The sequence below is a fragment of the Notechis scutatus genome, chromosome 4, assembly GCF_049901735.1.
Source record: "Notechis scutatus isolate UNSWTSFEM ecotype Mainland chromosome 4, rNotScu1.2, whole genome shotgun sequence".
Classification (NCBI taxonomy): Eukaryota; Metazoa; Chordata; class Lepidosauria; order Squamata; family Elapidae; genus Notechis; species Notechis scutatus.
Window position 1 is genome coordinate 54,627,179 of NC_142012.1, and position 288,358 is coordinate 54,915,536.

The window sequence follows — 288,358 nt, forward strand, 5'->3', positions numbered from 1 at the left end:
ACCCTCTGAAACTAAAAAAAAAAAAGTCACTTAATTTGATGTCTCCCTGGCATCTTGAATTCAATAGAAGAACGTAGAACATAGAGTAACAGAGAAAATTTGTATCTCAGCATTGAACTGGGGAGTTCTTGGTACTCTCTAAACTTGGTATTTCTTGCAAGCATTTCGTGACCCAGCTAGGTAACATCATCAGTGCTTTCTGCGAGCAAACTATGTAAGCAAAGATCAAATCCCACAATCTTCTCGCACTGATGATGATAACTAGTTGGGTCATGAAATGTCTGCAAGAAAACCACCAAGTTCATAGAGCACCAGTCCTTTACAGTCCTTCCCCTCCTCCTCCTCTTCCTCCTCTCCTCCTCTCCTCCTCCTCCTCCTCCTCCTCCTCCTCCTCCTCCTCCTCCTCCTCCTCCTCCTCCTCCTCCTCCTCCTCCTCCTCCTCCTCCTCCTCCTCCTCCTCCTCTTCCCTTTAGTTGGGTCATGAAACGTCTGCAAGAAAACCAAGCTCAAGACAGCACCAAGCACCTTGCACAATTAGACCCAATTTTCAATCCAAAAGTAAGTCTATGTCCATTCAGCCATTCGGGCTGAGATACTGCAGTGATTCAAAAGGCTCCTGATATAGTCCTGCCAGGACTGTATCATTTTCAGAATAGAAAATTCCACGAAGGGATGTCATCTAACCTTAAAAATCAAGCTACCTTGGAAAGAGCGCAGTTTCTTATTATATTTATTCTTCCTGGGAAGTGACCCTCGATGAGGAACATGTTCAAATGTGAACACGTCCATTCCCAGAAGAAGATTTTAAGCAATGCATAATTTTTCCAGTTATTCAAACCTCCTAAAGAGAGCACACCTTTAAAACTTCTGTTATTAAAATACAATTTATTAAATCTTACCGTTTCCCTGAAAATATGACCTACCCTGAAAGTAAGTCCTAACTTGATTTTTACACATGCGCCCAATATAAGCCCTACCCCCGCCCCAAATAAGCCCTAATTAAGATCCCACCCACTCCAGAGTGGACAGGTAAAAATTAAGCTAGGGTGGGGATGAGGGTGGTGGAACTGCCCTACTACTTACCTTAGGACGGTTGTAGCCAGGCCTCGCACACCCCGACAACCTGCTTTGCTGGCCCATTTCTTCTGCAGCTGGCAAGGCTTTCGTGAAGGGCTCTGTAGCTCATAACAAAGTTCTGGATCGATCCAGAGCTCGGTTATTGGCTGCAGATGCCTTCAGGAAAACTTTGCCAGCCACAGAAGAAGTTCCTGAAGGCTTCTGACAGCGAAAAGGAGGCTGGGGGCAACACACGGAAGTGAAGTTAGTCAGTGGATGACATCCCCCCAAAATAAGATCTGGTGCCTTTTTTGGTGCCCAAAAATATAAGACAGGGTCTTATTTTGGGGGAAACATGATATTTGCCAGGTATCCTGTGCCTCTCAGCTCTCTCCTGAGTAAATGTGCAAAGCATTGGTCTGAAAAACTTACGTTCTACCAGTTCTGTCTCATAAGTAAATGATTCAATTTACCTCACGGTTTGCAGGCTTCTCATTCACTGCTCAACTGCGCAGCCGAGAATTCAGAACAAAAATATTAAATATGATTTCTAACTTTTGCAGCCAACGCAGATGTGCTGAAAGCCATGGTGGCTGATAATTCGGTCTGCGATCCAGAAAGGTAAACCATCTCATTCCAAATGCTTTTTCTCTCTTCCTTAAGCAGCCTCAAATAAAGGGGAGGGAATAACTCCTCGAATCTTTCTGCTAGTTCGATTATTCACTGTAGAAAATTTGATTTCAAGTCTGCCAGTATTTTGGATATAGCCCAGCCTTCTTTAAAAAAAAAAAATGTTTCATGGGTGTGTTTTAAAACATTGGCTGATCTCACAGCTGGCTTCATGAAGCTGAAAATAGCAATAAGGTTTTGCACGTTGAAGCCATGGTATAATTCAAGAAAATAAGAATATATGGTTCTTGAAGGCGTGATTCCATCAATGTAACTGTAGCCGGTTCTTGTAAAGGAGCTTCAAATGTAAATTTAGCCAAAAGATATCGGACAAAAATACACACGTGGTTGGAAAAGATAATACAGCAGCATAATGATTTAAAACCTGAATATTTCTGTTGGGGATTATACCGGAAACATATAGTAAAGAAAAGGTATGCTTAATTATTCATGTATTGACTGCAGCTAGAATTGTTGTCAAGCCCAAAATTGACATATGTGTAGCCATTTTATTTAATCTTATTTTGTATTCCTTTTCTTTCTTTCTCTTTCCTGGTTATGGGGGGGAAGGGTTTCAGGCTTGCCACATTCCTAAAGTGGGAGGAGTGGAGATAGAGTTGTTTAGGCTAGGTGGTTCTTCTTCCCGTGGGAATGAAAGCTGACCCTACTGAGACCTGGAGGTGGAGATTGACGACACCAGGCAACATTGATTTCATTTCTATTGGGGAATGTGACTTTTGGGAGTTGTTTCTAATTTCCAATATCATGTGGTGTAATTCCGGATTGTGTCAGATCCGGAATTACAACAGACTTTGCCAATTTGATGCTTTCCTAAATAAAAGAAATTGTTTTGGAAGTTGGACTTTGCTCTTTTCTTTTGAAATGTATTTCATCATTTGGAATCCTGACAATTGTATTTGCACAAAATTGGAAAAGTGAAGAGATTCTTACTGATGAGAGCATGATCAGAAAATATTAGAACTAGAAGGAGATAGATAAGGAGGACAAAGAAAGAGAACTAGAAGGAGATAGATAAGGAGGACGAAAGAAGAGAACTAGAAGATAGATAAGGATGGGGATGGAAGAAGAGAAGAATAGAATCAGAAAATTCAGAGCAATTTAATTTCAAAAGTAATGCTTGCACATTGAGTGTTGGTTTCACTTTGGGATGAAGGCATTCCAGATTAACAAAAACTTTGTGGAACAAGATCATTTAGGAAAAAAATGTGTGTTTGGAAATCATGTAGGGCAGGGGTCCCCAACCGCTGGTCCGCGGACCGGTACCGGGCCGCGGAACAAGCCTACCGGGCCGCTGGTTGCTGTGGCGCCGCCATCTTTTTGGTAAAAAGTGCTTCCGGTGAGCTTTTCTGGGTAGAAAGCTCACCGGAAGCGCTTCGTCAGTCAAAAGATGGCGGCGAAGCCTTTCGGTGAGCTTTTCCGGGTGAAAGCCATTTCTGCCGAAAAAGCTCACGAGCGCTGCGCCGCCATCTTTTTTGGCGCTCCGGTGACGTCACCGAAGCGCTTTTCGTCAAAAAAGATGGCGGCGCCAGTTGACGCTGATACCGGGCGCGGCGCCCAGCTGATGCGGAACCGGGCCGCGGCGTCGAAAAGGTTGGGGATCCCTGATGTAGGGTATGAGCTCAGGAAAAAAAAATGGGGAGGGGAGTTACTTCATCAACTGCGGACCCTAAATGTCATTTTTTTTTGCTGTATTTCTGCTCCTAAACTTAGCCCAACGACTCCAGGCAGCCCAACGAGTCCAGGTTCTCCGTTGTCTCCCGGAGGCCCTTTGTCAAAACACACTTGCCGAGGAAACCACTTGCACACCATTGGCGGCGTGGCTGGGACAGGCACTTGTTCTCGTTGCAGCCAGAAACGGTGGAATCTCTTCAGTCCGAATAAAAGAGGCAAAGAAGCCAAAAGATCCCGTCATGGACATGTCACCGTGCTCTCCGTGGGAAGGTAAGTTGGCTTGATTTCAGGAGAAGAGCGTGGCCCAGTTGGCTTCCGTTTGCATGCTGGTAATAGAGCAGAGGAGAGCCAGTACAAGACTGTGGGACTTACGCTGAGCTTACTCAGTTAAAACACAGATGTATCATCAAGGTGTGTAGTGGTTAAGGCACCAGGCTACAAACTGGGAGAATGTGAGTTCTAGCCCTACTTTAGTCATGAAAGATGGCTGAGAGACTTTGGGCCCATCACCAGGAGACTGTGAGTTCTAGTCGCACTTTAGCTATGAAAGGTAGCTAGGTGAATTTGGGCCAATCACCAGGAGACTGTGAGTTCTAGTCCTCTCTTCGACATGAAAATGAGCTGGGTGACCTTGGGCCAATCACCAGGAGACTATGAGTTATGAGTTCTAGTCCCAGTTTAGCCATGAAAGGTGCTGGGGTGACTTTGGACAAATCACGAAGAGACTATGAGTTCTAGTCCTGCTCTAGACATGAAAATCAGCTGAGTGACTTGGGGCCAATCACCAGGAGACTGTGAGTTCTAGTCCTGCTTTAGACAAGAAAATCAGCTAGGTGACCTTGGGCCAATCACCAGGAGACTGTGAATTCTAGTCTTCTCAGACATGAAAAATCAGCCGGGTGACTTTGGGCCAGTCACCAGGAGATGGTGAATTCTAGTCCTCCCTTAGATATGAAAGGTGGCTGGGTGACCTTGGGAAGTCAGTCACTCTTTCTCAGCCCAACTTATTTCCCTTGTGGAAAAAACAAGAGGCGGATGATATATTGGGTATGTTCATCGCCTTAAGTTATTTCTAAAAGTAATAATGGTTGAACAAACGAATGAATGAATGGTTGAATGAATGAATGAAAATAGAACAAGCCAAAATTGGCAAGGGACAGGAATGATTGCATGATTTTTTTTTCCAAGATCCTTTTCAACTATGAGTTGAACTTTTCCATAATATCAACCCTGCTAGATGAATTCACGTTCTTTTTTAATTAATTGCATTGTTCCAGATTTCGGGTTACCAAAGTGGAACAGAAGTCTGCTGCGAAGGACCGAAAACACTTGGTGTCTGTCAGTGGAGGCCAAGCTGGTGATGTGTCCTCTACTCCTGGGAAAGAAAGCTCCAAAGAACAGCCAGCTTCGCTTCCTGTCACACCGGAATCGAAAGAGCTGAAATCAGCACCGACCAAACAGGGAAAGGATGTGAGTTCGGATTCAGGGTAGCAAAGTTGATGGCAGGACATCCCAAGGTCAGTAAGCTCCAACCAAATCTTTTGTCACCAGTTCTAGAAGTCCTTAAAGGCCCCAAAGACCTCAGATTGTCTTCCCCAAAGGAAAAAAGATTGTAAGCAACGAAATTCTGTAAAGTTAGCCCTTCATTTTGAGTTATTGACATTGTTAATGTTCAGAGTTTTGCAGCGTTAATTCAGCGCCAGATGGCTGATGCTTCATTTCACATCTTTATAAACATAATAAGTAGATTTTACAAACCAGTTGTAGATTTCTCCAACATGGAGCAAACTCAGACAGAAACATGTTACAAGTTCAGAGCAGAGCTCCAGTCTTCAGCAAGCACTTTATTTTCATCTTCAATAGACAAGACTGAGAGCTCAACATAGCTTCAGAGCTGCAGAGCTTAATATAGAGTTACGCCTAGGCTACTTCTAGTTGGTTTCCTAGGCTACTTCTAGTTTCAGTTTCCAAACAGTTCTCATTGACTGACTTAGTTGCTATGCCTATTCATTGGCTGACTTCATTACCATGCTCTATTCCAGTTCATGAATATACTCTGATAGTTAAGTGAGGTATTTCTTAAGCGAGTTTTGCCCCGTTTTATGACTGTTCTTGCCTTGGTGGTTGAATGAATCACTGCAGTTGATAAGTTAAGTAACCCAGTGGTTCCGTGGAATTGGCTTTGCTTGGTCAGAGAGTGAGGACGGGATTCCTGGACGTTACTACTACCGTCATAAATATGAGTCAGTTACCAAGTGTCTGAATTTTAATTGTATGATGATGGGGATGCTGCCAGAGGTTGTAACTCTGAAAAGGGGTCCTAAGTCCCTTCTTTCTGTGCCCTTGTAATGCTGAACGTTGGCTAAATGAACTGTTGTAAGACAAGGACTACCTTTCCGTCCTGTTGGGTGGGGATGATGTAATTGGAAAGAGGTAGTCCAGGGCCGTCTTAACAGCATTATGGGCCCCGGGAAAGCAGTGTCCTGGGGCCCCAGTGACAACAACTCACAGGAATGGTTGATAAAATTAAACATATATTTATTTTATTGGCACTTCCAACAAATAAATATGGAATAAATAGGTTGCTGTATTTAGATGAAACAAGGTGCACTGAAAGGTTAACATACAGAGATTAGTATGGGGCCTCTATGCTCGTGGGGCCCACAGGCAAGGGCCCATCATCCATCTTTCCTCAAAAATATGACCTACCCTGAAAGTAAGTCCTAGCTTGATTTTTATACATGCGCCCAATATAAGTCCTACTCCCAAAATAAGCCCTAATTAAGATCCCACCCACTCCAGAGTGGACGGGTAAAAATTAAACTAGGGTGGGGATAGGGGTGGTGGTGGACTGCTCTACTACTTACGTTTGGACAGTTGTAGTCAGGCCTTGCACACCCCGACACCTGCCTCGTCGGCCTATTTCTTCTGCAGCCGGCAAGGCTGGCAAGGCTTTCCTGAAGGCCTCTGTAGCTGTTAACAAAGCTCTGGATTGAACCAGGGCTCAGTTATTGGCTACAGAGGCCTTCAGGAAAGCCTGCAGAAGAAGTTCCTAAAGGCCTCCGACAGTGAGAAGGAGGCCAGTGGGGGACTCACACAAGTGAGGTTAGTCAGTGGATGACTTCCCCTGAAAATAAGACCTGGTGCCTTTTTGGGTGGCAAAAGAAAAAATATATATAAGACAGGGTCTTATTTTTGGGAGCACAATATTTTGTAGGATGAACAAGGACTGCCAACCTGACTGTTTTAACAATTGTATTTTTTATTCCTCTTCAGCAGGGTTAGAGAAAGCAAGAAAGACCATTGGAAAGGGAAAAAAAAGACTTTTCAAGGAGCTATTTGTGAATGCCACGCCATGGGCATCTTTCACTAACTGAATCTCTGCACCGTTCGGCCCCAGATATTTAACATATTGTTAATAACGGAATATTGAATGGCATTTATTCAACTGAAGGTTACCAGAATGTACTGCCTGCAATTTTATATATGTGTGTTTAAAAAAAACGCCTTTTTATTTTTATTTTTCCTCTGACAAAGCAAGAACTTAATGAAAATTCTCTCTTGGAAATGGGGGGAACCCCCCCCAAAACTCTTTCCCCACCCCAGATCTCTTGTATGCGTCGCACGGCCTGAGGTCGAAGCCAATTGACCAAAGCAAATGACACAAATCATGTAATCCCATACTGCTCGTTCCTTGAGAACAGGAGAAGGGAAATGGGGAGCCGTCTTTTCGCCTTAATTTATTGTGGCTGCTAAATAATACACTCCTTTAATTGCATGGATTCAGTGGCTTTACTATAATTGCTCTTTGGTTCTCAAAACCGAATTTAGCTTATTTTTCTAGCTCGGTTGAGCTGCTGATTGAATTTTGTAGATGTAGCTGAGAACTACCCTGTTTCCCCCAAAATACGACCTACCTTGAAAGTAAGTCCTAGCTTGATTTTTACACGAGCCCAATATAAGCCTTACCCCCCAAATAAGCCTTAAGTTCCCATCCACTCCAGAGTGCATGGGTAAAAATTAAGCTAGGTTGGGGCTTGGGTGGTGGAGCTGCCCTACTACTTACCTTGGACAATTGTCTTGCACACTCTGACACCTGCCTTGCCAGCCCATTTCTTCTGCAGCTGGCAAGGCTTCCCTGAAGGTCTCTGGATAACAAAGCTCTGGATCGATCCTGAGCTCCGTTATCGGCTGCAGAGGCCTTCAGGAAAGCCTTGCTGGCCACAGAAGAAGAAGTTCCTGAAGGCCTCGGACAGTACGCATGTGAGGTTAGTCAGTGGATGACGCCCCTCAAAAATAAGACCTGGTAATTTTTTTTTGTGGCAAAAAAATAAGACAGGGTCTTATTTTCGGGGAAACATGGTAGTTCAAGGCTAGGTGTGCAAATGTATTCTTAACTTTCTTACTGAGGTCCTTTCTTTGGGCAAACTGTGCCAGTAAAAATGCAGCTGGTCCTCGATGTATGACCAAAATGGAGCCCCAAATTTCTGTTGCTGAGTGAGAAAGCTGTTAAGTGAGTTTTGCCCCATTGTGCAACCTTCCTTGCCACGGTTGTTCCCGGGACACTGCAACCATCGTAAATGTGATTCAGCGCCCAAGCGTCTGAATTTTTGACCCCAGGGATGCTGCCACGGCCGTAAATGTGAAAAACATGCGTCACTTTTTTCAGTGCCGTTGTAACTTTGAATGGTCACTAAATGAACTGTTGTAAGTTGAGGACTACTATATTCCGCTGAGTCAGCCGTGCTCTTTTTCACCCTTGTCACTCGTCCTTCTACCTGGTGGTGCCAATATATCTATGGCATTTGCCTAGGGGAAGCATCTTCTGTTGATATCGTTCCCTTCTGATATAGCTATTTTTGCTAGATCAAGATAGATCCAATCCCTAAATTTGGAAATGAAAAGCGTGATGGATGATCTCAATGAGTCTTTGCTCTAAATCAGAGGTGAGGAATTGTGACCCCTTTATGACTCGTGGACTTCAACTCCCAGAATTCTTTAATAAGCATGGCTGCCTCAGGAGTTCTGGGAGTTGAAGTCCACAAGTCATAAAAGGGCCAAGTTTCCATGCCGGCTCAGGAATTCTGGGAGTTGAAGTCCGCAAGTCATAAAAAGGCCATAGTTCCCATACCAACTCAGGAATTCTGGGAGTTGAAGTCCATGAATCATAAATGAGCCAAGTTCCCATGATGGCTAGGGAATTCTGGGAGTTGAAATCCATGAGTCATAAATGAGCCAAGTTCCCATGATGTCTAGGGAATTCTGGGAGTTGAAGTTCACGAATCATAAAAAGGCCAAGTTCCCTGTCTCTGCTCTAAATCATAATCCTGATTCTCAGTGGATTATTATTTAATTACGAATCCATTCTTGAGGGAAAAAAAAACTGCAAGTATCCTTCAGGTCTACAGCGAGTTGTACTAAAACCAGTTGTGTGTGTGAGGGTGTCTCTCTCTCTCACACACACATACGGCTAGGAAAGCTTTAAATCAATATTCACGTCTTCAGCGGTTGACCAAAATCTTTGGATTTGCGCAAAAGCATCGCTGTGCCTGAATAAATGTTTTTCTCTGTTGTAGCAGACAATGCTACCATTTTATTGAGAGGCTTGTGCGATTTATCAGCTGCCAAAGCGGAGAGGGTCTCACTTTTCACATTAAATGTAATTTAACTGTGCATTAAATGTATGTTAACCATTTGGTTTGGTTTGTGAGCATTTTGTACAATAAACTTTATTGTTCATTTTGAACAATAAAAGCAACAGAGCCCTTTTTAAACAGCGGTGTTGACGTCGTTTTCTCTCAACTTATCCTGCCCTTCGTGCGTGCTGTATCGTATTTTATTGGTTGTGGGGGCAAAAGTACTTTCCAAGGGTGGTGATAATACCTTGTTTCCAAAGGGTTTCCAAACTGCTTTTAAATTAAAATTGGAAAAAGACGTTTTCGACCCTTTCATGCCTTTTAAATCAAATAATGACATTGAACGAAAACATACACAGGAAGTCAATTCTACATGGAAGTACATAGCTCAGCCGGTATGTTAAATGGAATTCCAGATGGAAGACTGGGAATGAGCGTAGATTTGATTTTTGATTTAATAAAATATAATTGATAGAGAATATTTGTAGCTCATATTGAACTGTGGGGAACTTCTTGCTCTTCGAGCTTGGTTTTCTGGGCGATGTTTCACTACTCAATTAGGTAACATTATCAGTGCTAGGAGAGAGTGGGATTTGCTATCTGTTTATATATTGGTATATAAATACTAGTACATTAAACTGTGTATATCTATATAAAAGCGAAATGCCACTCGGGCGTCATCACAAAATCTCCAGAACTGTAAAGCCTACTAACTTGAAATTTGGCACGTATGTTCCTCTTGGCTTCTAGGTGCTCACTAAGAAAGGATTTTTCGAAATGACCATCAGAGCATTTAGAGTATTTCCTATATTATTGTTATTAACACGCTCTGATGCTAAAGAGTTCTACTCCCCCTCCCAACCTGAAATCGGTTCCAAATGCAAAACACAAGCAGAGGAGAGGAGTTTCAGTTTTAGTTTCACAGCACCAAGCAGCTTTAGTACAGAACTGTTGGGCTAAGCCACGCCCAGGCTCCTTGCTGTCTCCTTGCTCACACAGCAAATACTGTTTCACTTTCTAAACAGTCCTCAACTCTCACACACTGACAGGACGTTAGCCAGATGAATACCGATGGATGCTGGTAGGCAGAGGCAGAATTTCCCCCTCCCTTATTTTCCTCCCCAAAAACTAAGCCCAACCACATAGTTTCATAGTGAAGTATGGGTATCGAGCTAGTTCCATAATATGAGAGCAAACGTCACTCCTACAAACTGATGATGTTACCCAGTTGGGTAATGAAATGACTGTAAGAAAACTACCAAGCTCAGAGAGCAACAAGGACCCCACAATAGATAATATTATGAAGCAAGCCATTCACTGGGGGAAAAACACTACAATGACCGTAAATAAGCAAAACACTTGATAATTTTTCTCAAAGGACAAAATACGAGAGCCAGCAGAACTGGTTTTGAAATCAGCAAGGATTGAAATCCATCCAGTATTGGGATAGTTCCATGGATACAGAAAAATAAGGCACTGTCATTTTTACATCCAGTGGGTTAGCTTATCTATATCCATAAGGTAAAGATAAAAGTTCCTCTTGCACATATGTGCTAGTCGTTTCTGGCTTTAGGGGGGCGGTGCTCATCTCTGTTACAAAGCCGAAGAGCCAGCGCTGTCCGAAGACATCTCTGTGGTCATGTGGCCGGCAGGACTAAATGCCTTCGAAGGCACGCACAACACTGTTACCTTCCCACCGAAGGTGGTCCCTATTTTTCTACTTGCATTTTTACATTCTTTCGAACTGCTCGGTTGGCAGAAGCTGGGACAAGTAACGAGCTCACTCCATTACGTGGCACTAGGGATTCGAACTGCCAACCTTTCTGATTGACAAGCTAAGCATCTTAGCCACTGAGCCACCGCGTCCCTATCTATATCCATACATATATACAAATCCTTCCTTCCTTCCTTCCTTTCTTCCTTCCTTCCTTCCTTCCTTCCTTCCTTCCTTCCTTCCTTCCTTCCTTCCCACCCACTCCTTCATCTTCCTCCTTCCCTTTCTCCTTCCTTCCTCCCTCCCTCCCTCCCTTCCTCCCTCCCTTCCTTCCTTCCTTCCTTCCTTCCTTCCTCCTCTTTGCTAAAAAAACTCAAAGATACAGAGGGGAAATCCCAACTAGGCCAATATATATATATCTTTATATATATATATAAAGACTCCATTAGCCACCATACACAATTGCTAAGAATCCAAAGTAAGGCCAGGACAGAGAATCATGGCGGAGGGCCTGGCTGTTTGACAAACTAGAATTCTGGCCAAGAATGATTAATATTATCCAGTTGCAGCTCCCATTTAAAAATATAAAGTGTAAAGCAACAACAACACCAAAAGGCAGTTGTTTCATTACCTGTTGGAGCAGATTTTTGTGAAGATACAAAGAAATCCTAGCCAGGAAAAAAAGAGGGGTTCAGAAAATGAACAGGTTAAAAGAAACAATGATAGTATGGGCAAAAAACTTTGGGTATATTATAGATTTAGACAAATGGCAAACGCTTTCAGAAAGAAATTGTCAGTTGACAATGGCAACTACATAAGGAAAATGTATATAAAATGTTTTATAGGTGGCATCTACCACCGGCAAGATTAGCAATGTAACCAGACACCAGGGACACAGGTGGCATGCAGGGCCATTTGTGCAGGCATGCGAGCCCCAGGCAAACTTACCTCACTGCGCATGTGTGTACCTCCCAGCTGATTTTTGGGCCTTTTTCGGCCTCCCAGAGGCTTGAGGGAAGCTTTTCCAGCCTTTGGAGGCTAAAAAACAGGCCTGTTTCGTCACTTCCTGTAAATACCGGCCCATTTTTCAGCTTCCAAAGGCTGCAGAGGCTTCCCACGAGCCTCTGGGAGGCTGAAAAGGGCCTGAAAATCAGCTGGGAGGTGTGTGCATGCGCAGTGAAGGTAAAGGGGCAGCAGGGGGGATCACGCACGCATGCACAGGGGGCATGCCCCCCCCCGTGCACATTGTCTTCTGAGTGCTGGCACACAAGCGCGTGCGTGTGAGCGTATTCGCAATTTTCGACATAGGAGCCCAAAAAGGTTAGCCTCCACTGATCTAGATAATAAGCCAGAAATATTTTTTGCTAGGCGTAATACCTTCAAAGTACGATAAAGGGAACTTATACTTAATATTACATGTTTTGACAGCAGCAAGAATTGTATTTGCACAGTAGTGGAAAAAATGAGGAAACACCTACAGAGGGTGATGAAAAAAACAAATAGATTGCGCAAAAATGGACAGATTGACATTAAAAATAAAAAAAATGAAGATACAGAGTATTTTCAAACATGGGACTTTTTTTCTAAATGGTTGGACAGTAGAGGTAGAAATTAGGAGTGGGAAAAATATTATTGGATAAAAATAAATTGATATGGACACTACGCTGTTCACTAAGCACTTACGTATGTAAGTGTGAAAATATATAAACTGTTAAAAGAAAAAGAAAATAGTGTTTTAACATATAATTGCTTACTGCCTTATTTTTGGAAATGATCCTAAATTCTGGGCTTCGACTGCATTTTAATTCTCATTACAGCCACCTGCATATCTTTAATCCTGCAGGTGGCACTCTTATAATGAAGAAAAAGCAAGAGCAGAAACTGGTTCCAACTTTGCTTTTTAAGTTCATTAAACATTCCTTAAACAACATACCTCGGTTCTAATTTACATGAAAGCTGGGACGTGACCACCAAAGAAAAAAAACGAGGATAGAAAAAGCTCGAACAGCATTACTCAAAATAAAAAAAGGTCTTCTGCAGTCACGACATAAGCCTAAGATTGAAAATCAAGCATGTTCAGATGTTACATCTTTTCTATCCTGCTCTACAGAGTGGAGAGTTGGTCTCTGGACAGAAAACCACTTGAAGAGACTAGAAGCATTTGAATGAAAACTAGCTAGAATTGGCCCCAAAGGACTTAGCATCTGGCTTCCAGAGAGCCTCCGGAGCCTGGGGAGATAGTTTTCACCCTCCCGGAGACTCAAGGAAAACCTCCGGAGCCCGGGAATGGTGCAGGAGGCCGAGTAGGCCACGCCCACCATGGCCACACCCACCCAGCAACTAGGCAGAGAATCCGTGGCTAAAATTTTTGAAGCCCACCCCTGGGCAAAAGTCACTTAACGGGGGTCTCGCTTAAGCCACAGGAATTTGGCGCTCAGTTGTGGTCGTGATATACTTCTCGTTTTGTGAAAACGAGATGCATTTTTGGCCTCGCTTGAAATGGAAGAGCTCCCAGTTGGCACCTCTGCTGGTTGAAACTGGTTGATTTCCCAGGCACTTTGAACAGATGTGTGTGTGCTATTGGGGGGGCTAAAGTGGTACAGTCCCAGGGGTCTAATTGAAGACCTATCTGGGTTTTTTTTTTACTTGTGTGAGAAAAAGAGGAGAGTTTTCAGTTGAAAAACTTGTTTTAACCTCCAGCTGTGGATCTTTCTTTAGCTTTGAGATGAAGATAAGGAAGGTCAGTAAAATCCACTTTTAGTGTCAAAGTGTGTAGACGTGGTAGGAGAGCTGGGTCAGCCAATTAAAACTTCAGCCCTTTTAATTTGTTAATTGGATAAGGGGCCACTACATTTCTTGCTTTTTTTTCTGCCAATTTTGCAAGAGAGAATTTCAGTTTTCTGAAAAGGTAGTTGTTTTTTTTACCAAAACAAAACAAAAACCTGTTGTAACTTACCTGAACAAAGACTTTCTACAGTTTCCAGACTATTTCTTATCTTTTTAAAAAATGCAAATCTCCTGATATCATTTCATGCAAATTATCCCAAAGTCTTTTTTTTTTATATACCTTGGCTTTATCATTTCCTTGCACAAAGGAAATCATTTCCTTGCAGAAATTTCAACACCAAATGTTAAGTATCTTTAATTTAGTTTGGAAAAAAGGAAAGGAAAGGGAAGGGAGGGGAAGGGAAGGGGAAAGGGAAGAGAAGGAAAGGAGAGGAAAAGATAGGGAAGAGAGAAAGGGAAGGGGAAAGGGAAGCAAAGGAAAGGAAAGAAGGGAAAGGGAAGGGAAGGGAAAGAGAAGGAAAGGAAAAAAAAGGGAATGGGGAAGAAGGGGAAGGGGAAAGGAAAGGGGAAGGAAAACAGGAAAACGGAAGGGGAAGAAGGGAAGGGAAAAAACAAAGAGAAGGGAAGGGAAGGAAAAAGGAAAGGAAAAAGGAAAGGAAGGGAAGGGAAGGAAAAGGAATTGGAAAGGAGAAGGGGAAGAGAAGGAAAAGAAAACAAAGGGAAGGGAAGGAAGGGAAGGAAAAGAAAAGAAAGGATTGAAAAGAAAGTTTGACTCCCCTACTGAAGATAAGAGTTTGGAGACCATAGACAAGCCCTTGCAGCTTCAGTGTTTCAACATATGTCTCCTAAAGGGCATAAGATTACTTTTGAATTACCGGTCTAGTGTTTTTGAGTTCCTGACTTGATGCTTTTGTGGCCTTCTGCTTTCCTCCAAAAGAAAAAAGGATTGCCCCAAAGAGGGTTGAGCACCAAATATCAGTAATGGCTTACAATCACCAGCCTACTTTCCCACCACTTCGAAACAGGACACACATAAAGAAAGAAAAACTATCGCATAAACTCTACAATCGGCTACATAGAATTTGTTTATTAAAAACAACCCCTCTCCCTCCAGGAATTAATGGAGAAATCCCTGTTCATTTTTTATTAAGTTTCCATCAAGAGTCTTCTCTCTGCCCTTTCTGGACAATGGACGCATCCTGCAAGCCATCAAAATGTAGGTCTTGAGAACCATTCCTTACAGAAGGATATGTTCTCCTACCATGGTCAAATAAAGAAGGCTTGGGCAAGGTCTTCTAGGGTAGAAGGTTGGTCCATGAACATTAGATGGGTGATGTTCATGACAGCTCATCCTGTGGCGCTGGCAAAAGTGTAGAGTGGACCCAATTACATCTACTGTCATTATATATCTGACTTGGTCTATGCATAGATTCCTTTTGTCATGCCCCTGTCGGAGTCTGAATCCGAGGGGGAAGACGAACAGCCGACAGGAAGTGGGAGAGTAGCTCCATTGGCTGTGGAGGAAACTGGGGAAGGGCAAAGTCAGGCTGGGCAGAGCAGGGGAGAGGTAGAACAAGAGAGAGGGGGTTCAGAGAAAGACCCACACTCATCCCCTCTTCATCCTAGGGCACGCAGGGAATAATAGAGAAGAGAGCAAAGTGGGTTGTGTGGCTTATGAGGAAGGAAAGGGCCCCGATTCCCTTCACAAGGCACACCTGGGGAGGGAGTTTAAAGGAGAGGCAGATGGGAGCTGTATTTGTTGGGAACAAATGTTGAGTTTATCTAGTGTTGGCTGCTGTTCCTGGCATTCTCCCAACTGGTTTGATTTCCTGCTGTGTTACTTCACTTCTGGAACTCCTTATCTTGGCCTGCTGGATTTATTACCTTATTTTGCCCTGGTTGGATTTATAATTTAAAGTTTTCTGTTTATAATGTTTGGATTGGAATATCTGCAGCCAAAGGCTGTTGCAGATTCCTGGGAGAGTTTTTCTCCAGCCTGGAAGGTAACCGGAACATTGGGGGCAAAGTTGGAGCTAATAAAAGGACCCATACTTATTCTCTGGCTGAGTTGCCTTTGTGCCATGCCCCAGATTATCACACCTTTGACCAGCTATGAACATCCTGAGCCCAGACCTCCAAGTGGCTTTCTCAAGTGAAGCAACCCCTTCTTGTTAAAGAGACACGTACGTATCATCACTACCCCAACAGCCATCTTAATAGTCTTCCTCCTCCTCCTCTTCAAAAATTTCATCAGCCGTAGCAGCCTCCAGGGCTGCCAGGGCCTCTGCGACGTCCGCGTCTTCTTCCAGTTCTCCGTTAACCTTGGTGAGGCCATCAGATCTAGCTTCCCAAGCAGGCTCTCTCTTTTTCCTCCCTGAGAGAATCTCGGTGGCTATTTGGTCCTCAAAAGAGAGGTCGAAAGGGCTTGTCCGCCAGACGCCGTCCCCTTCATCCGACTCCCTGCACAGCGGGTTCCAGTTATGGACGATGGTCGTGTTTTCCGTGCTTTGGTTGATTTGCACCAGGTGGTTTGGGAGGTTCTCCTTCCCAACAGTCCTCAATTTCTCAGCATGGTTGTCCTCGGGGAGAAAAGATGGATTATCCAACCAAACGTCTTCGTCTCGCATCTCTGGTAGGGCAAAAATGGGTTCGGCGGTCGTCTGAAAACCCTCCTCCTTGCAAAGAGCATTCGAAGTTTCCAAAGTCTGCTTGAGGTAATTTTCAGGATCAAAAATCTCGAGTTTATCACCTGTTTTTGGCTGGAAGTCTCTTTTGGCTGGAGGTTCAGGCTGCTGAGCAGAAGAGCTGTGCAGGTTAACCTCTTTCGGTTGGGTTTTATGATGAGGGGCGCTGAGATCCTTAGAGGAATGGATCCCATTCACGCTACATTTTACTACGGAGTTCCCAAGTCCTTTGTCTGGAAGAGCAGGGATTCTGTTACTCCAGAGAGCATCTTTGGAGTGGTGGAACCTGCATTGGTTTGCTGCAACCTGCATCTCTGCAATGTGGACTTCGTTTCTATGGCCCAGAATGTCCCTGTTCTGCTTGCAATGGAATTTCCCTCTTTCTTCCTCGTCTGGTTTGTAGAGGTTTATCTCATTGACGTAGGCAGCCGTCTGCACTTCTTGGGGATGGAAGATGTAGCTTGGGGAAAAAAATGAAGAATACCCAGTTATTCCATTTCTCTCTCCTTGTTACGGAGAAACCTGCTCATTTCGCCAGAATTTCTCACCTGAATTTGGAGCATCGTTTACCTTTGTGTGGTAGAAAAGCATGGTGCAACTACATTGAAATGGAATTAAAGTTAACTGACCACTGTCTTGATGTTTGGCAACGCAACTAAAAGAATCCCCCTTACTTCAATGTGCTTTCACTTCTAGTTGACTGTTTAATAGTGTCCGTTGTGGGGAAAACTAATTAACAAATATCTATCTATCCTCAGTATCTATCTATCTATCTATCTATCTATCTATCTATCTATCTATCTATCTATCTATCTATCTATCTATCTATCTATCATCTATCTATCTTATATCTATCATTTGTCTGTCTGTCCATCCGTCTGTCTATCATCTATCTATCTATCTATCTATCTATCTATCTATCTATCTATCTATCTATCTATCTATCTATCTTCTATCTATCTATCATCTATCTATCTTATATCTATCATTTGTCTGTCTGTCCATCGTCTGTCTATCATCTATCTATCTATCTATCTATCTATCTATCTATCTATCTATCTATCTATCATCTATCTATCTATCATATCTATCTTATATCTATCATTTGTCTGTCTATCTATCTATCTATCTATCTATCTATCTATCTATCTATCTATCTTATATCTATCATTTGTCTGTCCGTCCGTCTGTCTATCATCTATCTATCTATCTATCTATCTATCTATCTATCTATCTATCTATCTATCTATCTATCTATCTTCATCATCATCATCTATCTATCATGTCTATCTCTTATATCTATCATTTGTTTGTCTGTCTATTATCTATCTATCTATCTATCTATCTATCTATCTATTTATCATATCTATCTTATATCTATCTTATATCTATCTATCTATCTATCTATCTATCTATCTATCTATCTATCTATCTATCTATCTATCATCATCATCATCATCATCATCATCCATCATATCTATCTCTTATATCTATCATTTGTCTGTCTGCCTGTCTGTCTATCATCTATCTTTATATCTATCTCAATCTATCTCTATCTTTATATTTATCTATCTATCTATCTATCTATCTATCTATCTATCTATCTATCTATCTATCATCTATCTATCATATCTATCTTATATCTATCATTTGTCTGTCTATCTATCTATCTATCTATCTATCTATCTATCTATCATCTATCTATCATATCTATCTTATATCTATCATTTGTCTATCTATCTATCTATCTATCTATCTATCTATCTATCTATCTATCTATCTATCTATCTATCTATCTATCTTATATCTATCATTTGTCTGTCTGTCCGTCCGTCTGTCTATCATCTATCATCTATCTATCTATCTATCTATCTATCTATCTATCTATCTATCTATTATCATCATCCATCATATCTATCTCTTATATCTATCATTTGTCTGTCTGTCTGTCTATCATCTATCTTTATATCTATCTCAATCTATCTCTATCTATCTATCTATCTATCTATCTATCTATCTATCTATCTATCTATCATCTATCATATCTATCTCTTATATCTATCATCTGTCTATCTATCTATCTATCTATCTATCTATCTATCTATCTATCTATCATCTATCTATATATCTATCTCTATCTTTATATCTATCTATCTCTATCTTCTATCTGTCTGTCTGTCTGTCCGTCCGTCCGTCCGTCCGTCCATCCATCCATCCATCTATCTATCGGGTCGGCTTGCAAAATTTAGAAGTGAAAAAATTACTGTGCTAGCCAGCCATCTCAATTAACCTTCTTTGATTTTAGCCCTGCCAGAAATGATATGGAGGCTACCCTACCTTTTAACCATTTTACAGCATTTGCACCCCATCTGGATTCTTCTTTCGTCAGTATCTGTAAAGAGAAAGAGGGTGGGGGGAGGGAAAGAGACATAAGAAGCAGGGAATTTTATGCAAAATAGCAAGAGGTGGGACTTTCCACTTTATTTTTGAAAGTGTGCGTTGGATAAAATGAGTTTCCAATTATGTTTAAACATGGGAAACACTAAGGGTGATGACATTTGACTCAATCAGCATGTTGCATGCACTCCCCTCCCTCCCTCCTATCCTCTCCTTCCCTCCCTTCCTATTATGCCTCCCTCCCTCCCTCCCTCTCTCTTTCTTTCTCTTTCCCTTATCTTCCTTCCTTCATTTGTTCCTTCTTTTCTCTCTCTCTCCTTTCCACCCTCACCCCTGCCCATTCCTTCCTCCCTCCCCTCCCTCCCTCTCCCTCCTTCTTCCTCCCTCCCTCCCTCCTTCCTCCCTCCCTCCTTCCTTCTTTCTTCTTTTCATTCCCTGCCTCCCTCCTTTCCTTTTCTCTCTCTCTCATACTCATTCTCTCATTCTTTCCTATCTAAGGCATCACAAGGTTAAACCAGTAGAAAAACAGCAAAGGCATTTTCTTCCTCGACCAAACAGGACAGTATTAAAAACAGAAAGTATTTCCTTTTGTTAAATATTAACCAGTGGCTTGTTTCCCTCCAAATGGAGTTGGAATGACCTGGAAAGCTCTGCTGAGAACTGAAACAGGAGCAGAGAACCAAATTTAGACTCCCGAGACTGCAAACATGGAGAAGTTATGCTACAGCAGAGAAATTTTTATTTTTATTTATTTATTTATTTATTTGATTTGCCAATTGTTTACAAGATAATAAGTATAAGTGTATACATAGTTGTGAATACATGAAATGGGTACATATAAGAAAAATAAAAGAAGAATAAGAGAAACAATAGGACAGGGACGGTAGGCACGTTGGTGCGCTTATGCACGCCCCTACAGACCTCTTAGGAAAGGGGTGAGGTCAATAGTAGACAGTCTAAGGTTAAAGTTTTTGGGGTTTGGGGAAGAAACTACAGAGTCGGGTAGAGTATTCCAGACATTGACCACTCTATTGCTGAAGTCGTATTTCCTGCAATCAAGTTTGGTGCAGTTAACTTTGAGTTTGTATCTATTGTGTGCTCTTGTGTTGTTATGGTTGAAGCTGAAGTATTCATTGACAGGTAGGACACTGCAATGTATGATTTTATATACCATGCTTAAATCAGACCGAAGACGGCGTAATTCAAGGTTTTCTAGTTCTAGAATTTCAAGTCTGGTGGCATAAGGTATTCTACAACGAGTAGAGGAGTGGATTGAAAATTGAAAAGGTCTACCCAACCAATTCAACCAATTGGCAACGGACTCAATATTTATGATGGTTGTAGGCGTCCCCGGGGGTCATGGGCTCCCCTTTTGCGACCTTCTGACAAGCAAAGGTCAGATTCGCTTAATGGCCATGTTACTAATTGAACAACTGTCACGATTCACTTAGGAACAGTGAAAAGAAAATTCATAAAACATCATCTGCGCTAGAAGGGAGTGGGGTTGGGGAAGAGAAGGAGGAGGAGGAAGAGGAGGACTGTGGGATGCTCGATGCTCTCTGCGCTTGGCTGTTTTCTTACAAAAGTTTCATTACCAAACTAGGTAACATCATCAGTGTTAATCTTCACTAGTTTGGCTAAGGAAACATCTGTACGCAAACAACCAAGCTCAGAGAGCACCAAGGACTCATGTCAACCCTGAGCTACAAATATTCTCCTTTACCAGAATTTGATGTTCGAGCTTGATTTCTCACTTGATTATGAGCCAGCCGTGTGCAGCAGCAGCAGCCGCCACCAAAAAAAAAACCTAATGCCATCCTGGGTTGTATAAACAGAGGCACAGAATCAAGATCACGTGAGGTATATTAGTGCCGCTTTATAAAGCCCCGGTAAAACCACACCTGGAATACTGCAACCAATTTTGGTTATCATACTACGAAAAAAGATATTGGGACTTTGGAAAAAGTGCAGAGAAGAGCAACTAAGATGATCAAAGGCCTGGACACTAAAACATATGAAGAATGACTGCAGGATTTGGGTTTGGCTAGTCTAGAGAAAAGAAGGACTGGGGGGGACGACAGGATAGCAGGATTTCAGTATTGGAGGGGCTGCCATAAAGAGGAGGGGGTCAATTTATTCTCCAAAACACCAGAGGGTAGGATCAGAAACAATGGTTGGAAACTGATCAAAGAGAGAAGCAACCTGGAATTAAGGAGAAACTTGCTAACGGTGAGGATAATTAACCAGTGGAACAGCTTTGCCTTCAGAAGTTGTGGGCGCTCCATCACTGGAGGTTTTTAAAAAGAAACTGGACAGTCACTTGTCTGAGGTGGTATAGGTTCTCCTGCTTGACCAGGGGGATGAACTAGAAGACCTCCATGGTTCCTTCCATATTCTACTATTCTATTCTATTCTATTCTATTCTATTCTATTCTATTCTATTCTATTCTATTCTATTCTATTCTATTCTATTCTATTCTATTCTATTTCTATTCTATTCTATTCCTACTCCTACTCCTACTCCTACTCCTACTCCCACTCCATTTTCTGAGTGGTTTGGTGGCCTAGCCCTAGCCCTGGCCCTAAGTTTCTCTCTCTGGGCACAATGAGAATATATCTGCTGAACAAAACTCTGCATTGGTGACAGGAAGGGCATCCGGCCCTTAAACACTCTGCTAGCTCCATTCAGTTGCCTAGACTCTAACCCTGCAAGGGATTATGGAGTTGTTACAAGATGATGATTGTTCTATTCTGTTTTCTATTCTATTTTCCATTCCAGGATAACAGTGCTCCAATATTGGAGGGGCTGCCACAAAGAAGGGGTGTGTGTGTGTCAAACAACAGTGACGAGAAAACAGGGCAAAAGTCACCCCAACAAATATCTCACCTAACAACAAAAATACTGGGCTCAATCGTGATCATTAAGTCAAGGGCTACGTGCCTTTATAAGGGATGGAAAAAAGAACATTTCGGCATATTGTTTCTATCTTATAAGTTACAAGCAGGGGTGGGATTCTACCGGTTTGGACTGGTTCTGTAGAACTGGTTGTTATGATTCTGTGCAGTTCGGAGAACCAGCAAATCGTGCCCCTGGCTGGCCCCGCCCCTCTCCACCTGCCCCTCCACCTGCCCCTCCCCTCCCAGTCCGTCCTTATCGCGCATGTGCAACATCACATGCATGCCCGACATTGTTGACTGCGTTCTTCCCCGCCAGTCACTCCTTAAGGCAGGGGTGTCCAACCTTGGCAACTTTAAGACTTGTGGACTTCAACTCCCAGAATTCCTCAGCCAGCAAAGCTGGCTGAGGAATTCTGGGAGTTGAAGTCCACAAGTCTTAAAGTTGCCAAGGTTGGACACCCCTGCCTTAAGATATTTCTTTCCCCCCCTCCTGACGATCAGCTGTTCCTATGATCAGCTGTGCCGGGATTCCCCTCGCTGACTTACTGCTTCGCCCAGGAGGCTTCAGGAAGGCAAAAAATGGAGGAGAGGCACAACTCCCCCTGCCCCCCTCCATTTTTTGCCTTCCTGGGCCTGAGGGAAGCTTCCTGGGAGCAAAAATGTGTCCTCCAGGAGGCTCCCCTGAGGTGCAGGTAGCCACAAAATAGGTGTGTGTGTGTGCTGCAAAAAAGAAGCCATGCCCACCCAGTCCCATGGCCATGCCCACCTAGCCACACCCATCTTGCCACATCCACAGAACTGGTTGTTACAAAATTTGAATCCCACCCCTGGTTACAAGAGGTTCTTGAGACAGATGGAGACATGAAAATAAATATTTTCCATTAGCCTACTTACCAACAAATCACAGGGAGTTCCAGGACCATGATTTTAACCTCACGGGCATCTGAAATGATGGTTATGAAAGCTGGTTAGGAGACAAATCGAGATCAGGGGAGGTACTTATACTACTCTATAAAGCCTTAGTAGGATCACACCTAGAGTACTGCATCCAGTTTTGGTCCCCAGACTGAAAAAAAGATGTTGAGGCTCTAGAAAAAGTGCAGAGAAGAGCAACCAGGATGATGAGGGGACTGGAGGCTAAAACATACGATGAACGGTTGCAGGAACTGGACCTGGCTAGTCTAGGGAAGAGAAGAATCAGGGGAGACATGACAGTGGTCTTCCAGTATTTGAGGGGCTGCCACAGAGAGGAGGGGGGGGGTCAAGCTATTTTCCAAGGCACCCGAAGACCAGACAAGGAACAATGGATGGAAACTGAACAAGGAGAATTTCAACCTGGAAATAAGGAGAAACTTTTTGACGGTGAAAACAATCAACCCATGGAACAGAAGTTGCCTTCAGAAGTTGTGGGAGTTTCATCATTGGAAGTTTTCCAGAAGAGACTGGACTGCCATCTGTCAGAAATGGTGTAGGGCCTTCTGCTTGGGTAGGGGGTTGGACTTGATGACCTATAAGGTCCCTTCCAACTCTGTATAATCTGTACATACTGAAGACTAGGATTTTCCTTTGAGAAAGACAGAACGAATAGTCTACGCCCCCAACATTTACCGTTCAAGGAATTCTTGGAGGACAATATTCTTTTGAGATTTCCCGATAAACCCAGAAGAACTACAACATTCACGGGACCTAGGAAGTAAGTTAACTATTTTCAGCCAGCATATTTCTAGAGTTGCTTCCTTCAATAGCTTTGCCTGAAGTTCACTTTTGACCCACTGATCTTATCTGAAACCTGCTCTTAGAGGTGAGACAATCTGGTGCTCTCCAGATATTTATGTTCATAATGTCCATCAGCTTTGGTCAATCAGGTCAAAAATAATGTTAAAAAAAAAAAGGTCAACGTACAACCACAATTGTGCGCAACATGTCCGTTGCTAAGTGAAACACATACTAAGTGAATTTTGGCCCATTTTACAACCTTTCTGGCCCCCACCGCTAAGTGAATCCCTTTAGGAAAGGAAGGAAAGCAGCAAAAGTCTTTCTTTCTCTCCGCCAGAAATGAGTCTTTGGGACCCTGCAAGGCCTCCTGCTCCAAGAGGCTGCGCTGGCAAGACAAGTCTCACAAAGACTCATTTCTGGCGGAGTTTGGGGGAGAGAAAGAAAGAAAGACTTCTGCTGCTTCTGCTGCTTTTCTTGCATGAAGCCAAAAGTCTCTCTCTCTCTCTCTTTCTCCCGCTGAGAACAGAGCTGGAGACAGTATCCTGTGATCCCAAATAAAGAATGATTGATCGGTAGGAAAACGGGGTGAGAAATTTTCCTGCAGACTTTTGGGGGGATTTTCCCAGGGTCTCTGGTCCACGGGATTTAAAATTTGGTGGTCCCTGAGGTCCAAAAGGTTGGTGACCCCTGATCTAAAGGACTTCAGTTAGATATTTGTGCATGACAGAAAAAAAATATCCAAACGAATTTCCAAAACACCGCAGAGTTCAAAAGCTCTTCCTTGCTAGCAATCTGTCTTAAGCTGTGCTGCTTCCAGATGTAACGTATGACATGTAGTTTATCCTGACTTGGGTGACTGTTTACCTTGGTGGGAAACCTGCACTCCCCACAGAGACGAATGGAAAAGGCAGCACTGAGCCAGTTGGATGGCAAATCTACTCTGGGGCTGCTTACCTGTCCAACTAGTTTTCTTTTTTTAGGTGGGCTGATGTCAGAAGAATTGTGGTTTCACCTCTAGCCTGCAACCGTGGACACACACACCACAACTCCCCGGGCTGCTTTGATTCATTTTGTCAACATGTTTTTGCTCTCTTGCCACCTTCAATCCTGTGAAGGCCTTTGTCAATCCCCTCCAGAACTGGTCAAACGGGAAGTGGAGTTGCAGAGGAAAAAAAATTGTCCCATATATATATATATATATATTCCCATATAAATATATATATATATATTTCCCCATCTTGTTTTGGAAATACGATTTGGAACAGGAAAGCATACAAAAGGATTGAGTAAGGCTTGATAGATTAATAAAGGTAGCCCTGGAGTTAGGACCACATATGAGCCCAACATTTGTGTTGCTAAGTGAAACGTTTGTTAAGTGAGTTTGGCCCATTTCTATCTATATCTATATATCTATAATCTATACCAAGTCTCTATGGTTAGACTCTGTGTTATCTAATATTTATATGTCCATATCCAATCTGTCTGCTTAAGACTCTATGATTTACCCTCTGAATTATATCTATATCTATACCTATACCTATATATCTGTATATCTGTATCTACATCTATATCTAACTATATATCTATAAGCTATATCAACTCTCTGTTTAGACTATGATTTACCCTCTATTTTATTATATCTATATCATTTATATCTATATGTATATATATCTATATTATAAACTATGAAGTCTATATGCTTAGACTCTGCGATTTACACTCTATATTATCTAATATTATATGTCCATAATCAACCTCTCTTCTTAGAGCCTTAGACTCTATAATTTATGTTATATTCTGGGCATGGGTGCAAGTAATTGAGACGAGTCAGTGACTTAGTGAACTTCAACTCTTTATTAAGGATCAGAAAAACAGAGAGCAAAACCCTTGGGCAGCAGTAGCCCTTTTATAGAGCTAGCTACTGACCTGTTAACCAATGACCTGTGTCCACATGCTTAACTTTTGCCCAATGAAAGATGTTAAACTAATAGCCAACCAGGTTGCTCCGTGAGGACCAATCCCAGTTCACTATCCAAGGGCCAATCTAAAGTGCAGGATTTCAAGCCTGCTTAACATAATGTTAATAAGTTTTATTAAATGGTTTTTTGTTAGTTCATAACAATTTACTTTCTGTTTTATTATATCTATATCATCTATGTCTATCTACTAGCTCGATACCCATGCTTAGCTACAAAACTTATGTGGTCGGGCTTAGTTTTGGGGGAGGAAAATAAGGGGAAAAAAATTCTGCCTCTGCTTACCAGCTCCATCGGTATTCATCTGGTTAGCGTCCTGTCAGTGTGTGAGAGAGTTGAGGGCTGTTTGGAAACTGAAACAGTATTTGCTGTGTGAGCAAGGAGACAGCAAGGAGCCCGGGCGTGGCTTAGCTCAACTGTTCTGTAGATGGTTGCTGCTGTGAAACTAAAACTGAAAAAACTCTTCTGCTTGTGTTTTGCATTTAGAACATATTTCTTTTCAGGTGGGAAGGGGGGAGTAGAACTCCTTAACATTAGAGTGTGTTAATAATAATATCCAAAATGCTAATGCTCTGATGGTTACTTCAAAAATCCTTTCTTAGTGAGCACCTAGAAGCCAAGAGGAACATAGATGCCAAATTTCAAGTTTGTGAGCTTTACAGTCTGGAGATTTTGTGATGATGCGTGAGTGATATTTCGCTTTTATCTATCTATCTATCATCTATCTATCTATCTATCTATCTATCTATCTATCATCTATCTATCAATCAAACCTATCAAGTCTCTATGCTTAACTCTGTGATTTACTCCCTGTATTAGCTAATGTTTATGTATCCATATCAAACCTCTCTGCTTAGACTCTACGATTTACCCTCTGAATTATTATGTCGATTATCTATATCATCTATATCTATATCTGTTTCTCCATATTTATATCTAACTATATATCTATAATCTATTTCAAGTCTCTCTGCTTAGACTCTACAATTTACTCACTGTATTAGAGTCCACCTGCTTTTATTGAAGTTTATGCATCCTGGAACTGCCTTATGCGGGGATGCCCTAAACCGGGAAATGAGATGGATTTTATTAGGGTTGTTTGCATGATCAACAGAATTTGCATTCCATGCTCCACAAAAGAACTCAGAAACAGGCAGTTTTATTGGAGGAAGGGGAAAAAAAATATTACCCAGGAGGAAATCAAAAAAATAGCAAGTACAAAGTAATGTTTTCTCATTCTTGGTCATAAATAGCCTTTCTTTTTTAGATCTACCCCTATACTGGTGATAATCAGAAGATCTATATGCATGTTCCTAAGTGTGATGACCCGGGGCGTGACACAAAAACAACCAACTCACAAAAATAGAAGAAAGTCCATTTAATGCCTCCAACTGGGCCCCAATGTCCAATTATCCTCGGCAGGATATCAAACTCTTAAAGAAAACAGTTTACGGAGGGAGTAAATGCAGTTCAGACCCAATGTAAAGTTAATTCGAAATAAAAAAAACCAATACAAACCACACTGAAGGAATTACTACAACAGGCAAGGATGATTAATTGCAGACTTCTACCAGATAATAGCAGCAACCACAGTTGGGAGGAAGCTAAAACACAGATAAGCTCCAACAAGAATAATACACACTTTGCTTCCAGCACCTTTGCCATGCGCAGTTTGTCCTTTTAACCAGTCCTCCCAGGTGCAGCCCATGAAGGGGATCAGGGCCCCTTCCTCTCCTGTAGACCATGCCACTCATGTTTCTCCCTTATCCACTCCTCCCTGTGTGCCCTAGGATGAAGAGGGGATGGGCCTGGATCTTCCTCTGAATTCCCATCCGGCCTGTGCCCTTCCAGTTTCCTCCACAACCACCGGAGCCACACTCCCACTCCCTGTCAGCTGTTCCATCTCTCCCTTGGAGTCAGACTCCAACAGGGGCATGACACTAAGCAAGACTAGATAGCTCTTCAAATACTGCAACCTCACAACTTGTTTTATTTTATTTTAATATTTCACGGTGCAGTGCAACATATCGATGCTACTAGACCATGAATTCCAAAATCTGAAAGGACTGGCTTCATCCAAAATAGAAGGGCTGAAGAAGAATAATTTTACAGGTTTATATCTTTGCCCTTCTAAGCATGTTTTGCTGCACTTCACTTGGAAACATTATTAAAAACCATATTAAAAAAAGGCTAACATCGCTGTTGGAAGTAAGTCACAAAGCGAGTCAAGAGATTAACAGATCGCATAATCAAGATCACGTGAAGTGCCGCTTTATAAAAGCCACATTATTCCTCCTCCTCCTCCTCCTCCTCCTCCTCCTCCCTGCAAACCCCACTCCCTTCTACACTGATACTATTACCTAGCTGGGTCACGAAACGTCTGCATGAAACCAACCCAGCTCAGAGAGCACCAAGGACCGTACAGTTGAACCCTGAGCTAAAACTATTTCCCCTTTATTGAAACCAGGCATTTTTCTGGTTTGTCAGTATTTTGAACCGTTCTTAAAATTGGAACAGGAGAACTTCATCCTCTGAGGAAAGGGCTACAGGGGGCACGACAGAAATCCAGCCTGGTTAAAGAGCAAAGAAGAAGCAAGAACATCTGCTGAGGATGCGAGGCAGGAAGCGATAAGGATAAATGAAACCTTCTTCACAGGGAAGAAGTTATTTGTATAAACCTGGTCGGTGTGTTCTGAATCATTCAGGTTCTCTTTTATGAATTGGATTATCTAGTTTCCTCGGGTGCCAAGTCACATGGAGGAAGTTAGAAATTCTGGAGGAATATCACCTCCAACCACCCCCAGCTAAAAATGTAAACATGTCAGGCTAGTCAAACTGCTCCTGTTGTTAATTTACCACTTCTTTTTTTTTTTTTTAAATTTTAAAGAGCCTTTATTGAAATTAAGATATTAAAATACAAACATGTCTATAAAAAGTAAAACAAGTCAATACAATTCACCATCATTCTGTGACAGTACAAAAAAATAATAATCTTGGCTGTATTCATACATTCTAAATATTCATACATTTCAACAGGTTCTCATTAATCATATACATATGCAAATTTTTTAAAAACTAATTTTTAACCTATACCTTTCCTATTTCTACTGTCTATCCATTGATCTCAATTGTTCCAAGTTGCATGATATTCTGAGTCTTCCTTGTGATTCAGTTCTATAGTCCAGGGGTCGCCAACCTTTTGGACCTCAGGGACCACCAAACTCATATTTTTAAATCCCGCAGACCAGAGACCCTGGGAAAATCCCCCAAAAAGTCTGCAGGAAAATTTCCCACCCCATTTTCCTACCGATCGATCATTCTTTATTTGGGATTGCAGGATACCATCTCCAGCTCCATTCTCAGGGGAGGGAGAGAGAGAGAGATTTTTGGCTTCATGCAAGGAAAGCAGCAGAAGCAGCAAAAGTCTTTCTTTCTCTTCCCCAAACTCTGCCAGAAATGAGTCTTTGCCGGCGCAGCCTCTTGGAGCAGGAGGCCTTGCAGGGTCCCAAAGACTCATTTCTGGCGGAGTTTGGGGGAGAGAAAGAAAGACTTTTGCTGCTCTCCTTGCGTGTAGCCAAAAGCAGAAGAAGAAAGAAGCGGAAAGAAGCAGCCCGGTGGCCAGGTGAGGCGCGTGGGGTGAGTGGGGCAAGCTCCCCCCTTCTGCCCTTTCCCCCCTCCCCTCACTACCTCATGTTGTTCACAATGCAAGCGATGCAAACCTTGTGTTCCCAGAGGTCATGTGGGCGGTGCAGCCTTGTGTTCCCGCACAGCCTGGATTAATTGCTTTGGGGGTGACATTTCTCTGCGGACCACCAAAATGTTCCCATGGACCACCAGTGGTCTGGCCCACTGGTTGGCGACCTCTGCTATAGTGATTCTATCCATTTGTGTGCATTCAAAGATTTTTCAGATTATTAAACAATCTGATGGTACAGTAGACATTTTCCAAGCTTGTGCTTGTAATTCTATTATTATTAAAATGTGCCTGTATTCTATTATCCCAAAATAGATTACTAGGGATAGCTGCTGGCTCTCTTGAACTTTCTTTCAGGCAGGTGAGAGTTGCGCACAACGACAGGCCGTCCTCGAACGTACGACCATGACTGAGCCCCAACCTTGCCGTCGCTCAGTGAGGCGTTTGTTAAGTGAGGGGTTTTTTTGGCCCTGTTTTATGCCTTTCCCGCTTACCTTGGTTAACGGAATCACCACAGTCGTTAAATGGGCAACCCAGTTGTTAAGTGAATCTGTCTTCCCCATGGACTTTGCGCATCAGAAGGTTGCAAAAGGGGAAATCATGTTGATCTTGGGACACAGGACCCTGGTCGTAAGTGTGAACCAGTTGCCATGCTTCCGAATTTGGATCACGTGAACATAAGGAGGCGGCAAAAGGTTTGTAAGTTTGAAAAATGGTCATAAGTCCCTTTTTTGCAGTGCCAGCCACTAAATGAGCTGTGATAATTTGCCTTACAACAGGTAGTCCTGCAACTTACAACTGCAACTGAGTCTGCAACCAAGTGCGCACGACCCGTGTATATCCCCTACCCTTGTGGATATGCCCGCAACCTCCCATGCACTGTGCACCTCTGTGCATGTGCACGCAACCCCTGTGCACCCCCGCTCCTGCACATATGCATGCAACCTCCCACACACTGTGCACCTCTGCGCATGTGCACATGACCCCTGTGCGCCCCCACCCCCCTGCACATACGCACATGACCTCCCATGCACTGTGCACCTCTGTGCATGCGCACACGGCCCGTGCACCCCCCCTGCACATCTCCCACAACATGCCCTGCCCCCCTCGCATGCACGGCAAATACCCAACAATCAGCTGGCTGGTGGGAGGCATGTACGCATGCACAGCGGATCTGTTCCGGGCGATGGCTCGTGTGCTGCCAGAAATGGCTCTGCATGCCACTTCCGGCACGCGTGCCATAAGTTTGCCATCACGGGCCTAAACTTCGTCTGATGAAAAAAGTGAATGTTATGAGCAAACGTCAAATCAAAATTTGGCACACAAATGCGTCGGGGGGAGGTTTTATCAAGCAACTGCTTTTTTTTGTTTCCTACAAGGGAGAACACTCATTTCTTTGTAAAAGATGGTGTGAAAAATCATAAGGGCGTTTCAAATAGTCATGCCAAGCTAGGTCTTTATCTCCCAAAGCAACCTCTTCTTCTTTTTTTTTTTTTTAAAAAGGTATTTTGTTTTTCATCCCACCTTTATGAAGGCAGCAAGCGTGTGATGAGCCGGAGTGTAACACAAACGTAATAAAATCCAAAACATAAATAAATGTCCTTTAATGCCTCCAACTTGCCCCCACTGTTCAATAATTCTCAGTTGGAGATTAAACTTATTCAAAAATAGTCTTCAAAAGAAAGCAATACAGTCCGAACTCAATGAGCAGATGAAGGTGAAATAAAATACCAAAACAAACTATAATGAAGGAATTTCCACAACGGACCAGGATAAGTAACCACCAACTTCAAGGAGATAACAAGGCACAGTCTGTTGGAAGGACGCCAACCAAGATAACTTCAGCCCAAAATAAAACATGCTTTGCTTCTGGCAATGCTGTGTTTTAACTGTCTCTCTCATATACTATTCTCCCCAGCTGCAACCAATGAGGGGGATCATGGCCCCTTCCATGACCAGTTGTTATTAAAAGTACACAGCTAAGGGCAATTAAAGAGGTGTAGATGTGAAAGCCACTTTATTAAGGTCATAGTAATCACTGGGAATCTTATTGGCTTAGCAAAGTGACACCAACCTCTGGCTTAAGGTGCAAAGAAATAATGAACATGTAAAATGCCCTATTGTAAGCATCTTTAAGTACAAATCAGTCCACAGGGAAGGAATTAAATCCTGATTTTTGCTGTCCTCAGCAGAAAAAGATATATAACACACAGCCTTCAAGCTGTCACTCTAGTTTGTTTGTTTGTTTGTTTGCTTGTTTGTTTTTCTTTCTTTTTCTTTCTTTCTTTCTTTCTTTCTTTCTTTCTTTCTTCTTTCTTTCTTTCTTTCTCTTTCTTCCTTCCTTTCTTTCTTTCTTGCTTCCTCTCTTCTTCCTCTCTTCCTTCCTCTCTTCCTTCCTCTCTTCCTTCCTTCCTTCTTCTTCTTCTCTCTTCCTTCCTTCCTTCCTTCCTTCCTTCCTTCCTTCCTTCCTTCCTCTCCCTCCCTCCCTCCTCCCTCCCTCCCTCCTCTTCCTTCCTTCCTTCCTTCCTTCCCTTCCTTCCTTCCTTCCTTCCTTCCTTCCTTCCTTCCTTCCTTCCTTCCTTCCTTTCTTTTCCCCATGTAGTTTTCATTTCATTCAAAACTAATCAAGGAGAAAGCCTTCCCTCCCCCCACCCCTTCAGTAAGGCCAAAGAATTGGAAAGAATACCATAAATTCTGTAAATAAAAATGGGGACAGTTCACAAAGATTACTAGGTGCAAATAGAAATACATACATACATACTCTTTCCATAGCAAGGAAGATATGGCAGGAATGGTGACATCGGATACTTTATTTAAAGAGGAAAATGGGTTCTTATTTGGATGTCACTTCTGGAATTTGTGCTTGTGAAGAAAAAAAATGAAACTTTGATTTTGGTTTTGTTGATTAGGAAAGATTTGGTGTTATAGAAATGGGCGAGTTATATATTAACATGTAAAAGCAAAAAGTTGAGGTCGGAGTGTGTTTATCTTCTACTGTGCTAAGAAGAGTTGGAAGTCTATCCATCCATCCATCCATCCATCCATCCATCCATCCATCCATCCATCCATCCATCCATCCATCTATCCATCTATCCATCTATCTATCTATCTATCTATCTATCTATCTATCTATCTATCTATCTATCTATCTATCTATCTATCTATCTATCTATCTATCTATCTATCTATCTATCATCTATCTATCTACCTATCTATCTATCTCAGCATCTACTTCTGTCCTACTATCATAGCGCCATTGAGAATGTCCTGACATCCGGCATTCTTGCATGATACGGGAGCAGCTCTTTATGTACTACAGACTATTATATTAAAGCTTCTTCTATTATTTTTTTTTTCTTCCTCTATCTTCCTCTCTTCTCTCCCTTCTCCTTCCCCTCCTCCCTTCCTCCCCCTTCCCCCCTTCTATCTTCCCCCTTCCTAACCCCCCCCCCCCCCCTCCTCCTCCCCTCTACAGAGAATAATTAAAACTGCCCAGAATATCATTGGGCTCCAGCTACCAGCCCTGGATGACATCTTCACATGTCGCTGTTTGAGGAAGTCGCACAACTTTCTCAGAGACTCTTCCCATCCTGCTTACAATCTTTGTGACTGTTGCCTTCTGGCAGAAGATACAGAACCATTAAAACTTGGACCACACATTTTTCTGAACAGTTTTTATCCCAGAGCTATAACTGTACTTAACAAGGACCACCATCAGTGAGCTGTTGGACAGCATTACTTGGTCTGTTGTGTGGATGCTTGTGTGTTACAACTAAGGAAAGTTGTAAAATGGGGCAAAATTCACCAAACCACCTTTTTTCCTTAGCCACAGAAATTTTGAGCTCGGTCGTGATTGTATGTCAAGGATTTTCTAGAGAAGCTTCCCTTGGGCTCTGTAGCCAAACCTGGTGATCACAAGAATGGAGTTAAACCTTAACAAGTGGCCTGGTATTTCTTCTGCAGGGGACGCTGAAACTAGGTTATGTTTGTAAGTGACATACCCGGCATTTAATGTCTCAGCGCAAATTTTTACAAGGGCCAGAGGCAGAGAATGTACAAAACAGGTTTGAAAACTTCAGCATCACCTAAATTCGGGCTGTTCAAGAGCTTGGCAGAAATCTCTGCCTGAATGGAGCCTGCATATGAGTGATGCCTTCCCTTCTACAGGCCCTTTTTCTTATTATTTTTTTTTTCAATTGAATGTGCTTCCCGACCTCAAGTGTGGATTTTCCTGCAATTAGTTCTACCCTGTTTCCCCCAAAATATGACCTACCTTGAAAGTAAGTCCTAGCCTGATTTTTTTTACACGTGCGCCCAATATAAGCTCTACCCCCGCAAAATAAGCCCTTATTAAGATCCCGTCCACTCCAGAGTAGACGGGTAAAAATTAAGCTAGGGTGGGGATGGAGGGGGGTGGGTGGAGCTGCCCTACTACTTACCTTTGGACAATTGTAGCCAGGCCTTGCACACCCCGACAACTGCCTTGCCGGCCCCTTTCTTCTGCAGGCCAGCAAGGCTGGCAAGGTTTTCCTGAAGGCCTCTGTAGCTCCGGATTGATCTAGAACACTATTATTGGCTGCAGAGGCCTTCAGGAAAGCCTTGCCGGCCACAAAAAGACTTCCTAAAGGCCTCTGACAGCAAAAAGGAGGCCGGAGGCAACGTGCGCAAGTGAGGTTAGTCTGTGGATGACATCCCCCCAAAATAAGACCTGGTGCCTTTTAGGTGGCAAAAAAATTATAAAAAAATTTAAGACATTTTTGAGGAATCACTGTAGCACTCTAAGAGAAGAATAAAACATTTTGTCTTTGTATTCCATTGTAAGAGAGCTTTTCTAGATCTTTCGTTCTACTCCCGTTTGCTCCAAGCTAAAAGGCTGATGGTGCTGTTTGACAAGATCCTTTTTCAAGTTTAAAATGCCCCTTGGCAGGTAGGATAAAGAAGTGCACTGTTTCAAATAGTGACATTTTCACAGATACAGGTTCCCAGAACATCAAGACTCTATTCCTGATTGACTCACTAGATTTTTAAAGGTTATTTTTTTTGATCCCATCTTTATTATTTTTTGTAAATAACTTAAGGAGGTAGACATACCTCTTCTTTTCCCCCCACAATCCTGTGAGGTGGCTTGGGGTGTGTGAGTGTGACCAGCTTAAAGTCACTTAGCTGGATTTCATGCCGAAGGTTGAACTAGAACTCCCCGTCTCCTGGTGATTGGACCAAAGTCACCCAGTCAGCTTTGGACTAAAACTCCCAGTCTCCTGGTGGTTGGACCGAAGTCATCCCATCAAGCAAGAGGCTGACTCTGTAAACCGCTTAGAGAGGGCTGCAAAAGCACTGTGGTGGGATATTGATAGTCCTTCCTTCCTTCCTTCCTTCCTTCCTTCCTTCCTTCCTTCCTTCCTTCCTTCCTTCCTTCCTTCCTTCCTTTCCCTTCCTCCCTCAGTGGTTAGAATGCAGTATTGTAAGCTAACTCTGCCCACAGCCATAAGTTCGATTCTGACCGGCTCAAGGTTGACAGCCTTTCATGCTTCCGAGGTGGATAAAATGTGGACCCAGATTGTTGGGGGAAAGAGGCTGACTCTGTAAACCACTTAGAGAGGGCTGTAAAATACTGTGAAGCGGTAGATAAGTCTAAGTGCTATTGCTATTGCTATTCCTTCCTTCCCTTCCTTCCTTCCTTCCTTCCTTCCTTCCTTCCTTCCTTCCTTCCTTCCTTCCTTCCTTCCTTCCTTCCTTTCCTTTCCTTTCCTTTTCCTTTCCTTTCCTTTCCTTTCCTTTCCTTTCCTTCCTTCCTTCCTCCCTCCCTCCCTCCCTCCCTCCCTCCCTCCCTCCACAGTGGTTAGAATGCAGTACTGCAGGCCAACTCTGCCCACTGTCTGGAGTTCGATCCTGACCGGCTCAAGGTTCACCCATCCTTCCATCCTTCCAAGGTCAGTAAAATGAGGACCCAGATTGTTGGGGGCAAGAGGCTGACTCTGTAAGGGCTGTTAAGCAATGCAAAGCAGTCTGTAAGTCTATTGCTATTGCTTCCACGCATGCAAAGAAGCGAAAATGCCCTGAATTTTCCTTGAAATAATCCTTTTCCATTGCAGTATCTTTGCTCCTGGCTCAAGCAACCAGAGTCAATTGTCCCAGCAAAATAATTAGAGGACTTAACAGCTTTGTAGAAAGAAACATAAATCTGATTGTGCCAACACAGGGCAACCAGGAGTTGCAAGGCTGTTCTAATCAAGACTTTTATCTCTTGAGGGCGTCCTATTGACTGGAGGACAGCCTACTATTTCCAGACAAGGAAAGTAGTGTAATTGTGAGGTGGCTCCAAACAAACTTCTATTTTTTCTACCTCCCCACTGAATTGAAAGGTGTTTGATTTCTTTATCTTAACCTTATTTACCATCCTGCCTTGAAACAATGCTTGGAGGCTGAAACAAGCATTTGTTCCTTTAAGCGATTTAGTATATTGCTTGGCATCGGACCAACCTGCCAATTCATCCATCCTTGGCTTCCCCAGAAGAATAGGGTCTCTGTTCAAACCTACCAACCCAAACAGGAGTAAAATGACTCAAATACAACGAAGCATTAGACAACGCAACAGGACAAACTTAAGACTGTTAAAAATGAGCAGCGGCTACACGAGATGGTGTTCCCTGTCCCTTAATTCTGGTCTCAAAAGCCTTGAAACAGCAGACCGACCAGTAGTGGGATCCAGCCAGTTTGCACCACTTTGGGAGAACCGGTTGTTAATTTTCTGAGCAGTTTGGTGAACTGGTTGTTGGAAGAAATCATTAGGGCAGAGATCTGATTGTTAAATTATTATTTATTGTTAATTGCTTTATTAAGTCACTGAGGCTGACTTAAAAAGAATCAACCAGAGGTGGTATTCAGCCGATTCTGACCAGTTTTGGAGAACCGGTAGTGGAAATTTGGAGTAGTTCTGGAGAACTGGCAAATACCACCTCTGACTGGCCCCACCCCATCTATTCTCTGCCTCCCGAGTTCCAGCTGATTAGCTGGGTCTTCTTTGGCTGCCCTGCACAGGAGAACGGAGCTGGAAAGCAGGTTAGTGGGGTGGGGAGGGAATGGGGATTTTGCAGTAACCTTCCCCCAGGGGTGGGGAAGGAATGGGGATTTTACAGTATCCTTCCCCTGCCATGCCCACCAACCCATGCTCACCAATTCATTCCCCCAAACCACACCCACCAAGCCATGCCACACCCACCAAGTCACACCTACAGAACCGGTAGTAAAAAAATTTGAATCCCACCACTGGAATCAACCCACAAAGGGTTTTTCCAGCATCTAGCATGAGAGCTGTCTTCCTCTACTTGTCCCAGTAGAGAAGAGGTGGACCAGAGTTGGTATTCAGCAGGTTCTGACCAGTTCTGGAGAACCAGTTGTGGATATTTTGAGTAGTTCGGAGAACTGGCAAATACCACCTCTAGCTGGAGATTTTACAGTATCCTTCCCCTGCCATGCCCACCAAGCCACACCCATAGAACTGGTAGTAAAAATATTTGAATCCCACCACTGAGGTGGATCTGTTCTCCAAAGCACCAGAGGGTAGCACAAGAAGCAACGGGTTGAAACTTATCAAAGAGAGACTCAACGTAGAAGTAAGGAGAAACTCCAGAACAATTAATCAGTGGAACACCTTGCCTTCAGAAATTGTAGACGCTCCATTGATGGAAGTTTCCAAAAATAGACTGGACTACTGTTAGGCTGGGATGGTATAAGGTCTCTGCTTTGAGCAAGGGGCTAGACTAGAAGGGCAATCTCAAAAACAGTAACTGTAAGAGCTATTCCCCAAAACACCCGAAGGTCAGACAAGGAATAATGGATGGAAATTAATCAAGGAGAGAATCAACCTAGAAATAAGGAGGAATTTTCTGACAGTGAGAATCATCAACCGATGGAACAGAAGTTGCCTTCGGAAGTTGTGGGAGCTTCATCACTGGAGGCTTTCAAGAGGAGACTGGATTGTCATCTGTGAGAAATGGTGTAGGGTCTCCTGCTTGGGCGGAGGCGGGGGGGGGGTTGGACTTGATGACCTGCCAGGTTCTTTCCAACTCTGATTATCTGTTAATCACTTAAACATGAGTCAGCGGTGTGTGGCTGCAGACAAAAGAGCCAATGCAATCCTTGGTTGTATAAACAGAAGCATAGAATCAACATCACATGACTTATTAGTATCACTTTTGTACAGCCTCAGTAAGGCCATACCTGGAATCCTGCCTCCAGTTTTGGACACCAGATTATAAAAAAAGGATACTGAGATTTTGGGAAAAGTGCAAAGAAGTGCAACTAAGACGATTAAAGGCCTGGAGACTAAAACTTATGAAGAACATTTGCAGGATTTCCTGATAGAGAGGACAATTATGCAGTGGAATAACTTAACTGCAGAAGTTGTGGGCGCTTGATCCCTGGAAATTTTTAAGAAGTGTCTGGACAGCCCCTTGTCTGAAATGGTATATGTTCTGGTTGAGCAGGGGGCTAGACTAGAAGACCTCCAAGGTCCCTTCCAGCTCTATTTTGATTAGATTGACTTCTCAGAACTCTTCCAGTCCTATGAGTCTATGTTCTATTTACGTCACAGCCTTCATGAGCCCAGAAAGTATGGACTTATTTATGCAAATGGAATGCTTTCCCTTTCCCTTCACCTTAATTACATGATGTTCTCCAGAATATGCAAACATCCCATGGCTCATCTCTCTGGGCCAAAGGTTGGACATGACCTCATTTTTTGAAGTTTGCTCAACATGATCAAAGTAAGGGATGCTTTGTAGCATGTTTTGTTAGCTTTGCTTTTCAATGTATTTACTAGGAAATCATTTCTGCCTATGCCAGGGGTGTGCAGCCTGAGGCTCTGGAGCGCCATGCGGCTCTTTCGGCCCTCTATTACAACTCCCTGTTGGCTGATCCCACCACTGGCTGGACCCTCCCCTCCCCGTCACTCCTTGCATGGCCTGAGAAGGTAAGGGTGATGGTGGAGGATGGAGACTCACTACATATTCCAGAGCAGGAGACAACTGGGTAGGAATGAGTGACATCGAGTTGGCCATGCCCATCCAGTCACAACGGTTGTTAAATTATTGGCTCCCTGTGTTTTCTCTTCTGTGGGAAATGGGTCCAAATGGCTCTTTGAGTGTTAAAAGGTTGCAAACCAGAGGTGGTATTCAGCTGATTCGGACTGGTTCTGAAGAACCGGTAGTGGAAATTTTGAGCAGTTTGGAGAACCGGCCAATCCTGCCCCTGACTGGCCCCACCCCCATCTATTCTCCACCTCCCATTGAGTCCCAGCTGATCGGCTGGGTCTTTTTTGGTTACCCTGCACAGGAGAATGGAGCTGGAAAGCAGGTTAGTGGAGTGGGGAATGGGATTTTGCAGTCCCTTCCCCTGGAGTGGGGTGAAAATGGGATTTTACAGTATCCTTCCCCTGCCATGCCCACCAAGCCACGCCCACAGAACTGGTAGTAATTTTTTTTTGAATCCCACCACTGTTGCAAAGCCCTGGTCTACACCATTGTGCAAAGTTACTTCTGGATGGCTGATTTGAATTTAGTTTAGTTTAGTTTAATTTATTTATCATTGCACCTCATACAACAAAATTAAATACCATCTTCAGTGTACGTTATGACTATGAAAATAAAACACAAACACACATCCTTCACATGCTAAATAATTGAATTGACCACCCCCCCGATATTGCATTAATATCGCACTAGACCATAGAATTCAAAAGAGCTACTGCCCTGAGATAGAAGCTGTTTTTCAGCCTATTTATCTTTGTTTTTATTATCCTGTACCATCTGCCAGAAGATAACAGTTTTAAAAAAAGGCTGCCCAGGATGAGATGGATCTTTGAAAATGTTTTGAACTTTCTTAAGGTAGCAGGAGCTATAAAGCTATAAAGATGTCCTTCCATGTATGTTGTTGCTAAGTTGTCTTTCCTGCCCTCTACACAAACCCATCCAGATAGTTGTCTGTGTCCATTCGAAAACCTTAAAATATTGTACAGGCATGTGTGTTCCAAACTTGATAACTCTTAAGACCTGTGGACTTCAAATCCCAGACTTTCCCAGCCAGTAATGGTGGCTGGGGAATTCTGGGAGTTGAAGTCCACAAGTCCACATGTTGTCAAGGTTGGACATCCCTACTATAAAATTGGGTTGTTTTTAAAAAACAAAAAACAAAAAAACAAAATTGCAACTCCCCAAGAAAAGAAAAGAAAAGAGACCATGCTGCACAGTTGTGTTTATTTTGAGCGATTGCCCTGCCATTGCAACCTCAAAAATATGACCATTAGTTCTCTCGTGGATGCTCTCTCCTTCTTCAGCTGATGGAAAACATTCATAGGTTAGGAAGCACCATGGAAACAGGAATAACTTTACAATATGTCCCCAGTTGAGACGTTTGCTGCTTGCTCCAGACTTACACACCACGTAAATGAAGGAGGCATGGAGAGAGGTAAAAGCAATATCTTTTTTTTAAAATAAATTTTTATTGGTTTTTAAAAACAAACATAAACAAACAAAACATAAAAACATCAAGCCATCTTCCATATGTGTACATACGGTGTGCCGGTTGGTTTACAACTTGTTTTGTGCTTCCATTTCTTAGTCTTCAATTACAATCACATTGCATATAATCTCGTATTTTCAATCAAAAATTAAATACCTTAGTATCATTATTAATCAATCATTTGACTATACTTTTGTTCATTCATGTTTTACAAGATAATCATAATTTACTTAGTTTGTTTTATAACAGTTCATATTATCATCCCAAATCTATCCTAACATCATTTTGTAGATATAATAAGAAAGAAGTACATCTTTATATATTTATTATTTTCTAAGAGTCTACATATTTCATTACTGTATTTTATTGTCTAACCATTGATAGAATAGATCCCAAATTTTATAAAATTGTTTATCCTCTTGTTCTCTAATTTCAAATGTCAATCTACTCATTTCAGCACATTCCAATATTTATAAAAGCAATATCTTACCATAGCTGTCAAAATATGTCTACTGCTATGACAATATTCAAGAACCATTTATTAGCCTACTAATATCATTCCACCATCATATAACACCGGTGCCATTGTCTAGCTATATTTGGTTTTATTTATTTACTAACTAACTTACTTATTTTACTGATTTATTTATTTCGAAGGGATGCGGTGGCTCAGTGGCTGAGATGCTGAGCTTGTTGGTCAGAAAGGTTGGCAGTTCGGCGGTTCGAATCCCTAGCACCACGTAATGGAGTGAGCTCCTGTTACTTGTCCCAGCTTCTGCCCACCTAGCTGTTCGAAAGCACATAAAAATGCAAGTAGAAAAATAGGGACCCCTTTGGTGGGAAGGTAACAGCATTTTGTGTGCCTCCGGCATTTAGTCCTGCTGGCCACATGACCATGGAGACGTCTTCGGACAGCGCTGTTTCTTCGGCTTTGTAATGGAGACGAGCATCACCCCCTAGAGCCGGAAACGACTAGCACATATGTGCAAGGAGGGGAACCGTTACCCTTTTAACCTGCAATTATTGTTTGTTTTAACAAGTAACTCAAGGCGGTGAACATAACCAACATACCTTCCTTTTCCTATTTTCCTTACCACAACAACAACCTGTGAGGTGAGCTGGGTTCACAGAAAGGCACTAGGCCAAAGTTACTCAATTGGCCTTCACGGCTAAGGCAGAACTAGAACTTCCAGTGCCTGGATTTCTAGTCTGGTGCCTGAACCACTAGTATTTCTCATGTCAAGGCTCCAGCATGCACCTCCATTCAGATCATAAGTTTCTAGCCGCATCTCTCAAAGTAAAAAAGATTGATTTATTAGGAGTTAACATGCCGGCATTTCCTGGTTGCAGCCAACTCTGACACATCATTCATTTCACCCTTGACCCCAGTCTTCCCCCCACCCCCTGGATGTATATTCTTCAATGAGACACATCCATAGCCAAGAGTCATCAATCATGCTGTCCAGTAATAATTTTGCGTGCCAACAGCTTCGGTGGCCAAGGCGATTATCTGAAGTATTTAAGGAATGCACTGCTTTCTCCAGCTCCCTTTCTGCTGGCAACTAAAAAGACCAAAGTAGTATTTTTTAAGTTGACATCTCAACTTTGATAATTTGAAGATTTGTGGACTTCCACTCAAGCCACCCAGCTGGCTTTCATGGTTAAGGTGGAACTAGATCTCACAGTCTCCTGGTGATTGGCCCAAAGTCACCCAGCCATGCTTAAGGCAGCACTCGAACTCACAGTCTATGTCTTTCTAGCCTGGTGCCTGAACCAACTAGGCCAGTATTTCTCAAGTTTTTCAGGTTTGACAACCTGAAGAAGTGTAGATTTCAACTCTGAGAATTGCTGGCTGGGGAATTCTGGGAGTTGAAGTCCACATATCTTCAAGTTGCGAATATAGAGAAACGCTGCACTAGATTATTTTGGCTTATGCCATATATCTGGAGGAGCAGATGTGAAAGAAGGAGCCCTTGAGACCTAGTGGAGATTTTACTTTAGGCAGCATGAAGATTCTCCTCCTCTTTTAATGACCCCATAATCCCTTGCAGGGTGGAGTTTGGGCAAGTGAATGGAGCTGAGTGTTTACAGGCCGGATGCCTTTCCTATCACCAAGGTGGAGTTTTTTCCAGCAGAGAGAGAGAGAGAGAGAGAGAGAGAGAGAGAGAGAGAGAGAGAGAGAGAGAGAGAGAGAGAGAGAGAGAGAGAGAGAGATCCTTAATATGCAGCATGAAGATGCTGGAATAAAATCAAATGTGCTGGTCGGAAGGTCTCAAAAGATGATCACATAAGCCCAGGATATTGCAACCGCCATAAATATGAGTCATTTGTCAAGTTTGGATTATGCGACCATGGGGATGCTGCAATTGTCATAAGTCTGAAAAATGATCATAAGCAGGGGGTGGGATTCAGCCGGTTCTGACCGGTTCAGGTGAACCAGATATTAAATGTACATCTGGTTCACTGAACAGGTAGTTGAACCGACTGGCTCGCCCCACCCACACTTCCCCTCCCTGGAGTCTCCACGCAGCCCATCTTAGATGCAGAAAAGTGCAGAGTCTGTGTGGAGGCTCTGGGAGGGGGAAAACGGGCCTTCCAGAAGTTCCAGAAGTCCAGAAATGGGCCTGTTTCTGGCTTCTGGAGGGCCTCCGGAGCCTGGGGGAGGCTGTTTTCACCCTCCCAGAGGCCCGAGGGAAGCCTCCGGACTCTGGGGAAGGTAAAAAATGGCCCTCCCAGAAGTTCCAGTAGGCCACGTCCACCCAGCAACCAGGCAGAGAAACGGTTGTTGAGACTTTTGAATCCCATCCCTGGTCATAAATCCCTTTTTTCAGTGCTGTTGGAACTTTGAATGGTCACTAAATGAACCTTTGTAAGTCGGGGACTACTAGTACAAATATTTGTGAGCCAGTCAAAGCATGCCTGAGTATAATACAATCCCTCAAATGTAGAAGTTCAATGGACCAGTTATACCTAACTTAGCCTACCTTATTTTTATTTTACTTATGATGAAATTCATATCTTCTTGGCCAATTAAAAGCACACCTGGAATCATTTTCTGGCACCAGGCATTTTGTCGTTAGGAGCATCCCACAAGGTCATTAAGAAACTTGTTTACCAAAAGAATTTTTATCGGAGCCTTAAATGCTTTAAGCTACAGTGGAGATCAGGTGACAGGGAAGGAGCATTGTGATAAAACATGTGTCATAACATCACAATGTGAACCCAACACTTTAAATTGGGAGGTTAATGGTCATTATCTCCCATCATCCTGACCAGGAGTTTTTCATAACAAAGGTATATATACAGCGCACTAAATTCCATTTTTTTTTTTGCCTGAATGAAATCCATAGAATAGAAAGGAAAGGAAAGGAAAGGAAAGGAATGGAATGGAATGGAATAGAATAGAATAGAAAATTAGAGTAGAATCGAAAACATGGAATGGACTAGACCAGGGGTCGCCAACCTTTTGGACCTCAGGGACCACCAAACTTATAATTTTAGATCCCAGGGACCACTAACCGGTTCTGTGGGCATGGCCTAGTTTGTGGGTGTGGCTTGGTCATGTGACTGGCTGGGCATGTATTGTATGTAAATATTATAAATATATAAATATATATAAATATTGAATTTTTTTATAAAAATAGAGCAACTTTTACCCAAAATCAGGCAAAGTAGGCAGGCAGATTGAGTTGCTCACAGAATCACAGATTCATTCAAAGATCTATCTATCTATCTGCCATCAGCTAGCTCAGTCTGTCACATAAAATTTGCTTGCAAGCAAACTCATAAAATTTGCTAGCAAGAAAACTCACAAAATTAGCTCACAACACACCATGCATGTAAATATTGAATTTTTTATTTAAAAAAAGAGCAACTTTTACCCAAAATCAGGCAAAGCAGGCAGGCAGATTGAGTTGCTCACAGAATCATTCAGTGATCTATCTAACTTCCATCGGCTAGCTCAGTCTCTCAAATTTGCTTGCTGTGAGTCTACACTGAATTTGCTTGCAAGTAAACCTTCAGTCCTAAGGGAGGTTTGGCTGTGCTGAGCCAAAGATCTAAAGACTAGCTAGAAAGCAAGAAATCCAACCATTTCCTGCTTCCTACCTAATCTAAATCTCCCAGCACAGCAGAACAGATGATGGTCAGAAAAAGGAAAAATAGCAATTTAGCAGACAAGTTTACCAGTAAGGAGTGGCCAGGGAGGGTTCCCTCGGGCCATGTGGGCTGAGCAGCCTTGTGTTTCTGTGCAGCCTGGATTAATTGCTTTGGGGGGTGATCTGGGGGTGAGATTTCTCTGCCGCCCACCAAAATTTTCTCACGGCCCACCGGTTGGCGACCGCTGGACTAGACTAGAAAAACATGGAATGGAATGGAATATAGAATAGAATAGAATAGAATAGAACAGAACAGAATAGAGCTGGAAGCAGAGTTGGGAATTCAGCAGGTTCCGACCAGTTCTGGAGAACTGATAGTGGAAATTTTGAGTAGTTCGGAGAACCAGCAAAAACCACCTCTGACTGGAGATTTTACAGTATCCTTCCCCTGCCACGCCCACCAAGCCACGCCCACAGAACCAGTAGTAAAAAAAACTTGAATCCCACCACTGGCTGGAAGGAATCTTGGAGGTTGTCTAGTCCATCCCCCTGCTTAATCAGGACACCATATACCACCTCAGACAAGTGACTGTCCAGTTTCTTTTTAAAAACCTCTAGTGATGGAGTGCCCACAACTTCTGAAGGCAAAGCTGTTCCACTGGTTAATTATCCTCACCGTTAGCAAGTTTCTCCTTAATTCCAGGTTGCTTCTCTCTTTGATCAGTTTCCAACCATTATTTCTTATCCTGCCTTCTGGTGCTTTGGAGAATAATTTGACCCCCTCCTCTTTGTGGCAGCCCCTCCGATACTGGAATACTGCTATCATGTCACCCCTGATTCTTCTTTTCTATGGACTAGCCAGACCCAACATCTGCAGCCATTCTTTCTATAGTTTGTGGTCTGAATCCAAAGTCTTGAAACCTAACTAAGAATAAATATATCAGTCAAACCTGGCACATCACACAAAGTCATTGCATCAGCAAAAGGGTTTGTGGGGAAAAAAAATCCAACGGATGCATTCATAGAACATAGAACAACAGAGTTGGAAGGGACCTTTGAGGTCTTCTAGTCCAGCCCCATATGCTTAGGCAGGAAACCCTACACCACTTCAGATAAATGGCTATCCAATCTCTTCTTAAAAACTTCAAGTGTTGGAGAATTCACAACTTCTGGAGGCAAGTTGTTCCATTGATTAATTGTTCTGTCGGGACATTCCTCCTTCATTCTAGGTTGCTTCTCTTCTTGATGAGTTTCCACCCATTGCTTTTTGTCCTGCTTTCTGGTGCTTTGGAAAATAGGTTGACCCCCTCTTCTTTGGGACAGCCCCTCAAATATTGGAACAATTCTATCATGCCTTCCTATTCAAACAATGATCTGCCTGTCAATACTCCCTATAAAACAAGAGTTGTGCATTCTCCATATTAAAAACTGGACACGTGCTGGCTTTTACTACTTACGATTCGGCTACCCTTTGCAAGAGGCCGCAGTAAAATAAGACATGTTTGGAGCTTCTGTCTTGGTGGAATTATACACACATTCAGAGATAATCCCCAAAGAATGTGCATTGCATCTAAATCGCCCCATTTTCCGTTCATTTCAACTTTTAGTTTGCTGCCAAGAAACACATATCAGCTGTTGGGGACTTCGGAAAAAAAACAACATTTAAAAATTTTAAAAGCCAAACTGAGCAAACTATTTATAGACAATCGAAGGGTAAGCCTACCCAGGAAGATAGCAAATAGAAGTCAAGGGGAAAAAAGGAGACACAAAGGAAAGAATAAGAAGCATGCCAGCAAATATTGGTTTTTCCACACGCCCTGCCCCGTGCAAAGGAACCAAATATAGAAACTATCAGGTGATAAGAAGGACTTTGTTTAACAAGTATGGTCAATGGATTAGTCCTCCTGAAGAGGAGGGAATTGAGGCTGGAGGAAATAAGCCTCTGTGTTTTGGTGCACCTGCCAAGCCAAAGGAGATTTCATTGGGGAATAAAAAAAATGAAAGAAAAAAAATGAGTTTATGGCTAGTCTTCAACTCACAATGATCCGTTCGGGGACTGTTTGACAGTTCATGTAGTGAGTTACAACGATGCTGTAAAATAATGACTTATGACCCTTTTAAACACTTTGTAGAATCCCCAATATCACATGACTGACATTCAGATGATTGGCAATGGGTTCGTACTTATAGCAATAGCACTTAGACTTATATACCGCTTCACAGTGCTTTTACAGCCCTCTCTAAGTGGTTTTACAGTCAGCCTCTTGCCCTCAGTCAACCTGGCTCCTCATTTTACCCACCTCGGAAGGACGTAAAGGCTGAGTCAATCTTGAGCCGGTGAGAATCGAACTCCAGACAGTGGGTAGAGTTGGCCTGTAGTACTGCATTCTAACCATTGTGAAGGAAGGAAGGAAGGAAGGAAGGAAGGAAGGAAGGAAGGAAGGAAGGAAGGAAGGAAGGAAGGAAGGAACAGCAATAGCACTTATATACAACACACTGTTTTACAGCCCTCTCTAAGCGATTTACAGAGTCAGCCTCTTGCCTCCAACAATCTGGGTCCTCATTTGACTGACATCAAAAGGACGAAAGGCTGAGTCAACCTTGAGCCATTGAGAATCGAACTCCAGACAGTGGCAGAGTTGGTCTGCAGTACTGCATCCTAACCACTGGGAAGGAAGAAAGGAAGGAAGGAGAGAAGGAATAGCAATAGCACTTAGACTTATATACTGCTTTACAGTGCTTTACAGCCCTATCTAAGTGGTTTACACAGTCACCCTAATTTCCATTCCATTCCCTGGCTACAGGAAATAACAAGTCTAAAGATAGCACCCAACTTGAAATGTTTTTATTAGGGATAACCAAAGGAGAATATACGAAAGGGAATGAATGTCTAATGATACATATCTTAACAGCAGCTAGGATACTATATGCTCAAACTTGGAAATTATATAGTACACCCACAGATGACATGATTATAAAAAAAGTAATGGATTGTGCAGAAATGAACAAATTCACAATGGAATTGCAGGAGAAGGAAGATAAAGAATTCTATATGGCCTGGGAAAAGTGGTATGTCTGGTTAGAAAATAGAAAGAAAATATAATGCAAAAGTAGAAGCTTTAAAGTGTAAGTGTAAATAATGTACACTGCTCAAAAAAATAAAGGGAACACAAAAATAAGACAGCCTAGATCTGAATGAATGAAATATTCTTATTAAATACTTCATTCATTACATAGTTGAATGTGCTGACAACAAAATCACACAAAAATTATCAATGGAAATCAAATTTAGCAACCCATGGAAGTCTGGATTTGGAGTTACACTCAAAATTAAAGTGGAAAAAAACACTACAGGCTGATCCAACTTTGATGTAATGTCCTTAAAACAAGTCAAAATGAGGCTCAGTAGTGTGTGTGGCCTCCACGTGCCTGTATGACCTCCCTACAATAACTGGGCATGCTCCTGATGAGGTGGCGGATGGTCTCCTGAGGGATCACCTCCCACACCTGGACTAAAGCATCCCCCAACTCCTGGACAGTCTGTGGTGCAACGTGGCGTTGGTGGATGGAGCGAGACATGATGTCCCAGATGTGCTCAATTGGATTCAGGTCTGGGGAACGGGCGGGCCAGTCCATAGCATCAATGCCTTCGTCTTGCAGGAACTGCTGACACTCCAGCCACATGAGGTCTAGCATTGTCATGCATTAGGAGAAACCCAGGGCCAACCGCACCAGCATATGGTCTCCCAAGAGGTCTGAGGATCCCATCTCGGTACCTAATGGCAGTCAGGCTACCTCTGGTGAGCACATGGAGGGCTGTGCGGCCCCCTAAAGAAATGCCACCCCACACCATTACTGACTCACTGCCAAACCGGTCACGCTGGAGGATGTTGCAGGCAGCAGAACGTTCCCCACGGCATCTCCAGACCCTGTTACGTCTGTCACATGTGCTCAGTGTGAACCTGCTTTCATCTGTGAAGAGCACAGGGCGCCAGTGGCAAATTTGCCAATCTTGGTGTTCTCTGGCAAATGCCAAACATCCTGCAGGGTGTTGGGCTGTAAGCACAACCCCCACCTGTGGATGTCGGGCCCTCATACCACCCTCATGGAGTCTGTTTCTGACCATTTGAGCAGCCACATGCACATTTGTGGCCCACTGGAGGTCATTTTGCAGAGCTCTGGCAGTGTTCCTCCTGTCCCTCCTTGCACAAAGGTGGAGGTAGCGGTCCTGATGCTGGGTTGTTGTCCTCCTACGGCCTCCTCCATGTCTCCTGATGTACTGGCCTTTCTCCTGGTAGCGCCTCCATGCTCTGGACACTACACTGACAGACACAGCAAACCTTCTTGCCACAGCTCTCATTGATGTGCCATCCTGGATGAGCTGCACTACCTGAGCCACTTGTGTGGGTTGTAGACTCCGTCTCATGCTATCACTAGAGTAAAAACACCGCCAGCATTCAAAAGTGACCAAACCATCAGCCAGAAAGCATAGGAACTGAGAAGTGGTCTGTGGTCACCACCTGCAGAACCACTCCTTTATTGGGGATGTCTTGCTAACTGCCTATGCTTTCCACCTGTTGTCTATTCCATTTGCACAACAGCATGTGAAATTGATTATCAATCAGTGTTGCTACCTAAGTGGACAGTTTGATTTCACAGAAGTGTGATTGACTTGGAGTTACATTGTGTTGTTTAAGTGTTCCCTTTATTTTTTTGCCTGTGTGTGTGTGTGTGTGTGTGTGTGTGTGTGTGTATATATATATATATATATGTGTGTGTGTGTGTGTGTGTGTGTGTGTGTCTAGGAGAATGGTGTAACTGATGTCACAAATAACTGCAAAAAATGTATATAGTTTATTTTTTTAAAGGTGAAAATTTAATAAACTTTATTATAATTTTTTTCCATTCCATTCCATTTTCTACTCTATTCTCTAAAACTTAAAAAGAATGTAAAGGAAGGAGCTAAACATTTTGGTTCCATTTTGCAAGTCTTACATGATCTTAAGGCATACATTTTGCACTGTCTATAACTCAAGGATCTCCGCACTGAGCTGGATAGATTCCATTTCTACCATTTTACACTCACAATACCTGAATTTCTACCTATCCAGCACCTATATAAAGAAAAGGAAATCAGCCAGGATGGGGAAGAAAGTGCTACTTTTGATCATTAGCTTGCAAAGAGGAAAAGTACTTTAGCTTTTGTTTTCTGGATGGTTTTCTGTACCCAAACAACACACAGCGACTCTTTGTTAATTATTTCATTGTCTTCAGCCATGCAAGACTGAGATAAAATAAGATTAAAAAAAAATAACACTCCATGCTTTTAGGTACAGGAGAAAACAACCACAAAGTTGACAAGAAGCCCTCATAACAAAGAAAGGAGGTTATCCACAAACACATTATGGCCATCAACAATTATTTACAACTCGCGAACTAAACATTTAAAATTCAAGGTTGGTTGAGAAAAAAAAATCCATCATATGGGAGAAAAAGAAAACAAAAAAGGGGATTGAAAAGATCGGATTAATTCAGGAAAATTCACCCAAGTCCATCTGGCCCTACAGATCACTTGAGAAAACAGAATTGTTTCGAACATCCAAAATTGATTTGAGAGAGAGAGAGAGAGAAAGTGCATTTGCAAATCTCCAAATGGGCTTTGAATTTTTATAAATCACTCCCAAGGCAGCTAATTCTACAGGATGATCCCAGTGATTTTAATTCCCCCAATGCAATAATATAATACCGTGATGGCAAGCAAACCTGTAGCACGTAGAGCCATTTGTGCCGGCACGTGAGTTGCAGGCAAACTTACCTCACTGCGCATGTGTGCGCCTCACAGCTGATTTTCTGCCAGTTTGAGGCCCTTTTTTGGCTCCCCAAAGGCTTGAGGAAGGCTTCTGCAGGCATTGCAGGCCGAAAACGAGCCCCGTTTAAAAATACCGGAAGTGATGAAACGGGGCTAGTTTTTGGCCTGCAAAGCCTGCAGAAGCCTTCCTCAAGCCTCCGGGAGGCCGAAAAAGGCCTCAAACTGGCAGAAAATCAGCTGTGAGGTGCAATGCAGGTAAGAGGGCAGCGGTGGGTGGGTGGGGATTGTGCACGCATGCGTAGGGGCATGGGGGATGCATTGCCTTCTGGGTGCTGGCACACGAGCGTGCATAATTTTTTGGCACAGGAGCCCAAAAAGGTTAGCCACCACTGATATAACAGATCATGTTTTCAAACTCCCCCCACCTTTCCATATGCAGCTCACGGTGCCTTCACAGACTAATCTAGGCCTTGGACACATAAAGGCAAGTACAAAGTGTTCACAAATTCCTGCCACTAAGTAAAACATCATCTCTCAAACTTGGCAACTTTAAAATGTCAGACTTCAACTCCCAGTATTCTCCAGTCGCTAGTTTGTGGATTTTTTGTGTACAGTCCCAGTGTACAGCTTCCCATGTTTTACAATGCCTTGTTTTTAAATAAACATTGGCTGAAATACCGGTTAAATCATTAGCTAGCATGGTCATGCTTTATCTTTCCAAACTGCCTGGAAATTTGTTTTGTAGCAAGTTAAATGTTTTTCTTAGAATTAGAGATGTAACAAGGGTGGAGGGGGGGGGAGGGAACACACTAATCAAATTTCTGAAGGCACAGGGCTGTTGGGTGGGTGGAGGTGACAATAACACAATTTAATCCTGCAAATTACAGGGGGAAAAAAATCAAAATTAAAAAAATGCAATAAATGACCTCTATTTTGCAGATGTTCCTCCATAGTCATTCCCTTCCACTCTGTCGACATTTCTTACTTGTTAGCAAATTTTGGAGGGAGTCCAGGCTGCCTTAGCCTTCTTATGACTTAGAATAACTTCGTTGTCCCTTTGAATGTACACTAATCGGCATACATTAAAATGAAATTTTGCTGCATACTGCTCTCAAAGGGTCACCACCTCCTGTATACTACATTAAGCATGACAAAATAAATAAATAAATATACAAGTACAGACTTGTGCATATACCCATATATATATTATATGACACAGAGAAACATCGCAGTCTAGTTCGGATGCATACATGTACATGGAGAGAGAAATGAATCTTGTGAGTTTACCAGGCCTAGGAAACAAAGCTGTTACAGAATCTCGTAGTCCAGCTAGAAATACCGTGTTTCTCACATAATAAGGCTGGGCTTTATTTTTTTTTTGACCCCTGAAAAAACGGCTAGGCCGTCTTTTCGGGGGTGACTTAATTTCCTCCCCCACCTAGAGCGGCCCATGTGCACGTATCTCTCCGCGAGGCCGCTTCTATCTGCCGATCGAAAACTCCCTTGAGGACACAGTCCCCAGCTGCTTCGGGCGAGGTGTGGCTGCCCCTGTCTCTGCTCGCCTTTAGGGCAGACTCTTTTCCGCGAGGGAAGCTCCCCAAGCGCGCTCAACAGCCACTTCGATGGGCAGATAGAAGCGGCCTCGTGGCGAGGGGAGTGTGTGTGTGCGCTCGCCCCAGGCTGCTTCTACCGGCCGATCGAAGTGGCTGGGGACTCTGCCTTCAGGGAGCTTCTATCGGCTATCGGGGTATTCTAGCCTAGGCTACCTGCAGGGCACTCCTAAAGGCAAGTTTTCTCCCCCCCCACCCCCGCCCTTCCCCCCCATTTCTCTTCACCTCGTGTAGTTCTAACGAACGATGTGAGAAATGGCGGGGAAACGCATGCTTTTAATAGGCCTAAATTTAGGGGGCGGGGCTTAATTTCACCTCCTGCCAATAAAACATGGTGGGGCTTCCTATTGGTGGAGGCCGTATTGTAGGAGAAACACGGTACTTCAAAACCTCCTCCCAGAGGGGAGCAACAGCAACAGACCCTAAAGTGGGTGTGTGGGGTCTCTAACAAAGCTTCGAGCTCTAAGCACATAGTGCTTACAAGCAGAATCCTGAATAACGGGAAGCGAGCGTCCTATAATCTCCGCTGCTCTCACCACTCTCTGTAGGGGCCTTCTATCTGAGGCATGGCTGCCACCAAGCCAAAGAGGGATGCAGTTTGTTAAAACTCTCTCAATTGTGCCTCTGTAAAATGTGGCCAGGACAGAAGGAGAGAGATGTGCTTTCCTCATCTGATGCAGGAAATGCAGACGCTGGTTTGCATACTTCACCAAGGATGACGTATGAAGAGACCAAGTCAGATTGTTAGTTATCTGCACCCACAGAGACTTAATACTATTTTTCACCTTTACAGCTACATCCTTGATACTGAGTAGAGTATGACTGTGCCAGCTCTTTCTAAAATCTACAACGATGTCCTTTGATTTATTAACATTTAGAAGCAAATTACTTTAATTGCACCAACTGCACCAGCTTTCACCTCTTCCCTATGCGCATCTTCGCTGTCGACCCACCTCTGCTGTGTCATCCGTATATTTCACAATATGATTTGTAGCAATTTCTTTACAGCACGATGCATGTCATATGCTGAAAAACGCAGGCAGTCCCCAACTTACGACCACAATGGAGCCCAACATTTCTGTTGCTAAGCAAGACATCAGTTAAAAAACGATTTTTGCCCCCATTTTATGACTTTTCTTGCCACGTTTGCGGAGTGAATCACCACTGTGGTTAAATTAGTTAAAACAGTCATTAAGTGAATCTGGTTTCCCCGTTGACTTCCCTAGGCAGCCTTGAGTTAATAAATGTGGAAGGGCTGGAAGGGAAGAAAATAAAAAAACCATTGTTTTATCACCAAACTAGGTAACCTCATCAGTGCTGCAAATTTACAAACGTCGTCATCTTCCCCTGTAGAGCTTGTTGCCATCTCTAAATCATTTGGGTCATCCTTTTCCACATTTTTCAACTTTTTCAGATGCCGGGCAGTGGTGGGATTCTACCAGTTTCTCTACTGGTTCGGTAATGGCGCACTTCGCGCATGCGCCCGTGCACACACCTAACACGTGCACAGCTTCCCAAACAGCAATCTAGCATGCTAATCAGCTGAGAGGATAAAGAAGAGAAAAGCGCAGGGGCGGGTGCTACTGGTTTGGCCGATCCGGTAGTATTTTTTTTGCTACCGGTTCAGGTGAACCAGGCCGAACCGCTAACATTTCACCACTGATGTAGGGACTGGAAATGGATAGAAACAATACTCATATCAGGAAGGGATTGATTCTTGATTGCCTTCTAATGCTAGTCTTTGGGGACGCAAATGGCGCTCTTACAAAACGTCAACTCAATATCTCTTGGCTACATCTACCTTACTAGGACCTACATTGTGGAGATCCATTAACTACGGACAAGTTAATTAACCATCAATTATGGATAAACTATCTCCTTCTGAAGACCTCACCTCCCATTTCATACTGGGAATATCATTTCCCATCCACCCACCCCGATTAGGCTCATTGACTTTCTCAAACAGGCACTCTCCAGCTTGCAACAGATCATTTTGTGACAGGTCAAAGTGACAACGGCACTGAAAAAAAGAGACTTATGACTGTTTTTCACACATGACTGTTGCGGCAACAGATTCCCATTTATGACGGTTGCAGTGTCCCCTTTTGTGACCTTCCAACAAGTTAAATCAATGGGAAAGCCAGATTCACTTAACCACTGGGTGGCTAACTTTAACAACTGCTGTAATTTGCTTAACGACTGTGGCCAAAATGGTTGTAAAATGGGGCAAAATTCACTTAACCATTGCCTCGCTTAAGAGCAGAAATGTTGAGCTCAGTTGTGGTTGTTCAGACGAAGGCTTCTGGCAGATGCTCCTGCCTTCCCGTGAAAGCAATGTAGTGAACCGACCATGTAAAAAGATTTTACGTTTCGGAGGCCATGGTTTGATTCAACAATACTGAGCGCCATATTGGATCCTTTGTTTGGACCCTGATATCATTGAAACCCCAGTCACATTTCCACTCAAGAGAAAGAAGAGTGGAAGGGAGCCAGTGAATTAGCATCTTGTTTCCATGAAAACGCCTCAGCATGCTAAATCCATGTTAAGTATTCCAGCACAACCCAAGGATGTTCTTGAGTGGATGCTATGCCCAGCCAGAACTCATTCAGACTTCGACAGAGGATAACAGAGTTGGAAGGAACCTTGGAGGTCTTCTAGTCCAACCCTCCCTGTTCGGGCAGGAAACCCTGCACTTACCCTCTACGCAGGGAATCCCCGACTTATGACCTCAATTGAGCCCCACATTTCCTGTTGTTAAGCAAGAAAGAAACAGGAAGTGCGTTTTGCCTCATTTTACAACTTTTCTTACCCGCAGCCATGAAGTGGATCGCTGCAGTTGAGAAGTTGTGAAGGGGATTCTGGCTTCCCCATTGGCTTGTCAGGAAGTCAAAAAGGGGGGATCACGTGACCTTGCCCCCCCCCAATCGACATAAACATGAACCGGTGGACATTTAAATTTTGATCTTGAAAGATTATAACTGTGAAAAGCCACCACGACATATTTTTTTCAGTGCCGTTGTAACTTTGAATGGTCAGTGAATGAACAGTTATAAGTCTACTTATACCATTTCAGACACAGGGCTGTCTCCAATCTCTTCTTAACAACCTCCGCCGATGCAGCACTCACAACTTTGTTTCACTGGTTAACTAGCTCGATACCCGTGCTTCACTACAAAACTATGTGGTGCGGCTTAGTTTTGGGAGAGGAAAATAAAGGGGAAAAAATCTGCCTCTGCCTACCAGCATCCATCAATATTCATCTGGCTAGTGTCCTGTCAGTGTGTGAGAGAGTGGAGGGCTGTTTGGAAACTGAAAGAGTATTTGCTGTGTGAGAAAGGAGACAGCTAGGAGCCTGGCATGGCTTAGCTGAACTGTTCTGTCCCAAAGCTACTTGGTGCTGTGAAACTGAAACTGAAACTCCTCTGCTTGTGTTTTGCATTTGGAAGAGATTTCTTTTCAGGTAGGGAGGGGGAGTAGAACTCCTTAGCATCAAAGCCTGTTAATAATAATAATAATATAGGAAATACTAATAATGCTCTGATGGTCATTTGGAAAAATCCTTTCTTAGTGAGCCCCTAGAAGCCAAGAGGAACCTACGTGCCAAATTTCAACTTTGTAGGCTTTACGGTTCTGGAGATTTCGTGATGATGCATGAGTGGCATTTTGCTTTTATAAATATAGATTGTCCTCCCTGTCAGGAAATTTCTCCTTAGTTCCAGGTTGCTTCTCTCCTTGATGAGTTTTCATCCTTTGCTTCTTCTCCCGCCTTTAGGTGGCCTGGAGAATAGGTTGACCCCCTTCTTTCCCAAAGATGATGTCCATGGAACAGCCTAGGACAAGGCTATCTCAAAGCTAGAATAACCTACACAGACACATCAAGCCCAACTCAGACATTTCAACCGATCTAACCTACGATTTAATATCCAGATAGCAAAACATCCATGTTCAGTTCAGTTCAGTTGACTTTATTGTCATTGCACCTCATACAACGAAAATAAATGCCATCTCCAGTGTACATTATAACTATGAAAATAAAACATGAGCACACATCCTTCGCATCCTATGCAATTGAATGGAAAACCCCTGATATTGCATTAATATTGCACTATAGAGTAGGATTCAATACAGTTATTGCCTTGGGATAGAAGCTGTTTTTCAGCCTATTTGTCCTTGCTTTTATCCTCCTGTACTGTCTGCCAGATGGTAATAGTTTAAAAAAAAAAGGGTTCCCAGGATGAGATGGATCTTTGAGAATGTTTTGAACTTTCTTAAGGCAGCAGGAGCTATGAAGCTCTTCCAAAGAGGAGAGAGGGCAACCAATGATGCTCTGGGCAATGACGTTAACCCTCTGGAGTGCTGTCCTATCTGCCCCTGTGCAATTGGCAAACCATACAGAGGTGCAGTAAGTTGAGATATTCTCTCTGGTGCAGCGGTGGAAGGTCACCAGCAGTTTTCCATTCAGTTGTTGTTTTCTGAGAAGCCTCAGTAGTATAATCTCTGCTGGGCCCTTTTGACCAGGGCTGCAATGTGAGCACCCCAGGTCAGGTCCTCTTTTATTGGAACACCTAGAAACATATCAGTTGTCAGGATTCTAGTTGTCCTAATTCTATGCAGTTGTTAGAATTTCTCGTTTCCGAGTATGCAGCGTGGGCTACAAGCTTCAACACCTCAACCATCAAAACAAAGAAGAAACCTGTGGTGGGTTTCCAAATTGTTTCCTACCGGTTCTATGTGTGGTTCTATGCACGCATGCTTCATGTGCGTGCATGGAGGGCTCAAAGACCGACCTCGGTCAACGCGGGTGAGCCGCGTGAATCAGCTGAGCTAAAAAAGAAGAGACTATAGGAGACATAACGGCGGGGGCAGGTGAACGGGACCAACCAGAGGTGGCATTTGCCAGTTGTCTGAACTAGTCAAAATTTCCGCTACCACCAGAACTAATCCAAACCGGCTGAATACCATCTCTGGGAAAAACATGGCAAAGGTTCAAGGTCAGCTGTAAGAAACTTATCTTAACAACTGGGGCAGATGTTATGCAGTTTCCCTGCAAGCCACAATGTTGCCTTTTTTTTGCTGAAACCTTAACAACCTCTGAACACAACTTGATTAGGAAGACGCATGAATGCATTTCTACTGGAGTTCTTCCTTTGAAAGCTTTGAACTTCCGAGGCTGGGGAAACTGATCCCATTTGCAATCATCATCATCATAACAACAACAAAATAACTAACAAAATAATAAATAAAATAATACTAAAAAATAAAATAAATAAAAAAATAAAATAAAAATAAAATAAATAATATAATATAATATAAAATAAAAATAAAATAACTAACATAAAATAATAAAATAAAAAATAAATAAATAAAATAATAAAATAAAATATAATAAAAAATAAAAAATAAATAGCATAAAATAATGAATAAAATAAAAAATAAAATATAACATAAAATAAAAAAATAATAAAAAATAATAATGAAAAAATAAATAAAAAATAAATAAAATAAAATAACATAAAATAATATAATAAAATATAACATAAAATACTAAATGAAATAATAAAATTAGATTAGATTAGATTCAACTTTACTGTCATTGCCATAGGCAACGAAATGAAGTTGGCATCTAATCAGAAGTCAAAAAAGCAATTATGTATATATATATATATATATATATATGTATGTATATATATATATGATATATATGTATATATATTATATATATGTACATGTACATGTACGTGTACATGTATACACACACACACACACACACACACACACACACATATATATATATATATATATATATATATAAATTTTCTTAAGTTTTCGCGGTACTTACATGTATGGTATTCAGCTTTGTTCGGTATTTTCCCACATCATTATAGTTGTGCTTTTAAAGTTGTAGCAATGTTTCGGCAGAATCTCATGTGCCATCATCAGGCTTCTGTATTGTGTTCGTCTGTGTATATATAAATATATTGTGTTTGTCTGTGAACACAGTACAGAAGCCTGATGATGGCAGGGATGAGATTCTCCCAAACGTTGCTACATTCTGGCTTTTTAAAAGCACAACTATAATGACGATGGGAAAAAATGCCAGACAAAGCTGAATACCATATATGTATGTATGTATGTATGTATGTATGTATGTACGTACGTACGGAGGTCACGGGAGAAAGACCTGAACACACCTAGACCTACATACCTGTACCCATGAAAATCTACGAAAATATATATACATACACACACACACACACACACAGAGATATACAATAAAAATGTAACTATATATGGATATACAGAATATCTATGAATATGCAGAATATGTGTCTATGGAAGGAATATATACGACTGTACAGGGTGTTTATGAACATATTGAATGTAAGTATAATGCACAGAAGTTTATACAAGATATGTTATATATTATCAGGGAAAGTATCAGTGTATGAATGGGGATAGACGAGTTGAGGAGTTCAGTAAGGAGACTGCCATGGGGTAGAAGCTGTTCCTTAGCCTGCTGGTCTTAGACTGCAGGCACCTGAACCTTTTCCCAGATGGAAGAAGACATCGTTTCCTCTGAATGTCCACAATGGCAGGAAGTGGGATCCCTATAATGCGTTGGGCGGTTTTCACCACCCTCTGTAATGCCTTCCTTTCTTTAATGGTGCAATTTCCATACCAGACTGAGATACAGCTGGTTAGGATGCTCTCGACTGCACAGCGGTAGAATTTGATCAGAATAGTTGGGGAAAGGTGGTTCTTCCTCAGTAATCTCAGAAAGAAGAGGTGCTGGTGAGCTTTCTTGAACAGGCTGGTGTTGTTGTTCTGCCAAGACAGATCCTCAGAGTGGTGGATCCCCAGGAATTTGAAGCTGGTGACATGTTCTACAAATACATTCTAAAAATAGTAATAGTAATAAAATAAAAAATAAAATAAAAACATATAAAATAAAAATAAAATAAACAACATAAAATAATAAAATAAAAATAAAAACAGCTTTCTACCTGGCCTGCACTGAGCTTGTCCCCATGCAACCCAGAGGTTTGCAAAAGACAACATGGGACACCTAACATCAAACCATCGATGCTCCTTCAAACGTAGGTAGGGTTCTTGTGCATCGTCCCAGATCACCTTTTGATCTTCCACACTTTAACAGGAATTTCAGCTTGTTTGTTTCCTTTCCAGAAAGCAACGCCTTCTTTTCCAAATAGTTCAGGCTCAGGAGCCTTTTTGAGCACGTCAGCGAACGTTAAAGGCTGAAGAGTTTCTTCTCTCCCCCACCCCGCTTTCCTGTAGTACAAATACAGGCTCCCAGGTAATCATTTACTATTTTTTCCTTCTGACTCGAAGGTTGCAAACTCTTCAGAACGCCGGTAAGGAATCACGGCGAGAGAAAAATAAACATTTAGGAACGAACAAACACAGCTGTTCCCAAGGCGGCTAAAACACCAGTTACACCACGATATGCTGCAAAGGGGAGATTTTGTAGACAGCTTCATTCTGGAGAAACCATTTTCATTTTGGGAGACGTCAAGCGTAAAAAACAACCAAGAATAGGTGAAATAACTGCTACGTCAAGCATCAAATCCAGCTGATCACGGCTTAAGCCACAACGAAGGAGTTGAGAGCCCACATTTTAAAATCTTTGCAACAACCTGCAGAGGTAAGCTAGGCAAAGAGGCAACAACTTTGTAGAGTAAAAGTCATATGGAAAGGGAATTTCAACTCAAGCCTTCCAACGATCAAGCTCAGTCCAGTTCCTACTGTACCTTTTTAAGGTGTTAGGAAACTTTAAGGTTTCTGACCCCTTCCGCCCCCAAAATGTGTCAAACGCCGATCCCAAATGGATTTTTTTCAAGAGGCCACTGGCGTTCCTTTGTTTTTCCTTGAAGAGGTTTTGCTTCTCATTCGAGAAGCTTCTTCAGTTCTGATTGGTGGTGGGGAATGGAAGGATTTCTACTCCTTGCACACAGAGCTGGTTATTTGCATCCTTTGAGAAAGTCATTGAGGCCACTTGGAGGATTCAGATGAACTCCATGACCAGTGCTAAGGTGACTCCAAGGAACATGGTGGAGGATGGAAGGATTTATGTCATCTGGTCATTTGCGCTCTGAGAGTCACTGAGGCCACTTGGAGGTGCAAAGGGGTGTGAAACCTTCTTGGAAATGCTAGACAGACTGTGTTGTAGAGATAGGTGTTGTTGTAGCACACCTATTTGCACTATTCAGGTGACCCTGAGGGCACAATAAACCTCCAAGTGGCCTCAATGACTCTCAGAAGGAGTGCTAATGTCCAGAGGATTGCAAGGATCCTTCTATTCTCATCCATTCAGTCAGAACTGAAGAAGCTTCTTGGGTGAGAAGCAAAACCTCTTCGGAGAAAAACCAGAAAGTCCAAGTTGCCTCTTGAAAAAAGCACTTTTGGGCCAACTATGACTTGGATGACTGAGAATCTCCATAGATATTTAGCTATAACTACAGAGCTAAAGAAGCTTCTTGGATAAGAAGCCAAACGCCTTCAAGGAAAAACAAAGATTAAGATTAACAGGGTTGGAAGGGATCTTGTAGATCATCTAGTCCAACCACCCGCCCAAGCGGGAGACCCTACACCATTTCTGACAAATGGCAGTCCAATCTCTTCTTGAAAGCCTCCAGGGATGAAGCTCCCACAACTTCTGAAGGCAACTTCTGTTCCATAGATTGATTGTTCTCACTGTCAGAAAGTTTCTCCTTATTACCAGGTTGAATCTCTCCTTGTTCAGTTTCCATCCATTGTTCCTTGTTTGGCCTTCGGGTGCCAGAAAATAGCTTGACCCCCTTCCTCCTCTCTGGGGCAGCCCCTCAAACATTGGAAGACTGCTATCCTGTCTCCCCTGGTCCTTGTCTTCACTAGACTGGCCATGCCCAGTTCCTGTAACTGTTCTTCATATGTTTTAGCCTCCAGTCCTCTCATCATCCTGGTTGCTCTTCTCTGCACTCTTTCTAGAGTCTCAACATCTTTTTTACAGTGTGGTGACCAAACATTTCTTACCTTTGAGATTCTTCATATTGAAGAAGGGAGCAATCCCAAGTGGTCCACCTGAAGGTAGAGGTGCAATGACAATAAAGTCAACTAAACTAAACACGGATGCCTTGCTATCCGGATAATAAATCATAGGTTAGACAGGTATAGACTAAGGCATATTAAGAACGGTTACAGGAACTGGGCTTGGCTAGTGTAGTGAAGAGAAGGACCAGGGGAGACATGATAGCAGTCTTCCAATATTTGAGGGGCTGCCACAGAGAGGAAGGGGTCAAGCTTATTTTCTAAAGCACCTGAAGGCCAGACAAGGAATAATGGATGGAAACCGAAGAAGGAAATATTCAACATGGAAATAAGGAGAAACTTTCTGACAGTGAGAACAATCAACCAATGGAACAACTTTCATTCGGAAGTTGTGGAAGCGCCATCACTTGAGACCTTCAAGAAGAGATTGGACTGCTATTTGTCCGAAATTTGGGGCTTAATTGCGATCCTAAGTCAAAGATTACCTGTCCAGGTGAAGAGCTCCCAGAGTTTAAACCATTCCTCTCAACAATTCCCATATTTTAAAGTCCTGGTTGAAAGTGCAAAACAACTAACAATTCATCAGTGGCAGGAGTTGCCTTCAGAAGTTGTGTTTGCTCCATCACCGGACGTTTTGAAGAAGAGACTGGACATCCATTTGTCTGAAATGGTATAGACCAGGGGTCGCCAACCGTTTGGACCTCAGGGACCAATAAACTCATAATTTTAAATCCCGGGGACCACTAATATGAATTTTAACTGATGGTGGCTTGCTGACATTGGTGGGAGAGAGAGAGAGAGAGAGATCTGATCTAACCTCTCTCTCTCTCTCTCTCTCTCACACACACACACACACACACACACACACACACACACAGGCAGGGGTGGGATTCAAATTTCTTAACAACCGGTTCTTGGCCATGGCCTAATTTGTGTGTGTGGCTTGGTGGTCATGTGACTGGCTGGGCATGTAAATAACAAAGAATGTTCTTTCTGTACCAACTCAGAAAGCTCAAACTGCCCAAGGAGCTGCTGATCCAGTTCTACAGAAAAATGACTGAGTCTGTCATCTGCACCTCTATAACTGTCTGGTTTGGTTCTGCAACCCAACAGGACAGACACAGACTTCAGAGAGTAATTAGGACTGCAGAAAAAAACAATTACTACCAACCTGCCTTCAATCGAGAACCTGTATGCTGCACGAATCAAAAAGAGGGCTGTGAAAATATTTACAGACCCCTCACATCCTGGAAATAAACTATTTCAACTCCTTCCCTCAAAACGATGCTATAGAGCAGTGATCCCCAACCTTTTTATGCCGCGGCCCGGTATCCCCAACCTTTTTATGGCGCGGCCCGGTACCGGCATCAGCTGGGCGCCGCCATCTTGTTTTGATGAAAAAGTGCTTCCGGTGAGCTTTCTACCCGGAAAAGCTCACGGAAGCACTTTTTCATCAAAACAAGATGCGGCATCTCAACAGCGCCCGGTAGGACTTGTTCCACGGACGGTACGGTCCGCGGACGTGGTTGGGGACCCCTGCTATAGAGCACTGCACACCAGAACAACTAGACACAAGGACAGTTTTTCCCCCAAATGCCATCTCTCTGCTAAACAAATAATTCCTTCAACACTGTCCAACTATTTACAAAGTCTGCACTACTATTACTGTTAATCTTCTCATCATTCCTTATCACCTATCCTCTCCCACTTGTGGTATGACTGTAACTTTGTCGCTTGTATCCTTACGATTTATATTGACTGTTTCCTAGTATGATTTGATTGCTTATTGTACCCTATGACTATTATTAAGTGTTGTATCTTATGATTCTTGACTGATGAATGTATCTTTTCTTTTATGTACACTGAGAGCATTTGCACCAAGACAAATTCCTAATCACACTTGGCCAATAAAGAATTCTATTCTATTCTATTCTATTCTATTATATTCTATTCTATTCTATTCTATTCTATTCTATTCTATTCTACTCTACTCTACTCTACTCTACTCTATTCTATTCTATTCTATTCTAAATATTTACATAAATATTGATTTTTTTTTATTAAAAAGAGCAACTTTTACCCAAAATCAGGCAAAACAGGCAGGCAGGTTGAGTTGCACACAGAATCTCAGATTCACTTAGAGATCTGTGTTTCTGTCATTGGCTATCTGAGTCTACAATTGAATAATAGAACCTTCAATCCTAAAGATTAGCTAGAGAGCAAGAAATCCAACGATTTCCTGCTTTCTAGCTAATCTAAATCTCCCAGCACAGCAGAACAGCTGATGGTTGGGGAAAAAAAAGGAAAAGTAGCAACTTAGCAGGCAAGTTTACCAGGTAAGGAGTGAGTGGGTGGGGAGGGTTCCCACAGGCCATGTGGATGGCGCAGCCTTGTGTTCCTGCGCAGCCTGGATTCATTGCTTTGGGAGGTGCTCTGGGGATGACGTTTCTCTGCGGACCACCAAAATTTTCTCACAGACCACCAGTGGGACGCAGCCCACTGGTTGGCGACCAGTGGTATAGAGCAGGGGTTGCCAACCTTGGCAAATTTTAAGACTTGTGGACTTCAACTCCCAGAATTCCTCAGCCAGCCTTTGGCCATGCCCACTCATTGCAGGCCCTGCCTTTCTTTCATAGATCTGGATCAGGGGTCTCCAAACTTGGCAACTTTTAAGACTTAGGGACTTCAATTCCCAGAATTCCTCAGCCAGAGGAATGCTGGGAGTTGGTCCACAAATCTTAAAGCTTTGCTGGCTGAGGAATTCTGGGAGTTGGAAGTCCACAAGTCTTAAAGTTGCCAAAGTTGGAGACCCCTGGTATAGAGTCTCCTGCTTGAACAGTGGGGTTGGACTAGAAGACCTCTGAAGTCCCTTCTGGCTCTATTACAGGTAGTCCTAAACAATTCACCTAGAGGCCATTTAAAGTTACAATGGCACTGACTTCTGACCGTTTTTTCACAGTTACGACCTTTGAAACCTCTGCTTTGACCCCAATTCAGCTGCTTGGCCCCTAGTTCCTACTTAACGCCCGTCGCTGTGACCTGGCTGGGTGGTCCTCACGTGGGTTCTCTTTGGCCCCTTTCTCCACGAGCCGAGTCAAACATTCCAGCCAGGTTCCCCTTAACAACCAGTTGACTAAACTTCCCTGCTGCTGCGATTTGTTTAAAGACGGCGACGGTGGCAAAAGGTCGTTAAACGGAGCAGAGGACTCACTTAACAACATGTCTCGCTTCACATAGGGACACGGGGAGGGGGGACTCCATTGTTGCAGCTGTTAAGTCGGCATCCAAGCCTGCTCTGCCAGCTGCAGTCTACCTGTTGGTCGCGGAATAAGCCGCCGCCGGAATCAGAAGGAGGTGAGAAACGAAACCTCGGATTCTTCTCGATTTACTTTGGAGAAAGTGAAATCCACCTGCGGGCGCCAGGAGGGGAGACGGTCCAGGAAGAAAGGATCCAGGGGTTCCAGGTGGGCATGGAAAAGGGCGCAGGTGAGTCGCGGGAGGGAGGGAGGGAGGGAGAGAAATTCCGCAAAGGGAACAAAAAACTGCGCAGGGCAAAGCAGCCCAACTCACCTGTCACCTCGGGATCGCTCCGGAATCGAAGTCGGCTGTAGATCTCCTTCCATCCCCGGAATTAAGTCAATCGGTAGGTCTCTCTCTCTCTCTCCCACTGTCTCTCTGTCTCTCTCTCTTTCCCTCCCTCTTTCTCTCTCCCACTTTCTGTCTTCCACTTTCTTTCTCTTTCTGTCTCTCTCTCTCTCCCGCCCTCCCCCTTTCTCCCACTCTCTCTCTCTGCCTCTCTCTCTCCCTCCCTTTTTCTTTCCTTCTCTCTCCCTCCCTCCCGCTCCCTTTCTTTCTGCCTCTCACTTTTTCTCGCACTCTCTTTCTTTTTGCCTCCCTCCGTCCCTCCTTCTTTCTGCCTCTTTTTCTGCACCCACCTCTCTATCTTTCGGTCTCTGTGTCGCTCTCTCCCTCCTTCTTTCTCTCTCTCTCTCTCTCTCTGCCCCCTCTCTTTCTCTCTTTCTCTCTTTCTCTCTCTCTCCGCTTCTGCCTCTTTTCGCAGGAGCCCGTCCGAATGGCCGCCCCTCATTGGGCAACGGGCGTCACGTGGTCGACCAAGACCGGGTTCGAGGGAGGGCCGTGGGTGAGTGTGTGAGGGAAGGTGGAAAAGTTTTGCGAAGTTTTTTGGAACGCGGCGCTTTCGAAAGAATCGCGCTCCGTCTTTTCTTGCAAGCGAGCCGGGCGAGTTTTTGTTGTGGTTCTTTTTCTGCTTGTTGGTTTTTTTTTTCCTTTCTTTTTTTGGGGGGGGGTGGGGTGGGGTGGGTGGAACCTCAGGCGACACGGGATGAAAGGAAGGAGCCAATAGAGGAGGGGGAAAAAAACACCACACCAACCAACAATCTCTCTTACTTTGCTGTTTTACCCAGGTAGATTTGGGATGCTATTCCCTCCCCCCCACTCAAAAATAAAAAATAAAAAAATCCCAGGAGAAGTTACTGGAGGGGAATAGGGCTCAGGAGCCCGACCTGAGTTCAATCAGTCAGTCAATCAATCAATCAATCAATCAATCAATCAGAATAGAGCTGGAAGGGCAGATAACAGATAATCAGAGTTGGAAGGAACCTTGTAGGTCGTCTAACAAATAACAACAAACAAATAAATAATCAGTTGGAAGGGACTTTATAAGTCATCTAGTCCAACCCCCCGCCCAAGCGGGAGTCCCTACACCATTTCTGAAAAATGGCAGTCCAATCTCTTCTTGAAGGTCTCAAGTGATGAAGCTCCCACAACTTCTGTTCCATTGGTTGATTGTTCTCACTGTCAGAAAGTTTCTCCTTATTTCCAGGTTGAATCTCTCCTAGATCAGTTTCCATCCATTTTTCCTTTGTCTGGCCTTCTGGGGCTTTGGAAAATAGCTTGACCCCCTTCCTCCTCTCTGTGGCCGCCCCTCAAATAATGGAAGACTGCTATCCTGTCTCGCCTGGTCCTTCTCTTCACTAGGGACCAGCCATGCCCAGTTCCTGTAATCGTTCTTCATATGTTTTAGCCTCCAGTCCACTAATTATCCTGGTTGCTCTTCTCTGTACTTTTTCTATAGAGTCTCAACATCTTTTTTTTATAGTCTAGTGACCAAAACTAGATGCAGTACTCTAGGTGTGGCCTTACTAAGGCTTTACAGAGTGGTATTAGTACCTCACTTGATCTTGATTGTATCCCTCTGCTAATGCAATTTAGGATTGCATTAGCTCTTTTGGCTGCTGCTGCCCACAGCTGGCTCCTATTTAGCTGGTTGCCCACTAAGACTCCAAGATCCCTCTCACAGTTCCTGCTATTGAGCCTGGTTTCACCCAGTCTATATGGGTCCTTTTGGTTTACTTTGCCTAAGTGTAAGACTTGACTTTTCTCTACATTGAATTTTATTTTGTGAAGTATGGAGGTCATCTAGTCCAGCCCCCTGCTCAAGCAGTACTCACAAGGAAGTCCCAAAGATGCTTTTTTTCAGGAGGCAACTGGACTTTCTGCTTTTTTTTCCTTTTGAAGATGTTTCGCTTCTCATCCAAGAAGCTTCTTCAGCTCTGACCGGATAGTGGGGAATGGAAGGATTTCTATTCCTTGAAAACAGATGGCCATTGGCATCCTTAGAGGGTCCTTGAGGCCACTTGGAGGTTTATCTATGTCCTCTAAAAGAATGCAAATGACCAGCTGTCTGTAAGGAATATAAATCCTTCCATTCTCCACCATCCAGCCAGAACTTAAGAAGCTTCTTGGATGAGAAGCAAAATGTCTTCAAAAGAAAACAAAGCAAAATAAGAAAAAGCCCAGTTGTCTCCTGAAAAAAAAAAAAAAAGCAGCATCTTTGGGACAATTGTGACCTGGATGACTGAAAATCTCTACATACTTTTTAGCTATACAATTTGGGATGAACCCCCTTGGAATGGGGTGGGAGTAGGAATGGATTTCCAGAGATAAAAATTGCAGACTACGGGAACCAGGAGCACCACTCAGGTGACCCTGAGAGTTCAGATAAACCACCAAGTCGTCTCAACGACCCTCTACAAGGAATGCAAATAACCAGCTCTGTCTGTAAGGAATAGAAATCCTTCCATTCCCCACCATCCAGTCAGAGATGAAGAAGCTCCTTGGATGAGAAGCGAAACGCCTTCAAAAGAGAAAAAAAAAACCCAGAAAGTCCAGTTGCCTCCTGAAAAAAAGCACCTTTGGGACTTTGTTGTGAGTACTGCTTGAGCAGGGAGCTGGACTAGATGACCTCCATACTTAATAAAATAAAATTCAATGTAGAGAAAAATCAAGTCTTACCCTTAGGCAAAGTAAACCAAAAGGACCCATACATTATTGTAGGCTAACTCTGCCCACAGCCAGCAGTTCAATTCTGACCAGCTCAAGGTTGACTCAGCCGTCCATCCTTCTAAGGTCAGTAAAATGAGGACCCAGATTGTTGGGGGCAAGAGGCTGACTCTGTAAAACCGCTTAGAAAGGGCTGCAAAAGCACTGTGAAGCGGTGTATAAGTCTAAATGCTATTGCTATTCAATTTGCGAAAGTTCTCCGTGGCTTTCAAATCTAGGTGAGTGATCTTGAAAAATGACCACCAGCAGGGATTTCCTATGTCTCTTCTCACCTTTCCTTCCTCATTCAGGGAGTGGAATTGCCTCTCTTTATGCCAAAAAAGATTTTCCTCAAGGATGAACCCAAATGTTGTGCTTGTGTTGATCGTGGCCGAAACCAGGGGTCGCCAACCTTTTGGACCTCAGGGACCACCATACTCATAATTTTAAATCCCAGGGACTACTAACCGGTTGTGTGGGCGTGGCCTAATTTGTGGGTGTGGCTTGGTGGTCATGTGACTGGCTGGGCATGGCTTGTATGTAAATATTATAAATATTTATATAAATATTGAATATTTCATAAAAAAAGAGCAACTTTTACCCAAAATCAGGCAAAGCAGGCAGATTGAGTTGCTCACAGAATAACAGATTCATTCAGACATCTATCTATCTGCCATTGGCTAGCTCAATCTGTCACATAAAATTTGCTTGCAAGCAAACTCACAAAATTAACTCACAACACACCATGCATGTAAATATTGATTTTTTTTATTTAAAAAAGAGCAACTTTTATCCAAAATCAGGCAAAGCAGGCAGGCAGATTGAGTTGCTCACAGAATCATTCAATGGTCTATCTATCTGCCATCGGCTAGCTCAGTCTCTTAAATTTCCTTGCCGTGAGTCTGCACTGAATTTGCTTGCAAGCAAACCTTCAGTCCTAAGGGAGGTTGGCTGTGCTGAACCGAAGATCTAAAGACTAGCTAGAAAGCAAGAAATCCAACCATTTCCTGCTTCCTAGCTAATCTAAATCTCCCGGCACAGCAGAACAGATGATGGTCGGAAAAAGGAAAAATAGCAATTTAGCAGACAGGTTTACCAGTAAGGAGTGAGTGGGCAGGGAGGGTTCCTGTGGGCCATGTGGGCTGAGCAGCCTTGTGTTTCTGCACAGCCCGGATTAATTGCTTTGGGGGGGGTGCTCTGGGGGTGAGATTTCTCTGCGGCCCACCAAAATATTCTCACGGCCCACCGATTGACGACCGCTGGCTTAAATAATGTACTGGATGAATCACCATTGTTTCTGGAATTATGCAGATGCTCTAGATGTCAAAGCACTGCAAAACCATGCCCAAACTCAGGAAGATGAAAAGGGGTGATCATTTTTAAAAATTTTCCATTCTCTTCCTTTTTCTGGGCTTCAAGAGAAACGTTTGCAACCAAAGATACAAGAGGTTTCCCAGATGGGTTTTGTTCTCTCCTGCCTAGGATTCCAAAGAGCATCAATGCCCTGATAGCCATTCTGGAAACACCATCAGGTGGGTGGGAGAAAAACACAAACAAAAAGGTGTGCAACACGCTTACTCCATCTACTGGTTAATCTTAATATTTGGAAGACAAATTCCTTGTGTGTCCAATCACACTTGGCCAATAAATTATTCTATTTTGTCCTGTCCTGTCCTGTTCTATCCTATCCTATCCTATTCTGTCCTTGCTGAATATAGAGACAGATAGATAACTCTACAAATTCTTCCATACAAAGTTTCTTTTGTTGGATTATATTAGGTATCCTCAAGGTGACTCACAGTTATGTCGAGATGCATCTAATGTCCAATTCTTTGCACAGTTGAAATCATAGTGTAAAATGATAGTGATCTTTCTATCCCAAATTTCATCCCATCGTAGCAGATACGCTAGCAGGAGGCTGAGTTCAGGCAAGAGTGAAGAAATCTCCGCCGACCCACCAAGAGTCAATTCAGTGACCAATCAGGGTTACAGATGTGGCCACATGACATGAACTACATTTCTCAGGATACCTTAACTACATTTACCATAATGCATTCCCTTAAGGGGACAGCTCCCAATTCTTAACAAACTATCCCATTCCCATTAACTATAATTGTCTGGACAGCACATCTATTCTATTCTATTCTATTCTATTCTATTCTATTCTATTCTATTCTATTCTATTCTATTCTATTCTATTCTATTTTATTCTTCATTCTTCTGTTCTGTTCTTCTATTCTATTCTATTCTATTCTATTCTATTCTATTCTATTCTATTCTTCATTCTTCTGTTCATTTCTGTTCTGTTCTATTCATTCTTCTGTTCTATTCTATATTCTTTTGTTCTATTCTATTCTTCATTCTTCTGTTCTACCCTATCCTATCCTATCCTATTCTAATTCTTTATTCCCTTATTATTCTATTCTATTCTATTCTATTCTATTCTATTCTATTCTATTCTATTCTATTCTATGCCATGCCATGCCATGCCATGCCATGCCATGCCATGCCATGCCATGCCATGCCATGCCATGCCATGCCATGCCATGCCATGCCATGCCATTCTATATTCTATTCCACTTTTCCTTTTATTTCGAGATCAAACAACAAACAACTTCTCGATGCGCTCTTGTGTGCAGTCAAACACCTGGGACCAGAGAGAGTTCACATATCCTCGTGTTTCTGAAACTTTGGCAACTTTAAGATGGGTGGTCTTTGACTCCCAAAATTCCCCCAGCCAACCATGAATGGGAATTGAAGGCCACCCTCTTAAATTGTGGCCTTAAATCAAGGACTACTATCTGCCATCATCATCTTTTAATTACCCCTTGGGTGGAGTCTGGGCAATTGAATGGAGCTAGCAGAGCGTTTTAATGGCCAGATACCCTTCCTGTCGCCAGTGTGGAGTTCTGTTCGGCAGATATATTCTCATCGTGCCCAGAAAGAGAAATAAGCCTCTACCTTGGATTGAATTCACAGCCTCCTGATTGTGAGGCGAGAGCTCCACCTCTAAGCCATCGCACCCCTCTCAAGGACTACTACCTGTACTTGTGGAAAATCTGTGGAGTATGCGAACTTTGAGAAAAATAACACCAGAAAGCTGTTGGTTTTATTATGGCGTTCATATTTATTCATACAAACAGTGGGTAGACAAGACAAGATATGGTTGAAGACAGCCATAGATTTCTAATTTAACAACCCTGTAACAAAAGGTAACTAAATTTAACATTTATGAAAATATAAATCTTTGACCCGGGGTAATTCTTCGCCCGACAATACAAAGTTTACATAAAAACATTCAGTATGATCTATTGGTTGCAAACAATTTAAGAAAAGGCATTATTCATATTCTAGAGGGGCGTTTACACAGAAGAATTGTATGCTACAGTCCATTCTGTATTTGTTTTACAAAAAGGTTCAAAATACAGACAGTTTTGGAAGTCCAATAGGTTAAACCCAAGTCCGGTCCAATCTTATGCTGGGTTTATCTACTGACCGACAATTTACTTGTCTCCAAAGAGAGGAAATTTTTAACAATATGACACTACTGTCAGGGCTCCAGCAGTTACTCCTCATTTAAATCATGAGTCTCAAGCCAAACTTCCAAAACTTAAAAAGGATTTTTTGGGAGTTAACATGCTGGCACTGCCTGGGTGTATCATAATCCATATTCTCCAATGGGACACATCCATAGCCCAGAGTCATCAATCATGCTCTCCAGTTAGAATTTTGCACGGCAGAAACTTCAATCACCTAGTTATTATCTTTGAAAACATTTATGGAATGCAGTTTCGGTTTGCAAACAGCTGCACTGCTCCCCCCTCCCTTTCTGTTGGCAACTCTAAAAAGACCATAGAAATATTTTATGAGTTGACAACCACCAGGGAAGGGAAGAAAATGGATAAACACAATCCAGACAATAAAATACCCTATGGCTCGAACACTTTAACCATTTTGCTCTGACTTCATACATCATCGTACACTTCCTGATAGAGGGATGTGCCAACTCACAGGCTAAGGGGGTGAAAGGTACTTTAGCTATGTGACATCTATGCAGTAGTTCTTGACTTACAACAATTTATTTAAGAGAGGAAAGGAGAGCAGTGGAAATCTATGAGCCGGTTCTTGGGACAGAAGAGCCACTGCTGCTAGCAAAGCCCCATCCTAGCTCTGGGGATAAAGGTGTGGCAGAGAACTATTCATCTTCTGGCTGGCCGGACTTGTTAGCCTGCGAGAGAAATGTTTCGCCAGGGTTTCCAACATTCCTAATAAAGGAATCTTTTGAGTTCATGTCAGAGGGAGCTAAGTCAGAACACTGTCTGTCTGTCTTTCTGTCTGTCTCTCCCTCTCTCTCCTCCTCTCTCTCTCTCTCTCTCTCGCTATTACCCATCCATCCATCCATCCACCCACCCACCTATAGCTATTCTCCATCCATCTATCCATCCGTCCATCCATCCATCCATCCATCCATCCATCCATCCACGTATAGCTATCCATCCATCCATCCATCCATCCATCCATCCATCCATCCATCCATCCATCCATCCATCCATCCATCCATCCACCCACCTATAGCTATTCTCCATCCATCCATCCATCCATCCATCCATCCATCCATCCATCCACCTATAGCTATTCTCCATCCATCCATCCATCCATCCATCAACCTATAGCAATTTTCCATCCATCCATCCATCCATCCATCCACCCACCTATAGCTATTCTCCATCCATCCATCCATCCATCCATCCATCCATCCATCCATCCATCCATCCATCCACCTACCTATAGCTATTCTCCATCCACCACCCATCCATCCATCCATCCATCCATCCATCCCCCCCCATCCATCCATCCATATAGCTATTCTCCATCCATCCATCCATCCATCCATCCATCCATCCACCATAGCTCCATCCATCATCCATCCATCCATCCATCCATCCATCCATCCATCCATCCATCCATAGCTATATTCCATCCATCCATCCATCCATCCATCCATCCATCCACCTATAGCTATTCTCCATCCATCCATCCATCCATCCATCCATCCATCCATCCATCCATCCATCCATCCATCCACCCACCCATCCATCCATCCACCTATAGCTATTCTCCCTCCCTCCCTCCATCCATCCATCCATCTATCCATCCATCCATCCATCCATCCACCTATAGCAATTTTCCATCCATCCATCCATCCATCCACCCACCTATAGCTATTCTCCATCCATCCATCCATCCATCCATCCATCCATCCATCCATCCATCCATCCATCCACCTACCTATAGCTATTCTCCATCCACCCATCCATCCATCCATCCATCCATCCACCCACATCCATCCATCCATCCATCCATCCATCCATCCATCCATCCATCCATCCATCTATAGCTATTCTCCATCCATCCATCCATCCATCCATCCATCCACCCACCCATCCATCCATCCACCTATAGCTATTCTCCATCCATCCATCCATCCATCCATCCATCCATCCATCCATCCATCCATCCATCCATCCATCCACCTATAGCTATTCTCCATCCATCCATCCATCCATCCATCCACCTACCTATAGCTATTCTCCATCCATCCACCCACTCACCCACCCAGACTCTCATCATGAAACACCTAAGATGTGATAAGTAAGCAACGTACAATTGTTGGGAATAAATGTGGAGCAGATCCTGGTTGAAACAAGTTAGCCATTCTAGGTAGTTTGATCCTTAGAATTCTGGAGGTTAAAAAAAAAAGAGAATGTGTTTTATTCACAATCTTTAAAAGAACTGAGGGAGAGACTTCTTGACAGTGAGGACAATTAACCAATTAACCAGGTCACTGGTGGTTTTTAAGAAGAGTCTAGACAGTCACTTATCTGAAATAGTGTCGGTTATCCTGCTTGAGCAGCGGGCTGGACTAGAAGACCTCCAAGGTCCCAGTTCATTCTACTCTACTCTACTCTACTCTACTCTACTCTACTCTACTCTACTCTACTCTACTAAACTGCCAAAGATATGCCTTTTTCTAAAAATAAAAAATAAAGCTATTAAATTTCTGTTTTATCTTTTCAGGTTATCCTTGACTTACTATCTAACCATTTAACAATGCCCCCAAATTGCTGTGCAGCCCCCGCCCGCTCCGTTTTTTGCCTCCTGGGCCTCAGGAAGCCTCACGGGAGCCCGTTTTTGCTCGCAGGAGGCTTCCCTGAGGCCCGAGAGGCCAAAAATTGGAGCATGGGTGGTGGCGGTGGTGGTATTGTGTTGCAAAAAAAGAAGAAGCTATGCCCACCCAGTCACATGGCCACTCCCACCTAGCCGCACCCACAGAACTGGTAGTAAAAATATTTGCATCCCACTCCTGGTCGTAAGTCAAGGACTATCCGAACCGAGCTGATGAATGACTTTAAAACATTGGATGGTTGGGGGGAAAAATACTGTAAGGAAACGCACTCGAGAGCTCAATTAAACTAAAGCACAAACGTATTTGGTCAACTGGCACACCTCCCCTAATGTCCAATTTCTCTGCTGCAAATTTCAATTGAATTAGGCAGCTGTTTCCATATGTCCGAAAACCCACAAGGATCTGGAGTAACACCTTCACCTTTGGACGTACATTGTTGGCCTTGCGTCATTTGAGAATTCAAGACTCCATGGCTCCCAGGAGGCCGTATATTACCTTCTTTTAACGACTCCATAATCCCTTGCAGGGTGGAATCTGGAGCTAGCGGAGGGTTTTTACTGGCCGGATGCCCTTCTTGTTGCCAAGGTGCAGTTTTGTTCACCGGATATATTCTCCTCGTGCTGAGACAGAGAAATATCTGCTTCTACCTAGGATCCAACTCACAGCCTCCTGACTGTGAGGTGAGATCTCTAATTCTAGGCCACCGCACCACTCTCTCAGGAGGCTGCCTAGAAGGTGTTGAAGGTGGTCAGCCTCCTGCAAATGATGTGCAAATTCCCTCCGTGATTAAGTATAAGCCCGTCTTCTGTTCAAATTTGCTCGGAAGTCTCCTGCTCCAGGGGATGTTACAAGAAGGATACTCAAGAGTCTTCAAATATTGGCCGACAAAACCGGAAACAGGTGTGTGTTTTATCTATTTCTGTTATAAAATGCACACAAGCTGGGATGTGATAACGGTGGGCTTTATTTTAAAATGGAAGACCGGCCTACACGTATAAGCTGTTCATACTTGGGAGACATTTAGAAATATTTTATACTTTCTGTAATTAACGGGACGGAACCTCCACCTGAAACTCATGTACTTTATCTTAATTGAGCTGCACAGGTCCAAGTGGGCATCATTCATAGCAGGCTTTCTAGATAAGTTTGGACTACAAGTCCCATCGCCTCTAAGGGCTAGCTGGGTAAGAAAAGGCAAGGGTAGGAGAAGAGGAGAAGATGAGCTAAAAAAATAAAAAAATACAATCAGAATGACACCCCTATTTTTCCTACAACCCCCAACCTCACCCCCAGGCTCTGAAGTGATAGAGTCTTATAAAAGGCCAGCCCAAAGCAATGAAGTGAAGAGTATGATATTGTACAGAGAAGTAAGAAATTTATTACAAAGTGTAACAGTAAAGAACCCTTGAGGCAGCCAGATTTTTTGCTGTTGTTATTCGCTTGTTATTCAGCACGTATGCGAGCATGTCACTGGAATCCCCGAGTAATTTGGTCATCGTGTCTGTGTTTCACGCAGGAAAAAACAGGAATGACAATAAGGCAGACACTAAATGCGCCAGGAACAGTGGTAGGATTCAACCGGTTCGCACCAGTTCACTCGAAACCGGTTGTTAAATTGCTGGCTGCCCCCCCACCCACCCCGCCCCTTCCAAGAGTCCCAAGGAATCCCCAAGCACCCTATTTTAGCTCCCAAAAGTGCAGGGAGGCTCACTAGGCCCAAAACAGGGTGTGACGGTGTGTGCGGCCTGTTTTTGTTCCCCGGGGGAGTGCAGCAGGCCGAGTGCTGCCTGTCACACCCCCTGGCCACGCCCACCATGGCCACGCCCACACAGCTGGTCATTAGGGCAGAGAACTGATTGTTAAATTATTTAAATCCCACCACTGGCCAGGAAGGATGTGTGAACTCTTCCATGCTGATTCCTGCAAGGATTAGAATCAGCTGGACTTTCCCAGAACAGAATGGTTCATAAGAGTGTTTTTTTTTTTACGTAAAAAGAGAGAATGGAACGGGACGGATGGCTCCTAATGCCCTTTGTGATGGGAAAATGTTATCCCTTAAGCACTGTACTGAAAGACACGGTGAAAGATAAACAGCATGAAATCCAGACCAAGTTGCTTTTTTTACCAGGGGGATCCAATCTTGGCAACTTTAAGGCTTCTGGACTTCAACTCCCAGAATCCCCCAGCCAGCCACGCTAGATCCCGTAAAGCAGGAGCGTGCAACCTTGGCAACTTTAAAACTTGTGGACTTCAATTCCCAGAATTCCCCAGCTGGCTGGGCTGGAGGATTCTGGGAGTTGAAGTCCACAAATCTTAAAACTGCCAAGGTTCCACACCCCTGCTTTACAGGATCTAAATAAGCCATTTTGTAAAATTTTGTATTTTTGGAATAGAAAAAAACGTCCATCGATGTTTGAAATGCTTGCAATTTGGGGTATTTTTAAAAAATTCTTAGCACTTTATGTGTGACTTTTAGATTACTTCACCTGCTACTCTACCTGAACCAGGTAAGAAGAAACAAAAGCAAGCAGAATGAATCAACCCTATAAGACCACCGAGTTAAGTGACAAAAGATTTACATGAAATGATGGCCGTGACTGAAAATCTGGGGGAATTAGTACTATTCACGGGCTGAAAAAAGCCCTTTGCTGTTTTTTTAAAAAACAATTAATTTTGTATGTGTGTGTGTGTGTGTGTGTGTGTTTCTAATAGCTGCTATTTCAAATGTTTATGGAATGCATCGAATGTTTCAGGGTGACATGTAACATCTGGTTGCACCATCAGAAGGAAATAAACCCCCTTCCTTTTTTTTGCAAGTGGTATCAATTCAAAATTGCTTCTGCTCAGCTGGATTTTTTTTTTTTTTACAAAAAATGCTTGATCTGCCTCATTCCAATATGAAATATAGCATCCTTCTTATTGAAAAACCTTCCTCCCCACCCCATTTTAAAAACAGCAGACTCCATCAGACGATATTGCTTGAAAGAGTCAGTCAAAGACTGTGGATCGCCTTCGGAGATTTTCTCTCCGCTTCGTTTGTCAGTTTTTAAACCGGCTCTTTTAAAAGTGGGCTTGGGCCTCAATAACAAATGTGACATCTGCGGTGTGGAAGGGCAAGCAGACTCCTTGTTTGAGGCTCAGTTGCCAGCAGTGAACACTCGGCAGTCTATGGCAGAACACACTTTGTCGTAGCAATAGTTGTGTTTTTTGGTGGGGGTGGTGTCGCTGGTCTCTGCATCGACCACGGTGATGGGACTGTCTCTCGCAAACACCTCTGTCGATTCTCTCCAGATACAGTCTGCAGTCGCTTTGAAGGTGTAATGGTGACACTTTGGCTTCATCACCTGACTGGCGTTGTTGAAAATCTGCCGGCTGTTGGAAGTAGCGATTTTGATTTTCAGGGCGGCATCCACGCGATCCACCACAGTATACGTGGAGATGCTTCCATCGTCGAAGCCCACAATGATGTTCAGGTGCCTCTGGGAAAGAGTTAGGGAAGTGGGGGTTTTGTAGAGTGAGCAGGCCCCGATGTTTTTGCCATCTGCCAACCTCATTACAATTAAGATAGAGATGGCGCTGTTATCCTCGTCATCTTCCCCGCCGCGGAAACAAATGTACACCAGATAGCGTCCGTCCTGAGACAGCTTCTGCCTCCAGATGATCCCCGAAGCATGGACCACTCGAAGCTTGCCGCTGTGAAGGTCCAGGATGTTGATGTTCTCATCTCCACGAGAGAGAATCCCCAGTTTTCCATTGGGCGATATTTCAAAATCCTCTAACTTTTTCAAGAAGCTATTAGGCAGCTGTAAACGTCTAGAGACAACTTCTTCAGTAAGACTGCAGATGTTCACGGTTTCAGCAGATGTGATAAAGATCACGCTATCCGGGCAGTCTGGGACAAGTTTGATATCCACAATGGTGATGCCATCATCACAAGAAAGCTTCTTGGTTATGCTACCAGTCCACAGGCTGACCGCTAAGATTTTGTTCTTTGTCATTCCAACCACAAAGGTGTTCGCTGTGGTTATAAATGCATTCTGCAAGGCCACAAGAATGTTGCACACACGGTGTCCAGTCAACAGCCTCCAAACCCTGGATGCATTTTGCTCACAGAGGGAGACCACAAACTGGTCATTGTGGGTTATCAACAGTTGGCATATCCTTTGCCCATTGATGCGGAAGAGATTTTCGCCGGAATCCGTTTGCCACACATACTGGCTGCATTTGTCATCAGACGTAATCATCAATTTCCCGTTGGATGTCAGGACACAGTTTTCAACCAGGCTTTCATGCTTAAATATTGCTTCAATGAATCCCGTGCTGAAGTTCCATTTATGGATAGCTTCAGATCCATCCAATGTGTACATCGCTTCCCCCTTGGCGGGCAAAACCAGTCTTTGGATGGGCTTGCCAGTTTTGTCAATGTTGGACATTGCAGTGATAATATCGATGTCCCATACTGAAAGGACCCCACTGGTGGACAAGGAGAGCAGCATGTTGTGATGGTTTGACTTCATCAACCTGACAATGTTTCCTGAGATTTCTTGTAAGGTCGCCATGCACTGCCCGCTATCTCTCCTCCAAACGAAAATGGCAGAGGTGTTTTCGATAGATGCAACGATGCAGTCTCCGTTTTTGGATAATGCAGCTGAGATGAAGCGCTCATTCCTTTTCGCTCTAAACTTTTCTGCGACTTTCCACATGCTCGTGTCCAGCAGGTCAATACTGAGAGATTTGCAGATTAAAATGGCACTTTGGTCTTCAGCAAGTTCAAGGCTGACAAATTCGCTATCCCCTCTCCTGCAATCAAAGTCATCCATTAATTGAGGGTGGGAAATTTCCTCTGTGTTCCAAATAGAGAGGGCCCCTTCGCTGTCCACCATGACCATCTCTTGAGCTGCATCTAAAATGAGAAGAAATTTAACAAACCCTCCCGAGAATTCAGAGGTCACTGTGGCCAGCTTGTCACCACTGCCCAAATGAAATATCGATGCCGTGTTCAAATGTTGTCCACAGAACGCGTACATCCCATCTCCTGAACACTGGATGCAAGTGACTTCATACCAACAGTGGAATTGATGAAGGGGCCACCCGTACAGTAGATCGATCACCGTGATGTCCTTACTGGCTTCCAGCCACGACAGCACATGGTTTACAGAAAGGGCAAATCCATTTATAAAACTGGAGCTCACTCCAATCCCGCTATGCTTTGATCCTTTAATTTCCACCTCGGAGAGAAGACAAGAGTTTAGATTGTCATAAATCAAGAGTGTGTTCTTGGTGGTGGCCACCACAAGGTATTTTTCATCAGTCGTCAGTTTCATGCCCAAAATAACTGACTGAGCAGTTGTAATTTGCCTTAAGAGTTGGCGAGTCTCGATATGCCAGGTACTGATGGACCCATTTTCCAGAGCAACAATAACTATACTTGGATTGAAGGTAGGTAGGATTTCGGTCACTTGAGAGCAGCTGGAGGACAGAGGTAGTCTTTCAGGACTATAAGTGACATCCATAGAAGAATGAAGTGGAACAATAGAACAATATTTAGGACCATCTTTGTCACACTCTAGAAGAAGCTGTCTCAGTTTGGGCAAGGAACTGACCACTGGCAGTAGCCTCTGTTGTAATTCCGCTGAGAGGGTCCCTGGGTATTTTGTCACTTTGTGTTTGATGGCCCGCAGGGTGGTTGCTAGAAACTTCAGCTCTTTTTCTTGTGAGTAGTTGTAGGCCAGCTCCACATCCGAAAGGGCTTTGTCGAACTGTCCAATTTTGATCATGGTGTAAAGCCAGCTGAAATTCATGATGACACCGTACAAAATGTCATCGGTTTTCCCGCACTTGGTCAGGTGGTGCAAAAGCTCAGTCATTTTCCGGTGGTTAATGAAAAAAATGTTGGGCTCCAAAGGGTTGCACTGAAAGACCCAAGGCTGATCAGGGCACTGCCTGTCAAAATTCATGAAGTCCATCATGTGCCTCTCTTCATTGTTCATACTCCTGCTGTCAATGTCCAGGCAGCCGTTCAGATACTGATCTTCGCCGTAAAGTGATTTCCTTCGGCCTCCAGACCAAACTCCTAGAAAATACTCTGCCATGACCATGTGCATTTCATGCACGTCTTCTTCACTGTGAAGATATATCTTTTGGGCAATCAGTTGTAGGTGCCGATTAGCCCAAACTAAAAGGGTTACGTTTTTCACTTGTCTTTCTATCAGGTATCCTGTTAAGCCTTCTTTCAGTTTTGCGATGTAGATGTAAGGTACTCTCAATGGATTGAGGTGTTGGATGCGTTGACTTAGTTCGAGCATGACGGTGTTATCGAGTGCTAAAATGTCTTCCAATTCCATTTCGCTCAAGCCAGCTTTGGACATGGTGATGTAGCCAAGAGCTCGGGATAAAAGTTTCGACCCGCAGCTATTCTGAAGAGACCAGAACATATGTTCTATGCCATCATGAACAGTGATGCAGAGTGAAGACCCATCGACATCCTTGTGAGATTTCCAACTTCGAACCTCTCGGAAGGTTAAGTTTACAAACATCGGCAGGGTGCACTTAGAGAAAGCCTCGTTGACATAGATTTGTTGCCCCGATGTGACTTTCCTCTTCACTTGGAGCAGCTGTTGCTTGAGTACTTGACTGCACATCTTTCTGTCCCTTGCTGTCAGCTCGATGTAGTTGTCTTCGTCGTGGATAAGGCTCTTCAGTTTTTGGAGGATGCTGTGCTTGTTTGGCAGTGTGGACAAGATAATTCGGACTGAACGAGGCAGGTGAACCGGAAGCCACCACAATTTCCTGGCGTCCTCGTGATCAGCCAGCTGTTCCAGAGCGTCAAAGATTAAAACCAGGGGTCGATGAAAGGTGGACTCATTCAAAAGGTTAATGAACAAGTCTCGGAGATCATGGGTCTTTTTCGGGTAGCTTTGCACTAGGCATCGATAGTTGATTGCTAACTGTTCACAAATACTTTGGAGGAGAGTCCTCAGGTCTGTGCTCATCTCTGTAGATCCTATAAATCTTATGATCACCACGGGATCCGATTCCGGTCCCATCTCTTCCTTCAGCCAAGCATAAGCCTGCAAATATAGAAATGCAAAGGGGTTAATTGTTCAAATTAGTAGACCTCATCTGGACACAAGAAACACGGTCAATACAGGTAGTCCTTGCCTTACAACGGTTTGTTTCAGAGGTGGGTATTCAGCCAGTTCTGACAGGTTCTGGAGAACCAGTAGCAGAAATTTTGAGTAGTTCAGAGAACTGGCAAACACCACCTCTGACTGGCCCCGCCCCTATCTCTTCTCTGCTTCCCGAGTCCCAGCTGATCGGCTGGGTCTTCTTTGCCCTGCCCAGGAGAACGGAGCTGGAAAGGAGGTTAGTGGGGTGGGGAGGAAATGGGGATTTTACAGTATCCTTCCCCTGCCATGCCCACCAAGGCACACCCACCAAGGCACACCATGCAGCATAGGGGCAAAACTCAGCTATTGAACTTCTCACTTAGCAACAGACATTTTGGGCTCAATTGTGGCTACCTGTACATCAAAAATGATTGTGGGAACTGGGTATGTCCAGCATAAGGAAGAAAAGGACTAGGAGTAATTTGATAGCAGTCTTCCAGTATTTGAAGGGCCATCACAGAGAAGAAGGGTTCAATCTATTTTCCAAAGTACCTGACAGCAGGACAAGAAATAATGGGTGGAAGGTTATCAAAGAGAGATCCAACCTAGAACTTAGACTTATATACCACTTTACGGTGCTTTTACAGTCCTCTCTAAGTGGTTTACAGAGTCAGCCAGTGGTGGGATTCAATTTTTTTACTACCGGTTCTGTGGGTGTGGCTTGGTGGGCGTGGCTTGGTGGGCTTTCCAGCTCCCTTCTCCTGTGCAGGGCAACAAAAGAAGACCCAGCCAATCAGCTGGGACCCGGGAGGCAGAGAATAGATGGGGGCCAGGCCAGTCAGAGGTGGGATTCCGAACTACTCAAAATTTACTCTACTGGTTCTCCAAACTACTCAAAATTTCCACCACCGGTTTCCCGAACTACTCAAAATTTCCGCTACCAGTTCTCCAGAACTGGTCAGAACCTGCTGAATACCACCTCTGGAGTCAGCCTCTTGCCCCCAACAATTTGGGTCCTCATTTTACCCACCTTGGAAGGATGGAAGGCTGAGTCAACCTTGAGTCTGGTGAGATTTGAACTGCTATCTTGCAGGCAGCCGGCAGTCAGCAGAAGTAGTCTGCAGTACTGCACTCTAACTACTGCGCCACCATGGCTTATAGTAGGGAGAAATTTCCTCTTCATGAGAACAATTAAGCAGTAGAATAGCTTGCCTCCAGAAATTGTGGGTGTTCCATCACTCTTCTCTTTCTTTCTTTCTTTCTTTCTTTCTTTCTTTCTTTCTTTCTTTCTTTCTTTCTTTCTTTCTTTCTTTCTTTCTTTTCTTTCTTTCTTTCCTTCTCTTCCTTCCTTCCTTCCTTCCTTCCTTCCTTCCTTCCTTCCTTTCTTTCTTTCTTTCTTTCTTCTTTCTTTCTTTCTTTCTTCCTTCTTTTCTTTTCCTTTTCTTTCTTTCTTTCTTTCTTTCTTTCTTTCTTTCTTTCTTTCTTTCTTTCTTTCTTTCTTCTCTTTCTTTCTCTTTTCTCCTCTCTCCCTTTCTCTTTCTATCTTTCTCCCCTCTTTCTCTCTTTCTCTTTCTTTCTCCCTCTCTCTTTGTCTCTGTCTCTTTGTCCCATCTTTCTCTCTCTCTCTTTCTCCATGCTTCAAAACTAATTCAAAAGACAGAAAAAATTGCCTCTTTTTGTGAGCCTGAAATAAAGTTGAGCCTTCTTTAAGAGTCTCGTCAACTTCAGTGAGTCAAATACTTTCTCCTTTCTACATGCAGTTTTCAAGAGCAAGACAACCAACAGGGGAAGTGATGTAGAGAAAGCTCTAATTACAGCTTGCCACAAATAGACTTAAAATAAAACAGAAAAGTAGTCTTCAATTAGGTTTAAAACAGTAGGGGAGGGGTGGAAATCACAGGAGCGCTTTTACCTTCTTTGCCACTTCTGCTAATAAAAATGTTTTTCCGGTGCATGGCCCTCCATAGACAATAAGAGGATTAATGTGGCCCATTTTCTTAGGCAGGAGGTATTTGCGCATGATAGTTCTGGCCTCACATCTATATTCATAGAAGGAAGAGTAGGTTCTACACAGAGAGGAATGTTGCAGGACTTCATCATAAATCCAGTCTGTCTCTATGTCGAAATTCTGTTGGACTGTTGCTTGGATGATGTCTATCATGTCTTCGTAGAACTGTTTGCCAAGACCGTCAATGTAGTGGCTCTCCACTTCTTGGGTGTAACCGTACTTGATGTCACAATGGGTAACGGAAGTGTAGACTCTCAAGTTGGAAGAAGCCACAATGGTAGGTACAAATTCGTCCCTGAGTCGGATGAGTTTCTCAAGTGCTTCCGGATCCCTCAGAAACTTCCCACCTCCGCGAAGCACGTCCATGTATTTCTCCATCTCGGGATTTTTCACAAAACGTTCGATGTTGGCAATCTTCCGGATGTAGCAAACGCACTTCTTTAAAAAAGCCGGGGTTTGTTTTCCTAAGGCAAAATCGAATTCGTCTTCGATAGCTGGGAGGAAGAGAAAAGAAGAAGAGGACATCTAAAGATGGTGGAGGATAAAGTCAAACCGGCTGCACGGAATCCTAATTTACTAGGCCATATCAAAGATTTTTGGGGGTTTTTTTTGTCCAAGAGGCAACTGGACTTTCTGGTTTTTCTTTGAAGACATTTCGCTTCTCATCTAAGAAGCTTTTTCAGCTCTGACAGGATGGTGGAGAAGTTCCTGAGGTTGGCTGAAATTCTGGGAGTTGAAGCCCATCCATCTTAAATGTCTGGGGAGATTCTCAGTCCTCCAAGTCATGGTTGTCCCAAAGGTGGTTTTTCAAGAGGCAACTGGACTTCCTTGTTTTTCTCTGAAGACATTTCACTTCTCATCCAAGAAGCTTCTTCAGTTCTGACTGGATGGTGGGGAATGGAAGGACTTATACTCCTTGCAGACAGCTGGTCATTGGCATCCTTTTAGCAAGTCGTTGAGGGCACTTGGAGGTTTGTCTGTGTCCTCAGTGTCACCTGAATAGTACAAATGAATGTGGAGCCTTCTTGGAACAGCTGCAAGGACTGTAGACTACAGATAGATGACAGCTGAAGAAGCTTCTTGGGTGAGAAGTCTTTGAAGAAAAAACAGAAAGTCCAGTTGCTTCTTGAAAAGCACCTTTGGGACAATCATGATTTGGATGACTGAGAATCTCCACAGACATTTAGGCCGTATCAAGTTCTATCAAGTTCTTTTATTTGTTTTCCCATATTCTATTCTTGGGCCCAGGAAGATAAAACCAGTTATGGTCTGTATAGGTAGTCCTTGACTTACAGCCATTCATTTAGGGACCTTTCAAACTTACAACAGCCCTGGAGAAAGTGACTTATGACCATTTTTCACACTTATGACCCCATTCCCATGATCACGTGATCAAAACTCAAGATGTTTGGTGACTGATTCACATTTATGTCCTGGGGTCACATGTGATTTCCCTTTGGTGATCTTCCAACAAGCGAAATCAATGGTCAAGCCAGATTCACTTAGCCACAATGTTAGCAGCTTAACAACTACAGTGGTTTGCTGAGCAACAGTGGCAAGAAAGGTCACACAATTAAGTATCGTACTTTATGATTCTTGACTCTTGACGAATGTATCTTTTCTTTTATGTATACTGAGAGTATTTACACTAAGACAAATTCCTTGTGTGTCCAACCACACTTGGCCAATAAAGTATTCTACATTCTACAGTGAGGCCAAACTCACTTTAACAAACATCTGACTCAGCCCACAAAATTGTGAGGCTCTATCAGAGCTGAAGGAACTTCTGAGATGAGAAGGGAAACATCTTCAAAGAAAAAGCAGAAAGTCCGGTGGCCTCTTGAAAAAAAAATAAAGTACCATGGGGATAGTTTTTATTGTGGTCGCAAGTCGAGGACTACTGTGATGACCTGAGGCATGGCACAAAGACAACCCAGCCAGATAATAAGCAGGGGTCCCTTTATTAGCTCCAACTTTGCCCCCAATGTCCCGGTTATCTTCCGGTTTGGAGAAAAACTCTCCCAGGAACCTGCAACAGCCCTTGGCTGCAGATATTCTTAGTCCAAAATGTTGTAAACAGAAAACTTTGAACTATAAATCCAACAAAGCAAGATAAGGCAATAAATCCGGCAGGGCATGATAAGGAGTTCCAGAAGTGAAGTAACAAGGGAGTAAATCAAACCAGTTGGGAGGATTCCAGGAACGCAGCTAACAGCAGCCAACATTTAGATAAACTCAATGTTTGTTCTGGGCAAACGCAGCTTGCAACTGCATCTCCTTTAAACTCCCTCCCCAGGTGTGCCTTGTGAAGGGAATCAGGGCCCTCTCCTCCCTCGTAAGCCATGCAACCCACGTTACTCTCTTCTCTGTTCTTCCCTGCGTGCCCTAGGGTGAAGAGGTGGGGTGGGCCTTGGTGTTCCTGAGCTCCCTCTCCCTTGTTCTATCTCTCTCCTGCTCTGCCCAGCCCCAGTTTCATCCACAGCTAACGGAGCCACTCTCCCACTCCCTGACAACTGTTCCTCTTCCTCCTCGGAGTCAGACTCCGACGGGGGCATCACAGCTACTTGTACAGTGCCTTTTCTATATCTTCATCATTTCAGGAGCGTGGCTGAAGAGACCCAATTTAGGAACAATAATACCTGCGATGAAGAATTGCATGCCATTAGTGGCTACGATTCGTATCAAAGGAAATTTATTTCCTTTTGTTTTGCGCATACTTCCCTGATCAGGTGCAATCCTATCTCAGCATTTATCTGTCTATGCACTGTGCCTGGATTTCATGTTTACCAGAGGAAAGATATCTCTTTGCTTGACTGTGTTTCATTTTCCCCTTTTCATACAGTATCTTCACGGCTGTCTTAAACATCACCTTAATTTCTTCTGATATCTCCTGCCATTTGCTCTCACTGACAGGGTTGCAAGAGGCTTCCATCTTTAAAGCAACAAAAAGGAAAGATCAGTGCCAATGGTTTAGACAATTGCAAAAAGCAGACTCAAGGCCACGTTAATAAAATTAACATGGCAGGTTTTATGCATTTAATACATTTATTTATTAAATTTATCTGCCACCCTTCTGCTTTCAGGAAAAAAAAAAATCCTTCAGGAACGATATGCACAAATCTGAAGGAAGGAATATTTATTTTTAAGTGGTGTATGTATAATTCAAGATAAGTGAGCCTTATTAAGATAACTGATCTCAAAACTGATCAATCAGAATAGAGCTGGAAGGTTTTCTAGTCCAATCCCCTTGGAAAGGTAATTGAGGGCCACATCAGGGTTGTGTTTCATATCAGGGGGCCGGCGTGACAGTGGGCATGGTTGAGGGGGTGGCAGCCAGCTTGACGTCACTCATCGAGGCTCTATTTTCGGCTGTGACAGCTTCCTGCAGCCCTCTTCCAGTGAAAACGGAGCTCGGGGGGTGCCATGCACAGCCTTCCCAAGCTCTGTTTCTGCTGGCAGAGGGCTGCAGGAAGCCATCACAGCCAAAAACAGAGCCCGGGGGGTGGGGGAGCATATGTGGCCCTTCCAAGCTCCATTTTAATTGGCAGTGGCACCGCAGGCCAGTTCTTCACTGTATCCAGGGCAGCCCCATGGGCCAGATCTAAGCACCTCGCCAGCTAGGTTTGTGCGAATCGGATGTTAATTTTACACCTGGTTCGCCAAACGGGTAGTTGCAACAACTGGCTGGCCCTGCCCACCCCTCCCCTCCCAAGAGTCTCCACACAGCCCGTTTTGCATCCCAGGTAAGCGCAGGGCCCGTGCAAAGGCCCGGGGAGGTTGTTTTCACCCTCCTGGAGGTTTGAGGAAAGACTCCGGAGCCCAAGTAGGGTAAAAATGCCAGCCCCCCTGCCATGGTGCAGGAGGCAGACTAGGCCACACCCACCCAGCAACTGGGCAGAGAACCAGTTGCTAAATTTTTTGATGCCCACTCCTGCTTGGAGGTGTTCTAGTCCAACCCCCTGCTCAAGCATGCGCACACAACCCCCCACCGCATTGCAAGCCTTTGCACATGTGTACGCAACCCCCCTCACATGCCGCATATCTCTGCACATGCACGGTAGATAGCCAACAATCAGCTGGCTGGCAGGGGGGGGGGCGTGCATCCATGCGCAGTAAGGCTCTTCTGGGCAACCTCTCACATGCTGGCAGAAGTGGCTCTGCATGCCACTTCTGGAACGTATGCCATAGGCTCGCCATCATGGCCCTATCAATTTGAATCCCACCACTGGCTGGAAGGAACCTTGGAGGTCATCTAATCCAGCCCCCTGCTCAATCAGGACACCATATACCATCTCAGACAAGTTACTGTGTCCAGTTTCTTCTTAAACATCTCCAGGGATGAAGCACCCACAACTTCTGATGGCAAGCTGATATAAGTGATAAGTCCACTGTAAGATAAGTGAGCAATATTAAGGTAAGTGCTCTCAATGCAGCCAAGATAAAAGTTTGCCATTTTAATTGGGGAGCAACCAAACTAACACATTTTTATCTTTGCTGCATGGTTTGCGGGAGCATAAATTTTTGATAATAGGTAAGAAACTGTACAGCACATATTCAGAATACAGGGAGACTCATAGAGGTGAGCTATACAAAGGAATGAGCTATACGAAGATCACCTGCAAAAAAAAAAAAAGATTAGGCAAAAATGATCTGCTGTTCCAGAAATAAATGCATCAGGCTCTAATTGCAGAAAAAGTAGGTGGGGTTGCAAAAATCACACATTTTTTATTATTTACTTTTACAGCGGTAGCCCTAAGGCAAAGCATATTTCCGCTTCAGAGAACAGGGTGTGACTGCAACTGATTCTTGTTTTGTTGAAAGGAAAAAAAAACACCTTCATTTGTACACACAAATCCGAAGGACAATTTTTAAAAATTGTGTGCTTATTCAAAGTTGTTACTCTGGTGTACCCATGGGGTGAAAAACGCTATTAAAAAGTAAGGGTGGGTTTCAGTAAAATACCTCACTAAGAATAACTGAAGATCACTTGACTGAGATGTGGTAAAATAAAAATACAATAACTAAATAAAAATAAAATAAATAAAAACAACACGATAAAAGTTTCTTTTTTAATAAAATATTTATTACTTTTGGAAGACTCCTAAATGATTTTGGGCACTTTACATAGTTAAAAGTGGGAGGAGAATAGACAAACGATTAGCAATTAGAGAAAAGGGTATGTTTTCTCGAGTTTGGCTCATGAATCATGATTTAATTAGGGTGATTGCTGGAATCCTGACAGCATGTACATGGATTATATGGGTACTCCTTGACTTATGACCACAGCTGAGCAGTGGTGAGCAGCAACTGGTTTAACAACTGGTTTTGTGAGCGTGTGCTTCATATGCGCACACATGCTTCACTCATGTGTGCACGCGCACAATAAACACCAATTTCTTCCCCGGTTGTTGTGGTCCGCCAAAAGCCCGTGGAGATGGCAGCAGAATTGGACAGTGGGGAAGAACATGGGCCAGTCCAGGAGTCTGGGGAGGACTCAGACAATGGTCCTGTGTCCGATACAGAAATGGGCCAAGACCATCTGGGAGTTATGTGTGCTGACTCCGGAGCCTCCAGAATCTGATAGCAGCGAGGCAGAGGAACAAGGGGAGCCTGTTCCCAGTGCATGTGTGTGCAGAGCTGTCAGAAGGCAAGAACAGCTAAGACAAAAGGGGCAACTCGGGAGTAAGGCTTGGAGGTAATTGCCCCTCCCATAAGATATAAAGGAAGTGCAAGGAACCTTTGCAGGAAGCAACTTTGTTTACTCTGGTCAGTTTGGAACCTGAAAGCTCCGTGGTGAATTTGTGCTCCATTTGGTTTTGAAAGACTAACTGGTACTTTAGTCGTTGGCCACACTTCAAGAAAGATAAAGGTGCGTTCTTATCAGATTTCTCCCGAAGGACTTTGGCAGACTTCCATGGGACTATTTATAACTGGTTGAGACTCATTACGGGCTGTGAATGAAGATAATTCACAGCTGTTGAACTAAAATAAAAGGGTTTTGGATTTAACATGTGTTTGTTGGTGTCTCAGGAAGTCTTGGTCAGAACACCGGTAAGTAGACCAGCTGAGGCGCAGTAATTCACTTTGCCGCGCGAATCAGCTGGGCTGCAAAAGAGGGAAATGTAAGACAGGATAGGGTGGGGCCAGGTGGGTGGGGCCAACTGATTGTCATTTGTACCAGTTTGCTAGAACCGGTCCAAACTGGCAGCAGCCGACCACTGGAACTGAGCTCAGAATTTCTGTTGAAAGTTAGAATATTTTGGTCATGAGATGTGACACCTGGAAAAATATGGAAGACTTCACTTAATCCTCTAAGAAAAGATTGAAGGCCAATGAGGTCCAGGCAAGAAGAAGAACATCATGGCTTCAAAATCTAAGGGTCTGGTTTGGACAAAACTCTGCAGCCCTTTTTTGTGCAGCTGTTGATCAAAATAGGATCGTCAACATGATCACCAACGTCCGATGACGGATATGGTACAACAACAAGAAGAAGTTTAATGAAAAGAAGGACCTGGGGTGACATAGTAGCAGTGTTCCAATAACTCAAGGGCTGCCACAAAGAAGAGGGAGTCAAGCTATTCTCCAAAGAAGCAACGGATGGAAACTAATTGAGGAGAGAACCAACCTAGAATGAAGAAGTTTCTTGACAGTAAAAAAAATTAACCAGTGGAACAACTTGCCAGTGGAAGTTGTGGGTGCTCTAACACTGGGAATTTTTAAGAAGAGATTGGTCAACCATTTGTCTGAAATAGTATAGGATTTCCTGCCTAAGCAGGGGATTGGACTAGAAGACCTCCAAGGTCCCTTCCAACTCTGTTATCCTATTCTATTTTTCACATTTATGACCATTGCAACATCCCCATGGCCATGTGATTTACATTCAGAGGCTTGGCAACCGACTCGTATTTATGATGGTTGCACTGTCTTGTGGGTCACGTGCAAGGGTGGGATTCAAATTTCTTAACAACTGGTTCTGTGGGCGTGGCCTGATTTATGGGTGTGGCTTGGTGGTCATTTGACTAGTTGGGCATGGCTTGCTGACTGGGCATGGCTTGGTGGTCATATGACTGGGTGGGTATGACTTGTATGTAAATATTATAAATATTTACTTTTCTGCCATCGGCTACCTGAGTCTGTCACATAAAATTTGCTTGCCAGCAAACTCATAAAATTAGCTAGCAAGCAAACTCACAAAATTAACTCACAACATACCATGTATGTAAATATTGAATTTTTTATTTAAAAAAAGAGCAACTTTTACCCAAAATCAGGCAAAACAGGCAGGCAGATTGAGTTGCTTACAAAAACACAGATTTACTTAGAGATCTATCTTTCTGCAATCTGCTACCTGAGCCTGCACTGAAAAATAGAAGCTTCAGTCCTAAGGAAGGTCCAGCTCTGCTTTTAGATTAGCTAGAAAGCAAGAAATCCAATGATTTCTGATGGTCAGGGAAGAAAAAAAGGAAAAATAGCAACTTACCAAAAATTAGGCGAAGCACAATGCCGGCAAGTTAGAGGGTGCGCATGCCAAGTAAGGAGTGAGTAGAAGTGGTAGGGAGGGGTCGGGCCAGCCAGGGGCACAATTTACCAGTTCTCCGAACTGCACAGAATAGTAACAGCCGGTTCTATAGAACTGGTCTGACCAGGTAGAATCCCACTCCTGGTCACGTGATCAACTCCCATGACCTTCTGACCAGCCAAGTCAATGCGGAAACCAGATTTGCTTAGCCGCCAAGTTTTTAATTTCACAACTGTTGAGATTCATTTCACACATGTGGAAAGAAAAGTCATAAAATGGGCAAAACTTATGGAGCAAAATTTCTCACTTAGCAATACAAATTCTGGGCTGAATCGTGGTCGTACATTAAGGACTACCTTTATGAAAATATGTGTGTGTTGTGTGCATGTACCATAGTTTATTGTACTTAAGAAGGAAAAAAAACGTACATTTCCAGTTACTTTTCCATAGAAAAATTAGACTTCGAATCTAGGGGGTATATTTTTCCTGCCCCATCTGTTTGCTTTCTGAATATTGTTTCCATGGCAACTATGGAACGTGGTTTTGCACCAACTCTTCATAAGGAAAGTTTCCATGGCAACTCTCCCATGCTGTGATTTCCTCCCCATCTCTTCCCCTCCCCAGGTCTGACAACTGAAGGACTTCTAAACATAAAACAAGAAACTTGGATGAGCAGGTGAAGGAATGACTACTTTCACTAAGCTAAGTATGTCCCAGCCTATTGAAGAGAAGAGAAGAGAATGATTAGTGAGGACATGATGATGGTCTTCCAGTACCTATGGGACACTCTAGTTTTTCCTACACCTAGGCAAGAAAAACCAAAAGGACACATATAGACTGGGTGAAACTAGGCTTAACAGCAGTAACTGTGAGAGGGATCTTGGAGTCTTAGTGGACAACCAGCTAAATAGGAGCCAGAGTGTGCAGAAGCAGCCAAAAAAGCTAATGCAATCCTAAATTGCATTAAGAGAGGGATACAATTGAGATCAAGTGAGGTACTAATACCACTCTAGTAAGACCACACCTAGAGTACCGCATCCAGTTTTGATCACCACACTATAAAAAAGATGTTGAGGCTTTAGAAAAAAGTGCAGACAAGAGCAACCAGGATGATTAGGGGACTGAAGACTAAAACATATGAAGAACAGTTGCAGGAACTGGGTCTGGCTAGTCTAGTGAAAGAGAAGGACGAGGGGAAACATGATAGCAGTCTTCCAATATTTGAGGGGCTGCCACAGAGAGCTATTTTCAAGCTATTTTCTAAGGCACCTGAAGGCCAGACAAGGAATAATGGATGGAAACTGAACAAGGAGAGATTTATTGTGGAGAAACATTCAGACAGTGAGAACAATCAACCAATGGAACAGAAGTTGCCCTTGGAAGTTGTGGGAGCTTCATCACTGGAGACTTTCAAGAAGAGATTTTCCATCTGTCAGAAATGGTGTAGGGTCTCCCGCTTGGGTGGGGGGGTTGGACTAGATGACCTACAAGGTCCCTTCCAACTCTGATTATCTGTCATCTGTTATCTGCCCTCCTAAGCTCCATTTTCACTGTCAGAGGGTTGCAGGATGCCGTCCCAGCTGAAAACGGAGCTCAGGAGCCCATTTTCGCTGTTAGAGTGCTTGGGCCGCCCCAAGCACACCCGACACCGGTGATGTCATACTGGCCATGCCCCCCCCCGGTGGTCAAACACAACCCTGATTAGCGGCCCTTAATGAAATCGAGTTTGACACCCCTCTCCTAAATCAACACCCATGTGAAGAAAATTTACCATATTGGGATTGCTCTTCAGAATGTCAGGTTTCGGTTTGAGGTAATAAGTTGGGGGCACGGCATTCTCATCCCGGCAGTAGCACTCTTCCAAAATCTTGGTTTCCAGCTTTGCCTCAACAGCGGCATCCAGAATCATTTCAAATTCGGAGGATTCCACTTCCCCCGGGATCCGGATGCTTCCATATTTTTCTCCCAGAAGACCCTGTTGTGCACAACAACACAGAACAACCTTCAGGCTATTGGCAGAACTGGATAAGATATTAAGAGGAACAGAAGAAAGATTGATTTTTTAAAAAAAGCTGTATTAAAATGGAGAAAAAACAAGTGAAGGAGACAACAATAGCATGGGCAAAAAACTTTGGTTATACCAGTGATGGCGAACCTTTTTGTTGTGGTGTGCCAAAAGTGCACACATGCACGCACGCAATAGCATGCGTATGCTTGTGCTGGCACCCATAATGCAATGCGCCTCGCCCAGGGGTGGGATTCCAATTTCTTAACAACCAGTTCTGTGGGCATGACCTAATTTGTGGGTGTGGCTTGGTGGTCATGTGACTGGATGGGTATGGCTTGCTGACTGGGCGTAGCTTGGTGATCACTTGACTGGCTGGGCGTGGCTTGTATGTAAATATTGTAAATATTTATATAAATATTTATTTTTTTTATAAAAAAAGAGCAACTTTTACCCAAAATCAGGCAAAGCAGGCAGACAGATTGAGTTGCTCACAGAATCATAGATTCATTCAGAGATCTACCTTTTTGCCATCGGCTGCCTGAGTCTGCACAGAAAAATAGAAGCTTCAGTCCTAAGGAAGGTTCAGCTCTGCTTTTAGATTAGCTAGAAAGCAAGAAATCCAATGATTTCCTGCTTTCTAGGTAATCTAAATCTCCTGGCACAGGTGATGGTCAGAACAGCTGATGGTCAGAAAAAAAAAAAGGAAAAACAGCAACTTAGCAGGCAGGTAAGGAGTGACTGGGCGGGGCAGGGTGGGGCCAGCCAATGGTGCGATTTGCCGGTTCTCCAAACTGCACAGAATTGTAACAACCGGTTCTATAGAACTGGTGCGACCAGGTAGAATCCCACCCCTGGCCCCGGCCCCCCTGCATATGTGCATGCAAACACCCCGCCCCCTTACCTGCACTGCGCATGTGCATGCCTGCCAGCTGATTTTCGGCCCATTTGAGGCCGTTTTTGCCTTCCCAGAGACTTGAGGGAACCCTCAGGAGACTCCGGAGGCTGAAAATGGGCCTCTTTCAGCACTTCCGATAGGCTCCTTTTTCGGCCTCCTGAGGCTGCAGAGGCTTCTCTCGAGCCTCTTGGAGGGCAAAAATGGTCTCAAATGGGCCAAAAATCAGCTGGGAGGTGCATGCATGCGCAGTGTAGGTACGTTTGGCTGGGGCGCGCGTGCCCACACAAATGGCTCTGCATGCCACCTGTGGCACCTGTGCCATAGGTTCACCATCACGGGGTTATACAATAGAACTAGATAAATGGCAGCAATTGTGGGATAGAAACTACAAATTAACAACGTCAACTGCACATAAAGAAAACTTGTATAAGATTTTTATAGATGGCATTTTGCGCCGGCAGTGTTGGCAAGGATGTTGAAAAATAAATCAGCTAAATGTTGGAATGCCACCAGGTACCTGGATCAGAGGTGGTATCCAGAGGTGGATCAGAACTGACCAGTTCTGGAGAACCGGTAGCGGAAAATTTGGGTAGTTCAGAGAACCGGCAAATACCACCTCTGACTGGAGATTTTACAGTATCCTTTCCCTGCCACAGCCACCAAGCCACGCCCAGAGAACCGGTAGTAAAAAAAATTGAATCCCACCACTGACCTGGATCATACTATTATATGTGATGGACATGTGTAGAAGCAAAAAAAAAATTAAAATTGGACAAAAATACATACATGGTTGGAAAAGATGATACAACAACATATTGACTTAAAACCTGAAATATTTTTGTTGGGGATTTTACCTGAAACTTATAGTAAAGAGAATGCATATTTAGTTATGAATGTATTAACCGCAGCTAGAATTGTATTTGCATAAAACTGGCAAAGTGAAGAGATTCCTACTGATGAGAGCGTGATCAGGAAAATATTAGAAAAGTGCAGAAATGAATAGGTTGCAATTAAAGAGAAGGAACAAACTGAATGTTATATGATATGGAAACTATTTTTCCCATACATATGAAAACTAGAAGCACAAGATTAGTGAAGTATAGAAAATATGTTAATAGAATTAAAACCATTAAAGTGAGGATTATTTATATTAATATTATGTATATCAGTATTATGTTAAGAGTAGAGAATTAATATTAATGTAAGGAACAAGGCTGTAAACTCTAATTGTTATGGCACAAGGTATTTGTACCCAGATGACACATTGTTTAATGGAAGATGGATTGTTTGTATTAAAATGATGATGATGATGATGATGATGATGATGATGACGACGACGACAATAACAACAACATTCAGGAACTAGGCTGATGACATTGTCCGTAAAAACTTAGACAACCATTTTCCTTCTTCCAAGAGCTGAATAGGCCCAGTGACAAAACAAGAACAAATCGAAACCGTATAAACTTCACCTTCTGTGATTATCCAGGCCATGGCACAAAGGCAACACAGTCAAATAAGCAATAAGAGACCCTTTATTATCTCCAACTTTGCCTCCAATATCCAGGTTACCTTCGGCTGGAGAAAAACTCTCCCAGGAACAGCCTTTAACTGTAGAAAATTCAGTCCAAACAAGGTACACACAAACTGTAACTAAAAATCCGCACAAACCACGCTGCAGTAATTAACTTGACAGGGCAGGAGAAGGAATTTCAGACTTGAAAGCCCAGCAAAATACACACAGTTGGGAAGACGCCAGAAACACAGATAAACCACGATGATACCAGATAAATTCACGATTTGCTCCCAACAATTTGCTGCACGCAGCTTGCCTTTTTAAACACTGTGTTCCCAGTTGCAGCTAATGAAGGGAATCAGGGCCCTTTCCTCCCCGGTAAGCCACGTAACTCACGTTGCTCCCTTCTCCATTCCTCCCTGTGTGCCCTAGGATGAAGAGGGGGGTGGGCCTGGATCTTCCTCTGAATTCCCTCTCTCTTGTTCTACCTTTTCCCTGTTCTGCCCAGCCAGACTTTGCCCTTCCTCAGTTTCTTCCACAGCCAATGGAGCCACACTCCCACTCCCTGTCACCTGCTCGGCCTCCCCCTCTGAATCAGATTCTGACAGGGGCATGATACTTCCTAGTCTCCACAGTGTAGAGAAATGAGGACTATGCCCCATAAAACAAAGCTATTTGGGAGCATGAGTGTGAGAGATACAGCTAGTCCTCGCCTTATGACCACAATTAAGCCCCAAAATTTCTGTTGTTAAGTGAGACATTGGTTCAGCGAGCTTCACCCCATTTTACAACCTTTCTTGCCACCACTGTGAAGCAAATTCACTGCAGTTGTTAAGTTAGTCACACGGTTGTTCAGTGAATCTGGCTTCCCCATTGACTTGGCTTGTCAGAAAGTTGCAAAAAGAAATCACATAACTTCGGGACATAAATATGGGTCAGTTGCCAAGCATCTGAATTTTGATCACCTAACCACGGGGCGCTGCAACGGTCATAAGTGTGAAAAACAGTTATAAGTCACTTTTTTTCAGTGCCATTGTAACTTTGAGCAGCCACTCAACGAAGTGATGTAAGTTGAGGATTATCTGTATTCTTACAACAAAATTTATTTTCATGCGATTTAACCTCCTTTCAGTGTCTAATTGGTGGAAGTCAGTCAAAGAGAATTAACTCTTTCTTTTCTAATGCTGTCAGGTCTAATGTAAGGGGATCACGGAGCACAAAGTAGCATTGTTATGATTTGCTCCATTGTTTGCAATGGATCTTAATATTCCCACCTAACGCATCCTAATTGAAAGCGATGTGTTCATTAAGCACTATGTACGATGACATATTCATGAGCATGGAAAACTAGCTGGTGAAATTCAGCCACCAGATGGCATTGTTTCTCCTAATAATTTGATTTAAAAAAAAAAAAAGCACGCCATATTTACAGTAACAGAAAATTAGAATATATATTATTATTTATACCAGCTGGTGTGAGACCTAACATGTTGAACAGCTGTTGGACCAATAATTACATACCCTTATGAGTGCTTAAAATCTGACTTATGCACTTTCTTTTTGTACAAGTTTGTGACATATAGTATGCAAGCCCATTTTTCTTCCAGATGAAGTAGAATTATAGGGCAAAAGGCAAAAACATTCACTTTTCCAGGGCTTCATATTGAGCAAGGATCTGAACCCAAATTCCAACTTGTTACCTTTCAAGGTATTTTTGAGTTATATCTCCCAACCAGAGGTGGTTCTGACCGGTTCTGGAGAACTGGGAGCAGAAATTTTGAGTAGTTTGGAGAAACGGCAAAAAAATTTTTTTGAATCTCACCACTGCTCTCAATGGCAAAAAATTGCCAATTGTTATATTAATTTAAAAAAAAAACTTTTTAACAACATTCACTTTTGAAAATATAAAAACTTCCTTAGCCAAACGTGGCAGGTAATTAGAGTTAGCTGTGAATAAATAGGACAATCTGATGATCAATGACCCCCCTCATCTTCCTCTTCAATCTACCTTTGGTGGTTTATTTTATTCCCAAACATTTAAGTGGGATGCAACTTAAATTAAACTTTATTTGAACAGTATCTAGGGTGACATTTAGCACTTTATAAATAGAGCTTAGTGCTTTACAGAAATCCGATTCTGCAGGTTTCAGTTTTTGAAGATTTTCTCTCTCTTTTTTTTTTACTTTTGGACCTAAAAAATAGTTGGGTTACGTATTGTTTCTTTGAAATGGTGTGCATAGCTAAAATACACAGTAATTGCATAGCTAAAAGTAGTGGTGAGATTCAATTTTTTTTACTACCGGTTCTGTGGGCGTGGCTTAGTGGGCATGGCATGACCTGGTGGGCGTAGCGTGGCTTGGTGGGCGTGGCTTGGTGAGCATGGCTTGGTGGGCATGGCAGGGGAAGGATACTATAAAAACTCCATTCCCTCCCCACCCCACTAACCTGCTTTCCAGCTCCATTCTTCTGTGCAGAGCAACCAAAGAAGACTCAGCCGATCAGCTGGGACTCGGGAGGCAGAGAATAGATGGGGTTGGCGGGGCCAGTCAGATGTGAGATTTGCCAGTTCTCTGAACTACTCAAGATTTCCGCTATATAAAGCCTTAGTAAGACCACACCTAAAGTATTGCATCCAATTTTGGTCACCACACTATAAAAAAGGATGTTGAGACTCTAGAAAAAGTGCAGAGAAGAGCAACCAAGATGATGAAGGGACTGGAAGCTAAAACATATGAAGAACGGTTGCAGGGACTGGGCATGGCTAGTCTAGTGAAGAGAAGGACCAGGGGAGATATGATAGAGGTCTTCCAATATTTGAGGAGCTGCCACAGAGAGGAGGGGGTCAAGCTATTTTCTGAAGCATCTGAAGGCCAGATAAGGAATAATGGATGGAAACTGATCAAGGAGAGATTCAACCTAGAAATGTGGAGAAATTTTCTGACAGTGAGAACAATCAACCAATGGAACAGAAGTTGCCTTCGGAAGTTGTGGGAGCTTCATCACTGGAAGCTTTTAAGAAGAGATTGGACTGCCATTTGTCAGAAATCTTGTAGGGTCTCCCGCTTGGGCGGGGGTTGGACTAGATCAGGGGTCCCCAACCACCGGTCCGCGGACCGGTACCGGTCCGTGGAACAGGTCCTACCGGGCCGCTGGCTTTGGCGCCGCCATCTTTTTGATGAAAAAGTGCTTCTGGTGAGCTTTTCCGGTAGAAAGCTCACCGGAAGCACGTTTTCATCAAAAAGATATGGCGCTAGCCAGGTGATGAGCTTTTCCGGGTAGAAAGCCATTTCTACCCGGAAAAGCTCACGAGCTGAGCGCCGCCATCTTTTTGATGAAAAAGTGCTTCCGGTGAGGTCACCGGAAGCACTTTTCATCAAAAAAAGATGGCGGCGCCCAGCTGATGCCGGTACCAGGCCGCAGCGTAAAAAAGGTTGGGGATCACTGGACTAGATGACCTACAAGGTGCCTTCCATCTCTGTTAATCTATTAATCTGTTAAATTGATGCAATCCTTCTGTTGATGCAACTGCGTTGGCTCTTTTGACAGATGAAGTATACACTTGTGCTACTATTCACTTACAAGCAGTGGAAGTAATTTCCCCTTCAGAGGTTTATTTAACTAACATCTAGTATCACTTTTCTAGTAGCACGCCCCTTCAATAGTACACTATGAATTGTAAATAAAACCTCTATTGTATTAAATTAACCCCTGCTGCATTATGGAACAGGGTGTTTGGAGAAAAAAAAACCCTGCACAATGCTTTATTAATTGTTAATCAGTGTTCTTGGACAATGGCAATAACCACAGCTCCTTCCTCATCTTGTCTGGCTGCCCACTTTTTCTTAAATAAAAAGAATCGGTTGCTTTTAACCTTATCCAAAATGTCAGATCCGGCGAACAATCTAAAACACAAAAGGGGCAATTTTACATCCTAGCAGAGAAGGCAGATTCTCTGAATGTGAATAGTTTTCAAACTATTCTCCGGGAATCCAGTCTGTATTGTAAAATCACAATGCTTTTAAAATCTAAAATGTGATTAGAAAATTGTGAGAAATGAGATAGGTTCAAACATGTTGGCAAAACCAGCAATTAGGAGCAAATGGAATGTCTGCATAAAAAAGGAACTGCCAAACAGAAACAAAGATAATGACATTCCTTCTCTTAGGAGTAAAAGCATAGGGAACATTTTATGGTTGCAAATTAAAATAAATAAATAAATAAATAAATAACCATTTTCAACGAATTGAATGAGGAGCATTTATTGTAATTGCCCTGGATGTGATATTTCTACTGAAAGTTCAAAAGACAAGGTAGTTTTTCAACTTTATAGAGAGAATTGTTTCATGGAACTGTCTGCCTGAAACATCTTGGAATAGAACAGAAATTTGTAGCTCAGGATTGAAGTAACGGGGTCCTTCATGCTCTCTGAGCTTGGTGGGTTTTCTTGCAGGCGTTTCATTACCCAACTAGGTGATATCATCAGTGGTAGAAGGGAGTGGGGTTTGTGGAGAGGAGGAGGAGGACTGTGGAATCCTTGGTTCTCTCTGAGCTTGGTGGTTTTCTTGCAGATGTTTCATTACCCAACTAGGCAACATTATCAGTGCTAGAAGGGAGTGGGGTTTGTGGAGAGGAGGAGGAGGAGGAGGAGGAGAAGGAGGAAGAATGGACTGTGGGACCCTTTGTTGTCTCCAATTTTGGTGGTTTTCTTGCAGATTTTTCATTACCCAACTGGGTAACATCACCAGTGCTTTGATGAGTGGGCCAGCATTGATAGTATGGTATGGTATGGTATGGTATGGCATGGTGTATGGTACGGTACGGTACGGTACAGTACAGTACAGTATAGTATATGTTGTGGTTCGCCGGCAGCTGGTGCAGCTGGCAGTGGAGTCAGATAGTGAGGAAGAAAGGACACCAGTCAGGGAGTCTGGAGAGGACTCTGATGAGGGTCTTGGATCTGATGCAGAGATGTGGCCAGGACCATCTGGGAGTGGTGTGCTGACTCTGAAGCCTCCGGAGTCTGGTAGCAGCAAAGCAGAGGACCCAGGGGAGCCTGTTCCCAGTGCAAGCTGCTAGAAGGCAAGAACAGCTGAAACAGAAGGGGCGACTCAGGAGTAAGGCTGGGAGGTGATGGCCCCTCCCATAAGGGATAAAAGTCAGGCCAAGATGTCAAAACCTTTGCAGGAAGCAAAGTAGTTCAATAGATTCCAAGTCCTCCTTGAAGCTCTGTATACTCTGGTTGTTGTTTTTTTCTGGTACTTCGGTTGGTTTCTGTTATCATTAATTGGATACTTCTGTTTCTGGCAGCATTCCACAGCACTGAAAGGTGTGTGCTTATCTCAGGGAACTGTTTAAGATCAGTTCTGGCTGGAATGAAAGCAATTCCCAGTGTTGCAATAAAATAGATTTTGCTTTTAAAAGAAGTTTGTGTTTAATTACGTTTGATGAAGCCTGGGTCAGAACAGTATAGTGTAGTATAGCATAGCATAGCATAATATAATAATAAAATGAAATAATATAATAACAACATTACATAACAATATATATATATATATATATATATATATATATATATATATATATATATATATGATATACTAATACTACTACTAATAATAATGAAATAATATAATAATATGATATAATATGATGTAATGTAATGAAATAATAAAATAAAACAAATGAACAAACATTTTAGGCTAGCATTATTTCTGAGATGTCATTCTAAACATGAATGCATCAGATGTTTTAGACAAATCACTTCTTAACCCAATCTGTCCATCTTTGGATCTGCGATGTAGAAATGATGATGATGATGATGATGATGATGAAATATTATATGAAACATTCAGATGCATCTCTGGAATCTGCCTCACAACAACAACTAAATGTCTTAGGAGATCTTACGTTAAATTATGCATCCTTAAGAAAAGGCCACCATTCCATTAAAAAAACCCAACTAAATTCATTAAGTAAAACTTTATTTTATACCCACAACAAAACATGGACCTGCTGAAGTTTTCAGGCAATCTTCTAAGAGCCTCATACGAGTCTTTTGGAGGTCTGGGCCATCCCATTCTTCTGGCTCCACTCCCCAGTACAGATCAATCACCTAGAAAGCCAACAAATAATATTACAATAGTTATATGTAGTATTACTCACAAATAACAATTCAGGCTGTAACTCAACATTTTGAAACACACACACACACACACTAATGGCAATAGTTTTAAGGACTGGGATTTTCACTACATGTATTTATGGACATTAGTAAAGGATCAGTTCTGTGAACACTTAGGGCCACATCTAAATGGGAGTTTTATAATTATTAATACTCATGGCTAATGGGAGAACCTTGAACTCCAAGTGTTACTATTTCCAAAACAAGCTTAATTAGGAGGGGAGAAAGAGGAGAGAGAAACAATGCAACAGGCTTTAAGAATAACTTACAAATTTGCCTGCCTGCCTGCCTGCCTGCCTGCCTGCCTGCCTGCCTGCCTGCCTGCCTATCTATCTATCTATCTATCTATCTATCTATCTATCTATCTATCTATCTATCTATCTATCTATCTATCTATCTATCTATCTATCTATCTATCTATCCATCCATCCATCCATCCATCCATCCATCCATCCATCCATCCATCCATCCATCCATCTATCTATCATCTATCTAAGATTGTGAACCAAATGCGAACCAAATTATCTATCTGTATATCTGTATCTATATCTCTCTCTATATGTCTGTCTGTCTGTCCGTCCGTCCGTCCGTCCGTCCGTCCATCCATCCATCCATCCATCCATCCATCCATCCAATCTATCTAATTTATATAGCCACCCATGAAATGGAAACCAACTATCATCTGACTATCATCTGCCTCTCTGTCTATCATCTCATCTGTGTGTCTGCCTGCCTGCCTATCTATCATCTATCATTCATCTATTGTCTCTCTGTCTGTCTATCATCTCATCTTCCTGCCTGCCTGCGTAAATACATACCTACCTATCATCTACCTATCTATCATCTGTCTACCTCTACCTACCTACCATCTATTGCCTCTCTCTCATATCATCTATCTATCCATCCATCCATCCATCCATCTACACACACCCCATATACAATGCATGTTTAACCATATATAATCCCACCAAACCCGGCTGATCTCAAATAAAGTAGGATTGGATTGAGAGTGGATTGAAAACTCAAGAAAGAAATCTGGATGAAAGACCCACAACCCCACTTCAGTAATGTCATCATGAAAACAACAAAAATATGTTTGTTTAGCCACCAGGGAAAAGTGTAGTCAGTAGTACTCCAACTACTACAGTTGCAGTAATTTTAGAGGTTGGACTTCTGATGCCTTTATTTTGAATTTACACCATTCACATTAGTCTATCTTGGGGTGTGTCTGTGTTGCATCTCAATGCCTTTCTGTGGAAGAGCTGTGGAATTCCCCAGCCAGGGGAATTCTGGCAGCTGAAGTCAACCCAATTCTGGGAGTTGAAGTCCACAGGTCTTAAAATTGGCAAGGATGGACACTTCCTACTTCAGATCAACTTCAGCCCCAACATCTATGAATACAACGGCCGTTCCTTAAAGTATAAACTTGCTTCTTCTTATATTTACTTACAAGACTGTCAGAATCACCACCTTCGGCTTGGCGCCTCACTGACGTTCTGGCATCAATGAACCGGGGAAGGGAAGAAGGAACAAATAGGCAATAAAACTGTATGCCTCTATGGTGGGAAATTGGGAGAGGGGATTGACAGTTGAGGAAGAACGGAGCATTTGGGAATCCAAATGCCTGGAATCTTCAAGGCTGTTTACCCTGAGAGTGGAATTTCACCAGCCTAAACACCTCAGCGTTTCCCAAAACATCTCGGCGGTGCTGGATTGGCTGTACCTGGACAGCCATGGGAGCAAGGTTGTGGGAACCAAGGGATTAGTTCTGTATTGATACATGGGAATTTTAGATTTTGCCTGACTCTACTGCAATTAGCATCTCTTAGCAAATGTACCTTTTGCTTCAACCAAATGGAGTCGAGAGTCTCTCTTCCCTAAGGGATCAGACTGGGGCAGGTCTGACAGTGACTCTGTACAGCCCCATTTTATTATTTATTCTTGGGGTTCCATGGAGGACAGCAAGGATGTTGTGCATTGTGATAGGAAAAGTGATCCCCTTTCCCTAATGATCTGGAGCACGGGTGTCAAACTTGTGGTGCCACATTGCCGTCATGTGACATTTTGCAATGTTTTTCCCCTTCACGGAGCTGGGGTCAGCATCCGGCCCATGGGCTGCCAGTTTGACACCCCTGATCTAGACATTCTCTGTACACCAAACCACACCAAACCAATCATCATAGGAATTATCTAACTAGGCCTTGTGACAGCGAGCACTAGTTATGTATCCACAGTGCTATTTTTAAAATATTTCATATTTTGTTGTTTGGGTTGCCATAATACTGAGCCTTTAAAATAGCAGCTATTTAATTGTTCACATTTTCTTTTGTGCCTACAGATCCAGCCTGAATAATCTTAGACGTAAGCCCTCACACAGAGGGGAGGGGGGAATGAAAGAAAAGAAAAAGAAAAAAACAGGTTTATTTAAAGAAATGAAGCGATACTGTGTGATTCCACATCATTTTTAGCTCACGTGGATTATAAACATGTTCCAGAAAGTCCTTGACGTGCGACCATAACTGAGCCTGGAATTATGATCACTTATTTATTTATTTGCAAAATTTATATTTATAATGTAATTTATATTGCTGCCTATTTGCACACGGCGACTCAAAGCCGTAAAAGCACAATATAAAAGTACCAGGACATAAAAGCATAATATAAAAGAAATAAGAGTAAAAATAATAAAATAATAACCCCCCCCACCCTCATCCCAGTGATTTAATGGACTCCATCTCACTCTGGGTTCCCCAGGCACACTGGAAGAACCATGTCTTCAGGGCAAGGGTGGGCTGCTGGGGGTTCGCAGGGGTTCAGGAAAGCCCCCTAACTAGAATTGTGTGCAGTTCGGAGAACCCCCAAATCCCACTCCTGGCTGGCCCTGCTCATCCTGCCCCGCCCCTCTCAGGAATCCCCACGTGGCCAGTTTTGGATGCAGGTAAGTGCAGGGTGCACACGGAGGCTCAGGAAGGGTGAAAAACGGGGCTCCCAGAAGTTCAGGAAGGCTGGAAATGGGCCCATTTCTGGCCTCCAGAAAGCCTCTGGAGCTCGGGGAGGCAATTTTCACCCTCCTGGAGGCTCAAGGAAAGCCTCCAGAGCCCGGGGAAGGAAAAAAACATGCCACCCAGTGGTGCAGGAGGCTGACTAGTCCACGCCCATCCAGCAACCGGGCAGAAAACCGTTTGCTAAAATTTTGGAAGCCCAGCCCTGCTTCAGGGCCTTCTGAAAGAGTGTTAGAGTGGGGGCTGGCCTAATTTCCAGAGGAATGATGTTCCAGAGGGAGGGAGCCACCATGGAGAAGGCCCTTCTTCTGGGTCCTGCCAGATGTATCTCCTTAGAGGATGGGACCTGCAACATGCTCATTGCTAACTCCAGGAGTTCAATTCTGAGCAGCTCAAGGTTGACTCAGTCTTCCATCCTTCCGAGGTTGGTAAAACGAGGACCCAGATTGTTGGGGGAAAGAGGCTGACTCTGTAAACCAGTTAGAGAGGGCTGTAAAAACAGTGTGAAGTGGTATATAAGTCTAAGTGCTATTGCTATTGCAGGCTAATTCAGCTCACTGTCAGGAGTTCAGTCTTGACTGGTTCAAAGGTGACTAAGCCTTCCATCCTTCCAAGGTTGGTAAAATGAGGACCCCGATTGCTGGCTCTGAACTGCTTAGAAAGGGCTGTAAAGCACTGTGAAGTGGTGCGTAAGTCTAAGCGCTATTGCTTTTGCTATTGCTATTAATTTTCCACATTATGGAAATATGCTGACTCTGTAACCACTCAGAGAGGGCAGTAAGGCAGTATGAAGCGGTATATAAGTCTAAGTGCTATTGCTAGTCCTTCCTTCCTTCCTTCCTTCCTTCCCTCCCTCCCTCCCTCTCCCTCCCTCCCTTGAATGCAGTATTACAGGCCTACTCTGCCCACTGTCAGGAGTTCAATCCTGACCGGCTTAAGGTTGACTCAGCCTTACATCCTTCCGAGGTCGGTAAAATGGAGACCCAGAATGTTGGGGGCAAGAGGCTGACTCTGTAAAGTCGAGGACATTTAAAGGAGAGGGGAAAAAAATCTAATGAAGTAATCATTAGGCCAAGATAGTTGACGCAGGTTGTCCTCAACTTACGACCACAACAGAGCCTGAAATGTTGGTTGTTAAATGAGACATTTGTTAAGTGAACTTTGTCTTATTTTACAACCTTTCTTGCAACATTTGTTAAACGAATCATTGCAGTTGTTAAGCTAGCCACGTGGTTGTTAAGTGAATCTGGCTTTACTAGTCCAAAGGTCACAAAAGGGGAATCACATGACTTTGGGGGCAAAATAATGGTCCTAAGTATGAATCAGTTGCCAAGCATCTGTATTTTGATCATGTGATTATGGGGATTCTACAAAGGTTGTCTCCAGGGGTGGGATTCAAAAATCCCAACAACCGTTTCTCTGCCTGGTTGCTGGGTGGGCGTGGCCTACCAGAACTTCCGTGAGGGCCATTTTTCACCTTCACCAGAATCCGGAGGCTTCCCTCGGGCCTCTGGGAAGGCCCTCTGGAAGCTGGAAACAGGCTGTTTCTGGACTTCTGGAACATCCAGGAGAGCCATTTTTCACCCTCCCAGAGCCTCTGTGCGAACCCTGCACTTACCTGCATCCAAAACGGGCCACGTAGAGACTCTTGGGAGGGGTGGGGCAAGGTGGGCAGGGCCAGCCAGTCGGTTCAACTACCTGTTTGGCGAACCCAATGTAAATTTAACATCCGGTTCATCTGAACTGGCCCGAACTGGCTGAATCCCACTCCTGGTTGCCACTGAAAAATGATCATAAGTCACTTTTTTCAGTGGCATAACTTTAAACGGTCGCTAAATGAACTGTTGTAAGTTGGGGACTGCCTGTATTCTGGGGTTTGGTGCTGCCTTTTTTTAATCGCAGGGTTTTTAAGAGACTACTTGAGACATTTGGACGCAATGTGAGAATAAACCCAAAAGGTTTCTAGAGTGTAGAAACTAGTGCTACCCTTGTTTTCCCCAAAATAAGACACTGTCTTATATATTTTTTTGCCACAAAAAAGGGCACCAGGTCTTATTTTCGGGGGATGTCATCTGCTGACTAACCTCACTTGTGCACATCGCCCCCAGCCTCCTTTTCGCTCAGGAACTTCTTGTTCTGTGGCCAGCCTGAAGGCCTCTGCAGCCGATAAAAGAGCTCTGGATCGATCCAGAGCTTTGTTATCAGCTACAGGGGCCTTTAGGAAAGCCTTGCCAGCTTTGCTGGCTGCAGAAGAAATGGGCTGGCAAGGCAGTTGTCGGGGTGTGCGAGGCCCGGCTACAACTGTCCAAAGGTAAGTAGTAAGGCAGCTCCACCACCCGCATTCCCACCCTAGCTTAATTTTTACCTGTGCACTCTGGAGTGGGCGGGATCTTAATTAGGGCTTATTTTTTTTTGGGGGGGGGTAGGGCTTATATTGGGCACACATGTAAAAATCAAGCTAGGACTTACTTTCAGGGTAGGTCGTATTTTCCTGGAAACAGGGTACTTATGCTACAAGTGGAAACATGAAAAATATAGACTGTGCATGGAGACCTTAATATCATTAAAGTGCCTGCATTGTGGTATCATCTGTTTGGTGCTCACAATGTCCTAATAAATGAGCCATGAAGGGAAACATTTTCAGTTAGGAATAGTTTTGAAACACGTACAGCAGGCCTTCTGTCACTTCTGTAATGTTTTAACAGTTTAATTCTATATATGTCGGCTGAGAAAAAAAAAAGGCTTACTGAATCGAACTTGCTCCTAGATGTAATAGGCATTGCGTTGCCATCTAAAAGCTTGAAAAATGCTATTCTCAATTGGGTGCATTTGGGGAGTAGTAGGGATGAAGATGCTTAAAGCAATGCTTAGGCCATTGTCTCCTTGGTGGAGCTGGTCTCCACCTAATGCTATTAAAGTCCAGGTGAGTTTTTTAAAAAAGGGTTTTTTTTCTGTTTAGTCTAACAGGTGATGCTCATTCCCATTTCCTAGCCAAGGGTACTTCAGCACTGTCTGAAGATACTTTTGTGAACATGTAGCTGGCATGACCATATGCCAAGGTGCATGGAACGCTTCCCACTGGAGTGGTACCTATTTATCTACTCGCATTTGCACGCCTTTGAACTCAGTGTTGTGGTCTGCTGGCAGCCTGCGGAGACGACAGCAGAGTTGGACAGTGGGGAGGAACATGGGCCAGTCCGAGAGTCTGGGGAGGACTCAGACGAGGGTCCTGCATCCGATACAGAGATGGGGCCAGGGCCATCTGGGAGTTATGTGTTGACTCCGGAGTCTCCAGAACCTGACAGCAGCGAGGCAAAGGAACAAGGGGAGCCTGTTCTCAGTGCATGCGTGCGTGTGTGCGCAGAGCTGCCAGAAGGCAAGAACAGGTAAGACAAAAGGGGCGACTCAGGAGTAAGGCTTGGAGATGATTGCCTCCCCTATAAGACATAAAGGAGGAGCAAAAGGACAGGAACCTTTGCAGGAAGCAACTTTGTTCACTCTGTTCAGATTAAACCCGGAAGCTCTGTGTGGACTTTGTACTCCGCTTGGCTTTTTATAGTTCATTTGGCACTTTAGTTGTTGGCAGCAATTCAAAGGAGAGAAAGGTGGGTGCTTATCTTGAGATACTGTTTGGGACTCATTATGGGCTGGGAATGAACATAATTCCCAGGCGTTGAAAGAAAAAGAGGGCTGTTTGGACTAAGCATGTAATTAATTATGGTCTCAGGAAGCCTTGGTCAGAACACTGGGCAGGGGCAGAAGCAAGGAATGGGAGCTTACCCTATCACGCAGTGCTTGGGTCTTGAACTTTCTGGTTGACAAGCCCAGGGTCTTAACTGCTCAACCACCGCACTTCTAATGCCAAGTTGACGCATAATAAATCCGCCTTTAATTCACGTTTAGTCAGGGGGGAGTCACTGCCCTCTGTAATCGAGGTCTGGATAAGCCTGGGATGGGGTTGACTCTTCTCAGAGTTGTTTCTATCTGGGTTCATGTTTGGCATCAGCTTCACCAGGATAGGTGGGTAGAGGTGGCAGCCCAGAAGCTTCAATCATGAGGTCTTTGGTGTTCTCTGAGCTTGGTGGTTTTCTTGCAGACGTTTAGCTACCCAACTAGGTAACATCATCAGTGCTAGAAGTGTGTGGGATTTTCTGGTTTCTATGCGCATGTTCTTGCTCTGTCACTATTGGTGGGACTGTTCTAGATGATTCTTTGATCAGGCTGTTGCTTATTGTTTGTTTGTCTGACTTGCTATAGAGCTGTGGTGGCGAACCTATGGCACGCATGCCACAGGTGGCACGCAGAGCCATTTGTGCCGGCACGCAAGCTGCAGGCAAACTTACCTCACTGCACATGTGCGCACCTCACAGCTGATTTTCGGCGGGTTTGAGGCCTTTTTTGGCCTCCCAAAGGCTTGAGGAAGGCTTCTGCAGGCTTCTGCAAGCTTTGTAGGCCGAACACTAGCCCAGTTTCATCACTTCTGGTATTTTGGGAAAAACAGGAAGTGATGAAATGGGGTTAGTTTTCAGCCTACAAAGCTTGCAGAAGCCTGCAGAAGCCTTCCTCAAGCCTTTGGGAGGCCGAGAAAGACCTCAAACCCGCCGAAAATCAGCTGTGAGGCACAGTGCAGGTAAGGAGGTGGTGGTGGGTGGGTGGGGGATTGTGCGTGCATGCATAGAGGATGTGGGGGGGGGGGGCGCATTGCCTTCTGGGTGCTGGCACACAAATGTGAGTGTGCAAGCGCATGCCCAATTTTTGGCACAGTAGCCAAAAAGGTTAGCCACCACTGCTTATAGAGCATGAAAGCTGTTGAGAGTCTGGAGAAGGAGAAGAAAGTTCAACCCTAGCAAAACTATGGCTGTGGCTGCTTGACGTCCTAGTCCTCAGGACCTTCCATCTGGTGTGGTTCCGAATCAACCACAACCCACGTAGTAACTCACTGCTGGCTCCCAGCATACCGATGTATAAATTTATTGTAGGGAGGCCATAAATGAGCAGACACAATTCTGAAAAGGTTTAAGGGTGATCCTAAATGCTTTTCTCTTATATCATTTGCTGCGACTTGATGACTTCATCTATATCGTGATGATATGAATTTTATAGCTTTCCTCTAATCCAGGGGTGTCAAACTCAATTTCATGGAAGGCCGCTCCATGTTTGTGTTTGACCTTGGGGGGATGGGTGTGGCCAGGGTGGGAGTGGCCAGGGTGGGAGTGGCCAGCTCAACATCACTTGTGTCGGGGGCACCTATGGTAGCCAAGTGCTAAGACAATGCTTCCCTCAGACCCTCCCTCCCTTTCAATATAATTTATTTATTTCCTTCCTTCCTTCCTTCCTTCCTTCCTTCCTTCCTTCCTTCCTTCCTTCCTTCCTTCCTTCCTTCCCTCCTCCCCCCTCTCTTCTCCTTTCCTTTTTTTTTTTTGGTCTTTCCTCTTTCCCTTTCTCCTTTCCTGTCCCTTCTTGCACGGTCAAATGCAAAACGGGAAATATTTCTCCTTTTGTTTTGTTTTTAGTTTGTTTTGCTAGCCCTCGCCGGTGAAAACGGAGCTTGGGCCCCCCAGATCTAAGCACCTTGAGTTTGACGCTCTTGAGTTTGACACCCTTGCTCTAGTAAATCCTGGGAGTTATTCTTTTTTTGGGGGGAAATGAGTAAAGATCTCTTCCAATCTTGCAAAAATGATGGTTTCAAGAATTCCCTGAGGAAAAGGCTATGATTTAATCCAGTTTGGCAGTAGCCGCTAAAACCCTGTTAAGGTTTAGGGGAGGAAAATTGTCAAGCAAAGATATGGAATCTTTGCTATTACCTCTGGATTTAGAAAGGCAACATGGGTCACATTGGTTAGTACATAGAAATTCAATAACATTAATGGCAACCGTACCTCGAACTGTAGTTTTATTTATCAACTAGCTCTGTACCCATGCTTCGCTATGAAACTATGTGGTTGGACTTAGTTTTTGAGGAGGAAAATGAGGAAAAGAAAATTCTGCCTCTGCCTACCAGCATCCATCGGTATTCATCTGGCTAACTTCCTGTCAGTGTGTGAGAGAGTTGAGGGCTGTTTGGAAACTGAAATAGTATTTGCTGAGCAAGAAGGAGACAGCAAGGAGCCTGGGCGTGGCTTAGCTCAGCTGTTCTGTATTAAAGCTACTTGGTGCTGTGAAACTAAAACTGAAACTGAAGTTCCTCCCCTCTGCTTGTGTTTTGCACTTGGAACAGATTTCTTTTCAAGTGGGGAAGAGGAGTAGAACTCTTTAGCATCAGAGCATGTTAATAATAATAACATGGGAAATACTTATGCTCTGATGGTCATTTTGAAAAATCCTTTCTTAGTGAGCACCTAGAAGCCAAAAGGAACATAAGTGCCAAATTTCAAGTTTGTAGGCTCTACGGTTCCGGAGATTTTGTGATGATGCGAGAGTGACATTTCACTTATATATATATAGATTTATTTTTTAACCGAGCTATTTCTTTCTTTTAGAAAAGCAACAACTCTCAAAAATCAGTATTTAACATGAGGCTTTGCTTTCTGAAACTCAAAAAATAATAATCAGTTGACCTTTAAAAAAATAAATAAAAGAACTTACAAAAGAAAGACCTGCCTTTAGCATAAAGTAGCATATTTCTATTCTACTTCTGATTTTTCCTGTGCCAGGCGTAATCACATCATGGCAATTCAATATTTTTGACCACTGAGCTGAAGTGCTTTGATGCCTGACTGAGTGTGCACACAAATTGCTGCATTAAAAAGAGAACACATCTCAATTCCTCCTCTCATCCGTCTTCTCCCCCACTGTTGTGTGTCAAATTATGCAAAAATGGCCTGTTTTGTACAATAAGTTGTCAATATCGCTCCTCTTAGCCTTGGATGAGATTGGAGTTGGGAGTCTTTGTTGCTAAAATTGTGATGATTTGATGCCTGCAGAAAGATCGGCACACATAAATGACCTGAGCTAAACCTTACAGCCCAGCCTGAGACTGGATGAATAATCAGAATAATAGCAATATCACACCACATGCAACTCTACAAATGGGCATTTACAAGAGAAACAAGACACCACCATGAAGTTAAAGGGCAATTCCAATTTGAAGGTGACAACAATATGATGGAAGCAGCAAGAGAAAAATGGATAAAACAATAAGATAAAGGTTCCCCTCACACATATGTGCTAGTCATTTCCAGCTCTAGGGGGCGCTGCTCATCTCCGTTACCAAGCCAAAGAGCCAGCGCTGTCCAAAGACATCTCCATGGTCATGTGGCCGGAATGACTAAACACTGAAGGCGCACGGAACGCTGTTCCCTTCCCACCAAAGTGGTCCCTATTTTTCTACTTGCATATTTTTACATGCTTTTGAACTGCTAGGTTGGCAGAAGCTGGGACAAGTAATGGGAGCTCAGTCCATTATGCAGCGCTAGGGATTCGAACTGCCAAACTGCCGACCTTTCTGATCGACAAGCTCAGCATCTTAGCCACTGAGCCACTGTGTCCCTATAGGATAAAACAATAATGGCATAGAATTATCCTTGGCTGTGAAATCTTCTGAAGGGGCCACCCGAGTGTTTTATTTTGTGAGGCTACAGAAATGCCACCTAGACATAGTACCAGACAGTATCTCCCTGCTGTGACGATGATTTTTAAGTCAGCGCCATGGAGACAGCAGCCAAAACACAACATTCATGCTCACATATTGATTAGGTGGGTGTGCATTTAGCGTTACAACCCACAAACAAATGTTGTAGGCATGCTATACTTTGTTGCAGAAGAGAACCAACAGAAGGCAATTCTTGGGGAAGACCATAAATCCAATGGCCATTATTGTTCCATCATGCCTTTCCTCAAATTGGGGGCAAGGATACCCTCATGATGACAAAAGAGGTTTTACTAAAGTCACGTCGCTTAGACAGGCAGTCTTTGACTTACAACCAGGGGTGGGATTCAAAAATCCCAGCAACCGGTTCACTGCCTGGTTGCTGGGTGGACGTGGCCATGGTGGGTGTGGCCTACCGGAATTTCCGGTTTGGCCATTTTTTTGCCTTCTTGAGGGTGTGGAGGCTTCCCTCCGGCCTCTGGGAGGGTGAAAACGGCTTCCGGGCCTGTTTCCAGCTTCTGGAACTTCCGGTTTGGCTGTTTTTCGCCTTTCCCAGAGTCCAGACGCTTCCCTTGGGACTCTAGGAGGGTAAAAATGGTCTTTCCCGGCCTCCAAAGAGCCTCTGGAAGCCGGAAACAGGCCCCTTTCTGGACTTCTGGAACTTCTGGTTCGGCCATTTTTTGTCTTCCCCAGGGTCCGGAGGCTTCCCTATGACCTCTGGGAAGGTGAAGATGGCCTCCCCCAGGCTTTGAAAGGGCCTCTGGAAGCTGGAAACAGGCCCCTTTCCAGACTTCCAGAACTTCCAGTTCGGCCCATTTTTCACCCTCCCAGAAGCTTCGCGCGGACTCTGCACTTACCTGCATTCAAAATGGGCCGCATGGAGACTTCTGGGAGGGGTGGGGTGGGGTGAGTCGGGGCCAGCTGGTCAGTTCAACTACCAGTTTGGTGAACCAGATGTAAAATTAACATCTGGTTTGCCTGAACCGGTCTGAACCAGTAGAATTCCACCCCTGCTTACAACACTTCGCTTAGTGACTGTTCAAAGTTACCACAGCACTGAAAAAAATGACTTATTTCTTAGTCACTTATTATTATTATTATTATTATTATTATTATTATTATTATTATTCACACTTTTACGGTCCTTGCAGGATTCACCAGTGGTCAAGGGATTGACATTCGGTTTGCTTGACAACTAACTACACTTACGATGGTTTACAGGCATCCCGGGGCCACGCGATACCCATTTGCGACCTTCCGACAAGCAAAGTCAAGGGGAGGGGTTAGCCCAATTCACTTAACGACCTCATGACTCACTTAGTGATGTTTAGCATGCGTACGAACGGCCCGGCTTCAAATTTTGAATGGTAGGAAAGAAGTACCTGAAATTCCATCCCATAGTTTTCCCTGCAGAATTCCCGTAGCTTGGGGTACACGTGTTCTCGCAAAGCGTTTCTTTCTGCAACCGTATCTGTAAGCGAGGAGGTGGGGAAAAGAAAAAAGAATGAACAAAACTGGTTGAGACCGTGTATTTATAGCGCTGTAGTTTCACGGAGAAAAGAACACTTATTTTAAAAATTGTGAACACAAGCGTAAGGCAGAAATCCTGATTCTGTGCTCTGGGTAACAGCTTGTTGAACAGAAACACTTACTCTGACATTTACCCAAATTTAGTTGAACACCTATGGCAATAATTCAGCACAATGTTTATACACGGCACAGATTTGGGATGTATTTATTTTTTTTAGGTAGCAGTAGCTGTGGAAATATAAGACTAGCAACAATCATGCCATCATAAGAAAGCCTTGAAGTCTTCTGACTGTGACAATAATTCAATGTGACATTTAAAGTTTAGAGCAAATTAGAGCATTTCTGGACTAAACCAACATTTATTGAGGTGGTGGAAAGGTTGAATTCATTGCATTTAGTTTGGCACAAGAACAGTTTGGATGATTACGATGATGCGGGGCATGGCACAGAGGCAACACAGCAGAGGTGGTCTTCAGCAGGTTCTGACCAGTTCTGGAGAACCAATAGCAGAAATTTTGAGTAGTTTGGAGAACTGGCAAATCCCACCTCTGACTGGCCCTGCCCCACATCTATTCTCATCATGATCAGCTGGGACTTGGGAGACACAGAAGAGATGGGGGTGGGGCCAGTCAGAGGTGGGATTTGCCGGTTCTCCGAACGACTCAAAATTTCCACTACCGGTTCTCCAGAATCTGTCACAACTGGCTGAATACCACCTCTACATCAGTCCATCCTAAAGGCAAACAGCCATGACTGTTCTTTGGAAGGGCAGATGCAGAAGTTGAAATGCTTTGGCCACCAAATGAGAAGAGGGGACTAATTGGAAAAGACCCCGAGGTTGGGAAAGATGGAAGGTAAAAGCAGAAGGGACAGCAGACACTTGGAAAAAAATTTCTGAAGCCATGGCATGTCTATATCAGCAAAGATCAGAACTGTGCAGAAAAAGCACCATTAAATCACAATTGGTCCAACATAGCGGTTGTTACAGTCCTTACACTGTATTTTGCAGATGACTCTTTTCCCCCCCCCTCTCTCCTGGGGCTAACTGGGTCTTTTGAAAGATGAAAGCAATCTAACTCAGAGAGCACCAAGAGACCCCACGGTTGAACCCTGAGCTATAAATATTCTCTTCAGCTGGATACGTTTTTTTCTACAGAACTCAGAACACCATTAAAATCAACTTTCATTCACACAATTCAGAATAACATGAAAGCTGAATCCATTAGCGCCTGCAAAGGCATGTTGTTATTCACTATCTAGTACATGTACACTTGCTCCTACTACAGTATCACAATATTTTAATATCATAAAGCCCCTAGCTGTTAAACCCATTTTCTATAGAGGCAGCCCTCGACTTACAGCAGTTCATTTAGAACCCGTACAAAATTGCAAGGACAGTGAAAAAAGTGACAAAATTCAGACGTTTGGCAACTGACTCATATTTATGATGGTTGCAATGTTCAGGGGTCACGTCATCCCATTTTGTGACCTTCTGAAAAGCAAAGTCAACAGGGAAGGCAGAGTCACTTAAAAACCGTGTTACCAGGGGTGGGCTGCTACCGGTTCGCACAGGTTCAGGCGAACTGGATGTTAATTTTACATCCAGTTCAATGCAACGACTGGCTGGCCCTGCCCACTCCACCCTACCCCTCCCTGGAGTCTCCATGTGGCTTGTTTTGGATCTCAGGTAAGTGCAGGGCCTGTGTGGAGGCTCAGGGACAGTGGTGGGATTGTAATTTTTTTACTGCTGGTTCTGTGGGTGTGGCTTGGTGGGCGCGGCAAGGGAAGGATGCTGTAAAATCTCCAGTCAGAGGTGGTATTTGCCGGTTCTCTGAACTACTCAAAATTTCCGCTACCGTTTCTCCAGAACTGGTCAGAAACTGCTGAATACCACCTCTGCTCAGGGAGGGTGAAAAACAGGCCTCCCAGAGGCTTTGGAAGGTTGAAAATGGGCCTCCAGAGAGCCTCTGGAGCCTGGGGAGGAGGGAAACAGGTCTCCCAGAGGCTCCAGAAGACCAGAAATGGGCCCATTTCCAGCCTCACTGGTCAGCTGGGTCTTCTTTGGTTGCCCTGCACAGGAGAACGGAGCTGGAAAGCAGGTTAGTGGGGTGGGGGAGGAATGGGATTTTGCAGTATCCTTCCCCCAGGAGTGGGGAGGGAATGAGGATTTTCCAGTAACCTTTCCCCTGCCACGCCCACCAAACAACACCACACACACCAAGCCACGCCCACAGAACCAGTAGTAAAAAAAATTGAATCCCACCACTGGTGCTATCATGTCTCCCCTAGTCCTTCATTTCTCTAGAGTAAACACACATACCCAGTTCCCATCACCATTCTTCCTATGTTTTAGCCTCCAGCCTCCTAATCGTTTTTTGTTGCTATTCTCTGCACTCTTTCCAGAGTCTCAACATCTTCTCCATATTGTGGTGACCAGAACCACAAAAGGCAGCGTTCCAAGGTTGGTCTTACTAAGGCTTTGTAAAGCGGTACTGCAACTTCACGTGATCTTGATTCTATCCCTCTGTTTTGGCTTTTTTTTGGGCACACGGCTGGCTCATATTTAAGTGATTGTCCTCTGGGACTCCAAGATCCACGGGTGGGCTGCTATGGGTTTGCCCAGGTTTGGGCGGACCCGTTGCTAACGTTAGGGCTGGTTTGGCAAATCACCAAATCCCACCTCTGGCTGGCTCCACCCACCTCACCCCATCCATCCCCACCTCTCCCAGGAGTCTCCTTGCGGCCCATTTTGAATGTGAGGTAAGTGCAGGGCCTCCTGGAGGCTCCAGAAGGCCAGAAACAGGCCAGTTTCCAGCCTCTGGAGGGCCTCCGGAGCCTGGGGGAGGCCATTTTAGCCCTCCTAGAGGCTCAAGGAAAGCCTCCAACGCCTGGGGAAGGCGAAAACAGCCCCCGCCGTGGTGCAGGAGGTCGACCACCATGGCCACGCCCACTCAGCAACCCGTTGCTGAAACTTTTGAAGCCCATCCCTGCCAAGATCCCTCTCACAGTTACTGGTATGAAGCCAAGTTTCACCTAGCGTAGAGAGTTTCCATAATTCGATTAAATGAAGGAGACAGACTGAAAACGAGTTAGTTATAGAATTCTAGTCTTGTATTTCTGGAATTTCTCAGCTTTGGAACTAAAGCTGAACTATTGTAAAGTTCAAATGAATGCAAACAGTATCAACGGTACAGACCTTCAAGTATCTAGGTCTATCATATCACTAGACCTAAAATCAAAAACATCTTCAAAAATGCACAACAAAGAATGTTCTTTCTGCACCAACTCAGAAAGCTCAAACTGCCCAAGGAGCTGCTGATCCAGTTCTACAGAAAAATGATTGAGTCTGTCATCTGCACCTCTATAACTGTCTGGTTTGGTTCTGCAACCCAACAGGACAGACACAGACTTCAGAGAGTAATTAGGACTGCAGAAAAAAAAACAATTGCTACCAACCTGCCTTCCATGGAGGACCTGTTTACTGCATGAGTCAAAAAGAGGGCTGGGAAAATATCTACAGACCCCTCACATCCCGGACATAAACAGTTTCAACTCCTACCCTCAAAACAACACTATAGAGCACTGCACACCAGAACAATTAGACACAAGGACAGTTTTTTCCCAAACACCATCACTCTGCCAAAAAATAATTCCCTCAACACTGTCCAATTATTTATAAAGTCTGCACTACTATTACTATTTATCTTCTCATCACTCCTTATCACCTATCCCCTCCCACTTGTGACTGTATGATTGTAACTTTGTCGTTTGTATCCTTACGATTTCTATTGACTGTTTCCTAGTATGAGTTGATTACTTATTGTATAATATGACTATTATTAAGTGTTTACCTTATGATTCTTGACTCTTGACAAATGTATATTTTCTTTTATGTACACTGAAAACATTTGAACCAAGACAAATTCCTTGTGTGTCCAATCATACTTGGCCAATAAAGAATTCCATTCTATTCTATTATTCAGGAAACCATTCAAAGAATGAGAAGACCTATTTTGGCTTAATTATGGAAATTTATTTTTACTCGGATAAGTGTGAAATTCAGCATGCATAATATAGAGTGCGTTAAAAGCAAGCAAACTTGTTTTACCATGTACCTCCATATATCGGAGTGTTGGAAAAGACAATAACAATAAATAAGAAGGAATAAATTAATTAGGATGACTGATAGGTCATCTAATTTAATTGTATTAATTTATAACCCCCCCCCTTTCAAGGTGGGATCGCTAGCAAATGAGTCTATTTTATAACGAAATAAAACAATGAAGTTTTTACTTTAATGTGGAAGGAGCTTTTTAAATATCTGCCTTTTGAATTTTTTGAATCGTATGAATTAAGTACTGTGATATCAGCCTGTACTAAAGATAAAATCTATAAAAATGCAGACCAAAATAATCATCTTTTCTTTCTTTTGAAGTCATAATGATTATATGATTGCACATTCATAGTCTGGTAGCATGATCTTATTTATTGGAATGTAATATTTAGGGCTATAAATGTGAATCCAGAGATATTATTCCTGCTTGTTTAAAGAGGCTGAGCCAGTGTTGTGGATTGTAGGCAAAAAAAGGAACAAATATATACAAATATCCTGTTTTAATCCAGAATAACTTTCCATGGGCCACAGTTGCATCAAGATTTTGTATTATAATACAAGATATTTTTGAATCTTTCTCTATACAGAACAGTGGAAATTCAAAACAAGATTATTATTTTTCCTCTTTTTCTTTCTTTTGGACTAGAGCCACAGGTGTAGTGAGTGCGCTATCTACACCAAACCTATTAAAAAAATTGGTCATGGATATGATTTTTAAAATATTTAAATAATAATATAAGCTTAGAAGGAAACAGTTGCAGCAAAAATTCAGAATGCTTTCTTTTTTACTTTCTGGCCTACTTGCTCTTTGATGGATTTACCTCAGGAATAAGACGCTATAACATAACAACCTCAGAACAACACAGAATAATATTAGAAAAAAATGCATTTCTTTGTCTAAAGTCTTGTGGCTTTCTACTGCTAATTCAGGAAATTTTCTGTATTTTGCAGCATGCTTTAAAAAAAAAAGCAACTTGTACAAACTCCACAAGAATTGTACCACTTACGACCACAATGGAGGCCAAAATGTTTGTCATAAAGTGAGAAATTTCATTAAGTGATTTATTTTGTGACTTGTTTTGCCACATTTGTTCAGTGAATCACTGAACAGTTGTGAAATTAGTAACACAGTTGTTAAGTGAACCAAGAAAGGTCATAACGTGGGGTGCAGTTCCCTTAACAACTGTCTCATTTAGCAACAGAAATCTGGTGCTCAATTATGGTTGTAAGTCATAATTAGTTATGCAGTCATAATTAGTATTAGTATAATTAGTATGCGAGCACATTGTTTCATTGCTCAATACTTGAGCAGTCCGATAATTTTAGGCTGAACATCGGGTTAGGCATTTTTCTTTTATGTATGTTCAAATAATATAATGAGGATTACATAAATTTGATAACTGTGATAAAGATTATTAACAATGTTAGCATGATCAATATGAATGATACCTAGTCAAATTTGTTCATATATAATATAATATAATAGAATTCTTTATTGGCCAACTGTGATTGGACACACAAGGAATTTGTCTTCGTGCAAATACTCTCAGTGTACATAAAAAGAAAAGATACATTCGTCAAGAGTCAAGAATCATCAGGTACAACACAATGATAGAGAAATGTTTAGATTGAACAAGAAAGATAGAGATGAAGATAGAGATAAAGATGAGTATAAAGAATTCCCTATGCCTCCAGGGTCGAAATTTTGGGCCTGGACAACCTGGAACTGCACTGCCTGAAGTCCGATATAAGCATAGTTCACAAAATTGTCTGCTACGACATCTTGCCTGTCAACGACTTCTTCTGCCTCAACCACAATAATACACGGGCAAACAACCTCAAGGTACACTGTTCCAAACTCGATTGCAGAAAATACGACTTCAGCCACAGAGTGGTCAATGCCTGGAACGCCCTACCCGACTCCATTGTTACAGCCACAACCCCTTACAGCTTTGACCTCAAACTGTCTACCGTGGACCTCACCCCATTCCTAAGAGGTCCTTAAAGGGAGCGTGCATAAGCGCACCAGGGTGCCTACTGTCCCTGTCTTACTATCCCCATTTATCTGTATTTAATCCCTTTGTTCCTGTTTATGTTCATACCTACACTTGTTATCTTGTACATGTTTGACAAACAAACAAATAGAAATAAATAAATGAGGAGTTAGGCATTTTTTGTTTATGTATGTTTGAACAACATAATGAGGATTACTTAAATTTGATCAATGTGATAGAGATTATTAATATTGTTATCATGAATTGGATTAATATGAATGATACCCAGAACCAACTCTGTTCACGTATAATATGGATGTATATTTAAAAAAACAATTAAAAATATATTATAAAAAAAAAATAGGTTGAACAGCAGTCTTTTTTCCAAATTAGTTCCACTGCTTTAGACATGTTTCATCTGGGTGTGTCCATTGTTTGAAAATATTTTCCTGAACAAACACCCATGATTGTAAGCTGAAATGAACGCAAGAAAACCTTCTGAGTAAACAAGCAAAGGAAGAATAAATCCCCACTAATTAAAAGCTGAACAAGCCCCCTGAATTATAGCCGTTTCAGACTTTTTTTTACTACCGGTTCTATGAGAGCTAAAAAATGCAGAAATATGGGATAGGATAGGGCAGGGGCAGGTGGGCAGGTCCAACTGATTGTCGGTGCTACCGGTTCGCTAGAACCAGTCCAAACTGGCAGCATCCCACCCATTGTCTTCAGTATAGTTTGCTGTTTATCTTCCATTGCCTCCATTATCTAGGCCCTGGTGTCCAGATTCCAGGAATTGCCCTAATTAAATCATGATTCTAGAACCAAACTTCAAAAAACTTCAAAGGATTTATTAGAGGCGACATACTGGCATTGCCTTGTAAGGAGCCAACTCTGGCATATGCAATTTACAGTCACCTATAACCCTGTTTCCCCCCTTCCTCCTGGGTGTCTCATAAATCATATTCTCCAATTGAGCATGTTCACAGGCTGGGTGTCATCAATCATGTTCTCTAATTAAATATATTTGAGGGCAAAAGCTCTGGTAGTTTAGTTACAATCTTTTAAAGATAAGTGTTGGAATGTATTTTTGTTTTCAAACTGCTGCACTGCTCTTCCAGATTTCCTCCCTCCCCTCTTTTTTATGACAACTACTAAAACAGGCATAGGGATGTTTTATGAGTTGACGCCTGAGAGTTTATAATGTTTGCTTAAATACAGGAACAAGGGCAGGTTTCAATTTCATAGCAACATATCCCACAACAAATCAATCCCACAAAACCACATTTCTTCTGCTAAAGCCCTCTGGATAGTGATGTTATTTCTCCTGGTTGCAAAAAGCAAAAGCTCTGGTAGTTTAGTTACAATCTTTTAAAGATAAGTGTTGGAATGTATTTTTGTTTTCAAACTGCTGCACTGCTCTTCCAGATTTCCTCCCTCCCTCTTTTTATGACAACTACTAAAACAGGCATAGGGATGTTTTATGAGTTGACGCCTGAGAAGTTTATAATGTTTGCTTAAATACAGGAACAAGGGCAGGTTTCAATTTCATAGCAACATATCCCACAACAAATCAATCCCACAAAACCACATTTCTTCTGCTAAAGCCCTCTGGATAGTGATGTTATTTCTCCTGGTTGCAAAAAGCTTTTGACGGAACACAAACAGAGAAACGGAGGTGTTGAAGGCGAGGTCCTTGGTGCTCTCTGAGCCTGGTTGTTTCCTTGCAGATGTTTCAACCAGCTGCTTGAACCACGAGATGGGGTGGCCAATCAGTTTGATAAAAATAATTATAATCTGCATCCGCCCATCCCAGGTTCTTGAGAACGATTCGAAAGGTGGACAAAAATGCCAAACCTAATAACAGCAGCTACCTATGTAGGTAGCAATATCGGTGCAAAAAATCCACTAAGCTCAGAGAGCACCAAGGATTCCACAGTCATTCTCCTCTTCCCCCACCTCCTCCTCCTCCTCCTCTTCCTCTTCTCTCCCTCCCTCCCTCCCTCTCTCTCTCACTCTCTCTCTCTCTCTCTGCAAACCCCACTGCCTTCTTGTACTGATGTTGTCCCCAGTTGGGTCATGAAATATCTGCAGTAAAGCCAGCAAACTCAGAGAGCACCAAGGACCCCACAGTCCTCCTCCTCCTCCTCCCCCTCCTCCCCCTCCCCCTCCTAAACCTCACTGCCTTCTTGCATGGATGATAACCCCAGCAGGGTCATGAAATATCTGCAGTAAAGCCACCAAGCTCAGAGAGCACCAAGGACCCCATAGTCCTCCTCCTCCTCCTCCTCCTAAACCTCACTGCCTTCTTGCATGGATGATATCCCCAGCAGGGTCATGAAATATCTGCAAGAAAGTCACCAAGCCCAGAAAGCATCAGGGATCACCCAATTCAACCCTGAGCTACAAATATTCTTTTCTGTCAGAGATGTTCATATTTCAGTGCTAGGGCAATATTGCTTCCTCCTCTGATGTTTTCCACTAAACACTCACTGTTTGAAGTTCTGCCTAGACGTTCATCTGACTCTTTTCCAAACACAGTGGAAAGGGAGCAATTGGGTTTATTACAGTTTCCTTCTTGGGGGACCTCCCCAAACTCCAGGAGATCTCTGAATTGAATAATACTTTCTCCCACTGGGCTGATCAGCAAGCGCAGAGCATCTGTTGCTACTCTAAGAAAGTTCTCTGGGGGAAGATGGATATAGTTTTAGTCTACCCAGTTTTAGTCCTGTCTCTATGACTTTTTCCCCCTTTTTTCCTTCCAATGTATGCTGTTTTAAATAGGTTACATAACTACCAGCATAAGCGGAGAGGATCCTAAAAGTTGCCAAGTTGAAATGCATCCATGCCTTTAGAATAGAATAGAATAAGATATATTGGAACAAAGAATAGAATAGCATGTTGGAACATAGAATAAAATATTGGAACATAGAGTGGAATATTGGAATATAGAATAGAATATTGGAATAAAGAATAGAACAGAATATTGGAACGTAGAATAGAATATTGGAATATAGAATATTGGGATAAAGAATAGAATAGAATATTGGAACATAGAATAGAATATTGGAATATAGAATAGAATATTGGAATATAGAATAGAATAAAATATTGGAATATATAGAATAGAATAAAATATTGGAACATAGAATAGAATATTGGAATAAAGAATAGAACAGAATAGAATATTGGAACATAGAAGAGAAGAGAACATTGGAATATAGAAGAGAACATTGGAATATAGAATAGAATATCAGAATAAAGAATAGAATAAGAATAGAATATTGGAATATAGAATATTGGGATAAAGAATAGAATAGAATATTGGAATATAGAATAGAATATTGGAACATAGAAAAGAATATTGGAATATAGAATAGAATAAAATATTGGAATATATAGAATAGAATAGAATATTGGAACATAGAATAGAATATTGGAATAAAGAATAGAACAGAATAGAACATTGGAACATAGAAGAGAAGAGAACATTGGAATATAGAATAGAATATCAGAATAAAGAATAGAATAAGAATAGAATGTTGGAATATAGAATAGAATTACTTGCAGTGATTCATTTAACAATGGTGGCAGGAAAGGTTGCAAAATGAGGATAAACTCAGTTAATAAAAGTCTCCCTTAGCAACATAAATTTCGGGATCAATCATGGTTGTAATTTGAGGACTCCCCATACACAAGAATATTTAGTTAACCGAATAGAGAAGACTTCAGGCAATTCTTTAGAAAAGAATGAATTTTTATATATTCACAGTGACATCCCTGGTCCTTGCCTGTGAATATTTCCAAGACAATGGTTCTGCCCTTTAAAAACTTCTTTGGTAGCATTTTTTTAACCTTTGAGGCAAGTGGAATTGAGATTTAAGGGGAGATTAAGTTTTAAAATTGCTCGCACAGAATATTGCTGTTGATTGCAATTAAAAGCCGCAAACAGCAAAGTCTAGAAGGACCAGAGTCACTGTAATCAAAATTAATTTGGAACAAGTACTCTTTGTACTCTGAATATATTTCCTGCGTGATTTCTACAAAAACTGTAACTATAATCAGAAGCAATATTACAGTTAAACTGCAGCGAATGATTATGTTTCCTGGGTGATTTCTACAAAAAATTATAACCATAATGAAAAGCAATATTATAGTTAAAATGCAACGAATTAATGACTCTTCACATATAATATGTTCTTACTTAAACTACTGAAAGAATTACAGTTGTTGAGAGTTTGGCACCATACCTGTTATAACAATAACAACAACAACAACAACAACACCAACAACAATACCCCAGACTTAACAATTGTTGGCAAGAAAAACAAAATAGTCTGGATACTGGATGTTGAAGTACCTGGAGTTAGCAAAAGAGAAAGAGCTGGAGAAAACCCCAAAAATATAAAGGCATGAAAATAAAAGTAGAAAGTTTATGACAAAAAGTAAAGGCAAAGGCAACGTTTTTGTCTGTCTGGTCATATCTGACTCTAGGGGGCAGTGTTCATCTCTGTTGTGGTTCGTCGACAGACTGTGAAGACGGCAGTGGAATCGGACAGTGGGGAAGAACGGGGAGCAGTCCAGGAGTCTGGTGAGGACTCGGACGAGGGTCCTGCGTCCGATGCAGAGATGGGGCCAGGACCATCTGGGAGTGGGGCGCTGCCTCCGGAGCCTCCGGAGTCTGGCAGCAGTGAGGCAGAGGAACAAGGGGAGCCTGTTCCCAGTGTGTGTGTGCACAGAGCTGCTAGAAGGCGAGAGCAGCTGAGACAAAAAGGGCAACTCGAGAGTAAGGCTAGGAGGTGATTGCCCATCCCATAAGGTATAAAGGACAGGCAAAGATGGTGAAACCTTTGCAGGAAGCAAAATAATTTGTTCGGTTCAGATTCATTCTTGAAGTTCTTTATACTTCAATTGGTTTTCTTTTCTAGTTCACTGAATACTTCTGTTATTGGCAGCACTTCACAGAAAAGAAAGGTGGGTGCTTATCTCGAGGAACTGTTTGAACTTCATTACCAACTGGGAATGAAAAAAATTCCCAGCGTTGTAATAAAATAAGACTTGTTTTTAAAATAAGCGTGTGCATAATTACTGTCTAGAAAGCCTTGGTCAGAACAATCTCTGTTTTTTAGCCAAAGGAGCCAGCATTGTCTGAAGACACTTCCGTGGTCATGTGGCTAGCATGACTACACAGTGAGGTGAAGTGGTACCTATTTATCTACTCGCATTTGCATGTTTTCGAACTGCTAGGTGGGCAGGAGCTGGGGCAAGGAACAGGAGCTCACTCCTGTTGGATGGCGTTTGGATCTCAAACCTGGGCTATCAGCTTTCCAGCTGACAGAGGCTCAGCGTCTTTAACCACTGAGCCATCTCACCCCATCTTATGACAAAAGACACTACCAATAAGTAAGTAGGCACAATATCAAAACCTGTCAGCCATCCCAACTTGGTCATTTAGAAAAGAGAAGTCTCTCAAATCTATTGTTAACGAAAACACGCTTTACTAAGTGGTTGCACAGTGTAGCAAAGCCGGATTCGAACTTTCACACCCAATGTGAATGGTTCAGGTTTTGCTTCTTCCCACCTTCCCCCTTGTATGTCCAGTTACATTCAAACAAACCGTTTTACTAACAGTTCCAGGCTTGGTGGGTTGGATGGTGCTGCATTCCATGGTGTGATCTTGGAATAGCTGGCGGCTCTCATGGGACAGCACGATGAGTAATTTCAACTCTCTTTATGCTAGCCCCCTCATACCTCCCCGCAGCTCTTTCCCCCGCCATTGTGTATAGTAGAGTGGCTGCTGGTGAAACATGAATGGCATAGCCGGGTGGCAGTCCTGACAAAACTTCTGGACCATCACTTGAATACCATTGGCATTGACAATATCACCATCAGTTAATTGCAAAAGGTAGTTTCACTTAAAGCAGCTTACATCCAGAAATGATACCTCTAACACCATCAAGCATCCATTTCTGCCCAGTGGTGGGATTCAATTTTTTTTACTACTGGTTCTGTGGGTGTGGCAGGGGAAGGATACTGCAACATCGCCATTCCCTTCCCACCCCACTAACCTGCTTTCCAGCTCCGTTCTCCTGTGCAGGGCAACAAAAGAAGACCCAGCCGATCATCTGGGACTCGGGAGGCAGAGAATAGATGGGGGCGGGGCCAGTCAGAGGTGGGATTTGCCGGTTCTCTGAGCTACTCACAATTTCCGCTACTGGTTCTCCAGAACTGATCAGAACCTGCTGAATACCCACCTCTGTTTCTGCCTATCTCAAAGTCCTTGGGAAGGGTTTAATAGATGGATAAAAATGCCAAATAAAAAATGCTTCCCAATAACTTTTTGAATTGCAAATTGGGTGGTAGCTGATGCCGTCCAAGAGCATCTACTTGAAAACAAGATCTCTCCACCAGAGCAGAAAGGAAACTGCCCAAGCAGAACAACAACAACAACAACAACAACAACAACAAAAATTAACCAGCCAAATAAAATCAACTCCTAATTGACAAGTTGATTTTGGAAAACTGAAAGAGATGGAAAACCAACTTGAACGCAGCTCGGATTGATGATAAGACTCAAGAACAAGCATGGAATAAATTGCTTTGGTGTTGGACTGGTCTATATTCAGAGACCAATGGCACCCCCCCCCCCCCAATCCTGGGCATGTGGATTCATCCTATGAAGGCACAGCCAGGCCTGTCCAAAGACAGAGGAGCCTGGCAGAGCTTTCCTCAAGCTATAACAGACAAGAATAATGAAGAACGAGCTGGGCCAACCACAAAGTCACGGACAAAGCAACAAATTGCAATAGCTTCTTAGAGATAAGCAATCCAAGCTGGGTCTGGCAAAGGAGGAAACAACAGGAGTTAAACCTCCATCGACCAACATGACTGAAGCAAAAACAGCAGAGTTAATTACAGGTGGGAGGAGGTTGGAAGGGCCTATTATGCGTGCAAGGGCTAAACTGATTAATGATATATAAAGGCATAGATCTCTGTAATGGTAGTTTAATACTCTGATGATGTCAGCAGAGGCTGACGAAAGCTTAGTAAGTATAATAAATATAATTTTAGTTCCGGAGATCGCAAGATGTCTGTTTCTTCTTTTACACACACACACACACACACACACACACACACACACACACACACACACACGTAAAGTAGAATGATAAAGATCATTCTGAACAGAAAAGATACATTGGGAAGAGTTCAACAATTTTTTTTTCATTTTTTTCAGATTTGTCCAGTATCCTAAAATAATTGCATCCCCTTATGCCCATGTTGGCGAACCTATGCCACATGTGCTGGAAGTGGCACGCAGAGCCATTTCCCCCGGCGCACGAGAGGTCGTCCAGAAGAGCCCTACTGCACATGCACACATGCGCCTCCGTCCAACAGCTGATTGTCGGGTATCTGGCGTGCATGCACAGGGGGCGGAGAGGTGGGGTGCATGGGAGACACATCCACATGTGCAGGGGTGTGTGGCGCATGAGGGGTTGCACCTGCATGCACAGACATGCAGTACAGCAGGGGGAATTGTGCACACATGCACAAAGACATGCAGCATGCGAGGGGGAATCACACACACATGCACAAAGACAGGCGGTGCATGAGGAACGAGGAGCGCGTGCATGTGCAGATGCATGGTGTGTGAGGGGGGTCATGCGCGCATGGCAGGGGCTTGGGGGGGCAGCACACATTGCCTTCTGGGTGCTGGTATGCGAGCGCACGTCAGTGAGCGCGCACGCAATTATCGGCATGGGAGCCAAAATAGGTTAGCCACCACTGCCTTATGCTGTTGTATCTGGGGATCTGGAATTGTGAAATAAGAGTCTGTTCTTTCTACTCTCCTGACATATTTGTAAACATATAGCTTGTTTAAAAAACATAACAAGGCTCCTGTGTTATTTGTTTTGGCCACAACAAAGACACCAGTTCAGCTGCTTCCAAACTATTTCAGGATCTTTTCCAGACAATGATATAAGCAACATTTTTTTTTTTACAAAAAAACAATGCTGGCCCTAATCCAATTGTAATAATTACAGATCGAGATATAAACAACTTTGCAGCTAGCACAGAATCTCAGTGTCTTGGACAGATGGCCTTGTACAACTCAAGGATCGTGTGGAAGATTGCTCTTGTTTCTTTGAGAAAAAGAATGAGAGAGGTTTTTTTTTGGCACAACGCTAACTTAAGTTTGCTTAAGACCGTGGGATTTCTATTTTAGCTTAATTTCTCTCCATACGCAGCTCCAAAGGGGTGGGAAATCTTTTTGGTGACTGTCATAGATAGAGAACTTCTGGTCTGTAGGTATGATCCACTCTGTGCATTTCTGGTCTTGTTCTGACCCAGGCTTCCCCAACAACATGAAGCCGACTCCTCACCCCGATAAACCCCTTTTATTTAATTTACAGTGAATTCCTCTCCAGCAAAGTCCCGGCCAACAGTCTTTCAAGGTATCTCACAATTACAGACCTTTATCAGGTTTGGAGAGTTGCCAGGCCGATATCTTTCAGATGCCACACTGTAGCAAATATCAATTAGCAAGAATGCAGGAACAGATCTTCACCCAAATGAACTAATCGTCTCCTGCAAAACCCCACTTCCCTTTTGCTCCTCTTTTATTCCCTCTGGGAGGGGACATTCACCATCCATCTGTGGCTTTACTCCCAAGTTGACACTTGTTCCTCAGCTGTTCCCTTCTTCTGGCAGCTCTGTGCATATGCACATTGAGAACAGGCTCCAGCTGTTCTTCTGCCTCACTGATGTCTGACTTTGAAGGCAGCTGATAACTGTTGGATGGCCCTGGCCCCATCTCTGCCTCTGATGCAGAGCCCTCATCAGAGCCTTCCTCAGACTCCAGGACTGGCTCATGTTCCTCCCCAACCTCTTCACTGTCCGAATCTGCTGCTAGCTCTGTTCGCTGATGGCGGACCACAACAGGTATGTAGGTACAGTCCACCATGGGCAAGGTCTGCTGTCCCAGTGGTCTCTATGTCATCAATCATAGGCTGCCCTGTTGAAATTCAGGAAGTACCTCTGTATTGGGAGAAGACTTGAAGACCAGGTGAGGTTGCATCTGGTTATACAACTCCATGTTCCATGAAGACGTGGTTATACTCCATGTGGTTATAGCCCCACGTGCAACACTTGGAAGGGGTGTGGGACAAAACTTTGAATCACTCAGATCTTGAAGGTGGATAAAGACTTTGGACCAAAAAAAAACGGGACTTTGATATTTTATATGTTGATGGCAACAAGATTACTTTATGCCCCCCAAAGGGAAGGACACTTCGATTCCCACAATGGACGAATGGCTGCAAAAGTTGACGGAGTTAGGAGAGATGACTAAATTGACCACTTTGATGAAAGAAAAGAGCACAACTAGTTTTGTTTTTTACTTGGAAACCACTTCTGGACTTTGTGCTTGAGATGGAGAAAAGAAAACCCTGAAACTCTGAGTTTAGGCTTTGTTGCTCGGATGGGTTTGTTGTTATAGAAACGGCTAGCATATATTATTATATAGAAGTAAAAAGATGAGGTTTTTGTGCTATCACAATATTCTACTGCACTAAAAGGAGTCCAAGGTCAACATCTTTTCTTTCTTTCTTTCTTTCTTTCTTTCTTTCTTTCTTTCTTTCTTTCTTTCTTTCTTTCTTTCTTTCTTTCTTTCTTTCTTTCTTTCTTTCTTTCTTTCTTTCTTTCTTTCTTTCTTTCTTCTTTCTTTCTTTCTTTCTTCTTTCTTTCTTTTTTCTCTGCCCTCCACTTCTCTCCCTTCCCTTTTCCCTCCCTTGTTCTCCTATTAGTTTCTTTTGTGTTTCTGTATCTTGCGTTCTATGTCAATCAGTGGTGGGATTCAAATATTTTACTATCGGTTCTGTGGGCATGGCTTGGTGGGCTTTGCAGGGGAAGGATACTGTAAAATCCCCATTCCCTCCCCACCCCACTAACCTGCTTTCCAGCTCCATTCTCCTGGGCAGGGCAACCAATGAAGACCCAACCAATCAACTGGGACTCAGGAGGCAGAGAATAGATGGGGGTGGGGCCAGTCAGAGGTGGTATTTGCCGGTTCTCCAAACTACTCAAAATTTCTACTACCGGTTCTCCAGAACCGGTCAGAACCTGCTGAATACCACCTCTGATTTCAATGAACTAATAATCATTTTGAAATGACTAACCCCCAAATCCCACTCCTGGCTGGCCCCGCCCCACCCACCTCTCTCCTCCCAGGAGTCCCCATGCGGCCATTTTGGGATGCAGGTAAGTGCAGGGTGCATGCAGAGGCTCGGGGAGGGTGAATAATGGGCCTCCCGGAAGTTTGGGAAGGCCAGAAATGGGCCTGTTTCTGGCTTCCAGAAAGCCTCCGGAGCCCGGGGAGGCCCTTTTCGTCCTCCCATATGCTCGAGGAAAGCCTCCGGAGCCTGAGGAGGGCAAAAATGACCCCCCGCCATGGTGCAGGAGGCCGACTAGGTCACGCCACCATGGCCACGCCCACCCAGGAACCGGGCCGAGAACCTGTTGCTAAAATGGTTGAAGCGCACCCCTGGCTTTGAGGGTAGTTGCAAACAATGTATGTTGTCACATTATTACAACATCCCTCAGGCCTGAGGAAAATGACCTCGGATTAACAGCTTCCGAGACAACATGTAGGCAGAGTTAAGAGACCAAATCCGTAACTCAAATTCAGATTAACAGAGTCAGAAGGGACTTTGTAGGTCATCTAGTCCAGCAACACCACCACCCCGCTAAAGCAGGAGGCCCTGCACCATTTCTGACAGATGACTAAAACGTAGGAAGAATGGCTGCAGGTTTTGGGTCTGGCTAGTCTAAAGAAAAGAAGAATTAGGGATGACATGATAGCAGTATTCCAGTATTTGAGGGGCTGCCACAAAGAAGAGGGGGTCAAATTATTCTCCAAAGCACCTGAAGGCAGGAGAAGCAGCAACAGATGGAAACTCATCAAGGAGAGAAGCAACCTGGAATGAAGGAGAAACTTCCTAACAGTGATTTCCTTCAGAAATCACAGGCGCTCCATCACTGGAGGTTTTTAAGAAGATACTGGACAGTCACTTGTCTGAGGTGGTATCGGTTCTCCTGCTTGAGCAGGGGGATGGACTAGAAGACCTCCAAGGTCCCTTTCAGTCTATTCTATTCTATTCTATTCTATTCTATTCTATTCTATTCTATTCTATTCTATTCTATTCTATTCTATTCTATTCTATTCTATTCTATTCTATTCTATTCTATTCTACATTCTGTTCTATTCTATTCTATTCTATTCTATTCTATTCTATTCTATTCTACATTCTGTTCTATTCTATTCTATTCTATTCTATTCTATTCTATTCTACATTCTGTTCTATTCTATTCTATTCTATTCTATTCTATTCTATTCTATTCTATTCTACATTCTGTTCTATTCTATTCTATTCTATTCTATTCTATTCTATTCTATTCTATTCTATTCTATTCTACATTCTGTTCTGTTCTATTCTATTCTATTCTATTCTACATTCTGTTCTATTCTATTCTATTCTATTCTATTCTATTCTATTCTATTCTATTCTATTTCTATTCTATTCTATTCTTTCTATTCTATTCTATACATTCTGTTCTATTCTATTCTATTCTATTCTATTCTATTCTATTCTATTTCTATTCTATTCTACATTCTGTTCTATTCTATTCTATTCTATTCTATTCTACATTCTGTTCTATTCTATTCTATTCTATTCTATTCTATTCTATTCTATTCTACATTCTGTTCTATTCTATTCTATTCTATTCTATTCTATTCTATTCTATTCTATTCTATTCATTCTGTTCTATTCTATTCTATTCTATTCTATTCTATTCTATTCTATTCTATTCTATTCTATTCTATTCTACATTCTGTTCTATTCTATTCTATTCTATTCTATTCTATTCTACATTCTGTTCTATTCTATTCTATTTTATTCTATTCTATTCTATTCTATTCTATTCTATTCATTCTGTTCTATTCTATTCTATTCTATTCTATTCTGTTCTATTCTATTCTATTCTATTCTATTCTATTCTATTCTATTCTATTCTATTCTATTCTATTCTACATTCTGTTCTGTTCTATTCTATTCTACTCTACTCCACTCTACTCCACTCCTTATTCTGTTCTGTTCTATTCTATTCTATTCTCTTCTGTTCTGTTCTGTTCTATTTCTATTCTACTGTTTCATCATATTAGATGCCATTTATCATTCAAGAAGTGGATAGGGATGGACCCAAAACAAACATGATGTCATTTCTACTTAATAAAAAAGAGATATGCTTTGTCTCCCATTGTGCATTTAATGTCATCTCTTTGCAGTCTTGTAAAAACTGCAGCTTTGAGAGATCTCTCTCTGGAGTTGCACAGATTGCTTTTCTGGCAATAAGAGGGTAAACCAAATGTGTTTTGATAAAAGCAGCCTGCACTGAATTGTTTTAATTGCTTTTGGTATGCCATAAGACATACAGCTCATGCATGAAATAACAAACTAGGGATCAAATCCTTTTGTGTTGGTGCTTCCTGAACTTTAGGGATATCTCCAGAAGCGTCCATCATTGGTGAAAACTGGGCCAATAATTCCCTAGAAAATGCACTCTATGCTAGAGAAAGCATCTCATTGGCTTGTAGCTATGAAACATATACAGAATGGTTGTTGGAATTGGGTATGTCTAGTCAGATGAAAAGAAGGACCAGGGGTGACATGATAGCATTGTTCCAATATCTCAGGGGCTGCCACAGAGAAGAGGGAGTCAAGCTATTCTCCAAAAGCACCAGAAGGCAGGACAAGAAGCAATGGATGGAAACTCATCAAGGAGAGAAGCAACTTGGAATGAAGGAGAAATTTTCGGACAGTGAGAACAATTAATCAGTGGAACTACTTGCCTCCAGAAGTTGTAAATGCGCCAACACTGGAGGTTTTTAAGAAGAGATTGGACAACCATTTGTCTGAAATGGGTATAGGATTTCCTGCCTAAACTGGGGGTTGGACTAGAAGACCTCCAAGGTCCCTTCCAACTCTATTATTCTGTTCTGTTCTGTTCTGCTCTGCTCTGCTCTGCCCTACTCTACTCTACTCTACCAGAATTTTTTTCCAATTTTATCTGGACTCCCAAAATTATACTGAGGCAGCTATGAAGGAAAAGTAATTTGCCAATAACAATAACACTAGCACCAGTACTTATATACCACTCCACAGTGATTTACAGCCCTCTCTAAGCGGTTTACAGGGACAGCATTTTGTGAAGCAGTGGTTAGAAGCCGAACTCTGCTCACAGTCTGGAGTTTGATCCTGACTGGCCCAAGATTGACTCAGCCTTCCATCCTTCTGAAGTTGGTAAAACGAGGACCCAGGTTGTTGGGGGCAATAGGCTGACTCTGTAAACTGCAAATTACTTTCCCTTCATAGCTATCTCAATATACTTTTGGGAGTCCAGATGAAATTGGAAATAATTCCAGAGCAGAGCAGAGCAGAGCAGAGCAGAGCAGAGCAGAGGAACAGAATAGAACAATGGAATGAAGAATAGAATGCTATGGTATGGTATGGCATGGTATAGTATGGTGAGGTGTGATGTGGTGTGGTATGGGGCATGGGGTGGGGTGGGGTGGGGTGGGGTGGAGTGGAATGGAACAGAACAGAACAGAACAGAACAGAACAGAACAGAACAGAACAGAATAATGGAATTAAGAATAGAATGGGATGGGATGCAATGGAATGGAATGGAACAGAATGAAATAGAATAGACTACAATAGAATACAATACAATAGAAAATAGAATGGAATATAATATTATAGAATATAATATTATAGAATAGAACAGAACAGAACAGAATAGAATAATAGAATAAAATAATGGAATGAAGAATGGAATGGAACGGAATGGAACGGAACGGAACAGAACAGAATAGAAGATCAGAATAAGTATCTTCAAAACCATGGTTCTGAAACCTGGATTCTACCTCTGCTAACAAAACCTGCTAGGATTACAGGGAGATCCAGATCCCATTCGGTCATTTATGAGGAGAAAATAATAATATAGATATATTCTACGGAAAACAAACAATTGTATCTTTAATGCTGCTGCTAATTAGATATGACAAAGCTTATTCTGGTTAATTATGCATTATCACAGATTTTCATGTGCCAGAAATTGAGGCAGAGCCATTTTCCTTATCTGTGACATAAGCCGTGCCATTAAAACTTCTATTCACACCTTTTGGGAATCTCCCCATCAAATATTCCATCCCAAGGTAAATTTAAAGGATGAGGATCAAATGTTAATTGAACATCCCTTAAGATGGAGACCAAAATATAGAGACGAAAACAAACCATCAAACAAATGGAGGGTGGCCCAGATTCTCTGATTTGTCACCTGCGGTTGCCAGACTTGGTGAACTCAATCCTAGAAATATTCTTTCCCAAGAACTGGATTATTGATTCACATATGTAGGTGCTTATGTATAAAAGGGCACGACAAGGACAGAAGTCTAATTATATATTAATTGAATGCATACACATCTATCGATTGCAATCCATTGCTGTAAAATAGGTACTGTGTTTCTAAAATGGATCAATCCTATTTGCCCATTTCATCCCCCCCTCTCTCATCTCTCTTATCCTCTCTCTCTGATCTCTCTTTCTGTCTCTATCTTATCCTCTCTCTCATCCTCTCTCTCATCTCTCTCTCTCATCTCATCTCTCTCTCATCCTCTCTCTGTCTATCTATCTCTTATCTCTCTCTTATCTCTCTCATCTCTCTCTGTCTCTATCTCATCTCTCTCTCATCTCTCTGTCTATCTCTCTCTTATCCTCTCTCTTATCCTCCTCTCTCATCTCTCTCTCTGTCTCTCTCTCATCTCTCTCTCATCCGCTCTCTGTCTCTATCTCATCTCTCTCTCATCCTCTCTCTGTCTATCTCTCTCTTATCCTCTCTCTTATCCTCTCTCATCTCTCTCTCTGTCTCTATCTCATCTCTCTCTCATCCGCTCTCTGTCTATCTCTCTCTTATCTTTTCTCTCTCTAGCTAGGCTGCCAACTAGCTTGCCAACTCTGATAAGGAACATTGAGGTGTTGATTGTTCTAGTTGAAATATTTTGCAGGGAAATCCAATTAGAAGTACCGTGTTTCCCCGAAAGTAAGACCCTGTCTTGTATTTTTTTTCCCCACCAAAAACTGCACCAGGTCTTATTTTGGGGAGTCGTTATCCACTGACTAACCTCACTTGTGTGTGTTGCCCCTGGCCTCCTTTTCGCTGGCAGCGGCCTTCAGGAGCTTCTTCTGCAGCCAGCAAGGCTTTCCTGAAGGCTTCTGCAGCTGATAACAGAACTCAGGATCAATCCAGAGCTTTGTTATCTGCTCCAGAGGCCTTCAGGAAAGCCTTGCCAGCCTTGCTGGCTGCAGAATAAATGGGCCACCGAGGCAGGTGTTGGGGTGTGCGAGGCCTGGTTACAACTGTCCAAAGGTAAGTAGGAGGGCAGTCCTCCCCTCCCCTCCCCACCCTAGGTTAATTTTTACCAGTGCACTCTGGAGTGGGTGGGATCTTAATTAGGGCTTATTTTGGAGGGTAGGGCTTATATTGGGTGCACATGTAAAAATCAAGCTAGGACTTATTTTCAGGGTAGGTCATATTTTCGGGGAAACAGGCTAGTTAGTCTAGTGCAAAGGTGTCAAACTCGATTCATTGAGGGCTACATCAGGGCTGTGTTTGATCTTGGCAGGGTGAGGGGACATGGCTAAGGGGTGTGGCCAGCTTGACATCACTGGTGTTGAGGGCGCCCATGGTGGCCCAAACACTCTGCCACCAAAAACAGAGTTTGGGAGGGCTTCACTCGGCCCCTCCTGGGCTCTGTTTTTGCTGGCAGAGGCACCGTGGGACGGTCCTTCACTGTTTTCCAGGGCAGTCCCGCAGGCCAGATCTAAGTCTGGAATCCGGACTGTATATCAGACATTAATACAATTGAGCGAGTCCAGAAGTATTTTACAAGAAGAGTACGACACTCCTCTGTTTGTAACAGAATACCCTACATCACCAGACTTGAGATTCTAGGCTTAGACAACCTTGAACTATGCCGGCGAAGATTGGCCTCAAGCGTAGTACATCAAATCATATGTTACAACATCTTACCAGTTAATATTTCAGCTTTAACCACAACAACACAAGAGCACACAACAGATATAAACTAGATGTAAAACACTCCAAATTTGATTGCAGGAAGTACGATTTCAGCAACAGAGTGGTCAATGTCTGGAACTCACTACCTGATTCTGTTGTCACATGTTCAAACCCCCATTCTTTAACCCTCAAACTAACCTCTATCGACCTCACCCCATTCCTAAGAGGTCTGTAAGGGACATGCATAAGCGTACAATCGTGCCTACCATCCCTGTCCTACTGTCCCCAATTATTAGTTCCTATTTCTTATATTTAAACTTATGTTTATTCTTATTTCTATTATATTGTAAGCGTTTGACAAAATAAATAAATAAAATAAATAAATAAGCACCTTGAGTTTAGATCTATCTGTCTGTCTGTCTATCCGTCCGTCCATCCATCCATCCCTCTCTCTCATTTCTCTATCTCTCTATCTGTCTATCTCTCTCTTTATCTATCCCTCCCTCCCTCTCATCTCTCTAATCTACCTACCTACCTACCTACCTATCTATCCCTCCCTCCCTCCCTCCCCCTCCCTCCCTGTCATCTCTAATCTCTCTCTCTCTATCCCTCCCTCCCTCTCGTCTCTCTAATCTCTCTAATCTCTCTCTCTCTCTCTCTATCCTTCCCTCCCTCTCATCTCTCTCCATCCATCCATCCATCCATCCATCCATCCATCCATCCATCCATCCATCTATCTATCATATACATCACTATTTCTGTTCTGGACTGCACACCCTTGAAGTACACCCAAACTTATTGATCTTAATTCAGCTTTGGTGTGAAAGGTTGCATTCCTTTTTGTGACATTCATGACATGAAAAAAGTTTTCCTAGAAGTTACAAAGAACGATTACATCATAAACCAAATATCCATCTTTTTGCATACAAGTAATTTCATTCATTGTTTTTCTCTCTGCCTGTTTGCCAACAACCCTAATAACAATTTATTATTCTTGATTTATTTTTTTGATGTTGTTGTACTTTTTCATTTATTTCCCAATGTACATATTTTATGCAAAGAACATTGATATTTCTTTCAGTGCAATGTAAGATATCAACCTCACAAATAAACAAGTAAGGCATCAAGGCAAGACAATAGTTGTTCATTTGCCACACATCACTTTGCTGATTGAAGGTGCAAAACTGCATTTATCACTTAATCATGCTTTATTATAAAAACAAGCCCTCACTTTTCAGTTAATTACAGTTTAACCAGTCTGTCATTTTTAGTACAACAACAAACTGCAATTAATTAAAAAAAACCCACCATTTATTATCACCTTGCTTTACTCAGTGTTATGACACAAAAAGACCAGAATATGACAGATTTAGCCATAGCTATTATTTTTGAAAGATAGAAATTCTGCTCTGGGCATACAATAAAATTAATACTGTATAAAACCCATGGACATGACTCTATAAACTACTATATGTGGTAAATCATGTTTGTTATATTTTATAGATCAGTGGTTGCCAACAATAAATTCATAACTCAATAAATCCGTAACGCTGGAGCCCACTTGTGGTCCGTGAGAAAATGTTGGTGGTCAGTAGAGAAATATCACCCCCAAAGCAATTAATCCAGACTGCATGGGAACACAAAGCTTGTGTTGCTTGCATTGCGAACAAGATGAGGTAGTAAGGGGAGGAAGGAAAGGGCGGAGGGGGGGGGAACTTGCCCCATGCACCTGGCCTAATCATCAGTCTGCTTCTTTCTGCTTCTTTCTTCTTCTGCTTTTGGCTGCACGCACGGGAAGCAGCAAAAGTCTTTCTTTCTCTCCCCCAAACTCTACCAGAAATGAGTCTTTGGGACACTGCAAGGCATCCTGCTCCAAGAGGCTGCACCAGCACAGACTCATTTCTGGCGGAGTTTGGTGGAGAGAAAGAAAGACATCTGCTGCTTTCCTTGCATGAAGCTAAAAGTCTCTCTTTGTCTCCCCCTGAGCTGGAGATGGTATCCTGCGATCCCAAATAAAGAACGATCGATCAATAGGAAAACGGGATGGGGAACTTTCCTGCAGACTTTTTTGGGGATTTTCCCAGGGTCTCTGGTCCGCGGGATTTAAAATTATGAGTTTGGTGGTCCCTGAGGTCCAAAAGGTTGGCGACCCCTGTTATAGATTATATATTAGGGTTGGAATGGAATTCTTATCTAGGTTGGAAATTTACCATATCTGAGATCTCCATGCAGACATGATAAAGCCCCCATTGGATATCATGTTGTGAATCATTTTTGTCTGTATAATAAAAAATTGGGGCCTATTAAAATGGGAAAATATTACATTAACCTTGTAACAAAAAGAACTGATGTATACATTTTCCTTTGCAGTAAGGGCTATTTTTAAAATTACAGATAGTCCTTGACTGATGACCACAGCTGAACCTCACATTTATGTTGCTAAGCCAGACATTTCTTAAGGGAGTTTTGCCCCATTTTACAACTTTTCTTGCCATGGCAAATCATTGCAGTTGTTAAGTTAGTCACTGTGATGACCTAGGGTGGGATACAAAATAAACACAGTCACAAAAAACAGGCGAAGCCCCTTTTATTCCTTCAGTTTGCTTCCAAACTCCAAATATCCTTGATTGGAGACAAAAAACTCCCACACAAGCAGTTACAAGAAGGAGGAAATGCCGTTTAAATTATAAAGAGTAAAAAACAACACAAATCAGGCAAGACAAGGGCTGGAAAATGTCCACAGATATCAGAACACACACTGGGAAGGATGCCAAACTCAGAGAGGAACCATAAACTAGTGATATTTTCACACTTTGTTACCAGCACTCGCCCGTATGCGTGTCCGTCCTCTTACCCAGCTGTCACAGCTACAGCCCATGAAGAGGATCAAGGCCCTCTCCTCCCCAGTAGATCACATCTCTCCCTTATCCTCTCCTCCCTGCATGCCCTAGGATGGAGAGGGGATGGGCCTGGGTCCTCCTCTGACTGCCCAGCCAGCCTCTGCCCTTCTCCAGCCTCCTCCAGTACCTCCAGAGCTACACTTCCACTCCCTGTTGGCTGTTTCTCCTCTCCCTCAGAGTTAGTCTCCACCAGGGGCATGACAGTCACACGACTGTTTAGTGAATCTGGCTTCCCCGTTGACTTCGCTCATCAGGAGGTTGGAAAAGTTGATCATGTGACCCCGGGACACTGCAACTGTCATAAGTATGAACCAATTACCAAGCACCTGAGTTTTGATCACATCATCATGGGGATGCCCATGTATGTGTGAAAAATGGTCACAAGTCACTTTTTCCAGTGCCGTTAAAACGCTGAGCAGTCACTAAAGAAACAGTTCTTATGTAGTGCAGTGTAACTAATATTCCACTGAACCTTTAAAACAGGTGTGTCAAACTCAAGGCCCATGGACCAGATCCGGCCTGCGGAGTGCTTAAATCCGGCCCACGAGGCCAGCCTGGAAATATCAAAGGACTGGCCTACAGTGCCTCTGGTGGCTAAAACGGGCTGTGTACATGCCTCGTTTTCACAGCTGGCTGAAAACGGCCTGAAAACTGGGCCAAAATGAGGTTGAAAACCAGGCTCAAAATAGGCCCCAAAACAGGCCAAAAACAGGCCCAAAAGAACTGAAAAACAGGCCCCAAACAACTGAAAAACAGGCCGAAAACTAGGCTCAAAATGGCCCCCCAAACAGGATGAAAACAGGCCTAAAACAGGCCAAAAAACAGGCCCAAAACAAAAATAGAACTAAAGAGGCCCCAGACAACTGAAAAACGGGCTGAAAACCGGGCTCAAAATGGGCTCCAAAACAGGCTGAAAACTAGCTGAAAACAACTGAAAAATGGGCCAAAACAAAAATATGGGCCCAAAATGGGCTGAAAATGGGCCACAGGGACCCTTTTTGCCAGCAGAGTGCTGTAGGAGGCCATAAAGGGCAAAAACAAGGCTCACAGGGGCCGCACGCAGATCCCCCCCATGCCCCATTTTGGCCGGCAGGGTGCTGCAGGAGGCATCTGTCCGCCATCCCGCACCCCTCCATTGCCAGCGGCCCGCAGAGGAGAACTACAATGTTGATCTGGCCCTCAAAGAAATCCAGTTTGACACCCCTGCTTTAAACCAAATAGACTTCTTTCAGGGGTTCCCCCCCAAATTTTCAGAATCCCTCCTAATTCCAACAACCTGGGAAATGGGCCTGTTTACGGCTTCCAGAGAACCTCTGGAGCCCAGGGAGGCCGTTTTCACCCTCCTGGAGGCTCAAGGAAAGCCTCCGGAGCCCGGGGAGGGCAAAAACGCCACACCCACCATGGCCAGGCCCACCCAACAACTGGGCAGTGAACCCCTTGCTAAAATTTTTGAAGCCCCCCAGCAAAGTCAAATGTGGAAACCAGATTCACTTAAAAACTGTGTTTCTAACTTAACCGTTGCAGTAATTGACTGAACAACGGTGGTAAGAAAGATGGAACAAAACTCACTTAACAAATGCTTCATACTTGGTTATTAAATGTTTTAACGGCAGCTAGAATTGTCTTTGCTCAAAATTGGAAAAAGGAGAAAATTCCGATAAGAGGAAGAGGCGATTAAGAAAATAATGGAATGTGCAGAAATGAATAGATTAACATTAGCAGTTAGAGAGCAAGAAGGAAAAGAATATTTTAAGATATGGGATTTATTTTACCAATGGTTAGATAGAAGAGTGGAAAACTGAAGTACAATTTAACAGTAATGATATGTTATAATTGATTATTATAGAATGACTTTTAATATGAATTAAAATTGGTAAGAACTGAGATTTGCTCTTAAGGATAATGTGGACTCGAAACTAAGATCTAATGATGGTGTAATAATATAATATGACATGGAAAGTTGATTAACGTAATATGGATATAAATTTAAATTCAAGGGGAAAAGGCTATATCTATTGTGCACAAGAATTATGTACTAACCAACACACTGTACAATTGAAAGATGGTTTTATTTTGTTGTTTTATGTTTGTATTTGTCTATGTTTGTTGTTAAAAATAAAAAAAAACTTTTTTAATAAAAATAATAAAAAACAACAAATGCTTCATTTAGCAACAGAAATATTGGGCTCAATTATGTTTCATAAGTCAAAGACTGCCTGTATTTTAGTTATGGTTTATGCTATCTAGACACTTCAGGTTTAAGGAAATTACTTTAATTATTCTGAGCTAATCTTTCTGCAGTTTCCAATTAAGATCAAAGGATAGCCTTTAATAAAATTGCTCCATTGCACAATGCAAGGAAGTTCATCATTCTTCCAAAGACTCAGCCAGAAATTATATTTTCATTAAAACCTGTACATTTATCACACAATGTTTAGCCAGGAAGCTGTGAACGCCATGTACAATCTGAGATTCTTCGCTGAGTTTTTCAAAATAGTCTCTTCAATTTTACATGTTATGTTCTTTGCAGGATTTATGACCAGGTTTCTAATTTGGGGTAGATGGTTGAATAAAGTAAAATGTATGAAATGTTATTTGAAAGAAATCGTGAAAGCTGGCATACTTGGTGCAGATCACTTTATTAAGAGTTAACAAGAAAGAATGATTAAGTAAATGTTACTATAGTTTGTATACTAGCTTGATAAAAACAAACACAGAATGATTAAGTAAATGCTACTATAGTTTGTACAGTAGCTTGATAAAAATAATCAAAAGCCCTAAATGCTTTCACAAATAAGTACAGAAAACCTGAAATATGACATCAGAAGACATATCTTTCTAGCCTACTGGTATCTGGAAATTGTATCTTAACCTCTCTTAGATGCAAGTTTACTCCAGAATTACAATTAAGCATGCAACTAGTTTTGTATGCAGCAGCACCTCGCAATAGGTTAAAGCAAGTTGTTCTAACCCCTGGATGGATTTTAACTAAATTTCTGCTAATTTACAGCCACAGCCATTATAACATTGGCAACTATCTCCAGTAAAAGCCATTTTATTTTCAGTACCACGGACAGCTCCCTTTGCAGGCACTTGCTTCAAACTTGCCCTTTCTCCGAAACGGTCTGAATCAGACAGTGATAATTAGATATAAAAGAGCAAATGAATTAAGACCTCTTGTGAAGAGGGTGGGGGCCTTCTCTCAGGAGTAGCCATGCCTTTTGTGGAGCAATAATTCAGCAGACGACTCGGGCTTTCGTCTTTGGCAATAAACAACTCCGAAAAGACCTTCTACCTCTTTGCCTGGCTGCAAATAAAGGCTTCAGTCTCCAAAGAGGTTTTTGCCAAAGAAATTAGAAACATCTTTTTCTCATCCTTACTGTTCTTCTTTTAAGTATAATGGGCTACTTGCCAGTTTTCCTGGGACACCATGTACATCTATTGCAAACTCAAAGCTTTAGAGGACCGAGCCTCCTCTCACACTATACATCAACTGAGGAACGAACACAGTAATAATAATTTAAAAAAAAAAACCCAGACAGGTAGAAATGTCTTCTGTCATCAGGCAGGCTGAAGAGCAATATAATTTAATGAACTTTCCGCTCAAGGACGAAGTAAAATGGGAATAGGGCAAGCAACAAAGAGACACCGACTTATGCTCCCTGGAAGTAGAACATTAAATACGATCGCATCTTGTCTTGTACGTGTAGTTAGGCTTGTAAAAGATTTCAGAAGTCATTTAATCTGGTTTTTTTTAAAAAAATTGCACAACAGTTCTATTGCAAAATATCTTAAAGAGGGAAGCACGCCACAAAACAGTATTTTGTTTCAGAATTATTTCGATTGGCTCCTCTACATTGAATTCCCATTTGGGAAAATGTTAATTGACACACATAGCAAAGTGGAACAGGAAGACAAAGGCTTCTGCTTTCAATATGATGTAACCCCCAAAGTGAGACCTGCTCAATTGCCCCATAGAGGGATGCTATGGGCACAATTCTCCAAGTATTGCGCTGAAAGGTAGAGGGCCTTCCTTGAAATGAAACCTGTCAAAGAGGGTTCAAGATGTCTTCACTTTCTACAAAAGACCAAAACAGAACATTTTACTGGATCTCTTTGAGAGGGGAAAGACAAGAAGGTCAATCTCTTTTCTTTCTTTCTTTCTTTCTTTCTTTCTTTCTTTCTTTCTTTCTTTCTTTCTTTCTTTCTTTCTTTCTTTCTTTCTTTCTTTCTCTTTCTTCTTTCCCTTTCTTTCCATCTTTCCTTCCTTCCATCCTTCTTTTCTCTTTCTTTTTTTTTTTCTTTTCTTTTCTTTTCTTTCTTTCTTTCTTTCTTTCTTTCTTTCTTTCTTTCTTTCTTTCTTTCTTTCTTTCTTTCTTTCTTTCTTTCTTTCTTTCTTTCTTTCTTTCTTTCATCTTTCCTTCCTTCCATCTTTCTTCCTCTCTTTTTCTTTCTTTCTTTCTCTTTTCCTATCTTTCCATCTTTCTTTCCTTCCATCTTTCCTTCCTTCCATCTTTCTTCCTTCTCTTTTCTTTCTTTCTTTCTTTCTCTTTTCCTATCTTTCCATCTTTCCTTCCTTCCATCTTTCTCTCTCTCTTTTCTTTCTTCTTTCTCTTTCTCTCTTTCCCTTTCTTTCATCTTTCTTCTTTCTTCCTTCCTTCCTTCCTTCCTTCCTTCCTTCCTTCCTTCCTTCCTTCCTTCCTTCCTTCCTTCCTTCCTCCTCCTCCTCCCTCCCTCCCTCCCTCCCTCCCTCCCTCCTCCCTTTCTACTCACACGCTCACTCACACACTCACTCACCGTCTTTTGAATTAAGGAAAAAATAGCACCTTCTAGTCTCTCCTCTCTTAGTTGCCAGAAAATGCAGCATTTTTTTTTTCCTAGGGCAAATAAAATGGACTGCAGGCCTTACAGGCAGCCTGCTGGTGAGGGTGCCTCCATAGAAATAAACTTTTCCTTTTTTAAAAAACAAAACAACAACAACAAAATAAAATAAATAAGAGCAAGCAAGAGAGAAAGAGACAAAACAGATGCCAGAAAACTTTGCTGACATCCTTAAACACCCCTCCCTTCTCTCCAGCCTGCCGACCCTGCTTTCTTTTAAACCTGCCTTTAGGACGGTGGCAGTGGTACTCCCCTCATCCCCCTCCCCTTTACAGTCAGAGTAGAAATTAAAAAAACAAAAACAAACAGCAACGAGAGCAGATTGTCTAATGGGAGGCCCTGCTAGGAAGTTGTGTCCTGGCTTCCTTACCCATCACCTTTTCTTGCCTAATTCAGCACAGTATCACAATCCCCCTAAGCCTAACCCAGCTCCAGACCCTTCGGGTGGGTCTGGGTGTTGTGGGAAGGCAAAGTCAACCCCGAATCTTAGCTGTCCCCTTTTCTCCCCTCTTGAGTCTGGCCAAAGGCAAAGCTCCAAGGAGATCCAAGCAAGGAAGCAAGGAAGCAAGGGAAGGGAGGGAGGGAGGGAGGAAGGAAAGAGAAGGAAGGAGAAGGAAGGAGGGAAGGGGAAGAGAGAGGGAGACAAGTCAAAAAAGAGGGAGGAGGGAGAGAGGGAAGGAAAGAATGAGAAGGGGAAGGAAAAGCGGAGGGGAGACTAGTGAAATAGGAGGGAGGGAGGGAAAGAAGGAAGGAAAGAGAAGGAAGGAAGGAGGGGGAAGAGAGAGAGGGAGACAAGTGAAATAAGAGGGAGGAAAGAAAGGGAGGGAGGAGAAGGAAGGAAGACAGAGAAGGAAGGAAGGAAAGAGAGAGGGAGACAAGTGAAATAGGAGGGAGAGAGGGAAGGAAGGAAGAAGGAAGGAAGGATGGATGGAGAAGGGAGGAAGGGAAAGGGAGGAAGGAAGGAAGGAAGGGAAAGGAGGAAAGAAGGAAGGGAAAGGAAGGAAGACAAGTGAAATAGGAGGAAAGAGGGAAGGAAGGAAGGAAGGAAGGAAGGAAGGAAGGTTGCCCAGCCACCCCGCCCGCCCTCCACGTCTCACCTTCGGGGTTGGCGCTGACGAAGACCCGCACGCTCCTACCGCTGGGCGCCAGGTGCAACGGCAGAGCCGAAAGGTTGCCGGAGAACGCCGCTTTCCGCAGCGCCGAATCCCGCGGAGCCGGCCCCTTGCCGGCCCCTCCAGCCGGCCACATCGCGCAGCGGCGGCCGCTGCTTCTTCTTCTTCTTCTTCTTCCTCCTCCTCCTCCTCCTCCTTTCTCCGCCCCGGCTTGTCCTTTGGCAGAAGGGCGCCGCCGCCGCCGCCGCTCGTCCGCCCGGCCAGTCAAAGCCCCGGCTGCGGCTCCTCGGCCTTGTTCTCCGGCGAGAGGGCTGGAGGGCTGGAGTGGGGGCGGGCGGGTGTCTCGCCGCCGGCAAGCCCGAGAGACGGGGCAGAGAGAAAAGTTTCCGCCAAGCGGCCAAGCCGCTAGTCCCTCAAGGAGGCATCGAGGCGCCGGGCTGGGCTTCTAAGAGCTTTGGCCCCAGCCAACTTCGGCTCTTAAAGGCAAGCCTCGGCGGCGCTCCCCGGTTGACGCACGCTCCGGCCGGCGGGTGGCGGCGGCGGCGGGGAGGAGACCACGCGGAGATCCCAGCCCGGCCAAGCATCCGTTAAGCCATCGCCAATGGTCTCCTGCCAAGAAACCACGCGGGTGGGGGGTCGAGGCAGGTGGTCTCGCGTGGGTTTCCTCCTCCCTCCACCCCCGAAGTGTTCCCTCCACCCTCCTAGGAAGGAATCTCGGCCGGCCGGAAGGGGAGCAAAGCCGCTTGCTGCAAGGGTTGGACGTGGGTTTAAACACACACACACACACACACACACACACACACACACAGAGAGAGAGAGAGAGAGAGAGAGAGACCTGGAAAAGAAAGGCTCGCTATCTCTTTGTAATGATGGGGAAGGAAGGAAGGAAGGAAGGAAGGAAGGAAGGAAGGAAGGAAGGAAGGAAGGAAGGAAGGAGAAGGAAGAGCGGAAGAGGAGGAAGAGGAAGAGGAGGAATAGAAGGAGAAGGAGGACGAGAAGGAGAAGGAAGAGGAGGAAGAGGAGGAAGAGGAAGAAGAAGAAGGAAGGAAGGAAGGAAGGAAAGAAAGAAAGAAAGAAAGAAAGAAAGAAAAAGAAAGAAAGAAAGAAAGAAAGAAAGAAAGAAAGAAAGAAAGAAAGAAAGAAAGAAAGAAAGAAAGAAAGGAGGCTCGGAGGAAGAGAGGGGAAGGAGGATTTATTCACCAAAGCGATCTTCTCACCCCACACTCCCGCTTCACCTCCGCCGTCCCCTCCCCGAAGTGCGAGCAAAGGAGACGGGCAGGAACGAAGGAAGGAAGGAAGGAAGGAAGGGGGGAAATCAAGCGAACGGCCGAGCTTTGAAAGAGCTCAGCGGCGGGCTTGGGGTGAAATATTCAGAAAGGTTAGGGACGTCTGGCTGAGCCAATGGGTCTGCTGGCGCTTGCGGGCGTTCCCTCCGAGGGAGGGGGGCGGGGGGCTTGCTGGCTGGAGCAGAGAGGTAGGGGTGAGGTGGGGTGAGGTGGAGAGGGAGGGGCGAGCCCGGGTCTTCAATGGGACAGTCTTCAACCTGCTGCTTCTTGCTGCCTTTTCGTCTTTTAGGCTAAGCGAACCAGAGGATACTTTCCGAGGTAAAGGCGGCGGGGGGGGGGGGGCTAAGGTCTCCCCTCCCCGGGCTTGCCAGCGTCTGGGAGCAATCCCAGCTCCTGGATCGGTCAGTGTAAGCCTGAAGGCTGGGTGGAGGGAGAGACAGAGAGAGAGAGAGCAGGTCTCGACCGGTTGGCTTCCCAGAAGGTAGAGAGACATGTAGGGGCTGGAAGGGACACAGAGGATCCAGATAAACTTTAAATAAATAGATAAACTTTAGATAGATAGATAGATAGATAGATAGATAGATAGATAGATAGATAGATAGATAGATAGATAGATAGATAGATAGATAGATAGATAGAGAGAGATAGATAGATATATATATATAGAGATATAGATATAGATTATATATATATATATATATATATATATATATATGTGTGTGTGTGTGTGTGTGTGTGTGTGTGTGTGTGTGTGTATATGTATATGTATATGTATATGTATATGTATAGATAGATAGATGAGATAGATAGATAGATAGATAGATAGATATGTATATAGTTACAAATATATAGAAATAGAAATAGAGACAGATAGATATGGATATGGATGTATATACAGTATATGGAGAGAGAGAGAAGCCAACTCCTTATTCTGATAAACCCCTTTTAAAGGGAATTCCTCTACAGCAAAGTCCCGGCCAACAGTCTTTCAAGAGATTTCACAATTACAGACCTTTATTAGGCTTGGAGAGTTGCCAGACCGATATCTTTCAGATGCCACACTGGAGCAGGAATTACTTTGCAAGAAGTCAGGAACAGATCTTCACCCAAATGAACTAATCGTCTCCTGCAAAACCCCACTCCGCTTTCACTCCTCTTTTATTCCCTATGGGAGGGGCCATTTACCATCCACTTGTGGCTTCTTTACTCCCAAGTTGGCCCTTGTTCCTCAGCTGTTCCCTTCTTCTGGCAACTCTGCACATGCACACACTGGGAACAGGCTCAAGCTATTCTTTTGCCTCAATAATGTCTGATAACTGTCAGGAGGCCTGGGCCCTATCTCTGCCTCCGATGCAGAGCCCTCGTCAGAACCTTCCCCAGACTCCAGAACTGGTCCATGTTCCTCCCCAACCTCCTCACTGTCCGAATCTACTGCCAGCTCTGCTGGCCGCTGGTGAGCCACAACAATATTAATGTTTGATATTGTCACCTAAACATGTTTTGGTGGTGCCATATTAGTGAGCCTAAAACCTTTAAGGGCATCTTTTTTCAAAAAAAAAAACCAAAACCAAAACAGAGCAATGTATATTTTAACCACTGGGGGAAAAAAACCCAAGCCACGAATTCTGTCTCAGGCATTTCGTCTGCCAAAGAAACTGAATGTAAAAGAGCAACAAGGATGATTAGGGGACCTGAGGCTCAAACATATGAAGAATGGTTGCAGGAATTGGATCTAACGAAAAGAAGGTGTAAGGGTGAGTGATAGAAGTCTTCCAATACTTAAGGGGCTACCACAAAGAGGAGGTCAATCTATTCTCCGTAGTGGACAAGGAGCAACGGATGAAAACTTATCAAGGAGAGATCCAACCTAGAATGAAGGAGAAATTCCCTGACAGTGAGAAGAATTAATCAGTGGTAGGGCTTCCCTCTAAAACAGGGGTAGATAATAGATAATAGATAGATAGTAGATACTCAGAGTTGGAAGGGATCTTGTAGGCAGTGGTGGGATTCAAATAATTTAACACCCGGTTCTCAGCCCTAATGATTTCTTCCAACAACCAGTTCACCAAACTGCTCAGAAATTTAACATCTGGTTCTCCCGAAGTGGTGTGAACGAGCTGGATCCCACCACTACTTGTCGGTCATCTAGTCCAAACCCCTCCCCAAGCAGGAGACCCTATACCATTTCTGACAGATGGGAGTCCAATCTCTTCTTGAAAGTCTCAAGTGATGAAGCTCCCACAACTTCCGAAGGCAACTTCTGTTCCACTGGTTGATTGTTCTCACTGTCAAAAAGTTTCTCCTTATTCCCAGGTTGAATCTCTCCTTGTTCAGTTTCCATCCATTATTCCTTGTCTGGCCTTCGGGTGCCAGAAAATAGCTTGACCCCCTTCCTCCTCTCTGGGGCAGCCCCTCAAACATTGGAAGACTGCTCTCCTGTCTCCCCTGGTCCTTCTCTTCACTAGACTAGCCATGCCCAGTTCCTGTAACTGTTCTTCATATGTTTTAGCCTCCTGTCCCCTCATCATCCTGGTTGCTCTTCTCTGCACTTTTTCTAGAGTCTCAACATCTTTTTTTACAGTGTAGTGATCAAAACTGAATACAATACTCTAGGTGTGGTCTTACTAAGGCTTTACAGAGTGGTATTAGTACCTCACTTGATCTCAATTGTATCCCTCTGTTCATGTAACTTAGGATTGCATTAATAGCAATAGCACTTAGACTTATATACCACTTCATAGTGCTTTATAGCCCTCTCTAAGCACTTTACAGAGTCAGCCTATTGCTCCCAACATTCTGGGCCCTCATTTTACTGACCTTGGAAGGATGGAAGGCTGAGTCAACCTTGAGGTGATGAGACTCGAACTTTATAGCGTGGTGACCAAAACTGGATGTCAAAACTGGGTGTCAAACTTAATTTCATTGATGGCCACATCAGGGTTGTGTTTGACCTCAGGTGGGTGTGGCCAGGGTAGGTATGACATCACTTGTGTTGTGGGTTTTTTTTTTCCTGAGGCTGCAGAGGCTTCCCCCGAGCCTCCGGGAGGGCAAAAACGGCCTCCCCCAGGCTCCAAAAGCCCTCCTGAGGCTCAAAATGGGCACTGCTGGTATTTCTGGAAGGCCTGTTTTTCGGCCTCCCGAGGTTGCAGAGGCTTCCCTTGAGACTCCAGGATGGCAAAAACGGCTTCAAATGGGCCGAAAATCAGCTGGGAGGTGCGCGCATATGCAGTGCAGGTAAAGGGCAGGGGGTTGCAGGCGCATGTGAAGGGGGGCAGGGTGCATTGTATTGTGGATGCCGGCATGTGTGAGCTTTCGGGGCACCCCAACCAAAAGGTTCGCCATCCCTGGTGTCGGGATTCCTGCCTGAGCAGGGGTTTGGACTAGAGGATCTCCAAGGTCCCTTCCAACACAGTTATTCTGTAATTCAAGTCTCAGAATTCCCTAGCCTGCCACCTCCACCTGTCTTAAAGTTCCTAAGGTTAGAAGTGTTGTATTAGGTCAAATAAAAGTGTTTGGAGAATTAGATTTAGCTCATGGCTTCCTTACACATAGACACACACACAAAAGAAGAAAATAATAATAATGCCAAGACAAATACTCAGGAAGCTGCAAAACACCCCAGGTTAGCTTTGTCCTCTGTTGTGAGTAAATGTACACAACCTCCTATTACGACAACAGAGTGCAACAGCCTCAATTTTTCCAAATACTTCTTGGGGCAGTATGGAGTTCAGTGACATTCAGGGAAATATTAGTTCAGATTAGTTGTTAGTTTTTTTTGCTTTTCAGCAGACCAGCTGTAGATATTTTTAAAAAAATATTTTTATTTTAAAATTATGGGTTTTTTTTAATAAAGAAAATTAATAAGGGGAAGGAGACAAACTTCAGAGGAAGTTCCTATTTGCTTACCTCTATGTGTTATTCGCCTTATATATGCTACATAATATCCAGAAACTTTTGTCAAATTATTATTAGATCGTCAAATAGATAATTTGATAATGAATGAAAATGTCTCATGAAAATCGATGCTTTCTTAACTTTTCAGTTCAACTTCCCCAACACCATTTCCTAGTGGTCCCTATCCAAGTACTAAGCAGGGCTTAGACTTAAAGATTGAAAATTTCTGGAAAAAGTCACCAAAAATGACTTTTCTCCCCTTAAATGTGAATGTTGTTTAAAATATCCCTTAGAGATAAGAGTTGGCCGAAATGGTTTTCAACATTACAACGTCTGTAAAGTTTAATATATCAGTCTTTCAGATATAGATAGATCATAGAAGATAGATAGATAGGTAGGTAGGTAGGTAGGTAGGAAGATAGATGATACACAGAGATAAAAAGATGATAGAGATAAAGAGATATAGAGATATAGAAAGATAGACAGGTAGGTAGGTAGATATAGATAGGTAGGTAGGTAAGTAGATAGAGATAGATAGATAGATAGATAGATAGATAGATAGATAGATACGTAGATAGATAGATAAATACCATAGATAGATAGATAGATAGATAGATAGATAGATAGATAGATAGATAGATAGATAGATAGATACGTAGATAGATAGATAAATACCATAGATAGATAGATAGATGATAGATAGATGATAGATAGATAGATAGATAGATAGATAGATGATAGATAGATAGATAGATGATAGATAGATAGATAGATACCATAGATAGATAGATACCATAGATAGATAGATAGATAGATAGATAGATGATAGATAGATAGATAGATAGATAGATAGATAGATAGATAGATAGATAGATAGATAGATAATAGAAACACAGATTGATAGATAGATATAGATGATAGATAGCTAGATGACAGAGATAGACAGACAATGGAAATAGAGATAAATATAGATATAGATGATAGACAGATAGATGATAGATAGACAGACAGATGATATAGTTAGAGATAGATAGATATATAGAGCTAGAGATAGATAGATGTCTGTCTATCTCTATCTATCTATCTATCTATCTATCTATCTATCTATCTATCTATCTATCTATCTATCTATCTACCTATGGTATCTATCTGTTTAGATAGATACCATAGGTAGGTAGGTAGGTAGGTAGGTAAGTAGATAGATAAATGATAGATATAGATACTATAAATAGATAGATAAATGGTAGACAGACAGATAGATAGATAGATATAGAGATATAAATTGTAGCTAGCTAGATAATAGATAGATAGATATAATTAGATAATATACAGCCCCATTGATGAATTGTTGGATGATAAACTGACTTTAACTAACATCTGCCTCACCAGCGTGACTCAGGTGAGAACATTATCCTTCATAAGTGAAGCCCTGTTGGTCAAATGTCAGGTAGAATTATTTTATCTGTATTTTTTAAAATTTTAACAAGATCTCTCTCTAAACATTTTCCGTTCCTAAAGAAGCTAGGTGAAGAAAATCTCCCTGTACTTTCTTACGTTCCAAATGGCTAAGTCGCATATCCTTATTTTTACATCCAATCTCCTTCCCACCCCACCCACATCAAAATCTGGTATTTATTCAGCCAAAATTAAGGTAATAACTATGCCAGTGGGAACTAAATAAGGCCCTTGGTTATCTCTCTTGCAAACCCTGATCTTTTGGACTGCACGTTTTCTATTTGTGTACCAGTTTCAGCTCCTATGCCTGAAGCTTTTAAAGATCTCCCCAATAGTTGATGTTCATGGCTTCATTCTGTTTAGTTTAAATCAACAAAGACAGTGGAAAAACCCTTTGCAAATGGTAGGCTTTAGTCTCGTGAGAAAGGTTAGCATTCACTTTATACCGAAGGAAAATCAGACTCTGGAGAGAAATAATCCCATGGTCCCATAGTAGGAAGGACATATACTGAAGCTTGCTAGATCCACACCCAGGTGAGGCTCTTGAACTTGGCTTTGATGTCCATAGGTGTCCATACCTATGGACATCATAGCCACAATAACACCAGAGAAACTTGCATTGCACCATTATAATGCAAGCTCCATATTTTATCCTGGTATTGTGACGTTGCATGGAAGTCCATAAATGTAGGAGAAGGGAGATGGAGTGAAAAGGGGAATCAGCCTAGAATCCTTACATAGCCACCAAAGAAGGAAGTCCAACTGCTTTTGAGTGCTGTTGACCCGTATCTAATTCTAAACAGGTGCCGACTGTTAGATTCCTGTGTCTAGGCTCCGTATTGTGACAATATCAAGCAAATCCATCACTTGCCTCTCTGGTCTCCATTATTCTGAAGATGGACACACCCATGTGGTTTTCTTGGGAATGATGCGGCAATGAGTGGTAAATGACTTCTGGAAGTTTTCTCAACTTTCCAGTCCAGTTTAGAGCCTTCTTTCATCCAAATATTAAGTAGGCCCGAACCTTGTTGAGCTCCATCAAAATCAGGAAGGTTTTACCATCTGCTGAGATGTGTTTCAAGCTATTCTACTATCAGGCAGAAGCAATAAGATTCACTCGTGAATGGTTCAAGTAATTTACTTCATTACATTCTACCTATACTAACTGGATACTTGTGCTTCACTACGAAAGTATGTGATCGGGCTTAGTTTTTGAGGAGGAAAATAAGGAAAAGAAAATTCTGCCTCTGCCTACCAGCATCCATCAGTATTCATCTGGCTAGCGACCTATCAGTGTGTGAGAGAGTTGAGGGCTGTTTGGAAACTGAAACAGTATTTGCTGTGTGAGCAAGAAGGAGACAGCAAGGAGCCTGGACGTGGCTTTGCTCAACTGTTCTGTACTAAAGCTGCTTGGTGCTGCTGTGAAACTGGAACTGAAACTCCTCTCCTCTGCTTGTGTTTTGCATTTGGAACAGATTTCTTTTCAGTTGGGGAGGGGGAGTAGAACTCCTAAGCATCAGAGTGTGTTAATAATAATAATATAGGAAATACTAATGCTCTGATGGTCATTTTGAAAAATCCTTTCTCAGTGAGCACCTAGAGGCCAAGAGGAACATACATGCCAAATTTCAAGTTTGTAGGCTTTATGGTTCTGGAGATTTTGTGATGATGTGTGAATGGTATTTCACACACACACACACACACACACACACACACACACACACACACACACACATATGTGTGTGTAGGTATACATATATAACAGCAATCTCCCTAGACTGCTTATCTACTCTTGGGAGCAAACAGGCCCCATGAACTTAGTGCGGTCATGCTTTTGCCTCTTGTAGCTTTGCAAGGACTCAAGACTACAGCCAGGCTTGACCCCTTCCTCCCTGCCTAGATGGTAGTTTCCTAACATATACCTTACTACTGCAGTAGGATACAATGCCCAAAACATGTTAGGAATAGAAAAATGGGACAGTGAAGCTCATCCACAGCCCCCACCCTGTGTGCTTTTCAAGCACTTTGTGTTAACTTTGAAATGAAATTGTTGTGACAATTTGACATTGAAACTGCAATGGAGAAGATGCTAGACTTGGTGAATGCTTTATAAGCTTTCAGCCACTAAAGGGAAGACCATCTGTTACAGGGAATCATCATTTTCTTCTAGCTTAAGTGACCTCTTGTGCATTCAGTAGAAAGAGCAACCATGAAAAACACTTCTTTTTCCTGAGCAAACACTTTTAAAATATGGATGCTATTTGGAAGGAAACTAGGGATTTGAATCGGAATTAGAAGGCTCAGCATGACAACGATTATTTTTAAGTGCTGAACTCAAAAGATACAGCACATCCAAACAGGTCTATCATATCTAGCAACCTAAGGGTTACTAATCGGATATCACTATTCAAGTAATAGAGATTGTTAATGTGTGGCAGAGGTGTCGTAATTCTGTGTAAAGCAAATTCTTTGGCTACAGAAGACCTCAACTCATTCTCTAGCAGATCTGCAGCAGAGGTGGTATACAGCAGGTTCTGACCAGTTCTGGAGAACCGGTAGCGAAAATTTTGAGTAGCTCAGAGAACTGGCAAATACCACCTCTGACTGGAGATTTTACAATATCCTTCCCCTGCCACGCCCACAGAACCGGTAGTAAAAAAAAAGTTGAATCCCACCACTGGTCTGTAGGAGCATGTTTGCATGACATCCTGAATCAATCAGCTCATATTATTTACGATTCAGTTGTAGAAAGCACTTCTGAAAAATTGGATTCATTGATTAATCCATGCCCAAAGTAAGTAACCGTGGTTTAATCTGTTCTGCAAACCCAGCCAGAATAAAGCAGTTATTTTGAACTGCAAACCAGGGCATACAAAACCTTCGCCAAACCAGTTCTCAAATACAGCTCATCTGTCTGGAATCCACACTGTATAACGGGCATTAATTGAGTGAGTCCAGAGGTATTTCACGAGAAGAGTCCTTTACTCCTCTGCTCGCAATAGAATACCTTATGCCACCAGGCTTGAAATTTTGGACCCGGACAACCTAGAACTATGCCACCTACATTCTGACCTAAGCTTGGTACACAAAATTGTCTGCTACAACATCCTACCTGTCAATGACTTCTTCAGCCTCAACCACAATAACACACCGGCACACAATAGATACAAACTCAAAGTAAAACGCTCCAAAATCAGTTGCAGAAAATAGAGTGGTCAATGCCTGGAACTCACTCCCTGACTCTGTTGTTACATCCTCAAACCCCAAAAACTTTAACCTTAAACTGTCTACTGTATACCTCATTCCATTCTTAAGCACACCAGCGTGCCTACCATCCCTGTCCTACTGTTCCCATTTATTCGTACTCATTTATTACGTATATACTTATACCTGTTTATATGTTGTTTATATGTTATGTTCATACTTATATTGTTTTCTAATGCATGCTTGACAAAATAAATAAATAAATAAAAGTTTTCTACATCCTATTTCTGTACAGAAAGGTTCAGTGGAATTCAGGGAGGTTTGACTATTGCAATTAAAATTCTTACTGATATAACTATATCTCCCCAAATATTAAAAAAATGAAACCAAACAAGAATTCAGGAAGGTTTACCTTCAAGGAAATATGCTTGACATCACAATGTAAATAAAAACTGAAGCTGGGACTGCAGGATAGATCCAAACTAACAACATTAACTACAGCTACCACTTCTGGGATGTCAAATTTCAGTTGACCATTAGGTGGCAGCAGAGAGATATTGACATCCTAAACTGGTTGCCCTGCACAGGAGAACAGAACTGGAAAGCAGGTTAGTGGGGTGGGGAGGGAATGGGGATTTGACACTATCCTTCCCTTGGAGTGAGCTGGGAATGGAAATTTTGCAGTATCCTTCCCCTGCCACGCCCACCAAGCCACACCACGCCCATCAAGCCACGCCACGCCCATCAAGCCACGCCCATAGAACCAGTAGTAATTTTTTGTGGAATCCCACCAATGGTTTTCCCAGCTTGTGAGTGCGTTGCCTCTGGAATGAAGGAGAGTGTTTTTAGACGAAGAAATGAGTTGGCAGGAAGATGCATGCCACAATCTTTGCATTAACACGAGCAAACCTATATGCCTCTGTTGGCTTGGATCCATCTCAAAACAATTTCAGCTTTGGACTACATAGAAGGACAGATGGAGCATCTGTAAAAAAAAAATGTTCCCTTTGCATACAGGATGCTGTCAGTCTGCTCAGTACGGCTGTTACTTCATCTTCATTAAAGGAGAACGCAGCCAACACACCTTAAAGGATGTAGCTGTTACCCTTGCTCTAGTTTTCATTTCATAAAGCTATTTCTGAAATGGCCACGTAGCATTTAGGCTGACCAAAGGACCCGCTGGAATAAAAACAACAGCCTTGTGGCACCTTAAACACTAACAAATTGATTGCACACCACTCATCCGTCACCGAAAACATGACAATGGCGTTGTAAATACTTGTGGACCTGTGCAAAGATTTATACTCCCACTTTGTAGCCTGATTCTCAGCTGGGACTGCAGATTTAGCATTGACTGATTCCTGCTTTTAAGAAAAATACATTCTTTTAAAGAGAGAAATGTGTACCAACCCTATTTTTCTCATACAATCACTCCAGGTTCCCTATGGATTTTATTCCTTCCAATACAGGGGGGCAGGGGGATATAAACAAACCCCGATCACATTCTGCTTTGGGTTTTTACAGAACTGCATCTCCCTGACACTCATTCGCAAAATTACGCTTGATACCCAATGATATTCAGATATTCAGAGTTGGAAGGGACCTTGTAGGTCATCTAGTCCAACCCCCTGTCCAAGCAGGAGACCCTACACCATTTCTGACGGATGGCAGTCCAGTCTCTTCTGGAAGTGCTGAAGCTTCCACAACTTCCAAAGGCAAATTCTGTTCCATGGATTGATTGTTCTCACTGTCAGAAAATTTCTCCTTATTTCCAGGTTGAATCTCTCCTTGATCAGTTTCCATCCATCGTTCCTTGTCTGGCCCTTTGAAAAATAGCTTGACCCCCTTCCTCTTCTCTGTGGCAGCCCCTCAAATATTGGAAGATGCTATCATGTCTCCCCTGATCCTTCTCTTCACTAGACTAGCGAGACGCAGTTCTAGCAATCGTTCTTCGTACAGATGATAGATGATAGATAGATAGATAGAAGATTGATAGATAGATAGACAGGCAGGCAGGCAGGCAGGCAGGCAGGCAGGCAGGCAGGCAGGCAGGCAGGCAGGTAGGTAGATAATACAGAATACAGACTAACAGAGTTGGAAGGGACCTTATAGGTCATCTAGTCCAACCCCAGGCAGGAGACTCTACACCATTTCTGACAGATGGCAGTCCAGTCTCTTCTTGAAAGCTTCCAATGATGAAGCTCCCGTAACTCCCGAAGGCAACTTTTGTTCCATGGGTTGATTGTTCTCACTGTCAGAAAATTCCTCCTTATTTCCAGGTTGAATCTCTCCTTGATCAGTTTCCATCCATTGTTCCTTGTCTGGTGCTTTGGAAAATAGCTTGACCCCCCTCCTCTCTGTGGCAGCCCCTCAAATATGATAAAACTGCTATCCTGTCTCCCCTGGTCCTTCTCTTCACTAGACTAGCCATGCCTAGTTCCTGCAACCATTCTTTATATGTTTTAGTCTCCATTCCCCTAATTATCTCGGTTGCTCTTCTCTGCACTCTTTCTAGAGTCTCAACATTTTTTTAAATATGGTGCCTGATACCAACTGGGATTTTGAAATAGGTTCCTGTTCCTTCGGCTGGCATAAAACTTTCCTAAATCTAGTTAGGTGTTGAGTTTGGCCAGTTTTGCTATTTATAGTCTTTTCCTTAAAGGTTGTACTCTCCTCCTTTCATCTTTTCAAGAGATTAGTTTAATATCTCTCTCTCTCTCTCTCTCTCTCTCTCTCTCTCTCTCTCCATGGTTTTGCAAGCAGAAATCAGAAGGCGTGTGGTTGGGTTTATCCAAGAAATGGCTGTTTCCTGCTTCTGCTTTTCTTTCTTATATCCCCAACAAGCTTCCCTTCTTTCCTTTGGGTTATGTAATTAGCGCCTGAGGCTGAATTCATGGCTCTCGGCTGGAGATGAGCAATTCAACCTCTTGCCCTTCCAGAGTCTGACTCTTCATATTGGAGACAAAAATAAAAAAAGGAAAAAAAGAAAACCCGCCAGTCGCTGGAAAGATTGGTTAGAGGCTTTTTAAAGGCCTGCCAAAAAGGGGAACATTTCAATGTCCAGAAAGTGGATCAGCGCATAGAACAAAAGAGGGGTGGAAGTCAAACCCATAAATAGCTCAGAAATTGCCTTTTGGCTTTTTTCCTGATCAAATGTTCAAGCCAAAGATGGTCAGGAGTAAAGAAAGCCATAAAGCCGAGAGTAAGAACACAACGAATATTCTTCACTTTTTTTTCCTTCAGATTCTGCATGGATTTTTTTCCTCAGGAACCTCCTCATCGCTGCTGCCAGCCCCCACAATCTCTGACGGCAGCAGTCCACTCCCTAATGGTCCTGGCCCCTCATCTGAATCCTTGCTCTCCTCAGCCGCCACGCACCTGCTTCCAGCTAACCACAACATCGAGACAGATATCCCACCCAATAATGAAAGGGAAATATAGAAAAAAGATTAAATATATTCTACTACATATATTGACAACAGCAAGGATATCCTTCACGCAATGTTGGAAACACAAATAACACGCCATCAGAGGAATTAGTAATTCAAAAAAATCTTAGAGTGTGCTGAAATGGATAAACTTACGTTAAAACTAAAGGATAAAGAAAAGTCAGAGTATTACGAAGTTTGGGACAGTTGGTACATATGGCTGAACAATAGAAATAAGAATAATGGAGATAAGAAAATTGTAAACAAATGTATATAAATGTATATAATGTATTTATTTATATAAGATTGGTATATGTAATAAGGATGTCACTGTTCTGACCCACGCTCTTTTCCAACAAATCAAACACAATCCAAAGAGAATAGAAACCTTTTAATGCTTCTGCAAAATAATTAGCTGTGATAAGCACAAGCCTTGCCAAACTGTGCAACTTGCCAAAAGATAACAGACAAGAAATAATTTGCAATATAAGAATCTTCAAATACAAACTCAGGATACTGGAATGTCCATGAGGCTGAGTTTCAAAATGTCTTTGCCTTCTGCAAAGTACGTTCGTTTCACAGCTGGCTTTTATCTTCTTGAAGGAGGGGCCATTTACCTTGCAGCCTTACTCCCAAGTCACCCGTGCTGATGCAGCTGCTCTTTCCTTCGAGCAGCCCTGTGCACACATGCACTTGGCAAAGACTCCTCGGGAACCTCCTCATCACTGCTGCCAGCCCCCACAATCTCTGAAAGCAACAGCCCACTCCCTAATGGTCCTGGCCCCTCATCTGAGTCCTCGCTCTCCTCAGCCATCTGCACTTGCTGCCGGCTAACCACAACAGTCACTGTCCCGTTATTGTTAAGATCAAGATTTGTAAAATGTGAAAATGAATAATAATAAAATAAAAATTAAAAAAAGAGAGAGATATCCCACCCTTTCCCTTGGCACGATAGTTTTGATTAAAATTGCCCCCTGCCCATGTCCCAAAGTTGGTACCTCTCAGGGGAAAAATAACAGCATTTTAATCGTTTTAATCAAGATCACGGCATGAGAGAAGTACTTAATGTTGCACTTGTGGGCCACCTCCCTGCAGATAGCATTGAAAAAGACTCATTAAACTGTGTTTGCAAAATGCAAGGTCACCCTGAATCTCAGATCACCTCCTTTTCGAGCAAGGATATTTAGATAGGAAAAAAAGTCCACTTAAATCCTTACCTGTAATATCAGTAAATGTAAAAACAAACAAACAATGCCCTCCTATATTTGATATAAATTATTATATACGAGCCAGAAAGAGGGCTGTGAAAATATCTGCAGACCCATCACATCCTGGACATAAACTGTTTCAACTTCTTCCCCTAAGACGACGTGATATGGAATTGCACACGAAAACCAACTAGACCGGTGATGTCATGCCCTTGTTAGAGTCAGACTCTAAGGGAGAGGAGGAAGTGGAGGTGTGGCTCCGGAGGTTGTGGAGGAGGCTGGGGAAGGGCAGAGGCCGGCTGGGCAGTCAGAGGAAGAACCAGGCCCATCCCCTCTTCATCCTAGGGCATGCAGGGAGGAACGGAGAAGGGAACAACGTGGCTTACAAGAGAGGAAGCGGCCATGATCCCCTCATTGGTTGCAGCTGGGGGAGAATAGTATATAAGAGAGACAGTTAAAACAGAGTTGCCAGAAGCAAAGTGTGTTTTATTTTGGGCTGAAGTTATCTTGATTGGCGAACTTCCAACAGACTGTGCCTTGTTATCTCCTTGAAGTTGGTAATTACTTATCCTGGTCCGTTGTGGAAATTCCTTCATTGTAGTTTGTTTTGGTATTTTATTTCACCTTCATCTGCTCATTGAGTTCGGACTGTATTGCTTTCTTTTGAAGACTATTTTTGAATAAGTTTAATCTCCAACTGAGAATTATTGAACAGTGGGGCCAAGCTGGAGGCATTAAAGGATATTTATTTATGTTTTGGATTTTATAACATTTGTGTTACACTCCAGGTCATCACAAGTGGTGTGTTTCAAAAAGTTTCCCTACCGGGTCTCTGAATTGGTCAAAATTTTCCCTACTGGTCCACCAGGACTGGTCAGAACTGGCTGAATATCAATCCTGAACTAGATGCAAGGACAGGTTTTCCCCTGATGCCATCACTCTGCTAAACAACTAATTCCCACAACACTGTCAAACTACCTAGTAGGGCTGTATATTACTATTATTCTCCTCATCTTTCTTATTACCTATTTCCTTATCTTTAGAATTAGAATTATAATTAGATTTTTTTTTTAATTGGCCAAGTGTGATTGGACACACAAGGAATTTGTCTTGGTGCAAATGCTCTCAGTGTACATAAAAAGAAAAGATACATTCATTAAGAGTCAAGAATCATCAGGTACAACACTTAATAATAGTCATAGGGTACAATAAGCAATCAAATCATACTAGGAAACAGTCAATATAAATCGTAAGGATACAAGCGACAAAGTTACAGTCATATAGTCACAAGTGGGAGAGGATGGCGATAAGGAATGATGAGAAGATTAACAGTAATAGTAGTGCAGACTTTGTAAATAGTTGGACAGTGTTGAGGGAATTATTTGTTTAGCAGAATGATGGCTTTCGGGAAAAAATTGTCCTTGTTTCTAGTTATTCTGGTGTGCAGTGCTTTATAGCGTCGTTTTGAGGATAGGAGTTGAAACAGTTTATGTCCGGGATTAGAGGTGGTCTTCAGCAGGTTCTGACCAGTTCTGGAGAACCGGTAGCAGAAATTTTGAGTAGTTCAGAGAACCGGCAAATCCCACCTCTGATTGGCCCTGCCCCACATCTATTATCTGTCTCCCAAGTCCAGCTGATAGGCTGGGTCTTCTTTGGTTGTCCTGCACAGGAGAACGGAGCTGGAAAGAAGGTTAGTGGGGTGGGGAACGGGTGGGGATTTTGCAGTATCCTTCCCCTGCCACGCCCACCAAGCCACACCCACCAAACCACGCCATGCCCATCAAGCCACGCCCACCAAACCACGCCATGCCCATCAAGCCATGCCCACCATTGTCAGGGATGTGAGGGTTCAGGCAGGGCAAGCCATCTTCTTATGACTGTAACTTTGTTGCTCGTATCTTAGGATTTATATTAATTGTTCGATTTAAGTATCCGAGTATGATTCATGTTGATGGCTTATTTTCGTTTCCTATGACTGCCTTAGGTGATTTAGAAAATGGGCTGACTTCCCCTCAGATATTGGAACAGTACGGGGGTGGGCTTCAAAAATTTCACCAACGGGTTCTCTGCCTGGTTGCTGGGTGGGCGTGGCCATGGTGGGCATGGCCAATCAGCCTCCTGCATCACGGCGTCGCAGGCCAAACCTTCTGTTCTGACCCAACCCTGTTACCAGCAAGAAAATCTCAAACCAACGCAGCAACTCAAACCTTCACAGCTTTAATCTACCAATAAACTTCTTTGTAGCTAAAAGATGGCTTGCAGCCAATTAATCCAACCAGAAAAGCCTCGACAGAACTCTTCAGATAAGTCGGAGTCTCCACACCCAATGCTGGGTCCTTAGAGCATTTTTGCCTTTTGCAAAGGCAAAAACTGTTTGAAACCAGGCTTATATTCCCTGGAGGGAGGGACCGTTATGTTGCATCCTTACTCCTGATTCGCCTGTGCTGCTCCAGCTGTTCTCTTCTACGAATCATCTTGCGCTCACGCACACTTGGCACAGGCTCCTCGGGAACCTCCTCATCACTGCTGCCAGCCCCCACAATCCCTGAAGGCAGCAGTCCACTCTCTGATGGTCCTGGCCCCTCATCAGAGTCATCGCTCTCCTCAGCCATCTGTGCCTGCTGCCGGTGAACCACAACAGATATGGAGGCTTTCCTCGAACCTCCAGAAGGGCGAAAATGGCCTCCCCTGGGCTTTGAAGGCCCTCTGGAGACTCCAGGAGGCCCATTTTTCATCCTCCTCAAGCCTTTACACAAGCCCTGCACTTACCTGGGATGCGATTTACGGGTTCACCAAACTGCACAGAATCTTCGCTAGAGGATTGCCCGAACTCGTGCAAACCCATAGCAGCCCACCTCCTGGGTCAGTGCTATTGTATCATCCTTAGTCCTTCTTTTCATTAGACTGCACCTACCCAATTTCTGCAATGGTACAACTGCTTTGCTTTTATTTTGAAGGCAACTGCCATTTCCTGCCCAATTTATTAATATGAAGCACCTTTGCAGCCCTGTTGGTTTAGCCAACAATTCCAGTTTCTCATGTGGCCCGTTGAAAAAAAGAATAATTGCCCACCGCTTAATTAGACTTTGGTGTTCTGCTCTGCCTGGTACTTTGGAAAAGAGATAGAGCAGAGGTGAAGAGATCTTGAAGTCCTTTGCACCCATTTTCTGGATATAGCAATAACAATAGCACTTAGACTTATATCCCGCTTCATAGTCCCTTTACAGTCTCTCTAAGCAGTTTGCAGAATCAGCCTCTTGCCCCCAACAATCTGGACCACATTTCTTCTGACCTCGGAAGGATGGAAGGCTGAGTCAACCTTGAGCCAGAGAGAATTGAACTGCTGAATGGCAGGAGCAGAAGTAGCCTGCAATACTCCATTTTAACCACTGTGCCACCATGGTTCTTATGTAGAAGGGTTATGGATGTTGAGGCTCTAGAAAGAGTGCAGAGAAGAACAACCAAGATGATTAGGGGACTGGAGGCTAAAACATGCGATGAACGGTTGCAGGGACTGGGCTTGGCTAGTCTGGTAAAGAGAAGGACCAGGGGAGACATGATAGCAGTCTTCCAATATTTGAGGAGCTGCCACAGAGAGGAGGGAGTCAAACTATTTTCCAAAGCACCTGAAGGCCAGACAAGGAATAATGGATGGAAACTGAACAAGGAGAGATTCAACCTGGAAATAAGGAGAAACTTTCTGACAGTGAGAACAACCAACCCATGGAACAAAAACTGCCTTCAGAAGTTGTGGAAGCTTCCTCACTGGAGGCTTCCCAGAAAAGATTGGATGGCCACTTGTCAGAAATGGTGTAGTCTCCTTCTTGGATGGCGGGTTGGATTAGATGACCTACAAGGTCCCTTCCAACTCTTATTCTGTTATGTTCCGAGTACTAAGAAGACAGAGTATGCAATCTTTCACTGAGTAGATGTGTTGTGGTTCGCCGGCAGCAGGTACGGATGGCTGAGGTCTTGGAGAACGAGGACTCAGATGAGGGGCCTGCGTGTGATGCAGGGATGGGGCCAGGACCATCAGGGAGTAGAATGCTGCCCTCGGAGATTGTGGAGGCTGGCAGCAGTGATGAAGAGGTCCCCGAGGAGCCTGTGCCCAGTGCGCATGCACGCAGGGCTGCTCGAAGGAAAGAGCATCTGCAGCAGCATGGGTGACTCAGGAGTAAGGCTGCAAGGTAATGGTCCCTGTCTCAAGAGATAAAAGCCAGCTGAGAAACTGGAGTTCTTTGCAGCAAGCAAAGTAGTTTTTGCACTCAAGCCTTGTGGACGTTCGGAACATCTTGGATGGTGTTTGGAGACTCTTTGTGTTTGAAATATTTCTTAGTAACTTTATCTAGTGTTCTTGGCAGCCTTGCGCCACCTTGGAAAGGCTAATTCTTATCGAGAAAATTAATTTGAAACAGCCTTTTAACCGTGAAGGAACAGAATTTGTAAAGAATCATTAAAAGGTTTTTCTGTTACCTCTGTTTTGTGTTTGTTTCCTTGGAACAAGGTTTGAGTCAGAACAAGATGCCACCATTTACCTCCACTCAATAGTTGAGGGTTAACAGATAATAACAGATAATCAGAGTTGGAAGGGATCTTGTAGGTCATCTAGTCTAACCCCCATTAGAGTAAGTGGCATGGTAATACAACTGTAGTATGATGGGACAACTCCATTAAATTCTTTCCCGTATCTCTTAGTGTTTTGATTGCATGGCAATTCTAACTTTCCACATAGTGCAGCAGCCAGAGATGATTGGCTTCAGGAAAGAAAATGAGTTTTCGGAAGTAATTTCCTCCGGCAAACAATGAAGTGAGGAGTGTATTTTGAAAGCAAGCAAGGGGGAAAAAAAATGCCAATTTCCCAAAGTGCTATAGAGGAGGTATTTTTGCATTAAACCTTTGCTGTCTCAGTAAAAAATGCTTGCTTTATGAAAGAAAACATCAGAATTGTTTGCTAAATTTCTTGGAACAAAAACCTGAATCAGATTGGCAGAGCTTTGTAGAGAGTTCAAGTAATAGTTCTTTCAGTCCCGTTTTCAATCTGATGCCCAGGGTTGGGCTGCTGCTGGTTCACCTCGGTTTGAGTGAACTGGTAGCTAATTTTATGGCCGGTTCAGTGAACCAGCAAATCCCACTCCTGGCTGACCCTGCCCCACCCGCAGTGCCCCTCCCCTCCCAGGAGTCCCCACATGGCCTGTTTTGGATCCCAGGTAAGTACAGGGCCCACATGGAGGCTCAGGGAGGGTGAAAAATGGGCCTCCTGGAGGCTCCAGAAGACCGGAAATGGGCCCGTTTCTGGCCTTCGGAGCCTGGGGAGGCTGTTTTTACCCTCCGGGAAGCTCAAGGAAAACCTCTGGAGTCCAAGGATGGTGAAAACAACTTCCTGCCATGGTGCAGGAGGCTGACTAGGCCACGCCCACCATGGCCACGCCCACCCAGCAACTGGGCGGAGAATCGGTTGCTAAAATTTTTGAAGCCCACCCCTGCTTAAACCCCAAGAAAGCAATTTGTTTTCAAACAAGCAAGGCTCTTAAGCATTCTCAAAGAGACAAAGTGGTTCAAAGAAAGGTTTAAACTGGATAAAAAGTGTTACGGATTTGACTTTGTTAAAACAGAATTGGAAATGTCATTAGGTGGCAATGATGAACATATTAATTAATTCAAATTTCTAGGTTCTACTATATCACATGATCTAAAATGGACACCTTACATCAAAAAAGCACAACAAAGAATGTTCTTTCTGCGCCAACTCAGAAAGTTCAAACTGCCCAAGGAGCTGCTGATCCAGTTCTACAGAGGAATGATTGAGTCTGTCATCTGCACCTCTGTAACTGTCTGGTTTGATTGTGAAACCCAACAAGACAGACACAGACTTCAGAGGGTAATTAGGATTGCAGAAAAAACCATTGCTACCAACCTGCCTTCCATGGAGGACCTGTATCCTGCACGAGTCAAAAAGAGGGTTGTGGAAATATTTACAGACCCCTCACATCCCAGACATAAATGGTTTCAACTCCTACCCTCAAAATGACGCTATAGAGCACTGCACACCAGAACAACTAGACACAAGGGCAGTTTTTTCCCCAAATGCCATCACTCTGCTAAACAAATAATTCCCTCAACACTGTCCAACTATTTACAAAGTCTGCACTACTATTACTGTTAATCTTCTCATCACTCCTTATCACCCATCCCCTCCCACTTGTGATTGTATGACTGTAACTTTGTCGCTTGTATCCTTACGATTTATATTGACTTTCCTAGTATGATTTGATTGCTTATTGTACCCTATGTCTATTACTAAGTGTTGTACCTTATGATTCTTGACTCTTGACAAATGGATCTTTTCTTTTATGTACACTGAGAGTATTTACACCAAGACAAATTCCTTGTGTGTCTAAGTACCACTTGGCCACTAAAGCTATTCTATTCTATTCTATTCTATTCTATTCTATTCTATTCTATTCTATTCTATTCTATTCTATTCTATTCTATTCTATTAAGATCTATAAAATGTTATTGAAATTGAATTTGGAAAATGAACATGTAAAACATTATATGATTCAGTGGGCAAGGAATTTCAGATATAATGGGATGCTGGAACAATGGGAAAATATATGGACGAGGGGTTTAAAATTTACATTAAATTATAATCTAAAAGAAAATGTCTCTAAAATGATGTATCATTGGTTTTTAACACCAGATAAGTTATCTAAGATGTATAAAGGTATGTCAAATGAATGTTGGAAGAAGCAAAGAAGGGACTTTTTTTCATCTATGGTGGACATGTGATAAAGCAAAAAATTTTGGAGTATGATTCATATTTTAATGCAGAAAATTTTGAAAATGGAGATAAAAATGAAACCAGAACTTTTTCTTTTGGGCCTGATGGAGAAAAAAATTGGAACTTCATTACTATATGTTGACAGCTGCAAGACTATTGTATTATTATGGAAAACCAAAAGGAAAAGCAAAAAGTTGTGATTTGATGTTAATGCCTTACTTTACTTGTAACAGAGTTGGAAGTCAATGCTTCTTTTCCTTTTCCTTCCCTTTCCTCACTTCTTTCTCCCTCCCCCTCCATTGCTCTTTTATTTACTTTTGTATTTTGTATTTTACAATACTCTATTAAGGAGCCTCGGTGGCGCAGTGGTTAGAGTACAGTACTACTCCTACTGCAGTTTGGCAGATCGAATCCCACCAGGCTCAAGGTTGACTCAGCCTTCCATCCTTCCGAGGTGGGTAAAATGAGGACTCAGATTGTTGGGGGCAAGAGGCTAACTCTGTAAATCACTTTGAGAGGGCTGTAAAGCACTATAAAGCAGTATATAAGTCTAAGTGCTATTGCTATTAATGGTGGCTAAGATGCTGAGCTTGTCTATCAGAAAGGTCAGCAGTTCAACGGTTCGAATCCCTAGCACCGTGTAACAGAGTGAGCTCCCGTTACTCATCCCAGCTTCTGCCAACCTAGCAGTTCGAAAGCAAGTAAAAAATGCAAGTAGACAAATAGGGACCACCTTTGGTGGGAAGGTAACAGCATTCTGTGTGCCTTCAGCATTGAGTCATGCTGGCCACATGACCACGGAGACGTCTTCAGACAGCACTGGCTCTTCGGCTCTGTAACAGAGATGAGCACCACCCCCTAAAGCCAGAAATGACTAGCACGGGTGTGCGAGGAGAACCTTTACCTATTAACTCAAATAAAAACGCTTAAATTAGGCATTCTCAAACAATGAGTAAACAGAGACATTACTGTTTTTTCCCTTTTCTTTTCAGTCTTGTGTGTTTTTTGTTAAGAAGGGAGCCGGGTGAATGCAGATCATCCCTCAAACTCTCACACACTTCCCTTAATTTTGGGATTCTCGTCTACACACACACACACGCACAATTTCCCCTCCCCTGCAAGATCAGAGAGGAAGAGAGAAACTTCAATTTCTTTCCCCAGAGGATTAGAATCTCTTTTCTCTCAATGAGAGGAGTGACAATCAGTAGGAGAACCAGATAAGAAAGAAAGGGAGGAGGGAGAGGAGGAGGGAGGCAAAAGTGCTTAATCTGATCAAATAATTGGCCAAAGTTTTTTTTAAATGTAGATCTACTCTTCTCCCGTCGCCTTTTTGACCCCAGCAAAGAGGGGCCTGGGGTATCTGTAACTGCACTGTCGAGAGTAACACATACCATCTTCCACAGCACAATCAGGGCAGCATCTGAGAGAAAAGCGAGAGAAAGGACTAGGCGATGCAAAAATGGAGGGATTACACTTGGCATTGTGTACTTTGGAACAAGATCTGGGAAAATATTTAACACGCAACTTGGACACACAGCTTAATATAATCTCTCTTTCTCTATTTTTTTTTTTTTTTTTGGAAAATCTCCCCGTCTCAAGAGAGAATTATCATCTCTTTTCTTTTAGGCATTGACTGAATTCCATCAAACTGGTGCGTGACAAAACACCCACTAGTCTCACTCCAATTTGCTTTTAGAATAGAATAGAAGAAGGAAAAAGAATAGAATAGAGAAGGGAATAGAATAGAATTAGAATAAGAATAGAATAGAATAGAACAGAAGAAGGAAAAAGAATAGAATAGAGAAGGGAGTAGAATAGAGTAAGAATAGAAAAGAAAAGAATAGAATAAGGAAAAAGAAAAGAATAGAGAAGGGAATAGAATAGAATAAGAATAGAATAGAATAGAATAGAATAAGGAAAAAAGAATAGAATAGAGAAGGGAATAGAATAGAATAGAATAGAATAGAATAGAATAGAATAGAATAGAATAGAATAGAATAGAATAGAATAGAATAAGGAAAAAGAATAGAATAAGGAAAAAGAATAGAATAGAGAAGGGAACAGAATAGAATAAGAATAGAATAGAATAGAATAGAATAGAATAGAATAGAATAGAATAGAATAGAATAGAATAGAATAGAATAGAATAGAATAGAATTCTTTATTGGCCAAGTGTGATTGGACACATATCTTTGGTGTAAATGCTATCAGTGTACATAAAGAAAAAATAAAATACATTCATCAAGAATCATAAGATACAACATTTAGTGATAGTCATAGGTTACTAATAAACAATCAAATCCAAATAAAGGAAACAAATAAAACAATATAGATTGTAAAGATAGAAGCAACATGGTTACAGTCATAAGTGGGAAGAGATAGGTACTAGGAAAGATGAGAAGAATAATAGTAATATAGTCTTACTAAGTTCTTTGACAATGTTTTGGGAATTAGTTGTTTAGCAGAGTGATGGCATTCGGGAAAAATACCTGTCCTTGTGTCTAGTTATTCTGGTGTGCAGTGGCCTATAGCAAAGTTTCCATTGTTAAGTGAGATATTTGTTAAGCGAGTTTGAATGGTGGCTCAGTGGTTAAAATGCAGTACAGCAGGCTAATTGTGCTGACTGCCGGCTGCCAGCAGCTCGATAGTTCGATTCTCACCAGCTCAAGGTTGACTCAGCCTTCCATCCAATCTGAGGACCCAGATTTTTGGAGGCAAGAGGCTGACTCTGTAAACCGCTTAGAGAGGGCTGTAAAAGCACTGTGAAGCAGTATATAAGCCTAAGTGCTATTGTTTGTGAAGGAAGCAAGGAAGAAAGAAAGGAAGGAGGAAGGAAGGAAGATATGAAGGAAGGAAGGGAAATGAGGAGAAGGAAGGAAGGGAAATGAGGAGAAGGAAGGAAGGGAAATGAGGAGAAGGAAGGAAGGAAATGAGAAGGAAGGAAGCTGTGGTGGCACAGTGTTTAGTGGAATGCCATATTGCAGGCTAACTGCCCACTGCCAGCTCAAGGTTGAGTCAGCCTTCCATCCTTCCAAGGTGGGTAAAATGAGGACCCAGATTGTTGGGGTCAAGGGGCTGATTCTCTAAGCCGCTTAGTGAGGGCTGTAAAGCAGTATATAAGTCTAAGTGCTATTGCTAATTGATGTATATTATGTAACCTCAGCTTTAATGCACATCTGCTGGTCTACAAAACTGCGGTTTTTACTACAGTTTTATTTAAAACTCCCTAGTTCTTTAGTGTCCATAAAGATACAACACAGGACCATTTCATGGCTAAGATGTACAATCTAAGCAGACCGATGGGGACTCATTTGTTTGAGGAAGCGGTGACATTTGGAAGCAGCAAATGGTCAATTGCTCAGTATAATTGTGTGTGTGTGTTCTATTTTGGGCACGCACTCCTTTCTTTAAAGAAGAGTCCCATAGACACTTCATGATTAATAGACTTGCTCCACAATACTGCCAGCAGGAAGCCAATCTAAGTGTGTGGGGTGGGTGGGTTTGCCTGAATAATTGAAAGGAAGAAGCGAGGGAGATAGCAATTTCTTATCATTGATAAGGGAATGGTCTCAATCTGCCCCAGCTGGCTGGCCAAAAGGAAATTTGTCTTCATGAATGCTACGTGGCAGGCTTCCAAAGAGAACAGCTCTAAAAGGCAGAGTTCAACACCTGAGGATTGAGATTGGAGGTCTTTAGCAAAGTGCAACTATGTTTGAGTAAATCTATCCAAGAGGAGGAGGAGGAGGAGGAAAGGAGGAGGAGGAGGAGAAAGGGAGGAGGAGAAGGAGGAGAAGAAGACAAAAGGAAGACGTAGAATAAGAAGAGGTGGGGAGGAGAAGAAGAACAGAAGAAGAGGAAGGAGAAGGAGAAGAAGAAAGGAAGGAGGAGGGGAAGAAGACAAAAGGTAGAAGAAGAAGAAGAAGAAGAAGAAGAAGAAGAAGAAGAAGAGGAGGAGAGGAGGAGGAGGAGGAGGAGGAGGAGGAGGAGAGGAGGAAGAGGAGAAAAGAAGAGGAAGGAGAAGAAGGAAGAGGAGGAGGAGAAGGAGGAGGAGAAGAAGACAAAAGGAAGAGTTAGAAGAAGATGAAAAAGAAGAGGAGAAGGAGAAGACAAAAGGAAGAGGTAGAAGAAGATGAAGAAGAGGAGGAGGAGGAGGAGGAGGAGGAGAAAAGAAGAAGAGGAAGGAGAAGAAGTTGTTAGCTGCAAATTGAACCTGGTTTTGGGGGATTATCTGGATATTTATGTTTTCTTGAAAGCAATTTGGAAGTTATTTGATATTATTACTCTCATATAATGGCAGTCCACAAGCCTGCAATTTTGTGGTGGTCATTCATACAACATAGAATTATACAGTTGGAAGGAATCTTGGGAGTCTTCTAGTCCTATCCATGGCAGGAGATCTATATCATTCAGGACAATCTCTTTTTGTCTAGCCTCTTCTTAAAAACCTCCAGTGATGAAGCCCCTACAACTTCTGAAGGCAACTTCTGTTCCACTGGTTAATTGTCCTCACTGTTAGGAAATTTCTCCTTAATTCCAGGTTGCTTCCCTTTTTGATCGGTTTCCAACCATTATTTCTTATCCTGCCCTCAACCTTTCTTAAGCATACAAAGGGTTCACCCTTATGTTCTGAAAAAAAAATATGCTTCTGTGCTTTCAGTTTTAATTAGGAAAAAAAATTATGCTGGTTGTTAGATGCTTAGTTACAATAAAACACAGCTATTAATAAATAAAGCTGGAAACACGGGGCTCATTACACTTCCTTTTTGTGTTCTACTTTGTGCCAATTTGTCAATGGTTAACATTCTGACAAGAGTTAATATTCTGACTCTTGATCTCCTCCTAGGAAGTAATAAATAAGAAAAGAAAGAGACCGTGGGCTTCCAGTGATGTTATTTAAAATTCAAACAACTATGTCGGGCTCTTCATAGCATCTGTTGGCAATGCTTGAAATTACTCAGAAATTTGAGAAAACAGCTGGCGAGGGAGAACGAGCAGTAAATAACCACACATAAAATAGATCCATTATTTTTTCCCTTCCTTGTGGGTGTCTTGGTTTTTGTCTTGCCTTTTTTTGTAACTTGTTCACATTGAAGGATCTGGAGTGATAACAGCTGATGGCAGTGCCTCTATTTATAAGTGTTGATCTAGCAGGGCGATCTCTTTCACTCATGCAAGCTACCGCTTGACGTGAGAATTGGTGTGATGGATTTTTTCATCTTCAGCAATCCTGAAACGGATTGCTGGGGGGATTGTTGGTGCGTTTATTATTTCTGTTCAATCTTTAATGACCCTGACATTATTTGGCAGCTCAGCCCGGAAAGGAGACACCAGACAAAACAAAACTCGCTTTGCCTCCTAATTAATATTTCCTTCTTTATATTCATCAGATACTAGCTGGATACCCGTGCTTCACAATGACACTAAGTGATTGGGCAATGGAGGAGAAATCCAGTTCACAATTCATTGGCTCAGTGGTGGTCGGTGATTGAAACACTGTCATGCCCCTGTTGGAATCTGACTCCGAGGGAGACGAGAAACAGCCGACAGGGAGTAGAAGTGTGGGTCTGGAGGTTATGGAGGAAACTGGGGAAGGGCACAAGCCAGCTGGGCATTCAGAGGAAGACCAGGCCCATCCTCTCTTCGTCCTAGGGCACGCAGGGAGGAGTGGATAAGGGAAAAATGTGAATGGCATGGTCTATAGGGGAGGAATGGGCCCTGATCACCTTCATCGGCTGCAGCTGTGAGGACTGTTTATAAGGACAAACTGCACATGGCCCAGTGCTGAAGGCAAAGCATGAAATAATTCTAGTCTTTCAGTTCTTATTTGAGGTCTGGCATCCTTCCCAGTGTGTGTATTTTGATATCTATGGACGTCTTCAAGCCCTTATCCTGCCTTGTCTCATTAATTGCTTCAGTGTGGTTCGTGTTGTTTTTTTCTATTTATAATTTATATGTATTTTGAGTTTGAACGGCATTTCTTCCTTTTCGCAACTGTTTGTGGGGAAGTTTTTTCTCCAGTCAATGATAATTGGAGCTTTGAAGCCAAGTTGAAGGAATTAAAGGGACTTCACCTGTTTTTGTGACTTTGTTGCTTTTGTATCCCACCCTGGGTCATCACAAACACATAAGGGAATATTGCTCCTACTGCCTTGAGTATGGAAGCAGTTCCATAGGTGGAAGGCGTAGACATTTTGGTGAGCTACCGATGTTTAGTGCTGTAAGGAGCCCCAGACCGCTCTTGAGTGAGGGAGTGGAATGTCTGACAGTTTGAACTGAGGTAACGGAATGTGAGGCAACTGGGAGTTGGAACAGAGTTCTTTTCAGGTGGGGAGGGGGGAGTAGAACTCCTTAGCATCAGAGCGTGTCAATTGCTGTATTAAGAAATACTAATGCCCTGATGGTCATTTCGAAAAATCATTTCTTAGCGAGCACCTAAAAGGGAAGAGCAACGTATGTGCCAAATTTCAAGTTTGTAGGCTTTACAGTTCTGGAGATTTCGTGAGTGAGTGGTATTTGGCTTTATATATGTATATGTATATATGTATATATGTATATATGTATATATGTATATATGTATATATGTATATATGTATATATGTATATATGTATATATGTATATATGTATATATGTATATATGTATATGTATATGTATATGTATAGATAGATAGATAGATAGAGATAGAGATAAAGATAGATATATAAATATATAGCTAGGTATGTATGTATAGATAGATATATATAGATATAGATAGATAGGTATAGATATAGATATTCATCAACACATTTTGGGCCAGAATTGCTCTCTCTGGGAGCATGTAGTGTATGACGTTGTTAAATATGGAGAACCGAGGTGGCTAGTCTAAGAATCAACAAGCAGTTAACACAGGTAGCTCTCAACAATTGAGCCCCAACATTTTTGTTGTTAAGGGGGACATTTGTTAAGTGAATTTTGCTCCATTTTGCACCTTCGTTGCCACCGTTGTTAAGGGAATTGCTGCAGTTGTTAAGTTAGTAACTCGGTTGTTGAGTGAGTCTGGCTTCCCCATTGCTTGGCTTGTCGGAAGATAGCAAAAGGGGATCATGTGACTGCAGGAGACTGCAACCATCATAAATATGAGCCAGTTGCCAAGGATATGAATTTTGATCCCTGGGGATGCTGCAAGGTTCTTAAGTGTGAAAAGTGGTCATAAGTCACTTTTTTCAATGTTGTAACTTTGAACCATCACTAAATGAACTGTTGTAAGTCAAGGGAATACCTGTAAATGAATTTTCAGGGTATGAAAAGTAAACCCCATGATATTCATAGCTGACACCTGCCAACGTACAATGCAGAGAGCATTATCCAAAATCTAACCTCATTTATGTGAAGTTATCGAAATTAACTTTTTTAGAAATTTTCTTTAGAAAAATGGATATTATCTACTTTGATCAGATTTTTTCCCCACTAGCAGAAATGTTAAATTTTTAGAAAACAATCTTCTTTGCTTGTTTAACTTATTATCCAGACATCATATTAAAAACAAGGGGATGAACCAGCGATTTGTTCCCAGGGTCTGAAGAGCATCATGATGGAAGAATTCCAAAACACGTCAATAATGACTTAAATAATGCAATATGAACCAAGACCTGAACTAATTAGAAAAAAAAAAAAGCTCAATTTTCTGTGACCATTTTCAATTCTAGCGAGGGACATTTGCACCGATTCATTGGGAAAGTTACTGTCGTTCATGGAATTAAGTTTATATTTGCTTTGCTTATGATTCTGCCAATATCTCTTTGGGTTTTTATGGCAACAGAATCCTTAATTAGAAAGGCTGTTTGCTCTGATCCAATACAGACATTCTGGTCTTCTTATATTTGGTATCCTCTGGCTCACTTAGAGTCAGAGTCTACTTAAAATGTGGACTTTATTAAGCCTTAATAAATATCAAAGCAAAAGCAGAATGCACATTAGCCTATTTTCCTCAATAAAGTAATTTTCAAGGAGCTTTCCTAGAAAGATGCCTTGAGTCATTTATTTTATTTTTATTTATTTATTTGATTTGCCAATTGTTTACAAGATAATAAGTATAAGTGTATACATAGTTGTGAATACATGAAATGGGTACATATAAGAAAAATAAAAGAATAAGAGAAACAATAGGACAGGGACGGTAGGGTGGGATTCAAAAATCCCAGTTTGCTGCCCGGTTGCTGGGTGGGCGTGGCCATGGTGGGAACTTCCAGGAGGGCCATTTTTCACCATCCCAAGGGTCTGGAGGCCCCCGGGCTTCTGGGAGGGCGAAAATGGCCTCTCCCAGGCTCTGGAGGCCCTCTGGGAAGCTGGAAACAGGCCCGTTTCTGGACTTCTGGTATTTCCAGAGCCTCCATGCAGACCCTGCGTTTACCTGCATCAAAAATGGGCCATGTGGAGACTCATGGGAGGGGTGGAGGGGGGTGGGTGGGGCCAGCTGGTCGGTTCAAATACCACTTCAGTGAACCAGATGCAAATTTAACATCCACTTTGCCCGAATCGGTCCGAACCGGTAGAATCCCACCCCTGCCTTGAGTTTAAAAAAAAACCACCACGATATTGAGACTTTGGAAAAAGTGCAGAGAAGAGCATGTAAAATGATTAAGAGATTAAAACATATGAACCATGGTGGCAGTAATTGGGCATGGCTAGTCTGGAGAAAAGAAGGACTAAGGGTGACATGATAGCAGTATTTTCATATTTGAGGGGTTGCCACAAAGAAGAGGGGGGTCAAATTATTCTCCAAAGCACCAGAGGGAAGGACAAGAAATAACGGTTGGAAACTCATCAAGGAGAGAAGCAACCTGGAATTAAGGCGAAATTTCCTAGTAGTGAGAACAATTAAACTAGTGGAACGGCTTTGCGTTCAGACATTGTGGGTGCTCCATCACTGGAGGTTTTTAAGTAGAGACTGGACAGCTACTTGTTTGAAATAGTATAGTGCCTCCTGCTTGAGCATGGGGCTGGACTAGAAGACCTCCCAAGGTCCTTTCCAACTCTATTCTATCCTGCGATTTCTTTGATTTTTTTTTCTTTTAAGATTTGAAGTCTGTTGAATAACCACTCTCCATAACTCACGTGCAGCAACTGATTTTCCCCACAGTTCTTAAAAAGAGAGTGAGTTTAATAGTTAAGAATCTGGTTTAGAAGTTAGGAGACCATGAGCTTTAAAAAAAAAAAAATGCCTCATAAATGGAAGCTGGACAAGTGACTTTGAGCAAGACATTCTTTGTCAGGCCTAGGATGAAGCCACTTCTGGAAAAGCCACTTCTGAAAATTTTGCTAAGAAGGCAATTCTCTCCTCCAGTGTAGTATTCAATCAATTTAAGGAGAAACTCTTTCTCTTAGCAGGGGACAAGTTCCTACCCTAGAAGAATTTGTGACCAGAAACCAGTCATTTACCTGTTTCCCTGAAAATACAACCTACCCTAAAAGTAAGCCCTAGCTTGATTTTTTACACGTGCGCCCAATATAAGTCCTACCCACAAAATAAGCCCTAATTAAGATCCCACCCACTCCAGAGTGCACAGGTAAAAATTAAGCTAGGGTGGGGATGAGGGGAGGGTGGAGCTGCCCTTCTACTTACCTTTGGACAGTTGTAGCCAGGCCTCGCATACCCCGACACCTGCCTTGCCGGCCCATTTCTTCTCTATCCGGAGCTCTGTTATCTGCTGCAGAGGCCTTCAGGAAAGCCTTGCTGGCCGCAGAAGAAGAAGTTCCTGAAGGCCTCTGACAGCAAAAAGGAGGCCTGGGGTGATGCACACAAGTGAGGTTAGTCAGTGGATGACATCCTCCCAAAATAAGACCGGGTACCTTTTTTGGTGGCAAAAATAAAATAAAATAAAATAAGACAGGGTCTTATTTTCAGGGAAATGATGGGTATATGCCTTTTCTTGATTTATCCAAATAAATACTGCAAATAATTATTGAATCTCAAGTTGACAGTCAACTATCAAGACTAAAGCCAGAAAGGAAGCAATTCTCTGTCCTTCCTTGGTTTATTTATTGATTTATTAAATTTCCCATCATCTGGAACAGATTTGGAAAAGACGTAAGAAGTAGAAGTTCAGGGTAACCATGGTGAATGTTTGCAATGCAAACATTGCCTGTTTTACATGGGTGTTTTGACTTTGAAGATGGTGGGACTTGAATCATGATACCACGATACCCCTTTTGTCATTCTCTTTTTTTATTATAAATTTTATTAAGTTTTCAAATTTTAAAAACATAAAACTTTATACACTGTTATCAACATCAAGACATCTTTTGCATCTCCTTACATTTTTCAGTATATGTATTTACTTATTCCTTTACCATTACATCTTACTCTTGCTAAAACTCAATATCTTTTATCCTTCATCAATCTTCTCCATGGTATATTTATATATTCCCTCATTCTTTTCCTAATTGCCATTTTATTTTCTTTTTATTTCTAAACCACTCATACCAGGCATCCCAGGCCCTATAGTAAATTGAATCTTCTCTGTCTTTTATTTTCATTGTTAGCCTGTCCATCTCTATACAATCTATTATTTTTTTGTATAACCATGCCTTCTGGTGGAATCCTTTTTTCTTTCAAGAGTTGTGCATATGAAATCCTTGCAGCTGTTAACATGTGTAACATGATATATCTATCTGTTTTATTGCATTTTTGTGTTATTATACCTAATAAAAAAGTTTCCTGATTAAGTTCAATTTTCTGATTCGTGATTTCTTCTATCTTCATTCCCCCCCGCTAGACTGGCAAAAATGTTTAACTCAGACCCAAATTGTTGGAAATGTGGAAAAGAAAAGGGCACTTATTTCCATACCTGGTGGAAATGCCAGGAAGTGAAAAAATATTGGAATACAATTAGACAATGGCCCCTTTTGTCATTCTCATGGTGTGGCACCATGAGAAGATGAGAGAAGACAAGAGAAGGCTGGCTCCACTGGTATGGACGCGTCCAGAGAACAGCACTTTCCATCATGGCCAAAACTGCCTACCAACTAGAAGTCAGTGGCTGGCGACCCCACGAGCATCCAAAACAGAGATGGCAAGACACCATCAACAAAGATACACAAGTCATTGGTCTGCACCCTGGAGATGCAGCTGACCATGCAAAGTGGCGTTCAATGATCCAAAAGTGGATCCTGCATCTGCAGAAATACACTAGGAAGGTGAAGAAGATCCTCTGGAGTAAAGGTTTAATGACTGCAGATTGTCATACGTACATCAAGAATGACGAGAATTGGTTCCAGATGAATGATAACTAAGACAGCTGGGCAATTTCAACAGATGCAGCCAAGAGGCTGTAGTGACACATTTCATAATCCTGTTGTGCACCGTTTTGTCTCCCCAGAAGCGCTTGGCTGCACATCTGCAAGGAAGTTCTCCATCTGGCTTTGCTTTGACAGCCTTGTGAATGCCAAAAGATAGTGATGGCAACATTGATAGCCATTTCTTCTATCCTCTGCAATTGCTGACATGCATTGGAGTTATTTCAAATGATTGCTAGTCTTTAGTTTAGTTTTTTTAAATGGAAGTATGTGTATGAGAAGGTAAACTAAATACTCTGTGTAATGTGGTGAATCATTTTAGGGGGAGCCTTTCTCTCTCTCCCTCCCTCCCTCCCTGCCTCCCTTTCTCCCCCCCAGTGTTGTAGTCTGCTAGCTGCCAGCAGAGCTGGCGGCAGACTCGGATGATGAGGAGGTTGGGGAGGAACTTGGATCAGTCCTGGAGTCTGAGGAAGGCTCTGATGGATGCTCTGTGTCAGAAGCAGAGATAGGGCCAGGGCTTTCTGACATTTCCCAACTGCCTTCAGAGTTGGAGATAAGTGGGGAAGAAGAACAGCTGAGGCCTGTTCCAGATGCAGGTATGTGCAGAGCTGTCTGGAGAGGAGAACAACTGAGAAACAGGGACCGACTCAGGAAGAAAAGCACACATGTTCATTGAATGATCCCTCCCTGGGGAATAAATAGAAGCAAAAGGGGGAGTGGTGGTTGCAGGAGACAATTAGTTCATATTTCTTTTGGAAGATTTGCTTATCAGAGTTCGTGCCTCACAGAGACTCCTTGCCAAGAATTAATTTACAGCATTGTGACTGGAAGCTATGGCCTGGCAATTATCTAAGGACTGATAAGGTCTGTTCTTGCAATTAACCCTGGGGAGGATTATTGCTGGGACTTTTCTGTGTGTGAATGCCATGAATTCAAAGTAACTACGTAAATAAAGAGGAGGTTTTTTTTTTCAGGACAAGGAGTCTGTTTCTTAGCTCTGCTAAGGCTGGGTCAGAACACCCTCCCTCCTTCTCTCCCTCTCAACATTTCTTAAAGCAAAAGATTTAACTATTTCTTTTAATTAGTAGATTTATATTATCAACTTACCAAGGAGAGATCCAAGCTAGAACTAAGGAGAAATTTCTTAACAGTCAGAACAATTAATCAATGTAGAACTGTACTTGTGGTCCCAGGCCTGGACACAAAGCCAAGTCTTCAGGGTGATGAAAAAAAGTCACAGCTAAACTAATCTCCAGAGGGTGGGTGCCAAGGCTTAAAATGCTCACCTTTGGAATCTCATTGGCTGACATTCCACAACTGGCAGGTCCTGGAAAATGTCCCTCCTGCTGTTCTTGTTAGAGTCATATCAATCTTGTTTTCAAACTCGGCAAGTTTAAGTTTGTCAGAGTATAGTCATGAACTGGAATAGAGCATGGAAACAAGGTCAGCCAATGAATAGGCATAGCAACTAAGTCAGCCAATGAGGATTGTTTGGAAACTGAAACTAGAAGTAGCCTGGGCGTGGCTCTATATTAAGCTCTTGCAGCTCTGAAGCTATGTTAAGCTCTGAGTCTGCCTATTGAAAATGAAACTGCTTCTCTCCTCTGCTGTGTGTTTTGCTTGTCTGCTGAACTAAAGTGAAACTGAGGTCTGCTGAAGTTGAGTTGCTGTTCTGCTCTGAACCTGTAGCATGTCTGTTTCTGTCTGAGTTTTCTCCATGTTGGAGAAACCTACAACTGGTGTTGTAAAAATTACTTTATATGTTTATAAAGAAGTTAAACGAAGCCTCAGTCATCTGTGTTTACTTTTCTGGAGCTGAATTTATGCTGCAATACTCTGAACAAAACTGGGTGGACATGCTGGGTGGGGGAATTCTGGAAGTCAAAGTGTTAAAACTCACCAAGTTTGAAAAGGCCACTGATTTATACCATCTACCCCTGAGTAAATATAGGACGACTATTTCTAGATCCCGTTTTAATGTTCTCCCTTCTGCATTGTTGTTGTAGGTTTCATAAGACTCCTTCTCTTCTGGGACTTTGCTTTTGTGGCTCTAGGGAGGCAGGAACTCTTGTCCACCTTGTCCTTATGATGTCCCAAGAGCTGTTTTGCTCTCCCCAATTACTTCCAAATTCAAAGGTTATAAAGATTTATCTTTTATACTCAATATTTTTAAGAGGATGTTAAGTCTTCTCTAACTCTTACATTTCACGTTGCGAAATGCCTCTACCGAGCCATACATTAATGCAAAGCTTCAATGTGCTATTCTTATTTATTTTATGACCATTTTTGTTTTTTGGGTAATGGATTTTTTTTTTGTAGCAAACTACTTTCTCTTGTTCTTATTTATAATGCTGGTCAAAGAGCAACATAAAGCAATTCCATTTCCAAAGGAAATTACAGCTTCTTTGCAGGAGTGAGAGTGTCCTTAGACAATTGGCCTAGCAAGGAACAATAATTAGGTAATTCTTGCTGATTACAAAAAGCGGGGAAAGAGGTTGGAATTTGTTAAAACCTGGATGGGAGACCATCAGCAAATCACAGGGTTGAAGGCGAGATTGGGAACGTGAAAAAAAGTTCCGGGGGGAAAAAAAACCAAAAGGGTTGTTTTGTATTGCCAATAACAAAAGTGTATTGATAAAGCAAATTTTATGCTTTTCCCAGTGAGATCCTGTAATGCAGGTTGTCTCCAAACTCCAAAAGTAAGACTTGTGGACTTCAATAATTCCTCAGCCAGACCATTCTGGGAGTTGGAGTCCACAAAATTGCCAAGTTTGGAGAATCCAGCTGTAGTGAACTATCTGATTTTGATTGACTGTAGCTATTCTGAAGTATGATTTTATAGTGCTCCTTGGTCTGTACTATTTCAAACAGGTGGCCACAGCATCAGAGGTGGGTATTCAGCAGGTTCTGACTGGTTCTGGAGAACCGGTAGTGGAAATTTTGAGTAGTTCGGAGAACCCGGCAAATCCCACCTCTGACTGGCCCCACCCCCATCTATTCTCCACCTCCCAAATCCCAGCTGATCGGCTGGGTCTTCTTTGGTTGCCCTGCACAGGAGAACGGAGCTGGAAAGCAGGTTAGTGGGATGGGGAGGGAATGGGGATTTTGCAGTATCCTTCCCCTGCCATGCCCACCAAGCCACACCATGCCCACTAAGCCATGCCCACAGAGCCGGTAGTAAAAATTTTTGAATCCCACCACCGCATAGCATGCTGTACAGAAAATTGTACATGTCTCAAGCTTTTTTTCTTTTTCCTTTTAACATTGTACTGGAGACATTTTTGATGTGGAAATTGGCAATATAAAGAAAACAATAGCAACAGATTTGACTCTTGGATAAATATGGCTGAAAGCAAAGTTAAGCTGGATCGAGAGGAATAATTTTCAAGGATAGGAAACCAGTTTCTTCATCTTTTTATAGACATTATTTGTGCCAGTTTCTTTCTTCTTCATGAAGGAGGTGAGCAGATTTATATTGAGTCCATCAGGTGTGGCATGAGAAACTCAATTGGCAACCTCCAAAAATGGATTTCTGGCATCCCCAAACCATGACTAGACCAGCATGGAGCCTGTAGTAATTTGACATAAGGAACATGCTATTTTATAGAGTACATAGCCTAATCTATTTTGAATTGCGATCTAAGCATTACAATAATCCAGAGATCAGATAATCTCTGGATTATTGTAATGCTTAGATCGGAATTAATAATCCGTCAGCAGGCTCTTATTTTATGTATATTCCTTAGTTATAATTGGCTTTTGGATGATGGACAGATAGCTTATAGATAAGGTCTGCATTGCACCAAAGAATAATATTAAAACCATGACCACTGTGTCCCTTTAGAAGTATTGTAGGAGAAGAACAGGCAAAACTGGAGGGTGGAGTTAAGCAAGATAACAGCCTAAAGTCACTACGTTCCCACAAACGGTCTAAGTCCAACTTCTCTTGAATTCCCTTGATTCTTATTTACCACCAATTTAGTATTGAGCATTAGTTGACTAGATTCTTGTGTATAGGTTTGAGTAATAGATCTTCTGAACTGGCATTTACATGAGTTGCTGATTTTTTGTGTGCCTGAGAAGAACCCAAGAATCCTACCCTGCCACTTGGCTTTAAATATGCCATCAATCTTTCTAGCCTTAATAGGAACATAGCAGAGGTGGGTATTCAGCAGGTTCTGACCAGTTCTGGAGAACCAGTAGCAGAAATTTTGAGTAGTTCAGAGAACCGGCAAATGCCACCTCTGACTGGCCCCGCCCCCATCTATTCTCTGCCTCCCGAGTCCCAGCTGATTGGCTGGGTCTTCTTTGGTTGCCCTGTACAGGAGAACGGAGCTGGAAAGCAGGTTAGTGGGGTGGTGAGGGAATGGGATTTTGCAATATCCTTCCCCTGCCATGCCCACCAAGTCACGGCACACCCACCAAGCCACGCCCACAGAACCAGTAGTAAAATTTTTTGAATCCCACCACTGCTTCAAACCCAAGAATACACTAAGGCAGAAGCTTGTCCACCCCAAAGATAAAACACCCGGACATAAACTGAGCAACGTGGTATATGCAGTACAAGGCAATGAGCCACATGCAGATTTGTACATCAGGCGAGGGGGAAACAATTACTTCATAAGCACATGGCACAACATAGGAGGACAAATCCATCAGGACAGGATTTAGCAGTCCATCCGCATTTAAAAGACAAAAGCCGCCCTTTTGAAGACAGCAAACTCTACGTTTTGGATAGAGAGGACCATTGGTTTGAAAGAGGGTCCAAGGAAGCCACCTATATCAAAACTGAAGAGCCCTCGACAGAGAGGAAGGGATGCAATATCGTCTATCTCCAATCTACAACACAGTCCTTTCAACAGTTCCAAGAAGGCTCCACACCCATTTGCACTGCTCAGGTAAGGACACAAATAAACCAAGCGGCCTCAACGACTCTCTAAAAGGATGCAAATGACCAGCTTTGCTTTTCTCCACATTAAAATTCATTTTGTTGGATAGGGCCCATTGTTCAAGTTTGTCAAGATTTTTTTTGGGTCCTGAGTGTGTCTTCTGGGGTGTTGGCAATTTCTGCCAGTTTAATGTCATTTGCAAATTTGATGTCTGCTAGGAATATAAATCCTTCCATTCTCCACCATCCAGTCAGAGCTGAAGAAGCTTCTTGGCTGAGAAGTGAAACATCTTCAAAGAAAAACCCAGAAAGTCCAGTTGCCTCTTGAAAAAAACACCTTTGGCATCTCTCTTTGTGAAACTGAAGATGTATTCAGCACTCTGAGCTACTACAGACTAAGTTTTGATGTTTTTGTAGGTTCCCTTGTACTCTCTGAGCTTGCAGACAATTTATTACCAAACTAGGTAACATCATCAGTGTTAGTAGGGAGTCTGGGGTTTGTTCTCATTTTGTATATTAGTGGTTTGCCCTGTTAGTGTTGGTCTTCTTGGTAATTCCTTGATTTGGCTGTTGTTTACTGTTAGCTTGTTTGGCAGTTCCTTGATTGCTATTTTGATTGGTTGCTTCTTGATGGTTGGCTCTTTGATGATCCTCTCCGTGAAATTCTTCCAGGTTCCTAGAGAAACCTGCTCATCTTGTTCACCCCTCTTGTGATGATCTGGGACATGGCACAAAGAGAACCAAGCCAGATAATAAATAGGGGGTCCCTTTATTATCTCCATCTTTGCCCCCAATGTCCCGGTTACCTTCCGGTTTGGAGAAAAACTCTCCCAGGAACCTGCAACTGGCTGCAGATATTCCAGTCTAAAACGTTGTAAACAGAAAACTTTAAACTATAAATCCAACAAAGCAAGATAAGGCAATAAATCCGGCAGGGCACGATAAGGAGTTCCAGAAGTGAAGTAACACAGGAGTAAATCAAACCAGTTGGGAGGATTCCAGGAACGCAGATTACAGTAGACAACATTAGATAAACTCAATGTTTGTTCCCAACAAACGCTTGTCCCAACTGCCTCTCCTTTAAACTCCCTCCCCAGGTGTGCCTTGTGAAGGGAATCAGGGCCCTTTCCTCCTTCGGAAGCCATGCAACCCACATTGCTCTCTTCTCCATTCTTCCCTGTGTGCCCTAGGATGAAGAGGGGGTGGGCCTTGGTCTTTCTCTGAACCCCATCTCCCTTGTTCTACTTCTCCCCTGCTTTGCCCAGCCTGACTTTACCCTTCTCCAGTTTCCTCCACAGCCAATGGAGCCTTTCTCTGTCAGCTGTTCATCTTCCTCCCCAGAGTCAGACTCTGATGGGGGCATGACACACCTCTATTCTCTCTTTTCAAAGCCAAATATACCCATTTTTCCGATCTTTCTTCCCAACCTGAAGTTTCTACCTCTCAGTTTTATTCTTCGTCCTCTTTTGCAACCTGTTCTGGTTTGTCTGAACGATTCTTAAAATATTTCCAGAATTTCGGCACACCCCTCAAATTGGAATATGATTGATGGAAATATAATGGAACAAATGCATCCTGTGATTTGCAATTATACTTGTATTGATGCAGCCTAAATTCAGGTTTGTCTTTTTGGCAGCTATCTCGCACTGCTGATTCATTCTACATTCAACTTTTGACCAGCTACAGTTCCAAAAATCCTTTTTCACATGTAGGATTAGCAAGACAGGTAATTTTTGCTTGCTGTGGTTGTGCTTTTGATTTATTTTTCATAATTGAATACCTTTGCCTCTGTTTCAATTAAATTGGATTCTGCTCTTCAGAACTTAAAGCTTAATTTTTTTTAAATTTTCCGTTTCCTAGGATATTAGGTAGATGACCCAATTGGGTGTCATTCGCTAATCTGGGGATATTGCTTTTATCATTTTCTGCCCTTGAAATCATTAATGAAAATATTAAAGAACACTCAGATGAACTGTATATAATGCAGCATGACCCACACTTGATCCTTTCTCCAGTTTGGTGAAGAACCATTGGCAAGAAATTTTGGACTACGAATTTCAGTCTACTGCAGGGGTCTTCAAACTTGACAGCTTTAAGGCTTGTGGACTTCAACTCCCAGAATTCCTCTTCCAGTCATGTTAGCTCAGGAATTCTGGGAGTTGAAGTCCACAAGCCTTAAACTTGCCAAGTTGGAAGACCCCTGGTCTACTGTGTATTTGGTAACCTATATGCCGTCCAACCCACAGGAAATTAGCTTGCTAATCAGAATTCATGAGTTTCATTTTCCACCTTCTGAAGGAGGAAGTTGTTAGAAAGACATGTCAGAAATTGTTTTGGCACAGTTTGTCTCCCAATAGTGCTGGGATCTTCTCCAACAAAGACCATGTATGAAATGACGTCAGATGTCTTAATCCTTTTCTTCACTTGAAGTTCATTGATGGCCTTTTCATCATCTGGACCTCTGGAAATAGATCTCTCAACACCTTCCGTCACAATCTGAATAGCTTTCATCCACTATCAACAACCTCAGTTTATAGCCATTTACGGAAGAAGTAAAGGTACATTGTGGACACACAAAACATTGTACAGGCGACCTATCGACTGTCATTCAGACCGACCTTCTTCCAACGTTCACCCAGAACATACCATCAAACCCATTATCCGCAGCCGGATTTTATGCTACAATTATGACTGACTTGACAAAGATGGGAATGAAGCCAGGCATTCAAGCAACATGTCAGCACGTTCCCAGGTAATTTACTGCCCACCTATGACCCTGTTTCCCCCCTCCTCCTAGGGAGAACGCAGTCAGCAATGTCGGGCATGGGTACAAAGTTGCGCATTGGGAAGGAGAGGGGTGGGCAGAGTGGGGCAGGGCCAGCCAGGGGCATGATTTGCCAGTTCTCCGAGCTGCACAGAAACATAACAAACGTTTCTATAGAACCGGTCCGAACTGGTAGAATCCCAGCCCTGAAGACATCTCATCCAAGAAGCTTCTTCGGTTCTAAAGAAAGCAAAAAGTCTTCGAGCAAAAACAAAGAAAGGCCGGTTGCCTTTTGAAAAAAAAAACCTTGGGGCAACCATGACCTGGATGATTGAGAATCTCCATAGACATGGTTTTTTAGTCTTGAAGCTTGCAGAAATGTTATCCAGTTCTTTCTTTGGGATTTCTGCCAATGATTGTGGATATTTTAGCATGCCACACCGTGTGTCCTTCCTTTCTATTACTTCCCTAACCAATTACACCCTTCAGCTTCTGTATTTCAATTATGAGAAACAAGTCATCAGGTCCCTGTTAAGCTGATTAAATCATCTTCACCTTTCTGTAATAAGATTTCAAGTTCATCTTGTTTATTTCCCCTACTCTGAGAATCAGTACATAAATAATGCAGACCATGGATTTTATGAGTCAGTGTTGGCCCTTAGTTTGCACTGACTGGTTTAGTAGGGTCCAGTTCCTTCCTTCCTTCCTTCCTTCCTTCCTTCCTTCCTTCCTTCCTTCCTTCCTTCCTTCCTTCCTTCCTTCCTTCCTTCCTTCCTTCTTTCTTCTTTCTTTCTTTCTTTCTTTCTTTCTTTCTTTCTTTCTTTCTTTCTTTCTTTCTTTCTTTCTTTCTTTCTTTCTTTCTTTCTTTCTTTCTTTCTTTCTTTCTTTCTTTCTTTCTCCTCTCCTTTTGTCACTTATTCTCCCTTCTTCAAATTAGGCAAAAATATTTCTTTCTTTCTTTCTTTCTCTTTTTTTCTTTCTTTCTTTCTTTCTTTCTTTCTTTCTTTCTTTCTTTCTTTCTTTCTTTCTTTCTTTCTTTCTTTCTTTCTTTCTTTCTTTCTTTCTTTCTTTCTTTCTTTCTTTCTCATGCTGCAATGGGGAAGCCCTTAAGCCAAGCTGTTTCAGAATTTGAGCTTTCGTCACCTATCCTTGCAGGTTGAAAACTCTTCAGGTCAACTTTCCCTTGGGTTGGGGGCAGTCAAACACTTCCAAGTTTGCGCAGTGTGTGCATTGCATCCTCAGCAGCCCATCCTCCAGGTTGCAAACCATCATTATAAAGAGAGAGTAGGACTGTGTCGAAAAGCAATGGTTGGTGTATGCTTAAGTAATGCTACAGATACGTTAATGTAAGAGACGGCCAGGTTGAGTTTTAGGGTGGGGTCAAATGCATCATCAGTTTGAATTCTCTATGCCGCTGTAAAAGACCCTCCTTGAAGTCCATTGATGCTTATCTGGTGCCAATTCACCTCAATTTTTAATAGATTCAATCCTTGTGAATAGGTAGCACGAAATAAACTTGTACTACTTCTGAACTCTATCCGGGCTCCTGACATTTTGCACCTGATGGTTAAGCCAACAGTGATATAGTAAACACTGGACTGGCATCAGAATATGTGTGGCTTGAGCATCTCTAAGAAGAGGAAATGGATCATAGTAACACTGTCAAAGGACTAGCATTCATTTCATACTCTGGACACATTCTGGACACATACTTTTAGAAATACGTGGCTCAACTCTCAAATAAGCCCTTAAGAAGAAACATAGATTTCCCCCCTTCCTGAAAGCCAGACCTCTCTATTTTGTACATCGCTACAAATAAACTCATCTAATGCTACCCACATGCAAAACCCACACATAGTTCCCCCACTCTGTCTCTCTCTCTCACACACACATTCACACATGTGCTTTTCACAAATCCTTAACATTCATCTTTAGAATAAATTGTTCTCTTCCACCCGCACTGAAGAATCAGTTCCTATCTTCTTTCAATTTATTCTAAAAAAATAAAAATCACTTTCTAAAATAGTTCCCCACCCCAATCTAACTTTTAAAAAAAGCCAAAAAAGCCAATGCAATCCTAAATTGCATTAACAGAGGGATACAATCGAGATCAAGGGAGGTACTAATACCACTCTATAAAGCCTGAGTAAGAGCACACCTAGAGCACTGCATCCAGTTTTGGTCACCACACTACAAAAAAGATGTTGAGACTCTAGAAAAAGTACAGAGAAGAGCAACCAGGAGGATTAAGGGACTAGAGACTAAAATATATGAAGAACGGTTGCAGGAACTGGGCCTGGCTAGTCGAGTGAAGAGAAGGACCAGGGGAGACAGGAGAGCAGTCTTCCAATATTTGAGGGGCTGCCACAGAGAGGAAGGGGTCAAGCTATTTTCTAAAGCACTTGTAGGCCAGACAAGGAATAATGGATGGAAACTGAACAAGGAGAGATTTAACCTGGAAACAATGAGAAACTTTCTGACAGTGAGAACAATCCACCAATGGAACAGAAGTTGCCCTCGGAAGTTGTGGGAGCGCCATCCCTTGAGACTTTCAAGAAGAAATTGGACTGCCATTTGTCAGTAATGGCGTAGGGTCTCCCGCTTGGGTGGGGGGTTGGACTAGATGACCTATAAGGTCCCTCCCAACTCTGATTATCTGTTATCTGTTAAATTAATCTGTCCCCCCCCTCTACATCTCTTAATACATCCATTTTATTTTTTCTGGTGGATGGGTTCTAGCGGTGGGATTCAAAAATTTTAGCAACGGGTTCTCTGCCTGGTTGCTGGGTGGGCGTGGCCATGGTGGGCGTGACCTAGTTGGCCTCCTGCACCACAGCAAGGGGGTGTTTTTGCCCTCCCTGGGCTCCGGAGGCTTTTCTCGAGCCTCCGGGAGGGCGAAAATGGCCTCCCTGTGTCAGAGCTCCAACAAATCCACCCTCATTCCAATCAAAAGTCTCTAGCCACATCTCAGAGAAAAGTAATTTGGTTTATTAGAAATTGCCATGTTGGTGCATGGCCGGGTGCAGCCGATACTAAATCACGTCATACATTTCCCCCTTGACCCTGGTCTTTCCCTCACCCCCTGGATGTGACTTCTCCAACAGGACACATCAGCCTCCAAGAGTCATCCATCATGCTCTCCAATATCCTTCTTATGCTCCGACAACTTTGGGCTGCCGAGTTGATTATCTAGGCATTTCAATAATGCCTTGTTTTCCCCCACTCCCTTTTTCTGGCAGCTAAAAAGACCAAAGTATCTTTTTAGACCAGTATCTTTTTAGTTGACACCCCGGGCTCCGGTGGCTCTCTGGAAACCAGAAATGGGCCCATTTCCGGCCTTGCCAAACTTCTGGGAGGCCCATTTTTCACCCTCCCTGAGCCTCTGCACACGCTCTGCACTTACCTGCATCCAAAATGGGCAGTGTGGGGAATCCTAGGAGGGGAGGGGAGGAGTAGGCAGGGCCAGCCATGAGTGGGATTTGGGGGTTCTCTGAACTGCACCGAATCTTAGCGAACCCCCAGCAGCCCACCCCTGGATGGGTTAAATTACCTTTGTGGAAACTCCAGCTTCTCTGCTGTGTCAGGTATGGCCAGAAGATAGAAAATGAATTAGAGATCAGGAAGGAAGAAGTCAAGTATGAGTTGTAGCGACTGCAGGTAGAATTACGAAAGAAAGGAAACTTTAAAAGGAGAGATCAGGGCTCCAGATTTAGGACCCAAGGTACTGGAAAAAGTCCATGTTCCTCAAAGTCTATGAAGATTTCAGTCATCCAGGTCATGGTTGTCCCAAAGCTGCTTTTTCAGGAGGCAACTGGACTTTTCTTGTTTTTTCTTTGAAGATATTTCACTTCTCATCCAAGAAACTTCTTTGGTTTTGACAGGATGGTGGTGAATGGAAGGAATTATATTCCTTAGCACATTTGCACTACACAGGTGACCCCAAGGAGACAGGTAAACCTCCAAGTGCCTTAACGACTCTCTAAAAGGATGCAAATGACCAGCTGTCTGCAAGGAATATAAAACCTTCTGTCTCCTGCAGTATAGAGGTCCTCTGTCATGCCCCTGTTGGAATCTGATTCCGAGGGGGAGGTCAAACAGCGACAGGAAGAGGGAGTGTGTCTCTGGTGGCTGTGGAGGAAACTGGGGAAGAGCACAGACCATCTGGGCATTCAGAGAAAGACCCAGGGCCACCCCCTCTTCATTCTAGGGCACACAAGGAGGAATGGAGAGGGGAGCAACGTGGCTTATGGGAGAGGAAAGGGCCCTGATCCCTTTCATTAGTTGCAGCTGAGGGAACAGGATATAAAAAGGGCATTTGCACACAGCACCTTGCTGGAAGCAAAGCGTGCATTATCTTTGTTTGTCAAGTGTTATCTGGGTTCTGGCATCCTCCCAACTGTGTGTTTTGTTATCTTTTGAAGTCTTCAATTCCTTATCCTTCCCTGTCTCATTAATTGCTGCAGTGTGGTTTGGGTTGCTTTTTATTTATAATTTATATGTACTTTGGGTTCAGATGGAATTTCTTCCCTTTAAAAACTGTTCTTGGGAGAGTTTTTTCTCCAGCCGATGATAACTGGACATTGGGGGCAAAGTTGGAGGAATTAAAGGGACTTTACCTACTTTTGTGACTTTTGTGACCCTTTGGGTCATCACATCCTCCATGGAAGGCAGGCTGGTTGAAATTGTTCTTTTTGCAGTCCTAACTATCTGCTGAAGTTTGATCCTGTCTTGTTTGGTTGCTGAACCAAACCAGACAGTTAAGAAGTAGCAGAATTTACAGTAGCTAAAACAGGGTTTCTGGGCCCAGAGATCCACCAGGAAGCATGGAAAACCTTAAGATTTAGAAATATTCTTCTTGTGCCTATGTTTAAGAGGAACAGGAGAAAAAAAAATTGAGGATAGTACGTTGGTTTGAAGACCTTGGTTCTGCAATGCTACTTTTTCCCTCCGCAAAATGCTAGTAGTTTGATTTTATGTGATACATTGTGTGGGGAGATAAGGAGGATGAGCTTGGATGGAGATAAGATAAAGGCAGGTGAGATTATCTCCTTTCTTATTTTAAGTGGCTGATGTGTGTGAGTCAGCGCAAGAGGCGAACCTTAGGAAAAAAAGAGAGATAAAACATCCATCACTCCTTCTCCTTTTGCAGTTTTTTTCTCCTCTGTAGAAAATATGACAAGGCTAGAAGTTTGAAGTAAAAAATGGTATAGCATAATATGTAGTATATTATAATATATAGTATAAGTATTTATACTATATATTTACAGTATATAAGTATAAATATTTAATTCTCTCTCTGTCTCTCTGTCTCTCTGTCTCTCTGTCTCTCTCTGTCTCTCTCTGTCTCTCTCTCTCTCTCTGTCTCTCTCTCTCTCTCTCTCTCTCTCTCTCTCTCTCTCTGTGTGTGTGTATATCTCTTTCTCTCTCTCTCTCTTTCTCTGACTCTCTCTCTGTCTCTCTCTCTTTCTCTCTCTCTCTCTCTCTTTCTGTCTGTCTCTCTTTTCCCCTCTCCAGCTACTAAATCTTCTGGCCTGCTAGTATCAGAACATCCAAACATCTGACTATTTTGTGTATCTGTATTAACCTGATTCCTGTTTTAAACATGGAATAAAATGTTGACCACTTTTCGTTGTTCTCTTGAGATTGTATATCCTGAGATAGCTTAGCTTTGGTGGTCAAACAACCACTGCGTCTTTCAAAACATGATTGCAATATTTACTATGCTTTTAACCTCATCTGTGATCCAATGAGTATTTTTAGAGTTGGAGATTTCATTAAAAACTGATTAGCGGACTGGCGAATTGCATGATATGTAGCTTATAGCCGAGTTCGTTTTAAAGAAGACTCAAAGCTTCCTTATTTTTACTTTTTTTTTTTTTAGCATGGGGAGTAGGAGAACTATTAATAGTTCTGAGCCAAACTGTTGGCATTTTTGTCTTGCTCCAGGAAGAAGAAAAACCAAAAACTTTCAGGGGTGAAAAGTTTGCAAATGTTTGGCTTTTGGTATGGCAACCAAGAACCCTAACAGGCAGGCAGGCAGGCAGGCAGGCAGGCTGGGAAACAAGAAAATGTGTCCAGAGGTCATCTGGTAATAGAGTCAGCAACGAACTAAACATTAAATTAAACATAGGCCAGGGGAAAAAAGACTCAAGGTATTGTATGTATATCCTGGCAGCTTTGGAAGCCATATTGAGACCAGATGCTCCCACACTGCCACATTTTGAGCCTGGGAAAGTGGGAGGGGGGATTTCTTGGAGTGTATGTTGTTAGACATAATAATAATCTTTTTCTGATTCAAGGTCATGTTGTGTTGCACGTAAGTGAGAGAAAGTCTTAACTTGGGACGGATGGTGATTGGGCCATGTGATGTGATGATGGGTGCAGGGGATGGATTTTGTAGTTTTTTACTTATTGTAAGGAAGCCCCGAACTTTCAGATTCGGGATTCCCTAGTTGTGCTAGTTACTGCAATTTGGTTGTTAGGCAGAGGTGGGATTCAGCCGATATGGACCAGTTTGGGTGAATCAGTAGTTCGAAGCGCACGCACACTGAACCAGTTGAACCCTACCACTGTGGTTAGGGCATATTTTCATGGAAGGAAAATTACGAGGGAGGTTCTGCACGCGTGGCCTGAGCAAAAATATTGAGAAAAAAGTTATGCCATCTCATCTAGCACTTCTCCTTTATGCAGTACAGGCGATCCTCGTTTAGCAACCAGGATTGCAACTGGAAACTCGTTTGTTAAGCCAAGTTGTTGTTAATCATTGCTTTGCTTCTGATATTATTATTATTTATTTTATTTATTATTATTTATTTTATTTGTCAATTACTTACAAGATAATAGGTATAAGTAAAAACATAGTTATGAATACATGGATACATATAAGAAAAATTAAAAAATATATATAAAAAACAATAGGACAGGTACGGTAGGCACATTGGTGTGCTTATGCACACCCCCTACAGACCTCTTAGGAAAGGGGTGAGGTCAATAGTAGACAGTCTAAGGTTAAAGTTTTTGGGGTTTGGGGAAGAAACCACAGAGTCAGGTAGTGTATTCCAGGCACTAACCACTCTGTTGCTGAAGTCGTATTTCCTGTAATCAAGTTTGGTGCGATTAACCTTGAGTTTGTATCTATTGTTTGCTCCTCTGTTGTTATGGTTGAAGCTGAAGTATTCATTGACTGGTAGGACATTGCAATGTATGATTCTATATACTATACTTAGATCAGACCGAAGGCGGGGTAGTTCTAAGTTTTCTAGGTCTAGAATTTCGTGTCTGGTGGCATAAGATATTCTGCAACGAGTAGAGGAGTGGAGAACTCTTTTTGTGAAAAATTTCTGGACTTTCTCAACTGTGTTAATATCAGATACATAATGTGGGTTCTAGACTGATGAGCTGTATTCGAGTATTGGTCTAGCAAATGTTTTGTATGCTCTAGTTATTAATATTACCAGAGAAAAAGCTACGTAAGATTAGGTTAACAACTCTTACTGCCTTTTTGGCTATGTAGTTACAGTGGGCTCTAGCAGTTAGGTCATTTGAGATGAGTACTCCAAGATCCTTGACAGAGTTTGGATCATCAACAAGGTCTTGACTATTCAGCCTGTATTTTATTTTCTGATTATTTTTTTTGCCAATATGTAGGACAGATCATTTATTTGTTGAGATTTGAAGTTGCCATTTGTTTGACCATTCTAATACATAGTCAAGATCTTTTTGAAGGGTAGCAGTATTGTCTGTGGTGTTGAATAGCTTTACATAATCAGCGAAGAGAACACAGTTGCTCTTAATATGATCAGAGAGGTCATTTATGTAGAGTATGAAAAGAGTTGGTCCTAGAACACTGCCTTGGGGGACACCACTATTGACAGGTACAGAATTTGATAGGACGCTCCCAATTTTGACCATTTGTTGTCTGTTTGACAGGAATGCTTCTATCCAGTTATGCAGGTGTCCAGAGATACCGTAAGATTTTAGTTTTAGGAGTAGTTTGTCGTGTACCACTGAATCAAAGACTTTACATAAGTCTATGTAGATTGCATCTATTGCTTTGCCCTGATCGAGTTGTGTAGTCCATATGTTTTTGCAGTGTAAGAGTTGCAGATTACATGATAGTTTTTTTCCTAAAACCAAATTGTTTATTAGAGAATAGGTTGTTTGTTTCTAAGTGGAGGATGATGGATTGGTTAATAATTGATTCCATGACTTTACAGGTGACGCAGCATAAAGATATTGGTCTGTAATTTTCAACTAGGCTGGGGTCTCCCTTCTTGAAGATGGGGATGACCGTGGCTTGTGACCATAGTTTTAGCAAGGAGCTGGTCCTGAAAGATTTTTCAAAGATTATGCTTAGAGGTTCGGCTATGGCAGTGGATAGCTTTTTTAAGAAGTAGGCACATATTCCATCCGGTCCAATAGATAGAGATGGTTTTAGATTGTGTAGCGCTTTTTCAACATTGTCTACTTTAAAATCGATATGTATTAGATCATTGTAGTTGTCTGTGGTGCAACTAGGAAATACTGGGCATGATCCATTGCTGTTTACAAATACTGAGCCAAAGAATGTGGTAAAGAGGTTGGCTTTTATAGTGTTGTTGTTGCAGTCTTTACCATTAGGTCCTTTCAGGGGTGGGATGGACCTTGAGTCTTTTAGTTTGTTATTTACAAAACTGTAGAAAGTGCGGGTGGAATTGGTGCATAGAAGGTTTTCTTTTTGTTTAATGTGATAATTGGTGCATTCAGTTTTTATCTGGTGGCTTAAATTTTTGTATCAGCTTTTGAAGTTGGCAACGTGACCAGATTTGTTTTTCCGCCAAAGTGATTTCTTTTTGGATTGGAGCTTCCTTATTGTTTTGGGTATTAATGGTACATATAGTTTGATGACTCTTTTGACTTCAAGTAAAAATATGTTGTAATGATCTTCTACAGTATTGCATCCAGAGAATAGAAATTGCCAATCAAGGGATGAGAGATCGTTGTTTATAAGATCATAGTTGCCTTTTTTTGAAGTTATAATTGGGGATTCTGTTGTTGTGATGATTTTTGTGTGGATGTATGTTGAGACAAAAGTCAATCATGTTGTGGTCACTGTTGGAAAAGGATTCTTTAATTTGTATTCCGTAAATTGAATTCAAACTATTGCAGAAGATGAGATCGAGGCAGTTGTTAAGTCTAGTGTTGTTGGTTACTAGCTGTTCTAGTCCCAGATTTGTCACTCCAGATATTACTCCCAGATATTACTCCAGCTTCGCCACTGTTGTAAATGTGAAGTGTCCCTAATGAGACACTACATGAAGACAGCCTGTGTTCCCCTCCTCCTGAAACTCGCTGCTTAATTTCAAAGAGAGTTCATGAGTCCAGGGTTATCAGCTAAGACCAATATGCATCCTTCCTTTCTTCCACCCTCCTTTCCTTCTTTCCTCCCCTTGTTCTTTCCTTTCTTCATCTCATTCTTCCTTTCCTTCCTTCCTTCTTTTTTCCTTCATCTCATTCTTTTTCTTTCCTTCCTTCCTTCCTTTTTTCCTTTCCTTCTTTTCTTCATCTCATTCTCCCTTTCTTTCTTTCCTTCCTCCTTCCACCTTCCCGATTCATAAGGCTAGATTCCTTCCTTCATTCTTCCTTCTTTTCTCCCTTTCTCCGTTCATCCCTCCCTCCCTTCTTTCCTTCCCTTGTTCTTTCCTTCCTTCATCTCATTCTCCCTTTCCTTCTTTCCTTTGTTCCTTCTTTTCTTCATCTCATTCTCCCTTTCCTTCTTTCATTCTTCCCTTCCTTCCTTCCTTCCTTCCTTCCTTCCTTCCTTCCTTCCTTCCTTCCTTCCTTCCTTCCTTCCTTCCTTCCTTCCTTCCTTCCTTCCTTCCTTCCTTCCTGATTCATATAGCTAGATTCCTTCCACCATTCTTCCTTCCTTTCTCCTTCCTTCTTTCCTTCCCTTGTTCTTTCCTTCCTTCATCTCATTCTCCCTTTCCTTCTTTCCTTTGTTCCTTCTTTCCTTCATCTATATCTCATTCTCCCTTTCCTTCTTTCCTTTGTTCCTTCTTTCCTTCATCTCATATCGCATTCTCTCTTTCCTTCTTTCTTTCTTTCCTTCTTTCCTTCATCTCATTCTCCCTTTCCTTCCTTCCTTCCTTCCTTCCTTCCTTCCTTCCTTCCTTCCTTCCTTCCTTCCTTCCTTCCTTCCTTCCTTCCTCCCTTCCTTCCTCCCTTCCCCATCTGATAATTGAAAATAGGCAGAATACACACAAATTTCTAGGCATTACTGTGGATGACATGGTGCTCGTCTAGGGGAAGACAAGATTCTCAGGGACACTTAAGAGCACAATGCTTTTAATGTTCTCCCACTTCAAGACAGTGACTCTGGCTATGATTGCTACCAACCAGGAAATATTTTTTTTATTGAGTAAATCTCCATGGTAACCACAGCAGCAATCAAAGGGATGAAGGACAAAAATATTCAAGTTATTCCCTAGAGCAAACATTCTCAAACTGATCAAATTCCATCCCTTCGGTCTGCAGAAAGGATCCATAGCCTCTAAGAATATATACATATATACTTCTAAGCTTACTTTTTTGTTCTTTTCTTCTGATGGAGATGGTTTCAGTAAATTAGAACACTGGGGGATTGAAATGTTGGTTTAGGGACTTTGACTTTTGTGGTAAACACTTCGATTATCAGTGGAATCAGTCATTTAACAGAATAATAGATTTGAAAGGGACCAGCTTGGAAATCTTCCAGTTCGACTTTCGGCTCAGGCAGGAAACCCTAGACCTGTGATGGCAAAGCTATGGCATGCGTGTCGGAAGTAGCACGCAGAGCCATCTCTCTGGGCACACCAGCCATCACCTGTTGCTCTTCTGAATTCTGGCATGCGTGCCAGAAACTGGAAGAGCAGGTGGCCAGTGCACATGTGCACACCAAAAAACTGGAAGCTCAGCTTCCCAGCATGCACATGTGTGCTCTTTTGGTTTCTGGTGCTGCCTCACGCACACACTCCCGTTTCGGCACTCGGTGCCGAAAAGATTTGCCAGCACTGCCCTAGACCATTTCAGACAAATGGCTGTCCAGTCTCTTCTTAAAAACCTCCAGTGATGGAGCACCCACAACTTCTGAAGGCAACCTCTGTTCCATTGGTTGATTGTTCCATCAGGAAATTTCTCCTTAGTTCTAATTTGCATCTCTCCTTGATGAGTTTCCATCCACTGCTTCTTGTCTTGCTTTCAGGTGCTTTGGAGCAGCGGTCGCCAACTGGTGGGTTGCGGCTCACTGGTGGGCCTTGAGAAAATTTTGGTGCGCCGCAGAGAAATTTCACCCCCAGAGCACCCCCCCCCAAAGCAATTAATCCAGGCTGCGTAGAAACACAAGGCTGCACCGCCCACATGGCCCGCAGGAACCCTCCCCACCCGCTCACTCCTTACCCAGCAAACTTGCCTGCTAAATTGCTATTTTTCCTTTTTCCGACCATCATCTGTTCTGCTGTGCTGGGAGATTTAGATTAACTAGGAAGCAGGAAATGGTTGGATTTCTTGCTTTCTAGCTAGACTTTAGATCTTCAGCTCTGCTTTTAGGCACAGCCGAACCTCCCTTAGGACTGAAGTTTCTATTATTCAGTGCAGACTGGCAAGCAAATTTGAGAGACTGAGCTAGCCGATGGCAGATAGATAGATCACTGAATGATTCTGTGAGCAACTCAATCTGCCTGTCTGCTTTGCCTGATTTTGGGTAAAGGTTGCTCTTTTTTATTAAAAAAAATCAATATTTACATACATGGTGTGTTTTGAGTTAATTTTGTGTTTGCTTGCTAGCAAATTTTATGTGACAGACTGAGCTAGTCGATGGCAGATAGATAGATCTCCAAATTTGTGATTCTGTGAGCAACTCAATCTGTCTGCCTGCTTTTCCTGATTTTGGGTAAAAGTTGCTCTTTTTTTATAAAAAAATAAATATTTATATAAATATTTATAATATTTACATACAAGCCATGCCAAGCCAGTCACATGACCACCAAGCCACACCCACAAATTAGGCCATGCCCACAGAACTGGTTAGTGGTCACTGGAATTTAAAATTATGAGTTTGGTGTTCCCTGAGGTCCAAAAGGTTGGGGACCCTGCTTTGGAGAATAAGTTGATCCCTTCGTCTTTGGGGCAGCCTCATAGATATTGGAACAGTGTTATGATGTCACTCCTAAAATATTTTTTTTGACCAAGAGGACAGTGGACATTCAGCCTTTCCTACCCACTTCTTCCAGCATTTTCAGCCAGTCCTAATCACTTACCAAGCGTGCCTGTTTCCACTTTCTCTCCTTTAGCATTCCAATGAGTGTGTAAGGATTCATGTATCTGGAAAAAGAGTAAGAAGAAAACACCTCCTAGCAGATCCAAGAACAATCTGCAAGAAATCCTAACCCTGCAAACTTTCTATTATTATTATTATTATTATTATTATTATTATTATTATTATTATTATTATTATTATTATTATTATTATTAACACATAGCACAGTCAGCCAGATGTTTAGACTGGGTTTGGCATTTTTGTCTACCTATCGAGTCCTTACTAAGGACCTGGGATAGGCAAATCTGGATGTTTGACGGTGTTACAGATATCGCCGCAGGATGGAAGCTGTTCCAAATAAAGCTGCCTTCTGCAATTGATGGATGGCAAATTTATCAATGCCACTGATGGTGTTCAAGGGGTGCTCCAGTTGTTTTGGGACTGCACCCAAGGTGCCTACGACTATTGGTACTACCCTTGCTTGCCTTTGCCACAGTCGTTCTATTTCTATTTGTAGGTCTTTGCATTAAGTTATCTTCTCCAGTTCTTTCTCTTCTATTTTGCTGTGTCCAGGTACTGTCACATCCACTATCCAGACTTTTTTTTATCTTCATCATCATCATCATCATCAATTATTTTTTAACCTTCTGCTTTGGATGAACATCTCAGATGATGTTCTAAAGAAGGAAACGCACAAAATACAGACTTTGTAATTTTTTTTGAGTTGCGGCAATTTAGCATCCCTTCTTGATTGATTCCTTGAAACGAAAGAATTATGTGACGGTCCAGCAGGGAGCCTTGGTCCTGAATAATGCATGTGGTTTTGTGAATGATTGGATTGACCTCTTTGCTGAAGAGCTGCTGTGTCTCAAGATGAATCACAGAGTTGCCCACTCCGGTTAGCTTCCTGCTCAACACCACCACTTAGCTCAGGATTTGGGATGAATCCTTAGGAAAGGTCACCGTAGCTCAGATTCTGAGCAACATCAAAAACATGCCATTTGCCTAAACTCAATAGGAATGTGAGGGTAAGGCTGTTAGAGCATTGTGCAAGATCAATACTATTGAGCCAAATACCTTCATTCTGATTGCAAGGGAGTCCTTCTTAGCATTCCTGACACATGCACCGCTCTCCACACACATTTCTGGATTCTTTAATTTTCAATCTGTTTCATTGCCTTGGTTGATTTTTAATGAAGTTTAGGGAGTTTCACTAATTAAATAAGAACCTGAAGTCTGATCTCCTCAACATAATCATTTCCCTTTCAGCTGTTCTCAGGCCCGAGATATTGTTTCTAATATTCATTTGATGGCTATTCTCTTTGGATATGCGGAAGGAACTCTGCATTCTGGACAATGTCCTTCAACATCTCTGTGGCAGCTTCTGACAACTCTCTCCTATAGTCCAAGCTATTTTGGTGGATTTGTCAGGGGTGTCAAACTCACATCGTCATGGTGTCGTCACATGATGTATCATGACTTGGACAGTGTTGAGGGAATTATTTGTTTAGTAGAGTGATGGCGTTCAGGGAAAAACTGTCCTTATGTCTAGTTGTTCTGGTGTGCAATGCTCTAAAGTGTCATTTTGAGGGTCGGAGTTGAAACAGTGTTGGACTCCGAGTTCACTCGGAACCTGTCAGCTCTGAATATGCCTGGCTTTTAGCCTTTCTTGTCAGAGAAGAGTATTTGTTGTTTGCTAAGCTAATGAATAAACCACCATTGCACTACAAAGGAGCTGGAGTTTGTATTCATTTCAGGACAAATCTTCAATACTCAAGGACTGGCTGAGAGAAAGTTAGAGTTCACAAACATATTATATATTTTGTTCTATAACTCATTGGTGGGAGAGCAATATGGCGGAAGAAATAGACCATGTTCTGCCCACTGAGGTGACAGATGAACAGGGGGGTGGTTGAGAGATCTAGTTTGGAAACAAAAACTCCTGTGCAACCAGTTGTTCGCTTAAAATCTTCACTGTATTAGGTGGTATAGTCTCTGCTATATTTTCTTCTGGTGGGGCGGGCCCCATTACCAAACGTATTTTCCGGAAACCTCCCTCCCAACGAATAGTTGGACACCATTTATCAAGACATGATAGGCCCAAAAGCACGGTCTCTGTCATATGATTGAGCACCACAAAAGAGATTTTTTTTCCCAATGATGTCCCATATCCATCCCCACCATGCCTGTCCTTCAAGACTCAAGGACTGACTGAGAAACAGTTTATGTCCAGGATGTGAGGGTGGGTGGGTCCTGTAAATATTTTCACAGCCCAGGACTACCTAATTCAGTCAATCAGTCAGAATTAGAAACACGTAGCATGCTCAGAAGAAGAAGAAAAATAGCCTAAGGAAGTCATAATCATAATTTCTGTAACTGCTGTGATTCCATAACTAGACCTCTAATAAAAAAAACTATAAAAAGAAAAAGGAAAAAGAACCTGAAGTGACGAAGGAAGAGATCACGAGATTATTCTCTCCTTCACAAAGCACTAAACACCAGCAGAAATATTGCTGGATGTCAGACTAAATCACTTGAATGTAGAGAAAAAGGGAATTAACAGACACAACCATGTTAGCAGAAGCTGCTTTGATCAATGTGTGTTTGTTGAGCTCATCCATTCGACCTCTATTATATGGTTAATGGAATTGAAAGAAAACACATTTTGGAACATTTTCACCATAGATCTAAGGAAAAGCCAATCAGAGCAAGAACCTCAATGCTGTCCAACTATTTACAAAGCCTGCATTACTATTACTATTAATCTTCTCATCACTCCTTATCGCTCATCCCCTCCCACTTGTGACTGTATAACTGCAACTTTGTACGATTTTTATTGACCATTTCCTAGTATGTTTTGATTGCTTATTGTACCCTATGACTATTATTAAGTATTGTACCTGATGATTCTTGACTCTTGATGAATGTATCTTTTCTTTTTATGTACACTGAGAGCATTTGCACCAAGACAAATTCCTTGTGTGTCCAATTACACTTGGCCAATAAAGAATTCTATTCTATAACCAAAATCAGAGAATATTATTTTTTCACATTACGGAGTATGCAAAATCCACAAAGGAGATAGGAGTTCTTTTTTTTTTTGGTGGTGGTGATCATTGCTTTGGTTTTGCTTGACAGGTAGTATCATCTGGTTGATTTCTTCTGGACTCAGTGGTTAAGAAGGGACAGGTGTGATTACTATTTAGATTGGAGACCACCAGATGTCCTAAGTTTGTAGGTCCAGACTAGGAATGAATGATATATTTGAGAAGAAGTCAATGGCAAGCTATTTCTCGATTGCTGCCAAGAATTCTCTTCAGGTGTCCGTGAGGCCATCTGGTGCTGAGTTCAATTTGAAAGAGAGTTTATCTCACTCTGGATATCTTTCTACCAGATAGAGGTTTTATTAATTATTCTGTACTGCAGAAGAGAAAGGTGTCTCTGTTGTAATGCACCAAACCCTTCTTCTGAATTCATTTGGTCTGAAAGGATTCCATATTGGCAACTCCAAATCTTGACCAACAAATGCTCTGTCCTATACATTGGTGAATATAAAACATAGAAAAGTCATGCAATCAGTGTGATTGTATGCCACCAGAATTATGAACAAAGAGAATTAAACATGATGGTGTAGGGCCGTGATGGCGAACCTTTGCACGTGTGCCACAGGTGCACGCAGAGCCATTTGTGCCAGCATGCAAGCTGCAGGCAAACTTACCTTACTGCACATGCAGGTACCTCACAGCTGATTTTCAGCCAGTTTGAGGCCCTTTTCAGCCTCCCAGAGACTTGAGGGAGACTTCTTTTGAAAACTAGGCCCATTTCGTCACTTTCTGTTTTTCCAAAAATACCGGAAGTGATGAAACGTGCCCTAGTTTTTGGCTTACTAAAGGCTGCAGAAGCCTGCAGAAGCCTTCCTTAAGCCTCTGGGAGGCCAAAAGTCAGCTGTGAGGCACAGTGTAGGTAAGGGGGCAGCAGGGGTGGGTGGGGATTGTGCGAGCAGGTATAGGGGGCGCACATTGCCTTCTGGGTGCTGGCACGCGAGTGCGAGCATACAAGTGTGCACACAACACATACTTCATCCACAATGGACAAAGATACAAACAGATAGTAGGAGCACCCATGGGATCACCCCTCTCACCCGTCACCACTAACCTATACATGGAACACTTTGAAACCAACACTCTAGACAAATCCGAACACAAACCCAAACTCTGGCTCAGATATGTAGATGACACTTTCGTAATTTGGCCACACAGGAAAGAAAAATTAGACAACTTCCTCACACATCTTAATAACCTACACCCCAAAATACAATTCACCATGGAAACAGAAACCAACAACCAGCTTCCCTTCTTGGACATCCTGATTTAAAAAAACCAATGGCTCCCTAGGACACACCATCTATCGGAAAAAAAACACACACCAACTGCTACCTAAATGCACAATCCCATCACCACCCTGCACAGATCAACTCCGTAGCCAAGATCCTCATCTCCAGAACCAAACGCCTAGCTGACAAAGACCACCTGAGAACAAAACTACACACCCTCGCTAACGTATTCATTTCCAATGGATTCCAAAGAAACACTATCACCAATCTAATCTGAAAAGAGATACCCCCCAAAAACCAAAACACAGAACAAGACAACAGTATCACACTCCTCCCCTACATCAAAGGCACCACAGACAAAATCAGCAAAATTCTCCACAAACACAATATCAGGACAGCCTTCGGCACTGACCAAAAAATAGCCAACATCCCAAAGAAAAGATCCAGCTAGAAAACCAAGGAGTTTATGAAATACCATGCAATAATTGCCCAGCCACATTCGCGTTCGTGGTTGTGCCACATCTTCATGTTGGGCGTCAGCTCGCTATACATGAAGCTCCGACCCATACATGAAGCAAACTGACGCCCAACATGAAGATGTGGCATGACCATGAACGCGAAGCTAAACAACCGGATCAGAGCTCAACAGCTCAAATCCCCCAACAACTAAGACTAACCTGAACACAGCCAAGCCTCCACCTGAACAGAACACACCCCCAGCCAATCAGAAAACAGCCAACCCCCAACCAATCAGATCACAGCCAGGCCCCCAACCAATGAGAACACACCCCCACCCAATCAGAACAAAGCCAAGCCCCCACCCAATCAAGTCACACTCCCACTAGTAGTTAAAAGGAAGAAGCAGCTGCATGCTCACATTACTCCAAGAAGCACAAAGCCGAAGACACAAGCCTGAAGATAACGAATGAGATTTCGTCAAAACGTCGCCAAAATACTTCCAATTTTACGCGGAGAAAACCTGAATAACCAAAGATCCATATATATATCCTTTATTTCCTGCTTTTTCAATACACACACACACACGTGTGTGTGTGTGTGTGTGTGTGTGTGTGTGTGTGTGTGTGTGTATTGAAAAAGCAGGAAATAAAGGATAGCCAAAAGCCCAGGCTGGTGGGCAGGCCAAACAGATGACCAGAAGGTTGTTGCAGCAAACTGATTCGGTGTCAGCTGCTCTTTGGAGCTACCAGTTCTATAGAACCAGGTGAACTGGTCGCTTCCCACCCCAGATTGAACTCTTGGCAGTGAGCAGAGTCAGCCTGCAATACTGCATTCTAACCACTGCACCACCACAGTTCAGAATGGACAAGGATTGTGGAGAGATTTCCACATCTGGATTACAGATGTTTCCGGTCCCAGAATGAACCATTTATAGTTCACTGGGAAAAGGCAAGAGACAATAAACGGTAAATAAAACCGCTTATCAATCCTTCCATTCCCCATTATCCTGTCAGAGCTGAAGAAGCTTCTTGGATGAGAAGTGAAACGTCTTCAAAAGAAAAAGCAAGGAAGTCCAGTTGCCTCCTGAAAAAGCACCTTTGGGACAACCATGAACTGGATGACTGAGAATCTCCACAGACTTTTAGCTATACAATTTGGGATGGGCACCCTGTGAATGGTGTGGGAGTAGGAATGGATTTCCAGAGGAAAAAGAATGCAGGCTACAGGAACCAGGAGCACCACTCAGGTGATCCTGAGGACACAAACAAACTTCCAAGTGGCCTCAATGACCTTCTAAAAGGATGCAAATGACCAGCTGTCTGCAAGGAGAAAAATCCTTCCATTCCCCACCATCCGGTCAGAGCTGAAGAAGCTTCTTGGATGAGAAACAAAACATCTTCAGAAGAAAAAACAGCAAGGAAGTCCAGTTGCCTCCTGAAAAGAAGCACCTTTGGGACCACCTGGATGATTTGAGAATCTCTACCAACGCTAACTAAAATCACCTATTTTCCATTGACAACCGAAATGCTAGTTTCTGAGCAAGGGTTGCAAATTAAAAATGGGAAGAATGGGATGGTGAGGTAAAACAGAAAAGGACTAAAATTTTCTTTTCTTTTCTGTGTGGGAGTTTGAGGGAGGAACGAAAAGGGAGGGGAGGGAATCTAATATCCATAATCACTAAGGAAAGGTCACCGGAATGAATCTGAAACGGGTGAGGTGACCCTACAAACAAAGAGACAAAGGAAGAAGGATCCAGTGTTGCTCATTCCAGACAGCTTTGATGTTCCTCAAAGCAGAAATCCTTCTACAATGGACACAGTTAGCTACTTTGTTTCATTGAATTAGCAACCCATTAAGGTCCATCAATAATTGATCCATTTCTTCTCAACAAGGATGGAACGTTGTACTTGCCATCTGACTTCTAGCAATATCAGTTGTCAAGGCACAGTGTTGCCATGGGATAGAAAACCCAGGAGCTTTGATAGGGTTGGAGATGTGATGGACAGTAGTGCTATAAAACCCAGCTGCTGTGATATCCCTTGTCAATAAATTTGTCTGTAAATAAAAAACGCTTTATGCCATATTTTTAATGCCTGTATTTGTAGGATATTTCCTTAACAGCTGTGATTGGATCTAGGAACGCGATAGCAGATAACAGACAATCGGAGTTAGAAAGGACTTTGTAGGTCATCTAGTCCAACCCCCCACCCAAGCAGGAGACCCCACCCCATTTCTGAAAAACGGCAGTCCAATCTCTTCTTGAAAGTCTCAAGTGATGGCGCTCCCACAACTTCTGAATGAAAGCTGTTCCATTGGTTGATTGTTCTCACTGTCAAAAGGTTTCTCCGTATTTCCAGGTTGAATCTCTCCTTGTTCAGTTTCCATTCATTATACCTTGTCTGGCCTTAGGCTGCTTTAGAAAATAGCTTGACCCCTTCCTCTCTGTGGCAGCCCCTCAAATATGATAAAACTGCTATCCTGTCTCCCCTGGTCCTTCTCTTCACTAGACTAGCCAGGCCCAGTTCCTGCAACCATTCTTTATATGTTTTAGTCTCCAGTCCCCTCATCATCCTGGTTGCTATTCTCTGCACTTTTTCTAGAATCTCAACATCTTTTTTTATAGTTTGGTGACCAAAACTGCATGCAGCATTCTAGGTATGGTCTTACTAAGGCTTTATAGAGTGATATTAATACCTCACTTGGTCTTGATTGTATCCCTAGGTTAATGCAATTTAGGATTGCATTAATAGCAAAAGCACTTAGACTTATATACCGCTTCACAGTGCTTTTACAGCCCTCTCTAAGGAGTTTACAGAGTCAGCCTCTTGCCCCCAACAATCTGGGTCCTCATTTTACTGACTTTGGACGGGAAGAAGGATGAGTCAACCTTGAGATGATGAGAATCAAACTCCTGGCAATTAGCAGAATTAGCCTGCAATGCTGCATTCTAACCACTGTGCCACCATGGGAAGGAAGGAAGGAACGGAGAGCGGGAGGGAGGAGGGAATAAGCAGAGGAAAGGAGGGAGGGAGGGAAGGAAGGAAGGAAGTAGAGGCATGGAGAAAGGGTGTTTAAGCAGTTTACAGAGTCAGCCTCTTGCCCCCAACATTTTGGATCCTCATTTTACCAACCTTGGAAGAACAGAAGGCTGAGTCAACCTTGAGCCAGTGAGAATCGAACTGCTGGCAGAGGGCAGAGTTAGACTGCAATACTGCATTCTAACCACTGCGCTACTATGGCTGTTGTGTGAAACTAGACCTTATGGGCCTCTTCCTCCTCCAATAAAACCAGACTCTTTCTGGAAGAGTCTGGATAAGGTGGGGTCTTATCCAGAGGTGAGGATAAGATGATAGAAATTTCAGTAGCTGGGTTTCCACTATAGATTCTCCTTTAGAATTTCCCAGGATCTTAAGAGGGTGACTTACTCAACATTTTCCTCAAGAGTCTTGCGTGAAATGGTGAGTAGGCTGTTCCCTTTGACCATAAAGGAGAAATCTCCCAGGTGATTAAGATACAACACACTTTCTGTCTCTTTTTCTTTGTTGACTGTTAAAGAGTGGGGGCTTGTTGGCTCAGGATATGATGTGAACCCAGAATAAAGACTGCAGATCATCCAGTCTATTATTTATTTGTCTTTTAGATTTATCTCTTACCTTTCCACAGATGCTCAAGGTGACATGTTTAACCTCCCTCCTTTAAAAAAAAAATTCTTTCCCAGAATCAGCAACTTGTGAAATAGATCAAGCTGGATGAAAGAGAAGAGAACATAGTGCAGGGTTGAATTTAAAAACCTTCTGTGGTGAAGCACCCACAAAATCTGTAGGCATTGATTAGTTATCCTCGCTATTAGGAAGTTTCTCCTTAATCCTTGGTTGCTTCTTGCCTTGGTTAGTTTCCACCAGTGGTGGGATTCAGATTTTTTTTACTACTGGTTCTGTGGGCATGGCTTGGTGGGCATGGTGTGGCTTGGTGGGTGTGGCTGGGGAAGGATACCGCAAAATCTCCATTCTCTCCCCACCCCACTAACCTGCTTTCCAGCTCTGTTCTCCTGTGCAGGGCAACCAAAGGAGACCCAGCCAATCAGATGGGACTCAGGAGGCAGAGAATAGATGGGGGTGGGGCCAGTCAGAGGTGGGATTTGCCAGTTCTCTGAACTACTCAAAATTTCTGCTACCAGTTCTCCTGAACTGGTCAGAACCTGCTGAATACCACCTCTGACACATACTTATGTATATATGTTTATGTGTTTGTGTATATGTATATGTGTGCACATATACAGGTGGTTTTACTTGCCTAAGTGTCAAAACTTGCCTTTATGTACATTGAATTTAATTTGGTTGGATCTCAAGCATCCTTCTTCCGTCTAGGCACCTTGCTGAGGTGTGAACTTCAGCATCCCAGCCGTGGGTAATTGGTACAAAGAATCTTATGGCCACATTAGCAGCTTCACATTCCCAGCTTCAACAGTAGAAAGTCCACCATATGTTCGTTAAACAATGGGAGGTGCAAAATGTTCTATCTCCAAGTATCCGAAGGGTGAAAAAATTCACACAATATTCTCTTTCAAGTGTGCAGAGCTTTTCAGCATGAGAAGTGGGTTGCTTGGAGAAGAGTTTCAAATTCGTATAGAGTTTGAAACAAAAATCATATAGAGTTTCAAACAAAAATCCAAGGTGTTGGGAAAGATTTTGTTCCACCACTGAAACAGAACTGGAAAGGAATATATTTAGGTCCTGTGTTTGAAATAATTTAGAACAATTTGTTTTGATACAGAAAACAGATTTTTGACTTATACTGTAGGTTGTTTTTTTTTCAACTGCTAATTACAACTTAATGAATGTGTGAACATTTCTAGAATATATAGAGATAGTGTATATTTGTTGTGGTTAGCCGGCAGCAGGTGTGGACGGCTGAGGAGAGAGAGATGAGGAGCCAGGACTATTAGGGAGTGGACTGCTGCCTTCAGAGATTGTGGGGGCTGGCAGCAGCGATGAGGAGGTTCCCGAGGAGCCTGTGCCAAGTGAGTGTGCACTTAGGATTGCTCGCAGGAAAGAGCAGCTGCAACAGCATGGGCGACTCAGGAGTAAGGCTGCAAGGTAATGGCCCCTCCTTCAAGAAGATAAAAGCCAGCTGTGAAACTAACCTTCTTTGCAGAAGGCAAAGACGTTTTGAACTCAGCCTCGTGGACATTACAGTTGGTATTTGAAGACTCTTGTATTGTAAACTGTTTCTTATCTGTTGTGTTTTGGCAGACTTGCAAAACTTGGCAAGGTTCTTTCTTGCCAGAGCTAATAAGTTGGAATCAGCCTTTTATCTGTGAAGAAACAGAATTCTTGGCTGAAACATAAAAAGGTTGTATTGCTGCCTTTGTCTTGTATTTGCTCTCTTGGAACCAGGTTTGGGTCAGAACAGTATTGTATTATTTTTGCATAAGCCCGTTTGCTTGCATTTTTTTAAAAAAGGGATTGAAGGTGTCAATTCATCAAACATTTCTATGCCTGTTTTGAGATTGCTACAAACAAAAGTGAGCGGGGGAAAGGAAATTGCAGCAGTTTGGAACCGAAAGTGCATTCCATTCTTATCTTGCAAAGATTGTAACTAAGCCAGCGGAGTTTCTGCCGTGCAAATCTGTAATTGGAGAACGTGATTGATGACCCTTGGCTATGAACCTGTTTCATTGGAGAATATGAATTATGATGCACCCAAAGGGGTGGGGGAAACCAGGGTCAAGGGTGACAGTGAATTATATGTCTCAGAATCAGCTTCAAACAGGTCATGCCGACATGTTCGCTCCTAATAAATTCTTTATAGTTTTTGAAGCTTGGCTTGAGGTTCATGATTTAATTAGGGCAACTTCCAGAATCCTGATAGAAAGCTAATGTTCTGACCCAGGCTTCATCAAACTTAATGAAACACAAACTTATTTTAAAAGCAAAACCTATTTTAATGCAACGCTGGGAATTACTTGTATTCTCAGCCAGAACTAATTATAAACAGTTTCCCCAGATAAGAACATGCCTTTCAGTGCTGTAGAATGCTGCCAAAAAACAGAAGTCCAATTAATTATAACATACACCAACCAAAGTCCCAGAAAAAACCCAACCAGAGTTTACAGAGCTTCAAGAAGAACTCGGAATCTAATTGAACTGCTTTGCTTCCTGCAAAGGTTTCGTCATCTTGGCCTGACTTTTATCCCTTATGGGAGGGGCAATCACCTCCCAGCCTTATTCCTGAGTCACCCCTTCTGCTTCAGCTGCTCTCGCCTTCTGGCAGCTCTGCGCACACGTGCACTGGGAACAGGCTCCCCGGGGTCCTCTGCTTCGCTGCTGCCAGGCTCCAAAGGCTCCAAAGGCAGCACCCTAATTCCAGATGGTCCTGGCCCCATCTCTGCATCAGACGCAGGACCTTGTCCGAGTCCTCTCCAGACTCCCTGACAGGTCTCCCCTCCAGAAAATAAAAAACAACCAGAAAGTCCAGTTGCCTCTTGAAAAAAAACCACCTTTGGGGCCACTTAGCAAATGTCTCACTTAACAACAGAAATGTTGGCGTCAATTGTCATCCTAAACTGAGGAGTACCTTTGGTCGGCTTCTTCTCAGTTTTTAAGGTGGCCTCCAGCTATTTCTCCCCGCCCTTAAATATTAAGTAATTTAGGGGAGAGCTCTTCAGGAGTTGTTAATAGCACCTCAGCAGCTTAGAGCCACTCAGAGCTAGCTGTGAGGCTCTGTTAACATTTACTTTTCATTAGGACTAAACTACAAAACTTCCTAAGAACAAACAACTATGAAAATGGACTTGTGATGAAAATTTCATAGATCCTCTGCTTTGAACCTAGTCCCAAGATTAATTCACTCAACCCCAGGCTTCTGCCCTAGGTGGCCTAGGGAGGAGAGAACATTGTAGATATGAATAGACAGGAGAATCCCACCTGTATAGTTTTTGAAAACAGGATGCAGGATAGATTTCATTTCTACTGATTATTCCGGCTGGGATGAAAAGCAGGAAAGCAAGCTCAAATGAATATTGATTGTGAAGTTCCCAGCATGATGGCTCATGTGTGTGCTAAAAAAAAAAAAAAGCAAAAGAAAAGGAAAAAAAGAGAGAGAAGGCTCGGGAGCCAATAATAGGAAACATCTCTCACAAGCGATGTGCCCAGAGGTGGTATTCAGCTGGTTCTGACCAGTTCTGGAGAACTAGTAGTGGAAATGTTGAGTAGTTCGGAGAACCTGCAGATCCCACCTCTGACTGGCTCCACCCCCCTCTATTCTCCGCCTCCCGAGTCCCAGCTGATTGGCTGGGTCTTCTTTGGTTGCCCTGCACAGGAGAACGGAACTGGAAAGCAGATTAGTGGGGTGGGGAGGGAATGGGGATTTTGCAGTAATCTTCTCCCAGAAGTGGGGAGGGAATGGAGATTTTATAGTATTCTTCCCCTGCCACACCCACTAAGCCACACCCATGAAGCCATGCCATGCCACGCCCACCAAGCCACACCCACAGAACCGGGTGTTCCGCATGCAATGATTTTAAAACAGAAAGGTGAATTTATCTGCCGCCCCAGTGGAAGTTTCATTTTTGGTTTAAAGAGGAGGTGCTGGGAATCTGAATTTGCAAACGTTTGTTTTACCGATGCAGAGCTGAGACTGACGCCTATTTTCTCCTTGCAAAATAGATTGTTGTGCGTATTTGGGCATGTTTGGTTATATAAAGGGGTTCTGTAAAAGTGTTGAGAACTCCAACAACTTGCCAGCAAAAAATAAAAAATAAAAATAGCTACCCCAGAAATGACTCTGTAGGAAGAAATATCCATCTGGTTCAATAGCAAGCCAGGAGAAAGACATTAGAAACACAGAGGCTGATTGGAAAGATGGTTTAATGATGACCCACCAAGCCCATGGTTCTGGGCAGCTGACCACATGGAGTTGAGAGTGGGGGGGTGTTATACCTTCTTTTGGGCTTTGCACTTGAGCTTCCTGTTCCTGTGCAAGAACATGTATTCTATTGGCTGTTGTCAGACTACATGGGGCCATATAGAGGTTATGTAGGGGTCATAGCTGGCTCTATAGGCCATGTACAAATCCTAGGTGTTTGTCTGAGCTAGGTTTGGTTGAAGTTTCTAATGGTGATGCAATGAAGGGGCTTGTGTTCTGAAAGGGTGTTGGGCAATTTCTACTGTGGCTTAATGGCTTTCATCCTGCTTTGGCTCTTGGGTGAAGGTATTTGCTTATGAATAGAGCTACCTAGATACTTGGCTTCTTTCAATAAGCTCTTTATCTCTTAAGTGCTGACGTCTGCTGTGGGCTATTAAGAAAAAGTGGGGGCTGCTTCCTGCCTCTAAAAAACATGTTTCTCTGTTTCTCCCTTTGGGGAAATATACTATTCTGCCTTTCTAATATTTCTCAAAATATTTTATTCATGTAGGAGGGGTGTGTGGCTTCCCACAATTCCATACAGAGACTATTTAGTGATGAACAGCCAAGTTAGTAAGGACATGCTGAGAATTTTAGTCTCACCCCAACTAGATAACTCTGTAATTATGTCTGGTGCCTGTAATTCTACAGCTAAATTAATTTTCCATTCAGAATCCTTTCAAAAGCCCCAAACCGTGCAGCATTCACTACTTGCTTAGGGCCAAATTAGAGGCGAGACTAAACATCTCATTAAAATTAGAGGGTGTTTTTTTAATTAGCAGGATCCCAGTGAGTTGGGTGGGAATTGATACAAAAGTATGCCTTTGAAGTCAGGCTGCAGTTTAAGTGAATGGTTCACCCTTGGTTTCCAGAAAGAATTTCCTTGCAGAAAAAAAAATATGGCCAGTGGTAGTTACTGCTCATTTTTTGAGACTGTAAAAGGAGAGAAAAGTGTAGAATAGCCTTTAAGGCAGTTCTGTCAACCTATTCATTGTGATCCTTTTCAACTCCCACTCATTTGAATGTGAGTTCTAGTTCTACTTTAGCCATGAAAGTCAGCTGGGTGACTTTGGGCCAATCACCAGGAGATTGAGAGTTCTAGTTCCGCCTTAGGCATGAAAATTGGCTGGGTGACTTTGGGTCAATCACCAGGAGACTGAGAGTTCTAGTTCCGCCTTAGGCATGAAAATTGGCTGGGTGACTTTGGGCCAATCAACAGGAGATTGAGAGTTCTAGTTCCGCCTTAGGCATGAAAATTGGCTGGGTGACTTTGGGTCAATCACCAGGAGACTGAGAGTTCTAGTTCCGCCTTAGGCATGAAAATTGGCTGGGTGACTTTGGGCCAATCAACAGGAGACTTGTGAGTTCTAGTCCCGCCTTAGCTGGCTGGGTGACTTTGGGCCAATCACCAGGAGACTGAGAGTTCTAGTTCTGCCTTAGGCATGAAAATTGGCTGGGTGACTTTGGGTCAATCACCAGGAGACTGAGAGTTCTAGTTCCGCCTTAGGCATGAAAATTGGCTGGGTGACTTTGGGTCAATCACCAGGAGACTGAGAGTTCTAGTTCCGTCTTAGGCATGAAAATAGGCTGGGTGACTTTGGGTCAATCACCAGGAGATTGAGAGTTCTAGTTCCGTCTTAGGCATGAAAATTGGCTGGGTGACTTTGGGCCAATCACCAGGAGACTGAGAGTTCTAGTTCCTCCTTAGGCATGAAAATTGGCTGGGTGACTTTGGGCCAATCAACAGGAGACTTGTGAGTTCTAGTCCCGCCTTAGCTGGCTGGGTGACTTTGGGTCAATCACCAGGAGACTGAGAGTTCTAGTTCTGCCTTAGGCATGAAAATTGTCTGGGTGACTTTGGGCCAATATTGGTGACTTTGGGCCAATCAACAGGAGACTTGTGAGTTCTAGTCCCACCTTAGCTGGCTGGGTGACTTTGGATCAATCACCAGGAGACTGAGAGTTCTAGTTCCGCCTTAGGCATGAAAATTGTCTGGGTGACTTTGGGCCAATCAACAGGAGACTTGTGAGTTCTAGTCCCACTTTGGGCATGAAAGCCAGCTAGGCAGGGGTGGGATTTCACCAGTATAACAACCGGTTCGGTGATCGCGTGCTTCGAAAAAAGAAAAGTCCCTGGTGTGATTTTTGTGTTCCATTTGGGAGTCTTCTGTACTGAAATTTGCACTTCGTCCCACTATTTCTATGCTTTGTGACAAAGATGGCAAAACCTTCCTTCTTTGCATTGACATTTTCAATGTACGTTTGAAATATATTTGTACGCATTTATTTATCGGGCATTGAATACCAACGATAATCAAAGCAATTATGAGATCATAACAGTCTATTCTTTTCAAATAAGTTTTCAAATAGTTATATTTCTACAGGATAGTTTCTGTGTTGATTCTGCAGACGTCTTTATTAGCTCTCTGTTAGACAAGGGCTCTTGTTGTGCAAGCCTTCTCTTGTCTTTTGTGTCTTTGCCTTAAAGGAAAAACAAGGGGAAGATTTCCAATATATATTGTCAAATCCTAAAGATACCCAGCTGATACACTGACAAGATGAATCTAAAGAGTCTGCAACGCTAGCTATTTTTATTCAATTTTGTCCCAAACTGAAACTTATTGTAACCTATAAATGAATCTTTTCCCCTCTCCTATCTCGCCTTAAACTCCCTAAAACAACTATTGAGGCACTTCAAATGGGTTGACTTCAAAATGCCTTCTTGGAAGTCTTTTTTCAAATCTCATATTTCCATTGGCAGAAGAAACAGAGCTGAGTCACCCAGCCCAAAATCTACCAGGTGCCTTTTAGTTATTTTGTACAGACAGAAATTGTTCTCAGTTTATGTTCATTTTAAGGAACTTCTGCATTGGGCCCTTGGAGGTCTTGCAGTCCAACCCCCCACTAAAGCAGGAAACCCTAGGAAAGGAGTCAGGTTGGAATTAGGAAAATTTGTTACAGGAATTACTGCGGCAGAAAGTTGAAGCTGCAAAGATTCCTGGCGGTTTGAAAAATAAGTTGACCACAGAAGTGGTACTCAACTGGTTCTGACCAGTTCTGGAGAACCGGTAGCAGAAATTTTGAGTAGTTTGGAGAACCGGCCAATGCCACCTCTGACTGGCCCCGCCCCCGAGTCCGAGCTGATTTTCTTTTGTTGACCTGAACAGAAGAACAGAGCTGGAAAGCAGGTTAGCAGGGTGGGGAGGGAATGGGATTTTGCAGTATCCTTCCCCTGCCAGGCCCTCCAAGCCACACCCTCCAAGCCAAGCCTTGCCCACCAAGCCACACCCACAGAACCAGTAGTACATTTTTTTGAACCCCACCACTGGTTGACCCCCTCTTCTTTGGGGCAGCCCCTCAAATATTGGAAGACTGCTATCATATCATCCCTAAGTCCTTCTTTACTCTAGACTAGCCAAACCCAATTTCTATAACCGTTCTTCATATGTTTTAGTCTCCAGGCCCTTAATCATTCTACTTGCTCTTCTCTGCACTTTCCTCCCAAAAAGTCTCAACATCTTTTTTGTAACGTGGTGACCAAAACTGGATGCAACCTTTATCTTGTTAAAGAAGACTCAGGGGGAACTGTGCTATCAGATGAGGTCACTTGCCCAATGCTTCACAATACTAGGAATACATTGGCCTGGTGGGGATAATTTTTCCCTTACTTCAACCAGATGTTTTTACAGGTAGTGAAGTATTTTTCAAATGTACACAATTTACTTCATGCTGCACGAGTTAAAGTGTCAATTCTCTGTTACTCTTTAGAGTAATGGAAGCAGTGGTACCTTCAGCAAATGGTGATGGCAGACAAATAAGGGCAGTAATCTAATCATATGGTGTTTGCATGATTATCTCATTATAGGCAGTCCTTGACTTACTACCACAATTGAGCCCAGAATTTCTGTTGTTAAGTGTTCTGAGATAGACTTTCCCCAAAAGCACTAAGGAGACTTTTTGTCCCGGCAAAACCCCTTTTATTAAATGAAGGTGAATATCTTGCATTCACGTTCAGCCAAAGGCCTGGCAAACAGCCTTTCAAGGGTCTAATTAGGAGCACAGATCTTATCTAGCTTGGAGACCTGCCAAGTAAATATTTCCAAACACAGTGCTGACAAGGAAGGGCTCAGCACAGAATCTCTGAGATGCACAGACAGACCTTCACACTGCTGGAACGAATGAATAAATTGTTTTCTACAAAAACCCCCTCCCCTTTTTCTCCTCTTTTAATCCCTATGGGAGTTCACTTGTGGCCTTACTCCAATGTCAACCCTGAGTTCGTAATTGTTTTTTTCTTTTGGCAGCTCTGTGCATGCGCACACTGGGAACAGGCTGTTCTTCTGCCTCACTGATATCCGACTCCAAAGGCAGCTGTCAGACCTCCCTGGCCCCATCTCGGCCTCAGATGCAGAGCCCTCATCCAAGCCTTTCTCAGCCTCCAGGACTGGCCCATGTTCCTCCCCAACCTCCTCACTGTCCCACTCTGCTGCCAGCTCCACTAGCCACTGGCGGGCCACGACGTTAAGTGAGACATTTGTTACATGAGTTTTGCCCCATGTCACGACCCTTCCCGCCATGGTTGTTAAGTGAATCACTGCAGTTGATAAGTTGGTAACCCAGTTGTTAAGTGAAACTGGCTTCAATGTCTTTACTTTCATTAGGTTGCAAAAGGGGATCGGGTGACCTTAACACACAGCAACGGTCGTCAATATGAACTGGTTGCCAAGCATCTGCATTTTGGTCACATGATCATGGGAACACTGGTCGTAACTGTGAAAAGCAGTCCTAAGTCTCTTTTTTCAGTGATGTTGTAACTCCAAACCTCACTAAATGAACTGTTGTAAGTTAAGGACTACCCATATTCATATATTACCATTTGGCTTTTCTTCCTCCCTGTCCCCAGACCCTCATGACAAAAGTCATAATATTTTAATCTCCACGTACTTTCCTGGAGGTAAAAATAAATAATCTTTACTGAGATGCATGGCCTAGGATTTTCTTGCAAAACCAGATTGCAGCAAGCAGGAAAAAAAAAATAGTCTCCCTCTTTGTGAAAATAAGTATAATTGAATAAAGCATTTATGATAATGGATGTGGTCGCTTCAATTTGATGGATACTTGCAAAATGCATGGCACGCTGGAAAAGGAAGGCTGGAATAGGATCGGATATTTTCTTTGCATCAATTATCCTTTGGGGTGATTTATGTCTAGTTAAATTATTTATTCATGTATCGTTTAAACATCCAAGCTCAAAGTCAGCAATTCATCTTTCTATCGCCAAGTTTTTGCTTTGATCTTTTTAACTACAGGTAGTCCTCAACTTTCGAACACAGTTGAGCCCAACATTCCTGTTACTAAGGAAGACTTAGTGATTTTTGACCGAGTTTATGACCTTTATGTTAGGATTCCAAGTGATACACCCCTTGCAAGTAAACCTCCGAGGCAAGTAGGTTCCTCAAAGAGTTCTCGCCTTCTCTCTTCTCTCTGTGCTCTCGGATCAGGAGGGAGTGGTCCTTGCTCATTGCCTGAGCTCTGTCTCTAATGTTCATCTTGCCCCTGTTCCTCCCTGTCTACAAACTTTTTAAATCCTGAAATACCTTAGCCTGACTGGCTCTGCCCTTCCCCAGTTTTCTCCAAAGCCAACGGAGCCGCCCCCTCGATCTCTGTCGGCTTTTATTCTTGCTCATCTTCCGTCTGCAGATTCAGGTTCCAACAGGGGTGTCAACGCATAAAATATTTCCATGGTCTTTTTAGAGTTGCCAACAGAAAGGAAGGGGGAACAGTGTGGCAGCTTGCAAACTGAAAGTGCATTCCATAAATGTTTTCAAAGATAGTAACTAGGTGACCGAAATTTCTGCCGTGCAAAATTCTAACTGGACAGTACGATTGATGACTCTGGGCTATGGATGTGTCCCATTGCAGAATATGAATTATGATATACCCAGGAGGTGCGGGAAAACCAGGGTCAAGGGTGACAATGAATGATGTGTCTTAGTCGGCTATACCCAGGCAGTGCCGGACATGTTAACTCCCAATAAATCCTTTTGAAGTTTTGGAAGTTTGGCTCGAGACTCATGATTTAAATGGGGGTAACTGTTGGAATCCTGACAAGGGGCATGACAGCCATTAAGTGAGTCACTGCAATTGTTAGGTTAGTAACACGGTTATTAAATGAATCTGGATTCCCCAATGACTTGGTATGTCGGAAGGTTGCATTAGGGGACCACAAGACCCCGGGACACTACAACTGTCATAAATGTGAGTCGATTGTCGAGCATCCAAATGTAAACCACATGACGATGGGCAACGGTCACGAGTGGGAAAAAAGGTCACAACTCACTTTTTTCAGTGTCGTTGTAACTTTGAACGGTCACTAAATGAACTGTTGTAAGTCGAGGATACCCGTACACATTAAATTTGATCTGTTTTATTTATATGGATGGGGATGCAGTGGCTCAGTGGCTAAAACGCTGAGCTTGTCGATCAGAAAGATCGGCAGTTTGGCAGTTCAAATCCCTAGTGCTGCAAGATGGAGTGAGCTCCCGTTCCTTGTCCCAGCTTCTGCCAACCTAGCAGTTCAAAAGCACATAAAAATGCAAGTAGAAAAATAGGGACCACTTTGGTGGGAAGGTAACAGTGTTCCATGCACCTTTGGCATTTAGTCATGGCGGCCACATAAGCATGGAGACGTCTTCGGACAGCACTGGCTCTTCTTCTGCTTTGTCACGGAGATGAGCACCGCCCCCTAGAGCCAGAAACAACTAGCACATATGTGTAAGGGGAAACTTTACCTTTACCTACATTGCATGGGTGCTTTGAAGAGTTCCCTATGTGGGCTCGGTTCACACCTCTGCACTTCTCAAAATGACTTTGGCAATCAAACCTGAAGCATTGCACAATTTAGTTCTGTCAACTTCCCTGTAAAGTTGTGAGTCCTTTTACACGAGGAAGGGGATAATTGCCTTGTATGCATCTAGTTGGGAAAACTTCGGTTCTTCCGCTCAGGCTTAGACACCGCTAAATCGGTGCTATTTATACCTCTGAGAATTAAAATGTCATTTTCCCAACTAGGCAGGAAAGAAATCCTCAGGTGCTCATTATCGGACTAAAAGGTACCCCCGACCTCTCTGCTTTCTCTCCATGATCAGCTTTTAAAGGTTAATTAACAACAGGAATTGCTAAAAATTTATGACCTACCACTTATAATTTTTTAATGGCAGTTCAAAAGTGATTGCTAAAGGTTTGAGTGCAAGGCTGCCCTGCTCTTCTCCTATAGCTTCCAGATGTTTACTGCCGGGACGATTTAGGGTTTTTGCTTAAACGCACATTTATTTTCTTCAAATTCCACTGTCATGCTGGAAATATGACATTCTGACTTCTGCCAGAGCAGAGTCTCGAAAGTTAGAAATACACGTAGCTTAAAAGTTGAAGTTGCTTGCAAGCCCTTCTTAATGTGAGAATTTTTATTGCACAACAACAAAAATGTATTACTTGCTGGAAACATGCACAATTTCTAGTACTCCCCCAATACATCCTCAAAAAAGGGCAATATATTGTAATACCCCCCTCTTTCAGCAAACACACGTGAGTGGATTGCAGAAGTTATAATGAAGAGATGAAGAAAAGATAGACAGAAAGAGAATAACAGAGTTGAAAGAGGTTAAAAAAAAAAGAAAGACATTTAAAAACAATGAACATGGTGCATACATCCTGACACACCTACTTCACTTACATCATTAAGTAATAAATATAAAGAATAATACAAATTTACATATATACATAAACTTTAGCCATCTTTAATACATTTATTCCTTCCTTTTTTTAACCAGTGGTAAAACTTCTCCCAAATTTTATAATAAACAGATTCGGTCTTATTTTTCGGTCGATTTCCGTGCACATCCAAATTTTCCTAATTATTTCCATCTCATCTGGCATTTTATTACCTTTCCATTTTTGGGCAAAAGCTAACCTCGTAGCAGTGGTGACATGGATTATTAAATATATTATATCTTTGTTATAATCTCCCACATTAATTCCCAGTCGAAAAATTTCAGGTCTAAATTCTATTTTAATTTGACACACCTCTTCTATCCAGTTCTTAATTTTCAGCCAATATATTTGGGCTCTCTTTCAATTCCACCATAAATGATAGTAGGATCCAATTTCTTCATTACATTTCCAACATTTGGGAGACAGTTTCGGATACATTTTTGCCAATTTTGATGATGGGATGTGCCATCGGTAAAACATTTTATATAAGTTTGGAGCTCTTCTAGTCTAACACCTTTCTGAAGCAGCAAACTCTATTCCATTTCAGACAAATGACTGTCTAGTCTCTTTTTAAAAGCCTCCAGGGTTAGTTTGCACCCATTGCTTCTTGTCCTGGCCTAAGGTCAGTAGTGGGATTCAAATAATTTAACAACTGGTTCTCTGCCCTAATGATTTCTTCCAACAACCAGTTCACAAAACTGCTCAGAAAGTTAACAACTGGTTCTCTTGAACTGATGTGAACCGGCTGAATCCCACTACTGCCTCAGATGCTTTGGAGAATAGTTTTGACTCCCTCTTCTTTGTGGCAACCCTTGAGATATTGGAACACTGCTATCATCTCCCCTAGTCCTTCTTTTCATTAGAAGTTCTCTAATGCTAAGACCTAGGAGGACCATGATGTCCCAGGAATCAGCCCACTGACGAGAAATGGAATATTTAATAAGTTTTCAGCCTGATGAGCAGGGTTCCCATCTTCCTATTTTTTCCTATCCTGTCCCATCTATCATAAAAAATACAAAACTGTCCACTTTTATTTTATGGCTCCAGACTGTTTACAACATTTAAAATTCAATATAACCATTAGAATAATTAAAGTCACCAGTGCAAGAGATTAAAAGGCCCAAATAAATAAACAAACTAGATTTCTAAGCCAGTTTGGTCTCCATGTTAACTGATTTGATCTTCTTTGGAGAGCAATATTTCTCGGCTGGAACGTGGCTTTGTTGCAATTTACTCTTTGGCCAAAACAGTAATCATAGGAGAATGCAAGAGCCCTTTCTGCCTACCAGGCATTATTGTAATTAAAACTTATTTTTTTCTTAAAGGGGCAAAACCTGTTTCAGTTCCAGATTTTTTCCATCAACTAGAAGAACTCTAGGAACTCAAACTGCCCCTTCTGTCTTGAGTTCAGAAATGGCCTTGAAGAAGATAGGGTTCAATCAGGAGTAAAGTTTGAATTTAGCCTAAGAAATCAGGAAAGCATGAGAAAGAAACTCGGCTTTAATTTTCTTTTGTGTAACAGGGAGGGAAGAGAAAATGGCATCTTCTATTCAAGATTGTGTTATTATAGCCTACAATGTTTCCAGTATTTCTTGTGCTGACCTAATTTGAAGGAAAGACACTATTCTTTCTGGGCTGAGCTGATATAAGTCTAGTCTAATGAAAGGAAGGACCAGGGGGACATGATAGCACTGTTCCAATATTTGAGGGGCTCCTACAAAGACAAGGGAGTCAAGTTATTTCCCAAAGCACCAAAAGGCAAGACAAGAAACAATGGATAGAAGCTAACCAAGGAGAGAAGCAACCTAGAACTAAGGAAAAAATTCCTAATGGTGAGTGGCCTTGGAAGCCATATGGAATAGCTTGCCTTCAGAAGGTAGCTTTCAAAAAGAGACTTCAAAAAGAGATTGGAGAACCATTTGTCTGAAATGATATAGAGTCTCCCGCAATGTGTTAGGTGAAAATTTAATCTCTTCTTTGTGATTCATTGTGTTTTGTGAAGACATTCAATAGCAGACGTAGGTTGTGATGGCATAACTTTGTGGAGTCATAATATTGAAGTGTTTATCATTCAAGTATCTTCTCGTAACCTGTCCATAAAATGCATCAGGACACCCTACCATGTTTTCCCCAAAATAAGACCCTGTCTTATATATTTTTGCCACCAAGAAAGGCACCAGGTCTTATTTTGGGGGGATGTCATCTACATTTCTAAAAGCTGGCCTCAGCTTAGTGTCTTCTTGGAGGGCAGGGAACTGGGGTTCTGAGTTTCTGTCTCCCTTAAGATTTTTATTTCTCTTTTAGGGGAAATATTTTATCTTTCCCTCTCTCTTTTTTCTCTCTCAAAATATTTCATTCTTCTAGGAGGAGGGGATAGCTTCCCACAATAAGGCAGAAACATCAGGCTAACATTAAGAAGTATTCATCCACAAAATATTAGGACTGAGGCATTAACTTTGGTGATTCACCAAGGAGAATCCTTCCGTATTTATCTGCTCTTTGTCCTTTTAGTATGCTACTGTTTTGGTCCTATTATCCCATCCATCTGGCTCTCCCTTAGCTAGGCCACTGGTACTGTAAAATGTACTAGAAAAATGGTATCCCTCAAGCAAGCCACAACTTTTTTTTGTTTTTTAAAAAAGAAATCTTATCCAACATGTTCAGTGTATTCCAAAAGCTGACAAAGTGATACAGATGGCGCATCAGATGTCTGTTGTTTCTAATTTTGCAGAAGTTAAGATTTGGATTCTTAGAGGACTAGGATGAAAAGGGCAAAGGCTTTTCTTGGATTTCATCAGCTTCCAAATTGGTAGTGACCTTTTCTTTCATTTTCTTGACATATAAACAATTTTTAATTAGAGCTGAAATGAAAAATTGCCAGGGCTTGTGTGTGTGTGTGTGTGTGTGTGTGTGTGTATTCTGTTCTGTTCCCATTTCCATTTTGTACTGTTCTGTTCTGTTTTGTTCTGTTCTGTTCCGTTCTGTTCCGATTCCATTCCATTCTAGTCTCATTCCTATTCCTATTCCTATTCCTATTCTATGCCATGCCATGCCTTTCCTTTCCTTTCCTTTCCTTTCCTTTCCTTTTCCTTTCCTTTCCTTTCCTTTCCTTTCTTTTCCTTTCCTTTCCTTTCCTTTCCTTTCCTTTCTTTCTTTTCCTTTCCTTTCCTTTCCTTTTCCTTTCTTTTCTTCCTTTCCTTTCCTTTCCTTTCCTTTCCTTGCCTTGCCTTGCCTTGCCTTTCCATTCCATTCCATTCCAGTCTCATTCCTATTCCTATTCCTATTCCTTTCCTTTCCTTTCCTTTCCTTTCCTTTCCTTTCCTTTCCTTTCCTTTCCTTTCCTTTCCTTTCCTTTCCTTTCCTTTCCTTTCCTTTCCATTCCATTCCATTCCATTCCAGTCTCATTCCTATTCCTATTCCTATTCCTATTCCTATTCCTATTCCTATTCCTATTCCTATTCTATTCTATTCTATTCCTTTCCTTTCCTTTCCTTTCCTTTCCTTTCCTTTCCTTTCCTTTCCTTTCTTTTCCTTTCCTTTCCTTTCCTTTCCTTTCCTTTCCTTTCCTTTCCTTTCCTTTCCTTTCCTTTCCTTGCCTTGCCTTTCCATTCCATTCCATTCCAGTCTCATTCCTATTCCTATTCCTATTCTATTCCTTTCCTTTCCTTTCCTTTCCTTTCCTTTCCTTTCCTTTCCTTTCCTTTCCTTGCCTTGCCTTGCCTTGCCTTGCCTTGCCTTGCCTTGCCTTTCCATTCCATTCCATTCCAGTCTCATTCCTATTCCTATTCTATTCCATGCCATTCCATGCCCTTCCTTTCCTTTCCTTTCCTTTCCTTTCCTTTCCTTTCCATTCCGTTCCATTCCAATCCAATCCAATCCAATCCAATCCAGATTCTTGTGGATAAGCGCAATACAATTGTTCCCTTAAGAGAGACTTAGAAATCAATTCATTTCCTCGCTAGGAAAATAAAATAAAAAGCAGTCGCCACCGAACCAACACCTACCTAGAATATTGTAGACAACATGAGTGCTAATAAGGCATTAAAGGCATATATCTTTGCTGGGAAGACAAAACAGTGTAAATATTTTATGACATTCAGATCTGCCTGTCCGCTATCCCTGTTTATCCGGGCTATTTTAAATGTTTCTCGCTACGTGGGAGTCACAAAAGTTGAGTGCTTGGTGTTCTTCTTCTTCTTCTTCTTTTTTTTTTTTTGCAAATTTGAAAATGTGCCATTGGAATGTGCAACTGTTTCAATTGATTTAAAAGGACCGTGGGCAGGTAGACAAAATTCTTCATTCTGGGCAGAGGGACAAACCAGAATTGATAAAACTCATTTTAGAGTCTGCCGTTCCAGTGTAAAGAAAGATACCTACCATTTCTGCAGTGATAAACACACAACCATTGATCTGGCTTTTTTTTTTATTTTCCCCCCAAAGGGACTTTTCTCCCCCCTCCCCAAATGGAGATCTTTCTCCCAAAGGAGAGCAATTTAAATGTGAACAAAAGCCTTTTATTATAAGCAGATAACAGAAGGACAGGGTTGGAAGGGACCTTGGCAGGGGTGGGCTTCAAAAAATTTAGCAACTGGTTCTCGGCCTAGTTGCCTGGTGAGCAACTGGTGGGGGTGGCCATGGTGGGGTTGGCCTAGTCAGCCTCCTGCACCATAGTGGGGAGTGTTTTTGCCCACCCTAGGCTCTGGAGGCTTTTCTGGAGCCTGGGGGAAACAGCCTCCCCAGGCTCCAGAGGCTCTCCGGAGGCCTGTTTTTCACCCTTCCCAAGCCTCCACACAAACCCTGCACTTTCCTGGCATCCACAATGTGCCGTGTGGAGGCTCTTGGGAGAACAGGGCAGGGTGGGTGGGGTGAGCCAGTCGTTGCAACTACCGTTTTGGCAAACCGGATGTATAATTCACATCCAGTTCTCCTGAACCGTTGCGAACCGGTAGCATCCCACTCCTGGACCTTGTTGGTCTTCTAGTCCAGTGGTCCCCAACCTTTTTTTGTACCAGGGACCAGTTTCAAGCACAAACACTTTTTCAAGGACTGGGGGGGAGAATCCGAGTTTGGTGGTTTGCTTGCAGACGTTTCATTACCTGACTAGGTAACATCTGATGTTGTTACCTAGTCGGGTAATAAAACGTCTGCCAGCAAACCACCAAGTTCAGGAGCGCCTCGGCCCTGCTCTCCTCAGCCCCATCCCTCAGGTGTCTCCCTCCCTCCTCAGGTGTCTGCCTCGTTCCTCTCTCAGTCGCTCTCTCGCTGCTCCACCAGCCCAGGAAGAAACTGCTTCAAAGAAGGGGGTGGCTTTCCTGTCGCCGCAGCTCCTCCGGCGCCCGTTTACCCCCACCCCCACCCTGCCCGCCCGCGCACGTTCAATCCACAGTGCTCCGTTCTGCCTGCCTGCCTGCCTTCTTCGCTTCGGAGCAGCTTCGCTGATAAAAAGAGGCTAATAGTTATTATTCTCAGCCGAAGCTGCTCCCAAACAACCAAACAGGCAGGCAGGCAGAACGGGCACTGAATTGAACCGCGGGCGGGCGGGTGGGGGTGAACGGGCGCTTTGGAGGCGCTGCGGCGACAGGAAAAGCCACCCCCAGCTTCTTTGAAGCAGTTTCTTCCTGGGCTGGTAGAGCAGCGAGAGAGCGACTGAGAGAGGAACGAGGCGGGAGGAAACCAAAGCCGCTGAGCCAGAGAGCAGGACAGGCTTTGGTTGCTTCCTCCCTCCCCTTCTCTCATTTGTGTCCTTGATCCCTGATCCCAGCAGCATTCACCGAAGGCGAAGAAAGCCGCCATTTTTTAAAAAAATTTCTTTGCGGCCCGGTACAGAGTGCTCCACGGATCGGTACCGGTCCACGGCCCGGTGGTTGAGGACCCCTGTTCTAGTCCAACCCCCTTCTGAAGCAGCCAACTTTATTCTACTTCAGACAAAGGACTGTCCAGTCTCTTTCTAAAAGCCTCCAGTATTGGAGCAACTCACAGCTTTTCAAGCACGAAACCCTATACCTGTGATGGTGAACCTATGGCACGTGTGCCACAGGTGGCATGCGGAGCCATTTGTGCGGGCACGCAAGCCTCTTGACACACTCACCTCACTGTGCATGTGTGCGCCTCCCAGCTGATTTTCAGCCCATTTAAGGCCTTTTTCGGCCTTTCAGAAGTGAGGAAACAGGCCCATTTTTCGGCCTCCAAAGGCTGCAGAGGCTTCCCTCGAGCCCCTAGGAGGCCTAAGAGGCCTTAAACGGGCCAAAAATCAGCTGGGAGATATGTGCATGTGCAGTGCTGGTAAGGGGGTGGTGTTGGGGATCGTGTGCACATGCACAGGGTGCACGGGGGTGCACACTGTCTTCTGGGTGCTGGCATGTGAGCGAACATTTGCAAGCACACACAATTTTCGGCATAGGAGCCCAAAAAGATTAGCCACCACTGCCCTATACTGTATCACTTCTTCTTGGAGATTTTAAAGAAGAGATTGGACAACCATTTGTTTGAAACGGAACAGCCGCAACTTCTGGTAGCAGGTCGTTCCACTGATTCATTGTTCCCACTGTCAGCAAACTTCTCCTTAGTTCTAGGTTGGATCTCTCCTTAATTATTTCCCGTCCATTGATACTTGTACAGCTAGTCTGAACAAATGGAAACTTGACTCTACCAATTGATGGAACAGAAGTTGCCTTCGGAAGTTGTGGGAAGCTTTCAAAAAGAGACTGGATTGCCACCTGTCAGAAATGGTGTAGGGTCTACTGCTTGGGCAGGGGGTTGGACTAGATGACCTACAAGGTCCCTTTCAACTCTATTAATTTGTATAACTGTCCACTGAAAAGAATGGGAAGGTTGCTTTTTTTTCTCCTGGCATGGAAAAGCGATGAAACAAGTAATGTGCATTAATCAACAATGTCTTGTTTTGTTTAAAAACACACACAAATCATATCAGGAAATTATCCAGTGTCCAGAAACTGAATGTTCCTTATCGCCTTCAGACTGATCAGCCTGTCTCCATCGGTTGGCTCTCAGGGCATCGGATACCATAGTGCAGCTCAGCGGTGGGATTCTACTGGTGTCACAACCAGTTTGCTGAGCGCACGCACATTCCGTTTGAAAATAGCAGCAGCCCCAGTGAGTAAAAACAGCTGAGGCGCGGCAATCCGTGCTGCCGCACTGATCATCTTGGGCTTCAAACAAAGGAAATACAGGACAGGATAGCACAGAGGCAGGTGGGCGGGACCCAAATGATAGACCAGGGAAGGCTAACCTTGTTGTCATCACGTGCTGAAAATTTGTGCACGTGCACACGGATGCTTTCACCCATAATGCAAAGCGCACGCGACACCCCCCCCCCCACACGTGCACTGCGCACCTCTGTGCATCCGTACGCTTTCTCGTGCATGGGCCCACCCGCTTGCACATGCATGCACATCTCCCGTCGCGCATGCATGGCAGACACCCGACAATCAGCATGTGCGGTTCTGTTCTGTGCGACGGCTCACAGGCTGGCAGAAATGGCTCTGCGTGCCACTTCAGGCACACGTGCCATAGGTTCACCATCCCGGCGATAGATGGAACAATCGGTTCGCCCAAACTGGTCCGTACTGGCTGAATCCCACTCCCTGTAGGGAGTAGGTACAGCTGTAGGGAGTATTGCACGAGAAGGATAGAGAATGTAATACTGGGTGTTTTGAGTTTCACGGTTGGGAATTGCTGGGTTAAAACCTTTTCTGAATGATTTCTTTCCTTCTTGACGGCTTCCAATGCTTTGGTGGCAGCCAGCCAGCCAGCAGAATATTCATTAGAGATTTCCATCTGGCAGTTTTGAGCAGCCGTTCATGTCTTGTCAAGTGTGTTCTTTCCCCTCCCCCCCCCCACTTTTAATATTTTTTTTAAAAAAGGAGTTTATTGAAGCCTGCATGTGTTCTTTTTTTTTTTTTTAAGAAAAAAAAAAATACCAGAAGGGGTCGTTTCGGTGACACCTGCTCCAATATTGTGCCTCTGTGAGCAAAGAGACTGATGATCCATCTGACCTTCTTAGCCCTTCCTGCCGCAATTGCTTTGGAAGGGTTCAAATTATGCGTGTGGTTATGCATCAATTGTCTGGCGCGCACAGAGAGGCACACACCCTCACAAATACACACCCGCATATACACCCCGAGAGGCTTCCACAGCTGTGGTTGAAGTGCCAGTTCCCTATTCATTCATTTGCAGGAAGGACTTCTTGGACAGTGTCCCTTGTTCTGACCTGATCATGACCTGATCTTCCCAAGATCATGAAGCAGATTCCTCATTCTGATAAAACCCCTTTTATTTAGTTTAAAGTGAATTGCTCTCCAGCAAAGTGCTCTCCGGCAAACAGCCTTTCATGGGATTTCACAACTACAGACCTTTATTAAGCTTGGAGAGTTGCCAGGCCAATATCTTCCAAACGCCATACTGTAGCAGAAATTACTTGGCAAGAAGCCAGGAACAGATCTTCACCTTAATGAATTGAACTAATTGCCTCCTGCAAACACCACTCCCTTTTCGCTCCTCTTTATTCCCCATAGGAGGGGCCATTCTCTATTTACCTGTGCCTTTACTCCTGAGTTGATCCTTGTTCCTTAACTATTCCCTTCTTCTGGCAGCTCTGCACATGAGTACACTGAGAACAGGCTCCAGCTGTTCTTCTGCCTCACTGATCTCCGACTGAAAAGGCAGCTGATAACTGTCGGATGGCCCTGGCCCCATCTCTGCCACCGACGCAGAGCCCTCATCAGAGCTTCCCCAGACTCCAGGACTGGCCGATGTTCTTCCCAACTTCCTCACTGTTCGAGTCTGCCACCAGCTCTGCTGGCCGCTGGTGGGTCACAACATCCCTCTGCTGCTGATGAAATGTGATTTAGACAGCAGTTGTGTGAAAGGGCAAAACTCTTTGCCAAAGGGAATTTTGCAAAGCACCCAACCTGGAAGGGAGAGAGGCTCAAGCGTGGAGTTAGCCTTGACTCACTTACACCTCCAAGTGGCCTCAACGACCCTCTAAAAGGATGCAAAGAACCAGCGGTCTGCAAGGAGTATCAATCTTTCCATTCCCCACTATCCTTTCAGAGCTGAAGAAGCTTCTTGGAGGAGAAGGGAAACGTCTTCAAAAGAAAAAAACAAGAAAAGTCCAGTTGCCTCCTGAAAAAGCACCTTTGGGACAACTATGACCTGGAGGACTGACAATCTCCATAGATTTTTAGCCATGAATTTTGGGGATGAACACCCTTTGAATGGTGTGGGAGTGAGTATGAATGGATTTTCAGAGAAAAATTGCAGACTACAGGAACATTTGCACTGCTCTGGTGATCCTGAGGACACAGATAAACCTCCAAGTGGCCTCAAAGACCCTATAAAAGGATGCAAATGACCAGCTGTCTGCAAGGAATATCAATCCTTCCATTCCCCACCATCAGTTCAGAGCTGAAGAAGCTTCTTGGAGAAGGAGTGAAATGTCTTCAAAAGAAAAAAAACAAGAAAAGGCCAATTGTCTCCTGAAAAAAAAGCACCTTTGGGACCCAAAAGGGCTAGGATTGAACCTCTGTAGGTTCCTTGTGGCCTTATCTACTGTACTTGCTCCCAAGAGTAAGCTTGTAGTCTGGGGAATTCCTCTATTATAGACAGAAGATAATAACGCAGTCAGCTTGAACTGGGTTTTTGAGCCTGATGGGGAATTTGTTTTCAGATACCAAGAGTTGGTAGGGACCTTGGAGGCCTTCTAGTCCAGGAATCGCCAACCTTTTGGACCTCAGGGACCACCAAACTCATAATTTTAAATCCCGCGGACCACTAATATGAATGTTGACTGACAGTGGCTTGCTAACGTTGGTGGGAAAGTCGGTCCCCTATTCCAGAGCTGCTGTAGTCCCAGGACTGGCCCTTTGGCCATCCTGGAGCAGCTGCTCCTCCACCTGGGTGCACCAGCCTGCCATGGACTGGAGGAGCAGCTGCTCTGGGATGTCCAAAGGGCCAGTCCTGGGACTACTGCTGCTCTGGAATATGGGACCGACTTTCCCACCAACGTCAGCAAGCCACCTCGGGGTGGATTTCCTCCCCCGCCATTGGTCTTACCTTCCAGTTCCAGCTCGCGTAGCTCTACTCAAGGCTTGTGCTTGGCTGAAGGGTGGGGGCCAGCGGGTGGGCGGGCCACGTGGGTGGCGCAGCCTTGTGTTCCCGCACAGCCAGGATTAATTGCTTTGTGGGGGACATTTCTCTGCAGACCACCCAAATTTTCTGATGGACCACCAATGGTCCCTGGCCCACTGGTTGGCGACCACTCTTCTAGTCTAGCTCAAGCAGAAGACCCTATACCCTATACTATTAAGTTTGGAGAATAATGGAGACCAGACATCTGACCAGTGACTTCAACTCTTTAATAACAGTAGATAGAACAGAACAGAGCAAGGCTATGGGCAGCAGTAACCCTTTTATAGGGTTGGCTGCTACCTTATTAACCAATAATATGTGCAAACAAGTTCAACTAATACCCAATAAGAAGTGTCCTAATATTGGCCAATCAGGGGTTTGTTATGGACCAATCCTTGTTCGTTGTTTAAGGACCAATCAAGTGCGCAGGCTTCCAAAACCTGCTTTGCATTTGGGTTTAGTTACTTTTATTGATTCACAACACCCCTCCCCCTTGGGCTCCGTTTGAGGGGAGCTGTAACAAAATCCTCGAGATAGACAGGCCGTTTGGTCTGTCTGGATGATTTCCGTGGTTCCACCGGGTTTGTCCTAAAGTCCGGTTCTGGTGGAGCGTTTGGATGATCTCTATTAAGTTCCGTTTCGCTGCACGGTGATTCCGTGCTGCTTTTGTTGTGGTTGTCCCCACCAATCAGTGTTTCTTCGGGGTTTCGCAGTTCGGTTTCCCCCGTGTTCACGTCCCATGGGAAAGTCAACTCCCTCCCTGCTTCGATTCCCGGTACTTCGCTGGGCCGTAGGGTTTCCGTTGGCCTGCTATCTGTCATATCGAAGTCAATTTCCTCGATATTTCCTCCCCCCTCAGTTGGTGAACCCGGGGAGCCATGGGCGCTGGGTGGTAATCTCGAACGGAGTTGGTCTATGTGGCGTTTCCATACCCTCCCATTGTCTGTTAGCAGGCGGTAAGATCTAGGCCCGGTGAGGTGGGTAACGGTTGCGGGTATCCATAAAGGGTCGCCAGAGAAGTTTTTGGCAAAGATTAAATCGCCTACCTTAAATTCCCGGCATTTGCTGCTGGAGCCGAAAGGCTTTTCGGGTGCGTATGCGGGGTGGAACCGGTCGAGGTGCGATCGTAGTTTCCGCCCCATAAGAAGTTCGGCGGGCGTTTTGTTGGTAGCACTGTGGGGCGTGATGTGCTGCAACAATAAAATTCGATTGATTTTCTCATCGATGTTTCCGAATTCCATTTTGTGGAGGGTCTTCTTTACAAACTGTACCATGCGCTCTGCACATCCGTTCACCGCAGGGTGCGCGGGCGAGGTTAGCGCATGGCGGATGCCCCGGTCAGCAAGATATTGTTCAAATGGTAATGCTGTGAACTGTGGGCCGTTATCCGAGACGAGAACGTCCGGAAAACCATGTGTGGCAAATAACCTGTTTAATTTGTTGATAACTGAGTCCGTTGTAGTTGTTTTCATTCGATGGATCTCGAGCCAATTTGAATAGGCATCGACTGTAATAAGGAAAGCGTGCCCTTTTGTCGGCCCCGCAAAGTCAATATGAATACGGGACCATGGTCCCCTCGGAGTTTCCCATTCGGTTGGGCTTGCTTTAGGTGGGGCATTGCTGACGTCTTGGCAACGTTGACAAGTAGCGACCCAGGCCTCGATTCTTTTGTCGATTCCCGGCCACCAGGCATAGCTCCGTGTGAGTGCTTTCATCCGCACAATGCCCGGATGTCCGTCGTGCAATACCGCTAAAACAGTTCGTTGCAGTTTGCCCGGGATTACGACTCTATCGCCCCACAAGATGCAGCCCTTTTGAGAAAACAGTTCGGTTTGGCGGGCTTTGAAAGGCGCCCATTCAGGTGATAGTTGTTCTGTTGGCCAACCACGCTCAACCCAGCGTAGGATGTGTTGCAGGACCGGATCTCGTTTTGTCTCGAGGGCAATGCTCGCCGTCAATGGCGGCGCGTGTAGAGTCTCAATTTGCAACGTTGTGATGGTTGGGGCTGGATCTTCAACCGATTCTGGAAGCGGTGTTCTGCTCAATGCATCAGCGTGGAGAATTGATTTCCCCGGGCGGTGTTGCAAGGTGTAGTTGTACGCCGCCAAGAATTCAGACCAGCGGGTCATTCTGGGGGACAATATATACGGGGTTGGTTTATTACCCGCAATAATCCCCAGTAGTGGTTTATGATCAGTAATTATTGTAAACGCACGCCCATACACATATTCATGAAATCTTTTAACTGCAGCCACAATAGCTAAAGCTTCTTTATCCAGCTGACTATAATTTCTTTCAGCTTTAGCTAAAGTTCGTGAAAAAAACGCGACGGGAGCTTCTGCTCCGTTCGGTAATACGTGGGCCAGGATTGCTCCAACCCCAAAAGGTGAGGCGTCACAAGTAATAGTTAACGGCAGAGTCTCGTTGTACTGCATAAGTACAGAATCAGAAGTTAGCAATTTCTTTACTTGTTGGAAAGCGTATTGTTCACGTTGTCCCCAAACCCACGTTGCTTTTTTTGTCTAAGAGTCTATGTAATGGTTCAGCTACCGTTGCTTTATTGGGTAAAAAGACGTTATAAAAATTGATAAGTCCAAGGAACGCCTGTAGATCTGCCTTGTTCCTTGGAGTGGGGGCCTTCTTAATTGCCTTTAATTTGTCCTCAGTGGGATGGATTCCTTGACTGTCCAGGAGGTATCCCAAAAACTCCACCCTTTCGGTACATAACTGGCATTTATTTTTTTTAACTTTGAGGCCTGCTTTTGGAACCTTTGTAAAACCAATCGGAGTCGCTTTTCTAGAATGTCTCTGTTAGGGGCGGCGATGAGTACATCGTCGAAATACGGTACGACCCCTCTTATTCCTTGTAACAACCTTTCCATTAAGCTCTGAAAGATTCCTGGAGCGACGCTCACCCCGAACTGGAGCCGGTTGCATTTAAATGCGCCCCTATGCGTGACGATAGTTTGCGCCTCCGCGGTGGCCGGATCTACAGGCAATTGTTGATACGCCTGCGCTAGGTCTAATTTAGCGAAAACTTTCCCGCCGCCCAGGGAATGGAGCAGGTGTTGCACTACCGGCACTGGATACGCACTTTGCTGACGTGCGTGGTTTAGGGTGGCCCGGTAGTCTCCAGAAATTCTCAGTGACCCATCAGGCTTGATAGGCGTCACTATTGGGGTTTCCCACCGGGCATGGTCGGTGGGTTCCAGCACGCCCTGTTCTATTAGCTTATCGAGTTGTTCATCGATTTTAGGTTTCAGGGCGAACGGCACCCGACGCGGCTTAAGGCGGATGGGTGCTACCTCAGGGTTCAAGTTAAATGAGATCGGGGTCCCCTTGTACTTGCCTAGTCCGTTCGCGAAAACGTCTTGGAATTCTTGCACGAGGGCTTCCTCCCAATCGTTGCTCTCGGCACGGTGGACTCCGGCCACAGTGATTCCAAGCGGTCTGAACCATTGAAGGCCTAAAAGACTAGGCCGGTCACGGTCCACGACAGTCAGTGGCAGTGCGACGGTGTGGTCCTTGAAAGAGACCTGAATCGGCGGGACCCGACAACGGGAATTCAGTTACCCTGGTAATCTTTGAGTATAACCCTTTGAGGGTTGAGGTCTTGGCGGCTAATCGTCGGAATGAGCTGTTGAAGCGTCTTCCAGGACACCATCGAGAGGGATGATCCTGAGTCCACCTCCATTACACAAGGTTTGTTTTCGATAGCGACCTCTACTCGGATTTTCCCAGCATCAAGGGATGTAGCGTGGCCTATGGTAATTGTCTGGTGGGTCTCTTCCCGCCTGGTTTCTTCCCGCCTGGTGGAAGTGGTGGACGGTTTGTTTCTGTAGGAGTGGCTTCCCCATTGGTGATTCAGTTTGTTTCGGGTGGTGCCGAAGAATTCTGAAGACTGGCATTCGCCTGTCGGGGTTTGGAGTTGGAGTTTTGTTTGCTTCTGCAAACCTTTGCGATGTGACCTCTTTTCCGCAACGCGCGCACAGTGCGTCGAGGAATTTGCAGCTGGATCGTGGGTGATTCGCCCACATCCTGCACAAGGTCGAGATGAGTGTTGTGTGAACTGGTCTCGTTCCGTTCGAGTCGGTTGACCTCTTCCTCATCGCTTTCTGATGGGGATTCAAGGTCTTCGTGGTGAGTCGATACCGGGTGTCTCTCTGAGCGAGGCGAGGTATCTTTGGCGAGTTGACGTAGCGGTGCGCTGGTGCGGCGCATTCGGGCTGCCGACTTTTTGGTCGCCTCCACTGCAGTGGCTTCTTTAAGGGCATCGGTGAGGCTGACGTCCCCCTTAGCCATGATTTTGCTCTGGATCGTGCCGTCTTCTAGGCCCAGAACTAGGCGGTCTCGGAGGGCTTCTTCTAAGTCAGAGAATCCGCAGAGGCCGCCAAGGTTTCGGAGGTCTGCGATGTAGTTGGCAAGGCTTTCACCTTTCCGCTGGTCCCTCTGGTAATATTCGTGTCTTCTGACTAAGGTTGGCACGGTGGGCGCGTAGTGGGCCCGTAGCAAAGGCTCGAGGACGTCCCAGTCCACCGCTTTTACTTCGGCTGGCTTGGCAAGTGATTTTGCCATTTTAAACACGGTAGGCCCGCAGTGGGTTAGAAATATAGCTCTTTTTTTGCTGGTTGTTGCGTCTTTCAAATTGTTGGTCTCCAGAAACATCTGGAACCTATCCATGTACGACTCCCAGTCTTCGGTTTCTGGGTCGAATGGAGCGGGTGGTACGGCACCGCTGGCCATGTTGCCGTTGATAGTGCGTGTTCGACCACGTGCTCTGTTGGTTGTTCTGTAGATCAGTCAGCTCTTCGGTCTCTGTATCCCATCCTCGTCGCCAGTGTTAAGTTTGGAGAATAATGGAGACCAGACATCTGACCAGTGACTTCAACTCTTTAATAACAGTAGATAGAACAGAACAGAGCAAGGCTACGGGCAGCAGTAACCCTTTTATAGGGTTGGCTGCTACCCTATTAACCAATAATAAGTGCATCAAGTTCAACTAATAACCAATAAGAAGTGTCCTAAAAATGGCCAATCAGAGGTTTGTTATGGACCAATCCTTGTTCGTTGTTTAAGGACCAATCAAGTGCGCAGGCTTTCAAAACCTGCTTTGCATTTGGGCTTAGTTACTTTTATTGATTCACAACATATACCATTTCAGACAAATAGTTGTCTGGCCTCTTTTTGAAAGCCTCCAGTAATGGAGTACCCACAACTTTTGAAAGCAACTTCTGTTCCATTGGTTGATTGCTCTCACCGTTAGGACATTTCTTCTTAGTTCTAGGTTGCTTCTCTCCTTGGTTAGTTTCCACTGATAATTTCTCGTCTTGCCTTTTAGAGCTTTGGAAACTACTTGGACCCCCCTCATCTTTGTGGGATCCCCTTGAATATTGGAACACTGCAATCATGTCTCCCCTTCTCCTTCTTTGCCTTAGATGAGACATACCCAACTCCTGTAACCATTCCTCATATATTTTAGCCTCTTGCCCCTGCATCATTCTTGTTGCTCTTCTCTGCATTCTTTCCAGAGTTTCAACATCTTTTTTCTTTTCTTTTGGTATTGTGAAGACCAGACCTAGATGTTAGGCTGTGAATTATTTTAGATCAAGTTGTAGCTTTTACTGAACTATTATTTTCTCCTATAAAGCAAAACAAGCTAATGCATGAAAATAAATTCAGGGAAACAGAAAAACAACATAGCCCCATGTGATTAAAATGAATATAAATAGGAATACTGTCTGATGCCTTAATGGTTATTAAAGCCTTCTTCTCGTCTCCTTTCCCCATTAAAGCAAAATTGGTGGTGGTGGTGGGGGAAATCATGCCTATTATGGGTTAAAACATTTACAATTGCCTTTAGACAGTTGTGAGTCAGCTAGAAGCATTTTGACAAGACAAGGCTACCACAGTCAAATTTATCCAGCAATGGTTCATGATAACATTTCACAATGAGGACAACGAGTGGCTTAACACAGCACACATTGCAAGGACAAGGTTGTGTTTTGGAAATGAAGTCATCCTAGGGCATAGTCAGTGGGAGAAATGTTACTCGTGTTCTCAGACAGGAAAGGAAGAATTGTCAGATTAGCAACTGGAGAAGTGATGTAAATGAGAATATAAACAGACATAAAAATGAAAACACATACATATGTAAACAGTGATATAGAAGACCTACTAAAGGTTTAGCAATGTCCCTCCCTTCCTCCTTCCTTCCTTCCTTCCTTCCTTCCTTCCTTCCTTCCTTCCTTCCTTCCTTCCTTCCTTCCTTCCTCCCTTCCTCCCTCCCTCCCTCCCTCCCTCCCTCCCTCCTCCTCCTCTTCCTCCCTCCCACTCTTCCTCCTCCTCTCCTTTCTTCTTTACTCCTTCCATCATTATTTCTGTGTTATCCTGCTCCCCTCTCTCTCACAAAAAAACCCATGTATAGGAAGAGTTGCTGTAGGTATTTATTCAAACCCTGCAACAGGTTTTCAGAAAACACCCCCCGTTGTGCAAATCCAATGTCAGCTTTGGAAGCCACATTCCACGCTGCCACATAGCCTGAGAAAATGGGGGGGGGGGGGTGATTTCAATTGAGTAGTTCTAAGTAGTCAGAATAAAATTCTTTTGTTAGTTCAAGGTTCAAGTGTGGCGCAGGATGGAAAAAGGTTCTTACTCTTGGATGGATGGTGATTGGTCCATGTGATGTGATGACGGCAAAAATGGGGATGGATTGTAGTTTGGGACATTGTGGGAAGTCCGGAAAACTTTTAGTTTTGGGATTCCACAGATGTGCCAGGTACTATTCTAATAAAAGTACTTTGAGATTATGCTTGTCTCGGAGTTACTGATTGGAATGGAGGTTTGCTGGAACGCTGACATCTGGATTACGAGCTCAGCGTGGCAAGAGTCATTGGATAACTGAATCCAATGGGCACACACGAAGTCCAGGAAAGCGGTCCACAAGTTGAATGGGTCAAGATACACAGCACGAGCACACACAAAGTACAGAACTGGGCACGTTGCTCCAGCAATGTTCATGTCCTCAGGGCGGGGTTAAGTAGGCAACATTGGTGCAACTCTTCATGAGGGGCGAAACTGCCTCCTCACAAGTAGTCTAGCTGACCACCGTTGTGCCTGTCTCCTCTCTGCTCTATGTGTTCTTGGATCAGGGGAAATATGGACTTTACCCCCTCGTCAACTATCCAGTTGGCGAATCCAGAAAATGAAACTCTTGGGACATTGTTTTACCGAGAGTATAAACTTTACTGAATAGAGAGGTGCGGTGGCCTAAGGGTGGAGCTCTCGCCTCACAATCAGGAGGCTGTGAGTTCGATCCTAGGTAGAGGCTGATATTTCTTTCTCTGAGCACCCTGGGAATATATCTGCTGAATATAACTCTGTATTGGTGACAGGAAGGGGATCCGGCCATTAAAACACTCCGCTAGCTCCGTTCAGTTGCCCAGACTCCACCCCGTAAGGGATCGTTAAAAGAAGATGGTAAACTTTACTGAATAAATCCACATTGGCCCAGAAGAAGCAAAACCAGTTCTGGGCTTCTCCTGCAACCACACACAGAGTTCATTCCCCACTTCCCCCACAGGCCACTCTCAGTCCATTACATCCACCAATCACTTCTGTTCATTTTGTTTTGGGAACCCACCGATCGCACTGTGGCATCTGCTCTGGGTGTCCTTGAGGGGAGGGAACAATGCCTCACAGGAACCAACGATGCTTGGAAGCCATTCCCACCACCCTTGCATTCTAATACGGGGTGGGCTTCAAAAATGTTAGCAATGGGTTCTCTGCCCCGGGTGCTGGGTGGGCGTGGCCATGGTGGGTGTGGCCTAGTCAGCATCCTGCATCACAGCTGAGGGGGGCGGTTTTTGCCCTCCCGGGGCTCCGGAGGCTTTCCTCGAGCCTCAGGGATGGTGAAAATGGCCTCCCTAGGCTCTGGAGGTTCTCTGGAAGCTGGAAACGGGCCCATTTCCGGCCTTCCTGAATTTCCGGGAGGCCATTTTTCACCCTCCCCGAGCCTCCGCACACGCCCCCAAACTTACCTGCATCCAAAACAGGGAGCGTGGAGACTCCTGGGAGGGGCGGGGCAGGGTGGGCGGGGCCAGCCAGGAGTGGGATTTGGGAGTTCTCCGAACTGCACAGAATCTTAGCTGGGGGCTCTGCCGAACCCCTGCGAACCCCCAGCAGCCCAGCCCTGTTAATCCACTACCTTTCCCTTTCCTTCGTCCGGCTGTGAGCAAAGTGGAATATCGGGGAAAGTTTGAGTCACTCCTCGTTGCTAACAGGTGGCCGCTGCAACTCCTGGTCCTCACCTGGACAGCCACTTGCTGCAGCTGTGACTCGCCTCACCTCCTCAGCCTGTTACTTGTCCAATCGACCCAGCTGAGGCTTCTCTGTCAGGCTAGCATTCTCCGAGCCCAAATCTGGGCCATTGCTCGGCTCCATGCTTTGCTGACTCAAACTCTTCCTCCGAATTCGCATCCAGAGTGGGGTCTGGGGGCAGATCCATGGCCGTCTCCTACTTTCCAGCCTGTTCCGTAACCTCTGTATTAAACTGGATCTTGGTATCATCTAGTGGGATTAATTTTCCTAGATCAGATTTACAGAGGATGGTGGTCATTGACCCACAGCCCTGTCCTAGTAAGACCCCTTACTTCTTCTCGGGCTCAGAAATGCCACGGTGGACATTCTTCATTTTCGCTGCTATCAGTGCTGGCCAGGCCTGATTAATAACTACCAAAAGGACTTGACATTGAATTTGAAAGACTTTGAAAACAATCAGCTCCCGGCTATTGCAGAGAGAACAATTATAAATAGGGAATTAGATTTCTGAAATATCTTTCCTGGCTTAAGCAAGAATTCCTAGCGGTGACACTAATACATCATAATTACCTGTTTTTCCTCTCTTAGCTTCATGGGTTCATTTGTACAATTTACCCAGGGAAAGAAGAAAAGTGAAGGGGAGGGGGGAGGAAAGAAGAGAAGAGAAAAGAAGAGAAGAGGGAAGGGAGGGGAGGGGAAAAAGAAGAAAAGAGAAGAGAGAAGAGGGAAAGATGAGAGGATGGGGAAAGAGAAGAGAGGAGAGGAGAGAGGAGAAGGAAAGAGAAGAGGGAAGGGAAGGGAAGGAAGGGTGAGAAGAGGGGAGAACAATGAAGGGAAGGGAGACGGAGAAGAAAAGAAGAAGAGAGGAGAAAAGAAAGGAAAGAAGAGAAGAGAATCCCAAATATTTTTATTTATATATCCTTATTCTGACAAAGGACCTGAAACACAACCAACCCATCCTACAGCAGAGGAATGACATGGCAAAAAGACATTGCTATCTCTAAAGAGATATATTTTGTCTCGGTCATTATTCACTGTTTCAGGAGTCCTTTTTGTATTGTGCAAAAGCATGGGTATAGCAAACGCCTCCTATGCATCCATTTTAAACAGCACAAGACGTTTCAGCCGTGAGCCCTGAGCCAAGCAGTCACACATGAGCAGATCCCACTGAGAGGGAAATGGCTGCATCTGAAGGCTGCAAACACTTGGGTGAAACCTTAGGACGAACCCAGTCCAGATGCTTGTTTGGCAGAAGATGATCAGGTGATCAGTCCTACTTATTTGCTCACATTGGTCAGATTCAGACAACCAACTCTGTCCTCCTTCCCAACGGCTACAGTGGCCAAAAAAAAGAAAAAAGAAAAATGTGGTTCCTATGTAGAACAAACTACATCCAGGAAAGGTGTATTTTCCGATAATCGGGCTTGTAGTAATTTTTCTAAAATAATTTATTTTATTTTTAATACAAACAATCCATCATCCATTAAATGGTGTGTCATCTGGGTACAAATATCTTGTGCAATAACAATTAAAAGTTTACAGCCATATTCATTACATTAATATTACTTCTCTACTATTAACAATACTGATATACATAATATGTCCAATTATTATAACAATCCTCATCTTAACTTATTTAATTCTATTAACATATTTTCTATATTTTCCACTAATCGTCTTTTGCTACTAACTTTCATATTTATTCTCTAACCATCAATAGAATAATGCCCATATCATAATATTCAGTTTGTTCCTTCTCTTTAATTGTAAGGGTTAACCTATTCATTTCTGCACATTGAATCTCTCCTTGATCCATTTCCATCCATTATTCCTTGTCTGGCCTTCAGGTGCTTTGAATGGAAACTCCTCCTCCTCTTCCTCCATCATCTCTTCTCTTCCTCCATCATCTCTCTCCTACTACTACTACTACTACTTATTATTACTACTCCTACTAACCAGGCTCTGAGGTGGCCATGACAACCATTCTCTTCACCATCTTTCCACACTAATCCCAAAAGTATTTTTTCAAAAAGCCACTGGACGTCATTTTCCCTTGAAGACATTTTGCTTCTCGTCCAAGAAGCCTCTTCCGTTCTGAAGGAAAAAACAAAAAGTCCAGTTGCCTTTTGAAAAAGCACCTCTGGGACAACCCTGATCTGGATGGCCGAGAATCTTCACTGATATCCACATTCATCCGTGTACCTGGTCAAGGTCTGGAAAGTCCTGACTCAGCCAGACTGAAAGCTGTCAGTTCTTCAAAAAAAGAGGTCTGTGTGGAGAAGGAAAGGTGAGGAAGGGTCCCTTCTGCAGGAGATATCATGGCATGTGTCAAAGAGCTGAATCTTCCAAGCCTGGAGCAATTTGCTTTTCTTCTTCCCCTCCTTCCCGGCCTTCTTTTCTTATGAAAATATCTTTTTTTTTTTTTTTTACGAATGCCAGGCTTGATGGGGAGGCTGGGTGAACGGTCATGGCCTCCCTGGAGGTTGAAGGAATGGAAAAGAATACTAAATTAGGAACTGAAGAAGGACTGGATGGGTTGGGATCAGGCACAGAAGAGCAAAAACGTTTATTTTATTTATTTTTGCAGCAGTCGGTTGCAAAGTCCCTCATGGAGAGACTTTTCTGAAATCGAGATGAGGAGGAGGAAGGCTAATGTGTAAGGCATGGTCGAATAGAATAGAATAGAATAGAACAGAACAGAATAGAATAGAATAGAATAGAATAGAATAGAATAGAATAGAATAGAATAGAATAGAATAGAATAGAACAGAACAGAATAGAATAGAATGGAATGGAATGGAATGGAATGGAATGGAATGGAATAGAGTAGAGTAGAGTAGAGTAGAGTAGAGTAGAGTAGAGTAGAGTAGAGTAGAGTAGAGTAGGGTAGAGTAGAGTAGAGTAGAGTAGAGTAGAACAGAACAGAATAGAAAGAATAGAACAGAATAGAATATTTATCTTTATTGGTCAAGTGTGATTGGACACACAAGGAATTTGTCTTGAGGCAAATGCTCTCAGTGTACATAAAAGAAAGAAAAGATACTTTTGTCAGGAGTCAAGAATCGTAAGGTACTTTGTAAATAGTTGGACAGTGTTGAGGGAATTATTTGTTTAGCAGAGGGATGGCGTTTGGGAAAAAACTGTCCTTGTGTCTAGTTGTTCTGGTGTGCAGGGCTCTATAGTGTCATTTTGAGGGAAGGAGTTGAAACAGTTTATGTCCGGGATGTGAGGGCCCTGTAGATATTTTCACAGCCCTCTTTTTGACTCGTGCAGGATACAGGTCCTACATGGAAGGCAGGTTGGTAGCAATGTTTTTTTTCTGCAGTCCTAATTGCTCTCTAAAGTCTGTGTCTGTCTTGTTAGGTAGCAGAATCAAACCAGACAGTTATAGAGGTGCAGATGACAGAATCAATAATTCCTCTGTAGAACTGGATCAGCAGCTCCTTGGGCAGTTTGAGCTTTCTGAGTTGGTGCAGAAAGAACATTCTTTGTTGTTCTTTGTTGTGGTAGATCTGATTCTAGTAGTACGGGCAGCCCACAACTTACAACAGGCGTTCGGCATTACTACAGCGCTGGAAAAAGTGACTTGGGACCTTTATTCACACGGAAAGACCACTGTGGCCTCCTCGTGATGAAAATTAAGGGATCAAATTTGCTTAACAACTGTGTTACTAATTTAAAGCCTGCAGTGATTCACTTAACAACATTGGCAAGAAAGGTTGTAAAAAAATGGGATAAAATTCACTGAATCAGGTAGCAACAGAAAATTTGGGCTCAATTGTGGTTGTAAGTTGAGGACTATTTGTAATCTAATTCTGGCTTGGAGCATTCACCTTTGACTAACTTTCTGCACGGATTCTGAACAAGTCCTTCCTCCCTCCCTCCTCTTCTTTCTTTCTCTCCCTCCCTTCCCTCCCTCCTCTTCCTCCCTCCTCTTCCTCCCTCCTTCCCTCCCTCCTCTTTCCTCTCTGTCTCCCCTTCCCTTTCCTCCCTTCTCTTCCTTCCTCCTTCTCTCCGTCCCTCCTTTTTTCTTTCTTCTCTCCATCCCTTTCTTCTTCACCACACCATTCTCTTTTCTCTTCCCTTAATTTCCTATCTTTATTTTTCTTTGTATTCCTTACATTGATAAAATAATAAAAGTTATAATAGTACAAGAAAATGTGATCACATAACTCTGGGACACTGCAACCATTATAAGTAGGAGTCAGTTGCCAAGCATCTGAATTTTGATCACATGACCAGGGAGATGCTCCCACGGTTGTAAGTGTGAAACATGGTCATAAGTCCACATTTTCTACCATCATTGTAACTTTGAACAGTCACTAAATGAACTGCTGTAAGCTGAGGACTACTTGTATATAAATAAAATTTAAATGCAACCCTTAAATACCACCCTACACCTATAATATAGTATCCATTTTTCAAACAATCATTAGTTTTCAACAATTATCAAATCCATATGTCACAAATTGGGGTGGGTTTTCTTTCCTATTTCTTGCAAAAAGTCCACAAAAGACTTCCATTTAGCATTAAATTTTTGCCAATGGCTGTTAATTTAGCCACTTTTCCTAATTAAATCACTTTTATCAACTGCTCTTCCATTGTCAGTAGAGTAAACTCTTTCCAAGATTAGCATAGAGGAATCTTGCTTCTGTTGCCAAATCTTAGATTAAATTATTTGTTTTCTTCAAGTTTTGTCCAAAACCTCAATCTCTGGTCCTTTTCTATCAAACTTAGCATAATTCCTGAGCCTGACTGCTGTCTCTTAGACTTTCAGTTGCTCCATGATGGTATGAAGCAACTAAATCAAATTACTTGACGGTTGAATAGCCATCTGTAAGTGAATTTTGAATTTTCGCATACATGGCGAACCATTTGCATTAGGAATTCTGGTGCAAATATCTGTGAGAATTAGTGAACTGTAAGCACTTCCATACTCTGAAAGACACTTGAAATTACAGCTTGCCCTGTTGCATTGAGTGAAGCTTCTGCCATGACAGCATTAATGTTGGCTGCCAATAATAATGCCATTATGAAATCTTTTTGCTTACTCTTAAACCATGTCGTTTCAATATACCGATTGTCATGGCTGCTACGCTTAAGTCAAGCCATAGGCGGTGTAGTTCAAGGTTGTCTAAGCCTAGAATCTCAAGTCTGGTGGTGTAGGGCAGGGATCCCCAACCACGGTCCGCGGACCGGTACCGGTCCGCGGAACAAGTCCTACCGGGTCAGTATTAAGCGCCGCATCTGTTTTGATGAAAAAGTGCTTCCGTGAGCTTTTCCGGTAGAAAGCTCACCGAAGCACTTTTTCATCAAAACAAGATGGCGGCGCCCAGCTGATGTCGGTACCGGGCCGCGCCATAAAAAAGGTTGGGGATACCGGGCCGCGCGTAAAAAAGGTTGGGGATCACTGGTGTAGGGTATTCTGTTGCGAACAGAGGAATGTAGTACTCTCCTGGTAAAATACTTCTGGACTTGCTCAATTGTATTGATGTCTGTTGCCTCCTGAAAAAGCACCTTTGGGACAACCATGACCTGGATGACTGAGAATCTCCACAGATTTTTAGCTGCATGGAAAGGACTTCCTTTGTTTTCCTCGAAAATGCTTTGTTTCTCATCCAAGAAGCTTCTTTAGGTGTAATAAAATAAAATAAAAAATAAAAAACGGTCAACAGGTTAGCCCAAATATTACACTAATCTTCAAATCCCTCTATTAATTATCTTATTGAATTTAAGACGTAGAAAGTCCATAAATGCTTCCAGTCTCTTATAAAGCTGTCTAGTCCATTAATTTCTACTCAAGGCAATTAATTTCACCATCTCTGCTAATTTAGTCAGTTTTAAAATCCATTCTTCAGTGGTCTTCCTTTCCTTTCCTTTCCTTTCCTTTCCTTTCCTTTCCTTTTCCTTTCCTTTCCTTTCCTTTCTTCCTTTCCTTTCCTTTCCTTTCCTTTCCTTTCCTTTCCTTCCTTTCCTTTCCTTTCCTTTCCAGTACTTAGCCAGAACAATCCTTGCAGCCGTCACTATATACATGCTGTTTTCATCCTGCAAAGAACACATTCAACATTCAATCAATTAATCAATCAAACAGTCTGGAAGGGGCCTTGGAGGTCTTCTAGTCTAGCCCCCTGATCAAGCAGGAGACCCTATACCATTTCAGACAAGTGGCCGTACAGTCTCTTCTTAAAAACCTCCAGGGGTGAAGCATCCACAACTTCTGGAGTCAACTTCTGTTCCACTGGTTAATTGTCCTCACTATTTAGGAAGTTTCTCCATAGTTTCAGGTTGCTTCTCTCCTTGAATAGTTTCCATCCGTTGTTTCTCATCCTGCCTTCTGGTGCTTTGGAGAATAAGTTGACCCTCCTCTTCTCTTTGTGGCAACCTCTCAAATACCGGAATACAAATACATTCTTCACCAATATTTCTTGGCTCTGTCTGACTTTCCTGATTTTCTCCACTTCCCTTTTAAAGCCACACAAGTTAGTCACCATGAGCACATCTTAAAAGTAATGAATTCTGAAAGTTAATTAAGTGCTGTACGGAAAAAGGGTTTTCTTTTGTCCGTTCCAAATTGCCTTCCAACCAGCTTCATTAAGTGGCCCCTCAGCCAAGGATTTGGAGAAAGGAAAAAAAAACTACAATATCCTTACCACTTTCTCTATGCCCATGTGTCTTCTTCACTGACTGCCCAAGCCAGTAGAACGGTAGCTTCTCCTTGTCATTATCCTAGCTCCAAAGATAGAAAGCACAATTTGAGTCTTCCTATTTATTTATTCATTGGATTTATATCTTGCTTTGATTTTGGAGAATTCAAGGCAGTGCGCACAATGCTTTCATCTCCTTCATTCACCACAGCAATCTGGGGGGAGGAGAGAGAGGGAGGGAGGGAGGGAGGGAGAGAGAGAGAGAGAGAGAGAGAGAGAGAGAGAGAGAGAGAGAGACTGGCCAAAGCCACCTGCCCATTTGAAAAACCTGGTTTCTAAAGAAGTCAAGAAAACTGAATTCTGAGGGGTCCTTGGTCCTTGTGTCCTTGATGGTGGAGAGGGAATGGTGGAGAGCACAGATGATGATGATGATGATGATGGTGATGATGATAATGATGATGATGATGATGATAATGATAATAATACTTTATTGTCACTGTACTAATATGCACAGTATACACATACGAAATTCACATAACACCCAGAGACCAAACCCAACATGACACACAATGACAATCCCCAAACACACCCTCACCCGCCAAAATTCCCCGCCCCCTAAAAACACACAAGCATCCACACAACAGACCAAGTCATGCTGTCCAACAGCTCACTGATGGTGGTCCTTGTTAAGTGCAATTATAGCTCTGGGATAAAACCTGTTCAAAAAAACGTGTGGTCTGAGTTTTAATGGTTCTGTATCTTCTGCCAGAAGGCAACAGTTCCACAAAGATTGTAAGCAGGATGGGAAGAGTCTCTGAGAATGTTGTGCAACTTCCTCAAACAGCGAGATGCGAAGATGTCATCCAGGGCTGGTAGCTGGAGCCCGATGATATTCTGGGCAGTTTTAATGATTCTCTGTAGAGCCTTTTTGTCCACTACAGAGCTGCTCCCATACCACATAAGGATGCCGCTTGTCAGGATACTCCCTGATGCTACCTAGTTTGGTAAGGAAACCTCTGCAAGAAAACATCCAAGTTCAGAGGACACCAAGGACCCCACATTCCACCTCCTGCTCCTCCTCCTGCTCCTCCTCCTCCTCCCTGAAAACCTCACTTCCTTCTAGCATTAGTGATGTTATCTAGTTTGGTAATGAAGCATCTTCAAGAAGAGTACCAAGTTCCACCCTGACCCTACAGTTCATCCCCGAGCTACCGATATTTTCCTCTATCAAATTTCTTGACGAGGGAATAGAATCGTTTTCCTTTTTTAAAAAGATCCCCTCCCCAGTTACATTCATTGAGGCTTTCTGTATTTGGGGTGTTTCTTTCTTTCTTTTATTTTTTATTTATTTTTATTTGTCAATTGCTTACAAGATGATAGGTATAAATAAAAACATGGTTATGAATACATGGATACATATAAGAAAAATAAAACAAACAATAGGACAGGGACGGTAGGCACGTTGGTGCGCTTATGCACGCCCCCTACAGATCTCTTAGCAAAGGGGTGAGGTCAATAGTAGACAGTCTAAGATTAAAGTTTTGGGGGTTTGGGGAAGAAACCACAGAGTCAGGTAGAGTATTCCAGACATTGACCACTCTGTTGCTGAAGTCGTATTTCCTGTAATCAAGTTTGGTGCAATTAACCTTGAGTTTGTATCTGTTGTTTGCTCTTGTATTGTTATGGTTGAAGCTGAAGTATTCATTGACAGGTAGGACATTGCAATGTATGATTTTATATACTATACTTAGATCAGACCGAAGGCGGTGTAGTTCTAGGTTTTAAAAGCATGCTGAAATGGGCTTGTGCAGCCATATCATCATTTTCTCTCCTGAATCTGTTTATTGGCAGGCAAAGAGAGACGGAAATATAATTTGCTAAAGTAGCATGTCTGTTATGAAATATTTCTGACCTTAAATGGCTCCAGGCTTGCAGTCTGCAGATACTAAACCTTAACTGGGAGAGACACCGAAGGCAGCTGTCTGACAGTAGCAGTACCTACAGAGTAGATTTACATCCCCACCTGAGTTAAGTGTAGAGACAAATGCAAAAAAGGGTCAAATGAAATGTACTTCTGACAAGCCCAGGACTCACATTTGAAACTTGTTTGGTTCCAAAACGGCAAGGCTCTGAACCTTTCATCCAATTCACCCACAGGGTCCTCCATTAACTGAACAACATCCACAAATTGCCTTTGACTCATCCTACAGGGCAATTCAAAGTCACACTGCATATGTTTGGAGGTATCGTCTTCCCCCATAAATCATATCTTCTCCCTCTATCAGGGTGAAGTTCCTCTCCTCCAATAAGCACAGCACAGAGAAGAGGAAGTTAACAGGAGAGGACAAATGAAGGTGTGATGACCCTGGGTGTGGCGCAAAAGCAACACAGTCAAATAAGCAAGAAGAGTCCCTTTAATTATCTCCAACTTTGCCCCCAATGTCCAGGTTACCTTCAGCTGGAGAAAAACTCTCCCAGGAACAGTTTTTAAGTGGAGGAAATTCAGTCCGAAAACAAAGTACATACAAACTGTAAATAAAAATCCACACAAACCACGCTGCAATAATTAACTTGACAGGGCAGGAGAAGGAATTGCAGACTTGAAAGCAAACACAGTTGGGAAGATGCCAGGAACCCAGATAAGCCTTGAAGATACCAGATTATTCACGACTTGCTCCCAACCAGTTGCTGTGCGCAGCTTCCCTTTTTAAACACTGTGTTCCCAGCTGCAGCTAAGGGAGGGAATCAGGGCCCATTCCTCCCCTGTAAGCCACTCAACTCATGTTGCCTCCTTCTCCATTCCTCCCTGTGTGCCCTAGCATGAAGAGGGGGTGGGCCTGGGTCTTCCTCCAAACTTCCTCTCCCTTGCTCTACCTCTTCCCTGCTCTGCCCAGCCGGACTGTGCCTGTTACGAACTAACTAAATAAACTCATTATTAAAAACTCTTCAAGCTTCGCTCCAACTGCAGGCTCGTAAACCTGCAGTTCGGATTGGTCCGCAAGTAAGCGATCATGATTGGCTGCCTTCGGCTAACCTGATTGGCTGACAGCGGCCATCCTGGATTGGAAGACTAAGTGCGGTTAAACTCATTCTCATTGGTTATTGCGGCAGCAGCCAGCTCTATAAAAGAGCTGCTGCTGCCCAAGTTTGTTGCTCTGTTCTGAAGTCACTATTAAAGAGTTGTGTCACTACCCGATGCCTTGTCTCCGTTATTGCGCCCACTCCTCCAGATATAACAGTGCCCTTCCCCAGTTTCTTCCACAGCCAACAGAGCCACACTCCCGCTCCCTGTCAGCTGCTCGGCCTCCCCCTCCGAATCAGATTCTGACAGGGGCATGACAGAAGGGATCAAAACTCTGAAGCTTAGGAAAAAAGAAAGATGAAACAGAGGTGAATAGAAGCACTGCAGGTACATAAAAACAAGCAAGTTCTGGGCAAAGCAGAATTAAAATATGGAATCTCTTTTCAGAATCTGGTGTTTACCATTATTTTACAAGAGACTTGGATACTCCTTGGATAGAAGTTATGGTGATGAACTTCCTGGAAGCTCAGAGGTCATGAAAGCATATGTTTCTAAGTTTCTGGAGAGCATGATGATATTCTTTTGGTCATCTGTCAGGAGGAATTAGCTTTTGGATCTTGACCTGGCTTCTTCTAGCAGCAAGATATTCTTATCAAAAAGGTTTGGAAACAGGAAAAGGAGCTGGAATGTGGTCACTTCTGCCTTTTCCCCATTACCATAATTAAGTGACTAACCAAATGTTGTCCTCACACACTCCTTCCTCTGGCATGAAGGTACTCCGGGAAGCTTCAGTTCTAATTACATTGCAGGATGTTTATTGATTGACTGAGTGCCATCACACTGGATGCATCCTTGTCTTGGCTTTAAGGAGTTGCAGCACAAAGAATCTAAGGTTAGAGAAATGACAGGGGTTTACTCATTCATTCATTGATTGATTCCTTTATAAAACTTATTGGCTACCCATTTTACCATAGGGTAACAGGGTAGCTTATCGTTACGTATACAGTTAAAATGTAAAACATTAAAATCAGATTAAGTGTTTTCCAGTGAGACCGGTCTACAAGAGCAACCTGGCAGGAATGAGCTGCTATGGGTTCTCACAGGTTCGGGCAACCTTCTAGCTAAGATTCTGCGCAGTTCAGTGAATCAGTAAATCCCATCCTAGGCTGGTCCCTCCCACCCTGCCCCTCCCAGGAGACCCCACATGGCCCGTTTTGGATGCCAGGTGCAGGGTCTGTACAGAGGCTCGGGGAGGGTGAAAAATGGGCCTCCTGGAGGCTCTGGAAGGCCAGAAACAGGCCCATTTCTGGCCTCCAAGGGCCTCCGGAGCCTGGGGGGGGGGAGGCTGTTTTTGCCTTCCCAGTGGCTTGAGGAAAGCCTCTGGAAACAAGGAAAGGCAAAAAATATGGGCCTCCTCCCGAGGCTCTGGGATGCTGGAAATTGGCTCGGAGCCAGGGGAGAGCCTCCGGAGCCCGGGAGGGAGCATTTTTGCTCTCCCAGAGGGTTGAGGAAAGCCTCCAGAGCCCAGGGAGGGTGAAAACGCCACGGTGCAGGAGGTCGACTAGGCCACACCCACCATGGCCACACCCACCCAGCAACCGGACAGAGAACTGGTTGATGAAATTTTTGAAGCCCACCCCTGCAATCTGGTCTACCCAAATATGGGACGGAGCGCACCACTTTCCAAACTACTCAACATTTCCACGGCCGGTTCTCCAGAACGGGTCAGAACCTGCTGAATACCCACCTCTGATTCTGATGGCAACTCAATCAAGAGCACAATTTCCTTTTGATGGTTTGTTTGCTTAAGCCGCAAAACAAACACATAGCTCTGATTAGCAGAACACTGAAAAATCAAGAGGGGACATTATTCAGCCTTCTCCCCCTTGATATTTTAAGCCTTTTCAACCCTGGATGGCAGGAAAAAAATGTTTAAAACAGGGACATTCCTGACAGAGGTGGTATTCAGCAGGTTCTGACCAGTTCTGGAGAACCGGTAGCGGAAATTTTGAGTCGTTTGGAGAACCGGCAAATCCCACCTCTGACTGGGCCCTGCCCCACATCTATTCTCTGCCTCCTGAGTCCCAGCTTATTGGCTGGGTCTTCTATGGTTGCCCTACACAGGAGAACGGAGCTGGAAAGCAGGTTAGTGGGGTGGGGAGGGAATGGGGATTTTGCAGTATCCTTCCCCTGGAGTGGGGTGGAAATGGGATTTTACAGTATTCTTCCCCTGCCACGCCCACCAAGTCACACCCAGAGAACCGGTAGTAAAAATGTTTGAATCCCACCACTGATTCCTGAGATGAATAGCTTAGCATGACAACGAGGGCACGATTATTAAGATTTCAGCTGCAATTCAAAAGACAGTTGCAAAGTACCGACTGATTCTAATGCCCTAGCTCTGATCATTGGCATTATCCTATAAATAATTGTTATGTTCCGTGCCAAGGATGACTCTGCTAAACCTCAAGGCACCATTCCCTAAATCCCCGTATTATCTCATCCAGTTCAGGAAAAGCCACTGCTGGACACACACTTTTTTCTCCTGCTCTCTCCTCGCATACTTTCCAATTTGTTTCAAACGCTACAGGGAAATGTCAAGACACTAAAGATGAAATATGCTTTTAAAAGCCAGCCCCTGCTGCCTTACTGCTTCTACAAAATAACCATGACTCATTTGGAAGCAATGGGCCATTAAAGAAGGAATGATAGATGTTTTGAGGCTAAGAGAAGAAATAGCTAATGATTTCGTGAAAAAAAACAAAAAAACCCTTTTTGAACATTTGGGAAGACCAATATTTTGCAAACACTTCTTGGGATAAAACGCTGAAGGTTTACAGCCAATTTTGGCTGGTTTATGGCCAAATTTTTACAATTCTTGAAGTTAGCCCTGCTTTTCCTGATCTTAAGCCTCCTGATCAACCTGGTTCCCTTGAATTTCTGTTCCCAAAAATGCATTTTGTTGAGTGGAACTCTTAATTCTCAGGAAACAACCACCTGTTATTTTTAAATAGATGAAGCTGTTCACAAACAAAAAATAAAATAAAATGCAGGATGAGATCTAAAGGACTAGAAACTTGGGGCGGGGGGAAAAAAATGAGGCAGAAGGAAGAATCAAACAAATGACTTCAGAAAACTAAAGTTGAATGGGAATCTGTATTAGCGTTCCCCAATCTTTCTAGGTTGGTGGGCCGACTTGGGTTGGGTGGGGGGAGAAGAGGGGATGGTTTTGTGTGGGGAGCAGGTGTGTGTGTGTGCGTGTGTGTGTGTGCATGCACAGCTTCACTTGTGTGAGTGTTGGGCAAGCCCAGAGGTCTCACAGATTGGGACCTCTGATCTAGATATTGTTGAACTCAAGTTCTCGTCAGACACAGTTATTGTAGTTTTTGATCTAAGAAGATGGGTTCTGTAGTTCTGGATAATCCAGAATCCAGAATAGAATGGAATTTTCTAGAATAGAATATAGAATATAGAATATAGAACATAGAACATAGAATGGAATGGATTGGAGCAGAGTAGAATAGAATAGAATAGAACAGAACAGAAAATAGAATAGAATAGAATAGAATAGAATAGAATAGAATAGAATAGAAAATAGAATAGAATAGAATAGAATAGAATAGAATAGAATAGAATAGAATAGAATAGAATAGAATAGAATAGAATAGAATAGGATTTTTTAAAATTATGGTAAAAAATCAGCTTGGTGGTAGCAATGCTACACTTCCCATGTTCCTATTTTTTAGATATAATTTCTCATCCTCCTATTTCTGCAGAATCAAGATTTCAGTGCTAAATATATCATGCACATTTTTTTTTCTAAAAAAGGACTTTGGCTCATGCACATCTGTATTCTCTATCTGAAGCTCACCATGACAAATGGGATGTCACTTGAAAAAGAAAAGGTATATTTTCTCTTGTCTCACACTGGTGTGAATTGATTCCTTCCTGCAGGCCAAACACAGGTGACCATTTTCAGCAACCACCGCTTCACAGAACAATAGATTCTGGCAATCTGCAAACCGACAGTATGTGTTACGTGACATGTTGTAGCAGCGAGAAAAAGAAGGCAACGGAGGCGGAGGAGTTGGATAAATATCTTGGCAAGGGAAGTTTCTTCTAAGGAAGTTTCTTTAACCTTCCCTGAATGGCTCTCCCTCTTTCCCTCCCCCACTTCCGCTGTTCCCCTCCCTTACTCCTTCTTCACCCTTCTCCTTTCCTTTTCTTACCTTCCCTCCTCTCCCCTTCCCTTTCCCTCCCTTCCCTCCTCTAACCTTTCCATCCCTCCCTTCTCTTTCCCTCCCCTTCCGTTTCCCTCCCTCCTTCCCCCCTCTTCCCTTTCCTTCCTTCCCCTCCCCTTCCCCTCCTCTTCCCTTCTCTCCCTTCCCTCCTGTTTCCCTCTTTTCCCTTCCTTTCTCTCCTCTTCCCTTGCTTTCCCTTGCTTTCCCTCCTTCAGATGAGGTTTTGCACAATGTGCTCATTTGTGTGGCTTTAGGAAGGAATGAAGAAATCAAGTTTGACCAGAGAATTCATTCAGAAATTAGAGGCAAGGAAAGAAACAAGCATTCCAAAAACATAGACATCCACAGCTGTATTTCCAAGAGCTGCAGTAGGAAGCTAAGAGCAATAACTGCAGTCCGTAGGTGCTGCAGCAAAGGATCCGTGCATTTTCTCTACACGTGTGTCTATGTACCGTGTGCACCGTTGCAATTCATCCCATTTCGAGGTATATATAGAAAATGGGAGAAAACGGAATCTGCTGGCAGGAAGGGAGGAAAAACGATCACTTTGCAAACTTACATTGCAAGCACCATGAACTCCAATTAAAGTTAGAGAAAAGAAAAGAGAGAATGAAGACCTTCCTACGGACCTCGTCTGGATTCCACATGCTTAGGCATGATTTCCATCGATATTTATTAATTATTTAGCCCCAAGAGCAGGAGAAAATAAGGAAGGCAAGATTAAAACACAGGAGCCTTTCCAGAAAGAGTCCTGCACACACCAGCTGCCCAGTCAAGTCCCTTCCTCCTCCCTAGGTTTTTAGTGGTTTTGTAGATAATTGCTTGGGCTTTTGCCAATTGGCCTCTCAGCGTGTTCTTTTCTGTCTAACTTTATTTTCCCATCAAAATATTTAGAGTGCATCGGCTCATCTAGCGTTTCAGCTGCCTCCGCTTTCGCGGCTCCCCTTCCATTCTGAAAAGATGGGAGACACGAAAAGCCACGGCAGCCTCAGAAAACTCATTGCTCTTGAGTGGAGAACGTGGCCGAGTTTGACTATAATGAAATCTGAAGCCATTCCCCAATCAGCTGTGAAATTGAGTCGCTGACTTTGGACAAGTCTGTTTGATTTATTTATCTCGAGAGAGAGAGCTTGTCACCATCACATCATCTGATTTACCTTCACAGCTCAAGAGTTCTACCATGTGGTTTTGGCGAAAACACGGGATTCCGGAAACAGCAACAACACTTGGACATACATACCGTGACATACTGCTTTACAGCCCTCTCTAAGTGGTTTACAGAGCCAGCCTCTGGCCCCCAACAATCTGGCTCCTCGTTTTACTGACCTCAGAAGGATGGAAGGCTGAGTCAACCTTGAGCTGGTCGGGATCGAACTGCTGGAAGTCGGCAGAATTAGTCTGCAATACTGCATTCTAACCACTGGGCCACCATGGGAAGGAAGGAAGGAAGGAAGGAGGGAGGGAGGGAGGGAGGGAGGAGGAAGAAGGAAGAGCAATAGCAATAGCATTTAGACTTATATATATATCTTCACAGTGTTTTCAGCCCTCTTTAAACAGTTTATAGGGTCAGCCTATTGCCCCCAACAATCTGGATCCTCGTTTTACTGATCTCGGAAGGATGGAATCCTGAGTCAACCTTGAGCTAGTCAGGATCGAACTGCTGGCAGTGGGAATGCAGAGTCAGGCTGCAACACTGCATTCTAATCACTGCGCCACCACAGCTCTTAATAAAATGGAATAATCGGGATATTACTGAAGGAAACATTTAGACGTCTTCACGCTGCTTTGAAATCAGCTTTTCATATCATTTTGAAACATTCTGGATCTCCATCTTCTGCCTTTCCTTTCCATTTTCTTCCATTCCTGTCTTCTGCCTGCAGCCAGCCATTTCTCCTTTGCTATCTGCAAAAAAAGACCAGTTCCAGAACCATGCCGGTGAAAAAAAGGGGCTCTTAAATTTGTTTCTTCTTTGTAGTTTTGTTCCTGGAGTCATCCCGAAAGACTCAAACAATCCCTGGAGCAAGAAGGAACTTACCGTATTTGGGTTGTACGATATCCGTTGAGTACATCATGGTTAGACCGCAATGTGTCTGTTATTGGGGTTGTCCATGTAATTGGTCCATAAGCTGCAGCTGATGCAGAATGAGGCAGCCAAAATTCCAAGCTGCCTGTCTGTATATATGACACACGAAGGTTGAGATAACTGACATCCACAGCCAATGGGTTTGTGAGCCAGATGTGAAGCTAAATCTGTCAGCCTAAAAGGGCTCGGAACAATTTGGAACACTTTGAGCTGAACGTCTTCTTGGTTTGAGACTCGGGGGATCACCTTGTATCTCTGGAAGTTCAACCATTGTCCCCTGCCAATTGTCCTCTGGGCATTTCAAAGACGGTACTCCAACATGATAGCCATCATTGTCTGGAAGCACCTGCTTGGAAATGCTGAAAGCAATGTATTCTGGGCATCACCTCTTTGCATCTAGAGTACAAAGAATACAAAAGAGAAGAATACAAAGCATAACAAAGAGTTGGAAGGGAACTTGTAGGTCTTCTAGTCGAATCCCCTGCTCAGGCAGGAAGTCCTATATCAGTGGTGGCTAACCCTTTGGGGCTCCTGTGCCAAAAATTGTCCGTGTGCTTGTGCTTGCACGCTCGCATGTCAGCACCCAGAAGGCAATGAGCACTCCCCCACATCCCCTGTACATGCATGTGTAATCCCCCCCATGCCTCCTTACCTGCACTGCGCCTCACATCTGATTTTCGACCCATTTGAGGCCTTCTTCGGCCTCCCAGGGGTTTGAGGATGGCCTCTGCAGGCTTTGCGGGCCGAAAAATGGGCCCGTTTCGTCACTTCTGGTATTTTCAGAAATACAAGACCACCTGAGGCACGCATGCCATAGCTTTGTCATCACGGTCCTATATCGTTTGAGACAAATGATTGTCCAATCTCTTCTTGAAAACTTCCAGTGATGGAACATTCAGAACTTCTGGAGGCAAGTTGTTCCACTGATGAATTGTTGTAACTGTCTGGAAATTTCTTCTTAGTTCCATCCAGAGGTGGTATTCAGCAGGTTCTGACCAGTTCTGGAGAACCGGTAGCAGAAATTTTGAGTAGTTTGGAGAACTGGCAAATATCACTTCTGACTGGCCCCGCCACCCTCTATTCTCTGCCTCCCGAGTCGCAGCTGATTGGCTGGGTCTTCTTTGGTTGCCCTGCACAGGAGAACAGAGCTGGAAAGCAGGTTAGTGGAGTGGGGAGGGAATGGGGATTTTGTAGTGTCCTTTCTCTGCCATGTCCACCAAGCCACGCCATGCCAACCAAGCCACGCCCACAGAACTGGTGGTGAAAAAATTTGAATCCCACCACTGGTTCCATCCATTGCTTCTTGTCTTGCCTTCAGGTGTTTTGGAGAATAGCTTGACTCCATCAGCTTTGGGGCAACCCCTGAGGCATTGGAACATTGCTATCATGTCATCCCTGGTCCTTCTTTTTATCAAACTACACATACCCAATTCCAACAATGGTTCTTTATATCTTTTAGCCTCCAGTCCCCAAATCATCTTTGTTTCTCTTCTCTGCACTCTTTCTAGAGTCTCAATATCTTTTTTACATTGTGGCGACCAAACCTGGATGCTGTATTCCAAGTGTAGCCTTACCTTATAAAATAGTATCAATACTTCACATGGTCCTGATTCTATTCCTCTGTTAATACAGCCTATGGCTTTTGTGGCAGCTGCAGCTTACTGCTGGCTCACATCTCCATACAGTTGACTTCTCTCTATGTGTACATGGAAGTTTAAGTACATTTAACTAATTAATGTATAAAGTACTATTGTGTTGCATTTTAATTGTTTCCTTCCTTCCTTCCTTCCTTCCTTCCTTCCTTCCTTCCTTCCTTCCTTCCTTCCTCCTCCTTCCCTTCCTTCCTTCCTTCCTCCTTCCTTCTTTCTTCTTCTTTCTTTCTTTCTTTCTTTCTTTCTTTCTTTCTTTCTTTCTTTCTTTCTTCTTCCTTCCTTCCTTCCTTCCTTCCTTCCTTCCTGTCTCTCTTTCTTTCTTTCTTTCTTTCTTTCTTTCTTTCTTTCTTTCTTTCTTTCTTTCTTTCTTTCTTTCTTTCTTCCTTCCTTCCTTCCTTCCTTCCTTCCTTCCTTCCTTCCTTCCTTCCTTCCTTCCTTCCCTTCCTTCCTTCCTTCTTTCTTTCTTTCTTTCTTTCTTTCTTTCTCTTTCATATATAAACCAGTGACAAGCACATCCTTCTGACTCCAACTTTTCTTTGGACTTGAGATTTAGTTCACCTTGATTAAAAAATATTATTTGACCATAAACCTATCAGTTGGGCCTCACCGTAATTTCTCTTCTAAAAAGAAAAGCTTCCTGAGATATCACCCATATAGAACCTTATTTATTTGATATCTTTAGGATGGCACACTGAACAAAATGATTCTTAAAATTAGCATTTATTTTAACCTTATCATTGAGTGGTTCAGTGGCCCAATCAGGAGGCTGTGAGTTCAATTCTAGGTAGAGGCAGATATTTCTCTTTCTGGGCATACTGAGAATATATCTGCTGAACAAAACTCCGCATTGGCAACAGGAAAGGCAGCCGGCCAGTAACCACTCAGCTCCATTCAGTTGCCCAGACTCCACCCCGCAAGGGATTATGGGGTTGTTAAAAGAGCATGAGACCATAAGTATGTACTGCTAATCTTGATGGAACACTCATATAAACTGATGAAATAAATAAAATGTTTGCAACTTACTCTCAAGTTAAGTATGCATGACAGAAGTATTCCTTTCAGATGTTGATGTTCCTGTCTCCAAAATGGATTTCCTTTTTAATTGCAGTCATTTATGGATGTCACCTCTCTCTTTTTGGTGGATACAACAATCTTAACCCTCTGCTAGACTGTCCAAACAATTGGGTTGTAAAAGTATTTAGCTTAGAATGGATTTGGGTCCAATATTTCTTATATAGCTGAACATCTGCTGGTACTATATATATATATATATGAACAGATTTGAAGAGGATGTGTAATGTTAATTTTATAAAGGTGTTTTATTCCATATTTGCATACATAATGTGGGCAGAAAGAGGCATTCGAAACAATATGTGAACGGAGCTCCCAATTTTAAGTCATGAAAATGTCAAATGAAAGAATTAGATTTTATTTCAATAGAACTTTTCTAATTAACACATCTATTTCAGACCATAAATAATTAGTCAACCATTATTTTCTTTTTTAAAAAAAGTCACACCAAAGGAATAAGTGTAAGAATTTATTACAAATGGGATGCAGGTTTTGGCTTGAATGTATCAATGATAGCTGGAAACAATGGAATTCAGGTTCATCTTGAATAATCGATTGAAGTATTTTCTCTGGCTGCAAAAAAGCCCCCAAAACCCTTTTCCAGTTGTACCAATTATGATCTTTAATCTTATCAAAGCTGATTTAGAATCGTTATATATGTATGTATGTATTTATGTATGTATGTATGTATGTATGTATGTATGTATGTATGTATACAAATTACCACTCATGCATCATCACAAAATCTCCAGAACTGTAAAGCCTATATAAGCTTGAAATTTGGCATGTATGTTCCTCTTGGCTTCTAGGTGCTCACTAAGAAAGGATTTTTCGAAATGACCACCAGAGCATTAGTATTTCCTATATTATTATTAACATGCTCTGATGCTAAGGAGTTCTACTCCCCCTCCCCACCTGAAAAGAAATCTCTTCCAAATGCAAAACACAACCAGAGGAGAGGAGTTTCAGTTTCACAGCACTAAGCAGCTTTAGTACGGAACATTTGAGTTAAGCCACGCCCAGGCTCCTTGCTGTCTCCTTCTTGCTCACCCAGCAAATACTGCTTCAGTTTCCAAACAGCCCTCCACTCTCTCACACACTGATAGGACGCTAGCCAGATGAATACTGATGTATGCTGATAGGCAGAGGCAGAATTTCCCCCCCTTATTTTCCTCCCAAAAAACTAAGCCGTATCACATCGTTTTGTAGCAAAACACTGGTATAGAGCTAATATACTATATACACACCAGAGGTGCTATTCAGCAGATTCTGACCAGTTCTGGAGAATCAGTAGCGGAAATTTTGAGTAATTCGGAAAAGTGGCAAATCCCACCTCTGACTGGAGATTTTACAGTATCCTTACCCTGCCATGCCCACCAAGCCATGCCCACAGAACCGGTAGTAAAAAAAATTGAGTCCCACTACTGATATACACATACACATAATCAGGTTATGTTTAATAAATTCCCCAAAGAAAGAAAGAAAAATATATAAGAAGAACTAGATGTAGTAGACTATTACATATACCTTGGCCAACGGATTTCAGCAGAAGGTGATACAATAAAGGAAATTGAACAGCATGTTAATTGTGGTTGGCATACATAAATGTGGTCCACCATCCAGTCAGAGCTGAAGAAGCTTCTTGGGTGAGAAGCAAAATGTCTTCAAAAGAAAAAACAAGGAAGTCCAGTTGCCTCCTGAAAAAAAATAAGCACCTTTAGGACAACCATGGCCTGGATGACTGAGAATCTCTACAGACAAAATACACCTCATAATTTCCCATAATTTCCTAGCTTCAACTTTTCATTTAATTTCTTCTCATTGATGATGACATGGTTAAATCACTTTTCTGGTCAACTGTAAACTCTTCCATATAAAGTTTTGGAGCTTCTGGAATGAGTTATTTTCTCGACTCTCCTCCCCCCGCACCTTCTATCCATGTGACAATGCCCACCTGTGCACAATTTGCACAATAATAACCAATGTGTCTTTACTTATTAAAACCCTGAGGGTGGCAGCTCATAGGCCAAGGATGAAATAGGAAATCTTCGATTGCTAAGTCAATTAAAAAGGTCAAAAAAAAAAGCCTTTGAAATCGAGACTGAATAATACCATAAATAATTAATGTCATAGATTATAATGTCTGTCTCATTACCTTGATGTCTGCCTCATTACTGGTTGCATAGCTGTGCAATTGTTGAAAATTTAATCAGTGTTGTTGTTTTTTAAAGGCTATTAATTATGCTAACCTTGGTAGTTGTGCCTAAACCTACACCATTATCTCTATCCAATTGCATGCATAAACTGATGTCTTTGACCTTTCCTAATCTAGGGTATATATTGGTGTGGGGTTGTGGTTTGTTTGCACCCATTTGCACGTTGCAAATTACTGTTTATCAATGCATAGGCTCCAATTAGAAGCCCAGCAATTAATTTCATGAGCACAGAATATCCATTGATCAAACAAGCTCAGGCCAGAATTTGACAGACACCATAATATCAGATTTCTAAGTAGAATCAATGGCCACCTACAGCCAGACAGATTATGAACTAGGACGTATAACAGGAACCATTGCTGGGTATAGATCAGAGGTGGTATTCAGCAGGATCTGACCAGTTCTGGACAACCAGTTGCAGAAATTTAGTTCAGAGAACTGGCAAATCCCACCCCTGATTGGCCCTACCCCCATCTCTTTTCTGCCTCCCATTGAGTTCCAACTGATTAGCTGGGTCTTCTTTTGTTGCCCTGCAGAGGAGAACGGAGCTGGAAAGCAGGTTAGTGGGGTGGGGAGGGAATGGGATTTTGCACGAACCACGAGTGGGAGGTAATGGGGTTTTTACAGTATCCTTCCCCTGCCACGCCTACCAAGCTACACCCACCACACCACAGCATGCCCACAAATTTTTGAATCCCACTACTGGTCTAGATTCATGGCTGTTTCTCAGGTTTAAATTGTAACAAATATGATGAGTCAGAAAGCAAGAAATCCAGAACGGAGTAGTTTTAGCCTCTTGTTTGCTCATTCATCAGGGTTTCTATAATTCATAGGGCAAGATGTTCCACGTTTATTTATTCTTGGCTGACATATCAACTGGGAGGCTCTGAACAACATTCAAAGTGCTCCCACTGGAGATTTTTCCCACGTATTACCTCCTTACCCAATTACTTCCTGTACTTCCTGAGAATGCTCAGGAAGAAAAATCTATCTCAGCATCTACTTCTGTCCTACTATTGTAGCACTATTGAGAGCGTCCTGACATACGGCATCCTTGCATAGTATGGGAGCAGCTCTGTAGTGGACAAAAAGGCTCTACAGAGAATCATTAAAACTGCCCAGAATATCATCGGGCTCCAGCTACCAGCCCTGGATAACATCTTCGCATCTCGCTGTTTGAGGAAGTCGCACAACATTCTCAGAGACTCTTCCCATCCTGCTCACAATCTTTGTGAACTGCTGCCTTCTGGCAGAAGATGCAGAAGAGTTAAAATTCGGACCACACGTTTTCTGAGCAGGTTTTATCCCAGACCTATAATTGCACTTAACAATGAACTTAAAGACCACCATCAGTGAGCTGTTGGACAGCATGACTTGGTCTGTTGTGTGGATGCTTGTGTGTTTTTAGGGGGTGGGGAACCTTGGCGAGTGGGGTGTGTTTGGGGATTGTCATGTGTGTGCGCGTGTTGGGTCTGGTCTCTGGGTGTTATGTCAATTTTGTTGTATGTGTATATTTGTACAATGACAATAAAGTATTATTATTATGAAGCTATAGCATATCAAGGTTGAGTTTTATTAGCGAGTAGAGATGAGCCTCTGTAATTCCTTCCCCACAGTTTGTTTTCGTTCTGTTGCCTTTAGGTGTCTTCAGTAAATTGGCAAGACTGCCGTGTTAATCAAAATCTTGCGCTGTCCTCTAAGGAGTGTCACCAGCTTGACTGTTACCTTCCTGAGGCTTAAAAAAAAATCTTTTGAATTGACATTGCTAGCACTGGAGATAACAGAATAGAATAACAGAATAATGGGTTTGGAAATCAAACATATTTCTGGGGAAGCATGTTCCACAGAGTCTCACACTGTGGTAGGATATCATTTAGATTCTCTCAGGACCAACTGGCCAAATAAGCCAGTTGGTACTGTGCCAAATCTGCATTTATATTTTATGAAAAACACTTTGTGAATTGTGTCTGGAGGTCTCGAATGAAGTGGCAGTAAGATAAATACCAGACTTTTCAAAGGACACTAAATTCGCACTTCCCTTTCAAACTATTTTTGGAAGTTGCCTATTTGGTTGAAAGAAGTAAGACACATTCAACATGACAGGATTGAAAATACACCAGGTTAGTACCTTCAATCCTTAATTGTTGTGGTTCGCTGGCAGCCTGAGCAGACGGCAGCGGAATCGGACAGTGGGCAAGAACCGGGACGAGTCAGGGAGTCTGGAGAGGACTCGGACAAGGGTCTTGCGTCTGACGCAGACATGGGGCCAGGACCATTTGGGAGTGGGGTGCTGCCTCCGGAGTCTGGCAGCAGCGAGGAAGAGGAACAATGTTCCCAGTGCGTGTGTGTGCAGAGCTGTTAGAAGGCAAGAACAGCTAAGACAAAAGGAGTGACTCAGGAGTAAGGCTTGGAGGGGATTGCCCTTCTCCTAAGGTATAAAGTAGGTGCAAAGGTAGAGAAACCTTTGCAGGAAGCAAAGTCGTTCACTCTGTTTGGATTAATCCTTGAAGCTCTGTGTGAACTTTGTACTTCGGTTGGTTTTTTTATAATTCATTTGTCACTTTTGCTGTTGGCAGCAATTCAAAGGAAAGAAAGGTGGGTGCTTATCTTGAGAGAGACTATTTGGGACTCATTACAGGCTGGGAATGAAAATAATTCCCAGTGTTGCAATAAACAAGAGTTCTTTTAACTAAGCGTGTGCTTAATTACGGTCTCAGAAAGCCTTGGTCAGAACATTAATATAGGAAAATGTAGTTATGCTATTATAATGCTTAAGAATTTAAAACAGACAGCAAAAATCAAGGCAAAGTTTTGGCACCAGAAAGTTTTAAATGGATTAAGGCATCAGACAACGTTCCAATGTTGGAACGATATTAAGACTTTGTAATCAACCTTAAGGAATAAATGTACTGTCGTAGGAAAAAAGAATTGCTTTTGATATGGGGGACATAAGAATTTCAGCCACTTATAATGACATTCAGAGATATTTTTGATGAATTGCACCAGGACTTTGAATCAATAAGGTCAGCTGTGTTGTGTTTTCTTAGGAACACTCTGTTCCCAGATGGAGATGTTGCAGAAAAAGTTATTCAGCAAACCATATCCAAGAACAACTTGAATGATACAGAATAATAAAGCTGAAAGGGATCTTGGAGGTCTTCTAGTCCAACCCCCTGTTCAGACAGGAGACCCTATGCCATTCCAGACAAGTGACTGTGCAATCTCCAGAAATGGAGCATCCACAGCTTCTGAAGGTCAGCTGTTCCACTGATTTAATTGTTCTAACTGTCAAGAAATTCTAGGTTTCTTCTCTCCTTGAACTAAGGAGAAATTTCCCACAGTTGAGAACTATTAACCAGTGGAACAGCTTGCCTTCAGAAGTTGTGGGTACTCCAACAACACTGGAGGTTTTTATGAAGAGATTGCGTAGCCATTTGTCTGAAATGGCATAGGATCTCCTATTTGAACAGGGGATTGGACTAGATGACCTCCAAGGTCCCTTCCGACTTTGTTATCCTGTTATTCTGAAATCATCAATTCCCCGACAAGAAGATCACAAGCTGTAATGCTTTTTACCATTCAGCAACAGAGTGTCAATGCCTGGAATGCACTACAGAGGAATTATTGAGTCTATCATCTGTACCTCCATAACTGTCTGGTTTTGTTCTGCAATCCAACAAGACAGACACAGACTTCAGAGGATAAGGACTGCAGAAAAAACAATTACTACCCACCTGCCTTCTATGGAGGACCTGTATACTGCACGAGTCAAAAAGATGGCTGGGAAAATAACTACAGAGCCCTCACATCCTGGACATAAACTGTTTCAATTCCTACCCTCAAAATGATGCTATAGAGCACTGCACACCAGAACAACCAGACACAAGAACATTTTTCCCCCGAAAGCCATCACTCTGCTAAACAAATAATTCCCTCAACACTGTTCAACTATTACAAAGTCTGCACTACTATTACTGTTAATCTTCTCATCACTCCTTATCACCCATCCCCTCCCACTTGTGTCTGTATGACCGTAACTTTGTCGCTTGTATCCTTACAATTTATATTGCCTGTTTCCTAGTATGATTTGATTGCTTATTGTACCCTATAACAATCATTAAGTGCTGTACGTTATGATTCTTGATTTGTAATGAATGTATCTTTTCTTTTATGTATACTGAGAGTATTTACACTAAGACAAATTCCTTGTGTGTCCAATCACACTTGGCCAATAAAGTATTCTATTCTATTCTATTCTATTCTATTCTATTCTATTCTATTCTATTCTATTCTGACTCTGTTGTTCCATCCTGTAACTCCCACTCCTTTAACCTCAAACTATCCACTCTTGACCTCACCCCATTCCTAGGAGGTCTGTAAGGAGTGCGTATAAGCGCACCATTATGCCTACCATACCTGTCCTATTGTCCCCATTTATTTGTACCTATTTCCTGTATTCTTACTCATGTTTATACTTTTACCTATTATCTTGTAAGCGATTGACAAGTCAGATAAATAAAAATAAATAAAATAAATTATTCAAAAACTAAACAAAAATCTCAACACATTTTTTCATCCTGGATTTTTTTCCCTCTACTTTTCACAGAGTGCTTGATTCTCAAATAAGTTTTGAGGAAGAGGAGGAGGAAGAGGAGGGAGAAGGAGGACTCAGGAAATTTCTCCTTAGTTTTAGGTTAGATCTCTATCATCTTCCACATGTTACTTGTTGTCCTTGTGCTCGAGTACTTTGGCGAATAAGTCAACGTCAACTTCTCTTGACAGTCCCTCCAATGCCAGAAGACTCCTATCAGACTTGAATGAATGATACAAATATAACTCCAAAATGCTGGGCAAGATTTAATGGTGTTTTTTTTTTTTCCAAAATAGAAATTTAACGTTAGCGTTCTTACAACAGTTCCATCTATACTGCAGCTGCTAGATTTTTATTTATTTATTTATTTTGCAAAAATCGTTTCCTGAAAGGCAAATGATACTCTTAAAACAATTATGACATTAAAGAACCCCCTTGAAACCCAGCTGTAGATTTCCGCCTGCTATCTGAAAATTAATCCTACCAGCTTCTGACAGTGTATAGGAACTTTGCCAGGTGAAGAGGGTGGAAAAAATGTCGAATGGGCACATGAACAGAATGAAGGGAAATAATTGAGCTAAATTATTGAAGCGGGTTCATTTAGGATCAGAACTTAACTCGTATTGTATACGAAAGCGCGAGTCGAAGCAAACTCGTGTAAATGCAGATATGGCAAAAAATAATTGCTTCGAACGTAAGCCAGTGTATTGAAGAGAAGGGAAGGCCCCTATGGTGTAGCTTTCTCTGAGATTAAAATAAAATAAACACATTTGAGCTATTGTATTCGCTGAGAAGAATACAAGTCTTGTTTGTGTAAAAAGGCGCAAAGGGACTCTGTTGTGGCCTGTTGGCCTCCGGTCCCCTCAGCAGCCAAATCAGAGGAAGGAGGAGAAGGAGGAGGTGTGGGAATCAGGGTCAGGAGGAAGGCAACCTGAGACCTCCAAGGGGGAAGAGGGAATGGAGCTGGCAGAGAGAGAGAGAGAGAGAGAGAGAGGGAGGAGAGAGAGAGATGGATCCTGGGTCAGCCCTCAGCCCTCAGATGAAGAGTCAACAACCTCCAGGTCTGGAGTTGGCTGATGAGGAAGAGGAGGAACAGCTGGGTCCAGTGCCTGATGCACGGATGCGCAGAAGGGAGAGGAGAGGGGAGCAGTGGAAATCTATGAGCCAGTCCTTGGGAAAGAAGAGCCACTGCTGTGGGAACTTCATCACTGGAGGCTTTTAGTCGAGCATTTTGAGTCGAGCATTTTGCTCATAGCATTTAAATGTACTAGAATCCCTATATGTTTGTTTGTCACTATGGATTTATTGTCCCAAAGATGCTTTTTCAAAAGGCAACTGGACTTTGTTTTTCCTTGAAGACATTTCGCTTCTCATCCAAGAAGCTTCTTCAGTTCTGAAGAAGCTTCCTAGATGAGAAGTGAAAACGTCTTCAGGGAAAACAAAGGCCAGTTGCCTTTGAAGAAGTGTCATTGGGGCAACCATGACCTCAACGGTTGAGAATCTCTATAGACATATGGATTGATTGATACTCTGTAAATATTCATAGATACATCCCTGATTATAGCACACAGAAGCTTCTGGGATGAGAAGCGAAATGTCTTCAGGGAAAAACAAAGGCCAGTTGCCTTTTGAAGAAGTGTCATTGGGGCAACCATGACCTCAACGGTTGAGAATCTCTATAGACATATGGATTGATTGATACTCTGTAAATATTCATAGATACATCCCTGATTATAGCACACAGAAGCTTCTGGGATGAGAAGCTAAATGTCTTCAGGGAAAAACAAAGGCCAATTGCCTTTTGAAAAAACACCTTTGGGACAATCAATCCATATTGACAAACATATATGGATCCTAGAACTGTTAAATGCTACGAACGAAATGCTCAACTCAATGAGTAGGAAAACTGAAGCCGGATAATAAATGAGGTTACTTCTACTAATCCAGAACCTTAAGTACTGTTTCTCAGGTGTGTGTCTACACAAAACACAAGTTCTTTCTTCAGAGTTCATTCAGCATTCAGAACATAATTCCAAATTATCTGAATACTACATCTGCGAAGATTTGAAAATAAACAAATAAATAAATCCAATTTGGAGTATTGGAAAATCCACTTACATGCCTGTTTTAAAGATTTGAATAGTCCAAAAATGATACACAACTATATGCTACTGCTACTGTATATAGACACCTTAAAAGGGTTGGTGGGTGGTTGAAGTTATTCCATGTATATTTTTTTTCAATTCTTGCCAATTAATGCAGTCTTTTCCTTTCACAGTATATCATATCACCTCCTACCAAATTTGAGGACAAAGCTGAAATAAAGCCTGGGATACACTGCATATATTTTCTTTCAGACAAAAAAAAGTCTTACCGGTGTTTTTTTTTATACTTGTCCTTAAATGAACCTCAGGTTCAAATATGTTTCTCCTCTCATCCCCAAGTCCCACTTTATAAATGTTACATTACCAGAAGTAGCCTGGCTTGGGTTTTGCATCTAACCTTTGTAACACTCAAGAGTGACTTTGGTTAGATGCTTGTCTCGTTGATAGCTAATTGGAGAATCTCTTGTGACTGTACCTTAAGCCCTGTGCAAAATTGAGCTTCAAGTTCCCACTGTCACAGCCAAGTCAATCTTTCTCAAATGGGTATACTTGGTTAACAACACCTTTATGATGTGCCACATGGTATATTATTACGATATCTAGAGCAGTGGCCCCTAACCTTTGTGGGTCCAGGGACTGGTTCCATGGAGAGACTCGAAGAGGCGTGGTTTTGCATGTGGACTGCATCATGAGCCGTGGTGGCATGCAGTGGTTAGAATGCATAATTACAGACTAATTGTTCTGACTTCCGGCTGCCAGCAGGTCAATTCTCACCAGGCTCAAGGTTGACTCAGCCTTCCATTCTTCCGAGATGGGTAAAATGAGGACTCAGATTGTTAGGGGCAAGAGGCTGACTCTATAAACTGTGTAGAGAGGGCTGCAAAGCACTGTGAAGCGGTATATATCTAAGTGCTATTGCTATTTGCTTGTTTGTGCGGCCTCGTTTTTGGCATGCTATTTTCCATGCCCTGGGGGTTGGGGATCTTGGTTGGGGATCCCTGGTCTAGAGTGGGTCTGTCAAACTCTCGGCCCACAGACTGGATGCGTCACACACTGGCCATGCCCATGCCCAGTGTGATATGTAGAATTATACCTTTGAAAATATGAAGCAATGATAACGCCATTTTTAACCTCTGTGTTAACCTAAGATAATTTACTGGAATATTATGTATAGCAATTTTCTATTGTTTTGTATAAAGATTACATATTTGGAAGGTTATGCTGTCCAGTGTCATGTTAATGATGGAGATTACTGGAAATGGAAACAAGTAAACAGGACGAGGAAACAGATGTTATGCTACAATAATAATAAGGGTGTTGCGTAGCTGGATACGTAGCTTGGATAGATTGTGAACCCGGAAAGGGGCAGAGACTGTATATTTGAAACTCTATAAACCTCAGCCTTCCTGGGAACCACATCTTCTGCCCAAGGGTGGAATTCCCTTTTGCAAAAGCTTCATAATAAAGCTCTTATATATTGTTCACATGTCTCCCGTCTGAATATCTGAATGGTTGTTTTTTTATCACACCCAGTTTAGTGAAGGGGGGAAAAAAAAGTCCTGATACGTCACGTGATGCCACTGTGATGATGTGAGTTTGACACCCCTGGTCAAGAGTCTATTGGAGTTTCAGCACCTGGACAGCACCCCATGGTGCTGAGAAATGTAAAGCAGGAAGAATAGCAGTGTGCTAGAGTTGAAAAGATAAAGCTCTCCCTTTGTCATGCCCCTGTTAGAATCTGACTCCGAGGGAGAGGAGGAACAGCTGATAGGGAGTGGGAATGTGGCTCCGGAGGCTGTGGAGGAGGCTGGGGAAGGACAGAGGCTGGCTGGGCAGTCAGAGGAAGACCCAGGCCCATCCCCTCTTCTTCCTAGGCCACGCAGGGAGAAGAGGATAAGGGAGAAACATGAATGGCATGGTCTATGGGGGAGGAAAGGGCCTTGATCCCCTTCATGGGCTGCAGTTCTGAGGACTGTTTAAAAGGACAAACTGCACATGGGCCAGTGCTGGAAGCAAAGTGTGAAAATATTTGTCAGTTCTTATCTGAGTTGTGGTATCCTTCCCAGTGTGTGTATTTCAATATCTGTGGACATCATCAAACCTTTATCCTGCCTTGTCTCATTAATTACTTCAGTGCGTTTGTGTTGTTTTTTTCCTATTTATAATTTATATGTATTTTGAGTTTGAATGGAAGTTCTTCCTTTTCGCAACTGTTTGTGGGGGAGTTTTTTTTCCAGTCAATGATAATTGCAGCCTTGAAGCCAAGTTGAAGGAATTAAAGGGACTTCACCTGTTTTTGTGACTTTGTTGCTTTTGTATCCCACCCTGGGTCATTACACCCTGTCAATCATGTCCAACTCAAGGGAACAATGCTCATCTCTGTTTCTTAACTGAGGGAGCCAGTGTTGTCCTACTCTACATTTACATGCTTTCAAACTGCTAGGTGGGCAGGAGCTGGGACAGATAAACAGGAGCTCACGCTGTTGTGCGGAGCTCAGGGTCTCGAACCCAGGCTATCAACTCTGAGATGCTCAGAATCTTTAACCACTGGGCCATCATGCCTCCTATACTAGAATTTAAAACCACGAAATGGAGATGATTAGAACAAACATATTCCATTCTGGAAATTACTGGAATAAAGCAGGCTCGGGTTGTGAAATATACTACAAGGTAACTATCAGGGGTGGGATTCAAATTTTGTAACAACCGGTTCTGTGGGCGTGGCTACATGGGCATGGCCATGTGACTGGGTGGGCATGGCCTCTTCTTCTTTTTTTGGCAGCATCCCGCCCCCCCCATTTGGAGGGCCTTCTGGGCCTCAGGGGAGCCTCCTGTGTGAAGCAGTAAGTAAGCAAGGGGAATCCCGGCATAGCTGATCATAGGAACAGCTGGTTGTCTGGAGTGGAAAAATACTTTAAGGAGGAACTGGGTGGGGAAGAACACAGTCAGCGATGTCGGGTATGCGTGCAATGTTATGCATGCATGATAAGGAGTAACTGGGCGGGGAGGGGTGGGGCCAGCCAGGGGCACGATTTGCCGGTTCTCCAAACTGCGCAGAATCATAACAACCGGTTCTATAGAACCAGTCCGAACCAGTAGAATCTCACCCCTGGTAACTATCACCAGCAATTAAATATAGGTAAAGTCAAGCCAGTCATAAGGAGTAAAGAGATCAGGTAATTTCCGAATTGACATTGTTTTCTGCTTTGCCAGGAAATGAATGGGAAGAGATTAACTGATTTACCAAATGCTATCACTTCTTGAAGAAAATTAGTTTAGAATAGAAATGTGAATGCTAGTAAATTTGAGACTTGAGTAATATACCATATGCATCTGGGACTATGTTTCTTCCCCCAGATATTCTTCAATAGTACAGGTCATTTCCCAGATTCCCCCTTGATTCAAATTACTTGCAAATCAACCAATCAGAATAGATCTGGAAGGGACCCTGGAGGTCTTCTAGTCCAATCCCTTCCTCAAGCAGGAGACCCTGGCCAATACCATTTCAGATAGGTGGCTGTCCAGACAACACTTTTGCATCAAAATGTGTTGAGGATCAAATTCGATGAGTTTTGAAACAGTTGAGTACTGAGGTAGCACTTTAATAAATCTCTCCTCTTGTCCCAGATGTGAAGCCCCACAATCTTGATCCCCAAATTAACACTGAAAAAAATGATGTCACAGGACAATGCTTTAAAGTGGCTTTTCTGTAACTTCAATTAATTCGGTACATTTTTCTAATATTTAGACATTATAAGGCAAAGTAACCCAAGTGAAACTGGGCCATTAATTACACCTAATTTAATTTCTCATCAGCTGTTGTAATACCCCCAGGACCTATGTAGAAAATCATTTCTCTGGTACAAAAGTGGAAGGTTACCAACTTTTATCTGCTCATATTTGATCACTTGAATGTGTTTCTTCTGTTCACTGGTCTTCATCCCAAATTAATCAAATACGACAATTGTGTGGTTCCATGATGCAAAATGCCTATTTAGTTTAGCTACCCTGCCCATCTACATTAGGTAACATGGGATGCTGGTTTATATTTCTTCGACAAAAAAAAAAAAAAAAGGCTTTTCCCAGCAAGAACAGTCCTTTGCTGTGCGCAATTAGGCGTCTCATCATAAGTTCACAAGATCACCGATTCGGTTTGTAGAGTCAGTAGCCTCTTTCATCCCTGGTTTGGATTAAAATCATTTTCTTTTTAATTTGGAAAAAAGTAAAGTACGGAGTCTTCCATCACTATCCTTGTGATTCTATGATTAGACCCTGTCACATCTGAATTGCTCTTCTTGGTAGATCCCAATGTGAGGGGATGCTACGTATCCTGTCAGTCAAGGGATTTAGAACTGGTATGACCTAAGAGAAGAGCAGTAGTGGGCTGATGCTGGTTCGGACCGGTTCTAGCGAACCGGTACAATGATCAGTTGGCCCCACCCACCTGCACCTGCCCTATCCTAACTTACATTTCTGTTGTGGTTCACTGGCAGCCTGTGCAGATGGCAGCGGTATTGCACAGTGGAGAAGAACGGGGATCAGTTTGGAGAGGACTTGGACAAGGGTCCTGCATCTGATGCAGAGATGGGGCCAGGGCCATCTGGGAGTGGGGTGCTGACTCCGGAGCCTCCGAAGCCTGGCTGCAGCGAGGCAGAGGAACCAGGGTTCACCATCATGGACCTAGAACTAAGGAGAAATTTCCTTAGTGAAACAACTGGCTTCCAGAAGTTGTGGGGGCTCCATCAGTGGAGGTTTTTAAGAAGAGATTGGATGACCGTTTGTCTGAAATGGTATAGGGTTTCCTGCCTGAGCATGGGGTTGGACTAGAAGACCTCTGAGGTCCCTTCCAGTTCTGTTATTCTCTTATAGTTGATTTGATTCTAGAGAGGAGATTTGATACTTTGTGAGCATCTGTCTATAGTCCTTGAAGGGCTAGTTAATTAGCCTAGTTAAGTTTCTAACTTTCTTAGGACTCCTATATTCTAGAGGAAGGACCGACATTTAAAATAAAACATCTGGGCTTTATACAGGTAGTCCTCAACTTACAACAGTTCATTTAGTGACTCTTCAAAGTTACCATGGCACGGACAAAAAAGTGACTTATGACCGTTTTTCACCCCTACGACTATTGCAGCATCCCAATGGTGATCTAAATTTGGACGCTTGGCAATTGGTTGATATTTATGATGGTCACAGTGTCCCGGAATCGGGCAGTCCCCTTTTGCGACCTTCTGACAAGCAAAGTCAATGGGGCAAGCCAGATTCACTTAACAACCGGGTTACTAACCTTAACGATTTGCAGTGATTCACTTAACAGCTGCAGCAATAAAGCCAGTTGTCAGGACTCCAACAAATCCACCCTCATTCCAATCAAAAGTCTCTAGCTGCGTCTCCGAGAAAAGTAAATTGATTTATTAGAGATTGCCATGTTGGCATGTGGCTGGATGCAGCCGATACTAAATTACATCATACATTTCCCCCTGGACCCTGGTCTTCCCCCAACCCCCTGATGTGACTTCTCCAATGGGACACATCCATTTCCAAGAGTCATCCATCATGCTCTCCAATAACCTTCTTATGATCCGACAACTTTGGGCTGCTAAGGTGATTATCTAGGCATTTCAAGAATGCCTTGTTTTCCCCCACTCCCTTTTTCTGGCAGCTAAAAAGACCAAAGGAATATCTTTTTAGTTGACACCGGTAAAATGGGGCCAAACTCACTTAACAAATGTTGCAAGAGAAACGTTGGGCTCCACTGGGGTTGTAACTTGAGGATTATGTGTACTTGAGAAAGTTAGGAAATGAACAAGCCTATTTTTTTTTCCTGAATGGAATTTACTAAGCTGGCCCTGGGGTGCCATTTTAGATCATGATGCTCCAGTCTTAAATCAACAGCCCTTGAGTATAATAAAAATAGGCAAAGAAAACCCGAAGACACCGAGGAACATAAGAAGAAAGCCTTTGGGGACATGATTGTTGATGACAGATTCCAGGAGCGGTGATTTTTTTCATCTTGTAGTAGTGCCACATCTGATTACGCAGAAGGATTAATGGGAACAAGGAAAAAATAGCAACTGGTAACATGGAAGAAGAGAAAGAAAACCAACTTACTGTAGCTCAGATGAGTACCAACCACAAATAGAATATTTGATGAAATTTATTTAAGGATCCATGTCATTCATGTGTGGAAAAAGATGGCACTGAAAACACAATTATCCTTACACTGCTTTCTGGAGATGACATGGCAAGGGGACAGAATGAAAACGCTGGGGTCCTTGGTGTTCTCTGAGCTTGGTTGTCTTCTTGAAGATGTTTGATGGCCCAACTAGGTAACCTCATCAGTACAAGAAGGGATGGGGGTATAGGAGAGGAAGAGGAGGAGGAGGAGTGGGGTTCTTGGTGCTCTCTGAGGTCGATTGTCTTCTTGCAGATGTTCATTACCCACTAGGCAACATCAGCAGTGCTAGAACAGGGGAGGGTTTTGGGAGAGAAGAAGGAGGACAAGAGGAGGTGATGGAAAATTGTGAAGTCCTTAGTGGTCTCTGAGCTTGGTTGTTTTCTTGCAGATGTTTGATGACCCAAGTAGGTAACATCATCAATACAAGAATGGATGGAATTTGCAGAGGAGGAGGAGGAGGATTGTGGTGTCCTTGGTGCTCTCTGAGGTTAGATAACATCATCAGTTCTAGATGCTGCATCAAATAGATGCACCAAACCTTGTTCCCTTCTAGCACAAATGATATTACCGTACCTAAATAGGTAATGAAATGTCTCCAAGAGAAACAACCAACCTCAAGGAGCACCAATGACCCCAACAGTTCAGCCTTGAGCTACAAATATTCTCTTCTGATTTTTTTCAAAAATATTCTCAGAGAATGCTCATCAGTGCTATTTTATTGAGTTGGAAAGAGATATCAAATGGGGTACCAGGATCTGGGCTCTCTATTCTTCAATATACTCATTGACGTCTTGAATGAAGAGATGAAGATGAAAAGGGATATAAAACAAAAACATATCCAAAATGATCTTTGGAAGTTGAAGCAAGGGAATTAAATTGATGGAAGAAAGTGTGGAGTTCTTCAGTTTAGGAAACATAAGCTGGATGCTCAAGCCATGTATATATATGGTATATTATATTATATTATATATATATATATATATATATATATATATATATATATATATATATATATATATATATATATATATATATATATATATATATATTTTCTGAGGTTCTCATGGTATTTGTATGTGGATCTTTGGTTATTCGGGTTTCCTCCCGCGTAAGATTGGAAGTATCTAGGCAACGTTTCGATGAAGTCTCATTCATCATCTTCAGGCTTCTGTCTTCAGCTCTGTGCTTCTCAGAAGCACTTCATCGAAACGTTGCCTAGATACTTCCAATCTTACGCGGAGGAAACCCAAAAGAATATATATATAAATATATATATATATATATATATATATATATATATATATATTTATATAATGTTTTCTTAAGTTTTCTGGGTACTTACATGTATGGCCTTCAGCTTGGTTCGGGTATTTTCCCACGTCATAGTAGTGGTGCTTTTAAAGTTGTAGCAACGTTTCAGCAGAATCTCATCTGCCATCATCAGGCTTCTGTATTGTGTCCGTCTGTGAGTCAGACTTTTACAGTGGTTTCAGATTTAAATTTGGGGCAGCCTATTGCTGTGCCAGAATGGTTTTTTCTTCATCCTGATTGGTTGGGAGTCTTGGTCTGTGTTTAATGGTCTCGGAGTTTGCTGTGTTCTGCTTGATTGGTGTCTCTAATATCTTCTGTCTGTTTTTTGGCTCTTTTTGTATCTTGATTGGCTGGCAGCATTGTGTTACTTTATTGGAGGCCTTTAGTGCATTTACCCGAAGCCAAGCTGTGATTGATTATAGCCAGTGACAAGGATATCTGATTAAAAGAGAACAAGTTCACTGTAGTGGCTTATAAGGTAAGGGAAAAAAAACACACTCTTGTTGTGTGCAGACAGGAATGAAATTTAAGTTCTGAAGATTAATTGTGTTGCTGCAGTGGTCATTTTTAATTTCTTGCTCTTGGTAGGGTGGCAGACTTGTGCTTAGGTTATGCTACTGTAGAATTCAGCAGGAGAAGGGCAACATGCTTGCAAGTTTATTCCTAGAAAAAAAAATGGCCCTAAGATTTAGAATAGAATAGAGCTGGAAGGACCTAGGAAGTCTCTTGAGTCCAGCCCTTTATCCTTATTTTATCAGTTAACTTCTAGCAGTTTGAAAAAGGATCTTCTACCAATATTTTAACCACAGGGTTGACTGTTTGTCTTGACTAACCCAACATAATTGTCCTTCCCATTCCTCCAAAAATATAACTCAACCCAAACAAAACAAAACATCCCCAGGTAGGGGTAGAATTAGAAGGAAAGGTTAATTGCTTTGGGGCAATACATCTCAGGAATATGCACCGCATTTCTCTAGGATTCATTAATGGAAGCTGCCAAAGCAGTTTCTAAGGTGTTGAGTTCAAAGCTTTCATAAGCATTTGTTTGATGAGAGCAATCAGGGTCGGAAGCAATAACTTGAACTTTGACCCTCCCCTCTAAAGTCTCATTAGATTATTCTGCTTCATGTGTCTCCTACACGAGAACCAGACCAATGAGTTTATTCCCCAAGAGAGGATTAAATAACACCCACACATATCTGATGATTATCTGACGTTAACATTGAAGAGAAAAATAATATTTAAATTGGGTTTACCCAAGCGGGGGGAAAAAATCACAGTGATGAAATATTGTGGTCCACAATGGGTATTACCATTGTGATTGACAAATGACCCTGGCTGCTTACAAATGGGTTAAAAACAACCACATAAGAAGAAAGCAAGAAAGAATACAATCACAGGCATAAAAACACAGTAGAAGGTTACTTGGTGGGTTCATTCCATATCTTGACCCAGAACTGTAGGAAGAACTAAATCTTCAGGGGTCTTCTTCTAAAGTCATAGCTATCCTTCTGTTCTTTGTCTACTCTTGTTATTAACAGAATAAAAGAATAACAGAGTTGGAAGGGACCTTGGAAGTCTTCCAGCCCGTCCCCTTGGTCAACAAAGTGACCCTATACCATCCCAATCAAATGATTGCCCAGTCTATTTTTGAAAACCTCCAGTGATGGAAGTCTGTAGAGATACTCAGTCATCCAGGTCATGGTTTGAAGATTATAAAATCTTTGAAGAATAATAAATCCTTCCATTCCCCACTATCCTGTCAGAGCTGAAGAAGCTTCTTGGATGAGAAGTGAAACATCTTCAAAGCAAAAAACAAGGAAGTCCAGTTGCCTCCTTAAATAGCACCTGTCGTGCCCCTGGTGGAGACTGACTCTGAGAGAGAGGAGGAACAGCTGACAGGGAGTGGAAGTGTGGCTCTGGAGGTTGTGGAGGAGGCTGGGGAAGGGCAGAGGCTGGCTGGGCAGTCAGAGGAAGACCCAGGCCCATCCCCTCTCCATCCTAGGGCACGCAGAGGGGGGAGGATAAGGGAAAGATGTGGTCTCTTCGGGAGGAGAGGGCCTTGATCCTCTTCATGGGCTGCAGCTGTGACAACTGAATAAGAGGACGGACCAGCGTACAGGTGAATGCTGGAAACAAAGTATGGAAATATCTCTAGTTTATGGTTCCTTTCTGGGTTTAACATCCTTCCCAGTGTGTGTTATCTGTAGACATCCTCCAGCCCTTACCTTGCCTGGTTTGTGTTGCTTTTTCCCTTCTTCTTGTAACTGTTTGTGTGGGAGTTTTTTGTCTTCCGTCAAGAATATTCGGAGCTTGGAAGCAAAATGAAGGAATAAAAGGGGCTTCGCCTGTTTTCTGTGAGTGTGTTTGTTTTGTATCCCACCCTGGGTCATCACAGCACCTTTGGGGCAACCGGGATGGTTGAGAATCTCTGCAAATGTTTAGTTATACAATTTGGGATGAACACCCTTTGAATGGTGTAGAAGTAGGAAATGGATTTCCAGAGAAAAATTGCAGACTACAGGAACCAGGAACACTACTCAGGTGACCCTGAGGACACAGAAAAATCTCCAAATGCTTCAACAACCCTCTAAAAGGATGCAAATGACCAGTTGTCTGCAAGGAATATAAATCCTTCCATTCCCCACCCTCTGGTCAGAGCTGAAGAAGCTTCTTGGATGAGAAGTGAAACGTCTTCAAGAAAAAAACAAGAAAGTCCAGTTGCCTCCTGAAAAAGCAGGAGGGACTCCACCACTGGAGCACCCACAATTTCTTATTTTTTTGTAAATTTTATTTGAGTTTTCACAAAAAGAAAAAAAAAATACAAATAAAACATCTTTTTTGAAAGTAGCGTAATCCCGGGTTACATTTCTTCGTACAGACACAAATTCGACTTCATGCTCATTTTTATATTCTATTCCATATCTTATTACTATTTTACATTTTCTGCATAGCTTCTCCCCTCTTTTAATTTTCTCAATTTTATTTTAATTATCTCATCTCAATTCAAATCATTATATTTGTATTTTTTGTCTGTCCTGTTTCAATTATCTATTATCTTTTCTCATTAAACAAAATTTCTCCTGTAGTTACTGATTGGAGTATGTCGCCTTTATATCTTTTAAGTTTATCTATTTGACTCTTATTTAGGCTTCAATATATACCCTAAAGTTATAACATTCAATATAATACATAACTTCCATTCAGATTCTGCTTGGTACATTCTTAAAATACACACTATATTCTTAAAAAAAGAAAAAATTATAAATGTATGTAATTAAAACAACACATTCCATTCCAATTCAATTCTATCATTAATATTAATATTCATTAAAGTCTTAACTTCTTTAACATTACCTTTCAATTAAATATCATACTTCTATGGGAACAATTATAAGCTTTCCATAATTAATTCCCTCCCCTCTTCATTTATAATTTATAAAACATTAACTAATTAAAATGTTCCCATTCCATCCTAATTCAATTTTCTCATTTATTTTATTTCACTTATTTTATTAACAAACATTTCACTAAATTGCACTATTTTATCCCTCATTTTAATCATACATTGTTTCCAATTTTCTAAAGTTATTTCTATTACTAATATAACAATACAATTTATGTACCTTTACAGAATCCCTTTTTCAGTTAGATTTTCACCCATTATCTCTAAATAGGTCCTGTTTCTCTATATCTTGGTCCGGTCCTTTGTAACTTCTTTTCCTTTCCTTCTTCCCTCTCTTCTTCTCTCGCCCCTTTTTACCCCCTTGTCTCTCTACCTCTATTTCTCTCTTCTGTATTCCCCCTTCCTGTTGCTTTCCAGTATTATACTTATTTTTCGAATTATTTTTCTTTTCTTTGGTTGTTTTTTTAAGTCTTAAATTCTCCATTCTCTTTCCCCCCTTTCCTTTTTCTTCCCCACATAGAATTACTTGTTCATTAAAGATGGCTTCTTCTTTGTCCCAGTCTTCTTGTTTTGCAGACGTTTCTTGTTATTTCTCATAGTTCCAAATCTCCATTTCTAAGAATTGAAAAACGAAGCCAAAAGAACCCTTCCCTTCCTGTGCATCTTCTTTGTGCTTTTTAAGCTCCATTTTCAATTCATCTAGAAGTGATGCCATTGTATAAATTTTTAAACAACCACCCGATTAATTTTAGTCATTCAAATGTAATAACCAAGAATCCAAAGATCACCAAATAATCCAAATACACGCAAGCTGTTTCTTTTTGCTCTTTTTTTTCAACTTTCTTTTCTTGGGGGTTACTGTTTAGTTACAAAGTTTCAGTTAAAATGTATCTTTTAGAAGTCTTATTGAAGTTTTACTGTAGATTCTTTTTAATTCCAGGCAGTCTCCTCCCTCTTCCAGATCCTGCCCTTATTCTTTTTCTCTCCCTTCCTGCTTATGAAAAAAATTTTTTAGTGTCCAGAAATCTTTATTATCCCTTTGGCATTTTATTTTATTTTCAGGTTAATTGCCTATTGATGTCAAAGCGAATTTTTCCGATTTCTTATTTAAGACTCTTAGTTTTCAGTATAGGGAAGGAGAGAGAAGAAAAAAAAAAAAAGCCAAACCTTTCCCTTTTCAATTTCCTTCGCTGCTTCCAACTCTTCTTTGGGAGCGATGTTATATTTTTGTAAGTTTAAATTCCAGGGTACCTTAGTTGTTGCTTTTACAATTTAACCCGGTCAGCCAAAACTTTCATTTCTTATCTTCCTCCTGCACATTCTTTTCCAGTTGAGTTCTCCTTTGTGGTGGACCACCGCTGCAACTGCCTTGGGAAAGGGAGTAATGGCCAGCTGAGGAGGAGAGATGCGGCTCTCCTCAACCCTGCTGGCGGTCTCCCCCCTCTTCACCACCTCTACGGGATGGCTTAGCCCCGAAACCAGCCGGCTTGGGGCGAGGAGCACCCACAATTTCTGAAGGTGAGCTCTTCCACTGGTTGATTGTTCTCACTGTCAGGAAATTCCTCCATATCTATAGATTAGTCACCTCCTTCATTAGTTTCCATCCATTGCTTCTTGTCCTGCCTTCAGGGGCTCTGGAGAATAGGTTGACCCCATCTTCTTCGTGGCAGCCCCTTAGATATTGGAACACCATTAAGCATTTCACGATCTTCAAGGAACTCAAAGGAGCAGGGGGTGATGGTAACCCTTTTAGATTCCTTTCTCATATGTGTTCCTTTTGGGAATACAACGTGGAACAGACTCTGGTTTCTAAACATAATGAGAAAAGGAAGTTGAAAGGTAAAAATAAAATAAAATAATGCTCTTCTTCTTTTGAAAGACCTGCTCAGAGAAGAAGAACATCAAAAGGCCCAAAAGATCACAAGTGGAATGAAACAATACAGGAGCAAAGTGCTTCTAAAGCCTGTTGGTGCATTTTAAACATCACATGTTTCCTTGTGATCAGATAACGGAATATCTTGTAAGCATTACAGGAGAAAGCCAAGCCACCCGTCCTTGTGATATAAAGTTAGAAACAAATATCATCTATTTGCAGACTCAAAACAGAACTCAGATGACAGAATCAGAACTGAATAATACTGGGACTTGTTGGAATATTTCCTTGCCAAATTTCCCTTGCTACAGTTGACCAGAACGAATGAGTTTGGATGCCAAGCAGCACTGCAGCTGCACAAAACTGAGTGCCAAAATAGGTTTCTATTCCCGCACTATAACGTTTGCCATATTGCAAGAAATCACTACATCTTTTCCAAAAAATGTTTGAGGCCTTGGGTGCTGGGCAAGTAGGCAGAGAAAGCGGGAAGTGACTTCACCCGACATTGTATGGTGTTGTTCCAGTGGCATAAATGATGGTTAGTGAGGTGAATGGTTAGTTTGTATCATATGTACCATGGTCAGTGGTGGGATTCAAATTTTTTTTTTTTTTACTACCAGTTCTGTGTGCGTGACTTGGTGGGTGTGGCAGGAGAAGGTTACTGCAAAATCCCCATTCCCTCCCCACCCCACTAACCTGCTTTCCAGCTCCGTTCTCCTGTGCAGGGCAACAAAAGAAGACCCAGCTAATCAGCTGGGACTTGGGAGGCAGAGAAGAGATGGGGGCGGGGCCAGTCAGAGGTGGTATTTGCTGGTTCCCCAAACTACTCACAATTTCTGCTACCGGTTCTACAGAACTGGTCAGAACCTGCTGAATACCCCCTCTGATCACGGTGTCAAAATCTGTGGGTGATGACGTACTTGCTGGTTGTTGTTGTTAGTTGCAAAGTCATGTCCGACCCATCACAGCCCCATGGACAACGTTCCTCCAGGCCTTCCTGTCCTCCACCATCTTCTGGAGTCCATTTAAACTCACCCCTACTGCTTCAGTGACTCCATCCAGCCACCTCATTCTGTTGTCCCCTTCTTCGTTTACTCTCCATCGTTCCCAGCATTAGGCTCTTCTCCAGCGAGTCCTTCCTTCTCATGAGGTGGCCAAAGTCTTTGAGTTTCATCTTCAGGATCTGGCCTTCTAAAGAGCAGTCAGAGTTGATCTCCTCTAGGACTGACCGGTTGGATCGCCTTGCAGCCCAAGGGACTTGCAGGAGTCTTCTTCTCCAGCCCCAGAGTTCAAAGGCCTCTATTCTTTGGTGCTCAGCCTTCCTTTTGCCTTTTGGTAGTGTTCATGGGGTTTTCATGGCGAAGATACTGGAGTGGGTTGCCATTTCCTTCTCCAGTGGATCACGGTTTGTCAGAGCTTCCTGCTATGACCTGTCAGTCTTGGGTGGCCCTGCACAGCATAGCTCATAGCTTCATTGAGCTACGCAAGCCCCTTCGCCATGACAAGGAAGTAACCCATGAAGGGGTTACTTGTTGGTACCACACACCGACGATGGGGCAGAGTAGAGATGGTAAAGAAGAGGAAGGGGAAGGAGGAGGAGGAGGAGGGGGGGGAGGAGACAACCTTTGGGACACAATCCTATTCTAAACACAATCTTCAAATCAAGAATTGAAGTCCTTATCTCTCGCTGGAAAACCATGTATTGAGATTTGAAAAAGTGAATAAAAATCTAGGAAATCTTCTCCTCCTCCCTCCTCCTCCTCCTCCTCCTCCTCCTCCTCCCTCCTCCTCCTCCTCCTCCTCCTCCTCCTCCTCCTCCCCCTCCTCCTCCTTCTCCTCCTTCTCCCCTCCTCTCTTCCTTCTATTTCTTTCTTTCTTTCTTTCTTTCTTTCTTTCTTTCTTTCTTTCTTTCTTTCTTTCTTTCTTTCTTTCTTTCTTTCTTTCTTTCTTTCTCTCTCTCTCTCTCTCTCTCTCTCTTTCTTTCTTTCTTTCTTTCTTTCTTTCTTTCTTCCTTCCTTCCTTCCTTCCTTCCCTCCCTCCCTCCCTCCCTCCCTCCCTTTTTTTTCCTTATTTGGGTAACGGTAAAGGAGGTCAAATGTCTAACATTACATTTTTTTCCCTCCTCTTTATTCACACAAGTGTGGCTGAGTTAGGCCTCCCTTGGGTTCCCCATATTTGGCATTCCGAACCAGCCAACGAATCATGCCCTCTAGGAATCACCCTCCAGGTTTCTTACATTTACTGAATGCTAACCTTGAATCAACTGTACCTTCAAGCACTGTTTCTGCCAAAGAAATCTCACATTAATTTGTCACTCAATCACGCGTTGCTCTGTCAGATATCACCTTGCCATGGATACTGAGAATATATATATTTTAATTTCTTTATTTCTTGACAAGTGACCATGGCTGGCTTATAAGAGGACTAGCTGGATACCTGTGCTTCGGGACGAAACTTTGTGATTGGGCTATGCAGGAGCTGGGGCTTTCTTTTGTTCTTTCTGTCCCTTCCCTTCTTCCTTTCCTTTCCTTTCCTTTCCTTTCCTTTCCTTTCCTTTCCCTTCCTTCCCTTTCCTTCCCTTCCCTTCCTTTCCTTTCCTTCCCTTCCTTCCCTTCTTTCCTTTCCTTTCCTTCTGCTGTTCCTTCCCATTCCTTCCCTTCCCTTTTATTTGTTACCATTTCTTTCCTTTCCCTTCCTTCCTTCCTTCCTTTCCTTTCCTTTCTTTCCCTCTTTCCTTTCCTTTCCTTTCCTTTCTTTCCTTTCCTTTCCTTTCCTTCTTTCTTTTCCTTCTTTCCTCCATTCCCTTCCTCCTTCCCTTTCCTCCTTTCCCTTCCGTTCTTTTCCTTCTTTCCTCCATTCTCTTCCCACCATCCTTTCCTCCCTTCCTCCTGTCTTTGTCTTTCTTCCCTTTCCCTCCTTTCCTTTCTCCTTTCCTTCCCTTCCTTTCCTTTCCCCATTCCTTCCCTTCCTTTCCCCATTCCATTCCTGCATCCTTTTAGAGAGTCATTGAGGCAATTTGGAGGTTTGCCTGTGTCCTCAGGTCACCTGATTGGTGCAAATGGCTGTGAAATTACTGAGGTAACGGAATGTGAGGCAACTGGCAGTTGGAACAGAATTCTTTTCAGGTGGGAGGGAGGGAGTAGAACTCTTTAGCATCAGAGCATGTTAATAATAATATAGAAAATACAAATGCTCTGATGGCCATTTTGAAAAATCCTTTCTTAGTGAGCACCTAGAAACCAGGAGGAACATACATGCCAAATTTCAAGTTTGTAGGCTTTACGGTCCTGGAGATTTTGTGATGAGTAAGTGAGTGGTATTTCACTTTTATATATACAGTACATAGATTAAAAGCAACCACATAGGAAGAATAAAACCACCACCACAATAAAAATACTGTTTCAGAAGAAGTGATACATATAATTTGGTGGATTCATTCAACATCTTGACCCATTCAATGTCTTGACCAGTGGTGGGATTCAAAATTTTCTACTACCAGTTCAGTGGGCGTGGCTTGGTGGACATGGCAGGGGAAGGATACTGTAAAATCCCCATTCTCTCCCCACCCCACTAACCTGCTTTCCAGCTCTGTTCTCCTGTTCAGGGCAACCAAAAAAGACTCAGTTGATCAGCTGGGACTCAGGAGACAGAGAATAGATGGAGGCAGGGGGCAGTCAGAAGTGGTGTTTGCCAGTTCTCCGAACTACTCAAAATTTCCACTACCGGTTCTCCAAACTACTCAAAATTTCCACTACCGATTCTCTAAACTACTCAAAATTTCCACTACCGGTTCTCCAAACTACTCAAAATTTCCACTACCGATTCTCTAAACTACTCAAAATTTCCACTACCAGTTCTCCAGAACTGGTCAGAACCTGCTTGGTCTTGACCTTTCCAATATCTTGGATAGAGACTTAAGCCATAACCTTAGCTTTACCCATTATATATTGAGACATGTTTATTTATTAAATTTCTACACTACCCGTTTCATTTGAGTGAGTCTCATTTAATTAAAACACTTGGCTGTTAGCATGTTAGAACAACCATTGTTCTTACTTCGATGTGCCCATCCTGTTTTAAAAGCACCAATATTGATCACTTCTTTAATCCAGCATCATACATGAAGAGCAGAAAACCACTAGAGTCAAGAGTGCAAGAACAATAAAGAAAAAAATGGAGCTCAACAAATAAGATAATGTAATCTGCAATGTTTTTTATTTGCACTGACTCAAAATTAATTAGTGCCTTGCGGTGGGGAGAGGAGCTTTTTAATTAGCTGTGCCATGGGAAGAGAAACCCTGTTGAATTGCTTGAAATCTCTCCTAGGGTCTTTCATGACTTTGGAGACAGGAAGTGAGATTTAATTGGACTAATGGGTAGATGGAGAAAATATGTACAGGATTCCACCCACAAGGCAGCTGCAAAAATAACTTCTTTTTGGAGGAGAAGCAAAACGTCTTCAAAGAAAAAACAAGAAAGTCCAGTTGCCTCTTGAAAAAGCACCTCTGGGATTCATGTTGGGAGACCAATCATCATCTTTTTTTTTTGTAATAATTTTTATTGTTCTTTTTCACCTTTAACACACATTAATCTTGACTTTGTCATCATTATTATACAAATTAGTCTACACATCACTCTCATATAAATATCTACATTTATACATCTTTACATACATTCATTTACTTTTATCTATAATTTCCTTATTTCCTTTATCTTTATTTCTATTATTCAACCAATTATACCAAATTTTGTAATACTCCGACTCTTCTTTCTCTTTTAGTTTTAATGTCAATTTGTCCATTTCAGCATTTCAGTCTAGGATTTTTTGAATTATTAATTCCTCAGTAGGCATATAATTTTGTTCCCAACATTGTGTGTATATTATTCTTGAAGCTGTCAGAATATGTAATAGAATATATTTAATCTTCTTTTTATAATTCCCCTTAATCATTCCCAATAGAAACAACTCTGGTTTAAATTCTATTCGCTCTTCCACTATCTCTTGTAGCCAACTCCATATTTTAATCCAATATTTTTGGGTTTCTAGGCGTGACCACCACATATAGTAGAAGGTACCTTGGTTCGGTCTGCATTTCCAGCATGTTGGATTCATGTTGGGGTACATTTTGGCTAGTCTCATTGGGGGCAAATCATCATCTTTTAACACCCCCATAATCCCAGGGTGTCAAACTCAAGGCCTGGGAGAGCCATATCCAGCCCATGGGGTGCTTAGATCTTGCCCAAGGACCCACCCTGAAAACAGTGAGGGTGTTGTGGTTAGCCGACAGCAGGTGCGGACGGTGGAGGAGTGAGGACTTGGATGAGGGGCTGGGACCATCAGGGAGTAGACTGATGTCTTCAGAGATTGTGGGGGCTGGCAGCAATGATGAAAAGGTTCCCAGGGAGCCTGTGCCAAGTGTGCGTGAGCACAGGATGATTCGTAAAAGAGAACAGCTGGAGCAGCACAGGCGACTCAGGAGTAAGAATGCAACATAATGGTCCCTCCCTCCAGGGAATATAAGCCTGGTTTCAAAAGGTTTTTGCCTTTGCAAAAGGCAAAAATGCTCTAAGGACCCAGCATTGTGTGTAGAGACTCTGACTTATCTGAAGAATTCTGTCAAGGCTTTTCTGGTTGGACTAATTGGCTGCAAGCCATCTTTTAGCTACAAAGAAGTTATTTGTAGAGTAAAGCTGTAACAGGGTTGGGTCAGAACAGAAGGTTTGGCCTGCAATGCCTCTGGTAGTGAAAAGGGAGCTCAGGAGGACTGCACACATCCCTCCTGGGCTCTGTTTTGGACCACAGAGACCTCCTGCAACCCTCTGCCTGTGAAAATGGATCTCAGGGAGGCCGCATGGCAGAGGGTTGCAGGAGGCTGTTGCAGCCCAAAACAGAGCCCTGGAAGGGTCATTCATGGCCTCCCCGAGCTCCATTTTCATTGGCAGAGGGCTGCAGGAGGCCATCACAGCCAAAAACAGAGCCCAGGAGGGCTGCCATGGCCAAAAACGGAGCCTTAATGAGTGACATCGAGCTGGCCATATCCACCCTGGCCATGTCCACCCAGACCCCTGAGGTCAAACACAAACCTGATGTGCCCCTCAATGAAATCGAGTTTGACACCCCTGTTGTAATCAGTTTTAAAAAGTCTAAACTCAGTAGAATCGCCTGCAAGTCCCAAAGGGTTTTTTCCCCCCAAAAGGCAACTGGACTTTCTTGGTTTTTTTTCCTTCCCCTTGAAAACATTTTGCTCCTCATCCAAGAAGCTTCTTCAGTTCAACTGAATGGCAGGGAATCAGCCCCTTATACATGCTTAATTTAAGTATTTGTTTCTGTTGTGGCCCAACAGCGGCCAGCTGAGTTGGCAGCAGATTCGGAGAGTGAGGAGGTTGAGGAGGAACAGGGCCAGTCCTGGAGTCTGGGGAAAGCTCTGATCGGTGCTCTGCTTCAGAGGCAGAGATGAGGTCAGGGTCACCTGACAATTATCAGCTGCCTTTAGAGTGAGGCAGAAGAACTGCTGGAGCCTGTTCCCAGTGTGCACATGTGCAGAGTTGCCAGACAAAGGGAACAGCTGAGGAACAAGGGCCAACTTGGGAATAAAGCCACAGGTGGACAGTGAGAATTAAAGAGGAGTGAAAGAGGTTTTGCAGGAGACAATTAGTTCCTTCCAGCATGCTTGCCAAGTATTGCAGCTCCAAGACTGATAAGGGTTTGTAATTGGAAACTATCTTGAAAGACTGTTGGCCGGGACTTTGTTGGAGAGGAAATTAATTGTAAATCAAATGAAGGAGGTTTATCAGGATGAGTACTCGGCTTTGTCCTATTGGGGAAGCCTAGGTCAGAACAGCTTCTGACCTTGCCTTTTCTCTTCTACATGCTTTGGAAGGAAAATTCTTGAGGCAGGTGAGTAGAAAGAGCCAGCGTTTTGACCAAGGCTTCCTAAGACACCAGCAAACACACATAAAATCTAAAACCCTTTCATTTTAGTTCAATGGCTGTGAATTATCGTCATTCACAGCCTGGAATGAGTTTCAGCCGGTTATAAATAGTCTAGGAATGTCTGCCAAAGTTCTTTGGAAGAATGCTGATAAGAATGCACCTTCTCTAACTTGAAGTGCTACCCATGACTAAAGTCCCAATTAGTCTTTAAAAACCAAACAGAGAACAAATTCACCACAGAGCTTTCAGAATCCAAACCGATCAGAGTGAATGACGTTGCTTCCTGCAAAGGTTTTCTTACCTTTGCACTTCCTTTATACCTTATGGGAGGGGCAATCACTTCCAAGCCTTACTTCCGAGTCACCCCTTTTGTCTTCGCTGCTCTTGCCTTCTGGCAGCTCTGCACATACTTGCACTGGGAATAGGCTTCCCTTGTTCCTCTGCCTCGCTGCTGCCGGATTCTGGAGGCTCCAGAGTCACCACATAACTCCCAGATGGTCTTAGCCCCATCCCTGCATCGGATGCAGGACCCTCGTCCAAGTCCTCCCCAGACTCCCGGACTGGTCCCTGTTCTTCCCCACTGTCCGATTCGGCTGCAGTCTGCACAGGCTGCTGGCGAACCGCAACACTAAGCTCAGACAACATGAGGGACGTTGAAACAAAAAAGGAACAAGAAAGAGGAGCAAGGCATGAAGAGAAAACCCAGAAATGAAATGTAGATTAAATGATGATTCAGTAAACAGCCACAGGATAGAATATTTGGCACATTTCTGCTGTGCTGAATCTTTGATGCCTTACATGTTCTGTTTCTGAATATTGGATCGCTGAATTGTGTTGGCCTACAAACTACAATGGAGTGTAATGAAGACTTTACAAGAAAATGACTAATTGCTGTCTCTCGGACCCTCAGAATAAGAAGCCCTATTAAGATGGCATGTTTTCTTAATTCATCCTATTTCACAGTCTGTTGACAATGAGTCAGTTGTAATCATCACAAGGAAGGGGTAACGGGCAAATGATGCCATTCTCCATGCTTTTCTAATTATACCATTTCCTTAAGGCAGACTTGAGTTAACGAGAGGATCTTTGAAATGATCACATTGTGCCGTGCAAGGACAAAATTTATTGCAAGTCCTAAACCAGGGTCAACAGGTTAAGTCAGGGCTGTCACAAGACAAATCAATTAGGCAACAGGCAACAAAACAGGGCCCCACGTGGATAAGATTATGAATGAGGGACTTTTGCATCCATTTCCTCCTTCTTTGCAATTATAGGGCTCGCTCAGGCTGCTGTAATCTGCCCTCAAGCTCTGCCTACTTGAATCGCATTTTCTTTGCTTGCTTTCTCGTGGAATGTCTTTATAAACATCACAACTTGTCATTAAACACCAAATATACAACTGAGTCAAGCAGAAGCCTTGAGACTGTGGAATGCTTGGTTTGAAATTCTACCAAGGTTTTATGACAAAGGTTGCTGAAATGAAACAGCTATTTTAAAACTGTTTTTAAGTTTTGCAGCCGCCCCAAAAAACCAACACAGTCCTAGGCTGCCTTAACAGAGGGACAGAATCAAGATCAACGTGAAGTGTAAATACCACTTTGTAATGCCCTGGTAAGACCACACTTGGAATACTGCATCCAGTTTTCTTGCCACCATATAAAAAAGCTATTGAGACTCTAGAAAGAGTGCAGAGAAGAGCAACAAAGAGGATTAGGGGACTGGAGGCTTAAAACATATGAAGAACGGTTGCAGGAACCGGGTATGTCTAGTTTAATGAAGAGAAGAACTAGGGGTGACAGGAGGGCAGTTTTCCAATATCTAAGGGCTGCCACAAAGAAGAGGGGGTCAAGTCAGTCTATTTTCCAAAGCACCTGAAAGCAGGACAAGAAGCAATGGGTGGAAACTAACCAAGGAGAGATGCAACCAAGAACTAAGGAGAAATGTCCTGACAGTGAGAACAATTAATCAGTGGAACAACTTGCCTTTAGAAGTTGTAGGTGCTTCATCACTGGAGGCTTTTAAGAAGAGATTGGAGAACCATTTGTCCAGAATTGTATAGGATCTCCGGTTGAGGGATAGACTAGAACAGGGATATCCAACTCAAGGCCCACGGGCCAGATCTGGGCCAGTCTACCCAATGCAAAGAGGAAACATGTCAGCAGTTGACCACACCCACCCAATCGGCCACGCCTGCCCCTCCAAGGTCAACCATAGCCATGATGCGGCCTTCAATGAAATTGAGTTTAACACCCCTGGACTAGAAGAACTCCAAGATTCCTTCCCACTCTTTGATTCTATTCGATTCTAAGTACTCCTTGCTCAAAATCAATGAGCTAATTTTGGAGAAAAATGCATTTTTTGAATTTGACACAGATCGCTTCCTACTTTTAATCTCAGAAATGAGGCTAGGGATTCTTTGCAACTTGTCGCTTCCCTTTGGGTTCTTAAAATCTTTCTGACTGACCTTCTTGCAAACTCAGAGAAGATTTTTTGGAGTGTTTTGATCCCACTTTTAACCGGAGTAAAAAAAAAAAAGGATCTGAGCATTTTAAGCAGGGATTAATTCTGATGTAGAAAGGAAATTGAGACAAATGATATTGTGGTAATATTCTGAATTAATTATGGGAAGATTTAAATCCGGAGTTGCCATGGAAATCCTTACAAATGCCCAAAGCTTATCTGTTGGCTTTAAACATGTCTTCGGTGAGATTAATCTGGGATGTAGCAGGAAGTAATCTATTTCAGGAAAATAACAACATAACATAATATGGAAACACAATCGACTTTCCTGTAGGATGAAAGATAATTCATTTCTTTTTTTTATTTCACCCAAATTGTATCCTTTGCAGTTTTCTTACCCAAACAGTGTTCTTCTCTCCAAACCCTTAATCTCTATTTATTTAAAATGATACAGAAAGGCATGAACATGTGAACTTACTCCATTCCTTAGCGAGAATACAAATTGCAGCTGAAGATTTTGTCAAATGATTCTTTTATGTAAAGTAGAAGAAGGAGAAGGAAGAGCTATCGTTTCAAAGAAAATAAACAATGTCGTAATATAATAACCTGTTTCCCTGAAAATATGACCTATCCTGAAAGTAAGTCCTAGCTTGATTTTTACATATGCACCTAATATAAGCCCTACCCCCAAAATAAGCCCTAACTAAGATCCCATCCCACTCCAGAATGCATTGGGTAAAAATTAAGCTCGGGTGGGGATGCGGGGGTGAAGCTGCCCTACTATTTAACTTTGGACAGTTGCAGCCAGGCCTCGCACACCCTGATACTTGCCTTGCCGGCCCATTTCTTCTGCAGCCAGCAAGGCTGGCAAGGGTTTCCTGAAGGCCTCTGGAGCTGATAACAAAGCTCCAGATCGATCTAGAGCTCTGTTATTGGCTGCAGAGGCCTTCAGGAAAGCCTTGCCAGCCTCAGAAGAAGAAGTTCCTGAAAGCCTCTGACCACGAAAAGGAGGCCAGTGGCGATGTATGCAAGTGAGGTTCATCAGTGGATGACAACCTTGAAAATAAGACCTGGTGCCTTTTTTGGTGGCAAAAAATATTAGAAAGGGTCTTATTTTCAGGGAAACACGGTAAACCAAGATTTCTTTTAGCCACAATAAAGCACATGCAGTTAAACGTGTGAAGACGACAATGCTTGTTTGGGGCTGGTTTGTACATTATTTTTATGCATTGATACTGTAATGAGAAATGCCCTATTTTAGTGGGTTTTACTCACTGTAGTTTTGCAGATGGCAGAGCTAAAATTTCTGGAAAGGCTTGAAAAACAAGCTCACCTAAAGTAAGTGTAAAGATATAAAATAAACCTATCCCATGTGGAACAATATTGCACAATACAGCTAGTCCTCGACTTACAACAGTTCATTTAATGACCATTCAAAGTTACAACAGCACTGAATAAAGAGACTTACAGCCATTTTTTACATTTACAAAATTGCGGCATCCCCGTGGTCACGTAATTGAAATTCACACCCTTGGCCATTGACTTATATTTATGATGATTGCAGCATCCTGGAGTGATGTGATCTCTTTTTGTGACTGTCTAACAAGCCAGGTCAATGAGGAAGCCAGTTTCACTTAACAACTGTCTTACTAACATAACAACTGCCATGATTCACTTAGCAACTGAGGCAAGAAAGGTCATGAAACCCACAAATGTCTCCCTTAGCAACAGAAATTTGGGGCTCAGTTGTGGTTATAAGTCGAGAACTTCCTGGGTAGCCTTTGGGAAAAGATCCTCAACAGCTGAAGAATTTCAGATAAACAGTTACTTCAAACTGTTGAGAAATAAGCTGCTTTATTTCTTTTTCTTTTTTTAAGTTTAGCTCAGCTTGATATCACCGAGGAAGCCACATATGGCATCTATTTTTCCTTCCTCTTTTTTTCAAATAATGAGATTTTACTGACTGTTTGTTCTTGGAAACAAGTCTGATTTTCAGCGAGGAGGAGACAGAACTCTTGGAAAGTTTCACTTGCTTTCATACCGTGAACTTTTGAGGCTTCCATCCTTAATTTACTCCCCTCTAAGATTGCAAACTTTAATTAACAATGACCTCAATCTTCATAGCAATCAGACTTGCATAAGATCAGCCACATTAACACTATGACACAATAGCTGTGATATTGGCTTCCTTTCTATCCGTACTTGTTCTGATATAATTCCCCCAAAACGACAAACCCTCTGAAGTTAACTCAAAAGATTCCGTTATAAGGAGCGCCGGCAGCCTGGGTAAAAAGTTTCTTTCTCAATGCAGGCTAACAAGTCTGTCTGGCAGGGGAGATGAATAGGTCTCTGTCACACCTGTTCATCTCCACCCCCTGCCTTTTATTCCCAGAGCTAGGGTGGGGCTTCACTAGCAGTGGTAGTTCTTCCTTCCCAAGGACCAGCTCATAGATTTCCACTGCTCTCCTCTCCTCTGCCTTCTTTGCATTTGCTCATCAGGCACTGGACCCAGCTGTTCCTCCTCTTCCTCATCAGCCAGACCTGGAGACTGTTGACTCTCCATCTGAAGACTGACAGATGGCCCAGGCTCAGTCTCTCTCTCTCTCTCTCTGTCTCTCTCTCTGTCTCTGTCTCTCTCTTTGTGGCTGCTAGACTTTGAAAACAATTTGATGATCCATAATCAATCAGTCAATCAATCAATCAATCCTCAATAAATGGAATGAAATGATGACACTTCATGACCCTTTAAGTTATGGACAAGATTGGCAAAAATGTTTAACAATATGTCCGCCAAATGTTGGAAGTGTAATCAGACTCCAGGCACTTATTATCATATGTAGTGGACTTGTATGAAAGCAAGAAAATATTGGATGAAAATACATACATGGTTGGAAAAGATGATTAAACAATATATAGATCTGAAACCAGAAATATTTTTGTTGGGTATATTGCCAGAGGATTACAACAAAGGGACTATATATTTAGTTTTGCATATACTAACAGCAGCAAGGATTGCATTTGCACAATGTTGGAAAAATGAAAACATCCCATCAGAGGAGGATGTAATTCAGAAAATATTAGACTGTGCAGAGAGGGATAGATTGACATTAAAAATAAAGGATAAAGAGGACACAGAATATTATTTAATGTGGTTAGAGATAAGAGGTGGAAATTAGGTGAAGAAAGACTATTATTATGTATTAACCAAATATAAAGAGGATTTATAATTATAAATATGCTAATATAACCAATAGAATTACAAATAAACTAATACAAAGAGCAACAGTCAAAATTATTCTGTTATACTATTAGTATTGTTATCAGTATACATGTTAATATTTCTGTATGCTTTTTCGTTGTTTTTCTGTAAATGATACGCCCTGACAATACACTCTATTCAAAATATTTATGAATAATAAAAAAATATATTCTTAAAAAAGTTATGAACAATAATTCACTTGTTCGACATGCATCTCAAGTTCGGATTTCCAAAAGAATTGGAAAATCATATCTGAAACACTGTAAATCATCTATCATTTGTTGCATCAATCTTTTTATCATCTAATATTTTTGCGTTAATCTTTTTCCCATTTTCCCATTTCAAGAGATGTTCTGCAAACCGAAACCAAAACAAAGCAATCCCTGCCAATATTTGTACTATGTGCCTATTTTTTGTTCCCAAACATCCCCCTTTTCTTTTATTTAGAAGAACATGTGTAGGTTGGCCATGTCCTTCCTTTCTGCTTGATTTCCTCACAGCATGCCTTTTGATACACCCTTTTCATTTAAGGCAAAAACACCCTGGGTGCTGAAATACATCATAAAATTCCAAAATGGGTATATTTTTTTATTTTTAAAAATAAACGTATTAATCATATTTTCATCACAAAAACACATTTCCACTCATTACAGAATTTCAGTATCGATATTCACTCACATTGACATACTTTCTAATTATGTAGGTTGCTACTATATATTACATATTTGTTTCTGCATTCAACATAAACCAAATATTTACAAGCTTACAAACAGTATTTATCTCAACTTACTATAGCTCAGTGGTGGCTAACCTTTTTGGGCTCCTGTGCCAAAAATTGTGTGCGTGCCAGCACCCAGATGGCAATGCGCGCTCCCCACACACCCCCTATGCATGTGCGCGCAATCC

The 288,358-nt window shown here is 42.8% G+C and overlaps 3 protein-coding genes and 2 long non-coding RNA genes across 11 annotated transcripts in view; 2 read left to right on the plus strand and 3 right to left on the minus strand.

The window, feature by feature from the left end:
* LOC148130748 (uncharacterized) overlaps window positions 1-7,877 on the plus strand; it is a 30,662-nt gene extending 22,785 nt beyond the window's left edge. Inside the window, exon 2 of the long non-coding RNA XR_015749573.1 lies at window positions 7,686-7,877. This is a non-coding gene — a long non-coding RNA (uncharacterized LOC148130748). The remainder of the gene's footprint in view (window positions 1-7,685) is intronic.
* The window catches only part of RELL1 (RELT like 1), a 28,126-nt gene extending 18,935 nt beyond the window's left edge, over window positions 1-9,191 (plus strand). Inside the window, exons 4-7 of one of the 4 annotated variants that reach the window (XM_087965837.1) lie at window positions 1,620-1,677; window positions 3,457-3,687; window positions 4,695-4,887; window positions 6,694-9,191. In XM_087965837.1, coding sequence (XP_087821963.1) covers window positions 1,620-1,677; window positions 3,457-3,687; window positions 4,695-4,887; window positions 6,694-6,702 — 491 coding nt within the window. In that variant the 3' untranslated portion in view covers window positions 6,703-9,191. Of the gene's footprint in view, window positions 1-1,619; window positions 1,678-3,456; window positions 3,688-4,694; window positions 4,935-6,693 lie in introns of all 4 variants that reach the window. The other 3 variants (XM_087965835.1, XM_087965836.1, XM_087965838.1) reach the window with 3 other exon arrangements.
* A 5,432-nt stretch (window positions 9,192-14,623) lies between these two features.
* Window positions 14,624-64,045, minus strand: PGCKA1 (PDCD10 and GCKIII kinases associated 1). 4 transcript variants are annotated; one of them, XM_087965844.1, is made up of 4 exons: window positions 63,570-64,045; window positions 22,428-22,476; window positions 18,576-18,630; window positions 14,624-16,698 (listed from the first exon to the last, which is right to left on the minus strand). In XM_087965844.1, the coding sequence occupies exons 3-4, from the start codon at window positions 18,605-18,607 to the stop codon at window positions 15,768-15,770; spliced, it is 963 nt and encodes a 320-aa protein (XP_087821970.1). In that variant the 5' UTR covers window positions 18,608-18,630; window positions 22,428-22,476; window positions 63,570-64,045; the 3' UTR covers window positions 14,624-15,767. The 4 variants fall into 4 exon arrangements, with proteins under 4 accessions (XP_087821970.1, XP_087821969.1, XP_087821968.1 ...); XM_087965843.1 differs by lacking the exon at window positions 63,570-64,045 and adding an exon at window positions 26,237-26,282; XM_087965842.1 differs by lacking the exon at window positions 63,570-64,045 and adding an exon at window positions 26,222-26,274.
* An 11,432-nt stretch (window positions 64,046-75,477) lies between these two features.
* On the minus strand, window positions 75,478-143,534 carry NWD2 (NACHT and WD repeat domain containing 2). Its single transcript, XM_026675303.2, has 7 exons — window positions 143,005-143,534; window positions 111,737-111,825; window positions 99,579-99,695; window positions 90,936-91,139; window positions 84,433-84,577; window positions 81,550-82,139; window positions 75,478-79,598 (listed from the first exon to the last, which is right to left on the minus strand). The coding sequence occupies exons 1-7, from the start codon at window positions 143,153-143,155 to the stop codon at window positions 75,666-75,668; spliced, it is 5,229 nt and encodes a 1,742-aa protein (XP_026531088.2). The 5' UTR covers window positions 143,156-143,534; the 3' UTR covers window positions 75,478-75,665.
* Window positions 143,535-254,498: 110,964 nt separating this feature from the next.
* The window catches only part of LOC148130749 (uncharacterized), a 37,924-nt gene continuing 4,064 nt past the window's right edge, over window positions 254,499-288,358 (minus strand). Inside the window, exons 2-3 of the long non-coding RNA XR_015749575.1 lie at window positions 266,501-266,717; window positions 254,499-254,816 (exon numbers count right to left, since the gene is read on the minus strand). This is a non-coding gene — a long non-coding RNA (uncharacterized LOC148130749). The remainder of the gene's footprint in view (window positions 254,817-266,500; window positions 266,718-288,358) is intronic.

What these genes read in the sequence shown, in the direction of transcription:
- PGCKA1 (XM_087965845.1), bottom strand. Translation starts at nt 18,607, where the DNA reads ATGGGGTGCAAATGCTGTAAAATGGTTAAAAG. An exon ending in TGCTGTAAAATGGTTAAAAG is followed by an intron (nt 16,699 to 18,575) that starts GTAGGGTAGCCT and finishes TTTTTCCCCAAG; the next exon opens with CTACATCTTCCATCCCCAAG.
- NWD2 (XM_026675303.2), bottom strand. Translation starts at nt 143,155, where the DNA reads ATGTGGCCGGCTGGAGGGGCCGGCAAGGGGCCGGCTCCGCGGGATTCG. An exon ending in ACTATGGGATGGAATTTCAG is followed by an intron (nt 99,696 to 111,736) that starts GTACTTCTTTCC and finishes TTGGCTTTCTAG; the next exon opens with GTGATTGATCTGTACTGGGG. An exon ending in TAGCAGAAGTGGCAAAGAAG is followed by an intron (nt 79,599 to 81,549) that starts GTAAAAGCGCTC and finishes CTATATTTGCAG; the next exon opens with GCTTATGCTTGGCTGAAGGA.